At 48.7% G+C, this 206,186-nt stretch overlaps 7 protein-coding genes across 42 annotated transcripts; all 7 read left to right on the top strand.

Annotated features, from left to right (window-relative positions):
• Nucleotides 1-3,527: 3,527 nt before the first annotated feature.
• Nucleotides 3,528-117,815, top strand: ryr1b (ryanodine receptor 1b (skeletal)). 23 transcript variants are annotated; one of them, XM_088627805.1, is made up of 109 exons: nt 3,528-3,658; nt 21,592-21,711; nt 22,676-22,780; nt 24,657-24,677; nt 27,231-27,305; nt 27,762-27,840; nt 28,198-28,310; nt 29,098-29,197; nt 29,475-29,571; nt 29,898-29,972; nt 30,307-30,463; nt 30,763-30,927; nt 31,439-31,560; nt 32,674-32,860; nt 33,221-33,356; nt 33,562-33,657; nt 33,881-33,999; nt 34,390-34,523; nt 34,996-35,237; nt 35,628-35,820; nt 36,357-36,573; nt 36,747-36,851; nt 36,969-37,072; nt 37,765-37,848; nt 38,225-38,384; nt 38,538-38,685; nt 39,248-39,453; nt 39,885-40,059; nt 40,631-40,836; nt 41,780-42,159; nt 42,721-42,850; nt 43,108-43,268; nt 43,654-43,819; nt 43,983-44,069; nt 44,760-44,986; nt 45,329-45,773; nt 46,772-47,335; nt 48,350-48,550; nt 48,656-48,767; nt 48,977-49,120; nt 50,818-51,091; nt 51,770-51,884; nt 52,455-52,587; nt 52,775-52,869; nt 53,030-53,165; nt 53,417-53,603; nt 54,109-54,220; nt 54,748-54,868; nt 55,160-55,329; nt 55,706-55,926; nt 56,563-56,653; nt 56,885-57,025; nt 57,968-58,131; nt 58,714-58,792; nt 59,135-59,224; nt 59,331-59,471; nt 59,740-59,817; nt 60,164-60,239; nt 60,809-60,932; nt 61,186-61,301; nt 61,476-61,543; nt 61,640-61,761; nt 62,879-62,928; nt 64,521-64,581; nt 65,018-65,256; nt 65,431-65,512; nt 66,109-66,239; nt 67,052-67,372; nt 68,517-68,757; nt 68,872-68,959; nt 69,294-69,386; nt 70,547-70,561; nt 71,058-71,072; nt 76,494-76,664; nt 76,902-76,961; nt 77,282-77,416; nt 77,532-77,644; nt 78,034-78,130; nt 78,343-78,449; nt 79,218-79,269; nt 79,657-79,743; nt 83,479-83,578; nt 85,300-85,379; nt 85,712-85,788; nt 86,259-86,332; nt 89,328-89,345; nt 91,824-91,904; nt 92,902-92,990; nt 94,284-94,412; nt 94,995-95,099; nt 98,196-98,225; nt 100,990-101,019; nt 102,041-102,122; nt 102,587-103,917; nt 105,274-105,350; nt 105,603-105,777; nt 106,493-106,579; nt 106,873-107,103; nt 108,021-108,151; nt 108,834-108,876; nt 109,465-109,598; nt 112,107-112,167; nt 112,986-113,132; nt 113,659-113,793; nt 113,987-114,143; nt 114,530-114,594; nt 114,765-114,865; nt 115,454-115,505; nt 116,789-117,815. In XM_088627805.1, the coding sequence occupies exons 1-109, from the start codon at nt 3,644-3,646 to the stop codon at nt 116,882-116,884; spliced, it is 15,303 nt and encodes a 5,100-aa protein (XP_088483931.1). In that variant the 5' UTR covers nt 3,528-3,643; the 3' UTR covers nt 116,885-117,815. The 23 variants fall into 23 exon arrangements, with proteins under 23 accessions (XP_088483931.1, XP_088483926.1, XP_088483923.1 ...); XM_088627800.1 differs by lacking the exon at nt 3,528-3,658 and adding an exon at nt 7,197-7,408 and having other exon boundaries at nt 79,657-79,725; XM_088627797.1 differs by lacking the exon at nt 3,528-3,658 and adding an exon at nt 7,197-7,408.
• A 5,567-nt stretch (nt 117,816-123,382) lies between these two features.
• LOC148672241 (galectin-4-like) lies at nt 123,383-132,630 on the top strand. Of its 2 annotated transcripts, XM_088627835.1 has the most exons (14): nt 123,386-124,125; nt 124,540-124,628; nt 125,524-125,728; nt 126,094-126,207; nt 127,345-127,389; nt 127,675-127,707; nt 128,177-128,221; nt 128,642-128,686; nt 129,925-129,945; nt 130,823-130,858; nt 131,035-131,064; nt 131,301-131,389; nt 131,596-131,761; nt 132,145-132,630. In XM_088627835.1, exons 1-14 carry the CDS (start codon nt 124,081-124,083, stop codon nt 132,289-132,291), a joined length of 1,110 nt encoding a protein of 369 aa, XP_088483961.1. In that variant the 5' UTR covers nt 123,386-124,080; the 3' UTR covers nt 132,292-132,630. The 2 variants fall into 2 exon arrangements, with proteins under 2 accessions (XP_088483962.1, XP_088483961.1); XM_088627836.1 differs by lacking the exon at nt 127,675-127,707 and having other exon boundaries at nt 123,383-124,125.
• Nucleotides 132,631-135,362: 2,732 nt separating this feature from the next.
• On the top strand, nt 135,363-138,573 carry dmac2 (distal membrane arm assembly component 2). The gene is made up of 6 exons (XM_088627796.1): nt 135,363-135,517; nt 135,957-136,144; nt 136,717-136,797; nt 136,969-137,108; nt 137,595-137,757; nt 138,004-138,573. The coding sequence occupies exons 1-6, from the start codon at nt 135,467-135,469 to the stop codon at nt 138,218-138,220; spliced, it is 840 nt and encodes a 279-aa protein (XP_088483922.1). The 5' UTR covers nt 135,363-135,466; the 3' UTR covers nt 138,221-138,573.
• A 383-nt stretch (nt 138,574-138,956) lies between these two features.
• Nucleotides 138,957-151,381, top strand: kptn (kaptin (actin binding protein)). 2 transcript variants are annotated; one of them, XM_088627794.1, is made up of 12 exons: nt 138,957-139,312; nt 140,513-140,595; nt 140,807-140,891; nt 141,033-141,087; nt 141,332-141,410; nt 141,972-142,045; nt 142,805-142,911; nt 148,332-148,433; nt 148,855-148,918; nt 149,230-149,368; nt 150,343-150,528; nt 150,903-151,381. In XM_088627794.1, exons 1-12 carry the CDS (start codon nt 139,102-139,104, stop codon nt 151,047-151,049), a joined length of 1,332 nt encoding a protein of 443 aa, XP_088483920.1. In that variant the 5' UTR covers nt 138,957-139,101; the 3' UTR covers nt 151,050-151,381. The 2 variants fall into 2 exon arrangements, with proteins under 2 accessions (XP_088483920.1, XP_088483921.1); XM_088627795.1 differs by having other exon boundaries at nt 138,958-139,312; nt 149,233-149,368.
• Nucleotides 151,382-153,058: 1,677 nt separating this feature from the next.
• On the top strand, nt 153,059-162,135 carry sirt2 (sirtuin 2 (silent mating type information regulation 2, homolog) 2 (S. cerevisiae)). 5 transcript variants are annotated; one of them, XM_088627789.1, is made up of 16 exons: nt 153,059-153,180; nt 154,749-154,792; nt 155,078-155,132; nt 156,172-156,288; nt 156,740-156,781; nt 156,882-156,988; nt 157,572-157,628; nt 157,872-157,940; nt 158,260-158,389; nt 158,663-158,722; nt 159,113-159,168; nt 159,280-159,356; nt 159,467-159,518; nt 160,521-160,588; nt 161,142-161,208; nt 161,400-162,135. In XM_088627789.1, coding segments are annotated over exons 3-16 (1,086 nt in total). In that variant the 5' UTR covers nt 153,059-153,180; nt 154,749-154,792; nt 155,078-155,131; the 3' UTR covers nt 161,583-162,135. The 5 variants fall into 5 exon arrangements, with proteins under 5 accessions (XP_088483915.1, XP_088483917.1, XP_088483918.1 ...); XM_088627788.1 differs by lacking the exon at nt 153,059-153,180 and adding an exon at nt 154,080-154,257; XM_088627791.1 differs by lacking the exons at nt 153,059-153,180; nt 161,400-162,135 and adding an exon at nt 154,075-154,257 and having other exon boundaries at nt 161,038-161,177.
• Nucleotides 162,136-162,271: 136 nt separating this feature from the next.
• Nucleotides 162,272-179,603, top strand: rinl (Ras and Rab interactor-like). 4 transcript variants are annotated; one of them, XM_088627785.1, is made up of 12 exons: nt 162,272-164,041; nt 166,173-166,380; nt 166,514-166,667; nt 170,115-170,223; nt 170,726-170,798; nt 171,261-171,349; nt 172,521-172,621; nt 173,093-173,348; nt 173,951-174,667; nt 176,166-176,477; nt 177,143-177,274; nt 178,232-179,603. In XM_088627785.1, the coding sequence occupies exons 2-12, from the start codon at nt 166,310-166,312 to the stop codon at nt 178,768-178,770; spliced, it is 2,553 nt and encodes an 850-aa protein (XP_088483911.1). In that variant the 5' UTR covers nt 162,272-164,041; nt 166,173-166,309; the 3' UTR covers nt 178,771-179,603. The 4 variants fall into 4 exon arrangements, with proteins under 4 accessions (XP_088483911.1, XP_088483912.1, XP_088483910.1 ...); XM_088627786.1 differs by having other exon boundaries at nt 166,153-166,380; nt 172,545-172,621; XM_088627784.1 differs by having other exon boundaries at nt 166,153-166,380.
• A 748-nt stretch (nt 179,604-180,351) lies between these two features.
• LOC148672236 (cation channel sperm-associated auxiliary subunit gamma-like) lies at nt 180,352-203,010 on the top strand. 5 transcript variants are annotated; one of them, XM_088627779.1, is made up of 31 exons: nt 180,352-180,438; nt 181,795-182,058; nt 182,702-182,755; nt 182,847-182,994; nt 183,331-183,454; nt 185,055-185,127; nt 186,865-187,020; nt 187,824-187,995; nt 188,486-188,623; nt 188,990-189,055; nt 189,472-189,588; nt 190,449-190,496; nt 191,082-191,214; nt 191,344-191,458; nt 191,913-192,074; nt 192,605-192,723; nt 193,609-193,822; nt 194,101-194,163; nt 194,320-194,500; nt 194,929-195,053; nt 197,599-197,679; nt 197,775-197,831; nt 198,166-198,322; nt 198,815-198,878; nt 199,240-199,338; nt 199,657-199,761; nt 200,281-200,373; nt 200,556-200,655; nt 201,061-201,187; nt 201,361-201,448; nt 202,303-203,010. In XM_088627779.1, the coding sequence occupies exons 2-30, from the start codon at nt 181,846-181,848 to the stop codon at nt 201,432-201,434; spliced, it is 3,378 nt and encodes a 1,125-aa protein (XP_088483905.1). In that variant the 5' UTR covers nt 180,352-180,438; nt 181,795-181,845; the 3' UTR covers nt 201,435-201,448; nt 202,303-203,010. The 5 variants fall into 5 exon arrangements, with proteins under 5 accessions (XP_088483905.1, XP_088483903.1, XP_088483906.1 ...); XM_088627777.1 differs by having other exon boundaries at nt 200,556-200,721; XM_088627778.1 differs by having other exon boundaries at nt 180,393-180,438; nt 181,792-182,058; nt 200,556-200,721.
• The last annotated feature ends 3,176 nt before the right edge of the window (nt 203,011-206,186 follow it).

Below are 206,186 nucleotides of genomic sequence, written 5' to 3'. Positions count from 1 at the left end.
TCCAAATCGCCAAACATTCATTGTAGTCTTAGGAAAGTAGCTACAAGCACGCATTTTAACGCATTCATATTTGATTATTAATGTTCACATACTGTATAGTGCCACTTTATCTCTGCCATTGCACGCAGATTTTACTTTTAGGATTTTTTTGCAGCAGATGGGCACATTTTGAATGTGCCAAATATAACAGTCAACCTACAGTATGTATTGTAGTTCACCGCGGCCACCTCAGGTCGGCCCCCCACCACTGGCGACTCGAACCCAGGCCTCCGGTGTCACTCAAGAGGGACCCAGCCAGCTGAGCTAAAGGGAGATCTCCCGTCAGCGCCTGAGGCTCGCACCACCTGCAGTGTCGGCCGTATGCGTTACGATCTGTAAGAATGTGTGGCAAACGTATAAGCCTTGGTGTGATAATATACAATATACACAATAATATGTGCTCCAAAACATCAGTAGTGGAATTTTCTGATAACGTAGTTTTTGTGTATATTAGTAAGCTCAAGCAGCAAATAAATTGTAGGAATTGGTAGGAATTTTTGGTAAGGGATCAAGTCTATCGAAATTTTCTACTTACAGTTTTGAGTGCTTTATGGGTGAACTAGGTCAAGCAGAAAATTGTAATGTTAGGGATTTCTGATAAGAGATCATAAGGCTTTCAAATTGTGCTACCTATAATTTTTGAGTTACTTATGGGTGAATTTTCAAAAGCAGCGTTTAAGTTTAAATGGTAGTTTCTTCTGATAATGTATCGTGACACTATCGAAATTTGCTACCTTTATATTTTTATATGTATATTGTTATATTGTATATTTTAAAATATATATTTAATATATATATACTCACCAAGCAGCAGTTACATTTTAATCATAGGACTTTCTGATAGGAGGCATTAGGTTATCAAAATGTGCTGCCTACAAGGCAGAGAACAGAAAGCAGTTGAGGTAGCATTTTCTGATTAGGTAGCATAGATTTATAGAGGAACAAGTAAAGGTTTATTCCATGCTGATAAGAGAAGAGAGAAAACACGTTTCAGCTGTGAAGCCTCGGCGTTAGACGCTCCACAACAAGCCCCCTCCCTTCTCCAGAGGTCCAGGGGGCTGAAGTTCCCTGCAGCGAAACCTGAATGAGGGCAGCTCTGAGACCCAGCATTTTGTTGCAGGGGCAATTTAGGAATCACACCGTTAGACAATCTGATTTTCTTATTGTCCCTCAGAGATTCCACTCATCAGATGGTCAGAACAGCTGATCCCCATCACCGATTCCCTTGTGGAATCCCTGCCAATAGGGATGATGTGCGAATTAACAGAGGAGAACTGCCAGATTTGCAATTTGGGTAATTTGAGCCATTTGAGTAAACAGTCAAGATGCAGGTATTTTAAGTGTAACAGTTTTGAATTGGGCCTAGTGAAGATTCAGCAAGCGCTGTTCAGATGTGCCGTGATTTAGACATCAGTGGACGGGTCTGCCCTGTCTGAAGGAGTAAGTCTGGGGTCAGTTGGCCGCCCGGCCTCTGGCTGTGAGCCAGTTGAGCTGTGCAATCTCTCCGCGCCTCAGAACAAATCTCTCCACGGTGCTGTAATCGCGCACGCCTCTGCTGCTCTCTCCTGTTCTGCGTCTCTCTTCGGGTTTTCCTTCCAGCTGAGCTCTGATGGACTTAATCAGGTCAGCTGCTTAATGAGGAGCAGTTAACCTGCTTTCCAGATCTCTGCTAAATGAACTATTTCAAGCTCCCTGTGAATCCTGGGGCTCCAGGGGCTTCCCAATCCAGGAAAAGAGTGTCCCTGATCTCTTTGTTTCTTAGCGGAGGCCTTGATTTAATTCATTATCGATTGATGCTGAGATTTTCAAGCGACAGGAAACGATGGCAGAAACGTCTGAATCAAAGCTGAGACTGAGTAAGAGGGAGCTGAGGTGTGTGCGAACCAGGCGACACTGGACACAGAGGCCCCGCTTTATGTTTTTCTTTTCTCTCGCCCTCAGTCTGACTCCCCTAGCCTCCTTGTCTTTCACTTCCCCTCTCGCTTCCTCCCTTCTTCCTTTCCCATTCTCTTTCCCTCTCCTTTCGTCTCTCCATCCCTTTAGCTTATTTTGGTCTCTTTCTTCACTCCTTTCCCCATCTCTCTCTCTCTCCTTTCCTCCTCTCCACCCCTCTGTTTTCATTCTTTCTTCTTTCGCCCCTCCTTTCCCCACCGCCCCCTTCTGTCTGCCTGCGTCCTGCCCGTGCCCGGATGAGGAGGTGTACTCCGGGTAGCACGGCTCCCACCACGGCGTGCTTTCCTGTGTTGGGTTCTTTCTGTGCCGACGGCTTTTCTGAATAAAGTGATGAGTAAAACTTGAGCGCTTCTCTCTCCCAGTCTTCTTCCCTGTCAGCTCCCCCTGCTCCTTCTGTTGGGTCCCAAAGCTGCGCGCCCTCCTGTTTCTGTCCTCCTCCTCTGTCTGTTCCTCTGGGCGCTCGCTGACCGACAGGCCTGACTCCCAGGTTCCTCTTTTTTCTTAAAAAAAAAAAGGCAAAATAAAAGATAAACACAGACTCCCGAAAACAAAAACTGTCTTTGACCTCAGAAATAATAACAGTGCTGGGCGGCCTGTGGCCTGCACCCACCCCCCCTCCCCCCCTCTGCGAACTGGGGACGGCACATCCGTCCCGTCTGCTCCCTCCTGGCGGCCACTCGTCCGGCCGGAGCGCCACGGAAGAGCGCGGCAGGCTGTAATTATTATTACGTCAGTCCGGGACAGCCAGCAGGAAGCACAAACAGAGGCGCTAGCCATTTCTCCACTCTCCCTCTGTCGCAGAAGTGGTAGACACAGACATGGGCAAGCCACTAGTTCTGCTACTCCATAAATAGGCTCTTGACCTATTTCTTTTGGCTCCACTTGCATGTGTTTGCCATTGTGGCCTTTTCTGCATTTATTGACCACTCATCCGGGGCCAGCTAGCAGCTGTTGTGAATATCTGAGGCTCGGAGTTTCAGTTGACTCTTTCTGCGAGAAGGGGTGCTTTGCCTGCATGGTGCTTCAAATTATAGGCATTTTGGAGCAGGAAAAATGAAGCAATTGTATTGCTAAAAACTTCCGAGCCACACTTATGTTTGCAGTTACAGTATGTAATGTTCTTTCTCCAGTTGTAACACGATACAGTTTCCAGCCCTGAATTACATAATTGAGTTTCTTGTTTAATTGAACTAATTGTAGCCCTGTCCCAGCCTTGAGCCATTACTGGTCTGAAGAGACCTGTAAACACGCTTGGCTGGAGCCGAGAGGCACTGGCCTTAGACATGAAGTAATGGAAGTGCAGCTCAGTGGTCACAGAGAGGACGGGCTTCACGCTGCACGGCTGGGACACACTGACATCTAGTGGGCGAACTAGGGCATAGAGGAAATGAAGAGGTGGTGAGAGCCAGAGGGAACGAGAGAGATGGGCACAAAAACTACAGTCCCCAGGATGCCTTGTGGTGCATGCTCACCTTGTTTTTTACTTTCCTTTTAGTCTGTGAGCATGCTCGGTGGAGTTGACAGTCCATCTGGTTTCACCCCCTGCCTTCCCCAAAAAAAGAAAGCCCTACTGGTACCTCTGCTGTGCTGCCGGATGCGGTTGCTATGGGAGACCGGAGAGAGAGGGAGAGTGGCAAGAGATGACAGTTAGATGGAGATTGTGGAGGTGAGGGAGAGAGATGCTTTAATTATGTCACTGTGTCTGTGTATGTGTTGTCTGTCCCCCCTGTGTGTGTCTGCGCTGCATGTGAGTCAGAGAGCGCGCGGGAGAGTAAGGTGTCATTAATGCAGATTTATAGCTGGCTCAGTTGCTGCATCCTAAGTCTCAAATTCCTTCCATTCTTTAGGGGAAGGTGAGAGAGGAGAACCTGGCGGAAGCCAGGTGGGAGGGGGGGGGACGATGTTTTACTGTGTTTTCTGAAACGCAAGAGAGCAGCGAGAGATGGAGAGGAAGAAAAGAGGGCACAGCAAGAGAAGGACAAATTAGAAGAGGAGAGACTGGATTTAAATAAAAACTTTAACTCTCCTTAACTTTAACCCCATCACAGACTGTAAACCCTGTGTACGATGGAGGGTTTCCACTGGATGGAAGCTATATGCCTGTGACAAACAAGTCAGGAAAAAAGCCCTGGAGGCCCAGGTCTGGATATCTGTGAGAAATGGCTGGGTGGAATCTCCAGTTTAACATGGAGGGGAGCGAGGAGCAGAGAGAGTGAGAGAGTGAGACAGGACACCGAGCAGGTGTGCAGCAGGCGTATCTCCATCTTGTTGTGATCAATTTAAAATCAAACTTGACAGGAACAGTGAAACCTTAGCAATGCGACCTGGGAAGACAGGAAGAAAGATTCAGAGAAACACACAGCCGAAGAGAGATCAAGGGAGGCAAGGGCTCCTGGAGGCGCTGGTGTCCAGCAGGTTACGGTCAGGCCGTTGTTGAAGACACGGGTTCGGTCCTCTTAACTCCTGAGCTGTGGAGTCCAGCCTTCTCGAAGGGAGACGGGAGACGGGAGACACTCCTATCTTCCGTTGCTCTCAGTGATCACTTGATCACATTTCTCACAGATATGACCACCTGCGTAGTAGAGGAGGACTTGGGACCCTGCAGGACTCTTGAACTCCACCACTGTAGTGCTTCTCGGCTGCAGCCCAGCAGGCTAGAGATCCTAGTCTCCCCTGCGAGCTTATTTTAAAACTTAACTCATTGATTTAAATTGCAGCAGCTCTGTTGTAGGTGCCTGTTGACATTATTCATTTTTATACCTCATGTCTACTGTCGTAATACAGTGATTCACAAAATGATTTTGGATGTTTTGAAAAAAAACCCTGAAATCTGGTCTCTTCTAGTATGTTTCTGACTGTGTGGAAGAAGAAGTATTGGAATCTTGGTTTGTGAAGAAATGTTTGTAGGTGGCATCTCTAAGGTGATACACGCTGACGGTAGATTGGGTCTGTGTGTCTGCCATCTTGGGAAGGTCAATCGATTCTTCTTGTTTGGAAGACCAGTACTACACTGTAAACCCTCACATATTCCTATAGTACTGGACCAGAAACTGCTGTTTGTTGCCATGGGGCAGTTTTATTTTGTTCACAGGTTTTAGGGGTATGCATTTAAATAGGCATGCTTTGTTTGTGTGTGTTTTCTACAGGAATGGTGTAGCTCATAGCTCAAATACTGAAGACTGTATGAAATGTACTTACTACCATGTTTCTGTTAGTTTTTTTTATTTTTAGTTTAAGGATCTTATATGTTTGCAGGTTTTGTATTGATAATTATTTTTGTTTTGAAATAAGTCTTAGTTTCTAGGTCTGTTTCATATTGTAATGCATATGGCCTCCATTGATAGATAGATACTTTATTGATCCCATGAGGGAAATTGCAGAATTGGTACAATTGGTTGTGAGAGCCGGCTTACCCACACGGTGACGTCACCGCCCTTCCCTGTGAATAGCAGGGACCGCAGCCGCTGGGCTGAGGGGAGATTTCCCTTTGGCTCAAGTGGCTTTGTCCCTGTTGAGTGACGCCGGAGGCCTGGGTTTGAATCCCCGACAGTGGGGGGCTGACCTGATGCAGCAGTGGCGAGGGCACCCACGTGAACCCCAGAGCGTTACAATATATAGTATTTCCTTACTTATTGTAGAAGACTTGAAAATGACTAGTGAATGACTAGTAATGACCACAGTCCCCTGTCCATGTCATTTATACATCGCAGTCATATATCACAGCTATGACAGTTGCTCTGTGATAGTCTGACATGGTTGGCAGCTGTCTCTGAAGCAGGACACAAGAAAGGTACTAATGAAAACAGGCTATTTGACCCATCATGCTTGATTGGAATGTTATACTGCACATTTGTGATAGTCCCCTAAAGTAAAGGGATTACTGTACTGTTACTGCAGTCCCTTTTTGTAATTGGACTGTTCTACTCTACACACTTCACTAAAGGGCAACCTTCTGTTGCAGCTGTTCTACTGCACTGGGACTGTAGCTCCTATTGTAACAGGACTGTTCTACTGCACTGGGACTGTAGCTCCTATTGTAACAGGACTGTTCTACTGTACTGGGACTGTAGCTCCTATTGTAACAGGACTGTTCTACTGTACTGGGACTGTAGCTCCTATTGTAACAGGACTGTTCTACTGTACTGGAACTGTAGCGCCTATTGTAACAGGACTGCTCTACTGTACTGGGACTGTAGCTCCTACTGTAACGGGACTGTTCTACTGTACTGGGACTGTAGGTCCTGTTGTAACAAGACTGTTCTACTGTACTGGGACTGTAGCTTCTATTGTAACAGGACTGTTCTACTGTACTGGGACTGTAGCTCCTATTGCAACAGGACTGTTCAACTGTACTGGGACTGTAGCTCCTACTGTAACAGGACTGTTCTACTGTACTGGGACTGTAGGTCCTGTTGTAATAAGACTGTTCTACTATACTGGGACTGTAGCTTCTATTGTAACAGGACTGTTCTCCTGCACTGGGACTGTAGCTCCTATTGCAACAGGACTGTTCAACTGTACTGGGACTGTAGCTCCTATTGTAACAGGACTGTTCTACTGTACTGGGACTGTAGCTCCTACTGTAACAGGACTGTTCTACTGCACTGGGACTGTAGCTCCTACTGTAACAGGACTGTTCTCCTGCACTGGGACTGTAGCTCCTATTGTAACAGGGAGCTGTACTGGGTAACAGGCTACTGTACTGGGACTGTAGCCAGTATTGTAACAGGACTGTTCTACTGTCCTGGGACTGTAGCCAGTATTGTAACAGGTCTATTCTATGTTTTTTTATCCATAGAACCCTGCTATGATGAGGCTGTTACTGAGCTTGAATTGTCTAGACTTTGTTGAAGTCAGAAGAAGATTTGTTCTTTAGGAGAAATGCATGGATCCAGCAACAGCAGAGCTCTGCGGCTCATACTTCCACGGGGTCTCAGGGTGGCTTGATTTCCACTCTGTAATCTGCTCTCAATTCCTGTAAGATTTCACTAATTCTTTACTATGGCTCTGGGAATGTTTTGGCTGGTGAAAGTAGCAGAGGAAGAGGAGTCTGTCAAAAATACCTCAGCTGCTTTCTTTTTATAGTTTTTAGCATAGCTGGCTCAGGAGGGGGAGGGGCTTGTGCTCCAGGGGGTGGGTGTTCATGAGCGGGTGGGCGGGGCCGCCCCTCCTCCTGTGTGCTCTTCGCGGTGAGAGTCGGCCTGTCACTCTCTCTCACTACGCTGTGAGAGTCACCGGGCTCGTGCTGTACTCCAGCACACCCACACGCAGGCACCGAGAGGAGAGGGAGCCGAGACAGAGAGAGGGAGAAGGGCAGGTCCGTTGCTTTCTCCCGAGGTGAGAAGAATACCTTTGGAGAAGAGGAAGGATGGCGGAAGGCGGGGAGGGAGAGGAGGAGATACAGTTCCTGAGGACGGTGAGTGCAGCTCTGATTTTCCTGAGGCTCCGCTGCGTGCCATGCGCCAGCTGGGAGTCAGGGTGAGAAGTACGCCTGTTTATTAATAGGAGATTTAGTGGTGGGGGGCAGTGAAACTGGGAGAGGGGACAAATGAATGATACGTGTGAACCCACTCTCATCGTTCTTGGTGTAGTTGGTGTAGTTGCTGTTTGTTATTTTGTGGTGCTTTGCAGCCTTGTAACGCAGCCTGTGTCAGTGTGTGAGTTCTGTGGTGTTCTAGGCACCCTCGCTCACTGGGTATTTTTAAACCCTGAATTCCCTGACTACACTGTCCTACATATCAAATGGCTCTTCTTGCTGTGTATCCGAAAAGCATGGTAGTTCCAGCAACTTCTGTCTCTCACTGAACCTGACTTTATTTTGTCTTTTTTATTTGTATATTTTTGTGTTGCCTGTACAGTATATAGGTTTCAGTCACTCAGCCTAAACTGTTTGTTTCCGTTCATGTGTCTGTCCACTTGTGTCCAGTATGTGTGAGCGTATGTGCTGTATGTGTACGTAGTTGTGCTGTATTTGACAAAATATTAATATAAAGTGATTTAGTTTTCTGTAAATATCTCGAACACTTTCTGGCATTCTCCTTCCCCATGTTTGTGTGGTGTGTGGTGTGTAGCGGGGGGTGGTGTTCCCGAAAATTCCTTCCTGAATGACCAGGGGGATGTGTGTAGATAGACAGGGACTGATGCATGTGCCATCCACGTTAGCCTGCTGATCTATTTATACCGCGGTGAGGGAGGACCACTCACTGCTGGGACACAGCTGGCAACAGGTTGTGCTGGCCTGGGGTCCTGGCTGTCTCCCTACCTCTCTGATCAGATCAGTGATTGGCTTGAACTTGCCCGAATGTAATGGCTTGTCTGCCTATTTTAGTAGCCTTTCATATAAGCTCACCGAAACCGATGGACAAAGTAGTTTGGACAATGATTTTATGTGTCTGCTTTTCTTTCTACCTCACCCACACTGGCGCATGCAGAGCCCTCTGGTGCAGGCACACTTGGACTAGGACAAGTCTGGTATGGTGGCGGATGAATAATTGTATGTGTGCTGTTCTGCAAGCTTACAGTGTGTGGGTCTCTCATGTTCACTGTGTCTATACTGTATACAGTACAACCAGCCTCCAAGCTGACACAGCTGGGCTTGGGGCAACAAGTTCAAGCCCAGTTTGAGGCTGGTTAACCTGGTTAACCATTCTGTTGATCTTGAGGGGAGGATGGTTACCAACACAGTCCGAGTGAAGTACCTTGCCATCAGGTGCAACACCAGTGTCCCTCCTGGAATTTGAACCCATGACCTTCCATATAAGAGTCCAAACCCTGAACCCTGACTCTACACTCAGCAAACCAGTTGCCTTACCGGTGCCACAATTGAATTTGTGTAAAGGATGGAAGGATGTGATGTAGTCTATTGCTTGATTGGGATTACAGCAATCACATCCTACAGGACTCTTTGCACACTACTGGTGCACCCAGTGGTTCTGACCTGGTCATAATCCTTCTGTGTTTTCTGAGGCAGGTCAAAACCAGGTCCAACACAGAGAGGTCATCCATGACAGCAACACCCCAGAGCTCCTTGACCTAACTCTGTCTTGTTGCCTGTTCTGCTATGTATTACCTTTCAGAAGTAGTTCAGGTGGACAGCTGCGTCAGAATGCGTAGGCTGCAAAGAAACAAGTGAAGGTTTATTCCATGCTGAAAATGAGAAGAGAGAAAACACAACTTTTCGGCTTTGGAGTCACACCCGAAGAAGGCTCCGCAGCCGAAACGTTGTGTTTTCTTTCTTCTGTCTTCAGCATAGAATAAACCTTTTACTTGTTGCTTTTGAGAAATGTTGTTTAACAATCACACTTTATCTCAATCAGACACTTATTAGTGGTGATCAGTGGGATTTAAGGTCTTTGGGTGAATTTGCCATTTTAAAGTATTGCGGACTGCAGTTAGATGCAGCCCTTGTGTGTGTGGACTCTGTCCACCGGGGTTGGAAAACTCCAGTCTTCAGGGGCCTTAAGGGAAGTGTACATAAAACAGAGGACAGGAGGCACTTCTGTGCAGAAAGGAAAAGCTTTTGAAAGTATTGTTGAAACCAGTGCCCTGGCTTCAGGGCTGGGTGAGATCCTGGGATCAATTATCTGTTAGCAGCCAAACAAGCTAGACGGCCCGGATGCCCTCATTCCCCTCTCATGCTCGTTTGCCTCTCTGGCTTTCATTCTAGCTCCGACCTTGAAATAATCACGAGACGTGGAAGTCAAATCATCCGTTTTTTCTAGGGCTTCACTGGAGGCTGATTGGAAAGTGACTGTTAAATCTGCAGGGCTATGGGCCCGGAGGACTGGGGTTGCCCATTTGTATCTGGTTTCAGTGGCCTGTACAGGGCACGTAAATATTTATACTGAGCAACAGCACATGCTGCCCCAATTTGGGCACAGTGCTGCCAACAGGTGACTGCATTCAGGTAAAGACTTTCTGGTGCGTTGAAATACCTACTGTATATTAAAAATGCACAGCCTGGACACCGGCATGATGCAAGAGTCACACAACACCAAGCAGAAAAAAGGAGCAGATTTAAACGAGGCTATATCTGGAATAGCTTGGCCTAACGCCTCATGCAGAGCCTGACACAGATGGTTCACTGTTTTGAAGATGGTTATTTTATTATGACAGAGCACCTGCAGTACATGTACAGTAGTGTATATATTTTTATTGTGGCAATAAGTGCGATATCTTCCGGTCTCTGTGTCTTCTGTAAGTGGTTCAGAGTGAGAGAGCCCGTGGTCTGCATCCTTCCTGGGGCTGCTGGGTGGGACAAGGCTGAGTGAGCGCTTGTGTCTGTGTGTCTGTCCTCCTGGAAGAGAGGAGCTGCCACTGTGACACCACCACCACCCCGGCCACTCCGGGGCCGCCTCCTCCTGCAGCTACGTGTTCTCCTCCCTTTCTTCCTGTCTCTCCCCTCCCCGCTGTGTGATGAGAGATGGCAGGCGTGAGCCGTCACCCCAGTTTGCAGCAGCAGATGTTTCCCCTTCAGCACCCGTTAATCCTGCCCAGGAGACCACAGCACCGGGGGGCTCTCCCAGCACTGTCGGTCTGTTTGATTGCACACATGAGAAGCTGAGGTTCAAAGGATGGGTGGTTTATGTAGTGCGTTGTAGGTTCACAGTGTTTAGGGAAGTGACGCCCAGGTCTCCATACTGGAGGTCAAGATGTGTGCACAGATAAAGGAACACATTTACAAGATTTACAGTGCGTGCGGATCCACGTCTTATTATGGGTAGAGGAGTATATGTTCATGTACAGGTTTTTGTACAGTATGTAGGTACAGGGGATTATGTTCAGGTGAAGCGTATATTTAAATACAACTCTATGCATACTCAGTCAATCAATCAAAGTTTATTTATCAAATGCACAACAATACAGCGTGCAGCAGCAGTAGTTGCTGGCACTGAAATGTCTTTTCTATGAGCTTACCGGGGGGGGGGGGGGGTTAAAAATCATAAAACTAAGGTTACATAATAAAAGATAATAATGCAATAGAAACTGAATAAAATTAACTCGGACAAAACTCAATATAAATAGAGCTGCTATGTGTCCAGGGTGTATGTAATATATTATGTCCAAGTAGTGCAGTGTGCCGAATACAATGAAAACTGTGTGTCCATGTAGCCATTGCGGTTGATTTGCTGAAGGAGCTGCAGGTTGGCTATTTAGCAGACTTATTGCCTGGAGGTAGAAGCTGTTCTGTAATCTGTTGGACTTTGACCGAATGCTTCGGTACCGTTTACCGGACGGTTTAAGTATACAGACCCTTGTGCAGCACCTATAATGTTGTATAAACATACATAAGAGTGTGTTGCTGTTGAGCACAGTTCCTGTTCCACTAGTCTGTTGTCCTGCTGTCTTTGGGACTGCTTCTCTACATGAGACTCCCAAATATCTGCTGGTCTGCAGAACTGGGGAATGTGGGAGCAACAGGTGCAGCTTCCAAAAATAGAGAGAGGTGGGGGGAGGGTGTGAGGTAGAGAGAGAGGGGTTAGACAGAGAGGCATGGCAGTGAATGAGCTTAGCTTTGAGGAAGGCCAGGGAGAGAGGCAGAGAGAGGGTTCAGTGAGAGAGAAAAGAGAGGGAGAGAAGCAGAGGGGTCAGTGTGAGAGAAAAGAGAGGGAGAGAGGCAGAGAGAGGGTTCAGTGAGAGAGAAAAGAGAGGAAGAGAGGCAGAGGGGTCAGTGTGAGAGAAAAGAGAGGGAGAGAGGCAGAGAGAGGGTTCAGTGAGAGAGAAAAGAGAGGGAGAGAAGCAGAGGGGTCAGTGTGAGAGAAAAGAGAGGGAGAGAGGCAAAGAGAGGGGTCAGTGAGAGAGAAAAGAGAGGGAGAGATGCAGAGGGGTCAGTGAGAGAGAAAAGAGGAAGAGAGGCAGAGGGGTCAGTATGAGTAAAGGGAGGAAGAGAGGCAGAGGGGTCAGTGTGAGAAAAGAGAGGAAGAGAGGCAGAGGGATCAGTGTGAGAAAAGAGAGGAAGAGAGGCAGAGGGGTCAGTGTGAGTAAAGGGAGGAAGAGAGGCAGAGGGGTCAGTGTGAGAAAAGAGAGGAAGAGAGGCAGAGGGGTCAGTGTGAGTAAAGGGAGGAAGAGAGGCAGAGGGGTCAGTGTGAGAAAAGAGAGGAAGAGAGGCAGAGGGATCAGTGTGAGAAAAGAGAGGAAGAGAGGCAGAGGGGTCAGTGTGAGTAAAGGGAAAAGGAGAGGTGGAGAAAGCAGGGTGAGGGGGAGAGAGAGAGTGTTTGAAGGTGGAAGAAGGGAGGAGAGGCAAATAGAGGGGTTAGAGATGGAGATGAGAGGGAGGCAGAGAGGGGTTAGAGAGTGTGGAGTACAAAAGATTGAAAAGATGATAGAATAGAAGGTGTGAAATGTAAAGTTTATTTTCTAGTCACTTTCTCCATTTTCTCAGAATGTTTCTTCTGTGCAGTTGTGGAGAAAATCCTGTATTTGTGTACACGGTGGAACTGTCTATCGTATGTGCCAGCGCGTGTCTGTGTGAACATGTCTGAGTGTCTCGATCTAAATGTGTGGCCATGTGTGTGTATGGAAGTCTACAGCATAGCGTTTACAGCTCAGCTCTTTTACAGTGAATTTTTGAGTATCCTTTTGCAAATAACATGCAATCATCCTTTAATTGGTGTTCTTAATTCTAGTGCAGGATTTTAATAGCCATTCATTTGAATCACAAACCATTTCTCTTCTGCAGCAGGGAAATTAAAAAAGGTAAAAAAATAGGTGCTTCGCATTGTTTCTATACAAAATGTTAATTTAACTATGAACCAGCAGACCAAAAAATGCTCTTGTGGTGCTTCCATTCCAATACTGTGTGTGAATAAAGACTATATTAAGCACCCCCCCTTCACTTTTCCACTGTCGAGCAGTTCTCTAAGGCGTGGGCTTGCCAGGCTGGATGAATGGTGGAATCGCCTGCTCGGGCCGGGTCATGTCGCTAACCGACTGGGACCGGGATGCCTTGGCAAAGTGCCGGCCAGGCGAGGAGGGCATTAGGCCTCCAGGATCTTGTCAGCTCTCGGTGTCGCAGCCACATTGGCAGGCCTGCAGCGATGCCGGCAGGCGCCGGGCTCCGCTTGTCCAGGAGCGCGGTTCCTCCTGGTGCGGGCTGTGTGGCTCGCCGGGTGTTAACAGACGAACTCTCCTCTCTTTCCCTCTGCCGTTGCCGAAGAGCCTGGTCTCAGACAGTCGGAGCTGTGGGGCAGAGGGTATATAATAAAGGAACTAAAAAGAACAGATGGAAATCTGCTTTGTATTTTGAAGAGATCAAGACGCAAAGCGGACATACAGTACTGCAGTGATACAGCCCCTGTATAGGTCACCGATAAATGCGAGACCAGCTCGGCGAAGGAATAAAGTACTGTATCTTTCTGGACAGGTATTAAAAAGTCCCCAATCGTCCCTTTGTCCATTCTAGTGTAAATATTCTTGAATTTCACTGTGGATCCTTGCACCAGGCTGACAGCTGCCCGTCAGTTTAGATGTGATCCGTTGCGTCTGGACAGCGAGTCTTGGCTACTGAAGGGTTTTCAGGAGCTGAGAAAACTGTAGCCTTTCTCGGCACAGCATGCCCTCTGCCGTGTTTTCAGATTAGTTTTTTGAGCTGTTTGGCTCGGATCTGATCAGTTTCTTTCCGAGCTCATATGATTTGTATCATGTGGAAACAGTGTTGTTTCTGCCAGTGGCGTTTGTCCCAACATGAATAACACCGACTGGGCCTTCACCTGCCTCTGCTAAGAGGCTGTCTGCTCCAGGGGCACAGCACTCTTCTTTTGCTTGTGTTTCTGGTGACACTGGCTGTGATTGATGTGGTGACTGGTGTTGAACTTCAGGATCTGTGATCCCGGATCCTGCTGTTCAGAAGTTTCTGAAATTTCCTGGATGGCCAGTGATGGTCAGGCTTTGGTTGATGGACAGTTGGTATTTGGTTGGTGAGATGCTGGTGCTTGGTTGGCAGTAGGGTTGCATTTGGAAGGCTTTTAGCACTGGCCTTTGATTGAGAAGTGTTGACCAATAATCTGTCATTTTGTTTTCAAATGGTAATAAGTAAAGATGTGTCCAATATTGGTTTCAGTTGCGTGGTGAGTTTTTGTATGTCAAAAAATAAAATACAAACATATGAAAGGCTACAGATTAGGCTACAAATTGCCCATTTTGTGTGTTTAAATACTTAAAGCTTAAAGGTCCAAGGATCTTTTCAAACCATTTTTAGAAGCATCCCAGAGAATCTGCTTCAGCAGCAGGGTGCTTATTCTAGGCATCTGTCAACACTCTGTGTCCTGAAGGGCCTCTTGTCCTCAGTCCTTAAATTCATCTTAATTTCCTCCTCTGTGACTGCTGATCCTGAAGTAACCTCTTGATCTGACTTTGTCATGAAATGTTCAGGACTTTTAAAACCTCTGTCAAGGCCCCTGCATTGTTCTTTGTTCAAGACTGAAGAGGTTCAGTTCCTTTGACCCGCCTGTTTTGAACACAGAAAAACAGGCTTTGTCCTGTATGTTTTGCGCCAAACTCCTTGCAAGGCAGTAGTATCCTTTTGTTGATCATGGTGGCCACATGTCTGTACAATATTTGTAAATAAGGTCTTAGTATTGTGTGATACAGTTTTCACAGATTCACCTGTCTGGCATTCCTACTGCCATACGTGCATGTACTGTACGACTTCAGTCTGTTTTCTCTGCCTTTCTGGTGTTGTTTTTAACTAGTGTTCACGATTCTGTCACAATATATTTTCTGTTGTTTTCTTAATCTATTAATTTAGGCCATTGTTTTCTAGGCTTTTTGGAATAATCTTGTTCTGTGCCTCCAGCATTATATTTTAATTATCATACTACTGCCTGTTCCATATGTGTCTGTATCCCAGCCTGCATCTCTTCAATAATTCTGTCTTGTCCCTTCACAGTCTGTTTCTATGAAGTTATAAAGCTTTGTTGTCCAGTGTTTCTCTTCTTTCTTGCTCAAGCTGTCCTGCTCATTTCAATAAATTTGATCAGTTCCAGCGTCTTCCTGCTTGGCGGGAAATACTTAATTAACTACTTTTGCTGCTTCAGTGTTGCCTGCTGTTCTCCAAGCTTCTCCCTAGGTTTGCCCAGGCCAGGGAAATTGACATCGCCCAAGATGTGGTGTTGGGCTCTGTGAGTGTGTCACCAGGCTTGTGAGACTCTGCGCCAGTATGCAGTGAGCGTGGCTGCAGGCCTGTAAGACAGGGATTTTGGGGGCTCCTGCACTATGAGTGTTTCCCCTTGCTTGTGAGACAGTAATGCTTGACTCCTGCTCTATGGTTGTGGCATCAGGCTTGTGAGACAGCAGTGTTGGACCCCTGCTCTGTGTGTCCACAGGCTTGTGAGACAGCAGTGTTGTACTCCTGCTCTGTGTGTCCACAGGCTTGTGAGGCAGCGATGTACTGTAGGGGCCCCTGCCTTTCTGAGAGCAAATGGTTGTCACTGGATATAGAGCTCCTGTGATCCGTTTGTAGTCTGTGTGCTGTGTCTGAGCCTCTGGCATTTGTACTGAAGAACAGCAGCAGGAAGCCTTGGCTTCTACCATCTGCATGCTTTTAAAGAGAGAGCTGGAGAACTGGTGAAAGATTGGTGTGATTGGAGTATTAGTATAAGTATTCAGGATCAGGAAACACTAGGATGGGGTTCATTGTCTTCTTCTTGTTTGTATATCGCTCTATTCTTTGTTTTAGGGCTGGTATGGATGGACCCTCAGCCTAGTGTCTCTGTGTCAGTGATGCTGGCCTATGGGTTTTTATCATGTAAGATGAGAGCTTCTTTAGACAGAATTGGTACCCCAGGAATACAGCACCACTCTCCCCTCTGGACCCAGAATGTCTAGAGCGATGTGTTGGCCTGGTGACTGGGGACACCGTGCTAGAGGAGGCTCCAGTGTTAAAATTGTTAATGTAGAAAAGCTATTTTTCTTGTACTCCGCCATCCCTTTTTCCTCTTTCCCAGCCAAGTACTGCATTGTCACTCTTGACCCTGTAATGGAAAGTTACTGAAGAAAAAAAGAAGTGTTTTATCCTAAAAATGTCGTTTACGGGCAGACCTGTGTTGTAAAAGCAGCTGGATTCTATGAACAAAGTGTGATTGTACCCAGCAAGTCAAGGGCACGGGATGTTCTAAGAATATGTTTATCTCTGCCCCAGCAAAAAGGCGATGCGCAACAGCACGTAGCTGTCTTCTCTTCCTTCAAGGCTAAGACCTATAAGGACTGAAAAATTACTGTTTCGCCTGTCTTTGTATTACTAACCAACCATAATGAAGTACAAAAGCTGAGGTGTTTCATCAGTTAAGTGTATAAAATAAGGGACCTTTCCCTATTTTACTTTGAAAATCAGCTCGCACTTGCTGCACAGACTAACGCAGACTCACAACTGGCAACCCACTGGAGCCCAGCAGGTGTGAGCCTGGTCAGTACCTGGATGGGAGACTCCTGGGAAAGCTAAGGTTGCCTCTGAAAGAGGTGTTAGTGGGGCCAGTAGGGGGCGCTCACCCTGCGGTCCATGTGGGTCCTATTGCCCCAGTATAGTGACGGGGACACTATACCGTAAGCAGGCGCCGTCCTTCGGATGAGACGTAAAACCGAGGTCCTGACTCTCTGTGGTCATTAAAAATCCCAGGGTGTTTCTCAAAAAGAGTAGGGGTGTAACCCCGGCGTCCTGGCCAAATTTCCCATTGGCCCTTACCAATCATGGCCTCCCTCTATGAACTGGCTTCATCACTTTGCTCTCCTGGTGCAGAGCTGGTGTGTGGGGAGAGTACTGGCGCACTATGGCTGCTGTCGCATCATCCAGGTGAATGCTGCAGATTGGTGGTGGTAGAGGGGATCCCCATTACCTGTAAAGTGCTTTGAGTGGAGTGTCCAGAAAAGTGCTATATAAGTTTAAGCAATTGTTATGATTAGTGGTTGCTGTCTTTCCCTATTGCGCAATATGAATAAATGCCTTACTGAGTGAATGAGAACACCTTTCCTGGCTCTTCTTTGATAAAATTCCACGACAACTCTCTTCTTCTCTGACACTCGTCCTTCTGCTTCTACTCAAGCACTCTTTGCAGAGTCCCCCTCATTTCAACCACTAGAACTGCCTCCAGCTTGACCTCCTCCAGTGTTTTACAGCTCGCCGTGTCTGGTGTTTTCTCTCCCTGACCTGACTGAGTTCACTGCCTATGGCTGGTACTAAACCCAGTCTGCTCTTGGCTACACCCCTCTCCGACTCCTGTCCTCTCGTGCCAGAGCCTGATCACTCCCCGTCCTGCCCTGACCAGCCTTCGCCACCTGCTTGGAACCCACCTGTTCAGACAGCACCTGTGATCACTCAGCTCTCGATCACGGTCTTCAGTCATTCTTGCTGTATTGCACTAGTGTCCTTATCTCTCAGTTGGGTAATGTGATTTGCTCAGTGCACTCATTTACCATAGACATAGACATTGACCATAGACAACACTCCCCATTGTGCTGTTTTAATCGCTGCTTCATAGCCACATTGTCCGTACACTGTTTTAATACAGCCAATTTCTTTTCGCCTAGTGCGGCACTTGCATTACACCTCCATCTATATTATTCATATTATAGATATATTATTATTCAATAATATAATTATTCATTATTCATTCATAATATAATATTATTCATTCATCATGCACGTACAGGGTTGTTCCCTGTACTTACCTAATGTTAAGTACATATATATATACAGTATATACTGTATGTAGTGAGTGAGTCTCCCCGGATAAGAGTGTCTGCTAAGCAAATGAATCATGTAATAGTGCAAAACCTAAGTGCACACGGTATATACACCAGGCACACAGAGCAAATTTATCTCTACTGTGTATAGAGCAGTAGTGCAGTTCATTCTGTATATACCAGAAGCCCAGTATATACTGTATGTGGAGTGCAGTGTGTGTTAAAGCACCATTGCTGAGAGAGACACATTCCCAGCTTAAATTTAGCCCTTGGGCTGTAAACCAATCTGTAGCTTTCCGATCCCCAAACCCAGCACACAGTGCACAGCGGCCGCCCTCTCCCCTGCCCTGTTAATTTATTCAGCAGCCCAGACTGTTGCGCTGGGGCACAGTAGGGGGGGACAGAGGGCAAGATGGCAGAGATCCGTGGGGAAATCCCAGGATAAATGCAACTACCACAGCAGCAACACAGATTACATGCATGAATTCGATCATCCGGTATCAAGACGTCAGGCTGGCTCGACAGGCAGAATCAGCTGAGATATAGCAGGAGGGATAGTGAAGCAGCAAAAATACATTCAAGCTCTAATTTGGTCTGCTGAGGAGCTCAGCATCTCAACAGGGAAACAAATCAGACTCCTGCTGCACAGCCTTTTGGTACAGTTCAGATGTTTTATAACTATTGCAGAGATGCCAATTGCTGGGATAATTTAAGTTGGTTGCCTTATTTTAAGTGCATTTGCAAGTATATTCACACACAGACATTCGTAGAGACAAGTCACTTTTCTACTGGTGCTCTGCACAAGCTCCTGCAGCTGGTAAAACCTGGAATGGATTAAGCCGCTCTGCACTGAGAGTCTGATCTGTTATACTGTCTCAGAACCTTCTTGGACACTAAGATGTGCCCAAGTGTCCTGTCTGAGCAGCCCCAGTGTTTGAGAGGCAGCAGTCTGCCTATGACAGTCACTCCAGCTGTGAGCCGTGCACTGTCTGTGAGCGCGAATCAGGAAGCGTTCAGGGCCTGCTCCTGTCCTGTTCTCTTACTGTCCCTTAAATAAGGGATAAAGAGATCTGGGAAATACCCCTTCCACATTAAAATGAGAAGCACTGAGGTCTAAATGTGTATGTAGCTCTAAGCACAAAATGGAGTACATTGTATGTGGTGTACAATTAGCTTTGTGTGTCAAGCAGAAGTGTGGATTTGTACAAAGGGGTGTGCGTGAGGTGAGAAAACTGAATGATTAAATTATAGTGGCCTGGCAGTGCAACTGGATTTTACCCACAACAAATGAATAGCGTAATAAAACTAAGAACTTCAAGAAATTAAAGAACTCTTTTTTTAAGAAGAGAACATCAGGCCACTCAACCTATGAGAGTTGACTATTAATCCGGTACAGCGTGAGGTTTTCTCCCAGTCAGGCTAGGTTTGGCCCGCCCAGATTGTGAGTGCAGGTCCAGTGTTTGTGTGTCTCCTCCTTCCCCTGGTGCGGCAGTTCTGTGAGCTCTTCAGTGCGCTGGCTAGCAGAGGGACAGCCGCACGGCCCCATGGGGAGCCTCCTGCCCTCAAGCCCGGACTGGAACGGCAGAGTGCAGGGGCCCTCGAAGGTGCTCGTTTCTAGCTCAGCTTTGCAAACTGATACCAGATAATGGAGCAGGTGTTCATCGGAGCTCTAGCTGTGAGTCACTGTGGGTGCGCCTGTTTAAAAGGAGACCAGCAGATACGGATCTCCTAAGCCGCAAGGAAGTTCTGACGCAGCTCGTATGGGTTTCCATATCCAAGTTCACAGTCTTCTTGCCATGGAGAAGCAGAGCTAGTGTAGTAAAGTGCAGTGAAATCACAGAAAAGTATGAGAAGTAACATGCCACAAACAGAGTGAAAGCGTGGTATTGTGAGGCACACCAAAAAGACCTTGCAAATCTGCCACAAAACTCACAAAGCATAGTGGACAGGACTGCGGTTACCTTAAAGAGAACGGGTAGCTATTATGTAACTTGGTGTAGATGGCCTGGTGATATTTTTTAAAAACAGGGCTGCAGTGGTGTGAGTTTGTTCAAGCACTCTGTTAGTGCCATCTGATCGTGTTGTCACTGAGGGCTGAGTCACAGACTATTGCAGGGTTTTTATAAGTAAAGCACACTGCTGAGTTTCCATATCAGGGCCTGGACACACTGGTGACTTAACACTGTACTTTACCCCCACCTCTGCCACACTATCACACCTTCACAGACTAGATGATCTTCACACGGACAGCCTCCAGCACTGGCATCTGTCTCTTTAAAAAGAGACAGATGTCTGTTCACGTGTTTCTGCAGAGATTTGATCTTGAGACACCCAGGGAGGATTAGGGTTGTTATTAGAGCTAATTAAATATATCTGATGGAGTAACTCTCTTTATTATTTATTAAAATCTAGGTTTCTGTGTGCTGACAATTTCTCTTGGGAGAGAAATAGTGTATATGCTCTGAGAGCAAGTGCTAGGATTTTTTGAATTATTGGACTGGGATGAAGAAAGATTAGGCTAAGGGGACTGGTCCAGTGGAGAGTGTACTGGGAATGCAGAGAGATGATAGAGAGGAGAGAGGGGCCTGGTCCAGTGGAGAGAGCACTGGGAGGGAGGAGAGAGGGGCCTGGTCCAGTGGAGAGAGCACTGGGAGGGAGGAGAGAGGGGACTGGTCCAGTGGAGAGAGCACTGGGAGGGAGGAGATAGGATAGAGGGCTGGGAGGGAGGAGATTGGAGAAAGGACATTATCAGTCTAGGCGTGTAGGGACAAAAGCACACACATCAGTGCAATCAGCCTCTTCACATCAGCTGCTTTCGTAAGCTCTTTCCCAGCTTAGGGCTGTCTAAATGAACTCACCCTGCTTTTAAATAGCCTGCAGCTGTTTCCTCCAGAGGTGTTCCAGGTGCAGGACACTGGTATGATCAGCATAGAATGACTTTTCTGAATTACTGAAGGCTGTTGTTGTCAATTTATTCACATCAATATCACATTCCCTGCCTCTGCCACACACACATGCCTTAACAGAAAGGCTGAAGGCATCATTTGTAGCTTAAACGTGTTAAGAAAAACGTCTGTTTTTGCACTTGTGAAAAAGGCTTGATGAGTAACGGAAGGAGAGAGAGGGCAGGACAGAGGGAGACAGACGGACTGGGGACAGGCGGGAGCAGCTGGGAATGCACTGCTCCAGGAGCCGGTGTGGGGGCAGGGAGGGGAGGAGTAGGGGCAAGAAGGGAGAGAAGTGGCAGAAGAAGAGGGGTAAGAAGAGTGATGGAGAGGAATGAACGGGGAAAGAAAGATGGACAGATTTGTTGGAGGTGTGAAGAGGAAGAGAAGGGGAGAAAGGTGGAGAAAAAATTGGGAAAGAGAAGGGGACAGAATGGGCTGAAGGAGAGGGATTGAGGGGAAAGAGAGAGAAGGGGAGAGTTTTAACCATCTTTCTTAAATCAAGTAGATCAGATCAGGAAAAAGTAAACATTGGAAGAAACATAAGAAGCCAAAAACAATGAAAATGGAGACCAGATACTAACTGTAAAATCAGTTATTTATCATACAAGCTGTTTTGTTGGACATTTTAAGAAAGAGTTCTTACTTTTCAGTGCCATTTACAGTACAGTACTGTATATCCACCAAAATGAATACATTGTTCCATGTTTTAATCTACAAAACAAGTAAAAAACATATATTTTCCCTTCTCAACCATGATTTATTTTTTACGTTCTTATGTCCTGTCATTTTTGCATGTTTTTTTTAATAAACTTTGCTAGCATTACATCTTCTGTCATTTATTTTACATAAATCTGGTTTTCATACTGGAGTGCTCTAGTGTCAAAGTAATTGAGTGATATAGAACAGTGGTCACAAGTGCGAACAGCAGCACACATACGTACAGTCTTAACAAACTCATCTCCCTTCTCCTTCCCAGGATGATGAAGTGGTGCTGCAATGCACAGCGACCATTCTGAAGGAGCAGATTAAACTGTGTCTGGCCTGCGAGGGCTTTGGGAACAGACTGTGCTTCCTGGAATCCACCTCCAATGCCCAGGTAACCCCCCAATTCAACAGTGACGCCCCTGTAGCCGCTATAGTCCTATAGGGACCCTTATAGTCTGTGATAAACAGCTGTCGTGTAATAACTGTGCACTGCTGTATTATTCCGTAGTGCATTGAGCATTGAGTATTATTCAGTTCTGCTGAACTGTGCTGAGTTGAGCAGTAATATGCTGTAGACACATTGATTTAATTTTGCCCTTTCACACTTGTGCTCTTAAAGGTCAGGATATCTGAACAGCAGGAATTTGAACAGGAAGGATACATAATCGTTAACTCTTTCTACTTTGGGGAAAATTCTGGTTTATTTTCCAGAACTCTGCTTATGTCTTTTCCTTGTTTCACACCTGTATCGCTACGTGACAGAGCGTTAATGTCGACCTAGAAAGCGATGCTCAGCTGTAAACAGAAAGCATGTGAAGGCAGGCAGTGTAGAGCACTGCTGCTCTCACAGTGCACACCCCACGTGCTCCACCAGCAGCAGGAACAGTCTGAGAGCCTGTCAAACCTTCTTGGACCTCCCTGTCAGTCAGTTTCCATCCTCGTGCCTCCGGACAGCAGTGTGAATATGTGGGTTTCCTCCTTTTCACCCTTTATTTTTTCAGAAGTGCAGAAGGTACGACAGAGCAACCTTTTAAGGTCAGAGCGCAAGGGCTCTAGAGGGGTGTAGGAGGTCATCCATTCATCTTGCTCCTCCAGCTGCTGGGAGCTTAGCAAGCTGAGAATCCCAGCAAGCTGCCCCTTAAAGGGTCGCTTTGAAAAGCCTTTGAAAGCAGCACAGCTAAGGAGGCGGTTCTGTATTCCTCTGTGTAAAGATGTGTTTCCTGCTTTCTGGTCTGAATGCTCCTAAACCTTCGTGCTTGCTGATCTTGACAGGATATTGAAGAACTGTGAGAATTTCTGTTGATTGATTGATAGGTGGGATTGATTGACTGATTTTCCTTCTCCCCCCCCCTCAGAATGTCCCTCCTGACCTGGCTATCTGCTCCTTTATCCTGGAGCAATCCCTGTCTGTGCGAGCTTTGCAGGAGATGCTGGCCAACACTGTGGAGATGGGCAATGAGGTAGGAGTGAAATTGGAGGGCTGGAGAGGGAGGATACAGAAAATGAAGGGGTGAGAGTGGCAGGGAGAGAAATGAGAGGGGGAGTCCAGTCATTGCACCAATGTCCAAGTCCAAGTCTAGAGCTGGGTTTCTGGCCTTTAGTCTGATGTATCTGTCTCTGAATGACAGCAGGCAATTCAACCTGAGTGTTACTCTTGTGCTGTAGTAAACTCTTGATTAGAGCTGATTTCACATCACAGTGGTGTCTTGTGCTAAGCAAACATGGAGAACGCAGAATCACACGGTGAATTTCTGACATGCAAATCTTTATTTTTCTTCTTTTCCATTTCCTTCTGCTCCTCAATTGCCCCGCACAGGTAGATTAAACAAATACCACAGAGTCACAGAGCCTGACTGCCCTAGTCTGAGCTCAGTGCTGAGTCACAAAGTATGCAGCTGGAATCCAACATGTGTGGTAGAGAGTAAGAGGAGGTTGGGGAAAGGAGGAAGGCAGGAGAGGAGGAGCGGGCTAGAGAGGAGAAAGTAGGGGAGAGGGAGAGAGGGAAGGAGAGAAAGAACTGTCCAACTGTTTGTATCTGTTTCTCATGCATACATATGATACTTACTCACTGGAGCACTCACACCTGTTCACCAGATTCTTAATCTGCCCACAGGAGAGGCCCTTATCCAATCAAAGGCTTAGCCTTCAGATAATAGTTATTTTTATAATTTAAAATAATTTTAATCATGAAATCACAAATGGGGAGCAGCACGGTGGTTAGCATTGGTGCTTTGCAGTGCTGGTGCCCTGGGTTCAGTTCCTGGGGTGCTATCTGCATGCAGTCTGTATTTCTGTATGGGGTTCCTCTGGGTGTCCCAATTTCCTCCCGCAGTCCAAAGACATACTGGTAGGTTAATTGGCTTGTGGATAAATGTTCCTGGGGTGAGTGTGTCTGTGTCTGTTTCTGTATTTGTGTCTGTCTGTGCCCTGTGATGGACTGACGTTCTGTCCAAGATGTATAATGCCTCCTCTAAGACCCTGTACAGGATAAAGCAGTTAGAAAATAGATGGATGGATTATAAATAAGTACAATCATCTTATTTGATGGTATTGGGAGAGAGAAGACTCTTCTCTCCACTAGTTTGCCAGCTGCTTTCTGTTTTATACCCTTGCAGTTTGGAGTCACTCAGAGACTTTTGGTCTTTGACTTGGCTGTATGGCTAAATACAGCCACACAGTATACTGTGTGTGGGGGAGAGTGAGGGCTTGTCATGGTGAGATGCAGCAAGCTCCATAGTGCTTTTAAGGACAGTAAGCACTGACTGGAGAAGCAGGATGTGTCTCACCGATGTAACTGCAAGCTCACACATACAGGAAGCTGTTCTGAAATCCCGGAAGCCCCTGGCTGAATCAAGCCCACTTGACACTGGCAGTGATGCCAGTTGTGTGTTTCCACCGGGAGACCCCCATTCACAGGGGACTGGTGACACGACCCGGGCTCGAACCCGCAGTGTCTGGGTCGAAGAGCTCAGCCTGCGCTCAGTGCAAGCACCTTTACAAACTGAGACACTCTAGGGCCCCCCGGTTGGCTAAATAAGGCCTCTTAAATTATTTTCAGACCTTGAGATTTTTTAGATTTAATTTTTTTAAAACAGGAAAGATTATGAAGTTAAGGAAGTTATCAGTTGGATTCAGGGTTCAGCTAAGTGTGTGAGTGCTGAGTGGGATGGAAACCAGCACGTGCTGTGGATCCCCAGCATCTGCAGGGAACCCCTGATTTGAAGAGTCCCATGTGCCCTTTTGGCCTGGGAACCCAGCTGCACGGTCCTGGGAGTTCCTGAGCTCAATGTAACCTCTGCCTTCTGTCTCTCTCCTCCCTTGCTCTGCCAATGACAGGCAGTCGATTTGGACAAATGGGTATGTCTTTGCTCATTTATACACCTGTGGCGTGTTTCCCAGAATCCTGCACCTGTCCCCCCATCTCCCTAGAAGCACATTCACGGGCCTCGCCCCTACACCCCCCAGCCATACGGAATCTCCCTCCCCTCCTCCATCAAATAGTGCTGCTCCCCTGAGTTATAAGTCGAAAAGGCAGTGCAGTGAAATGAAATGAACTTTGAACCTGAAAAAGCCAAACATGATGCAAAAAACACTACCAGATAACATATCATTGCTGTTCATAAATGTTACTATTTCCTTTCCACAATATTGTACAAAGCAGAACTTTGCCAAAATGCAAGGTAAACATTTTTTGACAACAAATGGTTTTCCAAGATGCCTGCTTAGATTGAATGGGATCAGCTTTGCTGGACAAGGCTGCTGCCTCACATTGGACACGGGGTCATTGTCAGCTCACAACATTAATAAGCACAATCAGGAACCAATCTTCCCATGCACATACTGTAAATATAATGAGAACGGAAAGCAGCACTATTTATGTCTAAAGCTTGCCCTGATTTCCCTCTTTTCCCGGAGTTCCACCGCATCCCATTTCCCAGTTTCTGCTGTTGTGTCCATGATCATCTTCCCCCCCTTCCTTTCTAAACTCACCTTCCTGCTTCGTCTGTGTCCGTCCTTCTTAATCTCCCATCCTGCCCAAAGCCACAAGCCCCCAAAGAACCACTCTCCCTGCCGCATGCTGGACCATCCCCGTCTTTTTCCTGGTTTTCCAGCTCCTTTCCCAAAACTCTTAGCGTAAGAACAAACGTGGTATGACTTGGATTAAACAATAACACAGACAATTAAAGTAGTCAAACCTATTAATCCTAATTAGGCCACTAATGTCACTATGGTTATTAAACTTGTCCTACTATCTTTGGATGTTTGTAAGACAAAATATAAGCCTTTTATTACATTATTATTATTAAGGTCTGAAGTGCAGAGCTTAGCTTGCATTCACTGATAATAATAATAATAAAAATAATAATAATAACAATAATAATAATAATAAACTTGTGGGATGGCAAAATCAGGTAAGCTTTTTTCCTTTAATTTCCTCATGCTAGAGATGTGTTTTTTTAGAGACAGTCCAGATGGGTGAATAGGAAAAGTTTTTTAGAAAAGGTTGTTGCTCATCTCTTTTATGTAATATAACTCTGCAAGATCCTTTTGGTCTCTCTGGGAGCAGACCAGGATCTGCTGCTGCCTCTTCTTGTTAAACTCTGTTAAAGGCAATCCACAGCTAATGGGCTCCATGGGTTCAGTAGCATATACTGTAACTTGCAATTTAGTGACTTGTCTGCAATTAGAATAATATCTGACGTCCTAACTAGTAGATTGACACACTGTGTGCTTGACTGACACTGTATGACAGACTGATCCACTGATTGACACACTGACTGACTGATACACCAGTTCACTGACACACTGACAGACTGATCCACTGATTGACACACTGACTGACTGATACACAAGTTCACTGACACACTGACAGACTGATCCACTGATTGACACACTGACTGACTGATACACCAGTTCACTGACACACTGACAGACTGAGACACGGATCCACTGATTGACACACTAACTGACTGATACACCAATTCACTGACACACTGACAGACTGATCCACTGATTGACACACTGACTGACTGATACGCCAATTCACTGACACACTGACAGAGTGATACACCAATTAACTGACACAATGGTGGCGAATGACACACTGAAAGATTGATACACTGATTCATTGACTGACACACTGACAGACTGATCCACTGATTGGCACACTGACTGATACACCACTTCACTGACACACTGACTGTTAATAACACACTGACAGATTGATACACTGATTAACTGACATGCGAACTGACAGTGACAGATACACTGATTAACTGACAGACAGACCGAGACACTGATTAACTGACTGACACACTGTCTGACACACTGACAGTGACTGACACACTGACAGACTGTTACACTGATTGACTGACAGTTTCTGGCACTGATTAACTGACTGACACACTGACAGACTGAGACAGATTGACTGACACACTGACAGACTGAGACACTGATTGACTGACAGACAGACTGAGACACTGATTGACTGACAGACACACTGTCTGACGCACTGACAGTGACTGACACACTGACAGACTGTTACACTGATTGACTGACAGATTGATACATTAATTAACTGACTGACAGCAACTGACACTCTGAATGACTGACAGACTGATACACAGATTAACAATCAAGACAATGAATGGCTGACACACAAATTAACCAACACAACAGCTGACACTGGCAAGAGGACAGTGACTGATTATCTGAAAAACTGATCGGCTGACATGCTGACTGACTGATTGACTGCTGTCCTTTCACCAGGACAAGTTTGTTGAGATTTTTCCCTGTGCTTACAAGAGTGTCCTGCTTTTGTCTCTGCCTCTGTCCTTTCTGAAGGCGCGGCCTCGCATTGCTGCTGCAGTATTCACGTTTAAACTTTTAAAACTTTACTTTCGTGTGCAGTCGTCCCAGGGAGGCGGCCACCGGACCCTGCTGTATGGCCATGCCATCCTTCTGCGGCACTCCCACTCCAGCATGGTAAGGCTTGTGTGCACTGTGTGTTGTACCACCTTCTGTCCTCTTCGTCGCGGTATTGCTGTTTGCACCGTGCATGAAACTGGTCCCTAGACAACACTTCAACCTGGTTCTTGCACTTGTTGTCTTTGGTGCATCTTCTTGTCTTTACAAGAGTCTGTGGAGGCCCCCAAGGCAGCCGGGCTGCTGTATAGCAGCAGTCCTACTTCCAATGAAAGGACTGTCTTGCATTTGTTCATGAAACTGCAGGCACTACCACAACATCCAGACTGTGTCAACGCTGTTTTTCTCTCTCTGTCCCTCTCCCTTCCTCTTTCCCCATTTCTCACTCTACACCGACCTTCCTCTTACCCTCCTCCCACCGCTACTCCCACCCCCTGTGCTCTCTTTTCATCCCCTGTCCCTCTTGCTGGTCCCTCTCTTTCTCTGGCTGCCCTTGTGCATCTGTCACTCTCTCAGTACCTGAGCTGCCTGACCACATCCCGCTCGCTCACAGACAAGCTGGCTTTTGATGTCGGCCTTCAGGAAGATGCCACAGGTACGAAGCTCACATACATGTATCTCTGACATAGGATATCGTGATGAATCAGTATAGCTCAGCAAAGAACAGAACATTCCAGTGCAGAGGAAACCAGACTGTAAAAACACCTCAGCAAGGTACAGACTACAACAGTCCACTGTACAGTATGCCAGGTCAGTTTGAGAAGAAATCATTCAAGTATAGAGAAAAACAGTCAAATATAGAGCGTATCAGCCTATGAAGACTAAACTAGTCCAGCATAGCATAAATCAATCCACCTGAACAGGGTGTGAGATTCGGACGTATCAGTCTGAGCTATTCGAGCGCTAATATGTTGCTATTTGTGCTTATATTAATCTGCATTCCCCTGACCAGGAGAAGCATGCTGGTGGACAATTCACCCTGCGTCCAAGCAGAGGTCAGAGGGTGAGAAGGTCAGAGTGGGAGACGACCTCATCCTGGTCAGCGTGTCGTCCGAGAGATACCTGGTGCGTTTGCCTCACTGTGTCTTTTTAGGGATATTAAAGTGTTGGGTGAGCCAGCAGAGTGCCAGGCTCCCATTCCTACTGTGCTTTTCAAAGAGGGAGGACAGCCTGGGGACCCAGCCCCTTTTCCAACTGCAGGTCATATAGCACTTTCTACCACACTCTGTTCATTACTGCTTCTTTCAATTTGTAATCACAGATTATCCTTGATTATATACCCTGTCTCTAAGGCTCAGCTCACAGGCTCCTCTACCCCTCCTTGAGCCATTCATTGTCAGATAAATTAATGGTTCTGCAGTGACATACTGGAAGCTCAGTGCGTCCCTCACTGACATCACAGCCTGTCAGTTGGAGCCCTGGATATCAGAGGGGTCTCGGTGTCTGCTGACTGATTACATGGGAATTAGTCCTGGACATCCCCAGTCAGAAAAGGATCCAGGATCAATCTTGGGCGGCCAATCCCAATTCAGATCTGTTCAGTTTTATTCTTTCCTTTTGCTGCTCTAATCTCTACAGCCATGTATGCATCTACAGTAGTATCATGAATCAAAACAGATGACGCTCCTGTTGTGGAGCACTTTCATCCATTCTTGGCTTTGCAGGCTGCATGTTTCTTTACAGATCACACTTTACTTGAAGCAAATCCAGTCTGGGGTGACAAGATACAGTACCAGAGCTGTGCAGTGAAGGCAGTGGAGACTGGCTGACACAGCCTGCTCTGCACTGGGTGTCTGCTCTGTCCCCCCTCCTGTCTATACGCAATCACCGACCCTCTCTCTCTTCTCCCCAGCATCTGTCCTACGCCAGCGGTGACCTCATGGTGGACGCCTCCTTCATGCAGACGCTGTGGAACATGAACCCCGTGTGTTCAGGGTGTGAGCTGGCCGAAGGTGAGACATGCCACAGCAGCCAGCCTGCAGAATTTGTTTTGGGGCTGGTGGAGTGACCATAAAGGAAATTAGGCCCCTTTCACTAAATTTATCCCCAGTTGCCTGCTGCTGAGCACAATGAAGCCAGTAACCCAGCACCCTAGTGAGAAAAACAAAATGCATTTATAAGCATTAAACTTTATGCTGATTGTGCTTTATTTAACCAGCCAAACAGCCCAAAGCATTTCTTTCGGCCCACCGTTTCTCTCTCTTAATCTTTCTCATTCTCTCTTTCTAGGATACCTGACAGGAGGCCATGTCCTTAGACTATTTCACGGACACATGGATGAGTGTCTGGCCATCGCAGCCAGTGACCAGGCTGAGGAGCAGCGCCGGTGAGCCAGTCAGACACAAAGACATTGACAGACCAGCACACTGTAGCAATTTCTGGCAGACACACAGACAGAATGACTCATGGGTAATCACATACTGTACACACAAACAGGCCGATACTTGCTATGTTACACACTGTTTAACATACCCCAACTCTGATGGACAGACAAGTTGACACGCTGTCTGAGACTATGACACACACTGAGAGGTTGAAACAATGTATGATACACTGATACTGACGGGCCCACATGTCAGCACACTGCCTGAATCTTGTCATCTAGTGAGCTGTAAATTGTGAACATGGCGGTCTGTCTGTCTGCACTCCCAGGCAAGCACACTACGAGGGCGGAGCTGTCTGTAGTCATGCCCGCTCGCTGTGGAGGCTGGAGCCCCTGCGAATCAGGTAAAGATTGTGTGTCTCTGTCTGTTTATTAAATAACTGCATTATTTACTTTAAAACCCTTCTTGTTTTACAACATCTTTTAGAACTGGCACTGGCACCATGACACTTCCACCCTGCTCCTCTACATTATGTCTCTTCATAAACTGTCCCATTGTTATCTGATTTCTCGGTTGCTGGAGATTGTTCGAATAGTTGAGATCTAGATAGCACCAAGGCCTGTGTGGAGTGGAGTGGGGGAGGCTGCTGTCACCGCTGGGGGAGACGGGGTTGTGGCATCTCCCTGTGCTCCGAGGCATCAGCCTGTTGTCCCACAGTCTCTCTGTGCTCTCTGCAGCTGGAGCGGCAGCCACATGAAGTGTGGCCAGCCCTTCCGCGTGCGCCACGTGACCACGGGTCGCTACCTGGGCCTGGATGAGGAGAAGGGGCTGATGGTGGTCGACCCTGAGCGCGCCAACACCAAGATGTCTGCCTTCTGCTTCCGCGCTTCCAAGGTTAGAGGGCACAAATGTCACCCCCTCCATTTGTCGTCAGTCAGTCCGTACTGTAAGCACCGTGCCTCACACCCCTTGTCAGACTTCTTCACAGTAAATCAACCTGGGAGACATTCCCTCTGAATTTTCCACTGGTTTTCTCTGCTGCATTCTGTACTGCACTACAGCCGTAAACCACACACGAGGTGCCAGAGGACAGGTACATAAGGATAGTGTAGTAAAGCCTGCCCCAGCCACAGCACAGCGGTGATCCCCGCTCCTCTGATGCCCCTCCTCTCTCTCTCCACTGCCCCCCACAGGAGAAGTTGGAGGTGGCCCCAAAGCGAGATGTGGAGGGCATGGGGACCCCGGAGATCAAGTACGGCGAGTCCATGTGCTTCGTGCAGCACGTCTCCACGGGACTGTGGCTCACATACGCCGCCGTAGACGCCAAGTCGGCACGTCTGGGCCCGCTGAAGAGGAAGGTACTGCACGAGCTGTCGTCCCCTCTCCAACTTCATTTCTTCCCCCCTGTCCTCTCTCTCACTCTCTCTTGCTCTCTGTCTCACTGTTTGGTTTTTACTTCCTCTGTCCTCAAAGTGAAAGGTGATAATAATAATAATATTATTGCTCAGTGGCTCACTGTTCCCCACATACTGGGCTACAGCGCTATTGAGTTTCCTCCCCTAGCAGGATTGGAAGGTGTTCTGATTCTACAAGTGTGGGAATTTTGGGATTAGATTTCCTATTTCTGGGAGAAAGTAGTGCCAGTCCTTTAGGGGCTGCAAGGTCTGTCTGTGTCATCCCGTGTCTTTGTCCTAGTTGGGGTCACTGAGCCTGTACATGGTCAGGGTCTGTTTCTTCTTGTTATTTCTCAATCTGATCATTATTTCATATCATGAAGTAGTTCACATTATCTCCCGTCTCTTACCTACTCTTCCTCCTTCTCTCTCTCTCTGCCTTACATCTGCTCTCCCTGCCTGCCCCTCCCTGCAGGCCATCCTGCACCAAGAGGGCCACATGGACGATGCCCTGTCTCTGTCTCGCTCTCAACACGAGGAGTCTCAGGCTGCCCGGATGATCTACAGCACCACCGGCCTCTTCAGGCAGTTCATCAAGTAAGGGAGTCGTTTCACAGGCAGCCCAGGCAGTAGACCAGGGTCGGGCAGCTCCAGAACTCAGGGCCCGGTCCTGCAGGTTTTTCAGGAACCCTTTGTCACCAGACTTAAAAACACCACCTGAATGTCATCCAGTCAGTTCAGTACTTAAGATCATAAGTGTGGTGAAACCCTTAGAGATCCACTGGAGACTTGAGCTGCCCGAGAGAGTCCAGGATACTTCCAGGACTGTACATGGATACTTCCATGTACAGGACAGACATCTTGATGGCAGTGACATCAGTGTGGTATATCAGTTACCACTGGGCAGTATCTGGGACTTTGAAATGCAGTGTCACAGGACTGGCTGAACATATATCATTAGGCGTAGATTTATTTACTATGTCCAGTGTTTAGACAGAGCAGCTTGATCTTGGGAATGTTAGTTTTAGCCACTAGAGGGTGAAGTAGGGACACTGCACATAGAAAGTAAGCATGAATTACAGTATGCATTCAGTTAGGAAATGCATTCATTTACTTTTGAGGGGAATGTAATGTAGCTACTTTTCATCAGGATTCTTTCTGAATAGGTTTAGCACACAGTAGAAGTGATCTTGTCTTGTAGTGAGATCACACTGATGAAAGTCTCACAATGAAACGAGAATGTTTGTCCAGTTCAGCCTTGGTGAAGGTTAGTTTTAGAGTTGGCTCCAAAGTGGGTCACTTATAATGCTCAGTGCCCGTCAGTAGTTTTAGGTTTTCAAATAAGGTTTGGTTCCACTGGCGGGCTTGATCTCCGAGGAGCCAGTGCTCCACTGGGGAAAGCGTTGGGAGCCCTCTGGAGCCCACAGTTCAGGGTGAAGGTTCAGGCTAAAGGGAAAGGCAGGCAAGCCAGCAGGCTACGGACATACGAGGATTTAAAAGGTTATTACACCAGTGCCAGCTCTCTATTTCTCCAAAGGTAAGGGGGTCACTCTGTGTAGGTCTTCCGATGCCATGCTAGAGGTTAAGGAGTCCTTTCACAGTCACGAATACCAAATGAGCATAAAGCACGTAGCACTCTCTACTTCTGTCTGTTCATCTCTGTCTTCTGTTCTTCTCCTCTCATCCTGCTCTCCCTACTCTGTGTCCCAGGGGTCTAGACTCTCTGAGTGGGAAGAACAAGTCCTCTTCTCCGGTCGCTCTGCCACTGGACTCCGTGGTCCTCAGCCTTCAGGATCTCATTAATTATTTCTGCCCACCGGAGGAGGAGCTGGAGCACGAGGAGAAACAGACCAAGCTAAGGTCACTCAGGAACAGGCAGAACCTTTTCCAGGAGGAGGTACGGACACACAAGGCATCATCTGTGTGAGACAACATGTCAGCCAGTCACTGTGTTATTCTGTGTCAATGTGTCAGGCACTGTGTGATTCAGCATCTGTTGGTCACTGTGTGGTTCAGTGTCAGTCAGTGTGTCACAGTCACTGCGATTCAGTGTCGGATAGTCACTGCGTAATTTGGTGTGAGTGTGTCAGGCGCTGTCTGGTTTAGTGTCAGTTATTATGATTCAGTGTCAATCAGTCAGGCACTGTGTGATTCAGTGTCAGTGTGTCTGTCACCGTGAGAACCAGCAACATTTGGTGTGTCAGTTTTGTGTATCAGTTGGTGTGTATTCATCATCTCTGTGACACTGTATGTACAGGGAATGATCGCGCTGGTGCTGGAGTGTATCGACCGGCTCAATGTCTACAACACAGCTGCACACTTCTCTGAGATGGCCGGCGAGGAGGCAGCCGAGTCCTGGAAGGAGATTGTCAACCTGCTCTACGAGCTGCTGGGTACTGCAGTGCATTTTCAGCTATACTTAGATGATTTAGTTATTCTGATCAATAAGATACTACTCAACAAAGCATTCTGAATTAAGTAAGATGGACAGATTTACTTCGTAACAAGAATACGTTCTTGTGCTTTTACACACTCCACATTGACTCTGCCCTCACCGTGCACAATGTGTGGAGTGACTGTCTCTGTCTCACCCTCCAGCCTCTCTGATCCGGGGAAACCGGGCCAACTGCGCACTCTTCTCTGACAACCTGGACTGGCTGGTCAGCAAACTGGATCGACTGGAGGCCTCTTCTGGTACTGTCACTGGCCCCTTTTCTGTTTCTTTGTGGATTTTTCTCTCTCTGCTTTGATCTCTCACTTTCCCCTTCCTTGTCTCCTATGTCTGTTTTTGTGTCTGAATGTCTCCAGTGGATTGAACCATCTTTCCTGTCTGTCTCTCCCTGTATGTCTCTGCACAAAGTATATTAGTGTATTACCTATCTCCCTTTGCTTCCTTCTTCTTCCTCTCTGTCTGTAGGTATCCTGGAGGTGTTGTACTGTGTTTTGATTGAGAGCCCTGAGGTTCTGAACATCATCCAGGAGAACCACATCAAGTCCATCATCTCCCTGCTGGACAAACATGGCCGCAACCACAAGGCAAGGAGGTGGAGGGCACACAGTACACACACTACACACATTCAGAGTGTACACACAGTACACACACTACATACACAGTGCACTCAGGTTGTTCATACAGAGTACACACACAACATACAAAAATACATAAAGTACACACAGTGTACTTTAACACACAACACACACTCTGGACCTCTGGTTTGCACTAATACTGTACTATACTGTACATGTCTTAGGTATTTATAAGTGACATGCTAGCACTTAACGCATGGTGGACAAGCTCTGTATAGAGGGGACATACTACCTCTTTTAACTGATGAAGAATTAATACACACCCTCTGTTCAAGTATAATCCATGATTCCCCCCCCATGATTCCCCGTCTCTCTGCTTCTCTCTGTCCGGTCTGGCAGGTGCTGGATGTGCTGTGCTCTCTTTGTGTATGTAATGGTGTGGCTGTGAGATCCAATCAGAACCTGATCACGGAGAATCTCCTTCCGGGCCGCGACCTTCTTCTGCAGACCAACATTATCAACTATGTCACCAGGTAAAAGATGGGCACTTCCTGTCGGGGGATTCCTGTTGAAATGCACATAGAAACACAGTCAGATTTTAATTTTAATGAAGAAAAAGAGAGCAAAGAAGGATGCAACAAGAGGAGCCGCTTGTTCATGAGTACGGTAGCTTTGAGAACTGTCTGCCCGTCTGTCTGTCCTCCAGTCCACTGCATGCCTGTCTGCCTGCCTCCTGTTTCTCTTTTTTGTGTGTTCTCTCCTTCAGTATTTCTCTCTGGCCTTATTACCCTCATGCCTGGACTCTCATTCCTCCCCCTGTGTGTTTTTTATGTGCCGTATACACTGGACAGACATGTCTGTTAAACGTTCAGGAGAATGTGTGTAAAAGCCTGTCTCCGAGCCCTTGACTCCCACCCCCTTTTCTGTTTTCTCCACCCCGGAGCATTTATCGGACTTCTGCCAGGCCCCGTCCACAGCCCTCTCCCCTGTTCTCTGTCTCTGCAGTGTAAGGCCCAATATCTTCCTGGGCACGTGCGAGGGATCCACGCAGTACAGGAAGTGGTATTTCGAGGTGATGGTGGACTACGTGGAGCCCTTCGTGACGGCGCAGGCGATGCACCTGCGTGTGGGCTGGGCTCTGACCGAGGGGTACAGCCCCTATCCCGGTGGGGGCGAGGGCTGGGGGAGCAACGGCGTCGGGGACGACCTCTACTCCTACGGGTTTGACGGCCTGCACTTGTGGTCAGGTGAGCTATGCTGGCAGGGAGTTAAGAGGAGGGTTGATAATGATGAATCGAATGATCATGATGAGTTTGAACAAATATGCATGGATTCAGAACCAAATGCGGATATACTGTATAAATAAATACAGTAGATATGGCTAGAAAATTGAACATTAAAACATTTTTTGTCTCCAACCACCTCCCCTATTCTCTGTCTCTCCCTTTTCTGTTTCTCTCCCTTTTCTACTGTTCCTTATTTTGTGTTCTTCTCTCTTCCTCTGTGTGTCTGTCTCCTGTCTCTGTCTCTGTTTATCCCTGTTTCCTATCTTTCTCGTTCTGTTGGCCTGCCCCCTGTCTCTCTCTCCTGTCTGCCCTTCTCCACCCTTCTCTCCCTGCCCCCCTGCCCCCCTGCAGGGCGTGTTCCTCGCGTGGTGGCCTCACCCAATCAGCACCTCCTGGCAGCAGACGATGTTGTCAGCTGCTGCCTGGATCTGAGCGTGCCCAGCATCTCCTTCCGCATCAATGGGCACCCGGTGCAAGGCATGTTTGAGAACTTCAACCTGGACGGACTCTTCTTCCCTGTCGTCAGCTTCTCGGCTGGAGTCAAGTGAGTATCTGAGCCACTGGCCACACAGGGAGAGAAGGGGGGCTGGACTGGAAGATTCTGGGGGAACACGGGCCTGCCCCCCCTTAGAGAGGGCTGGGCAGACTGGGAATGCCTGGGGGTCTTGAGGCACAAGTGAAGACTGAAAGAGAGAAGGGAGTCAGAAGGTCTGGTCGGAGACTGGAAAGCAGTGGGAGAAAGGAAGAGATAGAAATTGACCCAGACAGGATTACTGGGAGGGGTAAATAGACTGAAGGAGACCGAGGACGACTGTAAGAGACTGAGAGAGATCGAGCAAAACAGAGAGTAATCAAGGAAGACTGAGAGAGAGATCAGGGAAGACCAGGGAAAATCGAGAGAGACAGAGGAAGACAGGCAAACCGAGGGAGAGAGACATAGAGACCATGTCTGGCAGAGACAGACTGGGAAGGCTCTCAGGTAGATGTATAGGTAGATTTACCAGGAAGGTGATCTGTGTAGCACCGTGGGTGTGTGAAAAAAGAAGATGAGGGAATCTTATGGCTGTCTGTCTTTCTCAGAGTGCGATTCCTCCTGGGCGGCCGTCACGGCGATTTCAAGTTCCTGCCCCCTCCAGGGTATGCCCCATGCTATGAGGCCCTGCTGCCCAAGGAAAGGATGCGTATTGAGCCCATCAAGGAGTACAAGCATGACTTTGATGGCATCCGCAATCTGTTGGGGCCCACGCAGTCACTCACACACACCGCTTTCACGCCCTGCCCCGTGGACACTGTGCAGGTAATGTATAACACCGTCTGTAAATTGTACACTACCGAGCACACGGGACAGGCGCAGTGCTACACACTGTAGAATACACTCTACGGAGCTCACATGTGAAACCTGTGCAAGTGTCTGCATACTTTTGTGAAGGTGCTGTTTACTGTACGTACTGTGTAATGTATCACATGCAGATTGTGCTCCCCCCCCATCTGGAGCGCATCCGGGAGAAGCTGGCAGAGAACATCCACGAGCTGTGGGCCGTGACACGCATCGAGCAGGGCTGGACCTACGGCATGGTACTGCAACTACCCTGATCGCCACTGCAGTTTGTGCTCTTCCTTCACCCCCTGTCCCTCCCACTCCCCTCCCTTCTTCCCTTCCCCCTCCCACTTCTTACCTTCTCTCTCCCTCAGTTCCGAGATGACAACAAGAAGCTGCACCCCTGTCTCGTGGAGTTCCAGCGACTGCCGGAGCCAGAGAGGAACTACAACCTCCAGATGTCTGGAGAGACCCTGAAGTGAGTCTGAGGCTCGGCTCCAGCGAGCACTCCTGGCACGAGGAGACTGGGGCTTAGCAAGGTCGTGGGGATGGGATGGCCAAGCATTGGCATATGTTTAAACATACCTTAATTAGGATAATATGAACACAAGTAAAACAGCCTTTTTCACCTTGACTTTGCCCTGGATTGGCCAGCTGCTTTGTCCCTTTCCCCTTTTAAAAATACATTCATAAGCTTCTCAGGCTGGATCAGGATTTTGTGTGTGTATGTCCATCTGTATGATTAAATACAATAATACTCTAATAATTAATGTTACCTGTGTGAGAAGTGTCAATAAAGGGGTAATTATTACAGTGCAGTCTGTCTAAATAGTATATAGAACCCTGTCTTTATTCCTCCTCTCCCTCTTACTCACACTCCTCATCTCCCTCTAATTTCGTTCTGGACCGGAATAAAGCAGCAATTGAACACTGCGATCAAATCCAATCAAATTTGTGATGTTTGGGGACTGTAGTGTGACCCAGAGTACCACTAGCATTCTGATTTCCTCAGCTGATGAGCACTGCTCTCAAGAAGGTGAACTGGATTTCCTGAGGAGCGTGATGTTCTGCTCTTTGGTGTTCTGTTCTCGAGTTACTGGATGAGTGAAATGACAGCGGTGATTTTGTACGGTAAAGAACGCTCTGCTTTCTCTGCCCTTCCCCATGCAGAACCCTGCTGGCTCTCGGCTGCCATGTTGGCATGGCAGATGAGAAGGCAGAGGAGAACCTGAAGAAGATCAAGCTTCCCAAGACGTAAGTGAAGTGAAAGCTTGAATGATTGAACTATACAGATGCTTAACATAGATACTTGAATGATTGAACTATACAGATGCTTAACATAGATACAAGACACATATCTTTTGGAGTCGCAGCCACAGTTTACCTGTTATTGCTCATAGTACAGCTGATATAAATACAGTGACTATGATTACTGTTGCTACTGTCACTGTTACCACTGTTCAAAGTAATACTGTTACCATTGTTCATACTGCTGCTCTTATTGCTGTAGTTAAAGTACTGCTGATACTAACACAGTTATTAGGGCTGCCTGGACTAATACAGCCCAAGACATGTTACAAGGCACTGTAAATTCCACGCCAGACTAATGCATCAGTCCCTCCGTGTGCAGGTATATGATGAGCAGTGGGTACAAGCCAGCCCCTCTGGACCTGTCCCATGTGAAGCTGACCCCTGCCCAGAACACGCTGGTGGACCGATTGGCAGAAAATGGACACAATGTGTGGGCCAGGGACCGTGTCAGGCAGGGCTGGACCTACAGCATAGTCCAGGTGAGAACAAGAGAGAGAGCTTCCTTAGCCACACACTTAGCCTCCTTCTCCCACTCCTCCTCTTCCTGTACTCCTCCTAGCTCTTTACTTCTGTACTTCCCCTCTCCTTCCACCTCCCTGCCCATCCCTGTGACGCATGTCCTCTCCCTCCAGGACATCATGAACAAGAGGAACCCACGGCTGGTGCCCTATAACCTTCTGGATGAGCGCACCAAGAAGACCAATCGTGACAGTGTGTGCGAGGCTGTCCGCACTCTCATCGGCTACGGCTACAACATCGAGCCACCCGACCAGGAGTCCAGTGAGGGTCCTCTCTGTTACCTGTCTGTCTTTGAATCTATTGTCTACTCACTCCAGTGCTCTGTGTGTGGTTCTGTAAATTTGTACTCATCTGTCTGCCTTTCAGTCCAGTACTCTGTGTGTAGTTCTGTAAACCGGTCTACTTGTTCATCCGTCTTTTAGTTCAGTGGTCTAAATGTAGTTTTGTCTTCTCATCTGTATGTCATTCAGTTCAATGCTCTGTGTGTACTTCTGTAATCCGGTCTACTTGCTCATCTGTCTTTTAGTTCAGTGGTCTTTATGTAGTTTAGTCTTCTCATCTGTCTGTCTTTCAGTTCATTGTTCTGTGTGTGTAGTTCTGTAAATCTATACGCATCTGTCTGTCTTTCATATCAGTGGTCTGTTTGTAGTTCTGTCTGTCTCTCTCTAGACATTTGTCTCTGTAATGTTGTGTCTGTGTGCCAAACTGTGTTTCTCTTTCTCTCTCTGTGTTTACCTCTGTATCTCTCTCTGCTGCAGTCTGGGCCTGTGTCTCTTTCTCACTTTTCCCTCCTCACCTTCCTTTCACCCTGCCCCTCTCCCAGGTGGCCATGGACCTGGCCATGGGCGTTCGTGCAAGGTGCGCGTGTTCCGTGCGGAGAAGTCGTACGCGGTGAATAGTGGGAAGTGGTATTTCGAGTTTGAGGCGGTGACAGTGGGTGAGATGAGGGTGGGCTGGGCGCGCCCCAACGTACGAGCCGACACTGAACTTGGTGCTGACGATCTCTCCTACGTATTCAACGGGAACAAGGTGAGACTCTCTCCACCTTTCAGTTCAGTCCAGTTGAAAAAACTTTATTAGAGAAAGGGTAATTATACATTTGATTATTTTAAAATTACAGTAGCAAAAAGCAAGCTAGATAAGATCGTGAGACGCATCAGAAATGTAACAAATGAATACTGGATCCAAAGCACTTCGTGCCATGCATAAGGCATGTGTTATTCATGCTGCTATGTTTATAATTAAAATAAATAGTAATGAATGGAAGGTATTAAAGTGTGAACCATAGCAGGAAACCTCAGTAAATAATTCCCAGTCACTTCAAGTAGGGCTCCAGTGCAGAGTGTTCACTGTAGATATCTTTGCCTGTGACAGATTGCCATACCACACCTCTTCCCAGCCTCTCTCACTTCCTCTCTCTCGCTGTCTTTCCCTGCCCGTCCTTCTCTCTCTGTGCCCAGGCCCAGCGCTGGCATGTGGGCAGTGAGCCATTCGGACGCAACTGGCAGCCGGGCGATGTCGTGGGCTGCATGATCGACCTGGTGGACATGAACATCATGTTCACCCTCAACGGAGAGTTGCTGATCAGCGACTCCGGCTCCGAGCAGGCCTTCAGGGACATCGAGATCGGAGAGGGTGAGGAGAGGGGGAGGGAGAGAGTAGGGCAAGAGTAGGATACTCATGTGGGAGCAGGCCTTCAAGGACATTGAGATCGGAGGGGGGGAGGAGAGGGGGAGGGAGAGAGTAGGGCAAGAGTAGGATACTCATGTGGGAGCAGGCCTTCAGGGACATCGAGATCGGAGAGGGTGAGGAGAGGGGGAGGGAGAGAGTAGGGCAAGAGTAGGATACTCATGTGGGAGCAGGCCTTCAGGGACATCGAGATCGGAGAGGGTGAGGAGAGGGGGAGGGTGAGAGTAGGGCAGGAGTAGGGTACTCGTCTGGGAGCAGGCCTTCAAGGACATCGAGATCGGAGAGGGTGAGGAGAGGGGGAGGGGGAGAGTAGGGCAGGAGTAGGGTACTCGTCTGGGAGCAGGCGTTCAAGGACATCGAGATGGGAGAGGGTGAGGACAGTGGGAGGGAGAGTAGGAGATGAGTAGGATGCTTCAAGGACATATAGATCTGATTTATTTCCCCTTTTGATTTTCTATTTCAATAAAGTGGGTCAAACGACTAGACTTTCCTTTCTTCCTTCTCTCTCTCACTCCAGGGTTCATCCCGGTGTGCAGCCTGGGCCTCTCCCAGGTGGGCCGGATCAATCTGGGCCAGGATGTCAGCAGCCTGCGCTACTTCACCATCTGTGGCCTGCAGGAAGGCTTTGAGCCCTTCGCCATCAACATGAAGAGAGACATCACCATGTGGTTCAGCAAGAGCCTGCCGCAGTTCAACCCTGTGCCCACCGATCACCACGTGGAGGTGCTCTACACACACACACACTGGGGGAAGAGGCAGACTAAACTAGCAGGAAAGGAAAGAGGGAGCAAAAGATTGAGGGGTGGAAAGCAGGAGCTGCACTGTACATGTGAAAGGAAAGAGGGAATGAGGAGGAAAGAAAATAATAATTATAATTAATAATTGCTTACACGTATATAGCGCTTTTCTGGACACTCCACTCAAAGCACTTCACAGGTAATGGGGATCCCCTCCACCACCACCAATGTGCAGCATCCACCTACTGTAGATGATGCGACAGCAGCCATAGTGCACCAGTACTCTCCCCACACACCAGCTCTCTGTGGGAGGAGAGCAGAGTGATGAAGCCAGTTCAGAGATGGGGATTATTAGGAGGCCATGATTGGTAAGGTCCAGGGGGAAATTTGGCCAGAATGGCAGGGTTACGCCCCTACTCTTTTCGAGAAACACCCTGTGATTTTTAATGACCACAGAGAGTCAGGAACTCGGTTTTAGCGTCTCATCCAAAGGATGGCGCCTGTTCACAGTATAGTGTCCCTTTCACTATACTGGGGCATTAGGACCCACATGGACTGCAGGGTGAGCGCCCCCTGCTGGCCCCACTAACACCTTTTCCAGCAGCAACCTTAGCTTTCCCAGGAGTCCCCTCCAGGTACTGATCAGGCTCACACCTGCTGAGCTCCAGTGGGCTGCCAGTTGTGAGTTGCAGAGTGATATGGCTGCTGACAGCCATCAAATAACAAAGGGATGGAGGCATACAGCTGCATATACTGTAGAAGGAGTTTCATTTTTAATACTTGCCTTTCTGCTTTCCTCTGTTCTCCCTCTGACTTTTTCTCCTTTTGCCTTGCTTCCCTTTGCCCTTCTCTTCTCTCCACCTTTGCTCCTGACCTCCTACCTCCTCTTCCTCCCCCTGTTCCTGCTGCCTCCTCCTCTTTCCTGACAGGTGTCCCGAGTGGACGGCACAGTGGAGAGCCCTCCCTGCCTGAAGGTCACCCACCGAACGTTCGGCTCCCAGAACGCCAACACCGACATGTTCTTCATGCGGCTCAGCATGCCCGTGGAGTTCCACGAGACCTTCAGGGTGCCCGCGGGGACGACCCCGCTGACCCACCCCCTCACCAACCCCGAGGAGGAGGTGCAGGAGGTGGACCCCGACTCCGAGTTCGAGCAGCTCAAGAAGTCCGCCAGCCGGAAGGAGGCCGAGGGGACGGAGAAGGAGCCCTCCCAGCCGCGGGAGATTCCAGGGAAGGAGAAGGAGAGCGCGGGGAAGGGGGGAGGGGAGAACGAGAAGGACGCAGCCTCAGAGAAGGGCAAGAAGAGAGGGTGAGGGCTGTTTGTGTTTTCTGCTGGTCCTGCTTTGTGCTGCTACGTTGGCTATGCGATTACTGAAGAGGGCATTTTTCCGAGCTGAGAGAACGGATTTCCATCCTATTCTCCTTTTTTCTTCAGCACGTCTTCACCATTCTCGTTCTCTTTTAGTCTCTCTCTCCTATCACTTCCCTTTTATATTGGCAGTCAAGAATGTTCAACAGTGTCTGTATTTTAATCCCTGGTGAACTGCAAAGTGCAGGTTGAGTGCTGTTATTAGAGACTGGTGATCACTCTTTCACCCTCTTTCATCCCTTCTTCTCTCCCACTATCACTCTCTCCCTCTGGAGACTCTCTCGCTATCTCCCTAAGCCACTTTCTCATCATTTCCTCACCCTCAGCCTCTCTCTCTGTCTCACTCTCTAACTTTCCCTAAGCCTCTCTCCCTGTCTCACTCTCTCACTCTCACCCTCAGCCTCTCACTCTCTCCCTGTGTATTACTCTAACCCTTCTCTAAGCCTCTTACTCTATCTCACTCTCTGCCTAAGCTGTCTTGTCCTCGCTCTCTCGCCCCAGGTTTCTCTTCAAGGCCAAGAAGGCTGCCTTCATCGCTCCGCCCCCGGTCATTCCCACTGTACCCAGGCTGATGGAGGACGTTGTCCCTGACGATAGAGATGACCCGGAAATGATCCTCAATACCACCACGGTGTGCCACGAAATAACACTGGACCCCAGTACCGCGCTGTTCCCCAGACACACACAATTCTTTTTAAATTCAGGAAACAATGTTTTTAAGAAACCAACTATACTAAAATAAAACTGAGCCCCAGAGATAAAATTAAAATACCTGTTTGCTTTTGTCTGAACTGTCTTTCCCCCTTTTTTCTCTCCTTCCCTCCATCCTCCTCTCCCTCTGTCCATCTTTCTCCATCCCATCTTCTCTCTCTCTCTCTCTCTCTGCAGTATTATTACTCTGTGCGTATTTTCGCGGGTCAGGAGCCCAGCGGGGTGTGGGTGGGCTGGGTCACTCCAGATTACCACCAGTTCGACCTCAACTTCGACCTCAGCAAGGTCCGCACGGTCACCGTCACTTTGGGCGACGACAAGGGCAACATCCACGACAGGTGAGGGCTGGAGAGAGGCCAGAATTCCGAAACCCTCCTGGGCAGGAGCTGGAATTGATCCCACATCAAAACTAAACACAGGTCCAGTTCAGGCTCGGACCTTAAGGGGGAGTCAGTGTGGAGGAATTTGATTCTTTAGTAAAGACGGGATGCTTTTGATCCTGAAGTATATATGTGAGCACCTGATCTGTCCCTGCTGATCTACTCATGAAGCAGCTTCCTGTACAATGTGATGTATGAGGATGGTAGTAATGGTAGAGGAATGTCTTTTCCTCTTTTTCTGTTTTCCCTCCTTCTTCCTAACCCGTCATCTCCTCTTCTCCCTGACCACTCTCCTCTCCCTCTCCCTGACTTGTCTCTTCCCTCTCTCTGTTTCTCGCGCCAGTATGAAGCGCAGTAACTGCTACATGGTATGGGCGGGCGAGTTCAGTAACAGCTCCCAGCAGACCCGCATCACCCAAGAGGACCTTGTGATTGGCTGCCTAGTTGACCTGGCAACAGGACTCATGACCTTCACAGCCAATGGGAAGGAGATAAATACCTTCTACCAGGTAATCTGTCTTTCTTTTAGTAGAGCCACTCTAGGGGTTACAAACTCCCAACACTTTTACCAACACCCCTGTAATATAAACATACTCTCTACAATAAAGCCCATGTAGTGTTGTGCAGTTGTGTTGTTTCAGTTACAATTGCTGTAACATTGCTGTGTTTCAGGTGGAGCCCAACACCAAGCTGTTCCCGGCTGTCTTCTCCCTGCCCTCCAGTCAGAACATGTTACAGTTTGAGCTGGGAAAGCTAAAGGTCGGTCATAGGGGCTGGCGGGCTGTGTAACTGGTCTGACTGTGCTGTGTCAGCAGTGTGACCTCCTTCTAGCCTGATCTTGTAAGGTCTCAGAATCTAAGCAAGGCTGAGTCTGATAAGGACCAGGAAGGGAGATATCTAAGGAAAACTAGCTCTTCCCTCTTGAGTAGAATTTCCAAACCAGAGCATGATCGATATGATCGGTATGATCTTCAATGGGGGTTAACCCTGGTGCCCTAGCTACAGTATATTTTAACCTGGGTTTAGAGAGTATGGCCTTCTTAAAGTTCCTCTTAATCCTGCTGGTGAGGTGATTCCTCCCTCCTCCCCTCATTTGCTGGGCTGCAGGGCTGCAGGTGCAGCAGAGCTGCCCTGTGTCACCCAGATGGTGCTGCCCCCCCAGTGGCGGGTGATGTGGATCCCTTCCTATGAAAGTACAAGGGCTTATTACTTTTATTTTGGAGTGTCGGTTGGCGTGTCTGTGTGTGGTGGTTTGGTATGCATGTGCGTCAGACTGTGTGTGTGCGCGTGGCCATCTGTCTTTGTGCATGTGTGTCTCTTCTTGTGCTGTAAGTGTGCGGGAGTGTGTGAAAAACTACGTGGGCCTGTCTGTGTTTCCGTGTCTGTATGTTGTAGGGCTGTCTGTCTCTCAGTATTCATTGATGCCCTTCTGTCTCTTTCCCACTCCAGAACATCATGCCCATCTCGGCAGCGATGTTCCGTAGTGAGCGGAAGAACCCGGTGCCGCAGTGCCCACCCCGGCTGGATATCCAGATGCTGACGCCAGTGGTGTGGAGCCGCATGCCCAACCAGTTCCTGGAACCGGAGTCCACCCGGGTCAGCGAGAGGCACGGGTGGATGGTGGAGTGCACTGAGCCCCTCATTATGATGGCACTGCACATCCCGGAGGAGAACAGGTACAGACAGAGGAGTGGAAGAGGAAAAGAGGGGCTGGCTCGCTGGATGGTGGGGCTGGAGACATGGTGGGTTAGTGGATAGTGGAAAGTGGGGTGCAGGGATGGTGCCTTAGAGAATGGTGGTTTGATGGATTGACGTGCTTTGAGGAGTGTTTAGAGATTAAGGTTGGGGAGCAGATGAGGGATGGGTTGTGATACATTGTTACTGTGAGTTCACATTACACAAGCCACACAAGTTGAGTTTTTTCTTCTTTGGGCTTTTTGATATTTTGTTAAGATGAAGTTTGTTAAAGGTCAAAGTCTCCACTTCTGTCTATTGCCTCCCCCCACCTTACAATCCAGGTGTATTGATATCCTGGAGCTTTCAGAGCGGCTGGACCTGCTGAAGTTCCATCACCACACCCTTAAGCTGTACTGCGCCGTCTGTGCGCTGGGCAACAACCGCGTGGCGCACGCCCTCTGCAGCCACGTGGACGAGTCGCAGCTGCTCTACACCATCGAGAACACCTACCTGCCCGGCCCCCTGCGCAGCGGCTACTACGACCTCCTGATCAGCATGCACCTGGAGTCTGCCAAGCGCTCGCGCCTGATGATGAACAACGAGTTCATCGTGCCCATGACAGAGGAGACACGCAGCATCAAGCTCTACCCTGACGTGGAGAAGAAGCACGGTCTCCCTGGCGTGGGGCTGTCCACCTGCCTGCGCCCCAAGCTGCACTTCTCCCCCACTAATTTCGTGGGCACTGACCCGGACCTGTACACACTGAGCCCGGTCATTCCCCTTCAGGTACAGAGAGATGGAGAGACAGAGGGCACAGACCCAGACCTGTACACACTGCAGACACAGAGAGAGGGAGAGACAGAGGGCACAGACCCAGGCCTGTACACACTGCAGACACACAGAGAGAGAGAGGGAGAGACAGAGGGCACAGACCCAGGCCTGTACACACTGCAGACACACACAGAGAGAGAGAGGGAAAGACAGAGGGCACAGACCCAGGCCTGTACACACTGCAGATACAGAGAGAGATTGAGAGACAGAGGGCACAGACCCAGGCCTGTACACACTGCAGACACACACAGAGAGAGAGGGAGAGACAGAGGGCACAGACCCAGGCCTGTACACACTGCAGACACACAGAGAGAGAGAGGGAGAGACAGAGGGCACAGACCCAGGCCTGTACACACTGCAGACACACACAGAGAGAGAGAGGGAAAGACAGAGGGCACAGACCCAGGCCTGTACACACTGCAGATACAGAGAGAGGGAGAGACAGAGGGCACAGACCCAGGCCTGTACACACTGCAGACACACACAGAGAGAGAGAGGGAAAGACAGAGGGCACAGACCCAGGCCTGTACACACTGCAGACACAGAGAGAGGGAGAGACAGAGGGCACAGACCCAGGCCTGTACACACTGCAGACACACAGAGAGAGAGAGGGAGAGACAGAGGGCACAGACCCAGGCCTGTACACACTGCAGACACACAGATAGAGAGAGGGAGAGACAGAGGGCACAGACCTAGGCCTGTACACACTGCAGACACACAGAGAGAGAGGGAGAGACAGAGGGCACAGACCCAGACCTGTACACACTGCAGACACACAGAGAGAGAGAGGGAGAGACAGAGGGCACAGACCTAGGCCTGTACACACTGCAGACACACACAGAGAGGGAGAGGGAAAGACAGAGGGCACAGACCCAGGCCTGTAGAGAGACCAGACACAGACCATGAAAGAGAGATAGATATTGAACATGTGACTTTGTTGTTGTCCCTGTCAGGTGCTGAAGACCAAGGCAATCAACATGTTGACAGAAGCGGTGCAAGATGGTGGGCAGCACACGCGAGACCCAGTAGGGGGCAGCGTGGAGTTCCAGTTCGTACCTGTGCTCAAGCTCATCAGCACATTGCTGATCATGGGCGTCTTTGAGGATGACGATGTCCGGCACATCCTCAAGATGATCGAGCCCAATGTCTTTGCTGGGGGAGCCAGTGGAGAGGCGGAGGGAGAAGGAGAGGGGGAAGGAGGAGAGGGAGAGGGCGAGCAGCCCACCACCAAGGAAGAGGGAGAGGAAATGAAGGAGAAAGCAGAGGGAGGCACCCCTGAGGAAGAGGAGGAGCTGGAGGAAGAAGAGCTGGAGGATGAAGGGATGGGGGCAGAGGGGGAAGAGGAGGAGGGAGAGGTGGAAGAAGAGGAGGGCAAAGGGGAGAAGGCGGATGAAGAGAAGGAGGAGGATATGGAGGAGAAGGAACTGGAGGCCAGCGAATACGAGCCCAAGGAAGAAGAGGATGGGCTGGAGGAGGGGCTGCTGCAGATGAAGCTGCCAGAGTCTGTCAAGCTTCAGGTAGTGATGAGATCCTCAGCAGTAACTGTAATACCGCCCTGATGTTATTGCATGTGCAGACAAGTTAGATCACTGTCATGATGTTATGTGTAGCTTAGCCCGTATGACAGTTTTTTATTCTATGTGGTGTTTGTGTTTTCTTAACTTTTTATGCATTTTGCACATTTTCTTACTTTTTACATCTTGTTTAGATCACTATTATAAACTCAGTGCTACTGTATTGTAATGGGGTTTATTGCAGCATAGTAATAATTGACTTGCTTGTCAGTTAAGTGTACTCACTCCCTTCCCACTCAACTAGCTCACACCTGCTTTTGAGATTTGTCTAATTCTCTTTCTTATAATTACTTTTCTTATCATTTTCATTGAGACACGTGAGAGCTGAGACTGTAATAACTTAGGGACCACAGGTTTTTTTTGTTATTTAGCCTTTCTTTTGTTATGTTGCACAATGCTGAGTCACATACAAGCACTACTCTGGTAGAAATCCTACATACAACTCACATATACTGAATTTTCTTGAAAGAAACTGAATAACTAAAGCATAACCCAGGATGCAGTAGTACAGAAATGTTAACCAAGCTGTGCCTTTACTACAGACACTGCCGCAGGTTGGGTGAAGTAGATGCGCGAGATAAAAATGAGGCGGTAATGGGAGTCTACATTTACTCTGCAGCAGCCCCCAGATAGGGGAGTTTGGTCTCTGAATATGGAAAAGGTGGTCACTAAATATTATGCGTCAACAGGCGAAATTTCAAATATTGAACTTGCAAATACTGAATTCTGCTGTATACAGATGTGTTTAAATACTTCAGCCCCAGCTCTTTGATGGATATTCAGAGCTCTCTTTCACTGATGGCTAGTTCTCCTTGGGCACTTAAGAGCTTCCGATTGTGCTGCTATTAGAGTTGTGATCGGTAAACACCAGCACCCCTTTGTTCAGTTTCCACTGCTGTCCAGAGCAGGTGTGCTCACTGCTGTCTCTCCCCTGTCCTTTCCAACCCCCTCTGCCAGATGTGTAATCTGCTGCAGTACTTCTGCGACTGTGAGCTTCGCCACCGCGTGGAGGCCATCATCTCGTTCTCTGACCGCTTCATCAACCTGCTGCAGAGCAACCAGAGGCAGCGCTACAACGAGCTGATGATGGCATTCACCATGTCGGCCGCCGAGACCGCGCGCAAGACGCGCGAGTTCCGCTCCCCGCCGCAGGAGCAGGTGAGCGCACGCCCACACTGCGCAGCTAGTTCACAGCCTTTTACACGCAGGATGGAGACATTAACGATAATGTCCTGTGCTTCTGCCCCCCCCCCCCCGTTTCAGATCAACATGCTCCTGAACTTCAAGCACTGTCTAGATGATGAGGATTGTCCAGTGCCAGACGAGATCAGGGATGAAATGCAGGAATTTCACAATGACCTGCTGTCTCACTGTGGTCAGTCCGGAAATACTCTCATTGATATACAGTGTACACAATAATGCATTCTGCATATAGTAATGCACTGATGAACACTGTACACTGACACACCAATCTGCAGTGTTATTTCAGTCTTGAACACACTCTCAGTAGTTTCTGAAGTCTGTCTCACCCTACCTCTCAATATCTCTTTTCCTCATTCCCTGTCTCCCTCTTTCCCCCCTCAGGTATCCACATCGAGGAGGAGGAAGAAGAAGAGGAGAAGGACACCTCTCTGCGAGGCAGGTTTCTCAGCCTGGTGCACAAGATCAAGAGTCTGAGAAGAAGGAAGCAGGAGGAGGAGCCAGAGCCAGAGGAAGAGGCCAAACCCAGTGAGTCTATCTGCACAGTTGTGTGTACAAATAGTCTGGGTCTATATGAACTCTTTCCCACAGTCTGTGTCTATATGAACTCTCTCCCACAGTCTGTGTCTATATTGACTCAATTCAATTCAATTCAATTCAAGGTGCTTTATTAGCATGACCGATGGGTACAATCAGTGTTGCCAAAGCAAATAAAATAATAAAATTAACATAGAACAAAACAAAAAATAGAAGTAAAATAAAATCTACAGACATGTTACAGACATTTACAACAAAGACATATTATATAATATCGACATATACTGTAGGCGGCTGGAGCATTATTGGGAGACGGACTCACTGTTCCTCAGGCTGTGACAGGAGATCACATACTGGGCTGCCAGATCAACTGAGTTCCCTCCTCCCTCTCCCAGTAGGATTGGGACCTGTTGTGGTTTTGGCAGGTGTGGGAACTCTGGGATTAGATTTCTGAATTTCGGGAAGAATGTTTCTCTAATCCCAGAGTATCTGTCACAGTGCAGTAGGAAGTGCACCTCTGTCTCTATTTCTCCCTGCTGGCAGTGGGAGCACAGCCTGTCCTCTCTGGGCAGCCAGGTCAGCCTGTGTCGCCCAGTTTCTATGGCCAGGTTGTGGTCACTGAGCCTGTACTTCGTCAGGGTCTGTTTCTGTTTGTTATTTTTTATTTTGGTCAAATATTCAGCTAGTGTGTATTGTCTGTTTAAGGTTCTGTAGCATTCCAGTTTATGTTGTGTTTGTGTGTGTGTGTCCCAGTGTGTGAGATATTGCTGTTTGATCTGTGCTGTGATGTGGTTGAGTCTGGGTTGTGGTGCTCTAGCAGTGCTGTCCTGAGGCTGGTTAGTGTTGGTGTGGCTCAGGTCGGTGAGCCTCAGGACCAGCTGGCTCAGGGGGCTCTGTTTTGGGCTCAGCTCTTGGCTGAGCAGGGCTTTGTGGTGGTAGGAATTTTGGTCACTGTTTTTTAGGTGTAGCCAATACTTTAATATTCTTTTCTGTATGTTTATCAATAGTGGGTACTGGCCTAATTCGGCCCTGCACCCGTTGTTAGGAGTTTTTCTCTGCACACGGAGGATGATTCTACAGATCTCCATGTGCAGAGTTTCTGTGGGGTGTTTGTCCCATTGGGTGTAATCCTGGTCTGTGAGGGGACCCCAAACTTCACTGCCGTATAGGGCAATGGGTTGGATTACACTTTCAAATATTTGAAGCCAGATTCTTGTTGGTGGACTCTCTCTCACAGTCTGTGTCTATATGAACTCTCTCCCACAGTCTGTGTCTATATGAACTCTCTCCCACAGTCTCTGTCTATATGAACTCTCTCCCACAGTCTGTGTCTATATTGACTCTCTCACAGTCTCTGTCTATATGAACTCTCTCCCACAGTCTGTGTCTATATTGACTCTCTCACAGTCTCTGTCTATATGAACTCTGTACCACAGTCTGTGTCTATATGGACTCTCTCCCACAGTCTGTGTCTATATGAACTCTCTCCCACAGTCTGTGTCTATATGAACTCTCTCACACAGTCTGTGTCTATGTGAACCTCTCTCTCTCACAGTCTGTGTCTATATGAACTCTCTCCCACAGTCTGTGTCTATGTGAACCTCTCTCTCACACAGGGGTTTCCAGTGTGTGTCTATATAAACCTCTCTCTCTCACAGTGTCTATATGAACACCCCCCTCTCCCCCAGGTACCCTTCAGGAGTTGATCTCCCATACCATGGTGCACTGGGCTCAGGAGTCCTTTGTCCAGAACCCGGAGCTGGTGCGGCTGATGTTCAGCCTGCTGCACCGGCAGTACGACGGTCTGGGGGAGCTGATCCGGGCGGTGCCTAAGGCCTACATCATCAATGCCGTGTCTGTCCACGACACCATGGACCTGCTGGAGTGCCTGGGTCAAATCCGCTCACTGCTCATCGTGCAGATGGGCCCCGAGGAGGAGAGGCTGATGATCCAGAGCATAGGGTCTGTGTGCAGTTATACAGTACATATTCTGTACGGATGTAATGATATACATAGGATATAGGAGTGCTGTGCAGAAGTCTTAGACACAATCAGGAGCTGCAATATATGTGCGTTGTGAGGATCAACACTTGACTAAAACCCTTCACTGGTGTTTTCTACTATTACAACAACTGGGACAGTAGTTAATGCAGCTCACTTTGAAGTAATAAGAAACCATGTTTGTCATTTAGCATCTTGAAGTTGCAAATTTGCACTGATCAGAGTCTACAGCATCTCCTGGTAAAATGCACAGTAGCAGCAGGTGTGTAGTGATGTAGTAGCTCCTCCACCTCATTCGCCCCCCAGTCTCACTCACTCGCTGACCTCAACAACAGGTGTTCCTCCCTTCCCAGCCACAGAGCTGAAAGGCTACTTTGTGTCCTACAAAACACACATCTGGCACAATTAATTGTTATATTAAAACAAAATACCCTCCTACCTCAGTAGTATTTCTCCATACAGAAAGTTATTGACCTGAAAGAACAGAGCAAAACAAAATGTTTGTTTTGAGCCATGGATATATTGTATACTGTCAGTTCCAACTCTCTTGTTACATTTTTATGCCTCTCGGTTTAAAATGCCTCTCGGTTTCTGCTGCTGCGACATTAAACCTGACTTTCCTCTCCCCTTCTCCTTCAGGAACATCATGAACAACAAGGTTTTCTACCAGCACCCCAATCTGATGCGTGCGCTGGGGATGCATGAGACAGTCATGGAGGTCATGGTCAATGTGCTGGGAGGGGGCGACTCCAAGGTGCTGGATCACTGTCTGTCTGATACACTGACCGTATCACCGTCTCACTCTCTCACCGCCTGTCTGATACACTGACCGTATCACCGTCTCACTCTCTCACTGCCTGTCTGATACACTGACCGTATCACCGTCTCACTCTCTCACCGCCTGTCTGATACACTGACCGTATCACCGTCTTACTCTCTCACTGCCTGGACACACAGACTGACAGACTCTCAGCAGTGTCACTGCCACACTGACTGTCTCACTGTCTCACCTCTACTGAGTCTCAATTTCAGTTCATGAATCTTTATTGGCTTGACCAATGAATAAATCAGCGTTGCCAAAGCATATACAATTTACATAAAATCTACAGACATTTACAGTATAGACAAATCATAATACATTGACATACAAACATATGGAGCATTCAGCACTCTCTCATTGCCTGGACTGCCTGTCTCTCTGGACACTGTTTCACTGCCTCACAAATCTTCTAACTTCCTCACTGTTTCACTGACGTGCTTTAGTGTTCTCCTGTTCCGTTTTCTTTGTGACTTGACATCCCTCTGTCTGTCTCCCTCTCTCCAGGAGATCCGATTTCCCCGCATGGTGACCAACTGCTGCCGGTTTCTGTGTTATTTCTGCCGGATCAGCCGCCAGAACCAGAGGTCCATGTTTGACCACCTCAGCTATCTGCTACAGAATAGTGGGATTGGACTGGGTGAGATAAGGCTTTTTGAATCCCTGTGTTGAAACAGTGGTGAAATATGACGTTGTTTTCTGTGTTCTAGGGATGTGACTGTTGATTTTTGTTTATCTCTGCTGGCCCCGGCTGGGACGATGTTATACTCATGTGTCTTCATGTTGCCACCTGGTGGTGTGATTGAGTTTGGCTCTCTACATTGCAGGCATGCGTGGTTCCACTCCCCTGGATGTGGCGGCTGCCTCTGTCATCGACAACAATGAGCTGGCCCTTGCCCTGCAGGAGCAGGACCTGGAGAAGGTCAGAGACAGGGGGGAAGAGACTGAGGCAGGAAGAGGGATAGTTGGTTAGAGTAGGAGGCAAGAGATGGGAGAGAGAAAGGGAGAGACTGGGACAGTTAGTTCAGAATGAGAGGCAGAACGAGTGGAAACGTTCCATGGCTCCAATTCTCTCATGTCAGGTTGTGACGTACCTGGCAGGCTGCGGCCTGCAGAGCTGCCCCATGCTGCTGTCGAAGGGTTACCCCGATATCGGCTGGAACCCCATGGGTGGGGAGAGATACCTGGACTTCCTACGATTCGCTGTCTTTGTCAACGGTTAGTCCCCAGCTATCACCTTCTCTCTTGTCTTTTTACCTTTTCCTGCTTGTCTGTCTGCTGATCATTTCTGGGAAAGTGAATGTTAACGAGCTCAGCCTGTTCCACCACACAGGAAAGGAGAACCTTCTTAGCCACCGACAGCTGTTTCACCCTTATTAGCCTGGTCTAATGTAACAGCACTGTGCACCTATCTTTAAGTGTTTATCTGTCTGTCTTCTCTCCCCTTCTGTCTGTCTCGTCTCTCGCAGGGGAGAGCGTGGAGGAGAACGCCAACGTCGTTGTGCGCCTGTTGATCCGGCGGCCAGAATGCTTCGGCCCGGCGCTGCGAGGGGAGGGGGGCAATGGGCTGCTGGCTGCCATCGAGGAGGCCATCAAGATCTCGGAGGACCCCGCCAGGGATGGGCCCACCGTCAAGAAAGACAGGCGCTTCCCCATGTGAGTGAGGGAGAGGGAGAGCAGGAGGCGGGCAGTGCCCACCTCAGACAGTGGCCTTGTGTCTCATGCATTGTATTCCCGGTGGATCCAGGAGCTCAGCTATGGATCAAGTTATTGATACCCATAAACTGAGTCAGATATTGAGTTATGCTGAACTAGTCCATTGGTTGACCTTCTTAGAACCTGTAGGGATTCTGAATACTTGAATCAAATTCCTTTCTGATCTCCTGCATTGAAGACTTAACAGAATCGGTTCTTCCCAAACATGCACTGTCCTTATTGTAGCATGCTGACAAAAACTATGTATTCAGTTAAGTGAGGTCTTAGTAGTGTGCTGCACGCCTTCAGCTCTAGTCTCCAATGTTAAGTTCTCTTTTCACTGCAAACACATTGATTACAAATGGAGATACTGTACGTATTGGTTTAAGCATGTTGGGACTTCCCTCTCACCTTGCTGTCGACCTTTGAGGCCCTGCTCACACCTGCGTCTCGTGTTGGCTGACAGGTTTGGGGGTGAGGAGCAGCATGAGGAGAACAGGGTGCATCTTGGGAACGCCATCATGTCATTCTACGCTGCGCTGATCGACTTGCTGGGGCGCTGTGCACCAGAGATGCATGTAAGTGAGGTGGAATATGTGGCGGTGGCAGTAAAACACTGGAGTATTGTAATTAAATGTATTCAGTTCTAATAAGATGCTCATTACAGTCTTGTGGTAACCTGGGAATGGTTGAGAAAGTGGGAAAGTTGTCAAAGCTGTTGAGAATATTTTCACATGCCACTGTGGCTAAGGATATTCACCTGTGGCTGGAAGGTTGCTGGTTCAAATCCCTTGGCCGGCAGAGGAATCCTACTCTGTTGGGCCCCAACTGCTCCGGGGGCGCCGTATAAATGGCTGACCCTGCGCTCTGACCCCAAGCTTCTCTTCCTGTCTGTGTGTCTCATGGAGAGCAAGCTGGGGTCTGCGAAAATACACATTCCCAATACAAGAAATTGTATCTCTCTTGTGGCTTCCTTGAAAATTAATATTTCCTTGACAATGGCCAATAAAGTGATCTGATCTTAAGAAAATTGTAAGCTTTGAAGGGTGAATATTGGGAAAGGGAGTCTGAGTGTTCTAGGAATGTTTGTTGTCTCTGTGTGCAGCTAATCCAGGCCGGGAAGGGTGAGGCTCTCAGGATCCGAGCGATCCTGAGGTCTCTGGTCCCCATTGAGGATCTGGTTGGAGTGATCAGCCTGCCTGTGCAGATTCCTTCGTTTGGGAAAGGTGAGTGATGGGGAAAGTGAGGAAGAGAAGCAACAAAGAGAGAGAGAGCAGGGAGAGGATGAAAAATACTGAGGCAGAGAGGGACAAGAGTAAGGAATTGGAAAGCGGAGGAAAGATGGGATGTAGGGAAAATGGGGGGGGGGGAAGCACAAAAGAGGGATAGGGAAAAGTAGGGATAGATACAAGGAGGAACAGTAGATAGAGACAGACAGTGAGAAGGAAACAGGCTGAAAGCAATGATGCCAGATGTAAATGAGAAGTCAGCTCCTCAGCCCACCCCTGTCTCTCCAGATGGTAATATAGTCGAGCCAAAAATGTCGGCCAGTTTTGTGCCGGACCACAAGGCTCCCATGGTGCTGTTCCTGGACCGTGTGTACGGCATCGACAACCAGGACTTCCTGCTGCACTTGCTGGAGGTCGGCTTCCTCCCGGACATGAGAGCTGCTGCCTCTCTGGACACGGTGAGACTGGATTGAATCAGTGTCTGTGGGTGTCTGTGAGTCTCTACAGTGTGTGTGCTGTATCGAATCTGTGAGTCTCTACAGATCGTGTACTGTATCGACTGTGTGAGTCTCTACAGTGTGTGTGCTGTATCGAATCTGTGAGTCTCTACAGATCGTGTACTGTATAGAATCTGTGAGTCTCTACAGAGTGTGTACTGTATAGAATGAGAGTCTCTACAGTGTGTACTGTATAGAATCTGTAAGTCTCTATAGTGTGTTTATAGAATATGTGTGTCTCTACAGTGTACTGTATGTATCATCTGTGAGTCTGTAAATGTGTATACAGTATGTTTCTCTGTCTCACTGAGAGCTGCTGTTCTCCTCTCCTCTCTAGGCGGCGTTCAGCACCACAGAGATGGCTCTGGCTCTGAACCGCTACCTGTGCCAGGCAGTGCTGCCCTTGCTCACCAAGTGCGCCCCCCTGTTTGCTGGAACTGAGCACCGCGCTATCATGATCGACTCCATGTTGCACACCATCTACCGTCTCTCCAGGGGGCGGTCTCTCACAAAGGCTCAGAGGGATGTCATCGAGGACTGCCTCATGTCACTCTGCAAGTCAGCTGGCTCTCAGTCTCTGTCTTTATCGCTCTCTGTCTCTGTCTTACTGTGCTCTCTCTTCTAAATTCAAATATGGTGTTTGAACTTTGTTTTTTTTCAAATCTGGTTTATAACCATAGAAAAGCTTCTAAAGCAATTATGCAATACACTCAAAGTTACAAAGTTTTAATAAGTGTATCTGTCTTTTGTTTTTGTCTGAATTTCCTGTTTCTATATTTGTCTTTGATTGTCTAACTGCTTCTGTCTGATTTTCTCATTTTGTCTAACTTTTATGTCTTTATATCTCTCCCTGTCTCCCTCCCTTTCTGTCAATCTTTCTCTCTTTATTTTTTGGTTGCATTCTTTAATGCTTTCTGTCTCTGTTCATTGTGTGTGCGGTCCCTGACACCCAGTGTATCCAGCCTATTTACTATTTACTAAACCCAGCATAGTACCTCAGTCCCAGTCTTCCCTGTACAGTAAAGGACCTCAGCTCTAGTATGCCCAATACAGTATAGGCCCACAGTCCCAGTCTGCCCAGTACAGTATGTCTGCCAAGTATAGTAGCTAAATCACTGTCTGCCCAGTACCGTACAGTACCTCAGTCCCTGCCTATCCAGTACAGTACCTCAGCCCCAGTCTCTCTGTTCTCAGGTATCTCCGGCCCTCCATGCTACAGCATCTGCTCCGTCGGCTCGTGTTTGATGTGCCAATCCTGAACGAGTATGCCAAGATGCCACTGAAGGTACCGCACTCTTCTGTTATTATGTACAGTAGTAGCAGTTTTAGCAACAATGACACTATACTAGTAGCTAAAGTAAAGACAGTGGTAGTATCAGCAGTAGCAATAGCTGTATTATTGGTATTAATATTATTTTACCATTAATTATATTTGTAATTATTTCAAAAATGGTCATTATATATATATAGCCCAGTGCCCTAACCACTACACCACACTCCACTTTCTTTCTTTTAGTTGTTGACCAATCACTATGAGCGCTGCTGGAAGTATTACTGTCTCCCAAATGGCTGGGCAAATTATGGAGTCTCCTCAGAGGAAGAGCTGCATCTGACCCGAAAGCTGTTCTGGGGAATCTTCGAGTCACTGGCACACAAGGTGGGTTGTCCACTCCAATTCCAAATGATTGCAGCAGTCGGAACTAATTGTTAGTAATAGCAGTAATCCAGAATGACAGCAGCAGTCAGGATGATTGTTAGTGACAGCAGTAATCCAGAGTGACAGCAGCAGTCAGGACTGATTGTTAGCGACAGCAGTAATCCAGAGTGACAGCAGCAGTCAGGACTGATTGTTAGCGACAGCAGTAATCCAGAGTGACAGCAGCAGTCAGGACTGATTGTTAGCGACAGCAGTAATCCAGAGTGACAGCAGCAGTCAGGATGATTGTTAGTGACAGCAGTAATCCAGAGTGACAGCAGCAGTCAGGATGATTGTTAGTGACAGCAGTAATCCAGAGTGACAGCAGCAGTCAGGACTGATTGTTAGTGACAGCAGTAATCCAGAGTGACAGCAGCAGTCAGGATGATTGTTAGTGATAGCAGTAATCCAGAGTGACAGGAGCAGTCAGGACTGATTGTTAGTGACAGCAGTAATCCAGAGTGACAGCAGCAGACAGGACTGATTGTTAGTGACAGCAGTAATCCAGAGTGACAGGAGCAGTCAGGACTGATTGTTAGCGACAGCAGTAATCCAGAGTGACAGCAGCAGTCAGGATGATTGTTAGTGATAGCAGTAATCCAGAGTGACAGCAGCAGTCAGGACTGATTGTTAGCAACAACAGTAATCCAGAGTGACAGCAGCAGTCAGGATGATTGTTAGTGACCGCAGTAATCCAGAGTGACAGCAGCAGTCAGGATGATTGTTAGTGACAGCAGTAATCCAGAGTGACAGCAGCAGTCAGGACTGATTGTTAGTGACAGCAGTAATCCAGAGTGACAGCAGCAGTCAGGACTGATTGTTAGTGACAGCAGTAATCCAGAGTGACAACAGCAGTCAGGATTGATTTTTAGTGACAGGAGTGTGTCTTTCTCTTTGTCTCAGAAATTTGACCCAGAGCTTTTTAAAATTGCCATGCCCTGTATCTGTGCCATCGCTGGGGCCATCCCTCCGGACTACGTGGATGCCAGCTACTCCTCCAAGACGGAGAAGAAGGCTTCTGTGGACGCTGAGGGCAACTTTGACCCCAAACCTGTAGAGACCACCAAGTGAGAGAATGGGCTTTTCCACTTTAAAGCAAATAATGAATACAGCAGAGTCTCGAGGCTCTGGCCAACTGATTGGGATTCCCTAACTGGCAGAGCACAGGGTTGGTCACCAGGGCGGACAGCGCCTCTTCTCTCATGCTGAATCTGACAACTGGCTCAATCTGGGTGGGCAGGTCAGAAGAGTCTGCCTGCGCTTCCCCCCTCTCCCCGTGTGGGTACAGGGGTCACCATTGTGAGCCGAAGCATAAAGTGATGCTACATTGAGTGGATATATGAATAAAAATGGAAAACTCTACAGTTATTCCAAACTGCACAGTTCAAGAATTAAAAGTAGAAACATTCTGCACTTATTCCAAACTGCATGGTTATTGAATTAAAAGATGACACCTCTACAGTTATTTCATTAGACATTGTGAATCCCCACCCACTGGTAAGAAAATACATATGTGATCATTTAACTATAATAAAAACAGGACAAGTCACTCCCTTCAGAAGGTCAAAAATCCATAGAAAATGAACTAGTTCATTACCACGATTATGTGTCCACCATTATGTGTCTTTGTCACTGTGTGTTTATTCCAGCACTATCATCCCTGAGAAGCTGGATGGCTTCATCAACAAATATGCCGAATATACGCACGACAAGTGGGCCTTTGAAAAGGTGAGATAAGAGAGAGAGCTGAGGAGAGGAGCAGGGCAGGAGAGGAAGGAAGGGACAGGGAAGGAGAAAGAGAGGACAGAAGCACGTAGTTGGGAACAGCTTGTGAGACGGTGAGGGGTGGGGAGAGGAAGAGGGAGTAAAAATAGCATGAAAGTATCAAAAGAAGGGAAAGAAAGAAAAATATCCTCCGGACAGAAATAGTAAAATAATTAAAATATCTTGAAGTTGCCATTAGTATACTACAGTTGCTCGTTTTTTAACAGCTAATTCAGTTCAGAACAGTGAGTGCCCTGTTACTGATTAATACTTTAATGTTTGCATGTGTTTGTGCTGTGTCCCCAGATCCAGAATAACTGGACGTATGGAGAGATTCTGGATGAGAATGCCAAGACTCACCCCATGCTGAGACCATACAAGACCTTCTCTGAGAAGGTCAGGGCCCTGTCTGTCTTTCAGTCCCATATTCAGTGTGATGGCCTCTCTCTGTCTGGCTTGTCCTTGTTGGGCTCTCTCTCACAGCCTCCTGTGTCTCTCCCAGGACAAGGAAATTTACCGCTGGCCCATCAAGGAGTCCATTAAGGCCATGATTGCCTGGGAGTGGACGCTGGAGAAGGCGAGGGAGGGGGAGGAGGAGAAGACGGAGAAAAAGAAGACGAGGAAGATATCGCAGACCGTGCAGGTCAGACACAGGAAAGGTGGAGAGACGGGAGGGCAGGGGAGAAGAGGAGAGGTGGGAAGATAAAGGGAGGGAGGGATGAAGAGATGAAAGGATTGCATCTACCCGTTCTCTCCCTCCATCAGAGGGTGGGAGAGAACTGGGCAGAAAGTGAGACAAGTGTGAACGAACAGTTTCATGAGAGTACAGGCTCTTCCTCTCCACAAGCTTATAATGTTGGAGCTGCAGTGTGACTCTGTTGACTGTGAATTTTCTCTCCTCTGTGCTTCAGGCCACCTATGATCCCAGCCATGGCTATAATCCCCAGCCCATTGAGATCTCTGGCATGGCACTGTCCAGAGAACTGCAGGTAAGACTGGGCTGGTAAGGAGCAGCTCAGAGCCTGAACTGAACTGAGAGAACTGAACACAAGCAGCTGGACTGGAGACACAGACAAAGGGCAAAGTAGGAGACATATACTGCACTGGATAGGATCAGACACACTAACAGCCATATCAAAGTAAACTGAGCACATTAGGAGACACAAACTTGAATAGACTGGACAAAATAGGAGAGACGCACAGGTCTGGACTGGACAAAGTGATAAACATGCACAAGCTAGGACACAATCACTTCTGACAATACAGCACGTTCAAGCTCTCCTCCTGCTCTGTCCCTACTTCTCTCCTTTCCTTATTGACTCTCTCTCCATCCAGGCCATGGCTGAGCAGCTGGCAGAGAACTACCACAACACCTGGGGCCGCAAGAAGAAACTGGAGCTGCAGGCCAAAGGTAAGAAGAGGAGACTGGGACCTCAGTCCCCAGAGACATACTCTCTACAGTATCTCCAGGGCTCAAGAGAGTTGTACTCTGAAAAGCTGGAGGAACTCATTCTTTTTTATCTGGTACAGTGAACACTACGAGAGGACCTGATACTAATCTTCAAAACCCTCACAAGCTTGACCAAACTCAATCCACCTGACATTTTCAAAATCAACAGTGAAACATGAACCAGAGGATATGGAACTAGCTTAAAAACTGAGAACAGGAGACATTTCTTTACCTAGTGGGTTATGGGAGTCATGTTGTTGAAGCCGATACCCTGACTCCTTTCAAGAAAAGACTGGATGAGCGCTTGTATCAGTTAGCTTCTACCAACTGCTAAACAGGCTAGAGAGCCAAATAGCCTTCTCTCGTTTGTAAATTTCTTTTTGCTTGTTTCTTTTTAAATAGTATTGCATCTCACAGTGAAGAGTGTGAGTTAAGCTTAACAGGTCAGTTATTCAGTTAGGTGATGTGCTAGTGTATATGTTTGTTAGTTAATGTATCACTTATTATATTACTGTGCACCTGTCCTGTAGGGGGCGGTACTCATCCCTTGCTGGTGCCTTATGACACCCTGACTGCAAAGGAGAAGGCCCGGGATCGAGAGAAGGCCCATGAGTTGCTCAAATTCCTGCAGCTCAACGGCTATGCTGTCACCAGGTAATATGCTGGGTTGCACAGCTGTGCACCTGAGCTGGGACCACACTGGGCATGGTGGTGAGGAAGTATGATCACACTCCTGCATAGCAGCACCCACAAAAAGCATGGTTAAGCCATGCACTATGCTGTGAAACCTTTTTAACCAGATAAAAAAATGTAATTAAAATTGAACATTGTGACGCGCTAGCACTCAGACATACTGATGGACTGCTCTTCCTCTCCCACTGTCTCTCCCTCTCCTGTGCCTTCTCAGGGGTCTGAAGGATATGGAGTTGGACACCTCCTCCATTGAGAAGCGCTTCGCCTATGGGTTCCTGCAGAAACTGCTCAAGTGGATGGACATAGCACAGGAGTTCATCGCCCATCTGGGTGAGGGCAGAGTGGGAGATGGGGGGAGGGTGGAGGATGGGGGAGGTGGATGTAGAGAGAAAAGCAGTAGAGGAGGAATGGGGATGTGGAGAGGAGGGGGTGGGGAGAGAGTTTAATAGCCTGGGGCAGTAAGATGTGTGTCTGAGGGTTTAACCTGTCTCTCTCTCTGTCCAGAGGCTGTGGTGAGCAGTGGGCGAGTGGAGAAGTCCCCACATGAACAGGAGATTAAATTCTTTGCCAAGGTGAGGAGAGGAGAGAACAGGTACCAGCTGAGTGCAGCACTAATACAACCAGTACACAAGTGATGTGATCTTTCTCTCTGTGTTTGTGTGTGTCAGATCCTGCTGCCCCTCATTAACCAGTACTTCAAGAACCACTGTTTGTACTTCCTGTCCACTCCTGCCAAGGTGCTGGGCAGCGGGAGCCACTCCTCCAACAAGGAGAAGGAAATGATAGCCAGGTAACCATGGCTCACACTGCCTACGCACACTCCACACATTGTAGCTATACTGTGCCCACTGCATCTACAATGTAACACTGCCTGCACACACTGTACCCACACTACATACACTGCCAGCACACACTGTACCCACACTATACACAACACATACTACATACACTGCCTACACACACTCTACCCTCAATGTACACACACTGTACTTGCACTGTAACACTGCCTGCAGACACTGTACCCACACTACATACACTGCCAGCACACAATGTACCCACGCCGCAACACTGCCTATATACACTGTACACACCACATTTTACACACTGTACCCACACGGGAACACTGCCTACACACACTGTACACACTGTACCCTCACCGCAGCACTGCCTAAACAACTGTACATACACTGTACCCACACTGCAACACTGCCTAAACACACTGTACACACACTGTTCACACTGTTCACACTGTACACACACCGCAACACTGCCTACAGTATATACACTGTGCACACTGTACACACTGTACCCACACTGTACACACACCGCAACACTGCCTATGTGATAGTCACGGTTCCGCGCGGGGTCGTGCCCCCCGCCACCCGTTCCGTCCCCACACCTGGGGCGCGAGCCCGGGTCTCCAGCGTAACGCAACAGGGCACCAACCGCGTGAGCTAAAGGAGACCTCCGTCAGCCCATGCAGCTGAGGTCCCTGCTACACGCAGTGAGGGCACTGACGTCACCACACTAGCTCCGCTACACCTACACACACTGTACACACTGTTTACACTGTACACACACTGTACGCACTGTACCCACACCGCAACACTGCCTACACACACTGTACACACTACAGTCCGTCTTGCTCCCGCCAAGTTGCTAATCTCTTTCCTGTGCTTTCCCGGCATTTTCCTCCCTTCCTCTCCTCTTCTTTGTTTGTTCTTTCTTCACCGTGTCTCTCCCTACTCCGTCTCTCACACGCACTGTTTCCTCTGTTTCTTCTGCGTGTGCTGACACTGCTGTACTCGTTCTTCTGATCTTTTTCCCCTCACTTCAACCTCTCTCTATCTCTCCCTCTTTTTCTTTTTCTCTTCTTGTTTTCTTCTTTTTTGTTTCTCCTGCTTTAGTATCTTCTGTAAGTTGGCCGCTCTGGTGAGACACAGAGTCTCTCTCTTTGGTAAGAAACCTGCATGGGGTCCTGCTGCTGTCCCTGCTCCCTCCCTCCATCTCTCCTTCTCTCTGCCTTCCTCTCACTCTTGTCTCTCTCCTCTCACCATCCATTTCTCCACTTCCGGTCATCTGGGATTCTCTCTTCTCACTTTCTATGGTTGCAGTTCTTACCCTGGCCTCTCGGGCGTTGCTGTGCTTTGCTTTTGCTGACTCACCCTCTTGTTCCTGCATCTTGCAGTTTTTGAACCTGCGATCATACATTTCATTTACTTCAGTGCCCTGAACGTATAGATAACAGCTTCTTTACTTAGGTTCAGCCCAGTAATCTAGAGATCACTGGTCCAGTCTGTGTCATATTGTAGCCCTACAGTCCAGAGATCACTGGTCCAGTCTGTGTCATATTGTAGCCCTACAGTCCAGAGATCACTGGTCCAGTCTGTGTCATATTGTAACCCTACAGTCCAGAGATCACTGGCCCAGTCTGTGTCATATTGTAACACTATAGTCCAGAGATCACTGGTCCAGTCTGTGTCATACTGTAGCCCTACAGTCCAGAGATCACTGGTCCAGTCTGTGTCATATTGTAGCCCTACAGTCCAGACATCACTGGCCCAGTCTGTGTCATATTGTAACCCTATAGTCCAGAGATCACTGGCCCAGTCTGTGTCATATTGTAACACTATAGTCCAGAGATCACTGGTCCAGTCTGTGTCATATTGTAACCCTATAGTCCAGAGATCACTGGTCCAGTCTGTGTCATATTGTAACCCTACAGTCCAGAGATCACTGGTCCAGTCTGTGTCATATTGTAATTCTATAGTCCAGAGATTACTGGTACAAGTCTGGACTGTGTCATATTGTAACCCTATAGTCCACAAATCACTAAACAAGGAATAAACTAGCAGTAAGTGTCCAGATTGCTTTGACTGGGCGGTTCTAGTGCCCATGAAATGTGAGCTGTTCTGGAATTTCCTTCTGTCCACTTCTGAGTTTATTACTACTGATCAAACATTAACCCTGTTGTTGTGACCCTGAACAGTAAAAGAGGACTGAAATGTGGGTGATATTTCTGGCTTTGGAAACTTTATTTTTGGATTTAATTAGCATGAGCTGAAAGGATCACACTATCATATTGATTTTTATTATTTTAAAACTCATTGTTGGCTCAGCTGGCTGTATTGACTGGCATGCCTAAATATACACTAAATTATGTATTTATTTCTTATCAATATTAATGTCTGTCTTGTATATTCAATAGGCAGGAAGTGTTCTGGTTTCTGACAGTAATTTTTATAATCACTCTTGTTATTCCAATTACAGTCCATTTATACTCCTATTGATGTTTTTGTTGAATTATAGCAGCTTTGTTATTCTCCTTTATTAGGAAAGAAGCTTTGTTAACTTGTTATAGGAATGAGTGTCAAGTGCTTGGTTCTTGTGTGCGTTGTGCATGAATAAGTGTTTATAAATAGAGAAACAGCATGAGCCCGACCTGGTGTAGAAGCTTACACTGACTACGCAAGGATCACCTCTCTCAGTATCGGTGTGTCTGTGCACAGTCTAACATGTATATCGTTCATGTGTTCATGTTGTGTGCAGGAACTGATGCCCCAGCTGTGGTGAACTGTATGCACATCCTCGCTCGATCGCTAGACGCCAGGTAACTCCTCCCCCCACAGCGGACTGAACAGCACAGTACTCTTCAGTGTGCTGCAGTACAGTACAATGCTGTACACTTCGTGACAGCACAGTTTTTTCAGAAAAATGACAGTATTGCAATAGCATGGCACATAGTTTTATGGGCTGCGATATGCAACACTACAATAAATTAAGCCATTTTACAATGCAATATTCACTGTGTATACTGTATATATAGTACAGCACAGATCTTTGTGTTACATTTCTCTGTATGAAATTTTTGTATTATTGTAATCTGTTACACAGCACAGTGACCTGAGTAACTTTGGATTTTACAGTGAAGTGTGTAAATGTTATTTAGTGCCTTCAATCCTTTCCACTTTCCCTCTCCCCCCTTCTCATCCTCTCTTCCTCTCTCTTTCCGCCCCTCTTCTCTTCCTTCCTCGTCTCTTTGTCAGGACGGTGATGAAGTCGGGGCCGGAGATCGTCAAGGCTGGCCTGCGGTCGTTCTTTGAGAGCGCTGCAGAGGACATTGAGAAGACGGTGGAGAACCTGAAGCTGGGGAAGGTGTCTCAGAGCCGCACACAAGTGAAGGGTGTCTCTCAGAACATCAGCTACACCACCGTGGCGCTGCTGCCTGTCCTCACCTCACTGTTCGAGCACCTGGCACAGCACCAGTTCGGGGATGACTTCATCCGTAAGTCTGTGCACCCCCGAACAGCAGACAGCGTGCCAGCCTGTCAGTCAGAGGCCTTTAGAAGAGCCACAGCCCACATGTGTATCTCACATTCTTGTATCTCACACGTAGCCTAATAGGAATGACTCAGTCGCCTTCCCTCTGTCTCTCACATTGCTATCTGTGTGTCTGCAGTGGACGATTTGCAGGTTTCCTGTTACCGCATCATGTGCAGCATCTATTCACTGGGAACCACCAAGAACCCCTACGTGGAGAGGTAAGTCACTGAAACCAGATGTGAGCAGCACTACGGGTTCTTCAAGGCTTGACAGCAAGATTAATCAGGCAACAGCCCCTACAGCTGGGCTACATTGCTAGTAAAATGAGGACACACTGGGTTGCCATCACACTGAGCTATGCAGTGTATTATAAAAAAGGACACAGTGACTCTAGGGACTACACTGAAGAAGAAGGAACACTATTGTCCTCTCCCCAGCCTCTGTAGATGCATTTTCCAAACCAGAACTGGTTTATTGTCCATTAATCCTGACTGCTGCTGAGCAATTCATTGGGCACTCTGTTTATTCAGATGGCAATAGCCCTTCGTATAGAATCTCACAGAGTTGTATCAAGCATTTTTAGGAGAGCATTTTAGAATCTTAAAAATCTCTAAATGTTTTATAATGAAGTTCCTCCCTGGGTTAAGGTAAAAACAGTCAGGTAAGACGAAGGTGAGCAGCTGAACACACAACACTCTACCAGCAAGCTGTGCTGGGTTTGAGGTCAGGCCTACAGACTGAGAGTTGGGGGGCTACAGGCCCCTGTGTCTGGAGTGATGGTGACTCTCTCTCTGTCCAATACTGCCCCCTGCAGGCAGCGGCCAGCGCTGGGGGAATGTCTGGCTCGACTGGCTGCTGCAATGCCCGTGGCATTCCTGGAGCCACATCTTAATGAGCACAACCAGTTCTCTGTCTATACCACCAAGACCCCGCGGGAGAGAGCCAGTGAGTACTGCTGCCTCAGTCTGTCTCCCTTCAGTCCTCGCTCCCTCTCCTTCCCCCATGCTCTCTCAGCTTTTCTCTCCCCTCCCTCCCTTTCTCCCTTTTCTTTCTACTACCTGTCTCCTTCTATCTCTTCTATGCCCCTTCTGCTGCCCCTTCTCTCTGTTTCTGTCCACCCTCTCTCCTCTCTCTCCAGTGTCCCCATCTCACCCATCAATCTCCCTGTTCCTGTCTCTCTGTCACTCTTCACTGTCCCAGTCCCCTGTCTCTCTCACCCATTACTGAACCTGTTTCCTGCCACTCTCTGTCATCATTTTCTCTCTGCCCTGTCTCTTTCTCTTATTCATCCCCGTCTTTCTCCCCTGCCCCCTGTCTCTCTCTCACTCATCACTGTATCACTGTCTCTCCCTCGTCTCACTCATCACTATCTCTCTCCCCTGTCTCTCTCTCTCTCATCACTGTATCACTGTTTCTCCCTCCTGTCTCTCTCACTCATCACTGTATCACTGTCTCTCCCTCCTGTCTCTCTCACTCATCACTATCTCTCTCCCCTGCCCCCTGTCTCTCTGTCACACTCATCACTGTATCACTGACTCTCCCTCCTGTCTCTCTGTCACACTCATCACTGTATCACTGACTCTCCCTCCTGTCTCTCTCACTCATCACTGTATCACTGACTCTCCCTCCTGTCTCTCTCACTCATCACTGTATCACTGACGCTTCCTCTTGTCTCTCTCACTCATCACTGTATCACTGACTCTTCCTCCTGTCTCTCTCACTCATCACTGTCCCTCTATGCTGTCTGTCTGCTCCAGTACTGGGTCTGCCAAATCAGGTGCAGGATCTGTGCCCTGACATCCCTGAGCTGGATGTCCTTATGAAGGAGATTGGGGATCTGGCGGAGTCAGGGGCGCGCTATACCGAGATGCCCCATGTCATTGAGATCACACTGCCCATGCTCTGCAACTACCTGCCCCGCTGGTGGGAGAGGGGCCCTGAAAACTTCCCTGACCAGGAGGGCCGCCTGTGCACAGACGTCACTGCAGAGCCCCTCAACCAGCTGCTGGGCAACATCATGAAGATCGTGGTGAACAACCTGGGCATCGAAGAGGCCTCCTGGATGAAGAGGCTGGCTGGTGAGGAGAGAGGGATCATAGCAAGGGCAGGGGGAGAGTGGGAGTAAAGGACGGGGGAGATGAGGCCTCCTGGATGAAGAGGCTGGCTGGTGAGGAGAGAGGGATCATAGCAAGGGCAGGGGGAGAGTGGGAATAAGGGCTCCACACTGGCTTGCAGAGAGATGGCACAGAGTGCCCACTGACACTTAGGACAATGTGAACAGAAAACAGCACAAAAGAAAGACGACTCTTAAATAACCCCCCAGTGGTGGAGTTGAATCCCATCGGCCTGTGGTTTTCTCATTCTAGTTGGATGTTTACTGGTTTGCTGGGAATTGATTTTTTAGGGAGTTTAATGGGGGGGGGTCATTAACTTTTGCCAGCTCCCCTCACAAGAGGGTGCTCTCAGTATGAAAAGGGAGGGGGGAGAAGACACCCTGGGCATTGAGAGAACTGAGCACTAATGATGCTCCCTGGATGAAGAGAATGTCCAACAAGGAGGAAGAGATAAAGGATGTAGGAGGGAATGAAAGGCAAGAAATTCGGGGCAAGGACAAGGGAAAGACAGAGAGAGGGGATGAAAAACTCCTATCTGGGAAATCACTTGGCTGTCTCAGTCTTTTCTTCTCTCTTCCCTCTCACTAGTTTAAATTCCAGTTTACATTATGACACAACAGGAGTGCCTTTGCATTTAAAACAAAATGAGGCCTGGATAGTCCTGGATTGAAACGGGGTCTTGTGACAGAGCACAGCTGTCATAGGATGGGCTTTTTTAAATTTAGAATCGCCAGACATATTTCAATCCCAGTGTGCAGTCGCCAACTGTATCTTTATCTCAGCTCAGGGCGGCGACCCCTGAACCCTCTGAGAGTGGGGAGCACCAGACAGGCCTGCCCCGACCTGTCCGTTCCAGACAGCCGAATCTTAAGCAGCTGGCAACTCCAAATTGGATGGGCATGTAATAAAATAATTAATAATTCCAAATTAAAAAATAAACAGTACAGGCCACATGCTACTCTACTGTACAGGCTCATAAACACAAAAATGGGGAAAATGTTGACAGAACACACACACACTCCTTCCCATTCCCATGTGTCTAATGCATTCCTGTCTCTCTGTTGGTGCAGAATTCCAGCCATTAAAAGCTCTCACTCCTCTTTGTCAGTGTTTGCCCAGCCCATTGTGAACCGCGCCAGGCCAGACATGCTGAAGTCACACTTCATCCCAACCATGGAGAAGCTGAAGAAGCGTTCTGGGAAGGTGGTGGCAGAGGAGGATCAGCTCCGGTTGGAGGGGAAGACGGAGTCAGACGAGGCCGAGGGCATCATCCGCGACGAGTTCTCTGTGCTGTGCCGGGACTTATATGCCCTGTACCCCCTGCTCATACGATATGTGGATAATAACAGGTAACGTATATAGTGTATACACCCTGTCTGTCTGCCTGGGCCCTCGTCCAGGCACTGCTCCTGCTCTTGCAATGTAGGGCGTGCTGTATCACTCTTTCTGTCACTGCCACTCAGAGCACGGTGGCTGACCTATCCAGATTCTGATGCAGAGGAGCTCTTCAGAATGGTGGGGGAGGTCTTCATATTCTGGTCCAAATCGCACGTGAGTCCCACTCCTCTTCCTGCCTTCGCCTCTCTTTCTTTCCTCCTTCATCTATGCCCTTCTCTCCCCCCCACTGCTCTTTTTCTCAGTCTCATTTCTTCTACTGAAGTCCCCTCTCTTCCCATTATCCCAACTGTCTCACACTTTATCAACCTCTCTCTCATCATCGCCCTCCACAAACCATCCACCGCACTTTCTCTTAATCTGTCTCGCTTCCTTGTTCCTTTTCATCACCTTTCTCTGTCCCATCACCTGCCTTCTCTCCTGCCTCCTGTGTCACTCGCTTTCTCTTGTCCCTGCTCTCCCTCTCTGTTCCTTCCTTTCCGTACTGCAGAACTTCAAGCGGGAGGAGCAGAATTTCGTGGTGATGAATGAGATCAACAACATGTCCTTCCTGACTGCTGACAGCAAGAGCAAGATGAGCAAGGTGAGCTGGGCTGAGGTGGGCTAGACTGGGCCAGGGTGATCATACATGCCAACCCTGGAAGAGGCACTAGAGTAGAAAACCCTGAGCTAGACTGGAAAAGACTGGACTGGTCTAGACTGGGCAAGGGTCGACAGAGCTGGACTGGACTGGATTGGACTGTAGTAGGAGAGACTGGGTTTCAATGAGCTGAACTGGATTGTAGTAAATTGGACTGGATTGGACTATAGGAGGCGAGACTTGGTTTCACTGAGCTCGACTGCACTCTAGTGGGCTGGACTGGATTAGACTGTAGTAGGCAAGACTGAGTTTCAGTGAGCAGGACTAGATTGGACTGTAGTAGGCAAGATTGGGTTTCAGTGAACTGGACTGCACTCTAGTGGGATGGACTACATTGGACTATAGTAAGCAAGACTGCATGGAAATCAGCTGGACTGTACTCTAGTTGGCTGGACTGGATTGGACTGTAGTAGGCAAGACTGGGTTTCAGTGAGCTGGACTATTGGACTGTAGTAGGCAAGACTGGGTTTCAGTGAGCTGGACTAGATTGGACTGTAGTAGGCAAGACTGGGTTTCAGTGAGCTGGACTGCACTCTAGTGGGCTGGACTAGATTGGACTATAGTAAGCAAGACTGCATGGAAATCAGCTGGACTGTACTCTAGTTGGCTGGATTGGATTGGACTGTAGTAGGCTAGACTGGGTTTCAGTGAGCTGGAGTTGATTGTAGTAAACCGAGTTAGACTGGACTTGGGAGGAATGGCTTTACTTTACAGTACTGGACTGGATGGATCTGGACTCTTTCCTGAAACATGTTTGCTGAAAGTGTCTTGTAAGAGGGATGTCATGGATGCATGAGGTCAAGATAGATGAGAGAGAAACTGAGTTTTTCCATCTTTTATTTTATTAACTAAGCATGGTGACGTCAACCACTCTGCAACCCCCAAATTCAGTTTTATACAATGATGATCTAGGTGTGTGAATGTGTGTGCAAGTGTGTGAGTGTGTGTTCTTTTATCGCACTTGCCCCTCTGATCAGAGGAGTGACGTAGCTGCTTTAGTAGCCAGTGCCTCTACTAGGAAGGTAGAAAGTGAATAGGAGTGTATAACTGTGTTCTCTCTTTGACTGTTTGTTGTCCTGTCCTCTGGGTGGCGCTGTTTCTAGGCCGGGGATGGACAGGTCAGAAAATGTTTGTGCACGAGCGCTGTGCTGCTGGCATGGCACTTCGCAGGGGCTCTCTTCATCAACCTTTCCCACACACTGACATACAGTGATACACAGACAAACTGACACACTGAGCCTGTGACGCTGTGATACAGTCATACACAGAAGAACTGACACATGACCTAGAGCACTCTGATACAGGGATACCCAGACAAACTGACACACTGATGTCGTGACACTCTGACACAATAATAGACTTGGTTCACAGTAATAATAGACTACTGGTACACAGCAGCACTAATACAGTAGATGGAGACACTGACTACTGGCAGAATGATAGTGCCAGCTGTACAAACACATTGTACTGATGGCAGACAGACTTGCATATGAAGATAGACGGATAACAGACAGTCAGGAAGAGGATGGGACACACAGACAGGAAGGACTTTTTATAACTGTGTTCTCTCTTTGACTGTTTGTTGTTCTGTCCTCTGGGTGGCGCTGTTTCTAGGCCGGGGATGGACAGGTCAGAAAATGTTTGTGCACGAGCGCTGTGCTGCTGGCATGGCACCCCGCAGGGGCTCTCTTCATCAACCTTTCCCACACACTGACATACAGTGATACACAGACAAACTGACACACTGACCCTGTGACGCCGTGATGCAGTGATACAGTGATACAGTGATTACCAGACAAACTGACACACTGACCCTGTGACACCGTGATACCGTGATACAGTGATTACCAGATAAACTGACACACTGACGTACAGTAGTGACACTGTGATACAGTAATTCACAGACAAACTGACACACTGACGCAGTGACGCTCTGGCACAAAAATGCAATGACACAGACAAACTGACACACTGACCCTGTGACGCTGTGATACAGTCATACACAGAAGAACTGACACATGACCTAGAGCACTCTGATACAGGGATACCCAGACAAACTGACACACTGATGTCGTGACACTCTGACACAATAATAGACTTGGTTCACAGCAATAATAGACTACTGGTACACAGCAGCACTGATACAGTAGATGGAGACACTGACTACTGGCAGAGTGATAGTGCCAGCTGTACAAACACTTTGTACTGATGGCAGACAGACCTGCATATGAAGATAGACAGATAACAGACAGACAGGAAGAGGATGGGACACACAAACAGGAAGGACTTTTGTCAATGTGTGAGGGGGGAGTCTCAGTGTTTGATGAAAAGTCCCTGGAGAGACAGTCTCATGGCATTCAGCTCCACGCTGGCTTGCAGAGAAATGGCACAGAGTGCCCACTGACACTTAGGACAATGTGAACAGAAAACAACTCAAGAAAGACAACTGTAAAATAACCCCCCAGTGGTGGAGTTGAATCCCATCGGCCTGTGGTTGGGTTTGCATCTAGTTGGATGTTTACTGGTTTGCTGGGAATTTATTTTTTAGGGAGTTTAATGGGGGGGGGGTCATTATCTTTTGCCAGCTCACCTCACAAGAGGGTGCTCTCAGTGTGAAAAATATACCCTCCCTATACATTATCTCTCCACTGTCCTATTAATAGCCCTCACTAATGAATTTTCCCAGACTTGGTCCCCAAAGGGCTTGCCCCTTTAACCTGTGCCCATATGCATACATCTCTGTCTGGGGCAAGGAAAGGACAAAGGTCATGCCTCTCCGTGGTGCATTATGGATAATGTAGCCCTGTATGAACAAATGTGTGTCATTCATTTTCTGTGTGGAATAGAGAGTCTGAATTAAAATAAAGGGATGGAATTAGATTTCCTTTGCATAGCAGTTTGATCCACACTGGGTGTGTTTTTTAATTCTTATTGTATCTTCACATGTCTGTATGTGAAAACATACTCAAATGAAGTAACAAGCTTGAAATACTGTACCCAGCGCATGGTGCTAGTTTCCATACAAGAGAAATGAGAGGACAGAGAAATGGATCAAACTGATGTGCAATGGAGCCATTCTCTGATAACTGAACTAAAACTGTAACTGCCTGCACACCCCTCCATCCTCACACGTTTCTGAGCACATGCCTTTTTACTCACCCCCTTGTCCCAGAATGGGAAGTGGATCTGTTTTGTAGAAAGGGGTCCCAGCAGACCCCCAGCCCCAAACACTGAGGATGTTCAAGCTGGCCTGCTTTTTGCCCTCTTTGCTGTAGATCTCAAAATATTTCACAGCAAGTTCTGGAGAATTCTGTTGTATGGTTAGACCTTTCTGACTTACCCAGTTGCACCAATAGTGGGTACAGGTGTGTGCCTGTATAGAATGTTTATAAAGTTATGTCAGTTTGATCCATATACTGTATACAGTATGCGGATGCAACAATGGTGAAGTGTTTTCCTAAACAGCGACAGTGGACACACCAGGGGACACTAGATAAGCTCAGTGTGACCACTGTTTGTGTCCACGATGGCTTTCTTATGTGGAAAGGCATGGGGCATGGCACATGACTCTTGGGAGCTACTTAGTGTCCACTGCGGTCCCCTCTGTACTGTATGTGGCTCAGGCTCAAATTTCTCATTGCTCCACAGCTATTTCAGTGAATCAGCAAACTTCATAAGCACTTCATAAGTCTTTTTGCAGTATATTCATACATATGTACTGTAAGTTTGAAGGGTAACAGTCAAGTTCAAGGAAAAGTTTTTTAATGTGTTTTCTTATTACTTACTGTCACCATGTTTATTGGCTTACTGTCGCCAGCCCCGTCCACGTAACGAATCCAAGCGATGAGGTGTGAGGATCCTATGCAGACGAAGGAGAATGTAGATACTGAAACAGGTGTCCAATCCAAAACGTTAGGCGAATTCGTAGTCGAAAACAAAGGGTACAGTAGCTCAAAAGCTGAAGGAAGTATCACGAGAGAGAGGTAGGAGCTCTCTGGGAGAGGAATCAATACCGAGCACCGAGAAGCGAGTTTAGATGGTTTAAATAGTGCTGTGTGCCACACGGTAGAGCGTGTGCTGATGGATTATAATCAACCCGCTGCTGGCACTGGTTAGCTCTTTTGTGGGTTGATCTCTGCTGGCTGGCGGTCGTGACAGTCCAATGATATACTGTAAATACATATTTAGCTGTCACTGAAGCCCTTGTTTATGGCATCTGTTACTATCCCTGGCATTGTTTCTCTCTTTGTGTTCTGTTGTGCGTGATTACTGCTCTAACCCAGTGCAGGACACCGATGTAACAGAGGAAGCGAGGAGATAACAGAATCCCTCTGTAATACAGAGACACAGAGAGAGGAGATACAATTAGAGAGGAAATAACAGAATCCCTATTTAATATATAAACACAGAGAGAGGAGACACAATTTGAGAGGAAATAACAGAATCCATATGTAATAAAGAGACACAGAGAGAGGAGACACAATTAGTGAGGAAATAACAGAATCCCTATTTAATATACAGACACAGAGGAGATAACAGAATCCCTCTTTAATATACACACAATGTAGGACAGGAGACACAATTAGAGAGGAGATAACAGAATCCCTATTTAATATACAGACACAAAGAGAGGAGACACAATTAGAGAGGAAATAACAGAATCCCTATTTAATATACAGACACAGAGGAGATAACAGAATCCCTATTTAATATACAGACACAAAGAGAGGAGACACAATTAGAGAGGAAATAACAGAATCCCTATTTAATATATAGACACAGAGGAGATAACAGAATCCCTATTTAATATACAGACACAAAGAGAGGAGACACAATTAGAGAGGAAATAACAGAATCCCTATTTAATATACAGACACAAAGAGAGGAGACACAATTAGAGAGGAAATAACAGAATCCCTATTTAATATACAGACACAGAGGAGATAACAGAATCCCTATTTAATATACAGACACAGTTAGAGAGAGGAGACACAATTAGAGAGGAAATAACAGAATCCCTATTTAATATACAGACACAGAGGAGATAACAGAATCCTTATTTAATATACAGACACAGTTAGAGAGAGGAGACACAATTAGAGAGGAAATAACAGAATCCCTATTTAATATACAGACACAGAGGAGATAACAGAATCCTTATTTAATATACAGACACAGTTAGAGAGAGGAGACACAATTAGAGAGGAAATAACAGAATCCCTATTTAATATACAGACACAGAGGAGATAACAGAATCCCTATTTAATATACAGACACAGTTAGATAGAGGAGATAACAGAATCCCTCTATAGTATACACAAACATTAAGAGAAGCAACACGGTTAGAATCCGTATATAATAATCACAGACAGCAGGATAGGAGACGATAACAGGATCCCTCTGTAATATACTATACACACATGCAATAGGACAGGAGGCAGTCAGAGAGAGAGAGAGAAGATCACACACTATCTTTCAGCAGTAAACGTACACAATAGAACAGGAGACACAGAGAGAGAGAATAAATAATGTGGGATCAGGACAGGAGCTGTAATCCTGAGCTTCAGTGTGTGCTGCCTCGTAGATATGTGCTTTCTTTGGTCTCCGCTCTCTGGACTAGTGACTACTAACTCCAGGCTGTGCTGTGTGACTCCGGCTAGATTTACTTGACCTGGAGCTCTGGCTAGCTTACCGTGGTAAATCTGCCTGGTGATTTTCCTCTTTTTTTCCCTCATGTTTCACCCTCTGCATTGTGCACTGATCTGTCTTATTTTTACCACACTGTGGTATGTCATTGCCTTGTGCCAGACTGGGACAGTATCAGGCAATCAGGGTTTTTTTCAGGGTCTGGCCAGAGAAGTATGAATCAGGATGAAATACACAGTAAAAACATGGTAAAAGAGCAGAGTTTGCGCACTGCTCTGCCGTGATAATGTCTTCTAAGGGCCCAGTCTCACCAATGTGATTATCTTACTGTGTGTGAATACAGTAATGCCGGGCCACACCCAGGTTATGCACACACAGAATATACCAGATTACAAATAACCCCCTGATAAAAATTCACTGTTTAGCATGCCTTCAAACACTTTTAATCTCTTTCTTTTGAATTATTATCATTTCTTCTCACGAAGCAGTCCTCGTTGTATGATTAAACAGCTGGTGGCCAAAAACCGCCTGTTCCACACCTCCCCAGGGTTTTCTCTGCAGTGTCTTTTAATTGAATTACAAGAGTGTTCATGTCATAACGTCTCACAATGACACCCAGGTAAGAGGATTTCTTAAAAAGAAATAAACTTTGGGAGAATTCCTTTTTTAAGGTCTGCATCAGGTACTAAACTGGTTGTTTTGTTTCAATTCTCAACAGGCTAATAGGAATAGGTGTTTTAATTTAGTACAACTTCAGCATCAGCTCAGCCGGATGATAATGTTAAAGGATTTTAAAGATTTTAAGTGAAATGCACCAAAAGAAGAAATTATTTAACTGTCAGTGTTGGTCAGTGCAGAGAGCTGTAATTTTCAGATTAAGTCAAGGGACACTACTACTAAGCAGTACTGTTGTGTTGCTTTGACACCGAGCACCATCCAGTAATCCTTGCAGTACTGTATATGTTCTGTATAAAAGGAATATCTTTCCTGGTAAGGTTTAGGCATGAGTCAAAAGGTTTTGGCTCTGATTACATGATACATTTGTTAGATGAGAGATGGTATTAGTGTCATGGAGGAGTGGTTGTGTTATTCAGTAATAGGTATACAGAACAGTAGTTTTGGAACTCAATTCAATATTGAATAATATTATACTACATTAGGATCAATACTAGGATGAAGTATTTGTTCTTGGTTTGGGTGTAGTTTGGTTGATCGTTTTGCAGTTGGTTCAAAACTGGGCTGCCTGTGGTTTGATGGTGGAGTACAGTTTTGTACTTTGCAATTGGATTGTTGTTGTGCAATACAAGCGTGGCGTTGCAATACCCCGTGTATGCGTTCTGTGTTGTTTTTTGGCATTGCCTCGGTATTAGTAGCCGCGGCTCTGAACCCTGTGTTTCTCTGCAGTCAGGCGGCTCGGACCAGGAGCGTACCAAGAAGAAGAGGCGGGGGGATCGCTACTCAGTGCAGACCTCTCTGATTGTGGCCGCATTAAAGAAGATGCTACCCATTGGGCTCAACATGTGCTCCCCTGCCGACCAGGAGCTTATCAATGTGGCCAAGACCCGTTACGCCCTGGTGAGGGGCGCCCCTTGTCTGCTGGAGGATTTACACCCACACACCACATACTGTAGCCACTTGACTGTCCGTGTTACTGTGTCACTTCTTTCAGTGCTGAGTCTTTTTGCACCATACTGTTTATTTGTGTGTGTGTATTTATCAGCTTGTCATCACTGTTTCAGTGAGTCATCAGTATCTCTACCTGTCTGTCTCAGGATTTATTTGTGTAAATCTCTCCCTCTGTGTCTCTGACAGAAAGATACTGATGAGGAGGTGAGAGAGTTCCTGCAAAACAACCTGCATCTTCAGGGCAAGGTGAGTGTGTCTGTCACCCTGCCAAGTTAACACACAGTGTGCATTTAGTTGCCAGTTTAGGTTTTCCTAGTATTGGTAATCTATCAGTATGTGTGTCTGTTCTCTGTCTGTGTCTGCCTCACTGCCCTGTGTGTGTTTTTATGTCTGTCTCTATCTTTGTACTGATGTCTGTGTCTTTATGCGTCAGTTTTTCGTACGTGTCTGTGCCTTTGTCTGTGTTAGTGTTTTTCTGTGTCTCTGTGTCTCTGGGTGTCTTGGTGTGTGAGGTGCTGGCTGTGATGGCCCTGGGACACTGTGCCTTACCCCTCTCCCCCCACCAGGTGGATAACCCCTCCATGCGCTGGCAGATGGCTCTGTACAAGGAGATGTCAGGGAAGGCAGAGGACGCTGAGGACCCAGAGAAGGTGGTAAAGAGGGTGCAGGAGGTGGCAGCTGTGCTATATCATATTGAGGTGGTGAGTGACACAGCACTGATACACTCTGACACACCGAAAGCACTCAGACACTGACACAGCACTGAGATGCTCTCCATTTCCTTTCTCCCTCGGTCTCTGTCTCCCTTTCGGCCAGATGGAACACCCCTTCAAGTCTAAGAAGGCAGTGTGGCACAAACTTCTGTCGAAACAGCGTCGGCGAGCAGTGGTTGCATGTTTCAGGATGACACCTCTCTATAACCTACCCAGGTAACTGCAGTACTGCTGTATACAGTATGTGCTAATCTGAACGGGTAGCTATATACTCACATACCCTGTTAACTGTACACTTACCTGCTCAGGTAGATACAGTATACTGTATGCCCACCTGTCCAGAAAAATATACTCATACCTGTCCAGGTAGAGTAAATGTAAAATCACTGTACATTAACTGATCAGGACTCTGTACTGCCCCACCTGTCCTGGTAACTAATGTTAACCTACACAAATACTGTAACTATATTCAAACCTGCTCAGATAACTACTGTATATATTCATCTGTTCATCTGCCAAGGCCACTGCACACTCCTCTGCCTGCAGGGTAACTATAAACCACCTGTTGCAAAACCCACATGTTACAATCTTTTTCTGTCCCTCAGGCACAGAGCATCCAACATGTTCCTGGAGGGGTTTAAGCGCACGTGGATTGAGACAGAGGGGTACTCCTTCGAGGACAGAATGATCGATGATTTGTCTGTAAGTACCTTGCTGTAATGAGCTGTGCTGTGCTGTGACTATATTGCATAGCAAAATTTCAGTAAAACTACTGAACAGTACTGTTATGCACTTCAGCGCACTAAACTGCAGTATAAATACGCAGTTTGCTCTGTACCATATTGTGCTGTGTTCTTTACTGCACTGCTATGAGAAGTTTGTCAGCAAGGTGTAAATCTCTCTCTCTGGGGAAGAAATCCATGGAGCAGGAGGAGGAAGAGGAGGAGGAGACGGAGACAAAGCCGGACCCCCTTCACCAGCTTATCCTGCATTTCAGCCGCACCGCACTCACCGAAAAGAGGTGAGACGACCTCTCCCTCCCAGAGGGGAGCTGCTCTTCCGCTTACAAGAAGAGCTCTGTGTCCGCGGACATCTGGACGTCATAAGTGATATCTGTGGACGTGATCATTGAAATATTGGCTAGAATTTTCAACCTCCTCTTTTCGAACTCGTGAGAGACAGGAGGGCGCAGTGTCAGGCATAGAATGAAAACTTCACTTTTCAGTTACGTTGTTCTATAGTACACAGTTATGCAAGATGAGTGTCTTGTCATCTCTCTGTCTCTGTCTCCCTGTCACCCGTCATGAAAATCACAGACCTTGCGCTGGAGCCTGCTGGAGTGACTGGGCAAGGCTTTTTCCTGCTTCTGCTGCTGGTCATATACTGTTGACATGAAGTTCGTTTCAGCTGTGCTTAACTAGCTCTACAAAGTTAAACCAGGATTGCCAAAGCATTTCTGAATGCTGTATATACAACATATAGATCTCCATAGCGGTAGATGTTTCGGCAGTCTCAGCAGGACATTATTTGGATCAAGGTGGGGACTGTTTTGCAGCCAGAGTCCTCTCAATGGAACGGTAAAGAAACCACTGATTCCAAGGAGCTGAAGTCATAAAGGCAGGAACTGGAAGAGAGACTTTTGATGCTGTGATCAGACATCCTTCGGATAGATCTGAACTGCACTGACAAGGAATCGATCAGTCTCTCTCCCAGACACACTCTGTCCTTCTCACACCATCTCACACTCCCTCACCTTTACCCGTTTCTCTCTCTCTGCTTCTCTCCACAGTAAACTGGATGTGGATTACCTGTACATGTCCTATGCCGATATAATGGCAAAGGTGAGTCCTTCTTTCTGGTAGCAGGCGATCGAGTGAGTTAGAGACGCGTTGAGGGAGGGAATTAGTTGATATCACTGTAGGTGCTCCTATTTGTCTTTGCACAGTGCTCTAACTGTGCATGATTAGCCTTGTGAGTCCACCTGAGGTTGATTTTTATGGTTGATTAGTAATTTTGAGGTCAGAGTTGCCTCTGTCTTGCAGTGACAAACTGGGCCTAATGGTGTTCTCTTTTTTTTCCCTGTCTGTGTGCATCTGCTCATGTGCTTGTGTACGTGAACTGTGAATTTCTCTTTCTGTCTTTCTTTCTCCCGTCCCTGTCTCTTTAACTCTGTATGGCTGACCCTCGCGCTCTGTCTGCCCGTGCGCCAATCACTCTGTGATTTTCAGAGCTGCCACATCGGTGAGGAAGACGAAGAGGGGGAGGAGGAGAAGGGGGGCGAGGAGCTGTCCTTTGAGGTGCGACAGGCAGATATGGTATGGGGGAGCCAGGGGCCGGGGGAGGGGAGACACGCGCCACGACGCACCTTGTGACCAGAGCCTGCAGCCAGCTCCGCCCGTCTGCACCTTGCACGCCCTCAGTCGTTCTTTCATTTTTCTCTATCTTTGCATTTGTTTTGTGGTTTGATCAGATTATTCTTACTATTCGTAGGAGTATTAGTGCTACAGAGCCCTGCCATATTAAAACAAGCACCCATAATACAAAGAAGGTGTCTGAGACACAGCATCGCGGTGTGGAATCAGGGCATACTGTATGGCTTGAAAGAGCTCATAAAAAGGATGTCAGTCCCTTGAGCTCTCTCGACAGCAGAGCAGGTATTATCTTTGTCTGGGATGTGTCTTGAGCATTCAGATTTGCAGGAGCCTGAAATAAGTTGTCCAGAACTGCAGTCCCTCTCCTTATCTTCACCACGCAAGGTCTAACTCAGATGCTAATTGCATTTAAATAGTGCTTTTCATCCCGAGTAGTCCTAAAGCATTTTACATACAGGATGGGACCCACTTCATCCACTATTGAAGCGTAGCTCCACCTGGGTGATGCAGGAAGGCATCTCTGCCTACACCCCCCTACACTGTGGATCAGTGCAGAAGTGTGGAATTGCTACACCAGTGAAGCGGGAGACTCTGGGAGCCCAGGGTGTTTAGTGAAGACACCAGGGTTAACACCTTGACTCTTCAGAACAGTACTGTGGCCTTTACTGGACATACAGTCAGAACCTCCATTGAGTGCACCTCCTGCATAACAGTGTCCCCGGTCTCCATACTGACTGCTCCAAAGGGAAAATTCTGCTCCAGACGGAAAAGCACCATCTAGTGGTTTAACCACTCCAATTACTGTTGCAATCTGGTTTTCCTTTAGAGGCCTACAATCCCAGCCTGACCAGACCTAGCCTTGCTTACCTTTTGAGACCTGACGGATCAGGTCAAGATATGGCCCCATTGTTACTACAGGCATAGAAGACCAGTCCCACAAAGTGCTTGTTTTAATATGGGAGGGTTCTTGACTAAGAAAGTGTTAGTCACTTCTCTAGTTTTCAGCAATAGATTTAATTTTTTTAAGTGTGTCTGTACTCACGTATACAGTACATGGATCGCTCACTGATTGAGTGGTGCGTTTGTTTTTTCTTTATTCATTGAGTTTTCTTTTGAGTAGTTTGAGTGTCCTTGCTCACCCTCTTTGATATTTAATTAATTTGCGAGATGATTGATTAACCCCCCCCCCCGTACTCACCCAGTATAATGACCCAGGACTACAGTAAAACATTGCGCCTCTCGTCCGACACCAATATCTCTGCACATCATCGACACACAGTCCAAATACAGTACCTGTGATGCTCTCCCAAAACCAGGCCTTTCCAGATTATTGCTCGAGGTTAAGTTTTTCATTGTGCCAGATTTCATCATGCTCATACCCTGGCTTCATAAGGGCCATGTCAGCACCCACTGGCCAAAATATTAGGAAGTCCCCCTATCGGTATGAATGGACACAATGGCAGACACCGCGTTAATGGCTTGAGGAGCAGGAAACAAGAGGGCATCACCCTCCCTGACCAGGACATTCCCAGACCTTAATCCTGTTGGAAATCAGTCAGATGGTGAAAAGTTCACCTCAGTCCCAAGCACAGTTACACACCCTCCTTACAGCCTCAGCTGAAGGCCACCCTGTCTGAGGGCACCTCTCAACCTCGTCTGGTTCAGGCTCTGCCTGCCTGATGTGAGGGCTGCTCACACGTTGGCTGGGGGTATACAGTACATGTGCTGAAATAATAAAGGGTCACGCTGGCCGTGGCTCCTGTGAAGCTGTCTGTGAGCGCATGGCCGACAGAGAAGTAACCTGGATGGGCCTGGTCTGGGGAGAGGAGATCACACAGCCTGTCTTTCTGATTGTCCTGTGAGCACTGAAGCGAAAGTAATCAGAAAGGAGACCTCCCACACAGGCAGGCTGAGATGGGATTTAGGTGGGTGTTGAGGTGCTTGCGGCTCAGGTTTGGGTGCTCTGTGGTGGGGTGTTTGGGCAGGGTTATCTGGGGGGTGTGTCTGGGGTGTGTGTTTGGTGTAAGGTGTTTGGGCAGGGTTATCGGGGGTGTGAGTCTGGGGGGTGTCTTTGGGGTAAGGTGTTTGGGTAGGGTTATCTGTGGTGTGTGTTTGGAAGGTGTGTATGGCATGGGTTATTTGGTCTGGGGTCTCTGTTTATTCGTCCTGTGTCTGTAATGTCCTCTAGTTCTTCAGGGTAACAGGACAGCAGAGGAGTGTTTGTGAGGGAGACACAGATGCTGTTTAAATATGTACAGTATAACACAGTGAAACCAAGATCTTCTCAAGACAGAGTAACAGCTCAATGTGACCAGTGAGCCAGCTGACAGCTGACAGTTTGATCTGACTTAATCAGATCAATTATATTTCAATAACTTTAAAAGCCAACTCGCTTTTTTTGGTAGTTTTTTAATCTCAATTCCAGTGGGAGCTATGGGGCACAACATGTCTCCATCTTCCTCTTAGAGTTGAGCTCTGTGTCCATTGACTTGTAAATGTTGAGAGCTCAAAAGACAGAATAGAAGTAATGATCCAGAGGGTGCCTGTAAATTAGCTGGCTTATTCAGACAACTGTATGGTGAAGATCATTGACCTTGAAGCAATGGAAGAAGGGGGAAGGGGAACACAATCACACAATCCCCTAGGTGCCGGGGACAGTATGTAAGCTCAGTGGGACCTACGTTTGTGTCCCTGCTGGTTTGTAAGGAGCACAACTGCAGGAAGGGCCCACTTGTGCTGTCTGTGAATGTGTTCCCTGTGGTGCTATCTGTACGTGACTGAGATATCACTGTTCCATGGTTCCATGATCTGACCAGCTCCTCCAGGCGCCCCCTGGGTTCTTCACTCAGACAGGCACTCTTGTCAGTATCTTCCATCACAGTGCAGACTGCACAGGGACCATAGGCCTGTTTTCTGTAGTCTAACGTTTGCTGCTCTTGGCAAACGTGGAGAAGAAAGTGACGACTCCTGGACTAATATACAGTACCTGTGAGAGAGAAGGTGGTGAAGGAAGAGTAGGAGAGGGTTACTGGGGGACAGTAATGGACAGGCAGACACGGAGATGGTGCAGGTCAGGTGACAACAGGGAGGAAGAGATAAAAGAGGGGCTTCAGAGGAGTATAGAGCTCTAGCTTTAGCTCAGCTAAAGACAGGACACAGTCTCCTGAGATGAAAGAGAGGGGGCAATGGAGAGGACCAAAAGATCAACATAAGAAAGATTAGAAACAGGAAATGACCATTTGGTTCATCTAGCTCACATGATAGCCAGTAGCCGATTGTTGTGAGAATCTCATCCAGCCATTTCTTGGAAGAAAAGGTCGATTATGGCTGTGTAGCTTGTTCCATACCCCCATAGCTCTTTGTGGTTAGTGACAGAGCACAGAGTATGGAGACAGAGGGAAGGGTAGTGTTCAGGAGTAACAGGAAGAGGGACTGTTCTGAGATAAGAGACAGAGGAGAAGAGTGTTGAGGAGAGAGGAGGGAAGAGGAGGACTGAGATGGCAGAGGAGGGTAGGAGAGGGTGTTGATGGAGACAGAGGAGAGAAAGTCTTCAGGAGAGACAAGGAAAAGGGTAGAAGACAGCTTTAAGATAGGAGAAAGGAGGGGGGTGGGGAGATGCAGGGAGAGTGAGGCTGTGTGGACAGTTGGACAGCTTCACAACATAGTCTCTACCTTCAGGAAAAGGAAATGGAGAAGCAGAGGCTCCTGTATCAACAAGCCAGACTGCACAACCGTGGAGCATCAGAGATGGTACTGCAGATGATCAGCGCCTGTAAAGGTACTTCAGCCGCTATTCTAACTGACTGTATTGTGTTAACTACTGACAACATGGTTCTTACTACAGGGTGTTAACTACAGACAGCACTGTTCTAACTGCACTGTTAACTACAGACAGCACTGTTCTAACTGCACTTAACTACAGACAGCACTGTTCTAACTGCACTGTTAACTACAGACAGCACTGTTCTAACTGCACTGTTAACTACAGACAGCACTGTTCTAACTGCACTGTTAACTACAGACAACACTGTTCTAAATACACTGTTAACTACAGACAGCACTGTTCTAACTGCACTGTTAACTACAGACAGCACTGTTCTAAATCCACTGTTAACTACAGACAGCACTGTTCTAACTGCACTGTTAACTACAGACAGCACTGTTCTAAATCCACTGTTAACTACAGACAGCACTGTTCTAACTGCACTGTTAACTACAGACAGCACTGTTCTAAATCCACTGTTAACTACAGACAGCACTGTTCTAACTGCACTGTTAACTACAGACAGCACTGTTCTAAATACACTGTTAACTACAGACAGCACTGTTCTAAATACACTGTTAACTACAGACAGCACTGTTTTAAATCCACTGTTAACTACAGACAGCACTGTTCTAACTGCACTGTTAACTACAGACAGCACTGTTCTAACTGCACTGTTAACTACAGACAGCACTGTTCTAACTGCACTGTTAACTACAGACAGCACTGTCCTAACTGCACTGTTAACTACAGATAGCACTGTTCTAAATCCACTGTTAACTACAGACAGCACTGTTCTAACTGCACTGTTTACTGCAGACAGCACTGTTTTAACTATACTGGTAACTACAGACAGCACTGTTCTAACTGCACTGTTAACTACAGACAGCACTGTTTTAACTGCACTGGTAACTACAGACAGCACTGTTCTAACTGCACTGTTAACTACAGACAACACTGTTCTAAATACACTGTTAACTACAGACAGCACTGTTCTAAATCCACTGTTAACTACAGACAGCACTGTTCTAACTGCACTGTTAACTACAGACAACACTGTTCTAAATCCACTGTTAACTACAGACAGCACTGTTTTAACTGCACTGTTAACTACAGACAGCACTGTTCTAAATACACTGTTAACTACAGACAGCACTGTTCTAACTGCACTGTTAACTACAGACAGCACTGTTCTAAATCCACTGTTAACTACAGACAGCACTGTTCTAACTGCACTGTTAACTACAGACAGCACTGTTCTAAATCCACTGTTAACTACAGACAGCACTGTTCTAAATCCACTGTTAACTACAGACAGCACTGTTCTAAATCCACTGTTAACTACAGACAGCACTGTTCTAACTGCACTGTTAACTACAGACAGCACTGTTCTAAATACACTGTTAACTACAGACAGCACTGTTCTAACTGCACTGTTAACTACAGACAGCACTGTTCTAAATACACTGTTAACTACAGACAGCACTGTTCTAACTGCACTGTTAACTACAGACAGCACTGTTCTAACTGCACTGTTAACTACAGACAGCACTGTTCTAAATCCACTGTTAACTACAGACAGCACTGTTCTAACTGCACTGTTAACTACAGACAGCACTGTTCTAACTGCACTGTTAACTACAGACAGCACTGTTCTAACTGCACTGCATTTACAACAACACACTGCACTGTGTGACACACATGTGCTCACCACACTACCTTTCTTCCTGCTCCAGGTGAAACTGGGATGATGGTGTCCTCCACTCTCAAGCTGGGTATCTCCATTCTCAACGGGGGGAACAATGAGGTGCAGCAGGTGAATGAGTCTTCTCTTTTCCCTCTCTCAGCCAACTACTTTGTTATTTCTGAATTATCCTTCAACCCAGTGATCTGTGTCAAACACAGGGAAATGTGAGCAATCTCGATACTTCCGTCCCTTCAAAGCAAAGCTCTTCTTTTATCTGGTTTTCGTTATTGACAGGAAGAAACAAAGGAAAGTTCACTATAATTCCACCACAATAATTTACGGAATAGAAAGGTTCTGGTAGCATATCATTATGAATTTCTTCAGGAAAAGCTGTACAGTAGGGCTAGGTGTGTCGTAGGAATTTAATTTCTTGCTAATGTGTCTGTCTGACCCCTGTGTAGAAAATGCTGGACTACCTGAAGGAGAAAAAGGAAGTTGGCTTTTTCCAGAGTGTCCAGGCACTCATGCAGACCTGCAGGTAAGTGTACTCATGGGACTATAAGGCTACAAATTGACACAGACTTGTCCAGTGATCTCTGGACTATAGGGTTACAATAGGACACAGACTGGACCAGTGATCTCTGGACTGTGTCATATTGTAAACCTATAGTACAGAGATCACCAGTTCAGTCTGTGACATGTTGTAACCCTATAGTCCAGAGACCACTGGTGACAAAGCTGGTGGACTGTAGGGCTACAATATGATGCAGACTGGAGTAGTGATTTCTGCACTATAAGGTTAAAATGTGACTATAAGGTTAAAATCAGTTCAAACTAGATTAATCAGTGACTTATTAAATCTGACTAGGCACAATCTACAGTAATCATTTTATCTGTGTATGTATAATGGCTGTCTGTGAATGTACTGTATGAAACTGCCTGTGCTGTACTATTCTGTAGTGTGCAGTGCAGTACCTGACAGTGTTCTATGTGTCATCCTGTTGACAGTGTCCTGGACCTGAATGCTTTCGAGAGGCAGAACAAGGCAGAGGGGCTGGGCATGGTTTCAGAGGAAGGCACGAGTGAGTCTGGGCCACACACACTGGGGAGACGCAGGGTTTGGGTGGGTGAAAGGAGGCACTTCCCGCACTTGTAGCAACACCAGGTCTCACTGAAGCTGAGGGCATTTTGTTACTGTGCCATTTTGTCCATGATGCGCATAGCACCACAGCCGCTTCAGTTCCTGTGGGATCCTGTTAGCTGGGAATGAGCTACATGCTACATGCTGTTTCCTCATTTATCTGAGACTCTTTTGGGAGCTTAGTGACTTGCTTATTAAGATAGAGAGTTCATTCTTTGCCCTTCTCAATGTGGAATCTCATGAATTTCATCATCTCAGCTCACTGCCACAAACCAGGCTCTGTGCCAATGTGGAAGAGAAGAAAACAACATTGCGTTCTCAATAACATGTGCCTTGACCACCTGGAATACTACAGTTACAGGAAGGCACTGTCGTGTGATAAGCTGAGGACACCTTGACCAGGTCTAACACTCCAAGCTTGAGAAGTTCTCAACTAATAGCAGGCCACCACTTTGGGAATCCCAGAGACAGCTGGCTTAAGATATGGACTAGACCAGTGATCTCTTGACTAAAGGGTTACAATATAACACTGCCCAGACTGGACCAGTGATCTCTGGACTATAGGGTTACAATATGACAGACTGGACCAGTGATCTCTGGACTATAGGGTTACAATATGACACAGACTGGACCAGTGATCTCTGGACTACAAGGTTACAATATGACACAGACTGGACCAGTGATCTCTGGACTAAAGGGTTACAATATGACACAAACTGGACCAGTGATCTCTGGACTATAGGGTTACAGTACGACACAGACTGGACCAGTGATCTCTGGACTGTAGGGTTACAATATGACACTGCCCAGACTGGACCAGTGATCTCTGGACTGTAGGGTTACGATATGACACAGACTGGACCAGTGATCTCTGGACTGTAGGGTTACAATAGGACACAGACTGGAGCAGTGATCTCTGGACTGTAGGGTTACAGTATGACACAGACTGGACCAGTGATCTCTGGACTATAGGGTCACAATATGACACAGACTGGACCAGTGATCTCTGGACTGAAGGGCTACAATATGACACAGACTGGACCAGTGATCTCTGGACTGTAGGGTTACAATAGGACACAGACTGGACCAGTGATCTCTGGACTGTAGGGTTACAATAGGACACAGACTGGGCCAGTGATCTCTGGACTGTAGGGTTACAATAGGACACAGACTGGACCAGTGATCTCTGGACTGTAGGGTTACAATAGGACACTAACTGGACCAGTGATCTATGGACTACAGGATTACAGTATGAACCAGCCCGGAACAAAAATGTGATTTTACAAAGATCATCACCCAATTTTGTCAACTCTGCTGAAAAACCACATCTGGAAGAGAGCTGGAAGAGATATTCCTTCATTCACTCTGTAGGAAACCAGAGCCTTTTACAGAAAAGAAGACAACAGAAAACATGTCTGAGGCTTTTTCATTGTCATCGTCAGCAGTTCTGTGAGCGGTCGCTACAGCCTGACATATGTCAAATGCAGAACAAGAACAAAAGTAACAATTTTAGTTTTGTGCTCTTTCTGTGCAATTGAACTTTCTATGTTTTCCAACATTTCTTTCTTTCCAGTAAGAGTAACCAATATGTTATATAAAGGTCTCCTATTATTCTGCTTAATAGTGAGTGCAAATATATTTCAGCATACAGTATGTCTGAATGTGTCTGAAAAGTAATCTTCATCCAGCTCTTAATGTAGATAGTCTTCAATGCTGTAGTGTATTAGCAAGAATACTCTTCAGCAGTATTCTGCTCTGAGAGTCTAGCTCTGAACTAGCTACAGTATATCCTCTATCTAGTTCTCTCTATGGAACTCTAGGGTTTTATTCAGCCAGGAGCTGTGAAACATCTGCAAAAGAAGTTCAATCACAATTAATGTCTGCCTCTGCAAGGGTGGCACTATGGCTCCATTGCTCCTGAAAGTTTGAGACAGGATTTTACATTTGCCCTTGAACTGAAAGCAAAACACTTTGTTAAAGTATTACATTATTAAAGTAGTACATTGTTCCGTAATCTTGAGCAGAGTTAGGGTAGGGGTTGAGATACTATGAGATTCGGGGTTAGGGTAGGGGATAAGATATGTTAGGTTTCAGGATGAGGGTAGGGGCTGAGATACCTTAGGGCTCTGGGATAGGGTAAGGATTGAGATACTTAAGGGAGTTTGGTTAGGATAAGGTACAGAAATACTTTAGGGCTCTGGGTTAGGGTAGGGGTTGAGATACGTTAGGGTTCGAGGTTAAGGTAGGGGATAAAATAAATTAGATTTTAGGATTAGGGTTAGGGGATGAGATACTTAAGGGTTTGGGGTTAAGGTGGGGACAGAGGTCAAGGTCAGATGTTTGGTGAAGGTTTGTGTGGGTATTAGGAAAAGAGTAAGTGCTAGCCTGAAAAGTCGGGTTTAGGAGTGGATTGGAGGTCAGGATGAGGTTTAGGGTTTGAGTGTGGGGAGATTTATTGTGTGGTTCTAAGGCTGTGACTGGAGCTGGGCACTGGAAACTACCTGTAGGGCTGGGCTGTGGTGGGCCAGTGAGGCAACAGGGACAGGGCCACACTCATCTTTAATAACCATTAATCACACTCAACACTAGCTAGATGGGTGATTGATTTAGTTATTTAATTGATTAATTATGGACTGCTTTTGTGTTTATATATATATTTTTAAATTTTCTCTCACCTTTTAATTATGTTTCAGTAATTTAAATTACACTAATTTGTATAGCTTTCTCTCCTTTCTTCTGTCAATATTTTTTTTTAAGGCTCCTTTATTAATTTGTTGGGTGGTTGATTTATTTTCTTGTGGTCTCAGTAGCAGTAATCTCCCGTGCCTCGCCTGGATTCCTGCTGTTTTTTACTCACGATCCCTCTCTCTCTCTCCCCCTCCTCCATTGCTCCATCCCTCCTTCCCTCTCCCTCCTCCTCCTTCCCCGGTGCTCAGTCATCCAGCGTGAACGTGGTAAATAATCTTTCTCTCCCTTTCACTCTTCCTCTTCTCCCTCCCTCTCCCCCTCAGTCTGCCACTCTCACTCTGTCCTTCCTTTCTGTCTCCTAATCTCCCCCACTCACTCTCTTTCCTCTCCCTCACTCACCCTGTCCTTCCTCTCCCTCACTCACCCTGTGCTTCCTCTCCCTCACTCACCCCGTCCTTCCTCTTCCTCACTCACCTTGTCCTTCCTCTTCCTCACTCACTCTGTGCTTTCTCTCCCTCACTCACTCTCCTTCCTCTCCCTCGCTCACTCTCCTTCCTCACCCTCACTAACCCTGTCCTCCCCCTTTCTGCTCTCTCTCCATCTTTTCACTCTAAGATTTATTTCGTACTGTATATGCCATTTTGTTCGCTGTGTCATGGCACAGAGATCATCTGCATTTCACTGTGCACTCAAAGGAAGGAGAAAAAACTGGCTTTGATATTGCTGTTCAATGAAATGGTGTTTTTAATACCTTTAACTTTTGATTCAACTAAGAATGATCAAAATAACTAATCAATCCCAACTAGACAAAAAACAAATGTTTAACCATTTTAATTAATTTACCTTTTTGGGTTTGATTAATTGCGTGCTTCTAAAAATGACCTCTCTAATTTTGAGCATTGCTCTGATGGCAATTAAATAACATGATTTAGATAACGCAACTCCTGCAGGGAGAATTAATGAATTGATTTTAATAGATTAATTCATTATGTATCTTAACTATCTCAGTTAATGGACAGTAATTTGAAAGTTGTTTTTTTCTGGTTTGAGTGCAACATCACAGACCTACTGTAACTCCAAAAAAACCATCATAGGCTGGCCAACTAAAAATAAGTGAGCAAAAGAAACAAATCAACTGTGTTTTTGTCTGATCGCTTCTCTTGAGTCACACCACGGGTGAGTCCTTGTGCCCAGACTGGCAGAGCCAACAGAGAGGAGGGTCTCTCAGCAGGGTCAGGGTGCTATTTCCACAGCGCCCCACAAACACATTATTTGTGTCCCCTGCAAGTAATCGAGATCAGATCACAGCCATACTGTGTGTGATTCACTGTCAGCATCCTGCGGTGATCACTAGCACTAACACTGATTATACCACTGGTGATATTACAGTAGTTATGATGTTAATACTGTAGACAGTGATCACAAGACAGCACTAACACTGATTATACCAGTGGTGTTATTAGAGTAGTTCTGTTGTTAATACTACAGACAGTGATCACAAGACAGCACTAACACTGTGTGTCATTGACACTGATTATGCCAGTGGTGTTATTACAGTAGTTATGATGTTAATATTACAGACATTGATCACAAGACAGCACTAACACTGATTATACCACTAGTGTTATTACAGTAATTCTGTTGTTAATGCTACAGACAGTGATCACAAGACAGCACTAACACTGTATGTCATTGACACTGATTATACCAGGGGTGTTACTAGTTCTGATGTTAATACTAGTTAAGTGCAGTTAGTGGAGTGCAGTAGGTCTGTCCTGCATGAGCGTGTATCTGCAGTGTAAGGACCAGCAGGCCCAGTGTCCATCTGTCTGTACATACTGTACAGTATGTATCTGTGTCTCTCTCTCAGTGTGCATGTTTATGTGTCTGTCCAAGCAGGTCTGAGAGTTTGTGTCTGTCTGCCAGCATGTTTCATCTCTGTATCGCTGTGTATGTCCATCTGAAAGCACGTCTTTGCCTGCGTCACTGTGTGTCTTCATGCCTGCCTTCCTGTCTTTCGGTCAGCGTGTATCAGTGTGTGCTCATGTACGGTATTGCCACCTCTCCAGCTCAGCCATGCTGTTGTCTATACGATTTTTGTTATTATTAACCACACTTCTCTCTCTCTCCTTGCTGTTGGCTCCAGGCTGCAGGAGCGTCTGTCTGTGATTGTGTGTATCTACAATAAACTGTTAGGGTGGGACTTAACCCTCACGTCTGGACTTTCTGACTCTCTGCCTCTTTGTGTTACTGGCCCAATATCAACTGTCCTTCACGCACAGCTCTTCACTGCTCCGCTCTCTGTCAAGGAGGATTCTCATGCCAATGGCTGGCAACACATCAGCAATCCGTTTCCCCATCAGTTCCATTGAAATACCTCTGATAACAGCTTTTACCTCCAGCCACCGCTGAGGAACAGGGGAACAATGAACGCTGTGTATGAGACTGTGTGCTGCCTGTGAACAGTTTATCTTGGGTTGGGGTGGTGCTGTCTCTCTGCTCTGAGACCGACGGACAGACAGCACCATCCTCAGTGCTCACTGAGTATCTTACTAACAGTAACTGACCGCTGGGGACAGGGAAGGAGGGAGTGTGGTTTAGACAAGACCTCTCACGCAGACACACTGACATGTCTGTGCAAATGCTTGGGGTCATGGTGTAGCATACACACACTCCCTCTCTCTCTGTCTGCAAGTCTCCCACTGTCTTTCCTAGTGCATCACTCTGTCCCACTCTCTCTCCAGGTGAGAAGGTGATGGCGGACGATGAGTTCACTTGCGACCTGTTCCGCTTCCTCCAGCTGCTGTGCGAGGGCCACAATAATGGTGCGTGTGTGAGCCCCGTGTTACACCGTGGACAGTGTGTCTTTGCCGCAGTTAAGGGGTTCTGAGTAAAATTCAGACCATGTTATAGCATAAGCTCAATGGGTCAATTGTATGTACTAACGTGTAATAACTAGTATGGTACTGTATGGTACTGTCTCAGGATCATCATCCGCTGCCTGCTCAATTGCAATGAAAAAAACTGGGGACCAGCTGATCCCATACTTAGTATAGTACTAAGAAGGAAACTGCCGTTCTACCAAGCAGAAACTGAAGGGGTCTTGTATGGATGTATGGGTACTAAAATTCTCCAGATGAGAGCATGTAACTACTTACTGTACCATCCACTTCAGTGCACCACAAAACCAGTACAGCTGCTGAAGTTGCAGTGTATCACAGTGGCTTAAATTTCACTGATGAATGATACAGAAACAAACTCATCCTGTACTTATTGGTAATTTGTTTTTTATGATAGGCTACATTTATGTATACACAATACTATGAACCTTATGCAGTTTCATGTGCCAGGTTTGTTGCACTTCATGCGAGAATGTTCTTTTAAGTTTGTAGCTGCTGTAACATTTGGTTCAATGAAGCTGAGAACACCATTACATAGCTGGAGACTAATTTCAGCAGCCAAGTGTGTAGCAATAGATATGTACCTTGTGAACTAGTTTAGTACAGAGCTGTATACTAACAACAAGTGCATCCCCCGTTAGTACGCTGCCTTCGGTTCGTTGCACTTTTGAAAACAGTATGTGAAGGTGGAGCTACATTGGTAAAGACCAAATCTGAGAAAAGGCACTAACAAATATAAGGCTTGTGCTGTGTGGACTGTTGAGATGAAGTCTACAGCTAAAAACTAAAAATGTTCTGAGTCTGTTCTCACCTGATGTCAAATTAAATTCTGATGGAGTCAAAAAACAGTTAATAACAGGAGTGACTGGGAAGTCCTTGTGTATGTATAAACACCTGAACATGTGCGTCTGTGTCTGAGCAGATTTCCAAAACTACCTGCGGACCCAGACTGGGAACACCACCACTATCAACATCATTATCTGCACTGTGGATTACCTGCTTCGGCTCCAGGTACACACCCAGTGCCACACTGCCACAGTAACACATGGTCCGTGTGTTCAGGCGTCCAGTTGCTCATGAGGCATGAGCACATGGACATGCAACAGCGCAAAGTAACATACTGTGCAGTTCTGCAGTAGACACTAAAGACAATATCTAATTTATCTGCTTGAATCCCTTTATATACCAAACCGAAGCTGATAGTCAAAATGAAACTCCTGTGAGAAGGTGACTCTCACCCTTCACCAGTTAAATTCACCACATGCGAATCTGTGATGACCTCTAGTGGCAGGGCAGCTGAAGCTTATGTAGAGGGGTCACACAGAAGCAGCCCTAGACCCCCCACCACACCCCACAGGGTCAGTACAGGTGTTTTATCTGTTTGACACTCCTGGGAGAGCGGAGTTGTCCTGTTGACACTGTCCTCTGTGGTCACCCTGCTGGAGGATGGTAGGGCCAGTACTGTCACTGTCAGTCCAGCGACACTCTCCCCCCTCCGGTGGATCCGGTAGCATTGACAGCATCGTCAGCCCTGTGGTGCAGTGTCCTCACTCCTCTGCATGCTGCGGGGAGAGTGGTAGTGGCATTGCAGAGATACTCTCTGTTCCTCAGCTGAGAGCTATAGGGAGGGTGTTAGAGTCTCCCCAGACCCTGGCCCTCTGACAGAGGATAATGGCATCATCGCCCTGACAGTAACTTCCACCTCCACTGCTGGCATCACCAGGGCAAACGCCAATGCCTGCCGTGATGCAGTCACCAATATGTCACAGATATCTCGCAGTCACCAATACAGCAAGGCCCTGACACACAGGCAAATGCAGAAAAATAAAAACTCAAAGACTAGCTCATAGTTTGAGTTCCCTCACTCCTAAATACCTAATCTGCAACTAGCATGTTTCTGCTGGTGGTGGGGGGAATATCCAAGATAGAAAAATGTCATTCTAGACGCCTTCACACATACCCTGATACACACCCTCCTTCACACTGACTGATAGGGGCTGTAACACACACTGACAATTTCTCCACAATTGACGAGCACTGAATTCTTGTCATTACATGCAACCATACTAACACAAACACCACACTGATGCCCACATATCGAGAAATATTAATAATCACTATGGTACACTAATAGTCTGTCATATCTTACAGTATACAATAACCAAACCACACTAAACACCATGCTGTTTCCTGGTACTATCATTCCATTTAAGTAAATAGTGAACCCGTGGTGTATCTTCAGTGACTTCATTATACATTCTGTAATACAGTAACACCAAGCTTTTCTATCATGTTTCTTTGCAGGAGTCTATCAGTGATTTCTACTGGTATTATTCTGGGAAAGACACCATTGATGAGCCAGGCAAGAGAAACTTCTCCAAAGCCATGAACGTGGCCAAACAGGTGTTCAACAGCCTGACAGAGTACATACAGGTAAATACAGTCCAGCAGAGTGTATACAGGTAAATACAGCCTGACAGAGTGCAAACAGACAAATTCGGTTTGACAGTGCATACAGACAAATACAGTCTGACAAATACAGTCTGACAGAGTACATACAGGTAAATACAGTCCAGCAGAGTGCATACAGGTAAATACAGTCCAGCAGAGTGCATACAGATAAATACAGCCTGACAGAGTGCAAACAGACAAATTCGGTCTGACAGAGTGCATACAGACAAATACAGTCTGACAAATACAGTCTGACAGAGTACATACAGGTAAATACAGTCCAGCAAAGTGCATACAGGTAAATACAGTCCAGCAGAGTGCATACAGATAAATACAGCCTGACAGAATGCAAACAGACAAATTCAGTCTGACAGAGTGCATACAGACAAATACAGTCTGACAAATACAGTCTGACAGAGTACATACAGGTTAATATGCAGAATGCTTTTAAATGTGGAGCATTCGGAAGTATACAGAAAGTATCTCTGGATGCAGCTGCACATTATTAATGATTAAGTAGGACAGCAGTGTTCATTGTCTGCCCTCTGCCTGCCTGTCTCTCAGGGCCCTTGCACGGGTAACCAGCAGTCCCTGGCTCACAGCAGGCTGTGGGACGCAGTGGTGGGTTTCCTGCACGTCTTCGCCCACATGATGATGAAGCTGGCGCAGGTACGACCCTTCCCCTCACAGCTCCCACCGCACACCTGCTGCTCTCTTAGACCAGTGGAGAATTAGGGCTGCCCTGAAACGCCAAAGCCATTGTCCCAAATCAGGCACTGGTCTCCAGACTGATGTGCAGTGTGGGCAGTGCAAGTCCCGCCATTTGTGTGAGGCAGAAAGCAAGAGAGAGCAGAGAGCGTAATGCACTCAGACTTCCCTTTTTAAAAAAGACACAAAATATTCATGCCCCACATTCAGAAATGTATTGGTATTTCTCAAATCAACATCGTGTAAGACTTCTGCAGCACAGACTAACGTCATTGTTGTTTCTTCAGGAAGCCAGCAAAGGGTCCTTTACTGCTGCAGTTTATATTCAAAAAGCAGGGAGCCCTTTAAGTGCACTGTAAACACACTGGTACTCCTGGTACTCCACCCCTGCAGTGTGCTCATCTGCTCCTTGTGAAACCTCAGTCAGGATGCAGCGGAGGAAACCGATTTTAGAGACTTGCAGGCAGTCAGGCCTTCAGGAGGCAGTGGGAAACAGCTGTTGCAGGGACAGCACCAAAGTCATGATTTTGTGAATCTTGTCCTTATGACTGGCGAAGGGTGAAGTAAGTGAGTGCTCCTGGCTCTCTGTGGAATTCTCACCTTTAACTTGAGCGTCCCTCCCCCCTTAATCTGCAGCCGCTGGTGTGTGGTTCCTGTCTGATTGTGGTCTGATTTCCACCTGTCTTCTCAGATCTAATTCTGGTTAATTTCATGATCTGACTTGTGGGTGTTTGTCTATATAAGTCTAACGTTGCTTTTCAATTCAGAAGTTACACATCGGGTTGTGTTTTTTTGGAACAAGCATTTTTGTATTTCTCTCCAAACGATTGGAGCATCTCTCCTGTTTTCCTGCTGTAAAATCAGGCTGGTCGAGGATGCTGGAGGGGGTTTGGGAGAATGCAGAGATGAATACAGGAGGAGATCCTGGAGTCCAATTTCCATTGCAATACTTTGATGACCCAGTCACACTTGATAGTATGTAGCTTTTCGCTTTGTCTTTTGAAGGCCAATCATTAAAAAAAAACATCTAGGAATCAAGTTATCAATGCTGGAAAACGCTTTCAACATCACATCACAAACTTTCCTTGGGCTCACTGTCCTCTGGAGCCCTATTAGTCAGATCTGGTCCTCTGGTCCTGCAGGACTCTGTGGCGCCTGTTTTTCACTCCAGCTGAGCTCTTATCACTTTGTCTCTAGTGGTCTCTAGTGGATTATTAAGGCTCACAAGAGGTTGGATGGTTACAGTACTGATTATCAACCCTGGACAGCATCAGAGTCCCCATCTCCCCTCATTCAGCTTCCAGTGCTCATTTTCATTTAAAATACTTTCTACCTATACCAGTACTTACTAATGGTATTTCTGAAATAGTTAACACTTCTAAAAAATTATTATATGGAAATGTATGTTTTGGTGAGGTGCAGAACCATACCCTATTTTTCCTGTAAGGTATTAGGTTTTGTGTTTGCAAATTCACCATTTACGTACAACTCAGGGAACCTAACCCTCATGAATACCAATCTTTTACTCTATTTCCTTCTGACAAAGCGTTAGTAACAGAGTTTCTGAAAGCTAAGGCTGAGCACAGGAGCAGGTCAGAAAGGTCTGGGGGTGCAGGGAGAGCCCAGCTGGAGGGAACACTGAGAGAGGGGTCCTCCAGGACCGGTGCTGAAGGCAGCACACTCCATGCTTCTTGTTACATTTCCCATCAGCCTCCACCAAGGTCTACCTGCAAAAGACACACGGCACTGGGGTCTGCTGACTGGCTCGGCCTTGGACGTCACCTGTTCACAGCAAAGAGTGGAAGCTGTAGTCCAGTTGTCGCTGGTTCCACTCAGGTTTTAGTCAGAATTCCCACTTTGGCCTGGACTCCCCACAGAGAGTGGGCTTCAGTGGGGCAGGACATCTGGGCACTTCTGATCTTGCGGCCCTGCCAGTGGGATCTAATGGCCTTAGCTCTGCTGTTGGAGCAGTCAGGGAAAACGAGGCAGCTGTCGGGGAGGAGGTTTCTATCCTGCCTGCATGTGACAGTGTGCCAACGGGATCCAGCAGCGATGAACCGATTGCTTGGGACACCGATGCCACGGGTTCGAGCCTGGGTCACTTCGCTAGCCCAGTGTGATGGAGTCCCCCTGTGTGCTAGTCAGCAGTGTTGGCAGACTGCCGCCAGGACCGGGACTATAGTGCGATTAGCTGTCCAGGCTCCCTCTCAGCTCTGGGAGAAATGGCAGCCCCTGCAGCTGGCCGGTAGCCTGCGGGTTTGCAGTGCCACCGTTGGCTCTTCCTTATTCTCTCTGCTGTGATCTGACACATGCAGGAACAACTGGTGATTAGAATTTGGGTGGGTGTGGAGAATAAGAAAAATAGGAAAAATAAGAGGCAGTTCCTTGTTGCAAAGGCTTAAAAAAGAAAGTTTAAGTGTCAACCAAATGAATAAAGCCGTCAGAAACATGATGTTGCTGAGCACGCTGGGCAGCATACTGTATATTGCAGGGTTCTTATGGCTACATCTTGGAAGCGCACTACACCCATGATCTCCGCAGCAGTAAGATCCGTGGACTCTGTAAACTCCCTCTGTATTGGGGCTCAGAGCATTTCAAACCCTCCTCAGCAGGACAGTACCTCTGGTCCCCAAATCTCCTAGTTTCCATTGGCTGAGAGCTGCTGTGCATGAACACACTGACACTTCAGCACGACAGTAGCAGTTGCTGCAGAAGCACACCGACACGCACACACACCCCTCCCTCACATCACACTGTGATGTCCTGAGAGAGATCAAGGCAGAAAGGGAGCTATGATCTGTAATGTCCTAGAGCTAAGCCTGAGATACCCTGCCTGCTGCGTGTGTGTGTGTGTGTCCATAACACAGTCTGGACTGTAGCAAGAGGGTGTCAGTCACAGGATACTTCTCCACATGTACAGCAGCACAGAGACAATGGAAAGTAAAGACTCAAGTATTATCAGATTAAAAAGGAGAGACTAACAAATAAAGATAAAACAAATACAAAAATGGTATTAAAAATGTTGGTGTATAACATTTTTATTCTGATGCGTGACAGATGCACCCTGCCCCTGGACTTCGAAACGGAGTAAGAATCTGTGTTTGTCACAGCTGCCATCTCATGCACAGCCCACAGCCCGCAAAGCTGCTTTTTTACTGTCCCTGCTTTTCTGGTCCTACTGCTGGTCTCTTTCACAGCTGCTCAGTCCGCCCCGCCAGGCAAGCACTGTCCGCTGCAGCTCCCTGCCCTGCCCCACAGGTAGAGAGTGTGAGACTGTGAGAAAGACAGAGACAAGGTGAGAAAGAGTGAGACAGAGTCACTGTGAGACGGAGATATAGAGACAAGGTGAGACAGTGAGAGCCAGACAGGGTTAGAGAGTCACTCTCAGGTGAAACAGAGTCACTGTGAGACAGTGAGAGTCAGACAGGGTTAGAGAGTCACTCTCAGGTGAGACAGAGTCATTGTGAGACTGAGATATAGAGTGACTGTGAGACAGTGAGAGTCAGACAGGGTTAGAGAGTCACTCTCAGGTGAGACAGAGTCACTGTGAGACTGAGATATAGAGACACTGTGAGACAGTGAGAGTCAGACAGGGTTAGAGAGTCACTCTCAGGTGAGACAGAGTCATTGTGAGACTGAGATATAGAGTGACTGTGAGACAGTGAGAGTCAGACAGGGTTAGAGAGTCACTCTCAGGTGAGACAGAGTCACTGTGAGACTGAGATATAGAGACAAGGTGAGACAGTGAGAGTCAGACAGGGTTAGAGAGTCACTCTCAGGTGAGACAGAGTCACTGCGAGACTGAGATATAGAGACAAGGTGAGACAGTGAGAGTCAGACAGGGTTAGACAGCATCACTCTCAGGTGAGACAGAGTCACTGTGAGACTGAGAAATAGAGACTCACACAATGTAAGAGAGAAAGAGAGTGGGAGACAGAAACAGGGTGAGACTGAAAAATGGACTGGGACAACGTGAGGCAGACATAGACTGATAGGGTGAGACAGACAGAGGTGAAGGGGGGCACAGGCAGTGATCTCCAGACAGCCCTTTTTTATCAAAGTGAACATACCTTTCTTGCTTCTGTTTCTCTTCTTTCTTCATTGTCCTTGTTTGACATTGTGCGGGAGGCCATAAGGACTGAAAACAAATCAGAGCACCTGCTCTGCTCTTGTGTGGGACGCTTTCTTTTAAAGATCGTTTTCTAGATTTAAGCAACAGAGTGGGGCTGACTGTGCTTTTGAAACGCTGTGACCCAAGTGTCACTTTAATACAGCTGAAATAAGTTGTACTCTCTTTAACATATTGTACATAGGTTACAAAACAGCTTATTGCGGGACAGATTGGTGAAATATCCTGCATTAAATGGTACAGTACATTGATTATCAGTATAGTGCGATACAGTACAGGAGAGAAATGCTACAGTGCATTATGATAGACTACTGCTTAATATAGTATGCTTAATATTAGCACACTGCAGGTAAGAAGAATACAGTCCAGCATATTATAGATCAATATAGTGCACTACAGCAAAGTGCAGTAAAGATTATTGCAGTGTAGTACAGTGTCATACAGTACAATCCATCATGTAGCACTATACAGTTTAGTAAAATTCTAGTCCAGCCTGGTGTGGGGTTGTTCGGTACAGTGTAGTACAGTTCAAAGCAGTGTGAAGCACTGCAGTACAGTGCAGTTCAGTGATGGGTAATAATTAAAGGTTCAGCATTGTACAGAACCTTCTGGTTAGAGGTAGCAGTGCTTTTTTATTTAGGATCAAGAGATGTGTTGTGGTGAAGGGTGGCTTTGTCAGGTTTAATGCAAGGGTTGGGAGACATGTTCATGTTGGAGTGTACTGTAGGAAGCTTCTGGAGAGGGTGAAGCAGTCCCTGTTGCGACAGTCAGGCCTCACTCTGTCCCGTCCTGTCTGTCTGGCAGGCTGGGAACTGTTGGGAACTTTTGGTTCAGTAGCACAGGGCCACTGTGTGCACTGCTGCCAGCTCTCACAAAAACTAATGAGCTCTAGCAGAGAAAGGAACTCAGGCTAACTCAATTTTATATTGTCTCTAAACATCAGGTAATTTGCAAAGTGAAAAGTGCCATAATCTGGAGAATTGGCACTGAAGATCCCAAATTTTAGAGATGTGCTTTGTTGAGCTGAGAACCATTGACCTAGTGGTATAATGTCCATCTGACAACACTAATTATAAAACAGAGCGTACACTAACACAGCAGTAACTGAAATAACTTGCCATGTTGTGTTTTTATAGAGCCTGACGCAGATGCTCATGTCAGTGGCTGATTTTTGCTGTATATCCCATGTATGGTAGTGACATTGCAAAACTGGATATTTCGGCCAGTTTTGTAGATGCTGATTTTATTTCGGCAGGGCACTGTATCTGTACAGTTTATATTTTTGCTAAGCCTTGTTTGCAGAGCTGTGAATTTACCAGCTTCACGTATGAATGTTGGGGCTCTTGCATGTCACGAGTGTTGCCAGTTTGGCAGCCATAGGAGGATGTACTGTAAGTCCTTCAGAGCAACATGTACTGTATACTGTTTTCTGCAGGAAAAGTGTGCTTGTGGCACAGAGATCAATGAGTGTGTCCCTGTATGCTTATAGACCTGCGTGTGTGTATGTCCATTTGTTGCTGATTTGTGATCCCTGTCTACTTTGCCAGTCATGTTGCGAAAGTGTGCTAATCAGATTGGAATACTTTGTGCTACATGTCAGGGATTGGCATGATCTGTACCTTCTGTAAATCATCTGTCTGCCTGTCAGTCAGCCTGTCTTCTGTTGTTATGATGATGATATTATTATTGAAATGTGTATTTTGTTATTACAATGCACACCAGGATCATTTCTGGAGTAGATCTCACTCTGAGGTAAGGTCCCAGCGGCCCAGAGATCACTGACTCTCCCCCTGTTACGCCCAGCATGCCCAGTGTCAGTCTGGTCTCTGATCAGCAGCAGGCAATCTCCTACTGCAGCAGTCTGAGCCATTCCAGGTTCTGCCAGAATATAAAGAAGGGCATCCTCTTAGGTAATCCTGCTCTTGGAAGGAAAGCTAATGAATCAGTCTGGGTATTAATAGGCAAGGAAGCACTACAGTGGCTCAACCAATTAAAGCTTCCTCTTAAGGCGCAGACTGAGCCCTGTAGTCCAGTCCAATATATACTGCAACCCTATACCAGATATCACTGGTCCAGTCTGGGCCATGTCCTCTTGTAGTTTTGAAAAACGTATTGCTGAAGGTGTCACTTCAGTTCCATCTCCCATCTCCACCCTGGAAGGCTGAGGGCCTGCTGTCTGAAGTAGGAATGTCACCTGCTGCCTGAAAAGCCAGGCTCTTCCATGGCAGTTTACAGGATTGTTCCTCACACATGCTCTCAACTGCACAAGGACCATGTCTATAAAAATGGAACAAAGATTACAATGCTGGGCTGTGGCTCCTTTACAGCTCCTTGTTCAAGATTGTTGGGAAGATAACTACTCTGATCATGAAAGCGCCTGCTTTTCCAGAGAGGAGGTTATGAAGACAAAAAGTGAGAGCAAAATTGAGTGAGAATATCCCCTGAGGCGGCCTTCCTCTTCAGTATATTACTACTAAGTCTGTTTGTTCAGCAGCAGAGAGCATCATTGGAAGGTGTTGCTGTGTATTTTGTCTCCCCCAGTCACATAGAGTGACGTTTTCAGGTCCTCCAGGAAAAGCCTTGGACACCTCTTCTACCCAGCTGTTGTCTTGATTGGACAAGATCAGCTTTGTTAGCCAGTATTTTTAGATACTGTAAAGCCAGGAGCTCTGGGCTCCTGCATGGAGCTGTAGTTTAGGGGCTCGGGCAGGGCGGACATAGAACCACTGTCACAGTGTGCTGTGCGCTGTGTGTTGTGTGTATTGTGTCTTAGGACTCCAGTCAGATTGGGCTGTTGAAGGAATTGCTGGACCTGCAGAAGGACATGGTGGTCATGCTGCTGTCTCTACTGGAGGGTAAGACTTGCTGTCTTTGTGTGAGTGTCTGCTGACTCTCAGTTGCTTAGTTCTGCAGGGTACTGAGGCATTTCCACTTTTTGTCTGTCGGCTATCTATGTGCTGTTTCATTTTCTTTTTCTCTGTCTTTATGCCCGTTATTACTCTGCCTCTTTCTCTGCTACAGTGTAAAACAATTTCTTTCCGTCTCTGTTGTCTGTCTCTAGCCTCTGTACCTTGAAACTTTATAATTAACCCTTTACTTCTTTCTCTCTTCCCATCCTATTTTTCCTTCCCTGCATCCTTGTCCTTTCTCCCTCCATTCTTCTCACTTATCACCGTTGTCTTTCTCTCCTTATGTGTATCAATCTCACCTTCTTTCTCCCTTCTTCCTTCACTCACTCCCTCGTTGTCTTGTCCCCATTCCATTGTCTTTCTCCATCCTTCTCTTGCTCTCCCTTTCCCAACTCTTTTTTTGTCTCCAGGCAATGTGGTAAACGGCACCATTGCCCGGCAGATGGTGGACATGCTAGTGGAGTCTTCCAGCAATGTGGAGATGATTCTCAAATTCTTTGACATGTTCCTCAAGCTCAAGGATATTGTGGCCTCGGATGCCTTCCGGGACTATGTTACTGATCCCAGGGGGCTTATCTCCAAGAAGGACTTCCAGAAGGCTATGGACAGCCAGAAGCAGTATTCTCCTTCCGAGATTCAGTTCCTCCTCTCCTGCTCCGAGGCTGATGAGAACGAGATGATTAACTTCGAGGAGTTTGCCAACCGCTTCCAGGAGCCTGCCAAGGACATTGGCTTCAACATTGCCGTGCTCTTGACCAACCTCTCTGAGCACGTCCCACATGACACTCGCCTCCAGAACTTCCTGGAGCAGGCCGAGAGCGTGCTGAACTACTTCCGCCCCTTCCTGGGCCGCATCGAGATCATGGGCGCCAGCAAGAGGATCGAGCGCATCTACTTTGAGATCAGCGAGGCCAACCGCACGCAGTGGGAGATGCCACAGGTGAAGGAGTCCAAGCGGCAGTTCATCTTCGACGTGGTCAACGAGGGCGGTGAGTCGGAGAAGATGGAGCTCTTCGTCAACTTCTGCGAGGACACCATCTTCGAGATGCAGATCGCCTCACAGATATCCGAGACCGAGGAGGAGGGGAGGGAGGAAGTGGACGAGGAAGACGTTGGAGGAGAGGTGGTGGGAGGTGGAGGAGGAGCAGGAGAGGGCGGAGAGGGGAATGGAGAGTCGGGACACCAGCCAGAATCCAGCTCAGCCTTTGCCGACTTCGTCAATAGTGTCTTCCACTTCCTGGGCATGTTCACTTTCCGCAACCTTCGTCGGCAGTACCGCAAGCTGAAGAAGATGACGCTGAAGGAGATGGTGGTGGGGCTTGCCTCTTTATTCTGGACTCTGCTGATGGGAATCCTGCACTTCATCTACAGCGTGTGCAAGGGCTTCTTCCTGCTCATCTGGCACACGCTGTTCGGCGGCGGCCTGGTTGAAGGAGCCAAGAACATCACCGTCACAGAGCTGCTGGCCAGCATGCCCGACCCCACGCAAGATGAGGTCCACGGCGACCTGCCCGCTGACTCTGGCGGAAATGAGGAGCTCGACTCGGGCGCTGCTGGCGACCTGCTGGAAACCGGCAAGGGTGAAGAAGCCGAGGAGGAAGCACAGGACATGTTCGGGGATCGGAAGGAAGGTGGCAGGATGGCATCCATTGATGCCCCTGGAGGACTGGGCGATATCGGGGAAACTACCCCTGTGGAGCCCCCTACTCCCGAGGGCACCCCGCTGGCCAAAAGGAAAATGGTAGGGGAATGTGAATGCAAAAGCACACCCAAATTGCTAAACAGAGAGATGCTGGATCAATTCACCTTCACCCACACAGTTTTTTCTCTCTTAAGATCATCCCTTCCCTACCTGTCCCGCTCACTACAGTATGTTAACACTGGGATCACACTGCTGCTGTGCAGAGCTGGACAGACACCGCGCAGTATCACTCTGCACTGAATAGTGTTTCCACACTGGGATCACACTGCTCCTGCACAGAGCTGGACAGACATACACAGAGCTGGACAGACATACACAGTGCAGTATCACTCTCACACTGTTCCTGCGCAGAGCTGGACAGACAGACACAGCGCAGTATCACTCTGCACTGGGTAGTGTTTCCACACTGGGATCACACTGCTGCTGCGCAGAGCTGGACAGACAGACACAGTGCTGGACAGACAGACACAGCACAGTATCTCTGCACTGGGTAGTGTTTCCACACTGGGATCACACTGCTCCTGCGCAGAGCTGGACAGACAGACACATTGCTGGACAGACAGACACAACACAGTATTGCTCTGCACTGGGTAGTGTTTCTGCACTGGAATCACTCACAGATCCTGCTCTGATGCCTGAATCAATGCAGTGCTCTCCAACTGGCACTATAAGTCAAAGCACATAGAAATAAAGTTCAAGGGCATTCATGTGGACACAAGAAAGAAAAATGCAGATATTTGACAGGTCACCGAAAGAATCACCAAAACACATCATAGTCCATGATCATAATGTGCCTGAAGCTTAAACTCCCAATACTAAGAGCTTTTACAGAAAAGTTAGAAACTATGTTTCTAATATCTAATGCGCTCTAGATTTACTCAGACACCATGATAAAGTAGGAAGAAAAAAAATACAGTATATAGCAGAATGAGTTACAGATTAGATCATTTGTCTCACTTAAATTGAATATTATAATGTAATTATACAGTAGTATGATTTGTAGTAGGTAGTGCAGTACAGCTAAGACTGCTTTGGAGAATTTTCAGAATTTCTTCAGCAAGAAACATTGTCCAGTCTAGAAATCTTTGCTATATGATGTTTCATCAGGGCTATGAATACATTTGGAGAGCACTGAGCATGCTGCAGATAAATGCATTACACTATACAAATCCTGTGTTGTGGCTTGACACTTGTGTGTTCACAGCAAACTGCATGGCACACCACGATATAAACACTGCCCAATACCATACCTGTTCGTCCAGACTTTAACCTTGACCCCTCTGTCCTCTCTGTCAAATGTGTCCCCTTGTCCTCTCTGTCTCTCACTTCTCTCTGTCCCTTCTGTTCTCTCTGCACTGTCTTACCCATCTCTCCTGTCTGTCCCCTGTGTCCCAGCTGTCTGGAGAGGAACAAGAACCCGAGCCGGAGCCACAGGTGATAGAGGAGCCACCCCCGGAGCCCGAGAAGGCCGAGTGAGTAACCTTGGCCCTCATGCTCTACCTCTTTCTCCTCTTCCACTCTGTTCTCCCCTTCTCTGTTCTTTCCCCTCTATCTCTTTCTCTTAACTCTCCTAATTTATCTCTTCTATCCCTCCATCTTGAGCTCCCTCTCACTCTTTTTTCACTCTGTATTCCTCATCATGTGACATCCTCCTGTTTCCCTCTCTCACTCTCATTCCCCACTGCCCACCTCCCCTGCTCCCCCTGATGCGCCCCCTCTCACAGTGCTGAGAATGGAGAGAAAGCTGAGAAGGAGGAAGAGGAGGCTGCCCCAGAGGAGGAAGAACCCCAGAAAAAGAAGAAGAAGAAGAAGAAGATGAAGAGAGAGCAGAAACAGACGGGCTCCCAGGACGGGTTTGAGTTCTGGAACGAGCTGGAGATCCAAAGGATTAAATTCCTGGTGAGGAGCTGAGACACTTCATCACAACAACAGCCCTGTCATGACCACCGCTAGATCAGCTGTATCTTCACATTAACACTCCTTCACCTGGGACCCTGTAAAGTGTCTTTACAGATCCATAGAACCTGTAAAGACACTCAGTCTGATCCTCTGTAGCTTCACATTAACACACCTTCAACAGATCTGTAGAACCTGTAAAGACACTCAGTCTGATCCTCTGTATCTTCACATTAACACACCTTCACCAGATCTGTAGAACCTGTAAAGACACTCAGTCTGATCCTCTGTAGCTTCACATTAACACACCTTCACCAGATCTGTAGAACCTGTAAAGACACTCAGTCTGATCCTCTGTAGCTTCACATTAACACACCTTCACCAGATCTGTAGAACCTGTAAAGACACTCAGTCTGATCCTCTGTAGCTTCACATTAATATTCATCTTCATTAGGCCTGTAGATACTTTAAAGACACTGAATCTGATCGTGTTTAATTTCCCATTAACATTTCAGCATTATACTGTAAAAACATTGTCTTGCTTCACATTAACTGTCCATCATTATCAGAGCTGTAGAATGTTCTCTTGTACTAGTATAGTACTGTAAAGTGTTATGGGTAAAAAAGAAGTCAAGGTACAAGAAGACCTCTGTGATGACACTGTGCACTGAAGCTCAGAGCACTGACAGTTTCTTTATTTTTGGTCTCTGCTGTGCAGAATTACCTGTCCCGTAATTTCTACAACCTGCGTTTCCTGGCTCTGTTTGTGGCTTTCGCTCTGAACTTCATCTTACTATTCTACAGGGTAAGCTCTGAACGTCTGGTCCAGCAACTGTGTGTATCTGTAAATCTCTGCCTCAGTGTGTCTAATCAGTCTCTTTGTCTAACTGTGTCTTGGTCTTTAAAACACTGTCTTACTGTGTTTGTCCCACTTTGTTTCTGTCTTTTTTATTTATTTTATTTTTTATTTTTATTTCTTTGACTCTTCACTATGTTTGTGTCTCACTGTCTCAGTGTGTCTCACTGTCCAGCTGTGTCTCTGTGTCTCACTGTGTTTACCATCACTGTCTCAGTGCACCTGTATGTCTCCCTGTGCAGGTATCAGACTCTCCGCCAGGAGAGGATGAGTTTGAGGGCTCTGGGCTGTTTGATGACGAGGGTGAGGGCTCCGGATTTGAGGAAGGAGGTGGAGAGGAGGAGGAGGAGGAAGGGCCGGTCTATTACTTCCTGGAGGAGAGCACAGGGTACATGGAGCCCGCACTGGCCTTCCTGGCCATCATCCACACCCTCATCTCCTTCCTGTGCATCATCGGCTACAACTGCCTCAAGGTCAGGCCCTCCAGTCTGTCTGTCCTGGGCTGTGAAACTTGGGCTTCTCTGTGCGGCTGGGTCTTTCCTTTTCAGATGAGGCAGAGAGGACAGAGGGGGTATAGAGAAATAGACATTTTTTCAATTGTTTTGGTATATGTGTTTGGTTCGGTATAGGTGTAAGTGTAGCAGGGTGACAGGAAACATACTGGGTTTTGATTCAGAAGTACAATATTTGCAAGTACGAAAATGAATTTGAAAGTAGAAAGGCGTTTCCCTGGGTGAGGGCAGTGTGTGGTGTCTGTGTATTAACCTCTCTCTGCAGTCTGAGGAGTAGAGGGCAGGACAAGTTCTTGGCACAGTGCAAACCAGTTTGATTCAAAAGGTATTACTGGCATGGCATGACAGGTCCATTACAGCATTGCCAAAGCACACCATGTAATCAACTATTCCCCAGTACAAACTTGTCTAGGACACATTGAGAACAAAGAAACAGCTGTAAAAGAGATGCTGCTGGGGTATAGAAACAAAAAAGGAAATCTCTCGATATTCTGGGTTTTGATGGAAAGTTCTGACAGAACTGAAAGGCAGATGACTGCAGGCTTAAGGCTACATGTGTCCATCTCAAACCATGCAGCGTCTAGTATAGTCCTGCATGCTGCACTAATACCCACCTACATGAACACTGAGCCCGGTTACTGTGGTAGACTGTGGAGAAAGTAATGCAGAGAGTTATGGCAATGGCAGTACCCATGTCTGTGAAATGAAGGCAGAGCACAGGAAGTAATGTGATTAGCACAGGGAAACTGAAGAGAGCTCGCATGGGCTTGCACAGTGCAGAAAACCCCTTACTGTCTGCAGTATCAAGAAAGCTGCTCCTTCTCACTCCCCTGGAAATCCACAGTAGTGCCCATTGTCTCCCCTGCCCCTCTCTCCAGGTCCCACTGGTCATCTTCAAGAGAGAGAAGGAACTGGCCCGGAAACTGGAGTTTGATGGTCTTTACATCACAGAACAGCCTGAGGATGATGACATCAAAGGACAGTGGGACAGACTGGTCCTCAACACACCGTAAGAAAATGATACAGTACAGGAACGGTCACTGGTACATTGATACAGGCCAATGCAGTACAGGAGTGGTCACTGGTACATTGATACTGACCAGTGCAGTACAGGAGTGGTCACTGATACATTGATACTGACCAGTGCAGTACAGGAGTGGTCAGTGATACATTGATACTGACCAGTGCAGTACAGGAGTGGTCACTGATACATTGATACTGATCAGTGCAGTAGAGGAGTGGTCACTGATACATTGATACAGGCCAGTGCAGTACAGGAGTGATCACTGGTACAATGATACTGACCAGTGCAGTACAAGACTGGTCACTAGTATTTTGATAGAGACCAGTGCAATACAGGAGTGGTCACTAGTATTTTGATAGAGACCAGTGCAGTAGAGGAGTGGTCACTGGTACATTGATACAGGCCAGTGCAGTACAGGATGGGTCACTGGTACATTGATACAGACCAGTGCAGTGCAGGAGTGGTCACTGGTATTTTTGATACAGACCAGTGCAGTACAGGAATTGCAGATTGCAGGGTTTATCTGTATTTCCTGGTGACTTTTCACAGCCGATACAACCTGTGACAGTACAGACTAGCCATTCAATAATAGAATCATTCACTAATCAATGAATTCACTGTACCGTAGGATTCTTTTCTAAATGTATTTTGTTAAATGTATTTCTAGATCTTTCCCAAGTAACTACTGGGACAAGTTTGTGAAGAGAAAGGTGAGTATCTAGAAGTATTGATAGTTTATTGCTTTTCAGTAGTTATAGTACTGTATCTCGAATATTAAAACAGGTGCATCTCTCAGGCTGTGGAAAAGATAATAAATGCCTGAAGTGTTCTGGAATAGTACCTAGGTCATAGGTCCAGTTCCCAGGCAAGAAACTGCTGTTGTACCCTTGAGCACATTCCTTCAGCTGAATTATTCCAGCAAAATGCACAGCTGGACAAATACGGCACAAACGTAGGACCTATTTGTCCTACAGTATAAGTGTTAAGTTACAAAGTTACAAAGGTTTGAGTAAAATGTGTATGTGTTAAAGATGATACAGTGCCTTGTGAAGGACCGCTAACCTTGTTTTTTTTACTTGCTTATTTTACTTTTTCTTATTGTTCGACCGCCTGCACTTGGCAGATGTGCATGATGTTACAATACAGTTTTACATGTCTGTGCATGAACGATGTTTTGAAATGCAGGAGTTGTGACGTGTCAGCCTGGGCTCTCCATGTTAAGTCTTTAATCTGGGTGTCGAGTTTGGAGAGTGTGCTGGATAGTAGAGCAGCTGTAATTTGCTGTGGACTCTGTACAGGTGCTGGAGAAGTATGGGGACATCTATGGCCGAGAGAGGATCGCAGAGCTGCTGGGAATGGACCTGGCCTCTCTGGACATCAGCGCACAGACACAGGAGAAGAAGAGCGAGCCAGACAACTCTGTCCTCAGCTGGTACACGACGGACACACTGCACACACACTCAGTGTCTACACTGCACACTCACTACACCACACGCACCCACTGTCTACACTGCACACTCACTGTCTACACTGCACACTCACTGTCTACACTGCACACTCACTATCTACACCACACACACTCACTGTCTACACTGCACACTCACTATCTACACCACACACACTCACTGTCTACACTGCACACTCACTATACCACACACACTCACTGTCTACACTACACACACTCACTGTCTACACTGCACACTCACTATCTACACCACACACACTCACTGTCTACACTGCACACTCACTACACCACACACACCCACTGTCTACACTGCACACTCACTATCTACACCACACACACTCACTGTCTACACTGCGCACTCACTACACTACACACACCCACTGTCTACACTGCATACTCACTACACTACACACACCCACTGTCTACACTGCATACTCACTACACTACACACACCCACTGTCTACACTGCACACTCACTGTCTACACTGCACACTCACTATCTACACCACACACACTCACTGTCTACACTGCACACTCATTACACCACACACACCCACTGTCTACACCGCACACACTCACTGTCTACACTGCACACTCACTACACCACACGCACCCACTGTCTACACTGCACACTCACTACACCACACACACCCACTGTCTACACTGTGCACACTCACTGTCTACACCACACACACTCGCTGTCTACACTGCACACTCACTACACTACACACACCCACTGTCTACACTGCACACTCACTACACTACACACACCCACTGTCTACACTGCACACTCACTGTCTACACTGCACACTCACTACACCACACACACCCACTGTCTACACTGCACACACTCGCTGTCTACACTGCACACTCACTGTCTACACTACACACACTCACTGTCTACACTGCACACTCACTACACCACACACACCCACTGTCTACACTACACACACTCACTGTCTACACTGCACACTCACTACACCACACACACCCACTGTCTACACTGTGCACACTCACTGTCTACACTGCACACTCACTGTCTACACCACACACACTCACTGTCTACACTGCACACTCACTACACTACACACACCCACTGTCTACACTGCACACTCACTGTCTACACTACACACACTCGCTGTCTACACTGCACACTCACTATCTACACCACACACACTCACTGTCTACACTGCACACTCACTACACCACACACACCCACTGTCTACACTGCACACTCACTGTCTACACCACACACACTCACTGTCTACACTGTGCATACACACACTCACTGTCTACACTGTGCATCTGCACACTCGCTGTCTACACTGCGCACACTCGCTGTCTACACTGCACACACTCACTGTCTACACTGCACACTCACTACACCACACACACCCACTGTCTACACTGCACACTCACTACACCACACACACCCACTGTCTACACTACACACACTCACTGTCTACACTGCACACTCACTATCTACACCACACACACTCACTGTCTACACTGCACACTCACTACACCACACACACCCACTGTCTACACTACACACACTCACTGTCTACACTGCACACTCACTACACCACACACACCCACTGTCTACACTGCACACTCACTACACTACACACACCCACTGTCTACACTGCACACTCACTGTCTACACTACACACACTCGCTGTCTACACTGTGCATACACACACTCACTGTCTACACTGTGCATCTGCACACTCGCTGTCTTCACTGCGCACACTCGCTGTCTACACTGCACACTCACTATCTACACCACACACACTCACTGTCTACACTGCACACTCACTACACTACACACACCCACTGTCTACACTGCACACTCACTGTCTACACTACACACACTCGCTGTCTACACTGTGCATACACACACTCACTGTCTACACTGTGCATCTGCACACTCGCTGTCTACACTGCGCACACTCGCTGTCTACACTGCACACTCACTATCTACACCACACACACTCACTGTCTACACTGCACACTCACTACACCACACACACTCACTGTTTACACTGCACACACTCACTGTCTACACTGCACACTCACTAAATCACACGCACCCACTGCCTACACTGCACACTCACTACACCACACACACTCACTGTCTACACTACACACACTCACTGTCTACACTGCACACTCACTATCTACACCACACACACTCACTGTCTACACTGCACACTCACTGTCTACACTGCACACTCACTACACCACACGCACCCACTGTCTACACTGCACACTCACTACACCACACACACTCACTGTCTACACTACACACACTCACTGTCTACACTGTGCATCTGCACACTCGCTGTCTACACTGCGCACACTCGCTGTCTACACTGCACACTCACTATCTACACCACACACACTCACTGTCTACACTGCACACTCACTATACCACACACACCCACTGTCTGTGGCCTGCTGTTCTCTCCACAGGATCACATCCATTGACATCAAGTACCAGATCTGGAAGTTTGGAGTGGTGTTTACTGACAATGTGAGTGTTCATGGTTGTTGTGTTTGTGTGTACCTTTTGTGTGTGTCTGAAACAGTCCTGCCATGTGGTTAAAGGCGATTGATTATTTTGGATCCTTAAAGAAATAGCTGAATTAATCACTCCTGTCTTTTGGCAACTAGAGACCATGGGTGTCTAGAGGCAAGATGGGTGGAATGACCACCTCTTGTTTGTATCTCTTGTGATTCTGTGTTTTTATCAGTGGCAATGTGCTGTGGTGTGTGGATATCATATTATCCTATCTGCTTGTTCTGATATGTGTGTATACAGTGTTTCTGTATCACTTGTGCTATATTGATTATGTTGTACTGTAACTATCAGTGAGCTGCTGCTTTATTTTTCTGGATATATCTCTGCTGTACCTGGTGTGTTATAGTGTCTGTACTGTATTCCAGTTGTTCCTGTACCTGGTGTGTTATAGTGTCTGTACTGTATTCCAGTCTCTGCTGTACCTGCTGTGTTATAGTTTCTGTACTGTATTCCAGTGTCTCCTGTACCTGCTGTGTTATAGTGTCTGTACTGTATTCCAGTCTCTGCTGTACCTGCTGTGTTATAGTGTCTGTACTGTATTCCAGTCTCTGCTGTACCTGCTGTGTTATAGTGTCTGTACTGTATTCCAGTCGTTCCTGTACCTGCTGTGTTATAGTGTCTGTACTGTATTCCAGTCTCTGCTGTACCTGCTGTGTTATAGTGTCTGTACTGTATTCCAGTCGTTCCTGTACCTGGTGTGTTATAGTGTCTGTACTGTATTCCAGTTGTTCCTGTACCTGGTGTGTTATAGTGTCTGTACTGTATTCCAGTCGTTCCTGTACCTGGTGTGGTACCTGGTCATGTCCCTACTGGGCCACTATAACAACTTCTTCTTCGCTTGTCACCTGTTGGACATCGCCATGGGTGTCAAGACTCTGCGCACCATCCTGTCCTCTGTCACTCACAATGGCAAGCAGGTAGGGAGTGCAATACCTGCAAACCAAAAGAGAGAGTAAATAGGACTGAGTGGCTAGGTTTGAAATGAGATCAATGGGAGGGGTTGGGTTTATAGGATCAGACTCAGGGAAATGCTATCAGCTTGCAGTGGGCTTAGAATAAGGACTATATTTGGTGTTTGATAAGAATTATACTCTGGGTTAGATTGAAGATTAAATTTAGGGTTGGAAACAGAGTTTTTTACTGGTGTTTCTACCTCTGTGTGGCAGTTTAGTGTTACTATACAGTAGCGTGAAATGTGTTATTAATGCCTGTCCCTCTCTCTCAACCCCTCTCTTCTTCTCTCCCACCCATCCTCTCTCTCTCTCTGCCCCTGCCTTTGATCTCCTTTCTCTGTTCTCCTCTCTTTCCCTCCTTCATCCTTTCCTCACTTCCTCTCTTTCACTGCATCATCCTCTCTCTTTCCTTGCCTCCTCTTTCTCCCTCTCCCTCAACTGCTTCTTCCTTCTTCCTTCTCTCTCACCTCCTCTCCCTCCCTCTCTGTAGTTGATGATGACAGTGGGGCTGCTGGCAGTAGTGGTGTATCTCTACACCGTTGTTGCCTTCAACTTTTTCCGCAAATTCTACAACAAGAGCGAGGATGAGGATGAGCCAGACATGAAGTGTGACGACATGATGACTGTGAGTTGGAGTGTGGGTGAGCATGCGTGCTTGTGCTTGGGCGTGAATGTGTGGGAGTGTGTGGGAGCGTGTTTTGTGTAGGGTGGTCGAGTGTGTGTCTCATACCAGTGTCAATGTGCTGTTCTGTCCTGTCCTGTCACTGGTCTCAGGCTCAGAGTGTGTATCAATCCGCTCCTCTCTGGGTCTCCCTCAGTGCTACCTGTTCCATATGTATGTGGGGGTGCGAGCTGGCGGGGGGATCGGCGATGAGATTGAGGACCCGGCGGGTGACGAGTATGAGCTGTACCGCGTGGTCTTCGACATCACCTTCTTCTTCTTCGTCATCGTCATCCTGCTGGCCATCATTCAGGGTAACACAGCACACCCCAGTCTCCTGAAACACCTCCACACACTCCCCTACCCAGACAGTCCTTCACACACTCTCCAGACACTCCCTCGCACACTCCCTGCACACTCTCCAGAGACTCCCTCACACAGCTCCTCACATATTCTCCAGACACTCCCTCACACAGCTCCTCACACACTCTCCAGACACTCCCTCACACACTCTCCAGACACTCGCTCACACAGCTCCACACACACTCCCCAGCCTCTCTTTTTGCTGGGCTACAGGTGTAAGTACAGGTGTAGTTGTAGCTGTCAGGAATTGTGTTTTACAGCAGCTGTTTGCTGTGTTTGTGTACAGCGAAGTGGGGTGTCTGGCTGTTGTAAACAGCTGTGCTGCCCTGTGTTGCAGGTCTGATTATCGATGCCTTTGGAGAGCTGAGAGACCAGCAGGAGCAGGTGAAGGAGGACATGGAGGTACGCTGTTCCGCTTGAAGAATAGTCAGGTGTTATTCCTACAGTCCGTCTTGTTCCTGATCGCGCACAACCGAGAACTAGACATTTCCTGGGCTGGTGCACTTCTGGACTGTTCCCACCCTCTTTAATTCCAGCGCCTTTTCACCGAGCTCATGTTATTCCCTCTACAGACCAAGTGCTTTATATGCGGGATCGGCAGTGACTACTTTGACACGACTCCGCATGGCTTCGAGACGCACACAATGGAGGAGCATAACCTCGCCAACTATATGTGAGTCTCTGATCGATCGGGACCGGCCCTCGACCACTCAGTCAAGTAGTGGATTCAAGGGGCAGGCGGCAGTGAAGGTGAAGAACAGTAGGCTGTGATTTTACTATTGTGTGATAGCCATGATAAAGAAGGGGATGTCTTTTAGATGAGAATTTAGGGTAAAGTCTGTCTATATACCAAGGATAGAAAATTATAGACCAGAGCACAAGCACAGAGGTTAGCTTCACAACAGATTCCAAAAGCCACTCCATTTTTAGCATTGTGACACGCTGTCACTGCCAAAATCCTAATGGGTCCTTTAATAAACGGCTCAGTAAGCCAGTCAGCCTGTGTGTCTTTTAGTATGTCAGAAAAGAGGACGTCAATGTCAATTTATTAGCCCTGTTAGACAAAACATACTGTACGTGTACAGTAGTTTGTCTCTTACTGAGTCAGTCAGTCTGCATTTCAGTGTGTCACTCAGTCACTGTGTCGGTCAGTGTCTCTGTCACTGAATCAGTCAGCATGTCGATCAGTTAGTTAGCTAGTGATTGTAATGTTCTTAAACTAGTGATTCTAATTAATAAATAATAATTCTCTCTCCTGCAGGTTCTTTCTGATGTATTTAATCAATAAGGATGAGACAGAGCACACTGGACAAGTGAGTCATTCTTTCTCATTGCCTGGCCTCCTGGGTCCTTCCCCATAACCAGTATGTCTGCCTATCTGTCTTTGGCATCAGTCTGTGGCTGGCCTCCTCCCGCACTGGTGTGAATGTGGTTTGATACTACAGTATCCTAGCTGACTCGCTATTCCTTGCTCTCAGTACAGAGTGAGATACTGTACACCTCTGGCTCCAGCTGCAGGTGATACTGTCTCTTCAGCACTGCGCTGATGCGGATCTGTGTTGTGTGTGTGAGAGAGCAGGATGAAGTAGAACATGAGCAGGAAGTGTCTGGCCCCTGCGTGGGTTCAGGTAGCATGTGCTTACCCTGGCGTGGCTCACACTGCTGTGACCTCAGTGTGTACAAGAATGCTGCTGTCTAAAGAAGCCTGCTCTGCCATGTACATGGAGAAAGAGACAGACGCAGAACTCTACTGTCTCAGTGCTAATGCTGCTTTTTTCTCTTTTTTCTCTCTTTTCTTCCCTCTCCCCCTCTCCCTCTTCCTCCTCCTTCCCTCTCCCCCTCTCCATCTTCCTCCTCCTTCCCTTCCCTCTCTCCCTCTTCCTCCTCTCTTTCCCTCTCCCCCATCCCTCTTCCTCCTCTCCTTCCCTCTCCCTCTCCCCCTCTTCCTCCTCTCCTTCCCTCTCCCCCTCTCCCTCTTCCTCCTCTCCTTCCCTCTCCCCCTCTCCCCCTCTGTCTCCCTCTTTCCCTCTCCCTCTTCCTCCTCTCCTTCCCTCTCCCTCTCCCCCTCTCTGTCTCCCTCTTTCCCTCTCCCCCATCCCTCTTCCTCCTCTCCTTCCCTCTCCCCCTCTCCCTCTTCCTCCTCTCCTTCCCTCTCCCCCCCCCTCCTCTCCCCGTCCCCCTCTCCCTCTCCCTCTTCCTCCTCCTTCCCTCTCCCCCTTTCCCTCTTCCTCCACTCCTTCCCTCTCCCCATCCCTCTTCCTCCTCTCCTTCCCTCTCCCACTTCCTCCTCTCCTCCCCTCTCCCTCTCCCTCCTCTCCTTCCCTCTTCCCCCTCTCCCTCTTCCTCCTCTCCTTCCCTCTCCCCCCATCCCTCTTTCTCCTCTCCTCCCCTCTCCCTCTTCCTCCTCTCCTTCCCTCTCCCACTTCCTCCTCTCCTCCCCTCTCCCTCTCCCTCCTCTCCTTCCCTCTTCCCCCTCTCCCTCTTCCTCCTCTCCTTCCCTCTCCCCCCATCCCTCTTTCTCCTCTCCTCCCCTCTCCCTCTTCCTCCTCTCCTTCCCTCTCCCTCTCTCTCTCCTCTCTCTCTGGCTGTCTGGAAGGAGTCCTATGTGTGGAAGATGTATCAGGAGAGATGCTGGGATTTCTTCCCGGCTGGAGACTGTTTTAGAAAGCAATATGAGGATCAACTCGGATAAGGACTGTGCACATTTGTGTGCGCGCGCGTGTGTGTGGACTGAGAGTCCAGGCCTTGCAATTTGTGGATGGGGTGGTGGGTGGGGTATAATAGGACTCTAAGGGATAAAGTGCTCCCTGAAGTATCAGTGCAAGGCCTGGGCGTGGTGGCTGGACAGACCTCCCGAGGGCGCTGTAACCTCTCCCAGCACCCTTTTCAAGCCTCCACAGTTAGGCGGAGTCATTGTTCTGTTCAGAAAGCCATGTTTCTTTTTGCCACTTGGGCTGCTATCTAGATACAGTTTGCACCAGGTTACATGCACGCACGCACACACACACACCACAGGGGTGAAGAAGACAGCTTGGTTGATGTCCGTCTGTAATAAACGATGAAGAAAGAGAATGATTGTGTCAGGTAACCACAATCTTACCACAAGAGGGAGAAGGTCCCGAGACGCCTGGTCGATTTGCCTCCTCTTGTAAGCTGTGTGCTAGCGCCTCTTCTCCGTGACAGCGACGGGGCATCACTTTCAAGTTTGTGTTTTCATTACCTGTCAATCAAACAGTTTGATCACTTCCACTGATCAGTTTGTGTTGTTTTTTTTTTGTTGTGGTGAGAGCCTTCAATTTCTATTTTTTACAAAGCACAACATCCAAAAAAGACCTCCTCCAAGGCAAGTCAGAGTGCTTTCCAGAGGGGCTTTAAAAAAGCCCCACACACTTCAAACAGTGAAAGGGAATCTAACAATTGTAACAGTAATGATTCAGTCAGTAGCATCTTTTTAATTGAATTCAGTATCTCCTTTGTGGCTATACCCCCTAATCCCACCCCTGACTGCTCTGTTCAACTTCATATTTCACTGAAAGTATGTATACAAATGGAACAAAACCAAGCAATGATTATATGGGTTTTGCTGTTCTGTGAATAAACATGCCAATAAATAATGACAGCTGTGTGGGTTCTGACCTCAGATTTGTCATTCAAATTAGGATTTGTTGTCTCTGGTAGAGATTTCTGGTAAATAATTCAGATCTAAGGTCACATCTACCTACTGTACCCACTGTATATATACTGTAGAAGACCTACTCCCTGTGCAAAACTCTACCCTCAGGAGAAAAAAAACATACAGTGTGCATACTGTTCTCTGTTTTCAGTGTTCATTTTAGATCACATTATGTCTCTTTAACCTGCAATTTTGACATTGTTTCAAAGTCTAACACAAACTCTGCTAATGAACAAACATGCCAGAGCTGCTTCTCGCTGAACGTAACAATCGCTGGGTCTCTTGTTACATCACTCTCTCAATCACACTTCACAGGTGAGGCTGATCTCAGTCCGGGAGACTGACACCATGTGTGTGTGTGTCTGACAGAAAGCATGGGGAGAAGGGAAGTGTGTAATATTCTATAAGAATTCTGGTTATTAATCATGAAAAGTGTCATGAATGTCATGAAATACACACTGAAACCCCAAAACACTGGGTATAGACACTGTAACAAACACATACACAATCACAGATCGTGTATTAGGGACACAATCACAGCAGCACAAACACAGCTGTGTGTCTGCGTGTGCGTTTGGCTCTTGTCACACTCTTCTCCCTGCTAACTATGGCCAGCTCCCCTTTAGCGTAGTTTTCAGGAGTCTATTGCCGTCTCCCAGATGGAGTAGTGTAATTCAGAGTGGAGGGGGTATGCCACACATTCTTGGTTCAGGTTTACAGAGATAAAGGTTCAGTTCCTTGCCAAACAGGAGACTTGTACAAACCACAGAGTTTGTGCTGACAGTTATTCCTAACGGTCTGACCCTATACTGTGTGTCAACGTACCTGTACATGAGAAATCTCATATTCGACCCATACCCCAGGGGTGTACACCAGACATCTCACACAAATCCAGGTCTCTTGTGTGAACTGTCAAATTACGATCTTCTGTTATGTGAATCACATTACGTGTTGGATCACATTGCACGTGTCCTTTTTAATGACTTTGACTTGCTCAGGGGGTTTAACTTGTCGCGGGTGGTTTGTGATTTGGAGATGGGGGCAGTGCTGCTTTATGTGTATGTGAAGAGCCAAGCACCTGGAGCCTGCCTGCTGAAGGTGCTGAAGCAGACACGTCCTGTTTGCTGGCATGCCCTTGGTGCCCGTGCGCCTCACTCCATGAAGCCAATCAGGGATAACCTGTGCTGTGAGCAGGTGCAGCATCAGAGTGTCGGGACCTCAGCTTGACATCTCCCAAAGGTGGTAAACAAGGAGGCTCTGTGACTTCCACGGAGGGATTGTGTGTTCAGAGCAACGGAGAGGCTTGATCCCAGATCATCCTGGTGACATATCCATTACCTCAGCCTTTGGATCAGCCGGCTGTACTCTGCACATGTATTACTTCTGAGCTTGGAAAGTCCATGACTTTGTGTGTGCGAGTCTGGCTTGGGTGTGACTTTGGTTTACTGTGCTCCCTCTGTGCTTTACTACACTTTACTCTGCTTTTGCCACACTGTGCCACAGGACCCACAATCATTTACAAGTTTGAATCTTAAAACTGAGCAATTCTGCAGTCTATCTCTGAAGCACCCCATTAATCAGATTTGAAAATGTTCCTCCAACCAAAAAACATAAGGCTAAAGCAATCAAGTCCATTCCTAAAAGCTCTAGTAAATACAGCTTTTTCAATAATGGCTGAAGTAGTTAAAGTAGAGAGCTGTCTCAGCATGCGTAGGCTGCAAAGGAACAGGTAACGGGTTTATTCCTTGCTGAATAGAGAAGAAAAGAAACACAACGTTTCAGCTGTGGAGTCTTCTTCAGGTGTGACTCCACAGCCAAAACGTTGTTTCCTTTCTTTTCTTTTCAGCAAGGAATAAACCCGCTACCTGTTCTTTTCCAAGAATGTGCTGTACCTTCTCTTAGAAAATGTTCATTCACTTGAAAAATTCTGTTCCAATATATTGAAAGTTTAGATCTTTGTTGTGTCTTCTCCCTGTAAATGAACTGATCTCGTCTGGCCTGCTCGTAGAAGCCCTCTCCCTTCACACGTCGGGTTCGGCTCATTGTTTGCGTGGCCTAGCGATGACCTGCCCCCCTTGTCCCCTTGGATCCATATGAGCTGTGGGCATGAACTGATCCTCAAACCTCAAATCAGTGTGTCTGAAGGTTTGGGAATGTCTACCGCACGGGCATCTCTCCCCCAGGAGAGATCACATTAAGCACATGCAGTAGTCACGGCCGACTTGTATGATGCCATCAGACGTGCTCAGTCTTGGAATACTTTAAAGTGCTGACATCAAAGAGGAGGTGTGAGGCCTCTTGTGCTTCGATAGTGATGTCACGTGTTCGCTGTGCTCTGATCACTTCTTTCCTTTAACATGCTCTCCTTGTTCGCCAAAGCTGGGACCATTCAGGGCACCTCAGGCCAGCAGGAGCGTCAGCTACGCCCCGACATTTCTACAGGCTCAAAGACCTTCTTTTACAATCCTGCCATTAACCGAAAGAATCAGTTACAATCACAATACAAACTCCATTAAAGTGATAATTATTGCAAAATAATAATTGTGCCGAGTGATGAAATCTCCCCACCCTGGTTTCACTGATAAGGCCCTTCCCTCAGCCTGGCGCTGTGCATGCACACCCTGTTCTGCTATCTCCCGGCGCGGAGCTGCCCCACACATGAGCACCAATTGTTTGCACTGCGATGAAAGCTGTTCATACTGGTGTCTCAGCCTTTGACCCCCTTTCAGCTCAGGTGTGGGAGCGCTGATTAAGAAACGCGCGCCCCCGATCGTGTGCTCTCAATGGGTTCCAGACCACATGGTTGGTCCTTGGAAGCTCAGGGTGTCTGCGTTGCCAGGCAGTGTCTAGTGCCTGAGCTGGTGCCGGCCTTATGGTAAGACTGGTGTTGAGCAGGACGTGAGAGGGGTGCGCTGTATTTTGAGGCACAGTCGCAGCTGCAAAAATCCACACGGATACACGATCACAACAGCATGCTTACACAACCAAGGCGGCACAAATATACACAGTCTCAGCATCATTAACACACAGAGACAGAAATGAGAACGCAATCACAGCAACATACTGTACACACACACATTGATATACCCAACTCCACAAACACCTATACAATCACAGATCGTGTGTCAGAGATACAAACGCACATGCAGACACAGCCCCCTACAGCCCCATGAGCTGTCAGAGCACTAGGGGCGTCTTAATTCATGATAGAGTGAGGAGGGAGAAGGATAGAGAGATAGAAAGTGCATCTACTGTACCTGTGCTTAGGTTTATTGTAAGGACAGAACTATGTATACAGCATGTTATAATGTTACTGTGACCAGTGTGTTATTTTTCTTTGTAATTTTATCGTAATTTTATTCTATCTTTTACTATTTCTACATAACTTATTTTCTCTTTTACAATTTGTATTTAATAATCGTTCAGAATTTTTGCTCTGCTTTTATAAAAAATTGTGTCAGTCCTTCAATGTATTTCAGCTTGTTTAGCATATTATTATTCATGCAAATGTATTGTTCACACTGTTCACAACCCAAAAAAGTGAATATTTGGATATACAGCTAAGACGGTGGAATTTCAATACAGTGCAGTTATAGGCAAACTTTAAAATGCTTCTGACCTCATTTAGAATATTGTGCTCAATTTTAGCTGCTGTACCATATAATGATATTTGTCATGCTAAGAGTTCAAAGTCTAGGCTGTGTCCTATTGAACCCTATAGTCCAGTGATCACTGGTCCAGTCTGTGTCATATTGTGACCCTATAGTCCAGAGATCACTGGTCCAGTCTGGGTCATATTGTAACCCTACAGTCCAGATATTACTGGTCCAGTCTGTGACATTGTAACCCTACAGTCCAGAGATCAGTGGTCCAGTCTGTGTCATATTGTAACCCTACAGTCCAGAGATCACTGGTCCAGTCTGTGTCATACTGTAACCCTACAGTCCAGAGTTTGCTGGTCCAGTCTGCATATGTTATTTGTCTGTGTGTAAAGGGTGTATGTCAGTATACATGTAAAGGGTGTTGTGTGTGTAAAGGGTGTGAGTACGTCAGTCTGTGTAAAGGGTTCTCTGTGTATGTAAATGATGCAGTCTGTATGTGAAGGGTCCTCTGGCTGTGTGTAAGGGGAGCTGGGTGTATCGAAGGTGCTGTGTTTATTCAGGGAGTTTCTCTTGTTCTTGTTCTCAGACCTGCGCAATCTGATTTTCACTGTGAGTCAGAGCACAGAGCTGAGCTGCAGCACATTGCCTCAGCGAGTGACTGCATCTCTCTCCTCTGATCCATTTCGTATGACACTGATAAGCACTGTGCACATCACACATCTTTTCCTATGCCATGCCTGAGCCAGCACAGGAGGACTGGTTAGCCCAGGAGTGCTGTGGACAGTGCTGTCTGTGTCCAGGAGTGCTGTGGACAGTGCTGTCTGTGTCCGGGAGTGCAGGGGTGCTGTGGACAGTGCTGTCTGTGTCCAGGAGTCTTGTGGACAGTGCTGTCTGTGTGTAGGAGTGCTGTGGACAGTACTATATGTGTCCAGGAGTCTTGTGGACAGTTCTGCCTGTCCTATATCTGGGAAGGACTCACCAGCTGAATTAAGAAAAACTCCAGAGTTGTCAGACTGTAACACAGTATGGAATTTAGTCAGGACACAAGAATTAAGACTTCATGTCCAAGTGAACAGGATTTGTTTTAATATCTTAAAACTTAAAACTTAAAACTCATCTAAGTCTCCTACACACAGTTTTTCTGGTCTCTGTGCAGCAGCAGCCTGGTTTCCCTTAGGGATCCAGTACTGACCAGGTCCAGACTGGCTTGGCCTCAGAGACATAATGAAATCAGGTTCCAGGGAGGTAACTCTTCCACTACAGTATATGCTGTACAGTGCTTTCTGTAATACTCACATTAATGTTGGGTCCAGCTAACACAGCCTTTCTTTTCCTGAACAAAGTACTGGCTGGATTTGGACAAGCAGCAATCTCCACGGTGCCCAGCAGCAGAGCCACAGGAGAGCCGAGAGAGTCCTGGCCCTGTGATGCCAGTGAGCCCCGGTCAGAGCCGGATGGCTGGAGCAGTCGGCTCGCTGCGCTGTCAGTGTGCCTGCGACCAGCTCATGTTGTGGGTCAGAGCGCCGTTCTGATCCCACAAACAGCCGCCCTGTGCGCCCCCTCGGACAAACAAGTCCTTTTAACTAACATCCACACATGCAATGTGGGGATTCAGGATTTTATTTGAGTTCATTAGTATCTTCTAGGTGTAAGAGTGTCGATTTGGGACTGGTTCGTTTTTAATGACCTTGGCCAGGCCAGCGCTGGCCGTTGGGAGGGCTGCTGGGCTGGACAGCAGCAGCCCTTAGTAACAGTGTTTCCCACTGCTAATGTACACAGTGGCTTCTGATAGCAGCTGTGAGTCACTCCTTCCTCAGAGGAGGTCGAGCGCTGGGTCAGGGGAAGGGCAGGCGGGGGACCCGAGCTGCACACACTCCCTCTGCACCCCAGCAGGAGATGTGGCAGTCAGACCTATGTCTGCCCTGGCTTTAACACGGATCAGGGCAAGTGTGATACTAGCGTGGCTTCTTGAGATTAACAGTTTAAAGGTCTTTGATTTTGTGGTGCAGGAATGGAGTGTGAAGTAACACACTACCTGCAGAAACACACTTCCCTCCCCTCACCTGAAGAAGGCTTCACAGCCGAAACGTTGTGTTTTCTCTCTCCTCTTTTCAGCATGGAATAAGCCTTTACTTGTTCCTTTGCAGACTACGCATGCTGACGCAGCCCCCCACCTGAACTACAGTAACACACTACGTTGGCAATGTACCGTATTTGCTGAATTATTTGTACGATTTTGATTGTCTGGGTTTCCATTTCTGTGTTAGCTTGAATAAAGCGGTCTGGTGTCTCTTCTCCCTCTTCTTCCATTTGTCCCCCTGTCATTCTGAAACGCCCCCTTCTCTCCCTCGCTTCTTCCTCCCTGTCTTTTCCATAACGTATCTGAGTCCCTTCATTCACCCATTTGTTCTCTGTCACTCTTTAATAACTGCCCCACCCTCCTGTCCCTCCCTCTCTCTCGCTCCCTGTCCCCAGTTGGCACAGCCCTGCCCCGTGCCCCTCCCACAGTCAACTGTATAAGACCAAGCTCCCAGGATCAGAGGCTCTGTACAGTATTGAGCCTGTTGCTGTCTTGGTCTGTCTGCCTGTCCTGCTGTAGCTCCGGGATTCACCATGACCTTTGTTGCTCCACCCGGATACCAGCCGCTCTACAATCCCGTGAGTCCAGCTGCTCTGTGTCGCTGTCTGTCCCCCCCTCTCTGCTGTTGCGTCCCTCTCTCCTTCAGTCACTCTTGCCCTCTCCCGCCCTCCTGCTCTTTCCCCCTCTCTTCCATTTGGGAGTTCGTGTTTCCCCCTCATCATGTGTGACGTGATTCCACAGGGATTGCCCCAATACAATCACAGAGGACTGGAATTTGGATGTACTGTAACATCCGAAAGAAGAGCCCGCAGAGAGACAGGGCAGCTCCTCATATTCCAGACCAGCGAGCTTTATTGGGAGGATCGATGAATTGGTCACTGTTCTAACACTGAGTGTTAGGTAGAAATGCTGCATAACAATGTGGTGCTGTCATACATGTCGTGTAGGAATACTATGGTGTAGTCATGCTGTGTGATGTTGTCTGTGTGCAGACAGTCCCCTACCTTGGCCCGATCAATGGAAACCTGAGAGCTGGGATGTCCATCTACATCCAGGGAAGAGTTCCTCATGAGATCACCAGGTAAGATCACACTGAGGACACTGGTCCTGTCCAAGACAGACTCCTGCTGGACACACTGAGGACACTGGTCCTGTCCAAGACAGACTCCTGCTGGACACACTGAGGACACTGCAATTGTCCAAGACAAACTCCTGCTGGACACACTGAGGACACTGGTCCTGTCCAAGACAGACTCCTGCTGGACACACTGAGGACACTGGTCCTGTCCAAGACAGACTCCTGCTGGACACACTGAGGACACTGCAATTGTCCAAGACAAACTCCTGCTGGACACACTGAGGACACTGGTCCTGTCCAAGACAGACTCCTGCTGGACACACTGAGGACACTGGTCCTGTCCAATACAGACTCCTGCTGGACACACTGAGGACACTGGTTCTATCCAATACACACTCCTGCTGGACACACAAGTGCTGTCTGTGTCCGGGAGTGTTGTGGACAGTGCTGTCTGTGTCCGGGAGTGCAGGGCACTATCCAATACACACTCCTGCTGGACATACCAGGGACAGTTTATATGTCCACCAACTGTGTGCCTGTGTACTTCTTTAATATTTCAGGAGAAAGCATTTCAGTATTCCAAGAACACTCCCAAGAGATTATTTTTTCTCTGTTTCCATTTGAAACTTTTATACCAGTCAGCTGTATCTCCCCTGTGTTATCTTCACAGCGATTCAAAGCCATGTGTTCTAGGGAGGGCTTATTTTCAGAAATGCAGAAAAAGACACACAGTGTGGTCTTAAACAGGTAGAACATTGTAAGCAGTGATTGAAGTTTACCCAACATCCACTGGATATGAAGATGATAAATTATGTTACTGAAGAAATTAATTTACAGACCCCCACCCACACCCCACCCATCCTCTCTATTTACAGTGCCTCTCTGTCAACCCCCATAGGTTCCACGTCAACCTGCAGTGCGGGGACTTCGAGGGCTCTGACATCGCCTTCCACTTCAACCCGCGCTTCGACGGCTGGGACAAGGTGGTCTTCAACACCTTCCAGAATGGCAGCTGGGAGGGAGAGGAGAAGGTCCGAGAGATGCCCTTCAGGAAAGGAGAGCACTTTGAGCTCATCATCGTCGTCAATATGGAGGGATATCAGGTCAGAGATCCAGAGGGAGAGAACCACACAGACACCATGTCAATGTGCTCAGAGTCAAAGAGAGAGAGAACCGCACAGACACCATGTCAATGTGGACAGAGACAGAGGGAGAGAACCACACAGACACCATGTCAATGTGCTCAAAGTCAGAAAGAGAGAGAACCACACAGACACCATGTCAATGTGGACAGAGTCAGAGAGAGAGAGAACCACACAGACACCATGTCAATGTGGACAGTGTGTTTGTGTGCAGTCAGCACAGACAGTAGCAGTGTCTCTGAGTCTTTCTGCATGGCTGATGAAGACATTGACCGTGACATCTCTTCTCTGTTTGGTCTGCCTGTTCTCGGCTCTCTGTCCCTCAGGTGAATGTGAATGGCCGGCAGTTCTACCTTTTCCAGCACAGGATGCCCCTGGAGAGAGTGAGCAATCTGGAGATCGGAGGGGACGTCATCATCCAGTCTCTGAACATCCTGGGGGTGAGAGAGGGAGGGAGAAAGAGGGGAGCTACTACTACTACTACCATTACTTCCTGTCTCTGTCACTACTGCTGCTGTAAAAACTCTTGTTACTGTTACTGCTGCTGCTGTATCGACTACTGTTACTGCTGCTGCTATAACAACTACTGTCTCTATTGCTGCTGCTATAATGACTACTGTCCCTGTTACTGCTGCTGTAACAACTACTGTTACTGCTGCTGCTTTAACAACTGCTGTCTGTTATTTCTGCTGCTATAACAACTACTGTCTCTGTTATTTCTGCTGCTATAACAACTACTGCCTCTGTTATTTCTGCTGCTAAAACAACTACTGCCTCTGTTATTTCTGCTGCTATAACAACTACTGTCTCTGTTATTTCTGCTGCTATAACAACTACTGTTACTGCTGCTGCTGCTGTAACGACTACTGTTACTGCTGCTGCTACAGTATAATGTAACGCTTCGGGGTTCAGGCAGGCGCCCTTGCCGCATCAGGTCGGCCCCGCACCATAGGGGGCTCGAACCCAGGACTCCCGCGTCACTCAACAGGGACCCAGCCCGGTGAGCTAAAGAGAGATCTCTCCACAGCCCAAGGGCTTCCCTATTACAGGGAAGGGCGGTGACGTCACCGCTCTGGTAAGCCGGCTCTTACACAGTGCCTGTCGGCTGTATGCGTTACTATAACAACTACTGTCTCTGCTCCTTCTGCTGCTATAACAACTACTGTCTCTGCTCCTTCTGCTGCTATAACAACTACTGTCTCTGCTCCTTCTGCTGCTATAACAACTACTGTCTCTGTTACTACTGCTGTTATAACAACTACTGTCTCTGCTCCTTCTGCTGTTATAACAACTACTGTCTCTGTTATTTCTGCTGCTATAACAACTACTGTCTCTGTTATTTCTGCTGCTATAACAACTACTGCCTCTGTTATTTCTGCTGCTATAACAACTACTGCCTCTGTTATTTCTGCTGCTACAGTATAACGACTGCTGCCTCTGTTATTTCTGCTGCTATAACAACTACTGTCCCTGCTACTGCTTCTGTTATCATAACTAATGTCTCAGCCTCTGCTGCTATCATGACTACTGATGATGTGTCACACTCGCTGATAAGCCCCGCTTATGTGTACCTCCAGGGTGGAGCTCAAGGAGGGATGCAAGGCTACCCTGGAGGAATGGGGGTGAGTCTGTGGGCATCATCGCTGCACTGTGTGTGTCAGTGGGAGTGTACAGGTGTATCGTGTCAGGGTGTGTGTGCAGGTTTGCTATCATGTGTTTGTAACTGCTATGTGTAAGTGTTTGTGTTGGTGAGTGAGTGTTGTGGTCATTGAGCGTCATGTCTCACTGTGTGGTGTATCAGTGTCATCAGTGTGTCAGCTGCGTGTGTGTCAGCGAGCATGTCTCTTGTTCTACTCTGTGTGGTTTATCAGTGTGTCATGTCTTACTCTGTGGATGTTACTCTGCAGGGCGGAATGCAGGGAGGCATGCAGGGCTACCAGGTGAGTTAGTCCACTGAGTGGGATGGGTCTGAGATTTCAGCTCTGAGAGGGAAGAGTCAGACAGCGCAGCTCTGCATGTGAGGAGTGGATCTGAGTGGGAGGAGTCTGAGAGGGCAGCTCTGAGTGGGAGGAGTTAGCACGGTTCTGAGTGGGAGGGGTCTGACAGTAAAGCACAGAGTGGGAGGAGTCTGTGGGTGTGGTTCTTAGTGGGAGGAGTCTGAGAGGGCAGCTCAGAGTGGAAGGAGTCAGCACAGTTCTGTGTGATAGGGCTCTGACAGTAAAGCACAGAGTGGGAGGAGTCTGTGGGTGTGGTTCTTAGTGGGAGAAGTCTAAGTAGCTCTGACTGGGAGGGACTTTCCTGGCAGCTCTGAATGGGTGGCTTTTAACAAATGCTACTTTTGTAAGCTTTATTTGCTGTTAGCTTACACAAACTTAAGTGGTAATTGTAAGATCTTCCCTTGCTCCTCAGGGTGGCATGCAGGATTACCCCTGTGGTGGTATGGGTGGCATGGGGGTAAGTGTTTTCACGTTCGGTGATATCCAGGTGCCAACCAAGGTGCCATCACTTTCTGTAGTAGGCTCAGTACCACCCTACCTCCACAGCCTAACATATAGAGTTCTATAAGGATGAAGGCAACCAAGCCACTCTTTTCCCCCACTGTTTCTAAATCATAATCATTGCTTGAAAGTTACATACAGTAACTTTACAACTGTTACTTTACACAGCAACAGAAACACTGTATTGCATCTCGCGTGTCTCCTGCTCCCTGCATGAGGGTCCCACAGCCAACCTCAGTGCCCAGTGTTCCTGTACGCCTCAGTATTCCTCCTGGGCTGTGCTGTGGAGCTCCAGCCTCTGGCTGAGCCGCCCAGAATCTGTCCTCGTCTTTTCCCTCTTGGGCAGCGTGTCATGCCGTTCTCCTCTCTTCCTCAGGGCGGCATGCAGGGCTACCCCTCTGGTGGCATGGGTGGCATGGGGGTAAGTGGCAGCTATTCTCTCTCAATGGGAGTCCTTCGCCCAGCAAGCTGGCACCTGTTTATAATAATCCTAGTTTCTTACACTTATACAGCGCTTTTCTGGACACTCCACTCACAGCACTTTACAGGTAATGGAGATCCCCTCCACCACCACCAGTGTGTACAGTGTGTACCAGTACTCTCCACACACACCAGCTCTCAGTGGGAGGAGAGCAGAGTGATGAAGCCAGTTCAGAGATGGGGATTATTAGGAGGCCATGCCTGGTAAAGTCCAGAGGGAAATTTAGCCAGGACGCTGGGATTAAACCCCTACTCTTTTTGAGAAACACCCTGGGATTTTTAATGACCACAGAGAGTCAGGACCTCGGTTTACATCTCATCCAAAGGACAGCGCCTTTTTACAGTATAGTGTCCCCGTCACTATACTGGGGCATTAGGACCCCCACAGACTGCAGGGGGGGTCACACTACTGGTCACACTAACACCTCTTCCAGCAGTGATCTTAGTTTTTCACACCTGCTGAGCTTCAGTGGGCAGCCAGTTGTGAGTTGCAGGGTGATATGGCTGCTGGTCTAAATATGTTATATGTTCTGAAAAAAATCTATAATGAAGCCAAGAAACACCCAGCCCTTCTAGTCCAGCCATGAGTTAGCATGGAGGGCTTCATGCTGGATTATCATGCCCGTTGCCTGTAAGGCCCAACAGAATGACTGCCATAGAACTCAGCCAAGGGGGGAGCAGCATTTCTCAGCCACTGTCCAGTCACAGTAACCAGTGGGCTTCGTCTGTAGGTGGGCTTCTGGTAGGATGTGTTCTTTAAGCCAGTCAGAAAGCAGCAGTTTTTGTTTCAAATTTAGTTTAAAGATCATTTTTTTAGATGTTAACTCTTGAATTTCAGTATTTTCCTGTTACCCTGTCCAGTACTGATGGTTTTGTTTTGTAGTTAACACGCTTCTTTAGTTCATATATAATTATATAATATGTTTTACTACCCCAGGTAATACTGGTGCTGCTGTGTGTTTTGTGCATCAATGTGCGTGAAGACTTTGTGTTCTCATTGCCAGCATCATTGTGTAGTATTGCCAAACTGTACCACACTCCTTGTTCATTAGTGTGTAGCATTCCTCTCAGGCTCTGTGTTATCTTGTGCGTCAGTGTTTAGTATTCCTGTATCCTGCTGTTGTGTAACACTCCTGTGATGCCAGCGTGTAATACTCTTCTGTGTGTTGCTTTTCACAGGGAGGCATGCAGGGATACCCAGTAAGTATCAATCTCCTTACAGAATGAATGTCCCCTTTATCCAAACTGCCCCCTAAATGTACCTGATCACTGAATTAATCACTCAATTAATAATAATAAACTTTTTATAAAGCATCTTTAAAGGTGGCTTCTCAAAGCGCTTTACAGAATGACAACAACAATAAATAAGAAGAATACACAAGATAAAACACAATTACAGTACACAGAGGAGACTGTGGATGGTGGTACTAAGTATAGTAGGAGCAGAGGGGTGAAGAATGGAACCAGTTCAGTAAAGGCTCTTCTGAAGAAGAGGGTTTTGAGTCTAGACTTGAAGGAGTTTAGAGAAGGTGACTTTCTGATATCCTTGGGGAGAGAGTTACTGAGCTTGGGGGCATAACAGGAGAAGGCCCTGTCACCCATAGAATGTAGACAGGCTTGGGGGACAGAAAGGAGGGCAGAATTAGAAGAGCGAAGGTTGCGAGATGGGGAGTAGGGCGATGATAGTTCAGACAGGTACTGAGGTGCCAAGAGCAATTAAGAGCAACACAGTCCACCAGCTAGTTACCTGCTAAACCCACACTGGGCCCTTTAGTCAGAAATGAAAATAGCAGCCTGTGTACCAGCCACGTTCCTCATGTACTGTACTGTACTGCCTAACCAGACTGCATGTGTCCTGTTAATGCGGCTGCAGATACTGCCTGGGACTGTTTCACACAGACCTGCTGCTGGCTGTGAGGCATGAGAGTGAGCCGAAAGCAGATCGCAGACAGCAGTGTGTGGTGCAGCTTGGCATCATGCAGGGTCTGATACAGATGCACATCCTGTGTGCATCACTGAGGCCATGTCCACAGTAATACTGCAATACTGTAATACTGTTTCTTGTGTTCCCCCTCAGGGAGGAGGAATGGGGTACCCTGGGGCTAACCTACCGGTGAGTATGGAGGGACAGGGAGGGAAGGAGAGAGAGATGGTGGGAAGGAGAAGGAGAGAGATGGGGAGGAAAGCAACAGAGGGACATGAAGGGAAAGAAGGAGCAGATTCATTCTGAGCCTGATGTCAGCAGCACTGTCTGATGGACCACCTTCTTCCTCTCCTTTGTAATCCTAGATGATCAGTGGAGCTCCAGTCTACAACCCGGTGAGTACTGTTGCGTATCTGTGTGTATCACAGCATCTAGCATACCTCTGTTTGTGAGATAATGGGCAATAACGGTGCAGTGTGTATTGACTGCACTGTGATCTTGTGTATTGTCTATGTGGTGTGTGTTGATTCTGCAGTGCACGATGTTATGTGTTGAACGTGCTGTGTGTGAGTTTGTCCAGTGACGGAGCAGCATTTATGTTGTGTACTGACTCCACTGTGCGTGTGTCCAGCCCATCCCGTACTCCAACATGATCCCCGGAGGAATGACCCCCAAACGTACCATCATCATCAGAGGCATGGTGCCCTACGGAGCCAACAGGTCAGTCTGCTCCCGAGGCTGGGCATGAGTGCCAATTCCAGACTAAGAAAAACACGTGCAGCAGAGGACATCATCAGATCCAGTCCATGTTGGAGCCTGGAATAAGACAGCCTGTGGCTTTCCAGCAGGAATAGATCATATCACACTGCATGCGTTGCTTGTTTCTGGAGTGGTGGGGGGCTTTACTGCTGGAAATGTCGCTGCAGGTTCCACATGAACTTCATGGTGGGCTTCTCGCGGGACATAGCCTTCCACCTGAACCCACGGGTGGCGGAGGGGCTGGTGGTGAGGAACAGCTGCCTGGGCGGCTCCTGGGGCCAGGAGGAGAGGGACCTGGAGTTCAACCCCTTCCAAGAGGGACAGTATTTTGAGGTGAGCACACTACTCCATCTCTACTCAGAAACTACTTTGCGGAGCAGCACTGGTGCTGACCTATACACTTATTACACACCGCTAATCTAGTCTCACACTGCGCATGCACAGCTCCTACCTTTCTCACACACTCACAGGTACTGTCCGCTCTCTGGGGACAGAAAGCAGGGGCGTCCTCACACACAGAGTAGTAGGTGTCTGAAAGAAGTACATAAAAGTGGCTGGCTCAAGGCTGTTGAAGCTCTGCTCCTTTGTAGTCTCTTGCTGTAGTGTAAATGTGCAGTATGCTAAGTGAGTGTAGAACAGTGTTGGTATCAGCAGTGTGACATTAGCAATGTGTGTTCAGCAGTATGTGTTAATCCCTCTCTCTCTCTCTGACTCAGATCTCGGTGCGCTGTGGGAACCAGCGGTACAAGGTGTTTGTGAATGGGCAGTACCTGTGTGACTTCTTCCACCGCCTGCAGCCCTTCACCCAGGTGGACACCCTGGAGGTGGAGGGTGACGTCCAGCTCTCCTACATACACTTCTGAGCCGCCAGTCCCCTGAGTCTCAGAGGCTCTGAGACTCCCTTTCCTCTTCTGGAGTCCCCGATTCTGATTCCTCATCCCTCTCCCACAGTTCCCTGTATCCCTGTCCTCCATCTCTGTTCCTCTGTTCTCTGATTCCCTGTGTCCCTGTTCTCCATCTCTCTCCTCTGACTTAAATGGTGCTGAGCAGTTATCTGACTGACCCCCTGTTAGTCTCTCCCCTCCTCTCTTCACAGACCAGATTCTCATCATTACAGGGTCAGATGCCTAATTTTACATTGTAAATGTCTTTTGTCTGCTTCCTTTTTAAACTGAATAAAGCATATCTAGCTGTGTCTCATGTTTTTTGGTTTGGTGCAGTTATTTTCTGTCTGTTGTGCCAGTGATTATATTGTAATCAAAGAACGTGTTTTGAAATCTGCAGTACATCTCTGAAGGTATGCAAGACCTTTTGACAAGGCTTTGAGCCTCAGTTTCCTTGTGAAGACGCACAGTTGAAAGTGTATCAATAATAAATAACTTTATTTTATATAGCACCTTTAAAGGCAGCTCCTCAAAGCGCTTTATAGAATGACAACAACAACACACTGAGATACAGTGTGTGATAGTGTTAGTGTGTAATAGTGAGAGACAGTGTGTGACAATATTAGTGTGTGATACTGAGAGACAGTGTGTGACAATATTAGTGTGTGATACTGAGAGACAGTGTGTGACAGTGTGTGATAACAATAAAAAATACACAATATATGCACGATTAGAATACACAGTGAAAGGAGACAGTAGATGGGGTTACTTAATACAGTAGGAGCAGAAGGGTAAAGAGCAAAACCAGTTCAGTAAAGGCTCTTCTAAAGAAGAACGTTTGGAGTCTGGATTTGAAGGAGTTTAGAGAAGGTGACTCTCTGATATCCTTGGGGAGAGAGATTCAGAGCTTTGGTGCATAACAGGAGAAGGCCCTGTCACCCATAGAGTGTAGACGGGCCAATAAGCACAACTTCAGTCTTGCCAGTTTAGATGAAGGAGATTTTGAGTCATCCATGTTTTTACGTCGGAGATGCAATAAGATTATATATGAAGAGATGTAGATTTGAGTATGGTCTGCATAGAAACGATAGTTGAGCCCATGTGATCTTAAAAGCTGACCATGTGGAAACATGTAAATGCTGAAAAGGGGCCCAGTATCAAGCCCTGAGGAACACCAGACTTAACGAGACCAATTTCAGACCTAAGTCCGCCAAGAGAGACAAAGTGACAGCGATCAGTGAGGAAAGACTTGAACCATTTGAGAGCAGTGTCAGAAACTCCAAACAGTCTCAGGACGAGAAAGTAAGATGTCATGGGCTACAGTGTTAAAAGTTGGACAAGCAGGGAGGAGGTGTGGAAATGATATGCGTTGTGGAGAGAATGTGATGCCGGATGTTGTCGATCTTGGAGCTAAAGAATGTGTTGCAAAGTTGCGATGTGGCAGTTAATGTGGTGGGGCTGTTTGGCTTTAGAAAACTGTTGATGGTGGAGAAGAGATGTCTGGGGTTGTTATGGTTATTCTCAATGATGTGAGAGAAGCAGCTGGATCTAGCAGACTCTATCATATCCTTATATCCAGACAAGTAATCTCTCAAAGCCTGATCATGTACGTTCAGGCCAGGAAGGTGCCACCTACGCTGAAGTGACTGGGAGGACTGTCTTCGTTGATCGCAGATGGCCAGTGTGCCAGGGGGCACAGTGAGAAAGAGATGGTTTGAGTTTTTAGAGGATCAAAGGTGTCGAGGGTAGATAAAAGAGCACTATTAAGCAAATGTATTTTGTCCTCTAGGGTCAGAGGAAGAGAAACAAGATAAGGAGGATAGAACAGAATTTGTGAACCTAGGCTGTGTGTTGTGATGGCACTATTTTATTAGATCACAGTGGTCAGGAGAGAGAGGCGGGAGAGCGGTCTGTGTCACTATGTTGTTCAGTCCATTTAGCGATCGGTGTTATTTATACATTTACGTTATTAAAGCCTGTTAAACGTATATACGCCTCCGGATTATCATTCCTACGCATGACACTACAGGCTGATCAACGGATCGCTCGTTGCGAAAATTTACGGAGCGTGACAGATAGTCAACGAGCACAGTGTTCTGATTTCTAATTTGCAGATTGTGTAAACATGCTTACACCATGCGTTTATTTCGTCAAGTTGTGCTTTCTGTGTGTTTTTGAAAACCTCTGGCTACGATTTCGCCATACTGTAGCTCCGCGCGGGGCGCTCTAGGGCTGAGAACAGCCACGGGGGGCGGGGCTGCGTATAGTGGGGCGGGGTCTGGGAGACGGCCCCTCCCCTTCGTGAGTGTGGTGTGCGGTAGTGTAGGTGCTGCGCTGTAACCCCTGTCCCTGTGTGTGTACCTTTCCCCGGATCGAGTTATTAAATCTGTTGTTCAACCCCATTCCCTGAGTGCTAGGTCTGGCTCCATTCCCTATCAAAGCCCGCGGTTGTTACACTACTTTACCACACGGTATAACGCGTGAACACCGGTGAACCACTGGTGTAGCATCGTCAACCGTGACAGCGTGGCGCACTCGGACACGGGGTGGCGATTTTCCAGGCCTGGGCAGCGACAGGCCCTTTACACACCCATTAGCACTCCGGATCTCGTGAGGAGACCCTGAAACTGTGAGCACCCCGCGGACACAGAACTGCGGGCACCCACTGTCCCCACTGAAATAAGGAGGCAGTGACCCCTAACCTGGAGAAAGATGTACAGATCATCTCACTCCTGACAACTATCATTTTTACAGCAGCACATTTTCAATTGCTCTGCATTAAAATACAGCAGTACAGCAATGACAGGATTAACTGTAGTACTAGCTGTCCATGGTCAGTCTTTCCTAGAGTGCTGTTCTGTAATTTCTCTAATATACATACAGAAACAGACCATTCCAATTATTACAAATTTTAAGATTTCATGTTTTTTTTTTTTTGGCTTTTTGTCTCCAGTATTAGTCAAATGCGTTGAGAAAGCTGAAGAATGAGGCAGGCAGTCAGGACGTCGCTCCGCCCTATCGCAGTACTACCGCTGTACCTCCGTGTTGCTGCCCTGTGAAAGCACAGCGCGCGGTCTCTGCCCGCGCAGGAACGGCGGTGCAGTTTGTCCTGTACAGAGACCCGTAGGAGGAGGGGTCACCTGAGACAACAGAGATGGCCGTTTCCTTGCTGGTGAATTCACCCTTCAGACTAATAGGAATAAAGGTAAGTTTCTCTTAGCAGTAAAACATTTACAAACGCGTATGTTGGTCTCCGTCTAGCTTCGCTGTTCGTTTTCTTCAACAGCTAACAATTGTCCTGTAACCAACTTGTGTTGACGTTCGTGTTCTGACAGCCTCGGTGCTTCTTGTAATTGGAAATTTAGTGTTTTGAATTGTTTGTCGTTTCCCAGTGTGAGCGTGTTTTCCCCACGATCTTGCCCAAGCTAGGACAGCACTGGCTGGCCTGGAGTGTACAGTCAGGTGTTCACTGTACACTCCAACACCGTTTCAGAGGTAACTTGAGGCTCACTCAGTCCCTTGCTCCAGCTGGCAGTGTGCTCATCGGTCATTTCCCTGTTCTCCGGCTGGGGGACCCGTCTCTCTGCCATTCAGTCAGCCCAGACAGTGCATTTGCTTGACTTTGCTGTGTTGTCGCCTTTCAGTCATGGTCAAAGGGGTGTGTAGGAGCTGTTGCCAAGCGATGCTGCAGCTCCTCGCCTGTCTCCACCCCACCCCCACCCCCATCCCCTCTCAAGACCAGAGCCGTCGTCTTCTTATCCAAGTACTTCAATGACGTTGAGTGGCTGGTGGAAAGGACCTCTGCCTTCAGGAGCTGGATGCAGAAGTTCAGGTAACAATGTACTCGACTACACACACAACACACCCTGACACACATTCTAATCACACTGTACTCGACTACACACACAACACACCCTGACACACATTCTAATCACACTGTACTCGACTACACACACAACACACCCTGACACACATTCTAATCACACTGTACTCGACTACACACACAACACACCCTGACACACATCCTAATCACACTGTACTTGACTACACACACAACACACCCTGACACACATTCTAATCACACTGTACTCGACTACACACACAACACACCCTGACACACATTCTAATCACACTGTACTCGACTACACACACAACACACCCTGACACACATTCTAATCACACTGTACTCGACTACACACACAACACACCCTGACACACATTCTAATCACACTGTACTCGACTACACACACAACACACCCTGACACACATTCTAATCACACTGTGCATGCTGGGTCACATTTAACTACATGCCCAGCTGTACTGAAATGATATTCCAATTATACACATTCTGTGCTCATATGGTCACAGTTGTGTGTGAGTATTAATTGCTCTTCTCTCTCTCAGTTACTATGGGTCCACTCTGGGGCTGTACGGAGACAATATGATTGCCACCTTCTACATCCTCCGTCTGGGAGGGAGTGTCAGGTACTGGACTGGGGGTACTGGCTGTCCGTGTCAGTGTGTGGACAGTCTCCTTCTTTCAATGCGTGTGTTTCTGTCAGAGCGTTTCATTCCGTCAGTCAGTGTCTTTGAGTGTCTTTTTCTCTTGAAGTGGTTTCGCTTGTAAGTCTAGATCGCTCCCTGTGTCTCCCCCAGATTCGCAGGGCACTCGGAGTGGTTCAGGCAGGACTCCAGAGGGCGCATCAGCAAGAACATGCTCAAGATGGTCGAGCTCCCGGTTGATGGGGTGGACGCCAGCGGAACCCTCATTGACTACGATGGGCTGGACTACCTGGGTAGGAGGGGGGATCCTTGTCCAGGAAGCAGAGCACATAGAGCAGACAGTGCTGTAAGAAAAGCCCCACTGTCGATGTTGATGTACAGCCTGCTGCAGCTCTGTCTGCTTCAGGGTGTGCTGAAGCACTTCCTGCAGCAGCTTGGAATTGAGAGAGGGGTGAGGGAGACTGACAGTGAGGTCAGACAGAGGACTGGGTGGAATTGAGAGAGGGGTGAGGGAGACTGACAGTGAGGTCAGACAGAGGACTGGGTGGAATTGAGAGAGGGGTGAGGGAGACTGACAGGTCAGACAGAGGACTGGGTGGAATTGAGAGAGGGGTGAGGGAGACAGTGAGATCAGACTGTCTCTCCACCTCACGCTCAGTGCCAGTGTACAGTGGGTAAGGTGGTGTGTTTGTACAGTATCCCTCTCTGTGCCCCAGCGCAGTGTTAGTTACATCACTGTGCAGTGTGCACACTAACCCCTGCCCCTGTCTCTCTCTCAGTGAGCCAGTCGGGACTGCGCACTCTGTCTCTCTCTGGCTGCCCGAAGGTGGACGGCTGGTTCCTCTCTCGCCTCTATGTTTTCCGTGATTCCCTGGAGGAGCTGAATCTCTCCGGCTGCCCGAATGTCACCGAGGGGGCACTGGCCTCACTGCACCACCTCCGGTAACACACCTCTCCTCTTCCTGCTGCAGTTTAGCCTTCGATTCACACCTTTCCCTGTCAGATTTGACCACCTGCATTGTTGCCTAGGAATCTGCACTAGAGCCCTGCAGCTGGTAAAACCTGAAATGGATCAGACTGCTGCGCACTGGGCACCTGATTGCAGTGTTAGTGTTCAGTCACTGGAGAGCGCTTTATTCCTCCCTCACTCTTTCACTCAACCTCTCCTCCCCTCTTTCCTGCACTCAGGAACCTGCGCAGGCTGGAACTCTCTCTCCCTGCAAGCTCGAACCCGGGGCTGGTGAGGATCCTGCTGGAGGAGGTGCTGCCTGACTGTCACGTTGCTGGCATAGAATACAACCAGGGGCTCAGACACACAGATCCACAGGGCACAGAGACAGACGCAGAGAGAGACACCGCCTCACACCGTGATGCACTGACACACAGAGACACAAGCACACACTGACACACAGAGACACAAGCACATACTGACACACAGATACAGTGTGTCACACTGACAGATACAGATACTCAGTGTGTCACACTGACAGATACTCAAGCCCACAGGCTGACTGATAACAGGCACACAGAACTAGGCCCACAGGCTGACTGACACAGATACTCAAGCACATAAACATACTGACTACTGACACTCTGATACACAAACACAAACTGACAGACACACACGTGTTGGTGCTTGTGGTGGATGTGTTGGTCCCTGTACTACCTGACTGAGACCGCCTGAAGGCCATTCATGGCACTTGGACACTGTTTCTATTTACAAAATTACCAATAAAAGTAGGAAATATTAAAAATGAAGTGCGTGGTAATTGTCATTTTGTAATATCTACCTAATATCTAGATGTGTTTTTGTAAAATACCTTCTTGTGTGTGAGTAAAATAAGAGTGCTCATGTTCCTTTGGTGTAATAAACGCTGCTGACAGCTGAATTAAGTTACTGTAACTGTACCATGTTGGTAAAACGGATATTTGCGATTTTCACTGGGTTTCGTAAGACTTCTCCCGTTGAAAGTGGGCTTTGAGCGCCCAAATGAAACCGCGTGATTTAAAATCGGCTTTCAAATGGTTATTCCACGCTGCTTCTAAAAATGTACTGTAGCGTCAATAGGCTCTTTAAAGACGCGCCTGTGCACGTCCGATTAGTCAAGACTCCGGAAGTTCCCAGCGATTGGCCCGCCTCCGTGCAGGCCCCTCCCCTTTGTTTTGAGGCCTTCAATAGTCCGGACTGCGGCCTTTCCTGAGCACGGCAGCTGCCCGTCCTCGCACCATTGTGGGGCGACCGCCCGTGTACGCGTCCGGGGGTGGCTGTGTGCAGTGCACTGGGCAATGCAGGCGGAGGTGGAGGGCACCTGCCCCTTCGCGGAAGACAGTTTCAGTCGGTTTTCTTCTCAAAGTAACATCTACGGGCTGTGCCGCGCCGGCGAGCAAGAGCTGCTTGCCGCCACTCTTAAAGGCAAAGTCGTCTGTTTCAAGTATCAGGACCTCCGACAGAAAATCCGTCCCGTTGCCAAGGAAGTGCAGTTCACTTATATACCGGGTAAGCCTGTCTGTCAGCAGTGCTGTCGGGCAGCGTGTGGCTCTGTTGATTGTACTTGTAAGGTCTGCGCTACAGTGCTTCAGTGCCAATGTGTGGCGAGTGTATTAGTGCACCAGTTCAGTAAACCTTGCTAAGTGTGTGATGCTGCGCTATGGTGTGTAGCTGTTAAAGAGTGTGTGATGCTGTGATACACTGTGGTAGTGAGTTACAGTGTGTGCGATGCTGAATTGCAGTGTATGACAGTGTTAGTGTGTGATAGTGAGTTACAGTGTGTGGCAGTGTTAGTGTGTGATATTGTCACACAGTACATTGCTGTCAATATTGTAGCAATAGACATTGCAGTTTGTAAAGTAGGCATTTCTATATTCATGTCTTTATTTAGTGGTTTCATTAGTGACAAAGGCTAAGCTTTCTTGGAAAAATGTCTTTAATGTGTTGTAAATTAAAGTATTCAGTGCTGTATTCTCATAAATGTTTAAAACATTATAACTTTTTATGAAGTATATAAACTTAATATAGTCAGAAGGAGCATGTAAACACTTTTCCAAAATAACCACAGTATGTAAGCGAATGAAAGACTTTGCTAGGAAGAAAGTGGAATACTGGTGTGTATTTTTTGTTTAAACTACCAATACCAGCCATAGACAGTTTACATAATATGTTTATGTCTCTAAATTAATATCATTTATGAGCTTCAGGTGCGTTATGCTCCTCTTCTTCTTATGCTCAGCTACTAAATTTTCCCTTTAGTTGTAAAATTTCATATAAATATTCAATACTAAGTGGATTAAAACATGCACAATAAAGAGATTAAATGATTAAATCATTTCACTAACAACCAATGCATCACGAGTGCCCCTGTCGCTCATTTTGGCCAGCTAATCACGTACCCACAATTCACCCCGGTAATTTCGCGCGGTACGGAGTTGTACCGTGCATTTTGAACGGCTGCATCTGTAGGTCGCGGGGATGCTCAGCTGAGTACCCAGGGAGAGTTTTTTATTTAGAGTCGGTCCGATCAAAAGTTGTAACCAAGCCTTATTGAATGTCATTCTCTTCCGTGGGCTTTAATCACTGGTCTTTATTGTTTCCCAATCCTACTTTTTGGATTGGTGAACATGTCCAAATCTGATGCCTAGAGAAGTTCATGCAGTATATTGTGTAAGTAATAATGGAACACTGTACTGTCTTTTTGTCCAGTGGATGCAGAGATTGTCTCGATTGACTCCTTCCTGAGGTCTCCGCCCAAGAGAGGGCTGGTCGTGGGTATTACCTTTATCAAGGTCAGAACCCTGCCACCCCCTCTCGCGCTCTCTCCCTGCTCCTCTCCTTCCTCCACCCTTCTCTCTGTGCTCTCCTTATCTCCCTCCCTCTCTTTCCCTCTCACTCTCTCTCCTGAAACATTGCTGTTGTGCAGTAGTGTGCAGTTAGTATCTGTCTGATAAACTTGCTCTCTCTCTGCCTCTTCTTCCTCTTCTTCTGTGCCTCTGGCAGGACTCTGGGGATAAGGCCAGTCCTTTCCTAAACATCTACTGTGACTATGAGCCAGGTTCAGAGTTCAACCTGGAGTCCATTGCACGTGAGTCTGACACCTCTCACATAGCACGTGCTAGAGCCTTCTCTTTTTCTGTATGTTAGTGTTGTGTCTGTCTGCTAGCCTGCCTGTCCCATGTGCTGGTGACGTCTGTGTGACACAGATGTCTCTCTGTCCTCCCCACAGAGAGCTGCCTGAACCTGGAGCTGCAGTTCACACCCTTTCAGCTGTACCACTCCGAGTGAGTCCTGAAAGACCGCAGGAGGAGAGAAGGAAGGAGGGCAGTGAATAGGGAGAAGGAGGGAGGGAAGTGAAAGAGGAGAGGAAGGGAAAAGAAAGAAGATCAGGAGGAGGAAAAAAGAAGGAGAGAGAGGAAAGGAGACGGAGGGTGATGTGAGCCTGTCTTGCCTACATTGCTAGTCTGTATGAGAAAGGAGTCTTGTACTAACAAGATGTTCCCCTTTCCCCCGCCCTCCGCTTCTCAGAGTGCAGTGTTCAGGCAGCGACAGCGAGACAGTGTTTCTGCTCAGTGGGCATGATCAGAGAATCCATCTGTACAAAGAGGTGAGCGGACTGATCTCGCACTGCTGCCTTGTGACCTACTGACATCTCATTGTAGATACACTCATCCCACACCGACACTAAAGTACTGGTACACTGGTGCACTCGCCACACGCCAACACTGAAGCACTGGTGCACTCGCCACACACTGACACTGTTGCACTGCCGCACTCACCACACACTGACACTGTTGCACTGGTACACTCACCCCACCCTGACACTGTTGCACTGGTGCACTCACCCCACCCTGACACTATTGCACTGGTGCACTCACCCCACCCTGACACTGTTGCACTGGTGCTCTCACCCCACCCTGACACTGTTGCACTGGTGCACTAACCACACACTGATAGTGATCTAAAATAGTACAATCTACAATAGTAGATCACAAGCATCAGTAGCACTTGATCCCTATCCATGTCACCTTCTCAGAAAGAATGAGAATTACACTGCCCCTCTGGAGCAGGAATAGTGCACCTCTTGTACAACAGGACTGGGGTTCGTGTGATTTAGTAATGCAGCTGGTAGCTGAGTGACAGCTGTCCTTTCTGTCTTTCTACACAGAATGTGTCTCTGCACCAGTTTGAGGAGCAGCCTGTGGAACGACTGTTCCCTGAGCTACAGGAGCTGCCCAGCAAGTCAGTATGTGTATTCATGTGCGTGTGTCTGTGTGCATGTGTCCTTGTCTGTGTATTGTGTGTGACTGTCGTGTGTGTCTGTGTCTGTGTATTGTGTATGTATTTGATTTGGTAATGGTGTACAGGCGAGGTATAAAGGGTCTGTCTCCAATTGCCTCACTGTGTAAGAGCTTCTCAGGATGCTGTTACATTACACATTTAATTAATTATTCAATACTAATACTAATTACACTTATATTCATTACCAATTGCAATAGTAATGAATTGAATCGGATCCCTGAGTGCTCCTATATAGGAGGGGACCTACTTCACCCACCACTGCAGTGCTGCAGTACAGGCACACATGGGTGACACGGGGCAGCTGTTATTTACCTGCAGCCCTGCAGCAAAGGGGGGACAGAGAGGAGAGAGGAATCACTTCACCTGCTGAACTCGGGGAGGTCAGGCTGTATCCCAGAGTGGACTTGAACCAAGACACCAGGTCTGACTTCCCTGCTCTTAGAAACCGTGCCAATGGATCTTTGATTTAGCCAGTCGGGACCTCAGGTTAGTATCTCATCTGAAGGATGGTGCCTCTTATAGCTCTGTGTCCCTGGTCACCAGGCTGGGCACTGGTTTGGGAAGAGCGCCACCAGCTGGTCCACTAACACTCCTCCCATCCCTGTACTGCTGAGTGTGTGAGCCCAGCCTTGCCCAGGGCCTGGTGAGCTCGGCCTGCAGGGCAGACTCTGCTCTTCTGATCCACGTTCTCGCCCTCAGCGTGCTGTGGATGGATGTGGTCAATGTCGGGGGCTCTCTGCGCCTCTCGGCCTTCGGCTGCCAGAATGGCTGTGTGGGCGTGGCGCTGGTGGACCAGTGCCGGACTGGTGAGTCTCCTGCTGCACAACTCAACAGCTCCACTCGCACACAGTGACACCAACGCAGCTACACTCACACAACTCCACTCGCACACAGTGACACCAACGCAGCTACACTCACACAACTCCACTCACACACAGTGACACCAACGCAGCTACACTCACGCAACTCCACTCGCACACAGTGACACCAACGCAGCTACACTCACACAACTCCACTCACACACAGTGACACCAACGCAGCTACACTCACGCAACTCCACTCGCGCACAGTGACGCCAACGCAGCTACACTCACACAATTACACTCGCACACAGTGACACCAACGCAGCTACACTCACGCAACTCCACTCACACACAGTGACACCAACGCAGCTACACTCACACAACTCCACTCGCACACAGTGACACCAACGCAGCTACACTCACACAACTCCACTCGCGCACAGTGACACCAACGCAGCTACACTCACACAATTACACTCGCGCACAGTGACACCAACGCAGCTACACTCGCACAATTACACTCGCACACAGTGACACCAACGCAGCTACACTCACGCAACTCCACTCGCACACAGTGACACCAACGCAGCTACACTCACGCAACTCCACTCGCACACAGTGACACCAACGCAGCTACACTCACACAACTCCACTCACACACAGTGACACCAACGCAGCTACACTCACACAACTCCACTCACACACAGTGACACCAACGCAGCTACACTCACACAATTACACTCGCGCACAGTGACACCAACGCAGCTACACTCACACAATTACACTCGCGCACAGTGACACCAACGCAGCTACACTCACACAATTACACTCGCGCACAGTGACACCAACGCAGCTACACTCACGCAACTCCACTCGCGCACAGTGACGCCAACGCAGCTACACTCACACAATTACACTCGCGCACAGTGACACCAACGCAGCTACACTCGCACAATTACACTCGCACACAGTGACACCAACGCAGCTACACTCGCACAATTACACTCGCACACAGTGACACCAACGCAGCTACACTCACACAACTCCACTCGCACACAGTGACACCAACGCAGCTACACTCACACAACTCCACTCGCACACAGTGACACCAACGCAGCTACACTCACACAACTCCACTCGCACACAGTGACGCCAACGCAGCTACACTCACACAACTCCACTCGCACACAGTGACACCAACGCAGCTACACTCACACAACTCCACTCGCACACAGTGACACCAACGCAGCTACACTCACACAACTCCACTCGCACACAGTGACGCCAACGCAGCTACACTCACACAATTACACTCGCGCACAGTGACACCAACGCAGCTACACTCACACAATTACACTCGCGCACAGTGACACCAACGCAGCTACACTCACACAATTACACTCGCGCACAGTGACACCAACGCAGCTACACTCGCACAATTACACTCGCACACAGTGACACCAACGCAGCTACACTCACACAACTCCACTCGCACACAGTGACACCAACGCAGCTACACTCACACAACTCCACTCGCACACAGTGACGCCAACGCAGCTACACTCACACAACTCCACTCGCGCACAGTGACACCAACGCAGCTACACTCACACAACTCCACTCGCACACAGTGACACCAACGCAGCTACACTCGCACAATTACACTCGCGCACAGTGACACCAACGCAGCTACACTCGCACAATTACACTCGCGCACAGTGACACCAACGCAGCTACACTCACACAACTCCACTCACACACAGTGACACCAACGCAGCTACACTCACACAACTCCACTCACACACAGTGACACCAACGCAGCTACACTCACACAACTCCACTCGCACACAGTGACACCAACGCAGCTACACTCACACAATTACACTCGCACACAGTGACACCAACGCAGCTACACTCACACAACTCCACTCACACACAGTGACACCAACGCAGCTACACTCACACAACTCCACTCACACACAGTGACACCAACGCAGCTACACTCACACAACTCCACTCGCGCACAGTGACACCAACGCAGCTACACTCACACAACTCCACTCACACACAGTGACACCAACGCAGCTACACTCGCACAACTCCACTCGCGCACAGTGACACCAACGCAGCTACACTCGCACAACTCCACTCGCGCACAGTGACACCAACGCAGCTACACTCGCACAACTCCACTCGCACACAGTGACACCAACGCAGCTACACTCACACAACTCCACTCGCACACAGTGACACCAACGCAGCTACACTCACGCAACTCCACTCGCACACAGTGACACCAACGCAGCTACACTCACACAATTACACTCGCGCACAGTGACACCAACGCAGCTACACTCACGCAACTCCACTCGCGCACAGTGACACCAACGCAGCTACACTCACGCAACTCCACTCGCGCACAGTGACACCAACGCAGCTACACTCACGCAACTCCACTCGCGCACAGTGACACCAACGCAGCTACACTCACGCAACTCCACTCGCACACAGTGACACCAACGCAGCTACACTCACGCAACTCCACTCACACACAGTGACACCAACGCAGCTACACTCACACAACTCCACTCGCACACAGTGACACCAACGCAGCTACACTCACACAACTCCACTCGCACACAGTGACACCAACGCAGCTACACTCACGCAACTCCACTCGCGCACAGTGACACCAACGCAGCTACACTCACGCAACTCCACTCGCGCACAGTGACACCAACGCAGCTACACTCACGCAACTCCACTCGCGCACAGTGACACCAACGCAGCTACACTCACGCAACTCCACTCGCGCACAGTGACACCAACGCAGCTACACTCACGCAACTCCACTCGCACACAGTGACACCAACGCAGCTACACTCACGCAACTCCACTCGCGCACAGTGACACCAACGCAGCTACACTCACGCAACTCCACTCGCGCACAGTGACACCAACGCAGCTACACTCACGCAACTCCACTCGCGCACAGTGACACCAACGCAGCTACACTCACGCAACTCCACTCGCGCACAGTGACACCAACGCAGCTACACTCACGCAACTCCACTCGCGCACAGTGACACCAACGCAGCTACACTCACGCAACTCCACTCGCGCACAGTGACACCAACGCAGCTACACTCACGCAACTCCACTCGCGCACAGTGACACCAACGCAGCTACACTCGCGCAACTCCACTCGCGCACAGTGACACCAACGCAGCTACACTCGCGCAACTCCACTCGCGCACAGTGACACCAACGCAGCTACACTCACGCAACTCCACTCGCGCACAGTGACACCAACGCAGCTACACTCACGCAACTCCACTCGCGCACAGTGACACCAACGCAGCTACACTCACGCAACTCCACTCGCGCACAGTGACACCAACGCAGCTACACTCACGCAACTCCACTCGCGCACAGTGACACCAACGCAGCTACACTCACGCAACTCCACTCGCGCACAGTGACACCAACGCAGCTACACTCACGCAACTCCACTCGCGCACAGTGACACCAACGCAGCTACACTCGCACAACTCCACTCGCGCACAGTGACACCAACGCAGCTACACTCACGCAACTCCACTCGCACACAGTGACACCAACGCAGCTACACTCACGCAACTCCACTCGCGCACAGTGACACCAACGCAGCTACACTCACGCAACTCCACTCGCGCACAGTGACACCAACGCAGCTACACTCACGCAACTCCACTCGCACACAGTGACACCAACGCAGCTACACTCACGCAACTCCACTCGCGCACAGTGACACCAACGCAGCTACACTCGCGCAACTCCACTCGCACACAGTGACACCAACGCAGCTACACTCACGCAACTCCACTCACACACAGTGACACCAACGCAGCTACACTCACACAACTCCACTCGCGCACAGTGACACCAACGCAGCTACACTCGCACAACTCCACTCGCGCACAGTGACACCAACGCAGCTACACTCGCACAACTCCACTCGCGCACAGTGACACCAACGCAGCTACACTCGCACAACTCCACTCGCGCACAGTGACACCAACGCAGCTACACTCGCACAACTCCACTCGCGCACAGTGACACCAACGCAGCTACACTCGCACAATTACACTCGCGCACAGTGACACCAACGCAGCTACACTCGCACAATTACACTCGCGCACAGTGACACCAACGCAGCTACACTCACGCAACTCCACTCGCACACAGTGACACCAACGCAGCTACACTCACGCAACTCCACTCGCACACAGTGACACCAACGCAGCTACACTCACACAACTCCACTCACACACAGTGACACCAACGCAGCTACACTCACACAACTCCACTCACGCACAGTGACACCAACGCAGCTACACTCACACAACTCCACTCGCGCACAGTGACACCAACGCAGCTACACTCGCACAACTCCACTCACGCACAGTGACACCAACGCAGCTACACTCGCACAACTCCACTCACGCACAGTGACACCAACGCAGCTACACTCGCACAACTCCACTCACACACAGTGACACCAACGCAGCTACACTCACACAACTCCACTCACACACAGTGACACCAACGCAGCTACACTCACACAATTACACTCGCGCACAGTGACACCAACGCAGCTACACTCACACAACTCCACTCGCGCACAGTGACACCAACGCAGCTACACTCACACAACTCCACTCGCGCACAGTGACACCAACGCAGCTACACTCACGCAACTCCACTCACACACAGTGACACCAACGCAGCTACACTCACACAATTACACTCGCGCACAGTGACACCAACGCAGCTACACTCACACAACTCCACTCGCGCACAGTGACACCAACGCAGCTACACTCACACAATTACACTCGCGCACAGTGACAACAACGCAGCTACACTCACACAATTACACTCGCGCACAGTGACACCAACGCAGCTACACTCACACAACTCCACTCGCGCACAGTGACACCAACGCAGCTACACTCACACAGTGACACTCGCACACAGTGACACCAACGCAGCTACACTCACACAGTCACACAGTGATACACCACACAAAAACACCAACACAGCTACATCAACACATTAACTCTAAGACAGGTACAAACCTACACCTTCAGTACCACTAATTACACTGGCACAGTTACACTAACATAAATCACACTGTTACAACTATCAGCTGTACTAACAGCCACAAAACCCAAATATTACTATCATTACACCTACTATAGTACAAATACACTGGTACTAAAATACTACCTAGCTACAGCCGTACAATTACAATAAACCCAACTACACAAATAACACAGTAAAGCAATGTCTTCGAGTGTGCCTGTTTGAACAGTGTCATTGAACTCCAGTGTCAGAGCAGTGTGCTGACCTTTGTGTGCCCTTGTTGTTTTGTGGTCCAGAAGTTCTCCAGAGCTGGCGGATCCAGCACGACAGCCCCATCTCCACTGTGCTGCTCTTCCCGAGTCTGACTGGACCAGGCTCAGAGAGAGACAGTGAGAGGGGTATGTTTTTCAGTACTGATGGGGTGAAGGTCTCTGTAACAGCCATGTATGCATCTTACAGCTGTATCTGTCAGCTCTCAAAGTGTCTCTTTTTAGCATCAGTGTATGTTAGTATAATATTTCATATATGGATTTTAGTAGTATTTTCTATCATAGAGCTGAGTTTGTGGCTGATACTAAAGATTGTGTTAAGAGGGGACTTGCCTCACTGCTAGGGTTAGGAAAACCATAAGTAACACTACTGTTAAAGTTAAGTTTTAAATCCTTACATTAAGAGTGCGTGATGTACGTTTGACCTTACCTTGTAGCTTTGGTTAGTATTGTGCCTTTGCTCTGCCATCCTGGCTGTCTCTCCTTGTGGCAGTGTGTCTGCTCTGCTCTGCTCTGCTCTGATACCTCTTACAATGATTGTGCATTTCAGAAGCAGACAGTAGTAACTACAGTCTGCTGGTGACCAGTACCATTGAGATGGCCGTGGTGTACAGGTGAGTGCTGTCCTGTCAGTCCCCCCAGGTCAGTAGGTCTCAGGTAAACAGTGTGCACAGTATTAAACCTTTGCTATTGTAAGTCATTATCACACCTGTGGTGAGGATCTAGAAATGTGCTATTCATCAGTTAGTCATTGATTGAAATGTGTTCTTCTGGATAGTTAGAGTGTTACAGTGTCTGGTCAGTGTGCTGTGCTGTGTTGTACAGATCAATGTCTGGTCAGTGTGCTGTGCTGTGTTGTACAGATCAATGTCTGGTCAGTGTGCTGTGTTGTACAGATCAGTGCCTGGTCAGTGTGCTATTTCAGCAGAGATGTGCTGCTCCGCGGTCTGAGCGATCCAGCCCCCCTGCCGGACAGCGAGCAGTTTGACGCTGTGCTCTGTGCTCTCGTCACGGATGTTGATTTTGATGGTGAGGCGGAGATGCTGCTGGGGACCTATGGACAGGTGAGAGGGTGAGAGCAGCGCATGAGTTAAGCGTGTGAGCGTGTGTGTTAAGCAAGCGCGCGTGTGAGAGAGCGTGCGCGCTTGTGAGAGCGAGCATGGGAGTTTGTGCTTGTGTGAGAGCATGTGAATGAGAGTGAGTGTGTGAGTGTGTGAGTTTGTGCTTGTGTGAGAAGTGTGAGTGTCAAGGGCTCCCCACACAGACAGATGGACACTGCGCCTCAAGCCCAGGGTGTGATGGCAAACACAAGTACCGTTGTGTTGAAATTATAACTGAACACTCAAGTAATGGAAAAGCCACGCAGTAGAGCAGTGTTAGTTGCAAACGGGCACTTTGCAACTCGCGGTGCAGCCAACTGTTGTCAGAGAGCCTCTCGTCCCCCCTGAGGACACGGCAGGATCCTGGGCCAGGAGGGGGGACAGAGAGCACACAGCTGGAGGGCAGCCGCACTGTTGCGAAGGCCAGTCAGGCCGAGCCAGCCTGTGGGAGGCGTGTGCAACTCTGAGATCCCGGAGCAATCAAACACACGCCCGCTGCAGAACATGCAGACTCCATAAAGACATCCGTCCAGAACTTTGCACATTGTATGGACCCTTCCTTGCTGAACACTGTGTCAACGGAGCAGTTTGCATTCATCTTGCACAGGTCCTCAGGAAGCCCGCGCAGAAACCCTGAGCCCTCTCCACACTCGACCATGCATGTGACCTGCTTCCTGCCTTTGCACAGCCTCTGACCTGTTCGAGTCGAGGCTGCCCGTATCAGTTAAGTACAGCGGGAAGAAGTTTACACCCAGCATCAGGAAGCTCTGCCAGTTGTCCAGACTCACTGTGGGGAAAATGGCTGTGTGTGTGTTACTGTCGGGATTGCGTTTTCGCTGAGAGGTGTTGCAGGGAAGCAGGGTTATCAGAGGGATGACTGTCCAGTGTGCATGTGTGCTGTTAACAGGGAGTGACTGTCATGCTCTGCCATCTCTCAGGAGCTGCTCTGCTATAAATACATCCTCCCTGAGAGGGGGAGGGGCCTGGGGACTGAGGGGCGGTTCCAGCTAGTATGGAGGCGGAGCTTCCAGAGTCCCCTGCTTTCACTTACCTACCTGGACCTGACTGGAGATGGACTGAGAGAGCTGGCCATACTGACACTGAAGGGGCTGCACACATTGCAGGTACACCCCTGCAACACGCTGCACATGGCTACAAAATTACACAAGACTGCCCATAGCCACACAGATACAGAGCTGCCTGACTGGTGTCTTGCATACCGCTAGCCATATATTGTAGATCCTGAAGGGAATCCACACACTGCAGGCACACAACTGCACAGCGCTCAACTCCAAAGGCAAACAATGTGCTAATGCAGAGCTAAACCTATGCACACTGAAGGGGATAGGGCATTGTAGGTACAAAATTATACAGCATTATACACAGCTGCCTAGCACTGAGCAGTTCGGTTTAGATCACTCAAGAACACTGCAGACGCTTCATGTGTAACACCTGTTCTCTCTCTTCCTTCCTCAACCTTTTCCATCCCTGTCTCCAGCACGGTCTGACACGCACAGCTGATCTTGTGCTGCAGCGTCTGGCCAGCAGGGAGGTGCTGTTACACTCTGCATCAGACCCCCAGGAGCAGCTGGAGGGAGACAGCAGGGATAAGCCTGTCCAGGACCAGGAAGGCACTGCTCTGTAGCCCATGGGGGGTGGGCTGTTGTTAGTACTTTACTCTGACATGGCACTGGCACTGAACGCTCAAGTCAAGTCCAGTTCACCCCTGTCTTTCCTTGTGTATTTTATGTAAAGATTTTATTCTTTTTGACAGTGTATTGAATCAACGTTGCCAACATTTGTGAAACTGCATTGCTTGATACAATTCCTACCTTAAACTCCCCATTATGCCTTTAGAGGATTTTGTTCTGGTGCAAAATTTGCACCAGTTTTTCTAACTCCCATGTAAGTGCTAAAACTAACAAAAAATCCTAATTTATTACAATCCTTGTATATGTAATAAATATAATAATTTAACCCAGGCCTCTGTATTTTGTGCTACAGAGATAACTGGTCCAGACCTGCACTGTGCCATATTGTAAGCCTATAGTCAATCAATCAATCAAGGTTTATTTATCAATGCACAACAATACAGCACACAGCGGTGGTTGTCGACAGTGAAATGCATTTTCCGCAAGCTCACCAAGGAGAGATAGGACCAAATTTGATAGAAGGTTACAAGAAGAATACAATCAATTAAACAATAACAATTTATAAGATTACGCAATAATAAAAAACCGCAGGCAAGCAAAAACCTCACAGTGGCCTGGCTGTCAGTGGTCGTTTGGGTAGTTGCTGGTGTCTGCTGTGGCTGGCTGTCCAGCAGTCTTATTGCTCTAGGGAAAAAGCGGTTTTGAAATCTGCTGGTCTTTGTCTGTAGGCTTCAGTATCGTTTTCCAGACGGTAGTAGGGAAAACAGACTGTGGTTTGGGTGACTGGGGTCCTTGAGTATAGACCTGGCTTTCTTGAGGCATCTAACAGAGTAGATATCCTCGATGTCCGGTAGCACGCAGCCGGTGATGAGCTGTGCCAACTTCACCACCCTCTGCAGTACTCTGTGATCCCGGGCGGAGCAGCTCCCATACCAGCAGTGATGCAGCCAGTCAGGATACTCTCAGCAGTGCACCTGTAGAAGTTGGCTTGGATATGTGACGGTATGCCAAACCTCTTTAGCCTAAAGAGAAAAAAAAAAACAGGCGCTGCCGTGCTGTTTTGACCACGATGTTGGTGTGGTGAGACCAGGTTAAGTCCTCTGTGATGTTAACACCTAGGACCTTTAAACTGCCGCCTCCTTATACGCAGTCTCTTCTCCATTTGTGATCGAGAGATCACTGGTCCAGTCTGTGTCATACTGTAACCCTACAGTCCAGAGATCACTGGTCCAGTCTGTGTCCTATTGTAACCCTACAGTCCAGGGATCACTGGTCCAGTCTGTGTCCTATTGTAACCCTACAGTCCAGAGATCACTGGTCCAGTCTGTGTCATGTTGTAACCCTACAGTCCAGAGATCACTGGTCCAGTCTGTGTCATATTGTAAACCTACAGTCCAGGGATCACTGGTCCAGTCTGTGTCCTATTGTAACCCTACAGTCCAGGGATCACTGGTCCAGTCTGTGTCCTATTGTAACCCTACAGTCCAGAGATCACTGGTCCAGTCTGTGTCATGTTGTAACCCTACAGTCCAGAGATCACTGGTCCAGTCTGTGTCATATTGTAAACCTACAGTCCAGAGATCACTGGTCCAGTCTGTGTCATATTGTAAACCTATACTCTAGAGATCACAGGTCCAGTCTGGGCTGTGTCACAATGTCACATATGTCCCTAGATTGAATCACATGCAGGTACAAACAGAACTAAAAATTTCCTATTATGTTTTAAGCCACCATCACAGATTTCACATTCTTGTGGCCTTGTTCCCTCTCTGAAAAATTGTCTCTTGGCTATAAAGACAGGAGACTGCGGAAGAGATTTACAGCTCTATTTTTGTGACATCACAGGGGGTGTGTGTGAAAGAAGGGTAGTTCTCTGTGTTAGATGACCAGACACCTGGGTCGCTGACCAATCAAGAGAAGGGAAGAGAAGGAAGCAGATCTGTGAAATGTGATTAGCAGAGTGAAGATAATCCAGTAATCCACTGGGAGAGAGAGAGAGCCTGAAGCAAACGGACTGAAGGAGACTGAAGAGAGTCATGGAATGAGGGATTGAAAGGAGGGACGATCTACGTTGTGAGGTTGTTCAGGGCAGACAGACAGTCGAGCCAGAGACTCTGGACTGAGGTAACCTACTTCTTCTGGCTAGACAGGTATCCCAGACATTGTGCTGGAGTGGCAGTCATTGCACTGGATGACAGCAGGAAACCAGGATTCCTAACAGGGAGGGTGTTTGCATCACTAGGGGCTGTGTCTGTGAGCAGAATTAGACAACTACCGGTGTTCTGGTGTAGAGGTCTGACATCACATGCACCCCTACTGCCTCTTCTGTGTGCAGACACTTCCACACATGGCTAAGCCGATCCTGTCAGGCTTAAACAATTATGAAACGGATGCTGGCACGACAGTCCCTGATACTCGAAGGCCAATAGTTTAACAGGGTTTTTACATTTTTTTCTCATAAGTAACACCTCTTATTGCAGAGGTGGAGAAGTGTTTTAAAGCCCAGAATAAATTCTATTATTTATTCTATTATTCTATTATTATGTGTTTTGGGGGAAGACATTTAAATAATTTGTGTTTCAAGGACACACATGTAATGATATTTGAAATTAAATGTTTAGATTTCAGTGTGTTCACCTGTTTTCATCTGTAATCTGCTAGCAAGATTAGTGGATTTCATACCTTATTAAAATGAACAGTCTTGACTCAACATCAAGCACAGATGTTAGTCCTACCTAGGTCTGGATATCTTGATGAACCTGATGCTAAAAGTTCACATTCACACTGTGGGGAACTTCACTGGACAAAACCAGACAAATATCCTTACTTTTTTTTGGAGGGAGGAATGGGGGAAATTTGCTTTTGTTATACAGGGTAAACGTGATTTGAATTAAAACGTGATAATATTTAACATTACTCAATATTAATACTTTGCAAATGCTAATTCCGTTCGGTTTTCTGAAGAGAAGCAGAGGAATGGGAACTGTTGTTTCACCCGGACGGATTTGGGGGTGGTATTGAAAGCAAGACGGACGGTAAAGGAAACGGACAATAACAATCTTTTGGAGGTGGGGCGCTGTGTGTCTAGTGCAGAAGAGGGACGGGTGAAATCAATTCAAGGCAACATCAAGAAACTGCAGTAAAATTCCGCGACGAACTGACGGAGAGAGGGGCGAGACGGATAAATGTCTGACCCACCAGGTAAACATTCCCCAGCGCCCGTGGGCCTTGTTCACTGGTGAAGCCTCGGTGTTTCCCAGAGCGGCATCCGCACGAATGGCTCCGAAGTGCGGTTGATGAGGTGGGTCGCAGCCGCCCCGGTCAGATTACCGGGATGTCAATCTCGGAAAGGCGGAATGGCCGGACAGGGGGTTTTGGGAGGGGGTCCAATACACAGCTCCTTATCCTAAACACTGTCGACTGCAGAGATTCCATAGTCTCGCAGCGAAAACAATACAGCTGTTCTTGCGCACCTTACTGGTTCAGCGTGCTGATTACTGTAGTTATGGCTTTCGTGACTCTGCGTGCGATTCGTTTTTACAAGCAAAGAATGTAAAGTTTTTTTTTCGGTAATAACCTCAGTGGAATCCATAAACGTCTGCGAGTACAAGGGCTGCTCTGTACTAGGACGTAGTGGCGCACAGAGAGGATATCAGACTCTTACACAGCAATGCTCATGTATTGTTTCCCAGCTCCTGACAAAAAGGACGAAGAGGCCACAATCGCAGAGCCTGAGGTGAGGAATGGCTGTGGCTGAAGAGCACAGTGGCAGAGTGACAGACTGACACACGGGGGGGAGACATTGACACAGGCTGACGCACTAGTTTAATGCTATAGATCGACACCGACTGATACAGGGTGTAACACTGACTGACACTTGACAGTCATTGTCTCTCATTCTGACTGGTTGACAAATTGACATACTGCCTAAAACAGTCTGTATCCTGATGAGCTTGTCAGACGGGACAGTTGAAATAAAATCTGGAATCAAAAGCTCATTCTGGCTACTTCCTCTCCACAGGAGGACCAATCAGGGGACAGCAGCGACGAGGGCGGGGCCACTGGAGACACTGAGAGTGAGTGACAGCTGTGGGGGAGGGGCTTGGGCTCTGATTGCCAACCCCATGGGATCATGCTGGTCTGACCATCTGAGCCCATCATCCACTTAGTACTGGTTAAGGACGGGGTATTAATATCAGCCCAAAATTAAAGTAACTCCACACATGAATTAAACATGAAGCGTTAGCTGTCCAGATCCCGATTAGCTTTAATCTGGAACTTCCCAGTGTGAGTTCATGTGAGTTCAGGACTGTGGTCTGAACTTTTGTGCCCTAACTAGGGAAGTGAGCAGTGCAAAAACACCTCTGTCCCCATTATGGGAATTGAAACCTATTTGCTAATGGGTTCATGTTGAATTGAAACCTATTTATTAATGGGTTCATGTTCAGTGTATGGTGTAACGTGTTGTGTCTGTAAATCAAATTTCCCATCTGGAAAATAAAGAAAGGAAGACAGAATCCGGGTGTTCATTTCAAATAAACTGGGCATGTCTGTGCTGTACGAAGAGCTGTAATCTTGCAGTGTAAAAACCGTGGAAGAAAGGATGACACGTTTTCACATTGAGTCCGTGCCGTGTCTGGAGCACAGGCTGAGGATTGCTGTTGATTGATTGATTGATTGATTGACGTGGGAATCTGCGACACGCAGTACAGCCATGTGGCTGAAGCTGAAAACCCAGCTTCTTTCAAGAGACTAGCGGGAGGCGAACCCCCCCTGATCGTTGAGCTGGAATAGCTTCCTCTCTCCGCTCGCCACAGAAGCTGCGCGTTTCCCAGCGGAGGGATTAAAAATACGTCGACTCCAATGATTTTGCCCTGGTAGTTGCGCGCCCCTCCCCTCCCCTCCCCTCCTCTGTGACACGTGTGTGTGTGTGTGTGTGTGTGTGTGTGTGTGTGTGTGTGTGTGTGACCCCTTCGGAGCCCTGACCTGGGGATGTGGGTGCCTGTTTCAGCAGTTCCATTGGGCACTTTCATCCAGACACCCTCTGCGTCTCTCTGCGTCTCTCTGCGTCTCTGCTCCCAGACTCACCTGTTCTCTTCCTCCTCTGTTTCCCAGTGGAGTTCCTGAGGAATCTGTTTTCGCAGACTCTGGGTCTCGGTTCCGGTTCTAGGGAGAAGGTTCTGGATGAGCTGAGCTTGGAGGGGGTGGCCCGATACATCCAGAGCAGCAACTGTGAGTTGTGACACACACACACACACACACACACACACACACACACACACACACACACACACTGCTGCTTGACTCCAGCTGCACGGCTGTAACTGTAGCCCCGTAACCACTTGTGTCTGAGCACACAACTACACAACCCTGCAAGTGAACAGCTGCAGAACCGTCTGCATGCAGAGCTTGGCAACTATAAAGATGCGTAACGATGAGTCCCCTCTCACAACTGGAGAACCACACATCTGTACAGATCTGTAGCTCTGTCAGACACATTTGTGGGATAACATTGGGAACATTTTCCTCTACTCATCCACTGAGATCTACCAGTCTGTGTCACGGGATTAGTTCTTGCAGTGCTGTGCTTGGTTGCGTGGTGTGTCATTTTGTCAGTGTGTTAGTGAAGTGCTCAGTGTGTTACTCAGTGTGTCACGTGTGACTTCCTGCCTTTCTCCTTCAGGTAAAAACATTATCTGCATGGTGGGAGCAGGAATATCGACGTGTGAGTACTGTCCCCCTCTCCCTCTGTGCAATCTGAGTGCTCAGCAGTCTGTAGTGTTCAGCAGTGTTCACCCTGCTTTCTGTCTTTCTCTGTCTGGTAGCGGCTGGCATTCCAGATTTCCGCTCTCCTGATACGGGGCTGTATGCCAACCTGCAGAAGTACAACTTGCCCTACCCTGAGGCCATCTTTCAGATCGACTACTTCAAGGTCTGGCCATGAGTCTCACGGCCCGAGTCTCGCCTCCTCGCTGCCTTAGCAAATCTCTCCCTGTCTGTCTGTGGGGGTGTGTGTGTCCCTGTGCCTGTCTGTCTGTGGGTGTGTGTGTCCCTGTGCCTGTCTGTGTGTGGGTGTGTGTGTGTCCCTGTGCCTGTCTGTCTGTGGGGGTGTGTGTGTCCCTGTGCCTGTCTGTCTGTGGGGGTGTGTGTGTCCCTGTGCCTGCCTGTCTGTGGGGGTGTGTGTGTCCCTGTGCCTGCCTGTCTGTGGGTGTGTGTGTGTCCCTGTGCCTGCCTGTCTGTGGGGGTGTGTGTGTCCCTGTGCCTGCCTGTCTGTGGGTGTGTGTGTGTCCCTGTGCCTGTCTGTGTGTCCCTGTGCCTGTCTGTCTGTGCCTGTCTGTGTGCCCCTGTGCCTGTCTGTCTGTGCCTGTCTGTGTGCCCCTGTGCCTGTCTGTGTGCCCCTGTGCTTGTCTGTCTGTCTCTGTGTGTGCCCCTGTGCTTGTCTGTCTGTGTGTGATTGGGTCTGCATGTCACTTGTGCCTGACTGCCTGGAAATTACGTGGCTCTTTCTCTTTCAGAAACACCCAGAGCCTTTCTTTGCCCTGGCCAGAGAGCTGTACCCCGGGCAGTTCAAGGTGAGACATGCTGCCTGTCAGGCTTGTGTATCTGTATGTCACAGTATGTGTTGAATATCCAACATATCTTGTTCAGTTGTGTTTTGCTTCGTTGCATTGAAATCCCAGTGCGTCTCATCTCTTCTCAGTTAGAGAACCATGTATCGTGTGTGGGTTGATTGTGTAGTCATGTGTAGGTGTAGATGGTGTTTTAGGCTCCTGGTTGAGTAATAACACACACTTGTGTGATACCCGTTTCCCCAGCCCACAGTGTGTCATTACTTCATCCGGATGCTGAAGGACAAGGGGCTGCTGAGGCGTTGCTACTCCCAGGTCAGTGAGAGAAAAACTGAATCAGACAATCTCTCTTTGTTCTGATTGGATGACAGAGTCTCCGTGCTCTGTAATCGGCCTGACAGAGTCTGTGTGTTCTCTGGTGGCTGACAGAGTTTCTGTGCTCTCTCGTGGGCTGACAGAGTCTCTCTGTGCTCTCTGCAGGGCCTGAGAGAGTTGCTCTGTGCTCTCTGGTAGACTAAGAATCTCTGTGCTTTGATTGGATGATAGAGTCCATGTGCTCTCTGATTGGCTGACAGAGTATCTGCACTCACTAAAGGGCCTGACAGAGTCTCTGTGCTCTCTGATTGGCTGACAGAACATTGATACACTGGAGCGGGTGGCAGGGCTACAGGGAGATGACCTGGTTGAAGCCCATGGCACGTTCTACACCTCCCACTGTGTCAGCTTCCTCTGCCGGAAAGAGTACACCCTGGACTGGATGAAAGGTTAGCAGGAGGGAGGGAGGCAGGGAGCCACAGGAGAAGAGAAGGATTACGGATGTCAGTGAGGAACAAGGAGGAAGATGGGAAGAGGGAGAAAAGGAGAGACGGCAAAGAGCAAGGAGAGGGAGAGAGACAGGTGGGACAGAGCCAGGAGCAAAAGGATGTGGAGATTAATACAGCCACACTAGGTACTGCTGGACATATAATACAGGTTTGAGAAGTCCAAAAGCTATTTTTTTAAAGCTGGCTGTGCCTCTGTGTCTATCTGTCTCACAGAGAAGATCTTTGCAGATGAGATCCCAAAGTGTGACAAGTGCAGCAGCCTTGTGAAGCCTGGTGAGTGTCACTCTCTTAATCTCATGTCTTTCCTGCTATCAATTCCATCTCTCAGTCCATCTATCCATGTAATCTACCTGTTGATTCATTCTGTCTGTCCATCTATCCATATAATCTACCCATCGATTCATACTGTCTGTCCATCCATTTATTCAATGTCTCCGTCTGTCTAAGTAATCTATCGATTAATTCCGTCTGTCGATTCAATCTCTCAATCTATCCATGTAATCTACCTGTCGATTCATTCTGTCTGTCCATCTATCCATGAGATTCAATATCGATTAATTCTGTCTGTCCATCTTATTGGGCTGTCTGTGCTGGACTCAGTCAGTAACTCCTCTCTGAGTTTTAGTTTTTTCAATCAGAAACTCTCTTCCTCTGTGTTCCCAGACATTGTGTTCTTCGGGGAGAACCTCCCAGCTCGATTCTTCACTTCGTTGCAGATGGTGAGAACAGAGGCAGGGTGTTTGTATTCACAGACTCTACTCCCACACGTTCTGAAAATCTCTAACCTCTGATTCCTTGCCCTTCTTTTCCTCTCACTCCCTGTTGCTCAGGATTTCCCTCGCTGTGATCTCCTCATCATCATGGGCACCTCCCTGCAGGTCCAGCCATTTGCTTCACTAGTCGGCAAGTGAGTCTGTCTTTCTATGTGTGAATGTGATCTGAGTCTATTAAGTCATGTTTTTCTACATTGATCTCAGCCCGTCTTTAGCCTCTCTCTCCGTGTCTTTCTGTTTACAGGGTCTCTGCTAGAACCCCACGGCTTCTGATAAACAAAGAGAAGACAGGACAGGTGAGACAGACTGACAGACCTTCCAACGCAATAGAGGTGATGGACTCTCAAATCTGCTGACTCAAGTAACACAGGGGACAGACTCTTAGATCTGCTGACTCGCAGGAACAGAGGGAACAGACTCTTAGACCTGCTGACTCTCAGGGAAAGAGGGGACAGACGTACAGACCTGCTGACTCTCAGGGAAAGAGGGGACAGACGTACAGACCTGCTGACTCACAGGAACAGAGGGGACAGACGTGCAGACCTGCTGACTCACAGGAACAGAGGGGACAGACGTACAGACCTGCTGACTCTCAGGGAAAGAGGGGACAGACGTACAGACCTGCTGACTCACAGGAACAGAGGGGACAGACTCGCAGGCATGCTGACTCACAGGAACAGAGGGGACAGACGTGCAGACCTGCTGACTCACAGGAACAGAGGGGACAGACGTACAGACCTGCTGACTCTCAGGGAAAGAGGGGACAGACGTACAGACCTGCTGACTCACAGGAACAGAGGGGACAGACTCGCAGGCATGCTGACTCACAGGAACAGAGGGGACAGACGTGCAGACCTGCTGACTCACAGGAACAGAGGGGACAGACGTGCAGACCTGCTGACTCACAGGAACAGAGGGGACAGACGTGCAGACCTGCTGACTCACAGGAACAGAGGGGACAGACTCGCAGGCATGCTGACTCACAGGAACAGAGGGGACAGACGTACAGACCTGCTGACTCACAGGAACAGAGGGGACAGACTCGCAGGCATGCTGACTCACAGGAACAGAGGGGACAGACGTACAGACCTGCTGACTCACAGGAACAGAGGGGACAGACTCGCAGGCATGCTGACTCACAGGAACAGAGGGGACAGACTCGCAGGCATGCTGACTCACAGGAACAGAGGGGACAGACTCGCAGGCATGCTGACTCACACTGGCAGAAGGGACAGACTGCTTGATAGACACGCACAGTTACGAGTTGTGAAAGCCGTCTCACCCATTTTCTCTCTCAGTCAGACTCTCTGATGGGATTCCTGGGCTTTGGTGGAGGAATGGACTTTGATTCAGAGAAAGCGTACAGGTGAGATAGAGGCACACTATGCATGCACATATCCTGACATCCATAATGCTACACACAGCCGGGCAATGTTGTTCTCAGTGATACAGCCAGGCACAGCTGTCCTACGTGCTACATACAGCCAGGCACAGCTGTTCTCAGTGCTTCATACAGCCAGGCATGTTTGTCCCCAGATCTACACCTAGGCAGTGCCTGGTAGAGGGCAGCACTGAGCAACTTGTGTCCCTGCACAAGTACAGGACGGTGTACCAGTACAGTACATATTATCAGTATAGTACACTACAGTACTGTAAGGTCTGTCTGTACCTCACAGACCACCCCTGACAATGCTCTAAGACACATACCTGCACATCATAGATGCAAGTTCAGTTAGTGAAAAGTCGATCCTGATTGTGAGCAAAAATCGCAATGATTAACATACAGTGCTAATTTTATTACATGTGCTTTGCAAGGCTCTGTGTGCTTTGCACTTTCACCCAGGCTGCTAAACAGCCACACTCACAGCTACAGTGTGATTCTCACAAACCGCCATGTCGTCGCTCTGTGTGACTCGCAGGGATGTGGCGTATCTGGGGACCTGCGATGATGGCTGTCTTGCTCTCGCGGACCTGCTGGGCTGGAAGGTACAGACTGACACTGACAGGCTGAGAGACTGACTGAGAGACTGATGGAGACTTTCCCCTGCATTTCATAATCAAATTCAAAGAGCTTTGTTAGCATGACTGATGGATTACAGTCCCGGAGCTAAGTATCTTACTCTTTCTCCCTGTCTCCCCTCTCTCTTTCGCTCTGTCCGTCTCTTGCTCTCTCTCAGACCGAGTTGGAGGAGCTGGTGAAGCAGGAGCACACTTTAATTGACAGCAAGGACAAGCGGGAGAAGGCCAGCGCAGCCAATCAGAACTCTGGGGCGGGGCAAAAGGCAGGCCTGGGGGTGGAGCCCAGGGAGAGTGACAAACCTGAGCAGCCAATGGGAGAAGGCAGCTCAAAGCAGGACTGATCGTTGCCCAGTCAGTGAGGGTTTCCTGTTAGAAAACTCAACAACCTGGGCATCCGTCCCTCAAGTCTCTCTCTCTCACCTTTATCCAGTACTATTTACTGTCCTCACTCGTTTTCTACTCTGTCTGGTCTCGGTTCATATATCTCTTGTTTCCTCTGTTTCTAACTCCCCTCCTCTTCCTCTGCCCGCCTCTCTGCAGACGGGCACAATCAGGCATGGAGACCGACAGGTAGAGACAGGCAGCCCCTCTTGTCAGAACTTGTTTTTTGAGTGCTTGTCCAGGCAACCTGGCTGCAAAAACATATGTAAAAAAATCCTATATGTAGTGCAACTTGTAATTAATCTTTTTATTATTATTCCTGCTTTTATTATTTATACTTGTGCACAAGGCGCATTGTGCTTTGTAGCTATACAATGCAGTTCTATCATATCGCCTGTAGAGGGGGGACACAGTCTATTAAAATCTGGTTTGTGTTTAAGTTGGACTAGGCAAAAACTGAACCACGCTGTGCAATATGAAACAAATACTAATAAACTGATAAATGAGGAATCACCACTATCTCTTTCTTCTCTTGTGACTAGTCCTGTAAATCAGAACTTTATGTCAATCATTGTTGTTCACAATCAGGATGCACTTTTCACAATCTGAACTTGCATCTGTGATGTGCAAGCCTGGTGTAATGTATGTGTCTTTTTGCTTTGTCTGGGGTGGTCTCTGAGGTACAGACCTTACAGTACTGTAGTGTACTATACGGGTAATGTGTTCAGGGCTCTGTGCCATTTTGGTGTAAACTCAAACAACCAACAGACCATCCTTGTGCATTGTACTGGCTTCATAGCTGTACTTGTGCACAATATTGAAACAAACTGGACTGGACCAGTCTAAGAATCTCTGGGCTATAGGGTTACAATATGACACAGACTGGACCAGTGATCTCTGGACTATAGGGTTACAATAGGACACAGACTGGACCAGTGATCTCTGGACTGTAGGGTTACAGTATGACACAGACTGGACCAGTGTTCTCTGTGCTCACACGCACGCGCTCCAGGGGGCTCAGTTTCCGGCGACAGCGGCTGAGCGGAGCCCGAGAACGTGGCGCACGCGAGCACGCTCCTCACACAGGAAGCGGCTCTCACGGGGAGAGAGAGTGTCACATCCTGACGCGCTTTCACCTCTATAGCTGACCTCTATGAAACCAGCTCTCTCACGGGGTAGGAAACCGAGCAGTTCTGGGAAGAAGCGTGGTCTCTGGTTCGGGGGTTTTCAGACGTGCCAGAGGCTAGTTCAGTTCTGCAGCTGAGTGACCTGCCTGACGAGGTGGTGGGAAGAGAGAAACACTCGCTGAAAGTATCCTTGGCAGCAAGCAAGAAAGCTGTAACACATCAATGGTTACAAAGAGGTCCCCTAACCGAAGAAAACTGGAACTGTTATCGTTTCAGAGATTGATGACGTTAACCTTTCAGTTGGGACTCCAGCAGGAGGTTTTTGAGAGTTACTGGGAGAGGAGGATTATCTTATAACCTAATGATGATGATTTTATGTTTCGTTTCTTCACCCTCCTTCCTCCCCAGCACACTACCCTCTGAAAACATGCAAAAGATGATAAAGAACAAGACTTCACACTCATTTCTATTGGAAACACGTGAGGGTTTGAGATGATCGATGATATTTTGTTGTGGTTGGCCCTGATTACCTTTGTATGTTCGTAGGAAAACAATAAAAACAGTAGTAACAAAAGGAAAGACCAATGGAAACTGGGCTTAATGAGCGTTTGACTGAAGAATGTGGTTTATTGCCACGGACCTTCCCATCTCCTGTCGCTCTCTGTGTGTAGAGCAGGGCAGGAAAGGGTGGTGCCTTGCAGACACCCTGTTTTCTTCCGCGCGCCTGTGAGAGCTGCAGGAGCTGGGCCTGGCTCCCCCTGCCCCTGAGACGGCTCAGGCTTGGGCCGTCTGCCGCGCCGGGGTATTTCCCATCAGCCCCGGTGGGGCGCCAGGCAGGTGCTGTCGCCAGCGGCGCTTGCTGTGCTTCGTCACCGGGGAGCGCGCGCGGCCCGGCAGCCGGTGGAGGGTGGGCCGGGCCATGCCGCTGTCCCCCGCAGCACGTTTCTCTCGGTCTCGGCGCGTCTGTTGCCTGCTCTGTGCTTCGAGCAGCGCGAGGCTAACCGCAGACTGAGAGAGGGAGGGGAGAGGAGAGAGAGCGAGAGAGAGAGAGAGGGAGGAAGGAGGAGGAGAGCAGGTGGGAAGACGGGCTGAAGAGCAGAAGAGGGGAGTGCGAGGACTCTTGACACGGAGACGGGCAGGGTGTTCGGGAGACGGGAGAACAGGAGGGCGAGACTTGGGGGTCAGCCGTCTGTGGAGACGGGAGAGTCTGCAGGCCGAGGTGTAGAGTCGCTGGGCCGGGTCTGTCTCAGCTCGCAGGAGAGCTGCTGAAGAAGACGGAGGACCGCACGGTTGTAAGTGAGGCAACAGTACCGTACAGCCAGCTCCTCCTTTTCCATCGCCTCCTCTCTCTCACTGTGTCTCCTGTTATTCTTTGTGTACTTGACTGAGGAGTTCTCTATTATTGCTTGCTTGCTGTGCCTCCTGCCCTCTGTGTATCTCCTCTCTCTCGCTGTGTCTCCCGTTCTCTGTGTGTCTCCTGTCCTCCGTGTCTCTGATTGCCGAGAGATTCTCTGTGTAGAGCAGTGCAGGAAAGGGTGGTGTATTACAGAGAAATCACCTGTAGAAGCTGCAGGAACTGGGCCTGGGTTTTCCCATGCCTGGGACAGCTTCAGTTACGGAGGGGTGTCTGTCTGTCTGAGCCTCACCTCCTCTACACCACTCTCTCGCTGCCTCCCCAGCGGGTAACCAGACAGCTGTAGCAGCGTGAGGAATCCTAATCAGACAGCGATTCCACAGGGTCCACGGCAGTGATCCTGACTTTCACCGGGAGTCTCCCGACACAAGCTCCCTGCTGTCCCCCTTCGTGTGGCCGGCGAGCTGGGCTCCCCCCGCCGTCAGGAGATACACGGGGACAGTGTGCCGGCCTGCTGGGGACGGGAGTGGACTGGGCCTGAGCCACTTCCTGCTTGCTGGATCTGGTGGCGTGAAGCTGCTGCTGGGGCTCTGAGAGCTGGGGGTTGTGGGAGGACTTTGGGGTGACGCAGCTAGGACATGGAAAGAGGGCTGTGTCACGGGGGTGGAAGACAAGATGCTGGACATGTATTCAGAGAGAGGAGACACAGGAAGAGGGAGGAGCACTGGGTGAGCAGGAGACAGGCTTTCTCTCTCTGTTTCATCCCCGACTCAATCCACTGCTTTAACCTTTAATAACCCTATAGAGAAACTCACAGTTCCATTGAATGTCAAGATTCAAGATTTCTTTATTTGCCATATACAACAAGTGTATTGGAATGCTTACTCGTTCAGCTGTACCCAGTAACAGGGGCACAAATGACACACATGGACAATAAATTGAGACAATAGACATTATGATACAGCCAAGACAGGACACAGTGCAAACAGTGCACGTGCTAATATGTGCATGCGCTAAGATTGAGCTGTTTAAGATGCGGACTGCTTGGGGGAAGAAACTGGTTTTGAATCTATGCGTCAGTGTTCTGATACTGCGATACCTCCTACCAGGCCCCAGGGGTGAGAACAGATCATGGCCAGGGTGAACTGGGTCCTGAAGTATTGCTCCAGCCCGGGTGTGGCAGCAATCGAGATATATCCGGTCGATGGAGGGTAGCTCTGTCCCAATGATTTTCTGAGCAGACCTCACAGCCCTCTGTACAGCTTTTCTGTCCTGTACTGTGGCTCCACCATACCACACCGTAATACCACCAGTCAGGACACTCTCAGTGGTATTACGGTAAAAATTGGTCAGTGTTGTCTTGCTCATCCCCCACTTCCTTAACTCTCTCAGGAAGTGAATGCGCTGGTGGGCTTTAGTGAGGATGTCATCTTAAATCCCACTAGACATGATACATATCACCTTATTCTTCTGTCATCCTTCAGTCTGAAGTTCTGGACAAACAGGCACTATTGCCCTTTTGCAAAATGTGTCTATTGCTCTGCACTGCAGTCTGCTATAAATATTAGGGTGGCGCTATGTGCAATGCAACAGGCTATAACTTGGCATGTTGTACTGTGGGATCTCCAATTTTCTCGCCTTTGTAAGAGATGTTCCGGAGATTGAGCAGTCCAGGGTGTTTGAGTATCTCTGCTGCAGAGCAGGACCCGTGGCATAATCCCACTGCTGTCTGTCAGGCACTGAGCAGCAGCAGTGTGATCCCAGTGTGGAAACACTACCCAGTGCAGAGAGATACTGTGCTGTGTCTGTCTGTCCAGCTCTGTGTCTGTCTGTCCAGCTCTGCGCAGCAGCAGTGTGATCCGAGTGTGGAAACACTACCCAGTGCAGAGCGATACTGCACTGTGTCTGTCTGTCCAGCTCTGTGTCTGTCTGTCCAGCTCTGCGCAGCAGCAGTGTGATCCCAGTGTGGAAACACTACCCAGTGCAGAGCGATACTGCGCTGTGTCTGTCTGTCCATATCTTACCACTGTGTGACTTTTTTATTTAAAGCTTGTGACATCTGTATAAAGACAGCGCTGTCCTGGAGACGACAGAATCGCCACAGCATTGAGCTCAGGACGGGAGCAGTGGACAGCCGATGGAAGTGCAGTGCCCTTGGGAATGGAGCAGTGGGACCCCCTGAGCAGGACAGGACACGCCCACTGAGATGCCCCACCCCTCCAGGGCAGAGGGGATGAAGGGCCTGGACGAGCGAGCAGGGGCGAGCAGCACGGAGAGGTGAGAGAGGACGAGAAAGACAGGGGAGGAGAGGAAGTCAGAGGATGATGGGATTGAGGAGAGAGTTGGAAGAGTGGAGAGAGACATGTTGATCGCTTGTCCCTCAGTGTCTCGGTGTGCTTCTGTATTGCAGAGCCTCCACAGGGGTGCTGAATGGGAACAGTATGGCCAGAGACCCGCCGCTCACTCTCCTGGACAGACTGAGGCTCTGTAAGCCTGCATGGGCCCTGGGAGGCTCCTGGGACAGAGAGAGGGCCCACGCTGCACTGAGGGACCGGCACACAGGGGTGAGTCCACATCGGGACACATCTGGGTACCGTACCTACAAGCCCCTTAGAGCTGGACTCTCCTGGACACCTGTCCATACGCCCAACTTAATCCTGAAAATCTGTCCATACTCACAGTACACACCTGCACACCTCTCCATATGCACAGGACGCAGCTGGACACCTGTCCATACACACAGTACACACTCCTAGACACCAGTCCATGCACACAGTACACACTCCTGGACACCAGTCCATGCACACAGAGCACATGTCTGGACACCTGTCCATACACACAGTACACACTCCTGGACACCAGTCCATGCACACAGAGCACACGCCTGGACACCAGTCCATGCACACAGGGCCCATTCAAGAATCTCATCCACACATTTCTTGAGAGAAGCCGGAGAGCTGGCTTCATCCATGTGGCTGGGAAGCTTCTTCCAGACTCCCACAACCCTCTGCATAAAGATGCCTTTACCTTCTCTTGACCTTCTGTTGTTCGCTGGTGTTTAAAAATGCGCTTCCACACCCCTGTCGTGTTTAACGGTTCGTTCTGAAGTCCGCTGGGCTTGCCGCTGTCCTTGCGGATTATGAAGACGAGTATCCGGTGTCTCCGGCGTCTTCTCCGTACAAGACTGGAGAGGGTCTTGTCCTCCAGCCGGTCGGTGTGGGGCAGTCCCCGAAACCTGGGGCAGGAGCTGTTTGCTCCCCTCTGCAGTGACCCCAGGGCAGCGAGATCTGTGTGCCAGGCTCTGACCAGCTGGGCGCAGCCTCGCGCCCGGAGGAGTGTGGGTGTGGCGTGCGTCCGCGCTGGCGCCCGGAGGCAGTGGAGCGGCAGACTCTCCCAGCTGGGGAAGAGAGAAGCCCAGTGTGTGTGTGTCCAGAGCAGCGCCCTCACCTACCCTGTCGAGAGGGAGAGCCCAAGGACTGGCTCGTTTGGAAGGGGGGGCGGGGGGTGAGGGGGTGGTTCACCTGAGCTGAATTTCTCTCAGCTAGGTGGCGTTGTGCCACTGTGCCCGGGCTCACGTTTGGTATACAATTGCGCCAGGTGCCGTTGTGTAACTGTGAATGCATACACGCACACACGAGCAGAGGGAGAAACAAGGAAGTTGGTATTTTTTTTTGTCCTTTTCAAACGTGTTCCCTTTCCTCTTTTGGGTTAATGAGAGAGCGGTTTCAGTTCATCACCAAGGTGGAACTGGTTGAGTGAGGGGTTAGGGGCAGTGAGGTGTCTGAAGAGCTCAGGGATGGACGTGTGGAAGGGTACGTACAGTGTGCAGCAATGCAGAGCAGTGCTGTCGCTTGGTGTGGTTCAGTATAGAGGTGTACAGTAGATTAGTGCAGGACAGCTTGGTGTACAACCGCTCTGTAGAGCAGCAGTAGTGTAATACAGTGCAATAGTATTTAACAGTACGGTACAATTTAGTACAGAACAGGGTAGAGTAGTACAGTATAATAATGTAACATGGTTACTGTATAGTGGTGTGGTTTGGTGTGCTGCAGTGTTGTAGGTTGGTGCAGTATAGTGTTTTAGAGTGGTACAGTATAGTGGAGAGGTTTGGTGCATATAGTGCTGTAGTGTGGAACAGTATAGTGCTGTAGTGTGGTGGAGTATAGTGCTGTAGTGTGGTACAGTATAGCGCTGTAGTGTGGTACACTATAGTGCTGTAGTTTACTGCATTATGATACTGTAGTTGTACTGTATGTGTATAGTACTGTAGTGTGGTTGGCTATAGTGCTGTAGTTTGATGCAGTATATTAGTGTAGTGTGGTGAAGTGTAGTGCTATAGTTTAATGCAGTGTATTAGTGTAGTGTGGTGCAATATAGTTCTGTAATGTAATCCAGTGTAGTAGTGTAGTGTGGTACAGTATAGTGTTGTACAGTGGTGTAGTATGGGCCTGTACTGTGGTGCAATATAGTGCTGCAATTTGTTGCAATATGGTACTGCAGTGTGTTACAGTATGGTGTAATTTGGTGAAGTATGATACTGCGTTGTGGTGCAGTATAGTGCTGTTATTTAATGTAGTAGTGTAGTATGGTGTGGTAGTTGGGTGCAGTATTATGTTGTAGTTTGGTGCAGTAATATGTTGTAGTGTGGTGCTGCAGTTTGGTGCAGTATTATGTTGCAGTTTGGTGCTGTAGTTTGGTGCAGTATGGTGCTGTAGTTTGGTGCAGTGTGGTGCAGTATTATGTTGTAGTTTGGTGCAGTGTGGTGCTGTATTATGTTGTAGTTTGGTGCGGTGTGGTGCTGTAGTTTGGTGCTGTATTATGTTGTAGTTTGGTGCTGTAGTTTGGTGCAGTATTATGTTGTAGTTTGGTGCAGTGTGGTGCTGTAGGTTGGTGCAGTGTGGTGCTGTAGTTTGGTGCAGTGTGGTGCTGTAGTTTGGTGCAGTATTATGCTGTAGTTTGGTGCAGTGTGGTGCTGTAGTTTGGTGCAGTATTATGCTGTAGGTTGGTGCAGTGTGGTGCTGTAGTTTGGCGTAGTGTGGTGCTGTAGTTTGGTGCAGTATTATGTTGTAGTTTGGCGTAGTGTGGTGCTGTAGTTTGGTGCAGTATTATGTTGTAGTTTGGTGTAGTGTGGTGCTGTAGTTTGGTGCAGTATTATGTTGTAGTTTGGTGTAGTGTGGTGCTGTAGGGACACCAATCATCTCTCTGCTCTTGGTTGTATTTGGAGCGATGGAGATGAGCTGTAAAGTTAGTGCATCTGTCAGCTGCGCGAGAGGGGGAGGCGTTGGTACATCTCGGGACTTCCTCACGCCACAGGAAGGTCGGAAACATTTCGGCTGTTTTATTTAAACTGCAGTTTCTCGTCTGCAGTGTTACCCACCCGAAGGCTGGGGCCCTATTTGTGTTGCTCGGGACTTCCTGCAGTCCGCGCGAGGGGCTGAGTGCCGCAGTGCGGTCGCAGCCTGTCAGAGTCTCGGGGGCTCGAGAGCTGCTTTGGTCTAGTTGACAGATCTCCCTGCTTCTGTACCCAGTCTTATGTCTGCAGAGTGCTGGCAGGCCTGTCCATTGGAGGAGAAGTAATAGATACCATTTAACTCGTGTGCAAACTTACAGGAGGGGTGTCAGGCCTGGAGTCCTGGCTAGAATTCAGTCTACAGTCTGATGTTGCCTGAGTCTCCTCTCTGCGCCCCTGAGCTGTGGGGCTGCAGGTGCAGAACAGCTGCCCTGTGTCACCCAGCTTGAGGGGTGGGAGAAGTGGGTTTGCTCTTATCTGTGAAGCACTTTGGAATCTGCTACACAAATGTAATACATTATTATTTGGAAGTTATCAGTGCCATAATAGATCTCTTTCCCTCTTTCTTCCCTTTTCCACACTCCTAACATTTTTCTTCATTGCCCATTGTCTCCCACTTCTCTTTCTTCCTCCTTCGCTCCGTCTCTTCTCTCGTGTTCTTTTATTTCCTCCCTCCTTCTGTCTTTCCCCTGTTCTGCCCTTTCCCCCTCTCTCTCTGCAGAGTTTCCTGGTGCTGTGTGACTCCGCCACTTGCCCGCACCTCCTTTGTGTGTCTGTAGGGGGCTGCACCGAGTCTGTGAGGGATTTTGCCATCGAATACACCGGCAAAGGTAAACACTGACGTACTTTCACCATGTCAGTAGGCAATGACATACTCCCCAGGACCAAAGTGTGGAACCCAGTCACATGACCAGCACCCCACTTCGCCTCCCAGCTGGTCTCACCATGTATTCGATACAGGTGACCCCTGAATGTCGTGATTACTGTTGTGTTGCTCTTTGTCACTCATACTGCGCCGGTACCATTGTTCTGAAAGTTGCTTAAGCGACTTCGTTGTGAGCTTGATTGCTTTCTCAGAGAGATTATAATTGGTCTGAAACCAGCGCTGACAGTGCAGCCTGAGTGAATATTGAATATTAACCATTGAAGGTGTTTCAGGGTCATCCCAGAAATGGTACACTGACATGCTTGTTCTCTAATACAAAGACGGCTCTGTGGCACGCCTGTGTCTGCTGACTCAACACCGTGATGCACTGACATACAGCTGAGATGCATGAAGACTGCTCATGTCTAAAAGCTCTCATTTTCCCTCCCTCCACCCATCTGGATCAGTGTTTCACCTGCCAGAGTCTCACCTGGGCTTCTCTGACTTGATCCAGCTGGTGGCCTTCTACACAGTGAGCAGGTGAGACGGAGGGACCAGGTGCTGTAGGCAGGGTGTGGAGGAGGAGTCAGGGTGAAGAGGAAGTGGGGTGTGGAGGGATGGTGGTTTTGAAGGAGGAGGAAGGAGGGAGGAGGGGTGTGGAGGAGGAGGGAGACAAGCAGACTGGAGAGCAGGAGGTGGTGTTTTGAAGGAGAAGGAAGGAGGGAGGTGGGGTGAGGAGGAGGAAGGAAGGAGGCGGGGTGTGGAGGAGGTGGGGTGAGGATGAGGAGGAAGGAGGAAGGAGGCAGGGTGTGGAGGAAGAGGAGGGAGGGAGGTGGGGTGTGGAGGAGGTGGGGTGTGGAGGAGGCGGGGGTGAGGATGAGGAGGCAGAAGGTAGGTATGGAGGAGGAGGGAAGGAGCCCTACCTTATCTTTCTTTTTCACTTGATCCTTTCATCATCTATTCATCCCTCTCTCCCTCTCCTCCTGTACCCCTCTCTCGCAGGGACGTGCTACCGTGCTGTCTGTCCATCCCCACAGCTGTGTACTCTCTCAGTATGGAGCAGATGAACCCCCTGGTGGATCTGGGCCCCAGTGAGTCTCTCTCTGTTCTCCTGTCCCACTCCTTCTCCCCAGTTTCCTGTCCCTCTGTCTCCGTCTCTTATCTTCTTCTACCCTGTGACACTATTCCCTCTTCCTGTTTCTTATTTTTCCATGGGTCCAGTCTGTGTCCTATTGTAACCCTACAGTCCAGAGATCACTGGTCCAGTCTGTGTCCTGTTGTAGCCCTACAGTCCAGAGATCACTGGTCCAGTCTGTGTCCTATTGTAACCCTACAGTCCAGTGATCACTGGTCCAGTCTGTGTCATATTGTAACCCTACAGTCCAGAGATCACTGGTCCAGTCTGTGTCCTGTTGTAGCCCTACAGTCCAGAGATCACTGGTCCAGTCTGTGTCCTATTGTAACCCTACAGTCCAGTGATCACTGGTCCAGTCTGTGTCCTATTGTAACCCTACAGTCCAGTGATCACTGGTCCAGTCTGTGTCATATTGTAACCCTACAGTCCAGAGATCACTGATCCAGTCTGTGTCATATTGTAGCCCTACAGTCCAGAGATCACTGGTCCAGTCTGTGTCATATTGTAACCCTACAGTCCAGTGATTACTGGTCCAGTCTGTGTCCTATTGTAACCCTACAGTCCAGTGATCACTGGTCCAGTCTGTGTCATATTGTAACCCTACAGTCCATAGATCACTGGTCCAGTCTGTGTCATATTGTAACCCTACAGTCCAGAGATCACTGGTCCAGTCTGTGTCATATTGTAGCCCTACAGTCCAGAGATCATTGGTCCAGTCTGTGTCATATTGTAGCCCTACAGTCCAGAGATCACTGGTCCAGTCTGTGTCCTATTGTAACCCTACAGTCCAGAGATCACTGGTCCAGTCTGTGTCCTATTGTAACCCTATAGTTCAGAGATCACTGGTCCAGTCTGTGTCATATTGTAACCCTACAGTCCAGAGATCACTGGTCCAGTCTGTGTCCTATTGTAACCCTATAGTCCAGAGATCACTGGTCCAGTCTGTCATATTGTAACCCTATAGTCCAAAGATTGCTGGTCCAGTTTGGGCTGTGTCATATTTTAAGCAAATAGACCCTGTATCCACAAGGTGGCTAAATGCTGATAAAATGATTATTTCTGCTCTGTATTTTGATCCCGCTCTGTGTGTTGTTCTGGATATACCATCCCTGCTCTCTGTGTGTCAGAGTTCTGGTTGGATCCCTCCTCAGGCCCGAATGTGGAATCCAATCACGTGACCGGCGCCCCACTTCACCCCCCGACTGGTCTCACCATGTGTTCGATACAGGTGACCCCTGTTTGTCCGGTTACTGCTGTGCTGCTCTGATTGCTCTTTTCCCCTGATGTATGCAGGAGCCACATCACTGAGCTCGATTGCTTTGTCAGTGGGATTATAATTGGACTTCCACTGAAGCCAGTGCTGACAGTGCAGCCTGAGCTACTGGTGAATGTAACCACACAGTCGTGAAGCTTCATCCAGGAAGTGATGTCACTGAGATCAAGAGAGAGCCCTTCCTCAATATAGATAGCTGGTGATCTGTTTTTGTTTTAATGAGAAAAATGAAAATGCTTTGGACGCTTAAAAGATTAAAAGCTTAAAAAGCTAATTTATGCCAGGTTTAAAAACTGCTAATAAAAGTATCATTTGGGAAATCATTTGACTTAAAAAGAAAGTTTTTTTTTTTTAAATGGCTTAAGTTTACTGATATCTTCCTTAGCAGTTAATTGAAGCCTTATTAACTTCTTGTCTCACTGGCAGGTGACCTCAGCGAATGGAGCGCTCTGCATCATTAACCCTTTGTTTCTCCACGAACACGGAGATGATTGGCTCACCAAGCAGTCGCCCCTGGAAACCAGTCAGGCCCCGAGCGCACGGGCAGCCAATCGCAGGCGAGAAAGGAGGCTGAGCACCACCCGCCCCTGGGGAGGGGCGGGGATTCAGAACAAGAGAACTTTCTCAGTGGACAAGGAGCAGGAGGTCACTGAGCCCAGCAGTACGGAGAAGGAGCAGGCTTGTGAGTTCAGCTACTGGAGTAACACTGAGTCACTGCAGCTACTGCTGCACATACAGATCATTTGCCAAATATCACAAGAAGGGATGTGGACAAGCCGTTTGCAATTTTCTCTGATGTTACAGGCAATAATAAACATTAATTTATATGCACAAGTAATAGGTTCATTCCAGGCTGAAAAGAGAAGAAAGAAAACACAACGTTTCGGCTGTGGAGCCTTCTTCAGGTGTGGACACAGGCTGACTTCTCCACACCCGAAGAAGGCTACGCACGCTGACGCAGCTGTCCACCTGAACTACATTAGTTTTTATATTATATATATTACGCTATATATTACATTTATCTTGCACGTTTGATGTGCAACATCTCAAAGTGCTACACAGTATAAAACAGTTAAAGCAAATAAAACAAGTTTGATAACAATATGGGTTTTTTTAGAAAAGTCCATACAACAACAGCAAAGCAAGCAGACAGAAACAGACAGATGCATGCTGTATGTGTGAGGTATAGAAACGTGTTTCCAAGTTGGTATTTCTAGCTGTCTGCATTAGCTGACAGGATCCTCTGACCTCTGACCTCTGACCTCTCACCTCTCTCTGCCCCAGCGGGAGCTCTGCAGTCCCCCCCCTGCTCCCCCGGCTCCGTTCAGGAAGTCGTCCTGAGGAGGAAGACTGACGCGCTGAGAAGAGGGGGTTCCTCTGACCTCCCGACCCCTGAACTCCTAACCCCTGGCTCCCCAAGCCCGTGCCAGCAGACCGATGACCACGGTTCCCGCAGTCCCCCTGCGGAGCCGTCCCAGCGCAACTCGGGGCCCCAGTCGCCCCACCGCGTGTCCTGGATCGAAGACGGGGTGTGGCTGTCCCCGCCGTCGCCCGTCCACTCCCTGCTGACCCCCCTGGGCTACGAGCTGGACTCCCTGTCCATCAGCAGCACGGAGGAGGAGATGGACGTGCTGTGTGGCTCCCTGGGGGGCGCCCCCGCCGGCCCCCCGCACGGCCGCCTCTCGCTGGCCCTGGCGGACAAGGTCAAGCACCGCTTCTCGGCGTTCGGCCAGGTCATCGGCGGGCTGGTCTCGGCGCAGAAGCGCCTGTCCCACCGCGCGCAGGAGCTGTGTGAGCGGCGCGCCGGCGGCTTCGGGGAGCAGGCCCGCGCCTTCCTCGAGCACGCGCTCAGGGGGTGCGCCCCGCCGGCCTACCCGTCCGGCTCCGAGCTGCTGCAGGACGTCCGGCACAAGCTGACCGGCCTGAGGGAGGCGCTGCTGGACGCCCCCGAGATCCAGGGCATCCTGGACAGCCTGGGAGACACGCCGGACTGGGAGCTGGGTGAGTGCTCTGCGTGCGCCCCCTCATTCCCCTGCTTCTCCAGGAGCAGCCCTGCAAGCCTGTGTGTGGTGGAGCAGGGCGAGAGCTTCAAGACCAGCATGAATTTATTCGGGGGGGGGGGGGGGGCACAAGTCCTGGCATAAAGGGGAGAAGGCTCAAACCCTGTGCCACAGTGTGTATCTGGGGTCCTTTGATTAGTACCGTTAGACCCTCCTCAGAAAACCACAGGACTGGAGATTTCTGTATTGCAATAAAGAAAGGAGGAGGGGCGCAGCTAGCCAAAACTTCGTCACCTTCTCAAAGACGGCAACAGGCTTTTATTTTTGGAGATGAGCCAAATTTACATACCAAAAACGTGCAGTTTTCTGATTGGTAAGTAACGGTTTGTTGCCATATCCGGTAGTAAAAGCAGACAGTTTAGACAGTTTGCTGTGGTCAGCCTTGGGCGTCCATGTTCCCAGTTTATGTCGCTAAATCTGACACATGATGCAAAAACACCACGGCACTGTGCATGAGACCCTGGCTGTCTGGAGCACAGAGGCAGGTCTTGCAGAATTTGCAGGTTTACTTTTGTAAACATAGCATCATCACCAGCAGGGACGCAGGAGTCGGGTCTCTGCAGAAGCGAAAAAGCTTTCCAGGCCGGCGCCAGCTCTGGTGCCCCCGGGCCCGCCGGCGTTCGCCCAGGCCCAGCTGGTTTCTGACGCCGCCCGAGAGGCAGCTCGCAGCCGTTTGCTTGCAGATGTGGTTGCCAGTTGCTAGGCAACGCAGGCTGCCTACAGGAAACCTGGGCATGTCACTTCCTGGAGTTCTGTGGTCCCCCCGGGGGGGGGGTCAGCGGGTGTTGATTATGACAGGAGGGAGGGGGTTGGTGTTTTGAAGTGGAAAAGGTTACCGGTCGTCATGACTGTCTCATTCCGAGATGCGTGGAGGAGTCCTCTCTCTTACAGCGCGCAGAGCCCTGAGGGGAGCTTTCCCCTCCGCTGTGGCGTGGGCGGGGCCCAGCGCTCTCTTGGTGAACTCTCTCAGCGCCTCACTGGACATACTCTGCCTCTGGGGGTGGCCGATCGACCCAGCGTGCCCAGCACCTGGAAGCCAAGGGAGCTGAGAACTTCATAAAGCACCCACACAGGCAACCAGGGTGAACAGCACGGCCAGGGCGACTTGTTCCACACTCCCGCCACACTTAGTGTAAAGACGCCTCATCTTGTCGGTCCTCTCAAGCTGCTTTCACTTGCGCCGTCAGGTGCCAGTTTCTCCTTCCACCCTGAAGAAGCCCCCTTCTTCTTCGTTAGTCGGTTATCGTTCCTGGCCTGGGCTTCTTGCCGACACTGTAGTTAAACTTGGATAACTAACCCGACAAGGATCGCCAAAGCAATCCCCTCTCTTCCCGAGTCGGCCTCTCTGTGAGTCAGGGCGTTGCTGGAGCGCTGCCCTGGGCGTGTGTCATGTAAACAAACCCCCCTCTTAATACCCAGCTCTCCTCCTCCCTCTGTAGATGCGATGCTGGAGCTCACTCTCCACAAGATCGTTCTCAAGCCCCTCTGTCCGCACCTCTACTCCTGTCTCCACGACTACCGCTCCCGCGACGGCACCCTGCAGCGCCTCTCCGACAACCAGCAGCGCATGCGGGGGCGGAGCCTGGAGGAGCTGGGCGGGTCCTCCGGGGTGGGCGTGCCCGATGCGGTCGCCATGGAGAAGATCCAGCAGCGCCTCGCTGCCCTGCACCAGGCCTACTCCCCCAGCAAGAAGGTGCAACACCTGCTGAAGATCTGCAAGAGCATCTACCAGGCCATGAGCTCCGGCAGCGGTGAGAGCGCCCCCTGTGCTGTAGGAGGAGTAACTACACCCCGAGACCCGCAGGATCACACAGGCACACAGAGAGACGTGTGGCACAGGCGCTCACTGGCGTTAGGAGGCTCACTGCGTTGGCTTCTCTATTTACCCTGTTACCATGCAGCAAAGTCTTTCGATTTACCCTTTTCCCTTTTTCTCTCATAGTCTGAAGATACATACAGTAAGTGTGCAGAGTCCTGTGAATTACAGTCCTGTCTCTCAGCGGCTGTATTACTGTATAGTTATGTCCTGGGTCTGTGCATACCTGACGACCCATTTAGCTCATTTTTCTGTGTGGTTATTGAGTTATCTCATCTAGCTCTTTCTTGCAAGAAGCCAGGATATCAGCCACCTCTCCAGACTCAACCCTTTGTGTGAAGAACTGCCTCGTTTTGACGGTTGTCAAAGCAGTTCTGCAGTTTCCGGTTGTGTCCTGTGGTTCTGTTTCAGTGTTGACTCTCAACACGTGACTTTGTCAGCCAGTGCCTTTAAGGAACCCAGTCTCCTCTCAGTCTTCGTTGTGGGCGTTCTTTAGCCCAGGAAGGTATCGAAGGTATCAACATGGTCCTCTCTGGGCAGCAGTATCTTGGTGTGTCTGTGTGTAGCCTGTGTTGTAAGGGGGCCTGTCCTCTCTCTCAGGGGCTGTCTATGGGGCAGATGACTTCCTGCCCTGTCTCACCTGGGTGTGTCTGCGCAGTGACATCTCTCAGCTGCAGCTCGACACCGACTACATGATGGAGCTGCTGGACCCAGGGCAGCTGCAGGGCGAGGGTGAGAGAAAGCAGGGCAACTGCACAGTCACTGGGATGAATACACACACTGGGGCAACTGTACACTCACTGGGACAATTACACACTGACTGGGGCAACTGCACACTCACTGGGACGATTACACATACTGACTGGGGCAACTGCACACTCACTGGGACAATTACACATACTGACTGGGGCAACTGCACACTCACTGGGACAATCACACTACTGACAGGGGCAACTGCACACACACTGGGACGATTACACACACTGACTGGGGCAACTGCACACTCACTGGGACGACTACACACACTGACTGGGGCAACTGCACACTCACTGGGACGACTACACACACACTGACTGGCGCAACTGCACACACACAGGGACGGGGCAGGTACACAAAGACTGTGGCAACTGCCACTGACAACTGATCATGACAATTACACACTGACGGGGGCAACTGTTCACTGACTGGGGAAACTACATACTGACCGGGGCAGCTTCACAATGACCAGGGCAACTCCACACTAACTGGGATGATTACACGATGACCAGGGCAACTCCACACTAACTGGGATGATTACACGATGACCAGGGCAACTCCACACTAACTGGGATGATTACACGATGACCAGGGCAACTCCACACTAACTGGGATTATTACACGATGACCAGGGCAACTGCGCACTAACTGGGATGATTACACACTGACTGGGGCAAATAGACACTGCCCGGGGGCTGCTGCACACTGACTGGGACAGCTGCACACTGATCGTGACAACTACACCCTGCCTGGGGCAACCACAATCTCAGTAGTTAACTAAAAACCGATTGTGCAGTAAAATTGGGAACCAGTTCTTGGTGCTGAAGTTCCATGGGCCTGCCTGTGTCTTCTGTGGCTCCCAGGGCCTTGCTAGCCCTGCTCCAGCAGTCTGTCTCCCGCCCGTGTGACGGCGCTGCACTTCCTGTCTTCCAGGGGGGTATTACCTCACCTCCGTCTACGCCACCCTCTTCCACGTCTCCACTTTCCGGCCACGGCTGGCCGCCCGGCAGGTCAGCGACGAGGCCCAGCAGTCCATCAACCAGTGGCACCGCCGGAGGACTCTGCACTGCGGCCAGGCGCGGGGCAGGGGCCGCGGGCCCCACAGGGGCCGTCTGCAAGGGGAGGGGCCGGGGCACGAGGCCGCCGCTCAGGAGGATGGGGCGCCGGCGGCGGCCCCTGACGAGCGCCCCGGGCCCCGGCGCGCCCCGGACGCGAAGAGCCCCGCCAGCGAGCTGGGGGTTCTCAGGGAGGCCTCCGAGGAGCTCGACAGCGCCCCCGTCCCGCAGGGGGAGCCGGCGGACTGGGACCGGGGGTCGGGAGAGCCCGATCGGGCCGGGGCCCCGCGGAGGGACAGCGCCCCCGTCGCGCAGGGGGAGTCGGTGGAGTGGGAGAGGGCGCCGTGCGGCCGGCCCCAGTGGGACAGCGAGGGGAGCGAGGGCGGGCCCTCGGCGGGGCCCCCGGAGTCCTGCTAGCCAGCGGGAGGGGAGCCGCAGACCGAGCCGGACTTCCCGAGCAGTGGGCCGGGAGGCGCAGGGAGACGCAGACCGGATCGGCCTCCCCGTGGCTGGAGCCCTGTCCCGAGCAGAATGACTCGTTTAGTCCCGCTGATGAAACAGTCCGGGAATCGGCCACAGGGGGCCCGCAGGGGGCTTCTGAGGCCCGTAGAGAGGGGTCCGGGCTGGCCCAGCTGCAGTGGTCCTCAAGCCCCCCCCCGGGGCCCGCTGTGGCGTCTCTGCGGGGGGCGATGGAAGAACTTCCTGTTCCCGGTCAACAAAGCCACCGCTCCACTTTGAGAGAACTCGGCGACAGGAAGGAAAACAAACGCCGAGCGGTGCTTGATGATCGAGGCTGGGGGTGTCCGGGTCGGGCCCCACAGGGCCGGGCCGGACCGGACCGTCCCGATCTGCGACTCCGCTCCATTCGAGTCCAGTCCAGTCACTCCCTGGTTGATCGGTGGTTCCAGTCATTCTCAACAGCAGGGTGGACGGGGTCCGCAAAGTAATTAAGACTCAATTAAGTAACTTATTTGCGGGAGCCCCTGTTGGATAGCATGCCTGCTGCTGAACTCCTTCACGAACGAAGGAACAGACTGCGTCTGCTTGCCCTGGAGAGTGTAAATAAGAATAATGATAGGGACTACATGTGCTCTGAATATCCACACACTGTATCTTGTATATGTTATGTCCCACGCCATGCTTGCTGTGCTCTCACTGCCCTGTATTCTCACACTGAACCCACGCTCTGCACACACGGGCAGTGTGGGCATCTCTGCAGATTTCACTGTAATAAAGGTGATTGCACTCTCCCACTGTGTCACTGTGTGTCTGCCGCCTTGGGCTGTCAGTGGAGTAACAACGCCCCCTGCCGGAGAGGAGAGGTAAGAGCTTCACATTTCAGTCCGTCACTGTTGCGCCGATCGCTGTCACACTGCCCCCTGCCGGAGAGGAGAGGTAAGAGCTTCACATCTCAATATCACTCTGTTCACCGACCACTGTAACTACAGTCACACTGCCCCCTAACGGAGAGAACGGGTAAGAGCTTCACAACTAAATCGGTCACTGGGTAATGTTCTTTAAATCTGCTTCTGAGGTGCTCCAATCCCGGTAGTGTTGTGTGTAACCATTTTAAAAGACCGATTTCCAAAGGACTGGAAAAGTTTACTTGTGATCAATTACAAGTCAGTTATTCAATTGATGCGTTTACAGCTGGGTTGGTACAGAGATATTCAGCCTCACGTAAAAGAGTTACTTACAAGTGACCCCTGTCTTGAGGATTGAAGGATTTAGGGTGACTGGTGAGACGTACTGGCCGGGAGCTCTCCTGGACCTACAGGGCGAGGCGTTTCAGTACTGTTGAATCTGTGACGTGCTCTGTCGGAGCTCAGCGTGACGTTCTTTAAGTCTGTCTCTTTTTTCTTTGTTAACGTGCAGATCGGGTCTTAAAATTCTGGTAGTTTGTCTAAAAACCGATTCAACCGGCATGCAGGTCACAGCCAGGAGCTCATCAACGTGAGCGGCGCTGCACCTCTCAGCCAATGAGGATCGAGAGGGGGCGGGGTCGGCCTCCGAGCGCCTCCCTCGCGCTCCGCTCGCGCGCGCGCTCAGTGCCAGTCTCGAGGACGGTGAAGGGGCGCGACTGAGGTAAACGTTGGGGCCGCAGCTAATTAGGGGGAAAAGTAATCAATCTGCATCTTTAAAAACCCGACTTGGTTGACATTGCGGGGTTAATGAACTCCCTCTTGGATCTTGGATCGCGTGTTCCGAATCCCGAATGTCTTACTTGTGTGAGGCTGTGATGTGGGAGTGTTTGGCGTTCTTCTAAAATGTCGACGAAGGACTGTTACCCTGACGAAAATTTCTGCTCAGCACCGGCAGGTTTACTTTGTGGGGAAAAAAAATACAATAAGCTAACAAATTGAGTGAAAAGACTTGATCCGGGTGTCGGTGATAGTTGTGTGGACGGAGTGGGAGACTCGGTGGGCCCTGCGGTTCAGTCCCTGTCTGGCCGTGAGGATGACTTCTCGCCTCTAGTACTGAGTGAGTGAGTAGTGAGCATGTACAGGACAGACAGCCCTGACAGGGTCGTCATGTCGTCCTGTCCTGCCCAGGAGGCGAAGTTACAGGTTACACGTCTTCACACAGGCCGGCCCTGGTGTGGCCGCTCATTAACAGAGCTTACACCTTGCGTCTGAGGTGTTCTCATTCCTGAGGTCTGAGGTGTTCTCAGCGGTTCGTGTGGAGGTCGTTCCCGATAAAATCCCGCAACTGCCGCCCGACCACGACCGCAGGCGGTGCTGGATTTCCCATCAGGGCCCACGAAGGAGGGACACACGAGTGACGAACGAAAAAACGAGCCGGAACAACACGCTTGCGGTCGACTCGAGGGGCTCCAGATCGGTGACCCCGCGCTGCCTAGCGGCTGTTCTAGAAACTGGAAGTATCGGAGTGATGGTCGCTCGACTCGCTCCTTCAATCACGTGGTTTGGCATCAGACTAGTTTGAAGTGCGTCATGTCAATCGACGTCATTCAGTGGGCGTTGACCCCTCCTCTTATTGCACATTTCGGAGTGAAAGTGCCGAGGGCCTACGAACCCCAAAATCCGGCCCTGACCGCACGGGGAGGGTATGACCCCTCTCCCCTTTGGACACTCCACTCAAAGCTCTTCATAGGTAATGGGGATCCCCTCCACCACCACCAGTGTGTACAGTGTGTACCAGTACTCTCCCCACATACCAGCTCTCAGTGGGAGGAGAGCAGAGTGATGAAGCCAGTTCAGAGAGGGGGATTATTAGGAGGCCATGATTGGTAAAGTCCAGGGGGAAATTTGACCATGACACCCCTACTCTTTTTGAGAAACGCCCTGGGATTTTTCATGACCACAGAGAGTCAGGACCTCGGTTTTATATCCCATCCGAAGGACGGCGCCTCCTCACAGTATAGTGTCCCCGTAAATACCATCTTACCTGAGGAGAGGCCTTGGTTGTCTTTGTCAGCAGGGCGCCCTGAGGAGCGCAGTGTGGGTGTGACCCCTCCTCTCCCTCCCGGGGATGCTGGCTGTGCGCGCGGTCCTGTGGCTGGCGGGCCTGCTGGCCGGCGGGCTGCGTGGCGCCGGGGGCTGCGGCTGGACGGCGCGGCTGTGCGAGTTCGGGAACCTGACCTCCTTCTCCAGCTCCATCGAGAGGCAGGGGACGGTCCCGGCCGTGAAGGAGGTGATGGCCGTGCTGACTGACCAGGCCGTCGACCCCCTGGACCCCAGTGCGGTGAGTGGACACAGAGGGGACAGGAGCAGATCCACGCTTCGTGCCGACGAACAGCCACAACTTACAGCCCAGTGCTTCGTGTTTGTTATTTTATTGGACGTTTCTGGAGTGTACCGAATTGGAATCCACAGCGGTGCCCCAGGTTTGTCATGGGTATTGGATGTGGAAGTTTGAAACTTGGGTTTCATTTGGACCAGTGAAAGAAGTGAAGAGGAGGATGGAGAGTTTTAGACAGGCACAGAGAAGGTGAAAGCTCTGACAGTGTATTCATGTATTTCTTACTGCGGTAGAAACGAATTACCTGCAGCTCCCTTTTCAGTAAAGGCACTGCTGATATGACGGACCATTGGTTTGAAGTTTTTTATTTGGGGGTAGCTGTTGTTAAGAATAACTCTCCTATAGCAGCATTTACACCTCAATATGGGAAACCTATATTTCCCAGCCTCCCCTGCGTGAAGGTGACAGTTTCTGTTGAAGAGTCTTGAGAGCCAGTTGTTGTTAATCTCCAGTGCTTCCATCGTCAGGAGGCTTCAGGGCAGTAAGGGCCAGCTGACCTCTGAGGGAGTCAGCCTGCTGCATGGGCTTGGCCACAGTGTGTGTGCGCCGTGTCAGTAACAACACTGCTTGTCTTCCTGCCTTTCAGAACTACCTGGGCTTCCCCTATTACCTGAGGATAGACCTTGCCTGCGAGACTCAGGTAAGGCATCTGGCCTCTCTGGGGTGTGTGCGTCTCTCTCTCTCTCTGTCTCCCTGTCTTTCAGGCCCCTGTCTCTCTGTCTCCCCGGCAGGAGATGTCCTTGCAGGCTGTACGGGAGGCCTACTTGACCGGCCTACAGCCTGTCGTCACGGTGATCTTCCAGGAGCCCGTCCACCCAGTCCGCCAGAAGCCCCAGCGCCTGGAGGCCAGGCTGAGTACAGCGCCGGTGCTGGATGACGGTAAGAGTCCTTCTGTGTTAGCACAGTGTCCTTACAGTGTCTGTGTGTGTGTTGCAGTGCTGCTGCTGTGCTAGCGCAGTGCCCTTACAGTGTCTGTGTGTGTGTTGCAGTGCGCTGTGGCAGTGCTGCCGCTGTGCTAGCGCAGTGTCCTTACAGTGTCTGTGTGTGTGTTGCAGTGCTGCCGCTGTGCTAGCGCAGTGTCCTTACAGTGTCTGCGTGTGTGTTGCGGTGCTGCCGCTGTGCTAGCGCAGTGTCCTTACAGTGTCTGTGTGTGTGTTGCAGTGCTGCCTGCTGTGCTAGCGCAGTGTCTTTACAGTGTCCGTGTGTGTGTTGCAGTGCACTGTGGCAGTGAGCTGTGCTCTTTGGGCTGGTACGTCCCTATGCCCCTCCTCAACGGCTCAGTGGTCTACAGAGTGCTGGTCAGCTCCAATGGACAGGGCCAGCCAATACCAGACAGGAGGTCAGAGCTGGGTCTCTGTCTGTTTGTATTTGTGTGTTTTTTCTGGTTTTGTTCGTCTTGGTGTTTGTGAGTTTCTTGGCTGTTCTTAAATAGCAGTCACTCAGTGTGAAACATTATATATTCTCTAAGGACGAAAGCTAGGTTTCTGCAGATTACCCGGTGAGATTGTGCAGCGATGACTTTGTAATGACGTAGCATTAATAGATTTTTTTTAAGGAAGTGTTTGTTGTAATGCATTAAAATTGAGTTTTCACATTTCTAAACTAAATTTGACCTTCAGAAAACAGTAACACTTGTCTCACTCCCTCTAATGCTGTGAGGGAAGGAGCAGCTGTAAACCCGACCAGTTAAACACAAGACAAGTGGTGGGCTGACACTTTATAAAGCAGGAAGCTGAGGTTTTCTGGTTGGGTCCGTCTGCCACGTGGGGACAGATGGCTGGTCCTTTGGAGCACACGTTCACCAGGGGAGAGGGAGAAGGAAGCGACTGATCAGGGAACCTGAGAGAAACGGAATTTGTGAAAAGAGTTTGAGAAGACTTCATGCTTTTTTGAGGCCAGTAAGCAGCTTTCAAGTTTCGTAGTTTCCCTGCACTCTGTGAGTAAAAGGACACTAGCACTAAACCTTACAGCTGCTTGGTGTGTTTGTTTTCCCGGACTGGCCTATCAGAGCTCCTATTCTCTGACACCCCACGCCAGGCTGTGTCACGTAAGGCAGCGTCAGCGGGGCGACAGGAAAACAACACACTCGTACGCACAAATATGACTGGGGGGCAGCAGCGTGAGCGATCTGTCTTGAGGAAAACAAAAAAGCAAACAGAAAACTGCTGGATTTACCATGGATAAAGCATCCCGGTACCCCCTCCCTGGCCCAGTCATATCGAGTGTCAGCTGACTCGAACCCTAGCAGACCAGGAGGCTACCCGAGAGCAGCTGGCCCAGGAGAAGATGAAGGTCCAGCTGCTCCTGAGTAAGAGTGAGGAGAAAGACAAACCCCTAGACTGCAGGCCGAGAAGACCGCCTGCACCACTCAGCGCACAAAGGAGCTGCTGCCTTCAAGGCAGAAGATCCCTGAAGTGAAGCCAGAGTGGAAACCTGTGTCGCAAGTACCAGTAGAAGTACTGCTTCTACACTAAAGGGGCTGATTGGGTGCAGCACCCAATTAATTTTGGAAAGGTGGTGCCTGTGCTCTCAGAGCATGGGGAGGTAAACGGGGAACTTGGAGAGAACTGCGCCCGTATCGTAAGTATGTACCGGTGGCTTTAGGAATGTCTACGTAGTGAGTCTGCCAAACGTCAGAGGAACGCCAGTCTTTCATACACCACGCTGATGTTGGCAGCTGGGAGCTGTGGGAAAAAAAGTCTAGTTTTATTGCAAGACATGGACAATTCCGCAAGACTGGGTATTGCGGATTCATCGGAACATGGGGGAATTCGGCTACCTGTCCGCTCCCTGCCCCACTCCGCTGTGTTTGTCACTTTAAGCCTGTCTCTCTGTGCATCAGTCACCCGAGGGACGAGACAGCTTGCTCACCTCCATTTCCATCACTTCAAGAATGTTGGTTTAACCGGCGTCTTTTCTTTTTGTGTGTCTGTGTGAAGTTTCGCACTGAATGTGAACGGATATGTGCGACCTGGAGAGAGAGGGATCATGGAACCATCACTAGGGTCAGAGGTGAGAAGTCAGGGAGACAGACTGCTGGAGAGAAGTGCAAAGAGAAAGAAGGAGAGGTCAGGGGGAGGAGAGAAAGAGGGGGCAGGGGGAGGAGAGATACGGTGATGACCAGAGAGAGGGGGCAGGGGGAGGAGAGATACGGTGATGACCAGAGAGGGGGGGCAGGGGGCAGGGGGAGGAGAGATACGGTGATGACCAGAGAGGGGGGGCAGGGGGAGGAGAGATACGGTGATGACCAGAGAGAGGGGGCAGGGGGAGGAGAGATACGGTGATGACCAGAGAGAGGGGGCAGGGGGCAGGGGGAGGAGAGATACGGTGATGACCAGAGAGAGGGGGCAGGGGGAGGAGAGATACGGTGATGACCAGAGAGAGGGGGCAGGGGGAGGAGAGATACGGTGATGACCAGAGAGGGGGGGCAGGGGGCAGGGGGAGGAGAGATACGGTGATGACCAGAGAGGGGGGGGCAGGGGGCAGGGGGAGGAGAGATACGGTGATGACCAGAGAGGGGGGGCAGGGGGCAGGGGGAGGAGAGATACGGTGATGACCAGAGAGGGGGGGCAGGGGGAGGAGAGATACGGTGATGACCAGAGAGGGGGGGCAGGGGGAGGAGAGATACGGTGATGACCAGAGAGGGGGGGCAGGGGGCAGGGGGAGGAGAGATACGGTGATGACCAGAGAGGGGGGGGCAGGGGGAGGAGAGAAAGAGGGGGCAGGGGAGGAGAGATACGGTGATGACCAGAGAGGGGGGGCAGGGGGCAGGGGGGGGAGAGATACGGTGATGACCAGAGAGGGGGGGCAGGGGGAGGAGAGATACGGTGATGACCAGAGAGGGGGGGCAGGGGGAGGAGAGATATGGTGATGACCAGAGAGAGGGGGCAGGGGGAGGAGAGATACGGTGATGACCAGAGAGAGGGGGCAGGGGGAGGAGAGATACGGTGATGACCAGAGAGGGGGCAGGGGGCAGGGGGAGGAGAGATACGGTGATGACCAGAGAGGGGGGGGCAGGGGGAGGAGAGAAAGAGGGGGCAGGGGAGGAGAGATACGGTGATGACCAGAGAGGGGGGGCAGGGGGCAGGGGGGGGAGAGATACGGTGATGACCAGAGAGGGGGGGCAGGGGGCAGGGGGGGGAGAGATACGGTGATGACCAGAGAGGGGGGGCAGGGGGCAGGGGGGGGAGAGATACGGTGATGACCAGAGAGAGGGGGCAGGGGGAGGAGAGATACGGTGATGACCAGAGAGGGGGGGCAGGGGGAGGAGAGATACGGTGATGACCAGAGAGGGGGGGCAGGGGGAGGAGGGATACGGTGATGACCAGAGAGAGGGGGCAGGGGGCAGGGGGAGGAGAGATACGGTGATGACCAGAGAGGGGGGGCAGGGGGAGGAGAGATACGGTGATGACCAGAGAGGGGGCAGGGGGCAGGGGGAGGAGAGATACGGTGATGACCAGAGAGGGGGGGCAGGGGGAGGAGAGATACGGTGATGACCAGAGAGGGGGGGCAGGGGGAGGAGAGATACGGTGATGACCAGAGAGGGGGGGTTAAAAGTGTCTAGGTGTATGGAAGGTGTGTTACAGGTAATTTGCCATGTCTTCATGTGCCACAATCCTTGTACAGTGTGTGTCTGTGTGCTGCTGTCCTGTTACCGATGTATCTGTCTGCCCAGCTGTGTTATTGGTTTCTCTGAGTTTCTAGGTGCTTTGTACAGTAGGTGTGTTACAGATGTGTCTGTGTGCTCAGGTGGCTGCGCTGGAGTCCATGTTGTCTCTGTCAGACCCCTCCCGTCCCCTGTGGTTTGTGGAGGGTGTGTCCCCAGTGCTGATCCTGGGCAGGGTCCCCGGGTTCAAGGCTGTGCTGCTAACTGCTTCAGAGTTCACACACACCACACTTATAGAGGTGAGACAGAGTGAAATAGTGAAAACATAGTGAAATTACTCGGTGAATTGCAGTTAACTGTTATAAGCATCTGCACAGGCCCTGTGGGCTGTCCTGGCTGCACAAGGACAGTGTGTTTACACTGTATATAGTTCAAGTAGGGATCTGCGTCAGCATGTGATGGCTGCAAAGGAACAAATAAAGGTTTATTCCTGTGCTGAAAAGAGAAGAAAAGAAACACGTTTTGGCTGTGGAGCCTTCTTCCGTCTCCCTAGGTGACAGCACAGCCAAAATGTTGTGTTTCTTTTCTTCTCTTTTCAGCATGAAATAAACCTTAATTTGTTCCTTTACATATTTGCTGTCTGTACTTTATATCCAGAATAAAGACTATGTGACATTGTAGTGTATAAAGTCCTGGGATCTCCAGAGCTGGACCTGGTGACCCCCAGCCCACTTGGCCTTTAGGTCACCTGCTTTGACATCACCTGAAGAATCGAGTAAGGAATCTTTTCAGTTCAGAGATCTCTGATCATTTAGGGCTAAAGAGTACTGAGATTTTCCATCTAAATGATCTCTATTTTATTTATTTTAACAAATGCAATTGTTCACAATGGAATTATTCCATATCTTTAGAAATTGGTGATTTAATGGTGACCTGCAAAACCCCCTGGACTGGGGCTCTCCAGGATCAGGGTTAATAATCCCTGCTTCAGCCTAAGGGCTGTGTCTGTGTGGAGGAACATGCCTGTGTTCATGTGGTGATTGCTGTCTGTGTACATATACAGTATAATGACCTCTGTGTGTTGACTGTCGGTGCTGACCAGCTCAGTATGGAGAGCTGCTGGGTGGGCTCCCTAGGGTGTCCGCAGGCGGAGTTCTCCTCCACGATCCAGGACGCCATCGCCACCGAGAGCGCCCTCTTCATCCGGCAGAATCAGCTCGTGCACCAGTTCACTGGGAACTTCTCCCTGCTGCCCCTGAACACTCCCCCCTCAGGTAGGACTGTATTCCTCTCTGGCTTAACTGCCTCTAAAGCCATCACCCTCATGTAACTGCCCCTGAGCACATCTTTGTGTGTTTGTGTCAGTGGGTTTATCGCCATGTGCTGTGTACTGGGTGTGTGTTGTGCAGTGTGTATGTGTCTGTGTACAGATGGTGCTGAGTACTGGGTGTGTATTGTGCAGTGTGTGTACAGTATCTCTGTGTACTGATGGTGCTGTGTTCTCCAATGTACTGGATGTGTATTGTGCAGTGTGTGTACAGTATCTCTGTGTACTGATGGTGCTGTGTTCTCCAGTGTACTGGATGTGTGTTGTGCAGTGTGTGTTTCTATGTGTACTGATGGTGCTGTGTTCTCCAGTGTACTGGATGTGTGTTGTGCAGTGTGTGTTTCTCTGTGTACTGATGGTGCTGTGTTCTCCAGTGTACTGGATGTGTATTGTGCAGTGTGTGTTTCTCTGTGTACTGATGGTGCTGTGTACTGCAGTGTACTGGAAGAGGGTGCTGCAGGGGCTGTGTGTGTCCAAGCTGGTCCCGGTGACCTACCCTCACCACGGGAGGGAGTACTTCTACATCCTGGGGGGCGGCTGGCAGCGGGGACACATCTACCGCGCTCAGATACAGGGTCGGTCAGTCCGTCTGCCCAGGTAGTTCCTTGGTTCTGTGTGCCCCTGTCCGTCTGCCAGTGTTGTTGTTCATCCGTTATCCTTCCCACCACACTCCTGTTACTCCAGTATCTGGTGTGTCTTTATCCTCCTTCATCTCTCTCAGTGTTACTGTCCCTCACTACAGTCTAGACTGACACGATAGGTATTTTCTCGGGTGTCCTGGTGAGCCAAGGCTTTTTAAAATAATGCCAGTTAGTAATTGCTCGTGTATAGATAGACAGCACACATGATAGACATAACAAGGAAGACAGAAGGCCCTCATGCCCTTGCCCTTAGCTGTCTCTCCCTGTGTCGAGTGAGCTGACTCTCTCTGTCTTCCCCAGATGGGGACGTGGAGTTCACCCAGCTGCTGGACTCCGAGGGAAGGACGCCGTGTCAGTTTCTGCAGCGTGAGTCCCGCTCCCTCTGTCCTGACGTCTCTGGGCCTGTGGGAGCAGCCTGTCCGGGCGCCGGTGCCGGCACAGGAGCTGCTGCCAGGGAGTCGGGAGTCGGGCCAGTAACAGAAAATCACTGGCGGTTCCATATTCATGCACAAAATCCATCAAATCTGACTGAAGCTCTTGAGAATGTGTTTTCATCCATTTAGATTTCTGCCTGCCTGCAGGCAAACGGACTCACACATGTAAATCTGAGACGCACCTCTACAGAGTTCCCTGGCAACCCTCTCCTACACACACTACAGTACATGCTGGTGTTACTGGAAGTGCCTGCTTTCTGCTCTTCCCCCATCGCCGTGTTGCTCCGAAATCGCCCGTGTCCCCTGTCTCCACTCTTGCCATCCTCTGTCTGTGACTGCCCCCTCCAGGGGACTGTCTGCTGCTGTGGGCCTCTCTGGATCACCTGCACGCGCTGGTCGACATCATCCTCCTGGAGCTGCTCCCGGAGGAGGGCCTGGACCGTGCCTACCAGCTCCTGCTCTGCTGTACGGAGTCCGGGGCTCCTGGTGCGGGGGGGTGGAGCCGGGCAGGAGAGATGGAGGGACTCGGGCTTCGACGACGGGGAAGACAAAAACTATTAAGATAATTCAGAATCTCAGCCGCCGTGCATCAGCACTGAAATCTGAAGACTTGTATGTTAACAGACAAGAACCAGCTAAATGCCGGAATATTTTTTCTTTAACTTGTGCTTGTAGTTAAAAAAAACCTGGGACTTGGAAAATCAGAAAAAAGGGCTAGTAAAAAAATCAATTAGTAAAAGCAACAAGTAACAAGAACATAAGAAATATGAGGCTATTCCACCCATCTTTCCTGTTTGGTAGTTAGTAGCTAATTGTGAATTGATCCAAGGATCTCCTCCAGCATTGTCCTAAAAGAAGCCCGTGTCATTCCTCCTGTTCTCCGTTCTTAATGCACTACCATGTAGTTTCGAGTCCCACCTGTGTCCTCTGGCTTTTGTCCCACTTAGAGAACTGCGCTGGGTTAACTTCGTCAGCGTGCTTAAAAGATTTGAATACTTAGTAAAAATACTAAAAATGCTGTACACAGGGCAGGTTCTTGCCACCTGGCTCACAGAGCTTGTGCAGAGGAGGGTTTCTTCTGTTACTGCGGACAAGGGGAAGGGAGAGGGAGAGGGGGGAGGAGAGGGGAATAGGAGGGAGATTGTGAGGAAAAGGAGCTACATCAGTGGGAGGACAAAGTGAGTGATGGAGGAGTATGCAGACGAAATGGGCAGAGAGAGAGAAGGTGCTGATTTCGATCTCCAGGCACTTCACCGGTCCTGACTGGAGTCCAGGGTTTGTGACTTAGTTCCTCTCCCTCACGCTCTTCCTATTTCTCTCCACAGATGAGAGTTTCCATCTTGGAGCCGCTCTGCCTAAATTCCTTCCCAGAGGTAGGACGCAGGATCACGGTCCGGCACAGTGCTCGTGTTGTGCACACTTTTATTTTGTCGTGTTAATGCACAAATCTTGTTTTTTGATTTTTGCTCACCAGGCATGCACAGCTGAGGGGCATTGATAAAGCAGATCATTTATCTTGATTTATCTCCTGAAAACAGCTGGAATTTATTGGACAAAATAAACGCATTAAGTTTTTACCATGCGGAAGATTACAAGCATTGATCTCATGGCTATGCGCGTGTTCAGACGTGTATATAATGAGTTCTGCTCACTGTGTTTCTGCTCGCTGTGTTTCTGCTGTGCTCTACGGTAGTCATACGCTTGTAGTGTAGTTAAGAGGCCATGTCGGATCTGTGGTTCCGGTGAAGGGCATCCTTTTCCAGGGAGACACAGCTAGAAGCTCCTTGTGTCCTGAGCCTGATGGCGCTCTATCCCTCGGGTGAGATGTGAGATGGGGGTCCTAGGCGAAAGATGTTGATGGCGGTGGCGCGCAGCCTGGTCTCTGTAAGTGACTCTGTATAACCATGTCAGCACAGGGACTCAGGCATCGTCTTCCTGCTGTGCCCTGTGTCTTCCAGAAAATGGCTTGCAGCAGTTTGTCATGGTGACGGGCTCAACGCAATACAGTGACATCCCCCTGCTGCTCAGGGGCATCAACTTCAACCCCTTCAGCAGGGTCCTGTTCCTGTGGGGTAACGCGCTCCTCTGTTCGTGAGTAAGATACCCTCTCTCTTTAACTCCATGGTGCTGTCATCAGAACAGCGCAGCACCGCTCTCCCTCTCTAACGCAGTGCTCTCTTCTCTGAGTAATCCAGCCTGCCCCTCTCTTCCTTCTCTCAGCTTCGACGTGGGTTTCAGTTACATGTTCCTCACTGGCTTCCCCAGTGACCAGCGGATCAAATACTTCACCCTGTCTCTGACCGGAGAATTCACCTTTGTCACTGACTCTGAGCAGGTCTGTGCGTCTGTCCTGAAGGGCCTGTCTGTATGTGTCCGTGTCATATGTGGCTGTCTGAGTGACCTGAGAGATGTCCTCTGTGTGTCATTCTCTTTCCCTGACCGACATGGCTAACTGTCAGTGTACGTTCTTAGTTATATATTAGTGGTGAGCATCTTTAATGTGTTAGCCCACTCTGCATTCAGCATGTGTTTTTAATGTCTCTGCAATGTGGTGTGATGCTGTGACCGTGTGTTTTTAGTGTCTCTGCACTGTGTCACTATGTGTTTTTAGTGTCTCTGGTTGTTTTTCTGTATGTCTATACTGCGTATTGGAACAGTGTGTGTGCACGTACACTATGTGTTGTGACAGCTTGTGCTGTATGCTGTGCTGGTTGTGACGAGGTGTTCTGTGCGGTGTGAGTGTGGTGTAACAGTCTGTTGTGTCAGTGTGTCACTCTGTACTGCTGCAGGTGTGGTGGGGTCAGGAGAGGATGCCCACTGTGGTGAGTGTGCGTCCCTCAGCAGCCTGGGATGCCTTCTCCAGCCTGCAGAGCCTGAAGGGGTGGGGAAGCTACCAGCGTGCTCACAGCCTGGTCACCGTCTTCTACGACTCCGAAAAACTTCTGCAGGAGGTACAGGACTGACGTAGCGAACTGTACTGTACGAACGTGCTGTCCTGAAAGACACTGTGTAGGCGCACTCTACCACAGTGCACCTAGACACTCTTCGCTGTAGGGTGGGGGTCACGAGAATGACGCCCTCAGATCTCTCACAGATCATGGTTTGATGCTGTGGAGAGAAATACCTGGTGCTTCACGTTGAGTTGGCTCTTTGTTTCTGACGTCAGCACTTTCGCTGCCTGGGAGACTGAGCAGGACCCTGTTTTTGCATGGGGCAGTTTAGAAGGGTGTCAACACTTTTGCAGGATTAGCTGTCGTGATGAATTGTGGAATAAAACGTGTGTTTTTCAGCTTTACAGTTTCCAGGAGGTGGTCCATTGCCTTTCAGCAAGCAGCCACAGTGGCCTATGGCTATCCTTTTGTTTTCCACCAGCGCTCTTGTTTTCTAACACAAAGATCAGCAGAGGAGGAGACAGATGATGCAACTATGTATTTAGAGTTCTGTTAGTTGTTAATCTGCTTTTTTATCTCTCTCTCTGCAGCTCGTGTACACAGTGGACTCAGCTGGCCGGGGTTCCCTGGTGAAGAGGAGACTGCCTGTTCCTGAGATCCTGTCCCACTACCACTTCTCCCAGTCTCCCTACAGCTCTCAGCACACTGAGTCAGTGCTGTCTGTACTGTATTCTCTGTCTCCCTACAGCTCTCGGCACTCTCGGTCAGTGCTGTCTGTACTGTCACTGTCTGTACTGTGTTCTCTGTCTCCCTACAGCTCTCAGCACACTGAGTCAGTGCTGTCTGTACTGTCACTGTCTGTACTGTATTCTCTGTCTCCCTACAGCTCTCAGCACACTGAGTCAGTGCTGTCTGTACTGTCACTGTCTGTACTGTTTTCTCTGTCTCCCTACAGCTCTCAGCACACTGAGTCAGTGATGTCTGTACTGTATTCTCTGTCTCCCTACAGCTCTCAGCACACTGAGTCAGTGCTGTCTGTACTGTATTCTCTGTCTCCCTACAGCTCTCAGCACACTGAGTCAGTGCTGTCTGTACTGTATTCTCTGTCTCCCTACAGCTCTCAGCACACTGAGTCAGTGCTGTCTGTACTGTCACTGTCTGTACTGTATTCTCTGTCTCCCTACAGCTCTCAGCACACTGAGTCAGTGCTGTCTGTACTGTCACTGTCTGTACTGTGTTCTCTGTCTCCCTACAGCTCTCAGCACACTGAGTCAGTGCTGTCTGTACTGTCACTGTCTGTACTGTGTTCTCTGTCTCCCTACAGCTCTCAGCACACTGAGTCAGTGCTGTCTGTACTGTCACTGTCTGTACTGTGTTCTCTGTCTCCCTACAGCTCTCAGCACACTGAGTCAGTGCTGTCTGTACTGTCACTGTCTGTACTGTGTTCTCTGTCTCCCTACAGCTCTCAGCACACTGAGTCAGTGCTGTCTGTACTGTCACTGTCTGTACTGTGTTCTCTGTCTCCCTACAGCTCTCAGCACTCTCGGTCAGTGCTGTCTGTACTGTCTCTTGTACTTCTCTCTCCCTCCCTCAGGCAGTCCAGTGAGTTTATGTTCGAGCGCCTGTGCCCGTTTTTCTCGATGCGAGTGGAGGAGGCCCCCCCCCCGGAGCTGCTCAGCCGTGTCCAACACTATCGGGCTGAGCCACCCACTGTCCTACGCTCCCCCGGCCTGCACTCCATCTCCTCGCTCGCGGTCTACCAGGGCCTGCTGCACCAGCTGCTCTGGCTACACGCCTCCTACAACAGGGTACAGCACAGTAACACAGGGCAGTGAGACAGGGGACAGAACACAGCATAGTAAAACAGTGCAGGCAAAGCGACAGTACCTCATAGCTTTATACAGTGAAACAGTATTGGATGGTTAAATGGCACAGCACAGTGAAATACAGTACAGGACTGTAGTGTGTGGATGTCAGTTCATTCTCGGTACATAGCAGCAGCAGACAGAAGTGTTGCACAGTCCGGTCCATTATACTGTAGTATCGTTGGCTGCCAGTCAGTGCAGAACAGTTTGTGTGTCCACAGCCCTACGGAGATCCAGTTCATGACCCGACCTGGCGCTGGTGGAAGAATAAGGTGGTGTATGAGGTGAGGATCAAAGTACACTGTTACTGAAAAGAGTGCACAGGAACGCAAGAACACTCTACCTCTTTGTGTGCGTTTCTTGGTGCTGATTTGTTACAGTGCAGTGTTGGGGTCCGTGTTTTATTAAGACTCCAGCTGCAGAGTGTGCTGTCATTGCAGGATTATTATTTCTACTTGGCCAGTAACCGGCTGTCCAGCGGGGGGGTCTACGTGTCCATGCAGGATTACGCCAAGGTGTACAGCAGCCCAAGCACCAAGCCCCTGCCTGACCGCATCTACCTGGACAGGGGGACGAGCTACAGCTTCTCAGTCTACCTCACTGCCAGCCTCTCTCAGACAGGTGCCTCGCTTTTCTTTCACTGCCTCTCTGTTTGTCTTTAACAGCCAGCCTCAGCCCCTGACAGACAGGAACTCAGTGTTTGTCTCTCTGCCTCTGTCTCCATTTGTGTTTCTGTCTGACTTCCACTCTCGGCCCCTGACAGAGAGGAACTCGGTGTTTCTCTCTCTGTCTCTCTCTCCGTGTGTTTCTGTCTGACTTCCACTCTCAGCCCCTGACAGACAGGAACTCATTGTTTCTCTCTCTGTGTGTTTGTGTCTGACTGCCAGTCTCTACCCCTCTCGGACAGGAACTCAGTGTTTCTCTCTGTGTTTGTATCTGCCTGCCAGTCTCTGCCCCGCTTGGACAGGAACTCAGTGTTTCTGTCTTTTGCCTCTGCCCCTCTCTCCCTGTCCCTGTCACTCCTCCACGTTTCTCGTTTCCCCTTTCAGATGCCAGCTTCGTGCAGGAGACGCTTGGTCAGATGTGGCTCTCAGCAGGGGTGTCCGACGCCAGTTTCATCTTGGTCAATATCCATAGGCAGGAAATTATCGGCCGAGCGGCTGTCCTGTACAGGGTAGGAACCCGTATCCTCAGATGGCGACAGGGCACTGAGCACCCTTAAAAGTGTGGGGGGTTAACAATGCACAGCACTTTCATCTCCTCACCATAGTTTTACACTATAACCTACACACCTTTCCCTCTCTCATCACCCTGCTGTGCTGCACTACATCCTGCTCTCGTGCTCATTTAGCTGCTCAGTCTCTCATTGATCCCAGGGTCCAGCTGTTTTTGGAGGATTCAGAAGGTAAGACCTAGAAGGTAGAAAACTGAATTGTTTTCAGTTACTACTGACAGTGTCACTGTAACGTACAGCCCTAGCTGTTCTCCCGGATTGAGGGCAAGCCAACCTGTTGTCCTTAGGCTTTTACCAAAGCCAGTTCACATGCAACTGCCATTCAGCTGTGATTGTTTAAACCCCCTACACCACCTTGCTTTCATATACATGTATTTCCGAAGTTATATGTACTGTAATGTGAAAAAAACATTAATATTTTCAAATATTAACTGGCAAGCAATAAAAATGTTCCTAATGATGTTGACTAAGTGAGAAAGCTCTGAATGTCATTGTTTACAGATGACATGGGGCAGTCCCAGATCTCCTGGGCACTTCCTTTTTTATTTTAGAGAAAGATAACCATACTACATACAGATGGCGAGGTTTTACACCGTACATTATTCCACATACATATCGTAAATAGACATGTGATCTGCTTCTTTCCTGTTTTCTTTATGGTGTTTCAAATAATTGAAGATCTGTGTACACTCAAAACAAGGAAGCTGTATCATCTTTTGTGATTATAGAGAGGAAGAAAAGCACATTACCTTTGCAGAGAGACAAGAACAACATAAGAAACAAAGTACTTTCCTACTTCAAGTTTCAAATATTCTGTATCTTAATAAATTCTGACCTTATAGGTGACCTTATAATGTACCTGATCCATCTGAACCAATATCTAATCATTTTTTCAGTTGTAATTTAAGTGAAAACATGAACACTGCGTTTTCCCCTGTATGATGCACCTTCTGTTTTGGAGTTACAAAGAATCTGACAGTACTCTTCCAACAATCCTCTCTCTATAAGAGTGAGTTGGTACATCTCTATTGAAATTCACACATTTTAAACCACTCTTCATTGCGAATCTTAACATTACTTTCTTTCTCCCACGTCCTTTATATACCCCGTAGAATGTAATTTCTTCACCCTTGTACAGTTTAGATATGATACGTTCCTGATAAAATACTTTAGTACATTTTTACTTTACTCTCATAAACACCATATTACTGGCTATATCTAGACTTGAAAATATCTGGAACAATCGTTTCCAAGCAGTATCTCTTTTAAAACTTCACAGCTGATCTTTATCCACTGTGGTACAAGATGCTCTTATTCCTTTGCTTACCCAGATTTCGGATCTATTAGCCGATCTGTCTGCTGTGGCACGGCGCGGGGGCGTGCCCAGTGTGGGGGCGGAGCCCTGGTAGAAGGGCGACGCCTCGCCTTTGTAGTCCCGGCTGTCCCGGCTTCTAGAGGATGAGCCCCAGCCAGGAGGTCCTATAAAGACACACTGGACACCCCGCAAGGGGACGAGCCGGGACAGCCCCGGAAGGGGGAGTTTATACCGACAGTCCCGGAGGGGTCTGCACCCGTGTAAGGTGTTCTTTTTCTTTTTGCCTGTCCCATCACGTGTTTTCACTGGGGCACGCACACTTTTTCCACGCACTCAGTTCTTGTTTTGTTCTTGCCTCGCGCGCCCTGCCCTACTACACTGGACCCTGGTAAATAGGGTCAGTCCAGTCTGGTCAGCGCTGTGCGAGGGGCTCTCTTTTCCCCAGACTGGACCCCGTTAAACAGGGTCTTTACCGGTGCTCTCCGCAGCCCCTCCCACTACACACTGTCACACTGGATTAAACTCCAGATCACAGGCACACCACACCACCTGAGTGCGTTTCCTGTGTCATCTACATCATACTAATTTTTAACTGGGTTCCATGTCTTTAGCTCTAGTTTATCCATGGATTAAGTATTCAGTAGATTTGGCTAGGTTCTTGCTACCTAACGATGCCTGAATTTGGGGGCTTACTCCCACCTAAGATGGTACAGTATTTGTCTTTTAAAGAGTTTTTGGGGGGTTTGTAATTAAAAGTTAGAACTTCTTCTTTTTTTTTTAACCTTTAACTTATAACCTGTCTGGGCAGTTCTTTGCAGACACTGCCGCTCTTTGTGAACGGTTTTGGCTTGAAATGCAGATCCCGTTAGTCTTGGTTTCAGTTTTGGGACTGAAGGAGCCCATTGTGTTGTCAAATTCCCCATTGAGAGGGGGAATTATTCCAGAGGCTATTATCTGATTTATTTCCACTCCACTATCTGTCTCTGTCAGGTGATGCACCAAGTCAGTATTCTAGATCAGTGCTTACTTGGGTATTCACTATACATTTATGTTCTTTTAAAAATGTAGTTATTCCTTTCTTTGTATTAAATACAGTACCTCCTCAGCCCACCCTTTTCTCTTTCGTCTCTCTCTCCTCTGTCTTGCTTCCTCTCCCTTCTCCCCTTCCAGGTGCAGGTCAGCGACCAGGGCAAATTTCCAGGCCAGGCTCTGACAGGACAGGATCTCATGGTCTTTACACTGTTTCTGTCGGTGTGTACAGTTTTTAACTGCGTCTGTATTTATGAGGTGTGTGGGTAGCATGTGTTAGATGAGTGTATTGAGTGTGTATTCCACGCCCCTTTCAGGTTGTGCATTCGGAGCTACACTGCTACCAGCAGACTGAGTCAGGGCTCTCTTTCCAGGTACAGAGTGCTTAACAGCACACTGAAATGCACACAATCACACACACTAATATGCATATCGATACTCCCTCCTTCAATCCTTCCCTCTCTGTCTGTCTCTGCCTCTCTCTGTCTCCATCACTCCCTTTCTCTGTCTATGTCACTCTCTCTCTGTCTCCGCCTCTTTCTCTCTGTCTCCATCACTCCCTTTCTCTGTTTCTATCACTCCCCCTCTCTGTCTCTGCACCTCTCTGTCTCCATCACTCTCTCTTTCTCTGTCACTCTCTTGCTTTGACATGCACACGAGTTTTTTTCAGCTGAATGAAATACCATGTACACCTGTGTGTTTGTCAAGGGGCAGGAGAAGGTGCCAGTGTATATCGGTTGTCCTCCGGGTCGTCGGCTGGTGTTTGACGTGTCCTCCACCCTGCGGCACGGCACCAAGCTCAACAAGCGCTACTTCAACTGCCCCAAACCCGACCCTGAGAGACCTTGCTTCTACTATGAGGACAGTCAGTGTCGAACTCTCTGGCTCTGTCAGACTGTTGCTTTCAGTTTGCCACTGTCTGTCTTTCTCGGCCCCGACCCTAAGAGACCTTGCTCTATTGTGAAGACATTCAGTGTCATACTGCCTGGCTCTGTCACACTGTCGCTGTAGCTCTTGACTCTGCCCTGCTGTGTCTGTCACTGCCTGCCTCTCCAGGCCCAACCCCCAGAGACCCTGATACTGTCTGGCTCTGTCACACCGTCGCTGTGAGTTTGTCACTGTCCTTCTTGACTCTGCCCTGCTGTGTATACCACAGGCTGGTTCTGCTATTAGAACAGTTACTGTTTTTTTTCTCTCTGAGGGTCACAACATCCACCACTCTCTTGAGTTACTGGTCTTGGCCCAGCAGTGAGGAGCCCTGTTTATCCTTCAGTGTTTCTCTTTCACTGCCACATGCTCCCTCTGTGCACAGTGAGCGTCTCTCTGGCAGCGTGGCTGTTTTTCTCTCTCTCTGCAGCCTTCTATCCGTTCTTCCTGATCCAGGACATGGTGTCTGGGGAGTCTGGACGCTTCCTGGGCAGGTGAGAAGTCCCCCCCCTCCTCAGTAATCAGTTAAAACCCTGTGGGTCTCTTCTTTAACCAGTAGGCCGTAATGGCTTGGAGTGTGTACATGCTTGTGTTTATGTCAGTTGTGTAGCCATGGTGTTGTATAGGATACTATTGTGGCAGGTGTGTTGTGTTGCCAGTTTGTGATGTTGGTGTAGTTAGTATAGTAATGAGTGTTGTTTAGAATGAGTTGCAGTCTGTAGCCAGTGTGTAGGGTGTTGGGTAATCAATGTGTGTTTTACATGGCATTCTATACGTTGATGTGCAGTGTGAGTGGGATGTTGTGCAGTCAGTGTTGTGTGTGGTCCTTAAGCCTAGACCTCGGTTTTGTTGCAGTTACACCTTCAAAGTGGTGGGTGGAGGACCTTACTCCTACGACAATCTGCGCAACTACACTGTCGAGGAGGTGCTGAGGTACAATAGCCTCAACCACAGGTAATCCAGTGCACTGTCTGCAGCCTGGCACAGACTATAGTTTGCACAGAACAGTGGAACAGCCACTGTTAATAATGCAGCCCTGTTCAGCACAGTCCAGCAGAAGAGATCCTGATTACACCTCTCTGATCGCAGCCCAGGTTTCATCCACTGACGTGTAGACTGTAGGGCTCAGCCTGAAGACTGCGCTGTATGACAGGTTAAAGAAAGCGCAGTGGTTTTTGCAGTATTGCACATTGTAATATCCTTTTTCTGTGTTTCTCCCTCTTCCCTGGTTCACCCATTGCCTCTCCGTCTCTCCCTGTGCGTGTGTCACAGTTCAGAAATGGCGCTGGTGTGGATGATGGCGGATGAGTCTGGCCGTTCCTTCAACACCACAGAGGAGGGCTTTCCGATCTTACAGGGTGCCTCCAGCAGCATTGGGTATATCCTCCAGTCTGCTCACCATGTATTGCTATCGTGCTGCTACATACTGCTGTCATTTGCTGTCTTTTACTCTCAGCTTCTCCACTTGTGTAACAGCCATTAAATGTAACCCATTTGTCTTCATTTTTTTATTTCAGAATCAAGGTTTTGTTTGTTTTGTGCCCTTTGCAATATGGCACCACCAGCTGTAAACAAGCCTGGCCCTCACCTCATCCTGACTCTCAGTGGTCATTAAAGATCCCCGGGCATTTCTCGATAAGAGTAGGGAGATATCCCGGTGTCCGGGCCAAATTTCCCCAATCGGCCTTTACTGTGGCCTCCCCTTGGTCCCCGTGTATGATTGGCTTGCACTGGCCCTGCGGTGGACTGGCGCCCCCTCCAGGGCGTGCCCTGCCTTGCGCTCGTTGCTTGTCGGGTTGGCTCTGGCTTCCCGCGACACCGTATGGTATAAAGCGGTTTGGGAAATGACATGACAGTGAGGCTTGAACTGAAATAGCGTTGTGGCTCTGATTGCAGGTGGATTTGTCAGAGGAATTCTCCTTGCACTGACATTCCTGTCACCGGCCTCATGGCCCCCGAGTTCTTCTTCCTCATAGAAGTGTCCAACAGGTCAGCACCTGTCTGTGTGTGGCTGATGCCTTCATGTCAGTGTATCAGTAAGCTAATAGCCACCAAAGAAGAGGCCTCCTTATTTGTATCCTTTGTTGTTATGAATCTGTGTGTGGGCACTATTGTGGGGGGGGTGTCATATTAGCGCTGTCTTCCCCTTACCTCTGTGTATCTGTGAGCAGGGGTGTGGATGTCAGTACGTACTGTGACTACGCTCTGCAGTTTGTCATCCACGTGCACGGCCTGCCTCTGGACCCCTACCGAGGGCTCTTCCACATGCTGGTGAGCGCCGACTCGCGCGCGCAGATCAGAAAGAGTCGCAAAGGAGGGGATATTAAAAATGAACAGGTAAAGGTTGACTCCAGGCTGAAAGGAAAAGAACAGAGACACAATGTTTCGACTTTTCCAGGTGTGTCACACACCCACCTAATGGCACACACACCTGAAGAAGGCTCCACAGCCGAACATTTTCTCTTTTCTTTTCCTTTTGGTAATGGAATCAACTTGACCTGTTCCTTTGCAGCCTACGGATGCTGACGTAGCTCCCTACTGGGATATTGCAAACGGCGTTTCGGCCTAGTTGAGGTTCTTGGACCTCATTGATGAGTGTCCTACCAACCAGTAACACAGACAGTCTGTACCAGTTTCTCCCTCTTTCTGTCCCTCCTGCTTTTAAATCTCTCTCAGGTGACCCTGGGCGTGCTGTGGGCCGTGCTGTTCTCCTTCATCGTTTACCGCTGCTGTGGGCCTTGGCTCAAGTCCCACCTGACCTCCTTCTTCCGCCACATCCGGGGCACAATCGATAAGCATCGCGGTACGACAGCGGCGACTGCCTCTGGACTCCGTCGTTTTTTGTCTTGAGTGAACAGTGGTGTGAGATGTTTCCAAGTCTCTGACCGGTGGTTGGCTCGGCTCTGAAGAAGGTTTTCTGTTGGTGGGCTGTCCTGGTGTCCTCGCGAGGCTTGATTTTCTTTGCTGGTGTTTCAGGTTCTGAGGTGTTTCCGGTGCACAGTGAGACTGGCGTGTGGGAAGATGGCCCCTCCAATCTGCCCGCACACTGATTTCAGAATAAACGGTCAGTTTAGCACATCTCTGAATCATAGCAACTGCTTGTGCCCATGTGTAAGTACTGAGCCCCAGAGGAGAAAGGAATTCCTCACTAATAGGATACTGCAGTATACTGTACACTACAATCCAGTTCTCTAACTGTTGCACTGTGTAGTGGATAGTTAGTATATTCTACTGCACTTTATGGTACAGTATAGTAGTAAACTATACGATGCCTCAATGTAGTGTGCTATAATGCAACACAGGATTGTACTTTACTGTACAGTACAATACAGTATGGGACATACCATATGTGCTACATAATATAGTAAATTGTAGAATGGGACCATACAGTGCCTTACTGTGCTACACAGTATAGTGCAATAAAGCAGGGGGCTGTTTGATGATACTGTATGTAGCTGTGAACTGAAGAGTACTGCAATTCCACTCCTTAATTAGTGATAATTCAAGGGACAGTGCGTGTTGTCTTGTTAAATACGTCACTGTGCAGAGTACATTCAACCCACGATGACAAATGATCATATGATAAATATTATAATTTATAAATATTTTGTGCTGCATATTATATTTACACTACCTGTAATACTAAAAATATTTAACTTCTGTATAAGGCACTGTCGTGCTGTTGTTTATTACATTGTTCTGCAATAGAAATTGTCAGAAACATGCAAATATATTCACAGTATTGGTAACACTTCTGTTCACTCGTCTATGTTGAGATGTTTTGCTTGAATAGGTATGTGTAAGGCTGAGTTATATCTTTTTACCTCGTTACTTCTTGTGTGAAACAGTCACTGTAATAACATAACTGATAGATTCATTCACTCTTGATCTGTTTTTTTCATTCATACATTTGACCAGTTTGGATTCTTCATCCCACCAAGGCCTTCTCACTATTGGCTGAGACACCTGCCATTCCTGCTCACCTGAGACGGGATTGGCCCTTGCGCTGGCGGAGCCCTCTCTGTGGCATCAGACGCAGTTTCACACAGTGGGGGTCCTCGTGCTCTTGTCGTTTTTCATATAAAGGAGTGTCAGTGTGTTCAAAACTCTTTACTTTATACAAAACAAACCCAACACTAGCTGTCACTGTGAGTCCCTTTACATACCACGCCAATCTAAATTAACTGCTTGTGAGAATCTGGCTCTCAGTCCTCCACCAGTTGACTCTTTATCCCAATCAATGCGCACCACTTGATTGCGTACTATACCAGATACAGTGATATGTGAACTTATATACAAACAATTCACACCTATCGACCTCTGTGGCAGATCAGCAGACATTGCTATCCTCATGACTCCTAGCCTGCCCTGTGTTCCCCACAGGAGAGCTGTGTAATTATTATATGTCCCTTATAGGAAGGCTGTAAAAGTGGTTCTTTGTTCTCATAGCTTGCCAGTGATAAAGAAGTGTGGTGTTTAATGAGGACTGTTCATTTTCTGAGTTTATTTTCCTGCTACTAAAAAGGCCATAAATTGTGTTTCTGTTCACTAGATCCCAGTTTAGCAAAATGTGTTTATTGCCTTCTGTGTAGGATGTTTTTATGGCATTATTAACCATTGACTGCATGCATCTCCATTCTTTTGAGAAAAATGTTGGTCTGGACGCCTCATTGCTCTGCTGGTGAAAATCAACCCTCTGCCTTAATGCTTCTCTCCTAGTCTGACTTGTGAAGCTGCAGGGCTGAAAGGTGTTGAAGGGGCTCTGGAATTACCTGTGAACTGTGCTTGAGGGACTGATGTGGCAAGAGACACAGTGGCTGTGATGTTCAGTGAGAAGCAGCTCTGGCCTTGCTTGGTGATGAAGAGTTTTAGTGTTTTTAACTGGGAAACAGCTAATACGTTTGAAGGTACAACCATGTGATTTAAAACAAACATGGGAAACGTAGATCCTTATTGTAATCCCAGGGCATTTCTTGAAAACAGTAGGGGTGTAACCCCGGTGTCCTGGCCAAATTTCCCCCTGGCCTTTACCAATCATGACCTCCTAATCCCATCTCTGAACTGGCTCTATCTCTCTGTTCTCCTCCCACTGAGAGCTGGTGTGTGGGGAGAGGACTGGCACATCATCCAGGTGGGGCTGCACACTGGTGGTGGTGGAGGGAATCTCCATTTCACCTGTAAAGCTCTTTGAGTGGAGTGTCCATAAAAGTGCTATATAAGTGAAAGCAATTATTAGTATTATTCGTAAGGTATAATAGAGTGCTCTGGGTCACAATGCCACAAGAGGGCACCCTTGTCTTACTCTGCACACTACACTGCGTATACATGATAGGAAATACAAGCCAGAGCTTAGCATGAAGTCACCAGCAGGGCACCTGGCTTCCCATCTCCTGGATGGGACACCAGTTAATGGTAGGGATTTACCCCCAGCAGTGCTGGTCCCCATTTATACAGCTGGGTGGACTGGGGCTATTGGGGTCATGACAACAGAGACTTACCTTCTATGCTACACTGCACCGATAGCATATATATAATAAGTAAATAATATAGACTCATTTTGAAGGTATTGTAGTTACTTGTTTTGGAGCAAAAAGAGCTCCTGATTCTATCAGATTATCACTATTCATATAAACTGTGCAAATGTTACAAGAAGCAGACTTAGTAGAAAAATAAACTAATATTTGAGTCTTCCTTAACCATAGCCAGGCCGTTCTCTCTTAACTGTGATTGGCAACATGTTCCTGTTAGTTCTCCTGATTTTGTTCGGCTGTGTTCATGTGAAGTGAAGAAGGGTCGAAGTCTGAGAACGGTCTATAAGAGCTTGCCAGATGAGATTAAACACGGACGCGACCTGGCAGGGCCTTGTTTTGGGAGAGGTATGGCTGTTTCTGAATCGGTTTTGGACAATGGGCTGGAATGTGCTGGGAGCAGAACAAACAACCACAGATGTGAAGTGGAGCATGCAGCTGGGTGGGGGGGGGGGGCAGACTGGGCTCTCTGGGATCACGGCAGCGGGTTGGGGTCACTGGGCTCCAGCTGTGGGGTCACACTGATGTACCCTCATATTGTCTTCTTTGTTCTTGTTCTGCATGACCACAATGCAGCACAACATGTAAACAGTTCAGCTGGATCCCACTGATTCAAAATGTGAGTTTGTGCTGCTTTCCCAAAACAAGGGCCTCTTCCCCCCGACTCTCCACCCCCCCCCCCCTGCACTGTGTGCCTCTGGAGCGTCTGCTCTGTTTCCCTTTTAATTTCTGTAGCTTCTTCTTTCTCACGTTTTTCTCTTTGTTCCCTTTCTTTAAGTCCGCCTTGCCATGGAAAAGCCCTCCCAGTGTGAAAACAGCAGCAGCCCCAGTGCCCCTCTCTCCCCCTCTCCCTCCCTCATTGTATGGGCTATGACAGGTGTGTAATAGGATGATTCATGATTGCCAGCCTCCCTTCTCCTCCCCCTGTTCTCCTTGCACTGGCTGGCAGCGAGTCTTCTCCCCGCACAATTCTGGCCCACACTCGGACGCAAACACTCAATCTGATGAACTCACGCACCGTGTGCTCTGCCGAGCTGCCGGTTCTCCCACTGCACTTACAATGTTTCATCACCGGAGCCTTAATTCAATCTGATCAGTTTGGGACGGGGAAGGGTATCTGTGGACATAATGGGTCATTCGACCCATCAAGCTTGTTTGGTTTTCCTGATCTCATTAGTTGAAGGATCTCATCCAACCGTTTCTTAAAAGAACCCAGCTTCAGCCACTTGACAGGGTAACTTGTTCCGGACTTCCACAACCCTTTGTGTAAAGAATTGTCTCCTCTTCAGAGTTTCCATGTGGTTCCCACTTGTACCTTCTGCTTTATGTTTCACTGTTCATGCTGAGGAAATTCGCTGCATTGTCCCCTCATAGTATTCTCTGTTCAAGACAACAGAGAGTTGGTTCCTTCAGCCTGACAGCGTAGGACATGCCTACAAGCCCCAGCATGTATCTGGCTACTCTTCTCTACACTGGTTCCAGAGCAACAGTATCTTCTCGATAATGTGGTGACGAAAGATGTGAACAATATTCTAAATAAGGCCTAACTAGTACCTCCTACAGTTTTTACACAGCATCTCTTTTCTCCCTGCAGTGGAGAGAGAGCACTACTTCCAGTCTGTTCTGTGTCATTGGCTGACTGGGACTGGGATGCCTCAAGCAGTGATTAACAATTTGAAGTCTTAACTTCTGTTTAGAGGGGATTGTGTTTGGTCGGGGTCTTTTTGTCCTGACAGGAGAGTGCAAACGTGCAACCCTACTGTTGCATGCTTCACCACGCCGATGGTGTGATGTTGCGATGTTGCCTCCATTACTTTCTGCACCGGTAAAAGGCTCTGTGGTCTGTGGTCAGTCATGCAGGTAAGCATTTGGTGCTCCCAAATTGGGGAGGCATGACCAGAGACAAGGTGGGCACTTCAAAATTCATTAAGACCTTGAGCTGCTAGAGGAAGGGCAGCTGGGAAGACTCTTTTGCGATTCCCAGCTGCGGCAGTATCAAAGGAGTGCAGTTATGGCACACACCTCATGGTGAGCATGACCCAGCCAGGGCTGAAATGCGATACAAACATGCGTCCGAATTCTATATTACTTTCACACATGTCGATGATATGTTTTATTACTCACTGGGACAGCATCATAGTACCCATTCTCCAGTCAGGCTGCAGGAGCTAAGGACGCCACATCGGCTCTTCCCCCATTGTGCTGTTACTGTACACTGACATCGGCAGCACTCGCTTCTGAAAGTGACACTGAAGTCACACAGAATAAAAACTG

The sequence above is a fragment of the Lepisosteus platostomus genome, chromosome 4 (assembly GCF_059453375.1).
Source record: "Lepisosteus platostomus isolate fLepPlt1 chromosome 4, fLepPlt1.hap1, whole genome shotgun sequence".
NCBI lineage: Eukaryota > Metazoa > Chordata > Actinopteri > Semionotiformes > Lepisosteidae > Lepisosteus > Lepisosteus platostomus.
Note: the sequence above shows the minus strand (reverse complement) of the source record. Positions and strands in the feature narration are given on the sequence as shown.

Coding starts and splice junctions, on each gene's coding strand:
- dmac2 (XM_088627796.1), top strand. CDS start 135,467: ATGGCCGTTTCCTTGCTGGTGAATTCACCCTTCAGACTAATAGGAATA. Junction 135,518..135,956: donor TCAGACTAATAGGAATAAAG/GTAAGTTTCTCT, acceptor GTCGCCTTTCAG/TCATGGTCAAAGGGGTGTGT. Junction 136,145..136,716: donor AGCTGGATGCAGAAGTTCAG/GTAACAATGTAC, acceptor TCTCTCTCTCAG/TTACTATGGGTCCACTCTGG.
- ryr1b (XM_088627797.1), top strand. CDS start 7,361: ATGGCGGAAGGCGGGGAGGGAGAGGAGGAGATACAGTTCCTGAGGACG. Junction 38,385..38,537: donor GGACCTACAGCATAGTCCAG/GTGAGAACAAGA, acceptor CTCTCCCTCCAG/GACATCATGAACAAGAGGAA. Junction 54,869..55,159: donor GATTCCTTCGTTTGGGAAAG/GTGAGTGATGGG, acceptor CTGTCTCTCCAG/ATGGTAATATAGTCGAGCCA.
- rinl (XM_088627785.1), top strand. CDS start 166,310: ATGCCCCACCCCTCCAGGGCAGAGGGGATGAAGGGCCTGGACGAGCGA. Junction 171,350..172,520: donor CCTGGTGGATCTGGGCCCCA/GTGAGTCTCTCT, acceptor TCTGTGTGTCAG/AGTTCTGGTTGGATCCCTCC. Junction 177,275..178,231: donor AGGGCAGCTGCAGGGCGAGG/GTGAGAGAAAGC, acceptor CCTGTCTTCCAG/GGGGGTATTACCTCACCTCC.
- sirt2 (XM_088627788.1), top strand. Junction 157,941..158,259: donor TGAGGCGTTGCTACTCCCAG/GTCAGTGAGAGA, acceptor ATTGGCTGACAG/AACATTGATACACTGGAGCG. Junction 158,723..159,112: donor CAGCAGCCTTGTGAAGCCTG/GTGAGTGTCACT, acceptor CTGTGTTCCCAG/ACATTGTGTTCTTCGGGGAG.
- kptn (XM_088627794.1), top strand. CDS start 139,102: ATGCAGGCGGAGGTGGAGGGCACCTGCCCCTTCGCGGAAGACAGTTTC. Junction 141,088..141,331: donor TTTCAGCTGTACCACTCCGA/GTGAGTCCTGAA, acceptor TCCGCTTCTCAG/AGTGCAGTGTTCAGGCAGCG. Junction 148,434..148,854: donor AGAGAGAGACAGTGAGAGGG/GTATGTTTTTCA, acceptor TGTGCATTTCAG/AAGCAGACAGTAGTAACTAC.
- LOC148672241 (XM_088627835.1), top strand. CDS start 124,081: ATGACCTTTGTTGCTCCACCCGGATACCAGCCGCTCTACAATCCC. Junction 130,859..131,034: donor ACCCTGGGGCTAACCTACCG/GTGAGTATGGAG, acceptor TTGTAATCCTAG/ATGATCAGTGGAGCTCCAGT. Junction 131,762..132,144: donor AAGAGGGACAGTATTTTGAG/GTGAGCACACTA, acceptor TCTCTGACTCAG/ATCTCGGTGCGCTGTGGGAA.
- LOC148672236 (XM_088627777.1), top strand. CDS start 181,846: ATGCTGGCTGTGCGCGCGGTCCTGTGGCTGGCGGGCCTGCTGGCCGGC. Junction 191,215..191,343: donor GGTAACGCGCTCCTCTGTTC/GTGAGTAAGATA, acceptor TCCTTCTCTCAG/CTTCGACGTGGGTTTCAGTT. Junction 200,722..201,060: donor GGGATATTAAAAATGAACAG/GTAAAGGTTGAC, acceptor AATCTCTCTCAG/GTGACCCTGGGCGTGCTGTG.